Genomic DNA, 288,358 nt, shown 5'->3' with positions numbered 1-288,358 from the left:
CCGGGGGCCATGATTTTCACAACTATGAATCTACACTAACTGAGAATGCTTCCACACAAGTTTCAGCTTTCCTGGTCATATGGTTCATGAGAAGAAGATTTTTAAAGATTTACTCTATATATTCCTATGTTAAACTTCGACACCCCATTGTGGCCCCACATTACCCCCGAGGGCCATGATTTTCACAACTTTGAATCTACACTACCTGAGGATGCTTCAATACAAGTTTCTGCTTTCCTGGCTTGTGAGTTTCTGAGAAGAAGATTTCTAAAGATTAACTCTATATATTCCTATGTAATACTTTGATCCCCCATTGTGGCCCCACCCTACCCCCGGGGGCCATGATTTTCACAACTATGAATTTTCACTACCTGATTATGCTTTCACACAAGTTTCAGCTTTCCTGGCTTGTGAGTTTCTGAGAAGAAGATTTCTAAAGATTTACTCTATATATTCCTATATAAAACTTCGACACCCCATTGTGGCCCCACCCTACCCCTGGGGGCCATGATATTCACAACTTTGAATCAACACTACCTGAGGATGCTTCCACACAAGTGTCAGCTTTCTTGGCTGATTAGTTTCTGAGAAGAAGATTTGTAAGGATTTATTCTATATATTCCTATGTAAAACTTCGATCCACCATTGTGGCCCCACCCTACACCCGGGGGTCATGAATTTCACAACTATGAATTTACACTACCGCGTGATGCTTTCACACAAGTTTCAGCTTTCCTGGCTGATGAGTGTCTGAGGAGAAGAGTTTTAAAGATTTACTATATTAATTCCTATGTAAAACTTCGACCCCCCATTGTGGCCCCACCCTACCCCCGGGGATCATGATTTTCACAACTATGAATCTTCACTACCTGATTATGCTTTCACACAAGTTTCAGCTTTCCTGGCTTGTGAGTTTCTGAGAAGAAGATTTTTAAAGATTTACTCTATATGTTCCTATGTAAAACTTCGACACCCATTGTGGCCCCACCCTACACCTGGGGGCCATGATATTCACAACTTTGAATCAACACTACCTGAGGATGCTTCCACACAAGTGTCAGCTTTCCTGGCTGATTAGTTTCTGAGAAGAAGATTTTTAAGGATTTATTCTATATATTCCTATGTAAAACTTCGATCCACCATTGTGGCCCCACCCTACACCCGGGGGTCATGAATTTCACAACTGTGAATCTACACTACCGCGTGATGCTTTCATACAAGTTTCAGCTTTCCTGGCTGATGAGTGTCTGAGAAGAAGAGTTTTAAAGATTTACTATATTAATTCCTATGTAAAACTTCGACCCCCCATTGTGGCCCCACCATACCCCCGGGGATCATGATTTTCACAATTTTGAATCTACACTACCAGATAATGCTTTCACACAAGTTTCAGCTTTCCTGGCTGATGAGTTTCTGAGAAGAAGATTTTTAAAGATTTACTCTATATATTCCTATGTAATACTTTGATCCCCCATTGTGGCCCCACCCTACCCCCGGGGGCCATGATTTTCACAACTTTGAATTTTCACTACCTGATTATGCTTTCACACAAGTTTCAGCTTTCCTGGCTTGTGAGTTTCTGAGAAGAAGATTTTTAAAGATTTACTCTATATGTTCCTATGTAAAACTTCGACACCCATTGTGGCCCCACCCTACCCCTGGGGGCCATGATATTCACAACTTTGAATCAACACTACCTGAGGATGCTTCCACACAAGTGTCAGCTTTCCTGGCTGATTAGTTTCTGAGAAGAAGATTTTTAAGGATTTATTCTATATATTCCTATGTAAAACTTCGATCCACCATTGTGGCCCCACCCTACCCCCGGGGGCCATGAATTTCACAACTGTGAATCTACACTACCGCGTGATGCTTTCATACAAGTTTCAGCTTTCCTGGCTGATGAGTGTCTGAGGAGAAGAGTTTTAAAGATTTACTATATTAATTCCTATGTAAAACTTCGACCCCAATTGTGGCCCCACCCTACCCCCGGGGATCATGATTTTCACAATTTTGAATCTACACTACCAGATAATGCTTTCACACAAGTTTCAGCTTTCCTGGCTGATGAGTTTCTGAGAAGAAGATTTTTAAAGATTTACTCTATATATTCCTATGTAATACTTTGATCCCCCATTGTGGCCCCACCCTACCCCCGGGGGCCATGATTTTCACAACTATGAATCTTCACTACCTGATTATGCTTTCACACAAGTTTCAGCTTTCCTGGCTTGTGAGTTTCTGAGAAGAAGATTTCTAAAGATTTACTCTATATATTCCTATGTAAAACTTCGACCCCCCATTGTGGCCCCACCCTACCCCCGGGGGTCATGATTTTCACAATTTTGTATCTACACTACATGAGTATGCTTTCATACAAGTGTCAGCTTTCCTGGCTGATTAGTTTCTGAGAAGAAGATTTAGATTTACTCTATATATTCCTATGTAAAACTTCGACCCCCCCCCCATTGTGGCCCCACCCTACCCCCGGGATTCATGATTTTCACAATTTTGAATCTACAGTACCTGAGGATGCATTCACACAAGTTTCAGCTTTCCTGGCTGATTAGTTTCTGAGAAGAAGATTTTTAAAGATTACTCTATATATTCCTATGTAAAACTTTGACCCCCCATTGTGGCCCAGCCCTACCCACGGGGGGTCATGATTTTCTCAATTTTGTATCTACGCTACCTGAGTATGCTGCCACACAAGTTTCAGCTTTCCTGGTCTTATGGTTCATGAGAAGAAAATTTTTGAAAATTTCTCGAAAATTTTCATAAATTCCAAATTATCTCCCTTTGCAAAAGGAGGTTATCCTTAATTTTCACAACTTTGAATCCCCTTAGGCTAAGGATGCTTTGTGCCAAGTTTGGTTGAAATTGGCCCAGTGGTTCTTGAGAAGATGTTTAAAATGTGAAAAGTTTACAGACAGACGGACAGACAGACAGACGAACGACAGACAAAATGTGATCAGAATAGCTCACTTGAGCTTTCAGTACAGGTGAGCTAAAAAAAAACATAATTAATTTCATTAAGTATGTGTGTTTATTAACAATTATATAGAAACTAAAATTGGACAGCAACATATGTAAAAGCTAGGGGACACACCTGCGAGTCCCCGGGAGTCTGTTGTTTTGTGGATTGTATCAGTCCAGAGTACATGTTTAGTGTCAGCCATTCATAGGATAGTGGTACCAGTCCTCGGGCTGGTGGCCTCGGTAAACGGCGATATTCATACATCTCCCGCATGAAGTCTTTGTCCCTGTAACGAACAAACGCGTGTGTAAACGGTCGTAATTAAATTTAGTGTTTATTCTTATGTCTTTGTAAAACATCGGGGAAAAAATAAACTTGCCTCAAGGCTGCCTTGTATTTTGCCAACATTATTGAAATACTCTCTTCTGCTGTCGGTATCTGATCATAAAAAAAAGAAAAATTATCAAACCGATATAAAAATTGAAATGTGTTATAATATTGTAATATTCTATTCTAACATTTTAATTCAAACAATTTAGGGGTACCTCAATAGGTCGGTAGGTACGGCTTGTTGGGATTTCAGGGGAATTTAATGGAAACATTTCCCGGTCCACGGGATCAGAAAAGAAGTCCTCTATCTGTTTTTGTCTTTCCGCTTGAGCCTCCAAGTCTAATTCCCTGCATTTTCTCTCACTATCACCCTAATAAATGATAACTACGACAAATGATTTGAATGTCAAAAATATATTTGAATGCATAAAATATTTCAGAAAAGAGGTAATAATACCGTATATTAGGTTTTTCCGCGTGCATCCAATTTCCACTTTGTTCGAGACGATTTCTGATTCGCGGAAAATATATCAGCGTAAATTCGATACAAAGTTTTGTTTTTATAATATGACTGCCGTCATAAGAAAAGGGCCCTTATCTTTTGACGTCACAATGCTCAGAAAACGACGTCAAAGTAGCGGCATTGTAAACGCAGTTTTTCTATTTGCTCTTTCTATTTTTTTTTTCTGCGTCTGTGTTTTGCTTTTTGAATAACTAGAGTCTTGCCTTGTTTTTATACCGCGATTAATATTTATTCAATCAAATATTACATGTTGATTTTAAAAATAAACATTTAATAAATGAAATATACACATGTAACGTCAATATCTACACATTTCGAACGCGTAATATTGCAGACAAGTTGATGCTGAAATATCATAAAAATGCTGCTTTTGCATCGGCTATGAAACTTAAACACCATACACATGTATCTTCCATTTTGGTGTGTGATGAAAATAAATATGCTCTAATAGGGATATCAGTTTTATAAATCGAAACCAAAGGCCCGTCTCGCATACGCTTACTTATGTATTGCGTATGACTGAATGCGACTGATCGTTGATTTATGATGATGATTAATAAAGTACTCTAGTTTGCATTAGCAATATATGCATGATTTATTTAAGGGAAAAACAAAAACTACAACTGCATACTCGTTGTTGATAAGAGGGGTTGAAGGCATACCGAGACATACCGAACCGATGCAGAGCAGTATTTTTCAAATCAAACAATTATCTGCGCAGTAATTACTGTGAAACGATACAAGTCAAATATTTCAAAAGATTTTTTTTTAAATAGTTTTTCTCACGGGAGACGATTCTACACCACTTCTTAAATAAGTCAGAAGAAACACGAGAGAATCGGCTATGTCTCAATTATAGTGCTACGACCAACATACAAAATAAATTCTCGTATAATTCTATTACTAAAGAATTTGCGATCAAATTTTGAAATTATTTAACGAATTAAAACGCATACATGTAACTAACGGATTCGAAAAGTTTGAGAATTCTTTTCACAGCGGAAAAATCTACTCTGATGTATCGCATTTGATTTCATGGGAAAATCTGATTCTTAGTGACATTTTCATGTAAAGTGCCTTTAAAGAAACAACATAAAATTATATCTGCCTGTACGATTGAAAAACTTGTGTATTATTTGAGCGCAGCATATTTTATTTTCTTGTGCAATTTAACAACCCAAATCCACGTGTTGTGTGTACTTTTTGAGCTATTTTACATAAAATTAAAAAAAAATCAATCATAGCATGCCTGAAAACTCACCACATTTTCATGGATTTCTAGCATTTTATATGATTATTGATATTCATCTCAAATCAGTAACGTACATGATTCCAAATTCCTTAAAACTAAACAGGTAATATAATGCAGTCATTATACTACTATACTTTTGATATAAAGTCGAAAAAATTGCCGTTTTATGAATAAACAATTCATGTTTATTGATAAATATAATTTAAACACTAGATGTGCGACACTTACAATTAATAGCATGCATGGACGTACAATTCTATATCATAGTTCTTTCTTTCCTTATGAAGTAAACAGGTATGTAAGAGTACAATCAACAACCAAACTCTGGAATAATCTCTCGTCTGCCACGAAACAAAATCCTTCTCTATCAAACTTAAAGCGCATACTGCATACCAAAAACATAATTCCCAACTACTATTATTTCGGTCACCGTAGAGATCAGATTCTTCATACCAGGGTTTAGACTTAAATGCAGCACTTTAAAACATCACCTTTTCTGTCGCAATTGCCAATAACCGGTTCACTCTGCACATGCGGTAAACCCGAAACTAACGAACACTATCTTCTTGAATGCAATGCCCCTTTATACCAATGCAAGAAGGTTGCATTTGAATACTATACCTTTCCATACCGACGTCAACATATTACTATATAAGGAATAAGGAATCATTTTTTGAGTATTATGAGGTGATAATTTCGGTCGGGGTGTGATCAAATCCAATAAAGCCCGAAGGGCTTTATGATAGATTTGATCACACCCCGACCAAAATTATCATCTCATAATATTCAAAGAATGATTCCTTATTACTTATATTTATATAATTTTAAGCCATCGTACGATTATATATTTAAATATTAATATGCAAACCCCGCTGGCGCCTCGATTTGGCGTCATTTGTTTTATGGGTTATATAGTACAAAATCGATACGTAGTGTTATCACAGGCAAAGACACTGGAAAATGTAAATATATAGGGATACAAATCTTTCTTCAGCAAATAATGAAACAATTTTCAAAGCAGTTCACAAATTTATTTCAGCGTCAAAACGTTTTCAAACATAAACATTTCTCACACATCCTACATGTTTTCTGTTATCTTACTCACCCTGCATCTTATTTTTTTTCCCCCATAACATACTTTTTTCATACACATTGTTAGTTTAGATGTAAATTTTTCGTAAACGTGATTACAAAGACATTCCAACCTGGACACTTCAGTAATTTATAATTTGTAAATTATATTTAAGGAAACGGATTAATATAAGTGTTTACTTGTTTCCGAATCCTTGCCTAATTATGTATCATTGTATATATATGTTGTACGTTGTATTCATAATAAACTATGGTTTACACTAAGAGTACAATGAACTGTGTTCACTAAGTTTAGAGTAGAAATTGCGGGATGGAGGAAAAGTGAAAGACAACAGGTATGTATGCCTCGTAGTTTATTTAATAACCCATTGACTAATAAAAACGGTATCTTTTCTTGCGTGAACTAATTTTTCCTGAGCTATTGGTATATGTAATGGTACATGATCTCTATTTCTCTATGACTGTGTGCGTCTCTGAAAATAATTATCGGTAATTATTTAACATCAAGAAAATCGTGTAAATGGTTTAATTGTCCGAATTTTTCAATATAAAGAGCGGCTATTTAGATACGTTGACCCTCCTACTTAACAGGTTTAAACAATCTTGAATTATATTTTCACTATGACTTTGAAATAGTGAAAATTTGATTCGCGTAAATTTTATATACCGTTCTAGGTTCTGAATCGTGGAAAAAAAATTGGCGCGGAAAAAACTTGATAACGGTATACGATTAATATACGATTTGGTCTTCAATATAGCGCTTTTGCAAACAGCAGACATTTTTGATATTATACATTATTTAGTTAAAAACTATTTAAACAAACGCAAATTACACAATTGGCATGATAAAAGAGACTTACAACCATTTTGATAAGAGCTTGGACTTTGGGTAGTTGTGTCAAACAGTTTCATGTGTGACGTAGGCCTGTCTATTTCATTGTTGGCCACTGAGCTATGGCTCTTTGAAATCAACACGATTTGTCTGGCTTTTGAGCTAAGACTACACAATAAATATTTCGCTTGAAACCACGTCATTTTTAATTGTTTAAAGAAATAGAGAGCTACGTTCTACCGAAAGTCCAAGTTGTGTTGTTAAAATGGTTCTAATTATCTTGTGCGACATCATAAAAATATCCTGGTTTTGTTCAGGATATATGTGTATATCCACATATACACTGTTTTGCATTGAAAAGACAAGTTATGTCGTAGTTGCGTGGCCTAATGGTAACGCGTAGGTCTTTTGATTGGGCAGTCGCTGGATCGATTTAACCAAGTATTAAATAATTTTTTTTTCAATGAAGTTAAAGCATTATAAGAATTTAGAGTTTACATTACATATATCTAATCTGCTGGATTTTTTAAAAAAAATGTCTTATGAGTATGAGCACACCCAACATAAAAAGATTTCCTTAATATAGCACTAAATTTATACTTACATTGCATTTTTTCTGGAAGTTATCAACTAACTTTATACACAGAGTTCTATATATTCATTTCCCGAATTATGACACATCAGTATAAGAAAAAAATGCATAACATATGGATCTTTTAAATATCGTTGAGATACAAGAACCGCTTTGGTCCAACACACAGACCTTATAAAACAAATTGAGGAAGTAAAATTTAAGGGGGGGGGGGGGTGTCTACACCAAAAAGGTTTACGCGATTTTTGTTGCATGCATATGTTATCAAGTTAACAGGCACGGTATTCAAGAATAATTGGCCTCAAAGTACAATACTCTATTTTTAGAGACTTTTTAAAATATCAGTATGCTTCCAGATAACCCTTTATATGTCAAATTTTTTAACATTTCTGTTTTAAACTCTTATGAAAGTGAAATGTTATAAAGTTTGAAAATGAAAAACAAAATAATCATGAATGAAGTTTGTATGATTTTTTTTTGGAATCCATTTAAATATGAAACTGAATTATTTAACAATTCTTTTAAGGCAAACTGCTGGATGAAATCCCACAAAAATCTGAAAATAGAAACAATATTTGTTGGTTAATGAGATGAAAAAAAAAGAAATTGAATGAAATTGAAAAATTAAAAGAAATACTGAAGTATTGCAAAAATCTTGGTTTGAAAGATCCTGTTTAAGAGTTGTCTTTTTTGATTTTATTTGGTCTCAAATATCCTGGGACCCATTTTCTAAATTAAAAAAAAATCACGAAGAAAATTTTTAAAAAGGTACAATTATAAGCTAAAATGTAGGAATAAGGTTAGTAGTGCTTATGATAATGAATCTGAAAAAATATATTTTTTTATGAATGCATTCTATCTATATTTAACTCTTTAAAACAAAAACAAAATGATTGTAGTTATATGTACATTGTCTTTTACATTTTTTTATAAATACAAATTATAAACAACCATATGCATATTTTATACATACATTAGATATCCATAGTGATACACATGTACGTGTGGTAATTAAAAACATGCTCTTTTTCAAGATTCTGTCGTTCCCTCATTTGGCTTGCGAATCCGGGCTTCCACTGCTATTACTACCTAGCTCTATCTATTCTAATTATGTAACAGAGACACTTATTGCCTCTCCTCTGGCACGCCAATCCAGCACTCTACGATCGATCCGATCGAGCTAAAGGGTTAACCCGCTAGCCAGAGCTATATAGTAGGAATGCCATATACCTGACTCTACCACATTGTCCCCCTCCAAGGTGTCCCGACTCTCCTGTAGTGCCAATGCCTGTTGGGCAAAGTTCAGGAAACAATCTCTCTCACCCGCCAGATCACCCGCCAGAGAATACCCAGGTCCCAACGTGGGTGCCAAATGTAACAGAGACACTTTTTGCCTCTGCTGGGGTTTGAACCCGGGTCCTCTGACACGCCAGGCCTACGCCAGTCCTGCACTCTACCGATCGAGCTACAGGGTTAACCCACTAGCCAGAGCTAGTAAGAATGCCATGTACCCGACTCTACCACAATTACAATACATTAGTAAAGTGTCAAACTTTCAATGCAAGTCTTAAACTGCAAATGTTTTAAATTTGGGAAGTTGGGATCAATTAATACAAGAGATGGTACTACGGAACATTTAGTTTTACATTAATCATGCATATATGGTTCAAGTGAAAATATTATATCTGCTCACCTTTACCGATAATCCGTCATATATTTATGATCGTCTGTTGCAGATGACATGACAAAATGTATTGCCAATAGCAGGGAAACAGTACATTATTTCGATTTCACGTTTTCTGTACATAACAGCTGATAATCAATGTTAGTTGAAAGCTTTAATCACGAAGGGAATTGACATATTTTCTAGACGTTTTGGTGATTTCATTCTTATCTCAGCTCCCTCGTTAGAAGAGTTTAATTGGATATGCGATATAATGCTATCAATCCGGAACAAAATGGCGTTTCAAACGGATGTCAGACATAATGTGACGATGTAGCCTTCCACCTTAATGTACCTTTTCAGAGAACGAAATCTGGGAATCAGAAGTTAACAGTGTAACCCTACCAAAAGTTTAGTTATATTAAATCTTGCATAGGATTTAAGAACGTCCTGAACAGCTGAACACGCAGTCAGCATATTGAGCACGCGGTGTACGCGCGGCGAACGCTCGGTGAAAACTCTTAGCACAGCACGAGCACTCAGTGAGAGCGCAGTCAGTCGCCAAGTAGAACTCCGTGGAAACATGCCGCGGGAGCTCGTAGAAACGCCTCCGTCGCCGAGAGGACGCCGTGACATCTTCGCCTTGTAAAAATCTAATATAAAATTATACAATTTGCCTAAATTTCCCTGCGATCACACGCGATTGAAGAAATTTTACAACGCTGCACCATGATAACTCCGTGTGAACGCAGCCCGGTTTGACAGGGCCTTTATTTTCGGCAAAAATGGTATTCCACAAAGGTACAATGTCAAAGATTAAGTGTATGCAAATATAAGTGTAAAATTCGAATACTTTACAGTATCTTTATTTTTGCCTCTGGTATTCTACCGAGGGGCCACATGGTACAATATCCTTTGAACGCCCATATGCGGCCCTAGTACGTTTCAAACTCAATACTTGCAAATTGGTATTAGACGCTTTATTTTAATCGGTTGAATTTAGTACGCTGTTAGACATCAAGATACTGTGCATTTTTTGTTTTTAAGGCATGGCTAATTTCATGTTTATTTAAAAAAAAAAAAACGTGACACTATGGGTCAAGGTGAACTATGGCTCCTTAGAATCAGAGTTTCAACTGAAAAGGATTATTTTAAAGTATATAAATGGTGTTGAATTGACCGTTTTATGTTCATCTTTTCCACCCTCGTTGTCAGCAGACGAATTTAAGACTTGGCAAATTACAATTATCTCTCTTTAAACATTAAGTATTTGGAGTCACTATTATGGCAATACAAAATCATACATGCCAACAATCCCGATTTTCGCGGGATTCTCCCGATTTGTCGTCGTCAAAAATACAAATCCTGATATACCGATCAGGATTGCCAAAATATCCCGAAATCTAGATTTTCAAATAATCTAAACCCTTTTACGACAATAAGTACCGATCTCCACCATATTTTTTACACAAACTTCAGAGTTCTTGAAATCTTTCGGTCCTGTCGGCAAGACCGATAAAAATAACCAAGGACCGATTACTTGAGGTTGCCTGTCAGTCCAAATGACCGGTAGATATGGACAGAGTAACTTGCGAAAATATAACTAATTTTCATACTCACTGAGGAGATCCGAACGCATACGATAAATCTAGAGGAGTTTTTCGCGGCTTTTTTCGCTCTCTCTAGACTTAATATACATTTTCGGAACACCTCAGTAATTATTACTTCCGTTGCTTTCGATAAGTTTGGCATATTGATACAGTGTGTTTATAATGCAGCTAACAGATGTAGTCAGACCATAGGAATAAGTCTTTCAATCATTTTCCAACCTAGATGTCGTCAGAAATCATGGGAGAAATTGGAGAACTTGTTTTAAACATAGCGTGAACTGAGGGCCCCCTATAAATCCAAGATGGCGAGTGTTGTCTCGTTACGTTTTTTCAATGTACATTGCATATACACCAGAGACATAAATAACATTATTTATGTCTCTGCATACACCAAACAGGGTTTTCAGTGAATGTTTTTATTGCAATACACAGAAATACACACAAAGTTCCCAATGTAATCATTTATAATTTTTTTCGGGAAATAAGAACACCGCTATCTGACAACCGAGCCCTAGTTACATATGAGATGTGCAGAAAGAGAACGAGAAAGAGAACAAGAAGAAAGTTGATAATGAGAGAGGGAAGGAAATAAAAATAATTAATGAAGTGATAAATAAGAATGTTATCAGAAGCCAGAATGTGAAAGTTAGGAGAAATCAGAATAATTAAGGTAAAAATGAGAGAAACTATAAGGCAAATATACTTGTAGTTTTTCATCTTTCTATTGAAAATGTTTGGACTGATAGAAATCAGTCTGGACTGACAAACTTCTGATGGTTGTCAGTCCAAATGACTGACAGTGAAAAAAAAATTTCAAGAACTCTGAAACTTCGACAAGTATGGGGGTTTAACCACCAAAGAAGATAACGAAACTTCTGTCCCCATATTTCAACAAGTAGGAGGCAGATTCCCGATTTTCAGGATGGCTATCGGGATTCAAATTAAACTGGGTGACAACCATGCATATTGCCGTGCATGCAATAGGTATGTTTAAATTATAAGTAGTACACATGAATACATTTAATTATTTACTATTTGGTCTAAATCTATATTGGTATAGGAGGTCAACATTGACAGGTTCCTTATTTCGACAGTGTTCGGTTTTTTTTCATGCTGTTTTTTTTTTACATTTCATTTGTACATTCTTTTGTATACACATGTCACTAGGATAAATTTACAGCCAGTACATTTCATACATTAAAATGGTCATGAAGATAGTAAGGAAATTAAATGTGATTGTGAAATGTTACCAGAAAATAACTGAATTTGATTACTTGATTACTTTTTACTTTAAGCATCTCACAACAAATATTATGGTTGTTTAAAACCTGCAATGACTAACATTTGTTGATGAAAAATTAGGTAGTTTAGGCAAATTTATTAAGATAAATTGGAGCAACATGGCCCCTGTGGTACTACTGTAGAGAAACATTACCTACAAGAGTATATTTCTTAAACTTTATGAGTAACATTTTTTTTACGGATTTTAGGGTGGACCATGGTGGAATGAATGATGTTACAAAGGACACGAAAACAGCCATCCATCAAGCCAGCATCAAATCCCAGAAATCAACACATCCTGCAACCAACTTCTTTGTGAAATGGAAATTGGATCAGGATGAAGGTAATTTTCTTCTTTCTTTCATATTTTATTTTTAAATAAAATTTCGTAAGTCAGGAAACAATTATAAATACCTTAAATTTTCACTATCACTTTATATAGCAACTTGACCCTTAAATGCCTTTTTTCATATTTAATATAAGTATTATAATAATTTATTTTGTTTTGTAGATATCAAGAGAGCAGAGGTCTTGTTTTCAAACTTTGTTGTCGAACCCAACTTGACATTCCTTGTGGCCGACTGCTTCACCAAACTGTACAAGTCCATGTTTCCGGATAGTAAGATCGCCACTAAGTTTTCCCGTGGAAGGACCAAGACAACGCAGATTGTGAAGCGCTCCCTGTCTCCATCTCTTCACCAGGACGTGGTTCAGCATCTGCAGACGCAAGCATTTTCCATGGCCATAGATAAAAGCAACGACAGGAATTCCGGCAAGTCCCTTGCCATCCTAGTCCACTACTTCACAGATCGGTCCTACACCAAATTCCTGGCCATGCCAATTTGCAACATTGGAACTTCATCCAACATCTTCGATCATCTCCAGCAGGTTTTCCTTGAGAATGACCTTCCTTGGTCAAACTTGGTTGGATTTGTGTCTGACAACCGCAGCGTCATGACCGGGAAACACAACTCCGGAGTGTCCAGAATCAAGGAGAAGGTGCCATCTGTGTTTGACATTGGTTGTGTCTCCATCTTGCCAACCTGCGTGCCATTGCTGGAATCAAGACCCTACCCCTTCCAGTGGAAGATCTCCTTGTAGATGTCTACTTCCATTTTTTCCATAGCTCAAACAGGAAGGAGAAGTATAAGGAGTTCTTGGACTTCACCAACACAGACCCCAACAAGATCATCAAGCATTCATCAACAAAATAGCTGAGCTTGGAGAAGTGAGTCAATCGCCTCCTGGACCACTGCACAGCACTTCAATCTTACTTCAACTCCCATGACGACGTGGAAAAGCCAGGCCGAATGAAAAAGTGTGCTTCCTTCCTAAAGGACCATGAGATGAGACTCTACTTCCATTTCTTGAGCTTCATCATGCAGCCCCTCAACAAATTCAACACCATGTTCCAGGCTGATGAGTCAAGAATTGGGTATCTTCAAGATGAGATGAATGTGTTGCTGCGGAAATTCCTGGGGAAGTTTGTACGGGCAAAGTCATCCAAACCAGCCAGAGTCTGAATTCTGTGCCATTTGAAAATAACCAGAACCAACTTCAAGACAACATCATCGCCATTGGTTCAGCAGAAAGGGCCTACCTAGTGGACAACGAGGATGAGATCCCAATATCTTCTCTTAGGAGATTTTTCATGTCTGTGAGGAAGTTCTACATCTCCGTTACCTCCAAGATGCTGGCCAAGTTCCCTTTTGAAGACCCAGTTGTGTGTGGACTTTCTCTGCTGAATCCAACATAATTATTAGTCAGTTTTTTTATACAGATGTGTGAGAATAGAGAAGAAGATTTTTAAACAGTATATGCATTAACACTATATTGCCATATTGCCCCCCCCCTCCTCATGTCTTGAACCCCTGACCCAGAGGCCATGAATTTCACAATTTAGGTAGGGGAGTTAGTGGACATCATAACCATGTATTCAGTTTTTTGCCCACATGTGCGGGAGTAGAGAAGAAGATTTTTAAAGATTTAATACATTTTTACTATATGGCCATATTGGCCCCACCCTAGAGCCTGAACCCCTGACCCAGGGGTCATGAATTTCACAATTTTGGTAGAGAGCCTCATGGACTTTAACAATTTTGATAGAGGGCCTCATGGACATCATAATCATGCATTTAGTTTTTAACAAATGTATATGGGAGTTATACACAGAGTTCTATATATTCATTTCTCGATATAGGTTTCCCGAATTACGACACATCAGTGTTAGAAAAAAATAATTTAAGGGACTTTTAAATATTACGGGTAACTTAGTCTATATTTAGTAACAGGTTATTTCCCTCCAACCACAGACATTATATAGGCGAATAATGGGGAAAACACATAGACAGTTGTTGAGGAAGTAAAATTTAATATACCTTTTCAGAGAACGAAGTCCGGGAATCGGAAGTTAACAGTGTACCCCTACCAAAAGTTTAGTTAATATATATCTTGCATAGGATTTAAGAACGTCGTGAACACGCAGTCAGCACATTGAGCACGCGGTGTACGCGCGGCGAACGCGCAGTGAAAACTCTTAGCACGGCACGAGCACTCAGTGAGAGCGCAGTCAGTCGCCAAGTAGAACTCCGTGGAAACACGCCGCGGGAGCTCCGTAGAAACGCCTCTGTCGCCGAGAGGACGCCGTGACATCTTTGTCTTGTAAAAATCGAATATAAAATTATACAATTTTCCTAAATTTCCCTGCGATCACACGCGATTCAAGAAATTTTACAACGCTGTGATAACTCCGTGAGAACGCAGCCCGGTGTGACAGGGCCTTTATTTTCGGTTAAAATGGTGTTCCACAAAGGTACACTGTCAAAGATTAATTGTATGCAAAAATAAGTGTAAAATTCGAATTCTTTACAGTAACTATTTTTTGTTACTGGTATTCTACCGAGGGGCCACATGGTACAATATTCTTTGAACGCCCATATGTGGCCCCATGGGCCTCTTGTTTAACGATTGTCGCATTTTACTTTAAGTAAAATGTCAAAATCGTTAAAAGGTTGTTTTTCTGCCAAGTAAAATGTCAAAATCGCCTCAAAAGGCCAAGAAAACGTCAAATATATCAGACTAAGATCTGGCTAAAATATGATCACAATATGTAATAAACTTCGTCTTTATATTACACTCTAGTAGATATCAATTTTGTTACGAAGACCGCCATTATTTGAATCACGAGATTCCATCCCACACAGTGTATTTTAAAAATACCTTTGTGTTGCTTATAGAACTAAAATTAATGTACACATATGATATCTACAATTTTGATATATTTTTTATTACAAAAATGCATCGGAACATTTTGTAAGACTTCAATACCATAGTTAAATTTGTTTTGATATTTTTAGATGTAAAATGTTTGACAATAGAATGCATTTTTATAAATCTGTAAAAGTCCTAGTATGTTTCGAACTCGTTTTATTTTAATCGGTTGAATTTAGTACGCTGTTAGACATCAAGATACTGTGCATTTTCTGTTTATAATAAAGGATTTCATGGGGGGTTTTTTAAAGAAAAAAGCAGGTAACATTATGGGTCAAGGTGAACTATGGCTCCTTAGAATCAGAGTTTCAACTGAAAAGGATTATTTTAAAGTATATAAATGGAGTTGAATTGACTGTATTGATTGACAGGGAAATATTCGTCCCAGTTTTATGTTCATCTCTTTCGCCCTCGTTGCCAGCTGACGAATTTAAGACTTGGCGAATTACAATTATCTCTCTTTGAACATAGCATTCAGAGTAATGGCATTACAACGTGAGTCTATCAAAACTGTCAATAGATATTCTATATACGACAAACATGTGTAGATGCCCGGATCTACATTTGGCCAATCGACTTACGTACGATAAGACTAGTGCTTACATACAAAAGGGACTATGAAACTAAAAAAAAACCCAGTATTTATCAGTATATCATAACTATATCAAATTTTTATGGGATTAATTTTGTCGTCTTTTGCTTTAAAAATCCCATGCATCCTACTACCTACAACCACTATCACGACATGCCCCCCTCCCACCAATCTGATCATTATTCTACTTCCACTGAGGTTGGTTTATCTTTCCTAAAAAAAAATCTGGATAAAATAGTTTGAGTGATTTATTAAAGTGCTTGATTGGTCGTAAAGATATTTTGTTTAATTTCTATAAAAACCAATACGCACATTGGATGATTCTTAATACCACGATGGCACCAATACAAAAAAAATAAACACATTTTTAACGAAACATTTTTTGTGTAAGTTTATATAATAAAAAATATATCAAATCAAATTCGATATACTGTCTTTATGAATTTACATATAAAAAAACCAAGCAAGGTTTGAAAATTCAGAAAAAGCCACGCAACTGCAATATTTCTTTTTTAAATGATCACAATTTGTAAGAGTTCTCTCTCTTTTTCAAATCAAATATTGCACGATATCACAATGAAATTTTCTCGTGGTAACTCGAGTTCTTTATTTCTTCCTGAAAACTCTTCTAAGTCGAGAAAGAAATCCTTTGCTTTTCTCTTCGTTTTCTTGTCTGACCTGTTAAAAAGACAATTTATTAAACCTAGGTATTATTACTGTTAATTATTCTACGTTTATGTGAATCTTATTTTATTCATTGGAAGACTATTTCCCGCGCAATATTCAAGAAAGATCATTTTAACAACATTTTAATCAAAGTAAAGAAGAAAGTTCATTTAATTCATGCATAACTAACCTTCTTTTGAATGGAGTTTGCGCCACAACAAAAAAGTCGAACGAACCAAGATGTTCGGTGTTTATTCTGAAAAATATAATAGAGAATCAGTTTATTTCGTTATAGAGTCAATTTTAATGATTGTTGGTTATAAAAATGACGCATCTTTATTTTTACCTTCTCTTCCTCATCCACGCTAAAACTTGGATCAGATTCTTTCATTCCTTGATTGTCTATAATTTCAATTTCAGTGTCACGCCTTTGTTGGGCATTTGCGTTGACCTGTTCACAAAAGAAACCCATAATTAATTTCATTAAGTATGTGTGTTTATTAACAACTATATAGAAACTTAAATTGGACAGCAACATATGTAGAAGTTAGGGGACACACCTGCGAGTCCCCGGGAGTCTGTTGTTCTGTGGATTGCATCAGTTCAGAGTACGTCATGTTTAGTGTCACCCATTCATAGGATAGTGGTGCCAGTCCTCGGACTGGTGGCCTCGGTAAACGGCGATATTCATACACCTCCCGCATGAAGTCTTTGTCCCTGTAACGAATAGACGTGCGTGTAAATGATCGTTTTCTTGGATTACTTATTTCAATTGAAGTAAAATGAAGCGTTTATTCTTATGTCTTTGTAAAACAAAGGAATTATTTTTTTAACTTGCCTCAAGGCTGCGCTGTATTTTGCCAACATTATTGAAATACTCTCTTCTGCTGTAGGTATCTGATCATTTAAAAAAAAGAAGGAATTATCAAACCGATATAAAAATGGAAATGTGTTATTATATTGTAGTATTCTACTCAAACAATTTAGGGGTACCTCAATAGGTCGGTAGGTACGGCTTGTTTGGATTTCAGGGGGATTTAATGGAAACATTTCCCGGTCCACGGGATCAGTAAAGAAGTCTTCTATCTGTTTCCGTCTTGCCGCTTGAGCCTCCAAGTCTAATTCCCTGCATATTCTCTTATTATCACCCTAAAAAATGATAAGTACGACAAATGATTTCAATGTCAAAATTTTTTTTGAATGCATGTTAAAATGATTTAGAAAATTTGGCATAAAATATTAATTTCACATAACTAATAAATTTTCACTTGAAGTATTTAATTTAAGTCAGTTTGAAATTCACACGATGCTACTTTATATTCCAGCTGTTATTTACATCCAATTTCGTAATATATAACTCTTCGAATTCATTAATTTGGAAATGAATTTAGTCTGTTTTTTTCGTTTTGAAGTAAAATGTACGTGTTTACAAACCTTTTCGCCATTTGCTGATCCGTTCTGGATCAAAGACTGCTTTTTAGTAGAGCCTTCGCTTTGTTTACGATGCTGGTTATCGTTTATGTCGAAATTCTGTAAACAGATTTTTAGAAAGATTAAAATTAAGAAGTGTTAAAGATTTTAATAAATGAAAAGATATGAATAAATAAATCGATAAAATCGTAAATGAATAGATATCTTGAATCAAACTTGACATGTTTCTTACATGATAATCGTCCTTGACCTCAGCGCGTTGATGACCTTTTGCCTTGATAATCTCTGTGCAACTTCCAGTCTCTATAATTCCGTCACTCAGAGATTTCTGTGATAAATAAAGATAACTTATTAGCACCGTATTGAAGTAAAACACATGCTAAGATTATCTCAAATTAATATTTTCAGGTAGATTAATTAGTGTCAAAATATCAACCTTGACAATATAGTCTCCACCATTGTTCGATGTGACCACTTGTAAAGATTTCGGTTCTATCAATCTGGAAATCGAGGTTTCACCAGGTTTTGCATTTGATACAACAATCTACATTTAAAAAAAAAACATAATTGATAATGTACGTTGTTGTATTGGGGAGTGTCAACCACAAGTTTACTTGAATCTGGGAATTTTAAGACAAAACGTTACCTTTTTTACGAACAGACTGACAATTTCATATTCTCGCCTCAATTTTTCGTTGTAATGGATCAATGCCTGTAAACAGAAATAAATATCTAAATAAGGATAAATACAAGTTCATCAAAGATCGTGCATAGTATTCTCATACATGTACATCAAATTTCTCCACGATTGTCTTTTATCATTTGGAAATTTCCTTAAATACCTTGCAAGAAATGTCCATAGTTTGTGAATAAGATTTCCAAAGAAAGCTTTTTGACAAAACAAATGATTTGCCTTTGAGCGCTGCTAAAATCTGCCAAACCTTACTGGTTTCTATACAGAAATGATTATGACGTCATAATGCATCCTACTTAACGTCATGGTAGTAGCACTAATCGACGTAACAACTTTGGTGTACCCAAATTGACAAAAAAGAAAACTGTAAAGAAAAAGAAGATACCAAATACATCATCCATAAATAGTTATACTTAACATAACTTAAATTATAAGGGAATTGTTGATGGTTTTTTAAAAAGTATTCTTACCAAAGCTAATTGTGGAAAAAGATTATCTTTTTTCAATTCGATATTGATGCAATATTATTCATCTTATTTTTTTCATGCTCTCTCTCTCTCTCTCTCTCTCTCTCTCTCTCTCCTGTTCTGCGTTACAGCGTTTAAATACATGTACAAAAGGAAGAGGCAAATAATCATAGAGAGAATCAAGTGTTTCTTCTTTCAAGTTAGGGAAGCAATTATAAAAATAAGAAATGATTTAAAGTACAAACTTTTTCCAAAAGAAATATCGAAAGACAAAATGGTTTCAAATTATTTTGCAAGGCACAGTTTGACGGACTGATTAATTATTGTCTTACTTGGCACCAACGAGCATTTGTAAAATTGAGAAGAAATACCTACTTAATATAAGACCTTTTTTGTGCGTGATATATGCATGCTTGGTATCTAATTAAACTTATTGTAACACAAAATTGGAACCTCAAACTCGACATTGATATTCTGATTTAATTATTGATGAATAATCTGTTATACTATAAAACTGATTTCTATAATGTCTTCGATCGTGTATGAACGCAAAACTCCAGGATGTTAAGTAACATGACGAGGTCTGTACACGATCGAGTGTCACTTGACACACTTTGGAAAATTTTAGCATATGTACTACCATCAATCATCGCATACCGCGGCTACTGAGAGTGGCTTGAGACAGACTGGTGTGACATCTCGTTTGGACGTATGAATTAAACTTTTGCTACAGTAATTTCCAGTATTACCTCTCTCTCTCTCTCTCTCTCTCTCTCTCTCTCTCTCTCTCTCTCTCTCTCTCTCTCTCCATGCACGCCAATATTATGCATATAAAGTAGATGTATGTTATCTGTTGTATGTACGTGTCCCAGATGTTTCGTAATACATCTACTAATGTATACAGGTGCACTTTTATGACGTTTTAAATGTTCAATTTTGATCAATGAATCGTGTCTGTTTTTAAACTACGCTCCATGCAACCTATTTGTTTGTATTGTAAAAATCGAGATTGCACAACTCAAAAAAACATTTTGTAAATTTCATTCATAAATTATGTTTATGTATGCTTATTCAGCTAGTTTCGCATGACGTTCATTTTATATAAGGATGAAAAAAGAGTAAATAAAAATAAGATCTGGCAAATTTCCTTGTGACATTTACATTGACATTGTATACGTATCTGGCCTTTAGGTTGTTTATAGAGGCATGTAAGACTGTAAGATACTCTATACGTAACACACATAAGCAAACGTTTCTAGTCCAGGTGATAAAACTATTTATCAAACATGGCGACCGAGGGCGGCCAGATAGAAATCATCGCTGGGACAGACGACAGAACTCTCGTACCCATTCCATGTGGGGACCGGAAGTACATGAATGTGCTGGAGAGGGATTTTTTGAACTGTTTCTTTACTTCAGTTTTGTTATACGTCAATCCTTTGACTCTTATTCGCCGTCTCTGTGAAAAAGACCATGTTTCCAAGGAGTGTTTGGAGTTAGTCGAAGCAAAACAGGAAAAATCCCCTTTTCAGTTTTCGTATGAGATCTTGGCAAACGAAATTGCGAAACGCAACTCTTTGAGGAGTTTTGTGTTTGCATTGTATTCTCTTCAATATACGCAGTTAGCAAATGATTTAATCGGGTTCTACAAAGAGTACACTCGAACGAAACGTGTACAAGAAGTAGTACGTGCTACAGTCGGTGATAGGAGAGCAATACAGCAATACTTTAAATTCATCAAAAAGCAAGTTCACGAATTCACGTTCAAAAACCCTCAAGCCGATTTGTCCGTCATCGGTGCACGGATAAGACAACGTATAGAGCTGGAAAAGAACGATGGCAGACGACAAAACATGTATGACCGGTACATTGCTCTGAAAGCTGCAGAAATTGATGCCCTGACCAACAGAACAGACGACATCGATCCTTATGGAGGGGCTTTCTCAGACATCGAGGAGGTTCTGGATAGGAGCAGCAATCCTGGTATATCCCGAGTCCTGCTATATGGACGGAAAGCTGACGTATTGTCTTCGCTCGGGAGGCAAGAAGAAGGACGATGCATGCTGAAAGCGGGGTTCACGTACGCAAATGCAACCGATACCTGCATCGAATCGGTTGACATGGTGTATAAGAGTGTTGTTTTCCGCCTTTCTGAACTTGAAGAAGACCCGTCCAATTTGCTTCTAAAGGAACAATTGTTAGCTGAGGCAAGCCGGGGCCTTCATGAACTCAACGAGGAAAATGAGGATGTAAAAACATTCTGGAAGAGGCTCTTTGTGTTGAGAATGATCTATTGTCATCTAGGTATCGGAAAACGTTGCAGAATCTTTCCAAATTTTGAAATCTCCAAACAATCTTTGATGGAGGCTGAAAGACTGCTTTCTCTAGATTCTCTTGAGGATTTGGAACATCGCCGCCAAATGATGTATGGTGTTGCCAGAGCTCGTCTGCGGGAGCTCCAAGGAGATTTGTCGTCTGCTGTGGAGACGCTATCTCGAGTGCTGGAAATTGCCAAAGAGGGAAAGTACACCGAAATGCCTATGATTAGTGATTATCTATCATGTCTTTATCAAAAACATCAACAAATTTAAAAACATTAAGATATACATGTGGACATGAAAAAATATTTCGTCTTGTTCTTTTACAATTGTACAAGAATACATGTTGTATGTCTCACTTTGGTTGTTAATACATTTAGAAAACGCTAACGCGCGTTATGTATTTTTTTTATGCAATGTCGCTCTTCATATTCCGCATGAATCGCAAAAGAAAGAATTTAATTGTTTATATTAGCATCTTTCTTTACAAAATTTACTGTTAATGTACATTAGTACGTAAGCTAAAAAAAACCCAACCAAATCGTCTCCTATGGGAATTTGAGTCCGACATCATGATGATTATTTCGTGCAGTCCGTGATTTTTCTTAGGTCGCTGTAAGTTTCGACCAATCGATAAACGGGGAGAATAGATTCAGTTCATATTAATCAAAATATGCCCCACGTCATAAAAGAAATAGCTATTTCTTTCCCAAGCAAGAACTTCAAAGTATATGACTTAACAAAGGATTTTTCTTAAAAACATGTTTGATTTAATGTCATCAATCACCTGCACCGATGCGATTTAAATAGATCATTTGCAATATTAGGATTCGCCCGTCACGTGATTACAAAGAACATATGACGTCACAAAAATGCATCAAATATAATTTGTATCATCGGTGTCAATGAATGTAACATAGATCTTAAGAAATACCCCCGGTCAAAGTATTTTTGCGATGATTCAAATAATATCGTTTTCCAGCCTATTTTAGCATCGGGACGCCTTAACATTGCTGCGTTCTATAAGAACCTACAATATGTTGCACGAACTATCAACAGATCAAGTGACTGGGCACGGGTTCATGGTGAGATTGTCTTCATGATCTATTTAAATTTATTTCTTTTCAAAGGTAGATAACTTATCGTACTCTCATCTTTTAGATAAAAAAAGAAAAATTTTAAAAAGGTAAAAAATATTTTAAGGCCGATGGTCGGAGGACCTTAAATCTCTGTTATTCAAATATATTACTGTTCATTTACATAGGTCTCTGCATATTGCAAATCAGCCGACCGTATTTATGTGCCCCAGTAGCAGTTGAGGAGCGATATAAAAAATTATACGATATATGTCGATTGACCGAATTCTTTTCGGTGGGTTTCATGAAGTCGATCTCCCAGTATTTTCGGTCCTTTGATTTTACAGATTATGACACATAGCTGATGCCAACAAATCAAGTTATTATATTGTACATGTATATATGATTTGATAAAATAAACATTGGCGAATATACGGCATTATTTACGCTTGCATTGATCAATTTAAAAACAAACTTTGAAAATGTATACATATATGTAAGTTACTGTAATCTCTTCTATATATGCACCAAATGGGTATGCGTAAATGGGAAAAGCATGCGAGGAAATTTTACACTGGATTGTTTGTGCATTGACGGTAAGTACTTATAAGGATCTGTCAAATTATTCTTACAACTGGAATACTATATTTCTCTGATCTAAAAATTGTGCATGGTAAGCGACGATTAGGCTAGTACCCGGACATCTTCGTTTGCCAGGGTCCAGATTCATTTTGGCCATATGTACTGTCATTGTATTGAACACTGCCGCTCGCAGTCAGTGCATATCTTTTTGTCCTTATAAAATAAATAAAACAATTAAAAATGAGTTATAATTAACGGTTTAAGTTAAAGGGGTGATTTTTATACATCGATTCCGATGGAGTGCGTCTAAGGTAAGGAATATAATAATTAGCCAGTATGTTTACAATACTTCTATACCCATTAACAAAAGTAATTTAATTAGATTACTTTACTGTATAAAAAACGTACATGTACTGTATTACATGCAGTAATTTTAATTTTTGTTAAAACATGCCATGTTTTTCAACAGCAACTCTTTTGCAAGATTACATTGACCAACATTTTGCCGAAGGTGTTGAAGAAACTTAAGTTAGTATTTTTTCAGAGTGTGCAATATTACATTCAAGCGAATTCCATAATTATTCTTAATAATTGAATTTATATAATCAATAAAATTGGAGAAGCCACAGAATTCGAAGGAGACACATATGCTAAAAAATATATAAAAATCCTAATGCAGCCAAAAAAAAAAAACCAAACAAGCAAAAACAATGAAATGTTTATAAAAAAAATCCGAACACCAAAATACCCTATAGATAAATTTAATCGAAATAATTACATCGTTTATCTGTCTGTGATCGGATTAATTTTGAATGTAATTATTGGTTTTCTTTTTACTACAATGTTTATCTCACGTGACACTTACTTCCGGTTTGATGCAGGGCAGAAAATGTGAAGATACGATCATACGAGTATCCAGAAAAAAAATCAATAACTTCTTTGTTCCAGACTCCATTCTATACCTAAATGGTCTGTGTAACGTTAGTGCATTGTTTTGTAAGCACAAGCTTGTGAACATGTAATTAATCCCTCCTTATCATGCGTATTGTTCTGCAATTTCGAAAAAAAAAATCCCCCGGATTTGTGTCGCCGATGGTACTGCTGTTGTATGTCAACAAATACACAGGGTGACAGGGAGTAAAGCTTGAAGAGATTGTCATGCTACACACAGGGGCATGCACTTTTTATAACCATCTTTCTGATGAAAATGAAATGTTCTTTAAATTGACAAATTAATAACATTCAATCATTTAAATAAAACACATTTTTGCTAATCAGGTGGAATCTTCCCAAGTCAAGGGTTTCTGATCCGCACTCTCCCGACACTTTATTGTGGGGAACAGAGTGGACCGAAAATGCTTGGCTAGCGAAGATAATTAGGTGGAGGGGGGGGGGGTGAAGAAAATTTTGCTGCTGTATGTGAAATGTATATATTTTGTCGTGTCCTCTTAGATGCTTTGACTGTCACCTAGGTGTAAGCTGAGATAAAGATCCCTCAGTTGCAAGACCCATCTCATATTATGACTTTAATTGTTTGATTTTCATTGTAGGATGTAATGTGAAGAAAAAGTGCAATGGCAACCATTGAGAAGCTGATCAAAGCTTTTGAGGCACTGAGGGTGTTTCAGCCCTCAGGGTCTACAGCGGATGATGCAGCCAAGTAATTCAGTGTTTACATTCTAATTCTTTTATTTAATGCATGTTCATCAAGTACACGTACATCAAAGATATAAAAAAAAGTTATGTGTGTAATTCATCTTTAATTTGAAAGGAAGAGTTTTTTTGGCTGGAATGGAAATAAGACCCTATGTTAAATGTCAGTTCTATTACTGAGATGTCGAGGCTTATATCCATGGTTCATATGGCCAATAAATGTCATACTACTACATAAAATGAAAGAACATATTAGCTATTCACTAACTTTTACAGATCTCAATTTGATATAGAACAGCAAGGTCTCTAAAGTTAATTTCATTAAAATGCCTACACGATATCTTGACATAAAAATAATAAAAAAAAAATTAATTATTTTAAACAATTTTATTATTTGAAATTTTTGATATCAATATGATAAAGATGTACTTTGTGTGTGAGTGTGTGTGTTTTTCCCTCTGTATGAAGTGATATCTACCGGGTATTTGTTAATTTAAAAACATTTTTTGGGGGTTAATTTAGGAAAAAGGAACAAGCACCTGTCAGCAAAAAAGACAAAATGGTTAACTGCAATCTTGTGGCTGATTGTATATCTGCTCCAAACATGAGGTATTACATGACATTCAACATAAAAATGTTGCTTCAGCTTTTTTTAAATTCATGTAAGTTAATAAATACTAAAATATACACTATTTGCAATGTATTTGTTAATACAATTTTTCACTGCTGGCTTGGATTAATTTCAGAGCAATTGTGGACTTTCCCAAATTCCTTGGCATTGCAATGGAAACTTTTCTTACCATGTGCGATGACACAGAGTCAGATGTGAGAATGGTTGCTGATGAATGTTTGAACAGGTCTATAAAGGTAAAAAAGGGATGAATCGAGGTTCACAAATACAAAGTTGGGAAATATCAACTTTATGTTTAGAAATTTCTCTGTTCTTTTGTTTTATAATGTAATGGGAAAATTTAAGTAATTTATAATTAACTAGTAAAATGTGATACTGTGTAAGTAAATGATTAAGAAATTAATGAAATACAAATTGTTATATAATAGATATTGCTGGAGACAAACTTGGGAAGGTTACAAGTGGAACTGTACAAAGAAATCAAGAAGAATGGCAGCAGTCGGACATTGAGGGCAGCCTTGTGGAGATTCTCAGAGATGTCTCATCTTATCCGCCCACAGAAGTGCAGGTAATAAACAATGGCTGAGATTATGGGGAATCCTTTAAAATGTGGGGGCCAATTTTTGTGGATCATTAATTTTGTGTAGGATCTCTTGGATTTGCTGGTATAATTGATGAATAAAGAATGTGTTTCAAAATTTGTTGGGAATTTTAAATCGTAGGTAAGGGGTATCTAAGATATCCTGAAAGATTGAGCTTTTATAAGGAACTGTAATGATTCCGCAGTATGGGGAATCATTTGAAATCCCATAATGTTGTAGAAAACAATAATTGTGTGTCACATTTTATAGAATTTAAGAAGAAATCAAAACACTGGATTGTCCTTTATAAGAACTTCATCATTTTTGAAAGTGATAATTTTATCAAATAATAAATTTAAGTACATTGTATTGATATATCAGAAATGTGTTCATTTACCTGTCATGTATGTTATTTCGTTATATCAGGCCATACATAGTTAATCTACTGCCTTGCGTTGCGAGAATAAGCAAGAGAGAAGATGAAGCCATTCAGGATATTTTAGCTCAATCCATGCAGAAGATTTGTCCTCCTTTAATAGGATTTGCGAATGAATCCGAGATTAAGGTATAATTTGCAATAAGTATCACTAAAATTTTAAAAACTTATTCAGTTCAATAGTCAAATAAGCATGTTTATACTCTTTGTCGATACTAATTTTTAATTATGGAGTGTGCTATTCTGATGTGCTGTACTTGTACATGAAGATCTACGTAATCCGACATTGCTTAAAGCCTTTATAATTTTTAAAACATGGCTTCTTACATGCATTTTCATGAAGCAATATATCTTATGATTTAAAAATAGAAATGAAAACATGTCGAGTGCAGTTTCACATGTATTTGAATAACAAATGATGATTTAAACTTTCAGATTGTGTGTGAACCTTGAGATTTTTTTATGTGATTTTTTATCTTCAGGCTCTCATTAAATCTTTCCTACCGAACTTGAGATCTACGTCTGCCGTGACCAGAAGGACCGCTGCCAGCTGCCTCGTTCTGATCTGTGAACACAGCAGAAGTTCTGCCTCCTTCTACAACTATCTACTGGGGTCACTCCTTGGTGAGTAATTGTATTGAGGCATTTAAATTTTTTTTTGATCAATGGCGTCAAAGTTAGATATAACTAGACTGAAATGAACTGGGAGAGGCTGTTTCTACAGTTATTTCCCCTATTCTTTGTCAGTTATGTTTTCTTTTCTTTTTTTTAAATAAAATTCATGCTGTTAGCATGAATCTTCTGCTATTAAATCATGAGTGATTTGTAAAATTGAACTTGAAATGAGCGCTCTCTGAAGTGACTTGTCTGAGCATGTGAGGTAGTTTTCTGTGTTATATCAAATGACTTGTCCTTCCATGTACATGTGTAACATCTCGTATGTTGATTTAGACATGGTGATCCCGGTGGAGGAGGAGACCAGTCTCCACTGTCTGATTGGGGTCCTGCTGTGCCTGAGATCCCTCATCCCCCATCTCAGTGAGTCCGCCCACGACAAACAGGGCCTCAAAGGCAGCTTTGGTGTGATGACTAAGGAGAAAGAACAGACTGTCAGCAAAGAACAAATCATTAAGGTACATGTACATTCATCCCACAGCATATTTCTGTAGTTGATTTATTTGGATGATTTTCTTAGGTTATCTTTAAAACCTGCTGAAATATAGTTACAGCACCTTATTATTTCTCCCCCCGAGTAATTAACGCATCTGTAAAAATATGCTAATGTAAAGAGTTGTATTTTTTTGAGCAAGGGATGTGAAAATATCTATTAGACTTGATCTTATTTATTGTGCTTTTACATTTTTCGCAAAGTCAAATAATCAGATTCACTTTTTGTCAGCAAATTGAATTGCATATGTTGTAAAAAAGTTATCAATGAAAAAAAAAACATGTGTCAGTTCTTGTACATATATATACAAATATGAATTCAAATTTTGAAATTCTTGTTGTAGGTGTTCCAGTTATTGCTGCATTTGATGGGACACACGGACCACAATGTGGTGACAGGTGCCCTGGAGACCTTCCAGCAACTCCTGAGACACCCCTCCCCACTGCTGGTCTCTCTACTGACCACACCCAAAAGCATTCCCCGGTCCCACATCTTCAAGTCAGACCAGGATCTGCAGCCTGGGGAAGGTACAAGGGTTGAACCATAAGTAATGTCACACAATGCTCCGTGCTTCTCATTGGTGCTTTATTAGTGATAGCTAGTATCTAGCTCTTCTATCTTGTAAAATTACAATTAAAAAATTAAATTATACATGTACTTGTATTAACGTATGTTATTTATTTGGCTAGGATTATCAGAAGTTCCCTCCATGTCCAAATTTCCTGAGGATGGAAATGTTGGAGATGAAATTGATTCCATTGTTGATCCCTCAGAGGCCACAGAAGGCAATGTGGATGACATTGTAGCCAGCTACCAAGCTCAGATGGCGAACAAAGATAACGAGAGTTCCGATGCAGTGGATAACGTTGCAGGATTGGATGTGGACACGTGCGATGCTGGCATTGTGGTGACTACCCTGGACACAAGGTACTCAGGGATCGAAATTGGGGACTTAAATGAAGACGTGTCAGAAAGATCAAATATGTCGCAAGTCTCTAGTGCTAATGGCAGCCAGCAAAGTCTGAACAAACTGTCCTCGCCCCAAAAAACAATGAAAAGGGGAGGTCAGGACATGAATGGAAATCCAGAACTAGACGAGGATGTTTTACCCGAGAGCGAAGGGAAGAGTCAAGCGCCAAATTCAGACCCGGTGGATGTGACCAAGAATCTTGGGAGCTTGTTTGAGGACATGCCTCTAGAGTTCTGTATACGAGTCCTGTGTCGAAGATTTTTACTGGGAGGAACCAAAGACAAACTGATTCCTGATCGCGTGGTTCGTGTCAGCATCAAGTCTCTCGCTCTTGGATGTGTCAGCTACACTATGATGATCCGACCACATATATTATTCATGAATGTATTTAAAGAAGTGAATGAAGGTAATTTGTAGAATTTATAATATTTTTGTGGTTATCCCCCCCCCCCCCCCAGTTGTCATGCTGTTCTTTATTTCAGTTTAGGAACATTTTATAAAAGATTGGATGATTTTGTATGTTTGGATAAGCTTATTGAGTCTTCATTGTATCCTATCAAATGAGCTGATGTAGAAAATTTTGATGAGAAACTATTCATCCTATTACCATATTTGATTGAAGTAGACAAGAATCCTTAATTTAAAAAAAACAACACACTTTTGTTAAGTTTGGCAATGAAAACTTACTGATCAGACATTCCTTTATTCGCAATAATCTCCTTATTCTTCTCTTGCAGATAATGACCAGTTGATTAAGGACGTATTACTGTACGCCAGTCACATAGATCCCCAACTAAAGGGGGCCGCCACACTTATCTGTGGTAACCTGATCAAGTCCTCTCTGTCCCAGGGGAGAGGTGACTTCACCAAGTGGGTAGAGGAGTTTGCCCCAGGTAAATATATTCTTTTTTTTAAATTAATTATGCTGAAAGATAGGAGAAAAAAGGTGAGTGCAAAATTGAAGGAAAATTAATTTCTTGGAGATTTTAATTTTGTTAGTTCCAGCATACTGTAAATTCCCTATTTTATGCGAGTTCAAAATTCTTTGAGAATATAAAAAAGAAAGTACCAAACTTTTGTTAATGATTTTATGAAGTTTACAACTGTCAGGAAAATAACAGTGAGATATGAAAATCTGAAGAGATTACACTTGATTTCCATTTGTTTCTCTGACGTATGTATGTACTAACAGAGTCATCGGTAACTATCGACCATCTGGTAGAGATAATTCTGCACATACTGGAGGATGAGTCCTCAGTGGCTGTCCGTCTGGCTCTCCTGGGTGTCAGGAAATGTCTGTCACCCCTCCTGATGGGGACCCACAGCCCAGTAGGGCTTGAAGCAGTCATCAAATTACTAAGCATTCAGAACAACCCTTACTGGCTTGTCAAGGTAAAGCATCAGTACCTGCCAAAGTGTACAAGTTGATATTGAAGTTTTGGATGCTTTCGAGGGCTTGGCCATGATGTTGCATTGTGTATTGCTGTCTTTTGAATTTGTCGACTGTTCTTGTAGGTAGAACTTTTGGAGATATTCAGTTCTCTGAATTTTAATGTTCTGAACCACCTGGAGTCCTGTTGTACAGATGTACAGAGAGGAACTAATCACTTTTTGGGGGTAATGTATTACATGTAATTACAATTGAAGTTCAATTTTAAACCAGTACACTAGGAGTGGATTGAATATTTACTTTCTCTACAGTCTAAAATACAATTACATTTAACACCAGTCTCTGACAAGTTTTTGAAAAATGTTTTTTAAAAATTCTGACATAGCAATAACATCTGTTTTCAGAAACTACACATACAGGATAGAATTTTGACATTTGTGATTGAGATGTTGGGAAGTGATGATACCAGAGTAAGACACTGTGCCTCAGAGTCTCTAGTCAAGTAAGATACCAGCATATGTAGAATATACAGCATCCATGTACATTTATTCTGACAGTACTTGTTTAAGACCAGTTCTCACCAAGTACCATTTCTTACCAGGGTATTGTTAAATCACTATATCAAACACATAAAATTATATATGATGTAGTGATGTAGCAATATATGCACTGGCGAGAAATGGTATTTAACAAGAATAAGTCTTATACCAGTATATGTGCTCTGAAAATCTGTGAATGAATCTTTTTCCTTCTGAAAATGTGGATATTAATCTTTTCCTTCCAGAATTGTGCCAAAATTGTTTTTCTCTTGTGATCACCCTCAACATGACCCCATTATAACAGAAGCACGCCTTCACACTGAGAAGATGCTCTGCCCCATGGTCTCGGACTTTGTTTTGGATCCACCTCCCCTAGTTCTGGGGTTAACAAAGCCCTACAGTATCAGTAATGGGTCGGTCTCTTCCCACATTGAAAGTAACCTGTCCAGAGTAGTCGTTTCTGCATTACATCAGCTGAATATGTCTCAATCCAAGCACTTAACGGTAAGGGTGAATTTTGCAGATTAATTTTCATTTTGTTTAAAAAAAATTTCAGTGGAGATCAGCAAGCGTCCATAATCAACATGATCAAAACTATTTATTGTATTATCTTAATTTTATGTGGGGACTGAATTTCGGAGTGTTTGTGGGTACCCCTTACCCATGAAATATCGGCCCAAAGAATAATGAAACGCAGTCTTCATTCACTATATACAGAAGCAAATTTTTAAAAAATTGACATTGCAAAACAGTTTTTTTCTTTACATATTGCTATGTAAATACACATGTGTGCAAAGTGATTTAACCAAAGGAAAATGATATTTAGGATATATCCTTAATTTTATCAAGGATGCCAGTGATATCATCCTGCCTGAAGTGATTTATTGTGTATAATTTGCTTTCAGTATGGGTGCTGCCACGCCCTGTATCTCCTGTCCGAGACCTTCCCCTCCACCCTATACGCCCACTCCTGGGGGTGTGGTCCCTCCACTTCCTTCCTCCCCAAAGACTCCAGCAGCAAAGGCATCATGAAAAGACCCCCTAGTCGATCCCACAGCAACTCTAGGTAAGACGAAGTGTTGTATTTATGACATACATGTATTTACTGGCGAATAATTGTTTTGAAATTACTGTGACTGTGTATTTTGGTTATTACCCCCTCCCCTCTAATTCATGTGTTAGTGTTAGGTGTTGTACAATTAAATGTGGAGAAAAATTATTTTTAATTGGTTTTATTTATTTCCGTTATGTGCAAGCATATTAATACCACAAATGAAATTAAACAATTTTTTATAACAATTTGAATCATTTCCATCAGTTTGCTTTTCATTGGACGGTTTAAAAATATTGATTTCTGTTTCTAATCACAATTGCAGGAGAGTAAATTTTGACTACAGGTGTGATTAAAGCAAATAATAAAATATAATTCTCTTAGAATTAGTATGCATGATGAACCATTCATTAAATCTGACTTATAGTCATACATACATGATGATGCATTCAGATATGGTGACCAAAGACTTATAACACTGTGTGCATAAAGACTTTTATGAATTCCTGTTGACTTTTTTTCAACGTCCATTGTACATGAATCAAGATCATCTTTTAAAAGTGAAAATTTCACTGATAAACTGATGCCTCTCTATATGATTTACATGTATAAAGCCCCTTTTGATCTGCTATTCTCAAGTCATTAATTGAGAGTTCTACTTTTAAGGTGCATTTAATCATATAACTATTTTATTCTGGATATCTCTATGTATTTTAAAAAAATGTATTGAAATTGAATGAACTATTTAACTATATAGAGTACATTACTTATTTGGATAGAATATATATATCGTATATTACACAGTAACAAAGTTTCTGTACTGTAAACCAACTTTTACTTGCGACTTCATTTCATGAGTTACCAGTTATAAACTAGTTCTCGGCGACCAATTTTTGGCGGTGAAGCCTTATCTATATCCAAGTTGTTGTAAAACCCATACAATAAAGACTAATTTGCAGCAAGAAAAGGTTGAGACAACAAGGCTCTCATGAAACTTGCAAAAATTTCTGGCACATGAATAAGAATTGGTTTACAGTAATTAATACTGTTATTGGTATACATGCAGTGTAGCTCTGTGACAGTTAAGTGTGTGGTTTAATGGTCTGAGGGGTTCCAGTGAATGCAAAAGATTGCTGGCTCGAATCCCTCTGAGGTGGATTTATGTTATAACTCGTACCAGTGAACCAAGGACAGTTGATTTTACTTCATTTTAAGACAAGTGTAATTCGTTATATCCGTCAAGTTTACAACATGTAATATAGTTAAGGGGAATGAAAATCCCTTCGCTGTAAGGGTCAATTCATTATAAAACATGTTTGCTATAACCGTGTTTTACTGTATCAGCCATTTTTTGTAACTGATGAAAAAAAAATTGCCTTGTCTTTTAACAGAACCATGATGGGTTATGTCTGGTCAGGGTAAGAAAGGGGCAGCAACTGCTTTGTTTGTTTGTCCTTACAGCATTATCTCCCTTTATTCAGACCTGCTCTACATGATTTGCATACTGAATACGGAATGTTCTACAATTAAACTCTGAAAAGAATAATTTACCGTCTCTGTTTGTTTTATATCTGTTTAAATTATCTAATGAATAAGGAATGTTTTATTTGTCTTGTTTGAAAAGAAAAATAATCAAGAATGAACTGGTGTATATATACTGTACATGTAGAAAAGATTAGTTGGGTTTTTGCCAGATTATCTTTGGGTACCTGTGCATGTTCCTGTTTGTTTGGCTGAAGTTTTTTTGTTCTGCATGAGTTAAACAAAAAAAAAAATTCTCTGTTTTTGTGGTGTTCATTCTGATCAGATTTTAATTTCTCTTATTACAGCTTTTGTTGCCTCATACAGGGCTTAATCATTATTAGATTGTCAATGTTACATCTTGATTAATTAAGATTAAAATTTAAAAACAAATTATTTATATTTGTTTGGCAGTTTCCCAATACTTATATATAAAAATATACAAAAATGTATCTCTAAAGGATCTGTTATTCCTAGATGAATATACACTTTAAATACACATAGTAATACCTTTATAAAAAACTAATTTATGTACCTGTCTATGTTATCACTTTTCAGTGATGATTTTATAATACTAAAAAACACTACAATAGCATTACAAATTTTATAAAACAGCTCCTGCTATTGAGCTTCTAACATTGGGTACATGTGCTCTTTTTTTACAGCACATTCAGCATAGACGAGATGTCGTCGGGGTCTGGAGGGGGACCTCTCAACATCATCCTTCCCCTTTTAACCTCCAGCAATGTCAGTCTGGATCTGGCCGCCCATAGTGACACCTTGCAGTTTGCTGGCAATTTAGTGGCAGGTATATACTGTAAAATATTTTTACATCTCTCTCTCTCTCAGCACAAATGGTAAGAAAAAAAGAGGAGATAAAGCAAAGATGAAATGAGCAAAGTTGAGATGACCACATTTCAATTATTTGATTTAAATGTATGTTACATGGTTCTCATTTTAGCTTTAAGAAGTTTGAAGTTTTAATGCTTTGCTTTCAGGTGCTGTATACAGGTGTATGCAGCCTGTTGATGACTCCAGCTCTGGGAGTGAGGGTGATGGGATCAAGTGGGCGGCGGTCTCTGACCGACTTCTGGTCCCACTCCTGGACCAGCTGTTTTACCACATCGCCAGGTTAGTTAATATTCAAACTATGCTCAAATTGGTGTATATATACATACTAGAGTTTAAAAAAAACATTGATTTTAAGATAATACAGTAATCTTTCAGCTAAATTAATATTAAAGAATTTTGCCCATCTATATATACATGTACCTGTACACTAGATGCAGTGATGTATAAATACAATGTACCAGGAATTTTAATGGTCTTTTAATGGTCTTCTGTTCAATACATGTACTGAAATCCACAAAAGTTGACATTCAGCAAATATTGATGAAACCACAGGAGACTTGAATTTTAATGCTTATAGCATCAACAAAAGTTATGACATGATACATATCATATACATGTGAAATATTGTTTGACGAATGTATTGGACTTTTACATTTGTGATACATTTCCAGGGTCCTGAATTGCTGTGTCCATGTGATAGATGAACAGGTGCCAGGCCCCACCCCTGTCAAACCCTCCTTGCCCTCCCTACCTAATGCTCCCTCCCTCAGTCCTATTAAAAGAAAAAACAAAGTGGACAGTCCCAATGATTCTCCGGCCAAAGGAGGCACTCCTGATGGCAAAACTCCCTCAAAACAGCAGAAAGGTCAGTAGGCTTCTCGCAAAATAAAAAAAATTACATGATGAGAGAAGACTTTGTATCACATATATAGTACAGTAAAACACACTTATAACGAACATGCTTTTGATGAATTGACGCTAACAGCGGAGTGAATTTCATTCCCCGTGACTTTATTACATGTTGTAAACTTGACGGATATAACGAATTACGCTTACAACGAAGTAAAATTGCCCCTGTCTGGGACTTCATTATAAGTGTGTTTTACTGTAAATCTATTTTCCTGAAATGAAATCATCTGTTTGAATATTATATTCATGCCGTTAATTTTTTGTGAGGTAAAAAAAAGATGCTTCACTCTTCTTTACATTTTCATCTCTTTTTCTGTACAATACATGAAAATATAATCCTTTTTTGAAAGTTGTAAATAGCCTTTTATTTTGATAATGGTTTTGTTATTACACAGAGAAAGAAAAAGAACAAGAGAAAGAGAAGGAGAAGACCAAAAAAGACTCCTTGGGGGTGTTCCACAGTATGCCTCATTACATGAAGTTGTATGATGTGTTAAAGGGAGCTTACTCTAACTACAAGGCAGGTTGAAGTTTGCTAGTGAAGAGAAAGCTTAAGAGTCGTGTAGTGTGTTGGGTTGATTTGATAAGGATACTTTTCAATTGAAAACATATGGTACAGAAAAAATCCATTCCCCATCAGGATAAATAAGACACATTGATACAATATTTTATTCAAATTACACTTTCTTTTCCCACATTGCTTATATTCTATATTTTACTTAATGATTTTGAGATACAATTTTCAGTTGATACATCACATCTTGTGATTTTTTGGGCCATAACAATGTGACATCTATGACTTTTGCATGCAATTAAACTAAATCATAATTTCAAATTTTGCGTATTTACTTGTAAAGAACAGTAGGAAATGTCAGTATCTGATTGGTGTATTTGCCTGACAGGTGTCCCTGGATCTGACCGTGACCGACAAGTTCTGTAGTCTTCTCCACACTTCACTGGTCACGCTGTCACAGATACTGGAAATCACCACCCTGGAGGACATAGGGAAGTACGCTGATGAGATCCTCCAGTACCTTAAGACTACCATTGTCTTGGAGCCCACTGAATCCATCAGATGTGTTCAGCAGGTGGCTCGCAATTTATCTTTTTCCTCATCATATATTAAAAGAAAAAGTTTTTAACCAGACTAAAAATCAATTTAAAAAAGGGCAGTTTTTATGTTTGTTAATTTAAGACATAAAAATTGTCAATGTTTAATTTTATAATCTGGTACATTAAATTTTAAATAAGTGTAATTTTAATTTGAATTAAGAAAGTTTTGAGTTTGTACATGTATAATTGAGTGTTAAAAGTAGATGGAATAATTTTTAAAACAGTGATTTCAATGCTAGTTCCTTTCCCCTGTTTCAGCTACTCAAAGCCCTATTTGGAACAAACTTGATCTGTCAGTGGGAGCCTCAGCATTTACAGAACTTGTCCGGGAAGCCTGGGAAAGCAGCCCGCCTGACAGGCAACAACAAACCCGGGCAGTACTACTTCTGTTTTACCCAGCCTTACACACAGTTCACGCAGTCCCTGGCCGGGGCTACCTTCAAAGCCTCCTCCCACACAGAGCAGGAAGAATCCTCAGGGTGAGGATATTGGGAATATTTTGGGAATTGGTTAAATGTAAAAATGAAAACAATTTAAAACATGGAAATTTTCTTCCAGTGGTAATTTAAGCTAAATAAGCAAGGAGAAAGTATCAAAAAGAATATTCACCTAGGAACTGACTAGTTTTACAGATCTTTTTTTACAGAGAAAAATATCTACAAGTACAAATGTATTCATGTATTATTTATTGTTGAAATATTACCTACTTGTATTGTTTCCACACTGGAAGTGCTTGTTAACAGCACAGAGAAATGTCCATTTTTACAGGAACCTGCATCAAATTTTTGAAATTGTATAATGTTAAACAAGCAATAGAAGTAAAAGGGGGATTTTCATGTTTTCATGAATTTATATGCAATTTTCCAAATTTACCAAGACGAAAGCCCAATAACTTCTGATTTACTTTGATATAGAGCTTTGAGCACTTTACGGAAATGTATAGAGAGGAAACTACCAGCAGTCCTAAGACCAAACAGTAAAACTGAAAAAGTAGGTCAAAACTTCAAATTACCGGTTTTTATCTTTGTAGTTGTAGCCATCAATAAAGCATAGAGATTATGAAAGATACTGGTATTTTAAATTATTCAACAAATTTTCATTTCATTTGAATTGGTTATAAGAATAAATATAGATCACTGTGTTTGTTTAAGTTCACTTAGGGAGACATGTCCTGTGATGAATTATTGAAAGTCACAAATCTCTGTAGTACAATTGTATCTGGCTATAATACAGACCATTTCATCATAGTCTCTAAAGAGATTTTGATATGTTCTCTCAATAGTCCACCATTGCTTCTTACATTCGACTGTTTGAGCCTCTGGTCATCAAAGCCCTGAAGCAGTACACAGTATCTAGTGGCCTTGACCTCCAGCAGCAAGTCCTTGACCTCCTGAGTCAGCTGATCCAGCTAAGGGTCAACTACTGTCTCCTGGACTCGGATCAAGTGTTCATAGGGTTTATCATCAAGCAGCTGGAGTTCATAGAGGAAGGGCAAATCAGGTAAGTTTTAAATAATACTGTAGATTATTTCAATGTTTACAAAAGATTTTTAAGTGTTGGAATCCTACCATGGCAAACATATTGTATTAAAAATACACATTCTTGCGTTTTAGCTGTTAAAAATGATTCATTAATAAAAGCAACCAATAAAAAACCCCACCACATCTGTATTTTTATGACTTCTTATCAACCACTTATTTTGCTTTTTAAAAACAGGCCAGTAATTGGATGACCTTGTATTTTTGACAGGAATTCGGAAACTCTAATTCCAAACATCTTTAGTTTCTTGGTGATGCTCTCCTATGAGAAGACTCACAGTAAATCAATCATAGCGATGCCCAAGATAATACAGCTGTGTGACGGGATCATGGCCAGTGGACTACAACCAGTGTCTCACGGTACTGTTCATCTGTTCTACACCCAACCCTTGCCCCTCAATCACCCCCAACTCATCCAAATTCAAAAAAATTTGCACTAACAAATTAACCAATTACACCCAACTCTTGCCCCTCAATGACCCCCCTCCTCATCCCAGTTCAAAAACATTTCCATTAACAAACTAAGCAATTCAATTTTTTCTAGCAAAAATTAAGTTCTTCAAGCATTGCCAAATTATGACAACCAGATTAAGAAGGGAATTAACTCCATTTTTAACTTAATTCCTAAAATATTCTCCTTTTGATATCTGACAATAGAAATGAAATAATAATCTGATTGCTTAGTAATATTTTTAAAATTCTGGCCTGGTAACGGACCTAAAATTACATGTATATTCTTTGACCATGTCTCTCGTTTTGTAAATTTTACTCATACATGTGCAAAACCATCTTAGAAAGAATGTAAAACCATAAGGAATGCTATTCAAGTACAGTATTCACAAGAACACTATTTTGTGTTGACAGCCATTCCTGCCCTGAGGCCAGTTGTGTTTGACCTGTTTTTGTTGCGCGGGGGCAACAAACCCGACATCAGTCGAGACCTGGAGACTCAGAGGGAGGTGCTGGTGTCCATGCTGCTCCGACTTATCCAGTACTACCAGGTACGACTCCACTACCTGTGGTTGTTCTGCTCTGCCTCTGTTCTATATACATTGTACTGGTAATTAAGAGACTAAACAAAAGGAATATTGTAAAATATGATGTGGATTTATTAATTGTTGCCTTTCAAATCTAGCATTGTAGTCATTTGATATCCAAGCATAGAAATATTGCAGTTGGTGAAGCATTTTCTATTTGATGGCATTGACCCTGATTAAATATTTTTAATGTTTTTGCAGACATTGGACTTGTTAGTGGTGGTTCTACAGCAGAGTAAGAAGGAGAGTGAGGAACGCTGGAAGAGGCTGTCCAGACAGATCACAGACACTCTCCTACCTGCCCTCATCAGTAATCAGGTATGTCAGGTATACCCACCCTCATCAGTAATCAGGTATGTCAGGTATACCCACCCTCACCAATAATCAGGTATGTCAGGTATACCCATCCTCATCAGTAATCAGGTATGTCAGGTATACCCACCCTCATCAGTAATCAGGTATGTCAGGTATACCCACCCTCACCAGTAATCAGGTATGTCAGGTATACCCACCCTCATCAGTAATCAGGTATGTCAGGTATACCCACCCTCACCAGTAATCAGGTATGTCAGGTATACCCATCCTCATCAGTAATCAGGTATGTCAGGTATACCCACCCTCATCAGTAATTAGGTATGTCAGGTATACCCACCCTCATCAGTAATCAGGTATGTCAGGTATACCCACCCTCACCAATAATCAGGTATGTCAGGTATACCCACCCTCATCAGTAATCAGGTATGTCAGGTATACCCACCCTCACCAATAATCAGGTATGTCAGGTATACCCACCCTCACCAATAATCAGGTATGTCAGGTATACCCACCCTCATCAGTAATCAGGTATGTCAGGTATACCCACCCTCATCAGTAATCAGGTATGTCAGGTATACCCACCCTCATCAGTAATCAGGTATGTCAGGTATACCCACCCTCACCAGTAATTAGGTATGTCAGGTATACCCACCCTCATCAGTAATCAGGTATGTCAGGTATACCCACCCTCATCAGTAATCAGGTATGTCAGGTATACCCACCCTCACCAGTAATTAGGTATGTCAGGTATACCCACCCTCATCAGTAATCAGGTATGTCATGTATACCCACCCTCACCAGTAATCAGGTATGTCAGGTATACCAAACCTAACCAGTAACAGGTATGGCAGGTATACCAAACCTAACCAGTAATCAGGTATGTCAGGTATACCAACCTTCACCAGTAATCAGGTATGTCAGGTATACCAACCTTCACCAGTAATCAGGTATGTCAGGTATACCAACCCTCACCAGTAATCAGGTATGTCAGGTATACCAACCCTCACCAGTAATCAGGTATGTCAGGTATACCAACCCTCATCAGTAATCAGGTATGTCAGGTATACCAACCTTCACCAGTAATCAGGTATGTCAGTAATCAGGTATGTCAGGTATACCAACCTTCACCAGTAATCAGGTATGTCAGGTATACCAACCTTCACCAGTAATCAGTTATGTCAGGTATACCCACCCTCATCAGTAATCAGGTATGTCAGGTATACCCACCCTCATCAGTAATCAGGTATGTCAGGTATACCCACCCTCACCAGTAATTAGGTATGTCAGGTATACCCACCCTCATCAGTAATCAGGTATGTCAGGTATACCCACCCTCATCAGTAATCAGGTATGTCAGGTATACCCACCCTCACCAGTAATTAGGTATGTCAGGTATACCCACCCTCATCAGTAATCAGGTATGTCATGTATACCAAACCTAACCAGTAACAGGTATGGCAGGTATACCAAACCTAACCAGTAATCAGGTATGTCAGGTATACCAACCTTACCAGTAATCAGGTATGTCAGGTATACCAACCTTCACCAGTAATCAGGTATGTCAGGTATACCAACCTTCACCAGTAATCAGGTATGTCAGGTATACCAACCCTCACCAGTAATCAGGTATGTCAGGTATACCAACCCTCACCAGTAATCAGGTATGTCAGGTATACCAACCCTCACCAGTAATCAGGTATGTCAGGTATACCAACCTTCACCAGTAATCAGGTATGTCAGTAATCAGGTATGTCAGGTATACCAACCTTCACCAGTAATCAGGTATGTCAGGTATACCAACCTTCACCAGTAATCAGTTATGTCAGGTATACCAGCCCTCACCAGTAACAGGTATGTCAGTTATACCAACCTTCACAAACAATCAGGTGTGTCAGGTATACTGGCTCTCACCAGTAATCAGGTATGTTCGGTATATCTGCCCTTACTAGTAATCAGGTGCTTTTTTGTATGTAGACATAGTACTGGAATATCTGACACACATTTGTAAATATTCTGACATTGTCAGAATATATATCAGATATTGAAGCACTAATAAGTAATCAGTTTCTTGTATGTCAGATATACCAGCCCTGACTATGTATCATGTATGTCAGATATACTGACCCTCAACTACTAATCAGGTACTTTTATGTCAGTAAATATGTCAGACATATCAGCCCTCACCAGTAATCAGGTATTTGTATGTCAGTAAATTTGTCAGACATATCAGCCCTCACTAGTAATCAGGTACTTGTGTATGTCAGTAAATATGTCAGACATATCAGCCCTCACCAGTAATCAGGTACTTATGCAATAATATGCATATGTATTTCAGTTATTCAGACATTAATCTGGTGCTTTGCTTCCTCACACATCACACACTCGTACCAACCTATAGTTTGTATTTTGATTGTGAAATTGTATTAACCAGCTTGTGAACACAAACTGGATTGCAAAAGACTAAAAACTGTTCTGTTGATTCCTTTCATTTCATTTATACTTGTATATAAATGGTTTCATTCATTATTTTTTTTTATTACAAAGGTAAACCTAGACAACTCCGACTCACTAGACGTCCTACATCGACTGTTTGAATGCCTGGCTCCCATTGTATTCAGACCAGTGGATATCCTTCTGAAAACATTGTTACAAGCTCCAACAGGCATAGTAAGTCGCAGTCACTTAAATGTTTGAAAAAAAAACAATTAAAAACCTCTTTACACATATCTCATGGTTTGTCACCTTGAAAAAAAGAAAACTGCATGCACATGTAGTAACACTTTGTAGGAGGTAGTTGTATTTCAAACCCTTAGTATTGCTTTGAGTTTAGGGATGTTCTCAGTGAATTGCGTTTTGTTTAAGGATATACTGACATAATTGCTTTGCATTTAGGGAAGCCTTGAGAACCTTCAGCGATGGATGTGCCTGGTGTTGTCTGTGATTCGAGTGTTAATGGCTCAGTCCAAGGAGGAGGTGATCCTTTCACGTCTGACTGAGCTCAGAATCCGACTGGCTCTCTTCAAAACTCCTGTCTCCAAAATGTCCGACGAACAGAAGCAAATTGTTCTGGATTTGACACCAGAGCAAATTCTGGCCAGGTAAGTTACACAGTAAAACATACTTGCAGCAAAGTTTTAAGGAGAAATTGATTTGTTATAAACATAATTTGAAAAGTCTCATAAGTAAGCAATACATTTTAAGACAAAACTGAATTAATACTACTTTTCTGTTAACCTGAATTCATTGCAAGTTCGTTGACCGCAACACTGTCACACTGTTTCTGACTAGTTGTGATTTTTCTCCATTTAGAAATTTAAGCTTAACAATTTTCAACTGTTTTACTTGATTTTTGTAGATTTCTGGTACAAGTGATAGGGAAATGTCTGGAGATGATCATAGAACATGAGTGGTCGTATCTTGGGTCACATGACCACGCTCACTTCCTGTCTCAACAACTGTCCCAACTCCTGCTGTACATCACACACATGTTCCAGTCAGGTAGGAGGGACTATAGATTGTATTAATACTGTTATACAGATAGGAAGATGCAGTGTACTACCTTTAATAAGGTTATACACATTGAAGAATCATACATCACAGTATTTAGTCAAGTTCGTGTTGGCTTTAGCTTAGTAATAATGGTTTGAATAAAATTTATCTTTTTGTATAGGAAGTTCAACGTTTTACTATCTTGAACAGTTTTGTATGAATATAGACCTGCTGTGTAATAAAAAAAAAAACCCACTTTATTCTTCAAAAAACTTGTTCAAGTGATGGCACCATGCATATTTTTTGTTCAATATAGGTATGTTTAGAAAAGTGGCAAATTGTGCCCTGCAGATTGCTCGAGAGGAAGAAAAAGAGGGTTTCTACAGCCTCAGAGAGCTCAATCGTCACTTCCTGTTGCTCTCCATGACAATGCCGACCTTGACCTTACAGTGGTGTAACATCCTGATCCTCCTGAATTACGACAACCAAAGTCTGTGGAGTGATGTGATGCAGACCCCTAATAGACACCTCAAACCGGGCACAAGGTACAGGGATTCATCGGTATACTTAAGAAATAAACAACGTTATGTAGTGAACATGGCGTTATATTTGCATTTCCATTGTTCTTTCCCACTGTAAGCCCATACGGAGGAGCTGCAATTATTTCTCTATAATCGCAATTGCTCTGTCAGTATACTATGACGTCATAAAGGTGTAACGTTATATATACTTTTCCATGACGTTATAGATTTAAACCACTATACGATACATCATGTGTTTTTCTCCAACTCCATTAAAATTGACGTATTTACATGTAATATTAAAACATGTTTTTGATAACATTTTAAAGGAATTACTTTTATAACATATCATTGATTCTGTTAACAAATCTATGTGAATTAAAAAGATACATTACAGTCTGAATGTTTACTTTTGATGTAATAGCTAAATGTCAAGGTCTAGGCTAATATAGGGTATTTGCGAGTGGTAAAATGCAAATATAAGTAATAAACAACGATTATTTAGTGAACATGGCGTTATGAATAGCAACTGCTCTGCTGGCATATTTTCCATGATGCGCTAGCGCGCATCATGGAATATGCCAACAGAGCAATTGCTATTCATAACGCCATGTTCACTAAATAACGTTGTTTATTTCTTAAATGAATAGCAATTGCTCTGTTGGCATATTCCATGATGCGCGCTAGCGCATCATGGAAAATATGCCAGCAGAGCAGTTGTTATTCATAACGCCATGTTCACTAAATAATCGTTGTTTATTACTTATATTTGCATTTTACCACTCGCAAATACCCTGTATTAGCCTAGACCTTGACATTTATAGCTATTACATCAAAAGTAAACATTCAAACTGTAATGTATCTTTTTAATTCACATAGATTTGTTAACAGAATCAATGATATGTTATAACAGTAATTCCTTTAAATTGTTATCAAAAACATGTTTTAATATTACATGTAAATACGTCAATTTTAATGGAGTTGGAGAAAAACACATGATGTATCGCATAGTGGTTTAAATCTATAACGTCATGGAAAAGTATATATAACGTTACACCTTTATGACGTCATAGTATACTGACAGAGCAATTGCGATTATAGAGAAATAATTGCAGCTCATCCGTATGGGCTTACAGTGGGAATGAACAATGGAAATGCAAATATATGTATATACACGACAAGTAACAGGAATTTAAATATTCTTAAAAGTATCTCATTGAAATTAGGGTGTCATTCACTATCCAATTGGTCAATGTTATGTACATGTATATGAAATAGAAATATTTAAAAAAGAAAAAGATCCATTGTACTCCTTCACTTTAATCATCAAAATTTGATTTTGTTTCTGTGAAACAAAATGTCAAATTTTAACCAAACTTGGTACAAGTATGTAGAGTCCGTAAGAAAAATGTGCTTTTCTTATTATAGTAAAAAAATATAACCAATATCTCTCCTCCAAGGGGAGATGAATAATCAGGAGTTCTTTTGAGAGTTGGCTGTCCTCCTCACTCATGCATGCCTGTACCCTCTGTCAGCCTTTGCTCTCTGTTTTCAGTCAGTCCACCAGTCATGAGGCCCACCCTGTGGCAGAGACTCATTGCTGTAACCAAGAAATCCTACGCAGAGGTGGAATCATTCTTTTCTGTGATTTTGTGGTCAGTAATCTGTTAGATATGTAGATAAGACTTGATTACTTATGTCCTTGCAAATAGACTTGTAGCTTTAACAGATTTAAACATGTACTAGGGTACTTCAATTGATTTTTAGAAAAAAGTTATTTTGCAACAGTTGAAAATTAATTACAATGAAAAACTTAATGAGAAAAGCATAAAGTGTTCAGCAGAAATGTTTTGAAGATTGATTTTTTTTTATCAATTTTTACAAATTTCTTTCTAAACAAATAATGCATGCACATATCTGTACCATTAATGGTCTTGAAAGCTGTTTGATAATGATAAAAAGATCACTGGTATGTTGTAACAAAGAGCTGGCGTTGTGTTACAGTGTGAGAACATGTTGGACGCTGAACACATGACCTGGTTAGTGATTAACCATGTGACTGACCTAATTCAGCTGTCCCGGGAATCCCCTGTCCAGGACTTCATCAGGTAAACAATTATATGTAATGAAGCACAGAATCGAAACCTTATCTGTTCACACATAAAATGTGGATATAATGTACCAAGTTATTGTTATACTTAAGTCCACTCAAATTAAAGATATGCATGTAATGATACGGTATGTGCATAAATAAAGTATTAATTTCTCTATGTTTTCAGTGCAATACACAGGAACTCTGCTGCCAGTTGTCTGTTCATTCAGGCTATTCATTCCAGAGGCCAAGATGTCTCCAAGGTATGCCACAAGTTGTTTTAGTCTTTTGAAACCTCTTTCTGAAAAAAATATTGATAGCTATAACAGTTTAATGGCTTGTTTTGAGGTAACCCTTTTCTGAACTGATTGATGTTTTGTGACAGCCGTCGCTGATCAAGAAGACAATGAAGTGTGTGGAGGCCATTCACCTCAGCCAGACAGGTGCCCTTTTGACCTTGTTGATTGACAAGTTCTTGAACACCCACCATCTGTCTGTGGCCCGCCTATGTGATACCATAGCCTGTCATCGCGTGGAGATGTTACTGGCCGACAATTTCGAGGTTTGTTGCACAGTGTGATTACGGTTTCTTCTGGCTGTAGATAGTGTAGAAATTACAAGCTCTTTTTTTTATAAATAAAATAAAATAATTTTATTCAGGGTACATGTATGTTACAGCACACTATTTGTTTTACATGTTTTCTTTTTTTTGTAATTTCATATTAATCTTGTCAGGATGCCAAAAAGCAGTTGCCAGTAGTTGATTTAGACAAACTCCTGAAGTTTATGGACACCCACTCATTGTTAAAGAGGTACGTTTTATTCTCAGAATAGAAGAAATACAAAAAGTATTCATTTGTATTATAAACTAACTTTTACTCACTTTTGAGAAAGTTTTAGTTTTTGTGAGAATTTGCAAGTGCCTTGTTGTCATGTCTCCTTGGAAAACAGTATTTAAGTGTCTGTTGTAATTGTATCAACATAGATGTAGGTGTGTATGGTTATGAAAACTTGTCACAGCTAAAAAGTTTATCATTGAATAAACATGAAATGAAAGTATCTCTAATAAAAGTTGGTTGATGACAGTATGCAAAACATGGTTCTGATGATATTTACACATCCACTAGGTGTTATTTAGAACCTAGGACTCAGTAGTATAATTTGATTGAAGGTGGAAGAACAATTACATACACATGTGCACTATACACATGTACAGTTTACATGTAAGTGTGTGTATCGAAGGATAAGGAGTGTTTTGTTTATATTAGCAAACATGTTCATGTATGTCTATGAAAAATTACTTTTGTCTAAGCAGACATGCTAGCTTGTACATGTATGTCTATAGAAAGATACAGACTGTTTCTTTTGTCTTAGCAGACATGCTTTGTTGTACATGTACATGTATGTCAATGAAAAGATAAGGAATGTGTCTTTTGTCTTGGCAGACATGCTAGGTTGTACATATGCATGTATTTGTCTATAGACAGGTAAGAAGTTTCTTTTATGTTGGCAGACATGCTAGGTTGTACATGTGCATGTATGTATCTATGGACAGGTAAGGAGTTTCTTTTATGTTGGTAGACATGCCCGGTTGGTGTCCCTGCTACAGAAGCTGAGGGGGACACTGAACCCCGAGACCTCCCTGTCCCTGTGTAAAGGGGCCAGCCATCCTGTGCTCCACCAGACAGAGTGCGTCCACAACCAGATGGACAAGGTAAGGGAATACCTGCCACATGTACCTGTGTGTGTAAATGGAGCCATACCTTTATGCAACTTGTTGCAAAGGAGATATTCATGTAGCTTCATAAACTCTGTGTATGTAGGTGTGTTTTAGTGTGTTTTTAGTGTACAAAACTTTGTGGGCAAGATTAAAAAAAAATTTAGCACTCATAATCCTTTAACTTTGCATACTTCTTCAGCAGTGCAACAAGTCAAATCCTATTTTATTCTATAGTTATCTGAGTTAATCCTTGAGACATCAGATATTTTCAAGTATATACATGTACGACTTAAATTTTATGTTTTAGTTAACTATAGAACACAACAAAAAAAGTTAATTTGATTTTCAATGCAGAGAAACACTTCTTGTTTCTGAGGAGATGCTTTACTTGGGGATGCCCATTATTTACAACTGAACAAAAAATCTGAGTTTAGTATTTAATACTTTTACATGTGTGTGTTTGTCTTTTTGTGTAGGACATGTACCTGTCTCTAGTGAAGTACCAGTGCTTTCACCCTGACTCCAGTCCCCGGGAGTGCAGCCTACTGCTACACAAGCTGGAGTACGCCGAGATACTGGCAATTACCATGACCAAGGTAAGTGTAGACGGACATGGCTTATAAGGAAATAACATGTTCCCAAAACAATTGACTTGTGTAAAATTTTGTTTTAAATAATTTGATGGAGATCGATATACTTCATATAATTTCTTCTTGAGATTAAAGAAATTTTCATTTTAAACTTGATATTGATTTTATGCCTCTGAAAATCATAGTACATACTGTGTATATACCGGTAGGTAATCCAACTCATTTTAAAGACTTATCGGATAAACTTTGTGACAATTGATCAGTTGCAGCAGTGACTGGTATTATTTTGTTGATGTGACCCATCACATGTTTTGAGTTTGGAAGGTATGGTTACTAGTAATATAGATGATATAATCCAGTTATTCCACTCTCTCATTGACTTTTCTAGGAGTTCAGTTTGGACATTTTGTCGGAATGCTTGATCCTGGGGATCAAACACACCCTGATAAAGAGTACGGACTCGGTGACCGTGCTGGACAGCGAGGGGAACCAGGTGCTCCAGGAGCCGGTCACCGACAATCTCTTCCAGGCCGCCCAGCTGACCTTGACCCGACACATCAATTACGTCATCAACCTCCTCCCCGTGCCCCACCAAATACTGAGCTTCTCGTCCCTCTACGTAAAGGAGAGTCAATATCAGGAGAAGATGAATGACGTCTTCTCCGACTCCTCGTGGAGGGACATGATTTTTTCCTTGACAAAGACACTGAACTGTTATTTACAGTCTTTGGCGAGGTTGCCATGGAAACCAGACATTCCTGTGGAATCTCACTGTGATATTTGTAAATTTAGTGTACTTTGCATGGAGGTAAGACATCTGTGAATCATCTGTTTTAAATACCGGTAATAATTACTGGTAAAATAAACTGTAATATTTATTCACCAGTAGTTCTGTTCCTGTTGAGTTATACATTTTTGCCATGGGAGCATTATATTTACATGTAAATATGATGCACTTGTGATGCCTGATTCATAAATGATAATTGTTTCCACTTTTGGGAGTTCAGAATACTGGGTACATGTTTTTTTTTTATATAACTTTTGTACACGTTCTTTGAGAATGTTTTGGAATGTAAAAAATCAACATTGGGTCTAACAGAAGGGGGGGTGTTTTATTTTGAAATTTTAATGCTTTGACCACAGGGAGCAGTAAACTTTTTGCTTTAAATGTACTCAAAGTTTAAATATTGATTTCTGCAGCTGCTGTGTTGGATGTTTCACAATGACATACTGCCCACCTCAGAACAATTAAACACGTGCCTGATGTGTATGGCAGTCATCCTGCAGAATCAGCAACTCTCCGCTGTGATTGGTCAAAAAGATCATGTGTCGTGGGTAGCATCCATAGTTTCTTCTATCTACCAAGTCTTTCTATCATGTAAGTATTTGTTTGTGCTTTATGCCTTAACTTACATACAGACTACCGTATAACGGGTAATTTTTACTGCTGTGATTTTTTAAGAATTTGTCATAAAATAGGGTGACTTGAATTTTTACGCGTAATTTTTTTACGGATTGGACATGTCCGTAAAAATTAAAATCATCTGTGGTAAAAGAGGGGAAAATTTCACCATGACTTTGTCACATTTAACACACATACAAATCAGAAAATCGTTTTTTTGTTAACGATTCCTTATATTTATGATTGTGTTTATACATTTACCTTTATTTCATATGTGATATACACTTTACTTATTCCTATTTATCTGGGTATCATCATTGATGTACACCATGTGCTCGTTTCAGTTCAATTTACTGGGGAAAAAAGAAAGACAACTCCATTTCAAAATTTTTCACCTCTCTTTTTCTTTCTATCCCAACCAAAAAAAACATCTAGCTACTAACGTGGCATTATACGTAGTTTTAAAAAATACTCAAGACTGAATAGAAAGATCTGAACTGTTATCACCACGTGACCAAAAACTCTCAAATATATCTACATGTAAAGCCGTCAGGGACTGAGCTGAAGGTCATGAACATTACTCTCATAAGTTCGATGTAGAAAATTTACGTGCGGTGTTTTTTACAGGCTGAAACTCGGCCATTCAGTCAACTAAATGATAACTGGATGGTCTCGAAAGGTGACTGAATGGCATAGCAATTCCATTCAGTCACATTTCAGTTGACTGAATGGCAGAGGTTCATCCTGGGTTTTTACTTCTGTGAAAATTTATGCGTTTAATTTTTACGGATTTATAAAACTCGTAAAAATTAGCAGCACGTAAAAAATACCCGTTATACGGTATTTGTTACTTGTAGATGATAATAAAGATACATGTCATTACAGTGTACATATGGAAATTGTTGGTTAAAATGTATACCTGAGTATTGATATTCTACTCTCTCTTTGTAAGAACTTAGTAATTGACATCAATGTTCAAGTTTGAGTCTTTTTCTGTTTTACTGACTAGGGTAGTTTTAGAATATAAAGAATCTATATAAACATTGAATTAATTTGCTATTTTAAAAGATTTATTGATGCAAATAAAAAAAAGTTGTTGCATGTAAAAAAGTTCTTGCTTGATATTATCCAACTTGTATTTTTGCTCCCAGTGGTACTCATTCCAGGAGACAAACTAGTCACAACAAGCCAAGAGTCGTTTGAGGAACCCAACAGTCAAAATGGTAGGTTTTGTTTCTTTATCAGGTGAATTGGCTACATTTGATGTAAGCTTTGATGTAAGGTGACATGTACTTCCATGATTATATCTGTATGTAAAAAAAAGTCCATTGTGCATAAACATGTTAATATTCTATTGTGTACATGTACATTTTCCAAAATTTTGAAATAAAATATTTGATATTAAAGCAGAATTAAATAAAAAAAACAAGGAAATTGCAAAACCTGTGAGTTGAATCATGATCTTTCTTTTTTCTTTTCCAGAATTATCTGTGATTGTCAAAGCCTGTGATCAGATTTCAGAACTTGTGCAATATCTGTTGTCCAGCAGTAGGAGTTCTTACTCAGTGCCACAGTTTGTTGACTGCCATCTCACTACCATCATCATATGTAAGTCAGCCATCTCACTACCATCATCATATGTAAGTCAGCCATCTCACTACCATCATCATATGTAAGTCAGCTATCTCACTACCATCATCATATGTAAGTCAGCCATCTCACTACCATCATCATATGTAAGTCAGCCATCTCACTACCATCATCATATGTAAGTCAGCCATCTCACTACCATCATCATATGTAAGTCAGCTACCTCACTACCATCATCATATGTAAGTCAGCTATCTCACTACCATCATCATATGTAAGTCAGCTATCTCACTACCATCATCATATGTAAGTCAGCTATCTCACTACCATCATCATATGTAAGTCAGCCATCTCACTACCATCATCATATGTTAGTCAGCCATCTCACTACCATCATCATATGTAAGTCAGCTACGTACAATAAACTTTAAAATTCCACCTCTAATCAGAGGAAGATTGACTGTCTTCCAATATACTGACTTTGTGAAATTTGACAACTTTTTGTCGGCTTGATGATATGGTGTTCATTTACTATAAACCAAGTGTTAATCATGATAACTTTATTTTGCAATTGACTAATAATTGAATGGGTAGTGTAGAAAATATTTTGCCAAGAAAAATCTATATTTAAACGGTAAACAAATTAAGGCATTAATAGACTAGTTGTCGCCAAGAATTTTTTGTGGCTACTAGACTCTCCTGAATGTCGCTTAGTTTGAACTCTCTCTTTCTCTCAAAAAAGCTGCTTTATGGTAAAGTGACTGTATTTGACCTCCTGTGTTACAGCATTAGCTCGCCTACCTGCCCTGAACAGTTACGCACGGACGCCCTCATTAGTCTGGAAGCTGGGATGGACCCCCACCCCCTCAGGCGAACTGAGGACGCACTTGCCTCCCTTGCCCGTGGATTATCTCAAAGATAAAGATGTCCTCAAAGAATTTGTGAGCAGGATTAATATGTTGGGTAAGAATGGAAAATTGATACACCCTGTTGGGAAATATCTTACATGACGTCAAGTGAGTGTTGGGGATTAATGGTCAAATAAAAAAAAGAGAGGTAGCATACTATGGGGACTTGCAAATGGATCTTAAAACGTTTGTATACTTTAGCTATGATATAAAGAATTTGATGTAATTTGATGGTAAGCATACTGGTTTTTTTGTAAAGTAAATCTAAAAGTTTACTCTTTGCAGTAAGCTTTTAAAAAATAAATATACACCGTTCACATCATGGTGTTAGTACTTTCTAGAACCTGACTGTAGTTGATTCTTTTATTTTGATTTCAATTTCTGTTGTGTTTGTTGACTTGTTACACTTGTTATCAGCATTGATTTGAAAACCCAGCTCCTGTATCTTTAACTGTTGTGTGTTACAGGGTGGATCAATCGGCAGCAGTTTGAGGAGACGTGGATGAGTTTGTTAGCAGTGTTGAACCCGGTCATAGAGGATGTCTCTGAACACATTCCTCAGGAGGTCAGTACAGAGAACTGTCCAGAGAAGTGTTTAACAGAACAGGCGCTCACAATTGCTTGCCGAAACTCCCCAATACCTGTTATCAAGTTTTGAATTGGCATTTGCTTGATCTGCTAAACAGGCCTCTGGTTTTGTGGTGTTAGAATAGCTCATATACAAATGCAAAGCCATATCCTGTATACTGTGGAATCGTTAGATTTCGTGGCAGCTCAATTTTAGTGGAATTCATGGGTACCTCTCACCCACGAATAACCATCCTCCAAGAAATAATAAATTAGAGTTATAATGTCATAATTTCTTTTGTAGGTATAAGAGATTGCACGAAATTACATACCTGTAAATTTTAAGCAATCCACGAAAATTGGCCCCCACGAATTTTAATGATTCCACAGCACATAAGTAGCTAAACAAATAGTGAGTGCTTCAGTCAAAGGGTGTTCTTTATCAACCAATTTATTAAAACCAAATAAGGTTAACCTGGTATTATGAATGGGTTACAAGTATCCAGACTTGTTGCATGCAAACTCTGGATCAGTACTCAACAAGCCATTTGTTAACTGATAAATGACAAGAACAATTCTTGGTTTACAGTAGCTAATTTAAACATTTGATAAAAATATGTGCTAAATTAAGAAACCTTAACAGCCTACCTTATGATAAAATATGAGATTTTTTCCTTCTGCAGGAAGAAATTGAGAGGTCTCAGTGTATGGTGATAGCTGTCAAAGCCATCACAGCCATGTTGTTACAGTCAACTTTGACCCCAGTTCCTGGTAACCCTAGCAACAGTGCATTTGAAGTTAGGCCAAGGGACAAACCTCTGGGCTTTCTTCATACAAGGTAAGGTGTACCCCCCCCCCCCCCCCAAAAAAAAAAAAATCTTAAGTGAATTGCTTACTGAAAGAAAAAAATTTGTTAAATATTGATTTAGGTTTGAAATAGTCATGTTTATATCAATTTCCATTGCACAGATGTGGTAAGAAGCTGACTATCATTCGAGGCATCATTGAAAAGGAGGTCCAGGATTTGTACAGAAAATGGTAAAAGTGATTTGATTAAAACTTGCGTGATATTCCTCAGATATTTTACAGTCATGCATAAAGTTCCTCAAATATTTTATTGCTATGCATAAAAAAATCAATGAATACATGTTTCAGACATGCAAGGAAGGGGAATAATTCTTCTTTTGAATATTATTTATTCTACCTTGAACAAAAATCAGAAAATTTTATGAATCAAGAAATACTGTATTTTCACACACTGAAAAAAATCTTGTTTTGTACATTTCATTTTCTACTTATAAAAGTGTCAGAAAAATCTAATGAATTAACAGGTACAGAATTTTCACATATTGATCATTTACATTGTGTGTAAAGTTCTAGAGGAGGATTTTAATCCAGTGCTTTCTCTCATTATTCATCAGTGAGGACCGGTCCAGCTGTAGCCTGGGGGAGGGAGAAGACCATGATGTCCTCCGGTACATGTTTGATAACAACCTGGAGAGGGAGGCTGATGACTCCACCTACAACCTGGGACAGGTAAGTCATGCATTACAGTCCTGCCTCAAAAGTTGTAAAACTCAGAAAACTATTTACCTTTGCTTATAGTTATTACATATACATGTGTACCATGTATTTGAATCTAGTGAGGCATTGAAGGTAACCAGCCCAATTGAGCACATGTATGTATGTTCAGTGTATATCCTATATAGTGGTGAATTGTTTGTAGGTGTCAGTGGAGTCTATCTGGTCAGTGGTGGGAGCCCTTCATGTACAAACAGCTGACTCGGACACGCCAGACTCTGTCAATAGCCCGGACCAGGAAAACACCGAGAAGCCACCACCCCTCCCATCCCAACAACAGTTCCCCCTCATCAGCATAGACAAGAGAGAGCGGACGGTCTCCCTGAGCGGCCTTGACATTCACTCCTGTCTGCAGTTTCTGTTGGAGCTGTATGGACAGTGGCTGTCTCCCAACAGTATCCTTAAACCGCCGCTGATGCTGAAAACAGAAGTGGTCAAGTCGGTAGGTCAGGGGTCTCTGTTCTTATTTAACGATAAAGAGGGAAGAGTGTCAGAACTTGTGGATTTTTGGGTTACCCTTTACCTTCAAATCTAGTTGTCTTTCTATGGGTATTAAAATATGTATGGATATTAATAGCGAGTAAGGTTTTATCCTTCAGATTTCATGTACTTGTAAATTTTTGACTACCTATTAATGATTGCACAGATTATGTTGGTTTATAATATAAATTTCTTAATTGTGGATTGATGAACGATCTGATTTGGAACTCTACATGCTTTTAGGCTCTTCATATGTTATAAACACAATTACATTTTAAACTTCTCTGTGTAGCTGGTTTCCCTGTCGGATTTGTTTGTGGAGAGAGAACAGTACGAGTGGATGTTGGATTTCCTGTTGGATATATACAAGGCTCATCCACAAGAAGACGAGATTGTGATGCAGTACATCAATGTGGGCCTCAGTAAAGCTGGGGCTGTCATTGGACTGGTCAGTACAATGGATACTTACCATGATAAGTGATACAGTTGGGCAATTGATACTTGATACTAAATGATCTACATAACACTTTGTGCTGAACTTCACTTTGAAGATTATAGTAGTGAACTTTATCAGCAGAAGTTACAATGCATTGCCAATGTATATTTACAAATGTTATAACAATTGCATTATCAGTATATAAGTACAGTAACTATATGTTTGATATTGAAAGCCAAAATGCTTTCATGAACTGATATGTTGAATTTTTCAAAAATTTAATGGAACCTTGTATTTCTTCTTAGTACTGCATATTTTTATATTGTCTTATTTAAGAAAAATACAGCAATGTAATTTTTTCAAATATTTTTCCTCAAGAGCTAAACAGTTTATTTTAAAAAACACTAATAGCTTTTGAAGTTTAAGATTGTCTCATTTTGCAGGATAGTTCAGCCATTGAGAAACTGATGAAGCAATTAGACATAGGACTCAGGAGCCCACATTTGCCGAGTAGAATCGCCGCCATGCACGGAATTCTGTACCTGCTAGAGGCAGGCGTTCAGGAAATAACAAAACCTTTGATGCCAATAGCAACCGACTTCTTACTCAGAAATTTAGGCAGCATTAGCCAGTAAGCTACATTTTCTTATATAAATGTTTTTTTTCATTCTGAATTAAAAAATTTATTATAATCATCACACAATTTCAAATTCATAATACTGATACTATGCAATACATGATAAGTAAATGACAAAGCATTATTTTTTTTTTCTTCACATTTTAGGACTTGTATAACTAGTCAGCAGTATATTTTAACAATGTGGGCCACAGGTTTCTACATCATGGAAAATTATCATGTGGATCTGAAGGATCTGGAATTTCCAAGCAAAATTCTTCAGGTTTAGTCACTTTCTGTGTTAATCTACTCTGCTCAAAATACATGTACATGCATCCTTTGATTAATATTCAGTAATGAATTTGTAGTGTTTTCATTCATCTATAATGTACAAGCACTATCCAATTGTTATCCTAAGAAATCCTTTGTGTATAACGTGCATGCGAAGAATTTGACATTTCCATAAATTTTGTAACAGCTTGCAGTTTCCACAGCCTCTGGAAACGAGGAGAGTGTGACCACTCCTGTGTATCTGGCCATCCTTAAAGGCTTGGAGAGACTGCTTTTAACTGATGTCCTCTCCCAGCAGGACTCAGACGCCATTGTTAAACTAGGTGTGGACAGGTAAGAGTCAAACTAGGTATGGATAGATTACAAACTCCTGATCTCTCTTAAGGGAAGTCTTATTCTATACATTTTTCAAACCAGTCAGCAGTATTATTATTGTTAATGTTATTTTAAATCAATTGAATCAGCATTAATTTCTGAAACCCCAAATGCCCAAATTCTGTACATATGTCACAAAAACTTCATTTTTTTATTGGGAAAATAAAGAGATATTCATGTTGAATTTACAGTATGTTTTGGACTGACATTGCAGGTTGTGTTTGCCCAGCCCCCAGAGATCTCTAGCAGCCCTTGGACTGATGTTTACATGCATGTACTCAGGTAACTTCTCTACCTAAACATTCTACCTACGAGATGTGGAACTTGGTTAAGCATTGAAATTTTAAAAAATAAATTCTCGCCAAACCTTGCTGCTTATATCTATTTTTATCTCTTATTGATTTAACGTTACTCTTTTGGCCAAAGAAATACATATTCCTTCAAATTTAGTATTCCATTAAAAATTCGAAGATGTATTCACTAAAGATGGATTTTTTCTGTTGGGCAGGTAAACAGTATGACCAGTACAGCCCCCTTCCCAGGGACTCGGCGGCCTACGATTTCAATGTGGTGTACCAGGACCCGGAATCTCTGATCGTGGCCATGGAGCGAGTCACTGTCCTCTTTGATAGGTAGAGGAGTAAAGTTGTATTTTCTTTCATGCCCACATTGTATTTTTCATATTCCAAGCCCATAGACACTTGTATGTTCAATGGCACTAAAGAGTTAAACCCTGTCTATCAGTCTTTCTACCTTGAAGCAAGATTATTTTAATGAAATAATTCTAATGAAAAAATTTTGATTGCACCAAGAACTACATGTAATTGATAAGTGTCACAAAATGTTGGATTAGCCCAAAAGATTACTTACAGAAATATCTGTCCAGTCTCAAGTGTGCCCTGTCAAACTATTGTATCTACATGTATATCACGTATAACTGTGTGTAACATTTCAGAATAAAGAAGGGCTATCCTTATGAAGCAAGGGTTATTACTCGAGTACTTCCTACATTCCTGGCTGATTTCTTTCCTCCACAAGACATCATGAACAAAATCATCGGGGAGTTTATCTCCAGTCAGCAGCCCTACCCTCAGATGATCGCTATGGTCGTGTTCCAGGTACTGTAGTGTAATATGTACCTTAATACTATTGTGTAATATGTACACTAGTACTCCAGTGTAATATGTTCACTAGTACTGTAGTGTAATATGTACCCTAGTACTGTAGTGTCATATGTACCGGGTACTGTAGTGTAATATGTACCAAGGTACTGTAGTGTAATATGAACCCTTGTACTGTAGTGTAATATGTACCCAGGTTCTGTAGTGTAATATGTACCCTTGTACTGTAGTGTAATATGTACCCAGGTACTGTAGTGTAATATGTACCCAGGTACTGTAGTGTAATATGCACCCTAGTACTCTAGTGTAATATATACCCAGGTTCTGTAGTGTAATATGTACCCTAGTACTGTAGTGTAATATGTACCCAGGTACTGTAGTGAAATATGTACCCTAGTGCAGTAGTGTAATAATCTTGGATTTAAGTCAGTCAGCTGTAAAAGTTTTGATTCAAAATTTCCACTGATAATGTGTCTTCTGTTTGATAATCATACTTTCATTGTTTGAATGTACAGGTGTTTAACAATCTCCACAACCAAAGCCAGGAGGCTCTAGTCCAGGACTGGGTCATGCTGTCTCTATCCAACTTTACCCAGCGGACCCCTGTATCCATGGCAACATGGAGTTTGACCTGTTTCTTCATCAGTGCCTCAACAAACTCCTGGCTTAGGCCTCTGTATCCTTTCATATTTGATTTCATGGACTTTTTGGTTCGCTCTAGGTTTCTTTAAAACTGGATTTCTTTTACACACCTTTGAGGATTTTTATTCCCTAGTTTTTGTTTTGACAATATTGAATGCTTTTTGCAATGAAAATGTGCTTAACTTTGGGCATAGTGAAACTGAAAAAAAATTTACCAATTTTTGCTACATCATGTGTCTCATACATGTACATCAGATATATAGACATATACATGCATCACTGACTTTATGTATTGAAAATACAGAACATTTGTCTTAAAAATAAGGTTACAGGCTAGAAAATGAATTAAGAAATTTGAAGATTCCTTAATGAGTCTGTAGAATTAACCACGTCATTAACAGGATGGGGAAGATGGAGGCCGTTGACCAGAATTTGTTCTGCATGGCCGCTCTCGACTTCTATTCCATTCTGAAGGACAAACAGCAACAATGGGCCTTCATTTCAACATTCCAGAATGTGTCAACACTTGGACCCCCCTACACTGATCTGCTGGGGAGGCTGGAAAAAGCCTACCCTGAGCACTTCTCCCAGAAAAAGTTGATCAAGCCCCACCCATTGACCTGAGATCTTAGTCTGTTTAAATACGTTGTTTGGTAGATGATTGGGGTCACTGGTTTGTAGGAGCCATTCCATGAACACTTGTCAGACATACTGTTAAATTCAGGGTTTGAGCAAAAAGGTCACATAAGCATTTTGGATATCATTGAAATAGATCAAATTAAGCGTAACTCTATGATCATTTTGATGAAAGGACGGTAGTACAGTGTATTATAAATTAAGGTAATCTTGAAGATTTCATGCAAGTTTTTATGGCTATGTCAATTTATGATTGATGCATTGAATGTTGATACTTTTTTTTTGCAATATCAATTTTTTCATTTATCTTCTTGATGACAGAAATATCAGTTTTTGAGTAGTGCTAATATTTTGGATTGCATATGTTTACCCCTCACCATATCGAAGAATGAAATATCAAGATTTTAAAGAATTGATATCTTAGCAAGCCAAGCTTTTCTGTACATCTTTTTGCAAGATTAGGTATCAAATCATGTAGTAATTATGAAATACTGTCAAACACTTAGTTAATTAATGGAGTCTATAATTAATGTTATATACCCTATGTAAGCATTGCAACTATATGTATTCATTATAGTGCTAACGAAAGCATAATGAAGTTATAAAATTAATTGTTGATCTCCATATATTAAAAAAAAATGGAAGTGAGGGTTCCTATTTATATTAAGTGCTTTACTATATATTATCTTTATTTTGTTTGACTTTGTAATATTTTAATCATTTATTATAATACTCACTTTGGAGAGTTTGATTTTTTCATGATTTGATGTGAAAGAAAATATGATACCCAACAGTCATGAATAAGGAACTGAAATGCTGTGGGAGAAACAGTTATATATGTTATTTATGGGGATATAAAACATTCCTTTTTGTATTTATATAGATACATAAAGTACAAACAAAAGTGAAACTTTTATTCAGATATTGGTACATGTACTAAGAAACCAGTTATTGTTGTTTTTGTACTGGTGAATAATACTTACTGGTATAGAAGTTCTGTGAACTTATCAGTGCTGAATATCAAAGAACTACTCTTAAATAAAAAATGATATTAAAAGGGCTTTGTACAATTTAAAATAACTTAAAATATTGACACAAAATAATTGCACCTTTAGATGAGGTTCTCAATATTATATTGATTGTATTTACAGATGACTGATCAATGATTCTTTTTCGTGAAAGAAAATGACTTGAAAAGAATTCTTTTGATTTTTAGCCAGATAATGTAAGTAAATCAATTCAAGAAATTTCTAAAATTGATAGCACTAGCAGAGTTTTTAGTTTCAGTTCAAATAAGTGATCTTATTGATACCTTTTTCTGGTACAACTTAATAGATTTAGGTCACTTAAAACAATTCTAGGTCATAAGACATGAAAGTAGGTCATGCATTGTATACCATATTCAGATTAAATATCATGTAGCAACGCCTTGTAATGTATTATTGAATTATTTATATGTTGTTGTTGTTGCTTTAGCATTTATTTCTTGCAAGAAATAAAACTTTTTGTTAAAGATAATTCCTAGAGTGTTCTATTTTTTTAAATTCACTTTTCTGATCAAATTTTGTCCGCTGTCTGTCATCATCGCCGTTGTCCTTGTCGTAAATTTTATTATATTGTTTGTCCTCTTCTTCAGAACTATAAGGCCAATACCAACCAAACTTGGCACAAAGCATCCTTTGGGGAAGGACTTTCAAGTTTATTCAAACGACGGGCAAGGTCCCCTTGAAAGAGGGGGATAGATATAGAATTATTGAAAATTTGTTGGTATTTTTCAAATTTTTCAAAAATTTTCTCAAAAACCATTTAGCCAGAAAAGCTGAGACTTGTGTGGAAGCACCCAAAAATACTTTAAATTCAAGTTTGTTCAAATCCTGATCTTTGGGAGTAAGCTGGGGCCACAAGAAGGTTGGGGTTGAATTTTTTCATATTAAAAAGTATATAGAGAAATAAGTGGGGTCTTTAGCTCCTGGTATGAAAAAAAAAAAGGATGAACGACCTGGGAGCTACAGTTCCGTATGTGTTAAAAAGTGTTAAAAAGTTAAAGTTACGGCGTACATTTTCGCTAGTTTTTGATTGATTAATCTTATCTCCGAACACATTCTGTACAGATATTCGATTCCAAAAAATAGCAACGCATGAATTTATGTGTTTATAAATATTATAATTGAGTGAAAGTCGTCGCCTGTTTTATTCTCTTTTTTATGTCGGGAATTAGATATGTCCGTCTCAAATTTCTTGGACAGCTACAGACGATTAATTATAACACAAATTAACAAGTAAGTAATCTATTATCTTAGACACGGGTAGTCGTTTGGGTTGTCCAGGAATGGCAGGATTATAAACTATACACCTACAGTAATGCTCACGAGTATCCCGACATCCGCCGTGGAAAAACACGGTGAGTCATCCACCATGGAAAAACACGGTGAAAAACGATCTACGCTTTATAAAACAATGTAGGTGTACTGTAATACATGTACGCGTAATAAATACTAGTTCAATGATATCAAAACATCGGTTGTTATTGCATAACATAATGTTATATGTTGCAATGAGCACACAGTAGAGCTCGTATAAAATAAAAAAACATTTCTTGGTGAAAAAATAGTTTATTTCGCTTAACCTAATAAAATAAATACAATGTAGTCAAATTCAAATTAACCCCAGTTCGTTAAATTTTCTTTACCCTTATAGTACATGTAATAGAAAAGCTTTATGATATTTGCATGTTTAACAAACAATTTTTTAACGATACATTGGAGTATTTTGTGTACACAGAGAGTGTGTAATGAAAACAATCAAGTTTGTTGGTTTCAATCTCGTTTTAAGTCATTGTTTATCAAAGCACTGTAGATTTCCCCCGTTGAAAATCTTTATTTCTCCCGAACATTTTTCTGATTTGGGAAAGAAATCCTTTTCTTTTCTTTTGATTCTCATCTTTTATCTGTTGAAAAAAACCCGCCAGAATAAATTAACGTTTATTATTCAATCCAATATTGTAATAGCAAATCAATACACAATGTTTATAACATTCTCGAAATGGAGCAGAAGACAAGAACATTAAAGAAACATCATTTCTTGATGTGCTAACCTTTTTTGGACGGGAGGTGGCGCCACAGCAAAATAGTCGAACAAACCATGATGTTTGATGTTCGTTCTGCTAGAAAAAAAAAGTAAATAAAAAATTATCAAAATAAATTCTTGAATATTGCAGTTTATCTTTAGACACATAATGTTACTTTGCGATTCTATTTTACCTCTTCATCATCCACGCTAAGACATGGATCAGATTCTTTGATTCCTTGATCGTCTATTGTTTCAATTTCAGTGTCAAGCCTTTGTTGGATATTTGCGTTGACCTGTTCACAAAAAGAACAAAACCAAAATCCCGTCAATACGTGTACTAAGTATATGTGAATTTACAGAAATGATATGGATGCACATTACTGATACTAGCAAGCATAAAAAGATAGAAGACACACCTGCGAGTCCCCGGGAGTCTGTTGTTCTATGGATTGCATCAGTCCAGAGTAAGTGTTTAGTGTCAGCCATTCATAGGATAGTGGTGCCAGTCCTCGGGCTGGTGGCCTCGGTAAACGGCGATATTCATACACCTCCCGCATGAAGTCTTTGTCCCTGTAACGAACAAACGCGTGTGTGTGTTTATTCATATTTTCAAATTATTTTTCACAATTAATTGATTTACGATTCTTTTTAATTTCCGGAAAATATTTGAACCTACCACAGGGCTGCGCTGAATTTTCCCAACATTGTCGAAATACTCTCTTCAGCTGTTGGTATCTAGTCATTTAGAAGAGAAAAAAAAATATGTTGTTTAAAATGATATAGATGGATATATGTAGTACTGATTCATATGTTGATGTATTTTAATTGAACTTCATTTCAACTATACCTCTGCAGGTCTGATGGTACGGGTACGGGTTGTTGAGGTTTCGGTGGCATTTAATGGAAACATCTCCCGGTCCTACAAGAACACAAAAATTCCACTTGATGATAATAATCATAAAGAGCACGAGAGAGAGAGAGAGAGAGAGAGAGAGAGAGAGAGAGAGAGAGAGATGGGGGAGGGGCTTACCACGGGATCAGTAAAGAAATCTTCAATCTGTCTTCGTCTTGCCTCTTTAGCCTTCACCTCTTCTTGTTTTGTTATTTCACTGCTTTTACCCTAATAAACAACAACAACAACAATTCCTTAATTTTTTCCTCAAAATTTCAAAGTTTGTTGTATTAACACATTATCCATATGCATTTATTGACCCAATTTTTGTGAAATGAAATTCCAAGTGCAATAGATACATGGATTCATTTAGGTTAATTGGTGTGTTAGCCTTGTTTGAATCGTATTTACGATACAAACCTCCTGTACAGCTGTAGGAACAGTTTGGATTGGAGACCAGTTTGTAGTCGGTCCCAGAGTTTGTTTTTGAAGCTGGTTGTTGTTTCTGTCGCATCTCTATATAAAGGAAGGAATTGATATGATAATAGAAATTAAGAAGCAAAAAAAAAAATTGAATAAATAAAAGAATAAATAAATGCTGAGTCTAACGTTACTTACTTCAAGATCGCCCTTGACTTCGGTGATTTTGGAGCTTCTTCCTGTGATCACGTGACTGTATCCCCCTGTCTCTATCACTCCGTCACTCGCCGATTTCTGAAGGGAAAAGTCGCGATTATTATTGTATTTTAAGATCAAATAAAGGAGAAAAAATGTAAATGGTAAATAGTCTTGCCTTTGGTGTAAAAAAAAAAACGAACTACCTTGACAATGTAGTCTCCATGGCCAGCATCGTGTGATGTGGCCCAGTTCAGATCAGCTGGTTCTGTAAATCTGGGTCTGAAAATAATTTCTCCAGTCTTGGTATTTAGGACAACCATCTAAGGAGAAAAGAGAAAGTATGAATTAATAACATACTCTGACTAATATGTAAAATATCAGTCATGTCGAAGTTCGGATTTGCGGTGTTTTCTTACCTTTCGGATGTAAAAGGAGACCAGCTCATCTTCTCGCCTTAATGCTCCATCACAAGAAGCCAATACCTGATCAAAGTAAAGAATGAATGTCATGCGCGGATCCAGAAATTTTTTCAGGGTGGGGGTTCGACGGTTATTTGAGTTAACCAGTGGGGTCTGATACATATTTTTGGTAATTTTATAATGTAAATTTAAAGAAATTTGAATCTGCCGGGGGGGGGGGGGGGGTAGGGGTCCGGACTGAACCCCCTTTACACCCCCCTCTAGATCAGCGCAAGAATGTGATGAATATTCATCTGAATATGTAAATATATATTACAAGCGTAAAGAAAAGACATAAACGTTAACCCGACATTATTACGGGTATGTTGGGTGAATTCTTTTTATTGAAGAATATTTTTGCTCAAATCATTTTTTAACAATATCTTACATAATTTTCAATTAATCATACCTTGCTTGAAAGTTCCATTGCGTCTTTTTCGGTATTTCCGATGAAAACTTTAAGAATTCTCAATAAAACAAAATCTCCGCCTCTCAACGCCGCTAACTTTATTTGTTTTATTCGGGAACGATTATGACGTCATAAAGGAATTACGACGCAATGATATTTGGGTAAAAATAACGTTCGGTACTTGGAAACGGAGAACGAGAGTCGTGCGCGCCATCTATAGCGTTCTTTCGGGTAATGTTGTGTTTATTTACTCACCATTTGACAAAGCATCGCTGATCGTTTGTTTTTGCTTCAGAGACTCTTGATCTTGCAACCAAGTCTGTTGATTTTGTTTAAAGCTTGCCCATATGTTAATTTTGAAAATTCAAAGTTCAAGTTGCATTAAATAACGTCCTTTTTTTATTCTTTCTTCTGTCCATAGTTTTGCTAAAATAAGAAATATAATCAATTTTTTAACCATTATTGTAGAATTTGCTTCCTAAATATTTTTGAAGGAATTCTACCTTATACACGATATAAACTGCACGATTACAAGTAAATGTATATAACTAAAGTATATTGTTGTTACACTGTACTTTTTAAGAAAAATTAATATTTTCTACATCTTTGTCCATATTTTTGCATCATGTAACTTAGCATTATTTTGACAGAAATATCAAATATATTCATTTAAAAAATTTCGGTGCTTCAAGGTTAACCTACATGGTAGTTGATTATTTATGAGTTTAATATGACACACGTTCTGTCTGAAATACAGTGACTCTATGATCAAAGGTTGATTGGCCAACAAGAGTGTCTATAATGATCGCTCACTGCACGGTCGACCTCACTGCCCACGTGACCAAGAGCAAGGACCATGCGCATTGTTCTGAGCAGTCTTCGAGGACAGCGGGCGTTAATAAATCATGCACGGTCTACAAGAACAGATTTCCGCCTTTATTTTAAGAGCTGCTAAAGTTCAAAAGGTACGTAGAAATTAAGATAAGTATGCACTACGTATACATGCTCGCTTTTTTATGGCATTTGGTGATTTTCTTTTGCGTTTAAAAGTCTGTTCAACAAGCAAATGCTTTTTACCTTTTCATTCGAAACAAAAAAGAAATTTGTGCAATTGGTATTTATCCTGATATTGATGAAACAGTGGAATTAATATATATCTAAATTTTACTTGCAATAGCGCATGAGCTGACCAAAACATCTTCAGGGGGAGGGGGGGGGGGGGGAGGTCCGAGGAATATTTTTGTTTGCCTGGGAAACTAAAATATTACTTTTCCGTAACTTTATTATGTGAATGTATAGGGTTTGAAGTTTTCTGACGGGTGAGGTATCCAAACCCTCTGACATCCTTCAGCGCCCATAGCTACATGACTGCGAATGCGCTCTTTAACGCTTTTATCAAAAACATCTTTTATTCATGCACTTTGCATTCCTTTTTGTATTACATGTAGGGAAAAAACGTACTCTTTCCCCGCCTGCGCCGAAACTGACAAGGACGGGATGGTAGCTGGGAAATCTTAGCAACTCAACGAACACCACTGACGGAAGATAATGATTTCAACTCAGGTCTTCAAAATGCTTTGGTTAAAAATTACAATCAGACACGTTCAGTAGTTTAAGGTGGTCAGATAGTAATTGGGAAGTAGACAGGGGCGACCCCCTCCCCCCCCCCCCCCCCTATCCCATTTTGCAAATAAGATCTCTTGATTAGATCTATACAGTGTATATAGAAAATGAGTTTTGAACGAACTGCCACCACTCATATTGCTTTTGTATTTTAATGAATATCAAAGTTATATTTTTGTTTGATTGACTCGGGATAGTCCACCCTCTCAACATAAAAAAACGATGCTACATGTACGTGTCTGATAATTATATTCACCTAAAATATTTTAAAAACTGAATGCAAAGCAAACATGTAGTAATTGTACTGCTATGCAAAACTGATACGTACGTTCAGATATGTTTAAAACGTCAATAGAAAATAAAAGAAAACCTAACTTCTCAAACTTAAAACATGCAATGTCTACCAAAAATAAAATGTTATAAATGTCTGTTAGTATTCATATGCAAGTGCAGGGAACTCGGACTCTCCGCCCCTTACGACGCACGCACATTCTGTTAGTGTTTGAAAAATGCATTTTAATTGTTATTTATTCTAAGGGGTATACCTATACATACGCGAATCTTGATGGGGTCAGTCCATCTTTGGATAGTCCATACTCTCTGAATGTACATAGGTCTCGACCCCCTCCCCCCTACCGAGACAAATGAAATCATCTCTCTGAACCCCCAACCCATCCCAATTCATCCCACCCACTGAAACAAAAATAATGGATCTGCGAATGCAGTTTCACTTTTAGAATTATTAAGTGTTTTAAGTAAATCCATAAATTCATCTTGACAATTTCCCCTCTTTCTCAGTAGGTATATTATATATGCATGCCAATGTTGATTCAAGTTCGATCGCAAATTTCTTGCTATTTATTAAATCATCGATGTTGAACTTTAAAAAAAAAAGGTTTATTCACAGGACCCCCCCCCCCCCTACATCTACAAATAACGTCCAAAAAAATCAAGTGATATCTTAGCACATAATTAATACCATTGATGCTTGATATTGATACTATAGATTATGCAGATTTAGAGGTGGGTCGGAGGATAAAAGGGGGGCGGAGGTCGGAATCCCTCTCCCTTGAAAATTTAAATAAATTCACATGAAAATAAATGAAGAGTGAAGACCTCTTGAGATCTCGCCCCCCCCCCCCCCCCCCTTTAGGTCAAATTTATTTCTTGGACCCCCTTCGAATTTCCCCAGAAATAAAAATATGGAGCCACACAGGGAGGGGGGGGGGTGGGGGGGCTTGCAAACTTTGACAACTTTGAAGTACCGTACATTGCATGAGATTGATGCTATTTGTTCGGATTATATATACATATCGGAAAATAAAGTTAGTTTCAAATTAACTGAAATTAAAGAACTTCTATACTTTAATACTTTTTTTGAGACGTTGTTAAAATTAAATCGCGTAAATGTGTGGAAATTGTGTCCCGTACTGTTTACAAACTGCAAAAGTTTACCATTTGACGCGAAGTTACAATTTTATTCGCAAATGTTTCGCATTTTTCGCTAAAATTACACGTTATATCACAAAAGTTACGCCTTTATTCGCAACAGTTTCGATAATTTGCTAAAGTTTCGCGTTACATGTATATTGTGAAAGTTACGTGTTAATTCGCGAAAAAAAAAAGTTTTTACCTACAAAAATGAGCCCAATGGGCTTACTTAAAAGCCGATATCTGTCTCTGTTTTTTGAAATCATATTTCCAAAACTATTATTCATTAATTCATCAAATGAAATATTGTTGTGAAGAGGATTCTTAAATCATTCGTTAATAAATAATAATACGCTTTCTTTGGTTTTTCATGCGGATATGTAGGTAATGTACATGTACTAGCCGACGCAGATTATATATACATGTATCTATTTCCTCATTCATCGGTACCATTATAAATCATATGAAACCCAAAAGAATGCTTTTTAAAAAGTTTTATATTTTCTGCATTTAAGATTTTGTGAAAATTAATGTTCTCAATTATTTCTTTCCAAGGGAACCATTTTGTTACAACAAAGGAGGATGTTGAATGCAGGAAAACAGCCACTACTTCTACCATCATCATCATCATCATCATCATCATCATATCATCAAAGTCTTGCAACTTGTATTTTTATCCTCTGTAAGTATGTATTATTTAAAAAAATATAATTATGCTAAACCCTGTCCCGGGCTTCTATTCCCATCAAATTATTTTCCGTTCGACATGTTCCCATTTTTACACTGAGAAATTTGCAGAAACGAAAACCATCCATAAATGTTTAAACCAAGTTATCATTAAGATGTCTAAAAAGGAGAAACCGGGACATACTTTACATGTAGTAAACTCAAGTGAGCTTCTCTGATTAAGACTTGTTGCTGTTCCTTGCATTAAATCTCTCCATTTTTTCATTGTATTAGGCAGCTCTGAATCATTTTTACGAAAATGTGTACAATGTATACAATGAACTCTTAACGTTTATTTACATTCTTCCTCTGGAAGATGACTAGATAATAGTCTTATTTCAAGGAGGAAATTAATTTAATCAATTAATTTAAATTTAATCAGGCTTTATTCGCTATCCATTAAAAATAGTCCAAAGATACAAGGCACTCTATATTTGGACGGATTGTTTTTAGAAGTAAACAAAAATTAACTTCGTATCTCATTTTCCTTATATAGTATTCTTTTCTTACAGTGTTTTGAATTGAAAGTCTTGAGTTCAAGCTACATTTGCCGTTTGGTGGGGGAGGAGGGGTGATGGTGGTGGTGTGTGTGGGGGGGGGGGGGGTTAATGGGTTGGTCTTCCACTCTTTTTTTTCGAAAGACATTTTTAAAATTTGTAACATTACAGACACCTGAAATCTTTCTTTACATAGTAAGATAATTTTCTCGAATTTTGATATTACACAGGTTCGTATCGACATTTTTTTACCGGTGCATTTGTACATCTGCCACAATTTTTTTTTACATCAAAACTTAGTTCAAAATTTACGATGCTACTTACCTGAATTGTAATGCCTGATTAGGACCATGGTTATATAGATGATGCATTTAGAGTCTCATTGAATAAGCCAAAATTCAAGTGTTGAATTTTTTTATTTAAGTTTTGAAGAGTAAGATTTTTTTTTCAAGAGTTCACCCCCGAGAATTCATTTATAATAAACAGGCTGGATTAACGAAGAATTCAAATACTTAATATAAAAATTTAATTTTCAAGGGAGAGGGATTCCAAACGTTTGTGATAATGATGCACTCCCGATGCTTCAGTGCTGAATCTAAGCCAAAAGTTTCGGATGCTTGAGGAGGTTAAGGTTTTCGGAGCTGGTCACATGTTTATGCAAATAATCGTACTTATTTAAATTTGCATAGTTGTTTTAACAATGTAAATGAATCATAGATGTATCTTCAGATACTGGAAGTGATCTTGGTTATCTAGATGCTTGGATGAGTTTAAAATAATTTAATTTTTAGAACAACTCAAATTGTGTTAGGGTCTTGGAACTGTTTACAAAATGAAGCAAACCTAAACAGTTAATGTAACTATGGATGTGTAAATAGGGATAGCTTCAGATACAGAGCTTGATCTCGATTATCTTGATGCTGGATCAGGTGTAAGTTTTTGAAATAAATACAGGTTTGCATTGATTCAAAATATAATTATCTTGTACTAGATTTAGTCTTGACTTGTTTTTTTTTTTTTAGATGTGGGGGTACATATAGGGCTAGTCCCAGATAGAGGGTCTAAACTCAGTCATCAAGGATGCTATGAAAACTTGCCCTGCCTCACTCAAACTTGCTTGATAAATGTAATTGTTAATATGTGATATATATCATCATTATTCCTAATCTCTTTTAGGTCACCTGTGTAAACTCAGGTGACCTACTGCTATCCGTTTTCGTTCGTCGTCGTGCGTCGTACGTCGTGCGTTAACAATTTTACATTTTTGACTTCTTCTTTTAAATTGTGAAATTCATGACCCCTGTGTCAGGGGTTCAGGCTATAGGATGGGGTCAATATGGCTATATAGTAAAAATTATTGAATCGTAGAAAATCTTCTCTACCCCCATATATATTTGATAAACTAAATGCATGATTATGATGTCCACTAACTCCTCTTCCAAAATTGTGAAATTCATGACCCCTGTGTCAGGGGTTCGGGCTCTAGGGTGGGGCCAATATGGCCATATAGTAAAAATGTATTAAATCTTAAAAAATCTTCTTCTTCTTTACTCCCAAACATGTGGGCAAAAAACTGAATACATGGTTATGATGTCCACTAACTCCTCTTCCAAAATTGTGAAATTCATGGCCCCTGGGTCAGGGGTTCAGGACATGGGGGGGGGGGGGGGCAATATAGTGCTAATGCATATAATGTTTAAAACTCTTCTTCTCTATTCTCACACATCTGTATGAAAAACTGACTTCATAATTATGTTAACCAGGAAGACCTCTACTAAAATTTTTAATTTCATGTCCCCTGGAGTATGAGTTTTGACTCTAGGGCAGGGCCAAAATGGATGTACATGTATAGGTGTTAATGCATATAATGTTTAAAAATGATCTTCTTTACTCTCACACACCTGAAAGGAAAACTGAATTCAGGATTTTGTAGACCAGATCTTTAATTTTTTCACCAAAATTATAGGTTTCACAGTTCTTTTTGAAAGATTTCAGGCAGGAGGTGCTCGTCATTACAGATTTATAAATTTTCTACTCCAGAATGAAAACTAATTAAATGCATATATGAGACTCCTCGACAAGTTTGTGTCTGGGTTATATGCTACACAGGTGACCGTTAAGGCCAATTGGCCTCTTGTAAAAAAATATATTATATGATATGTTTTTATAAATATTTATATTAATTCTGTATATCGGGCGTCCTCTGGAAATATGATTTCCCTGGGGGGATAAATCTTCATACATGAATCTCCCTTACTTTTATGCAATAAATGTATAATATTCTATCATATCTAAGGAATGAATTCAATATTTACTAGTTTTATACGATACAGAATGATTTGGGACAGTTTACGCTTTATTAACCGCGAAGGGGTTTATAAAAAACGTTAACTCCTCCACTCATATAATATGATATGATATCACATGATATTTCGTCTATTGATATGATATTGTATTATATGAATATGATACAATTTTGTTTTATTAAATATGACATTGTTTCATAAATATAATATTGTATCATACAATTTCGTATTTTATGATATTATATGGTATTGTACCAACAACTCTACAATACCTTAAAATTTGATAAAAGATCATTAACTATGATATTTATCATATTGTATTCATTAGATTATGATCAAGGTTGTCTCATAAAGGTGATGCCTCGTCTGATTATTGAACTATGTAATCTGTGATCACCTATGTTTTTGTTTATGTCTTTGTAGCCAATAAAGAGAACAGAGCATCAAAACCTATATGGTGGAACATTAAGAATAACATGTACAAAGGTCTGAAAGGATTCATCATTGAGAAGATAGTTCTATTGGAATTCTCCCGGTCATTAAAAGACGTCTTAATTGTGTACATTTAATTCTGGAAAAAGTACAGACACTTCACTGAAGAAAAATTGTGCAGCTTCTAAAAATAATCATGTTTTAAAATGGTCAATATGTGCATATACATCGGCAGTCTCCCTCATATTAAAATACTGACAATGGAGCTGCTATTGTGACTTCCCCAGGAAAGAGGAGAGTGAATTAGATGATAACCATGCGTTTAAATTCAGTTGGGTAACAGATACAAAGACTTCTATCGTTAGAGAATTCCAATAGAAGAGGACCAGTCAATAGCATAAACATAAATATATTGGAGTTATCTCTCTTTGCTTGTACATCAAAAATCAAAAAATTGGGTACCCCCCCCCCCTCCCCCCGCCTTATCTATACTAACAGGAGGGGCTTATAAATAATCGGTGGTTGGCCCCAAGGACTGTACTCTATCTGATTATTAAATTTTATTTTTGACTTGGATATTTACACGTTTGAAGGTATATCAATAAAGTTACATGTTTTGTTGTTATCATTAGGAGATGAAGTGAGTGAGGACGAGATCAGGGGAAGAGTGAGTGTCCGGGATAGTGTATTGAAATAGTGAGTGACGGGAAGCACTTGCTCACTCACTCATTCACTAACTCACTCCACTTTTCCTCTTTCTCCCACATTTCACTCCTTTTTCACCACATTATCCCCTCTCACGCTCTCACCCCCTTTCTCCCATCTAGGGTGAGAGAGTGGGGCGGGAAAGTGAGACGGGTGAGAAAGAGGAATGAGTGATTGGGTGAGTGTGTGGGGTGAGTGAGAGTGGCGAGTGAGTTGGATGAGAGAAAGGGGTTAGTGAATGGGCGATAGAGAGGTGAGTTAGTAGGACGAGCGAGAGATAGAGAGAGGGGTGAGTGAATGGGACGAAAGAAAGAGGTGTGAGAGTGGTGCGAGGGAAAAGTTGAAAGGGGGGACGAGAGAGGTAGGGGTGAGTATGTGGGGCGAGAGAGTGGGGGAGAGAGGGTTATGTGAATGACCGGGGCAAGAGAGTGGGGCGAGAGAAAGGTGTAAGTGGGGCGAGAGGGTGGGGGTGGGAGAGAGGTGTGAGTGAGTGTGGCGAGAAAGAGGGGTGAGTGAAATAGGGTGAGTGGGGCGAGAGAGAAAGAGAGGTGTAAATGGGGTGAGACAGAGAGAGAGTGGATAAGAGAGAGGTGTGGGTGAGTGTGGCGAGAAAGAGGGGTGAGTGGGACGAGAGAGATAGGGGTGAGTGGGGCGAGAGAGAGAGAGAGAGTGGGGAGAGAGAGGTGAGTAGGACGAGAGATGGAGTGAGTGGGGTGAGAGAAAGAGGGGTGAGTGGGTGGGGCGAGAGAGACAGAAGGGTGAGTGAGTGGGGCAAGAGAGGGGGTGTGAGTGAGTGGCAAGAAAGAGGGGTGAGTGAGTGGGGCGAGAAAGGTAAGAAAGTTGGGCGAGAGAAAAAGGGGTGAGTGAGTGGGGCGAGAGAAAGAGTGGGTGAGTGAGTAGAGCGAGAGATGGGGTGATTGGGTGGGGCGAGAAAGAGGAGTGAATGGGGCGAAAGTGATAGAGGTGAGTGAGTGGGGCGAGAGAGGTAAGAGATAGGGGTGAGTGGGGCGAGAGAGAGAGAGTGGGGAGAGAGTGGGGAGAGAGAGGGTGAGTAGGGCGAGAGATGGAGTGAGTGGGGAGAGAGAAAGAAGGGTGAGTTGGTGGGACGAGAGAGACAAGGGTGAATGAGAGGGGTGAGTGGGACGAGAGAGGTGTGAGTGAGTGTGGCAAGAAAGAGGGCTGAGTGAGTGGAGCGAGAAAGGTAAGAAAGTGGGGCGAGATAAATAGGGGTGAGTGAGTGGGGCGAGAGAAAGAGAGGGTGAGTGAGTGGGGCGAGAGAGATAGGGGTGAGTGAGTGGGGCGAGAGTGATAGAGGTGAGTGAGTGGGGCGAGAGCTGGTGAGTGAGTGGGGCGAGAGTTGGGTGAGTGAGTGGGGCGAGAAAGAGGAGTGAGTGGGAGAGAGAGGGTGAGTAAGTGGGGCGAGAGATGGGGTGTATTGGGCGAGAGAGGTGAGAAAGTGGGGCGAGAGGGAGAAAGAAGGGTGAATGAATGGGGCGAGAGAGAGAGAAGGTAGAGAGTGGTGAGTGAGTGGGGCAAGAGAGACAGAAAGGGGGAATGTGAGTGGGCCAACAGAGAGAGAGAGAGAGAGGGAGTGGGACAAGAGAGAGAGAGGGGGTGAGTGAGTTGGGCAACAGAGATAGAGAGAGAAGAGGATGAGTGAGTGAGGGATGAGAAAAAGTGGGTGGGGTGAGAGTTGGTAGAAAGAGAGTAGTTAGTGAATGGAGTGAGATAAAGTGAGTGGGGCAAGGGAGAGGGATGAGTGGAGTAATAGTGAGTAGGGCAAGAAAGAGAAAAAAGGGGTGGGTGAGTGAGTGGGGCTACAGAGAGAGAGAAAGGGGGGTTGGGCAAGAGAGAGAAAAAGGGGGAGTGGGACAAGAGAGAGGGGATGAGTGAGTAGGGCAACAGAGAGAGAGAAAGGGGGAGTGGGCAAGAGAGAGAGAAAAAGGGGGAGTGGGACAAGAGAGAGGGGATGAGTGAGTAGGGCAACAGAGAGAAAGGGTAGTGGAGCAAGAGAAAGGAGGGTGAGTGAGTGGTGGACTGTGCTTTTGGTGTTTGGTTAGTTTCAAAAAATGCTCCCAAACCTTTCAGAACTAGTAGCCTACTTTGCAATTTATAATCGGTGAACGCACATTGAGATAAGGAATATATTACATATTTAGCCGTACCCGTGTTTGGGAAATCACTGAAAATAGCTTTCTTCATTTTCTAAACAAACGATTCCAAACGAATTCTGAAATGTGCATGAAAAGGTTTCATTGTTAATAAAATTAATGTATGTGTTACTAGAAAATTGTCAAACTTGCTCAGTTGAAGTCGAAATATTGAAAATCACACTCATCCTCCTTTCCTTTTTGGGGTAAGTGGATCAATAACAGGAAAGATAATCATACTCGCCTAAAACTCGCATTCTGGAATGATGGAAGTTTGAATGTGCTTTCATTGACAATATTAATCAACCGACAATTGGAATTCAAGCAAGTTTTTTAAAAAGCCCAACACCCAGACCACATTTTGTACTCTTTTTTTTTTAAATATAAAAAAACTTGCTGTATTCAAAAGAACATACTGATAAAATATTTACATCCAAGAAGTATGACTCCCTCTATATTTTTTTTGCAATGCCGCTAGCTTCATATCCCGCATAAATCATCCCCAAAAAGTATTGTTTAACTAATTACATAACATAGCTATTTACCATACAAAGGTCCGCAATTGGAACAGACAAAAATGGTGCTGTTTAATGGAAATGGAAATCTTTTTAAAACAAAATGTACAAAGATATTAAGATCATTGTATTAATTTTTTGTGTTAAAATTGTGTTTACACAATTATATTGATCTTACCAGGTTTTATTTCAAAGCATCTTAGTTATTCATAATTTTATGTCTTCATTCATTCTTTATACAGCTCGCATATTTAAAAACCAATTATTCTATTAGAATCAAGTTATATGTAATATGTGAAACTTATTATGGATTACAGAAGCTTTATTTACTATTTTCCTCTTTGTCACGCAATTTTTTTTGGTTTCTTTTTTACGTCAGTTAGTGCTACTATCATGACGTTTTATTACGTTGATATATTATGACGTCATAATCTTTTCTGTATAGAAACCAGTAAGGTTTGGCAGATTTTAGAAGCGCTCAAAGGCAAACTATTTGTTTTGTCATGGTTTGTGAAAGTTTTCTTTGGAAATCTTATTCACAAACCATGGACATTTCAAGCAAGGTGTGTTTCTGCGAAATTTTAAATTGTGAAATTGTTTAAAGGTCATCATTAAGAATTTAGATGTATGTTAACACTATGCAGGATTTATTTGTAACCTTATGTCATATATCATTACCCCGTTATTTGCTAGTTTGCCAACTATTAATTTCTGAAATTTACAGGCATTGATTCATTACAACGAAAAGTTGAGGCGAGAATATGAAATCGTCTGCCTGTTCTTAAGAAAGGTATACTATGTCTTGTCTTAAAACTGCTAGAGTCTATTAATGAGTAAATATGGTTCATACTCCCCAGTACAACGGCGAACAAAATATCTGATTTGTTTTACCTATTTCTTCATAGATTGGTTTCTTGAATACTAGAACTGGAGAAGTTACCTCAAGATCCAGGCGTGCAGAACATCTTTTTTTACCGAGGGTCACATCGAGCGACGGTGGAAACTATGGTGTCAAGGTTAATTTTTGACACTAATCTGCCTGAAATTTTTTAACCCAAGACAATCTTAGCGAAGTCATAATCATTTATTTCATTTATACGATCCAATAAATCTATCTTTATTTGTCACAGAAATCTCTGAGTGACGGAATTTTAGATACCGGAAGTTGCACACAGATTATCAAGGCAAAAGGTCATCAACTCGCTGATGTCAAGGACGACCATCATGTAAGAAACATGTCAACCTTGAGTCAAGATTATATGTACCCGTATCCATTTATTCATCCGTTTATATATCTAGTATTTAATTTCAAACCTTTATTCTATTTACAGAATTTCGACATAAACAACAACCAGCAGCATCGTAAACAAGGCGATGGCTCAACAAAAAAGTGGTCTTTGATCCAGACTGGATCCTCAAATGAAGACGAGGTTTGTGCTGCATAAACAAAAAGAAAAATTACTGAATTCATTTTCAAAATTGATAAATTCGAAGATGTTACGATATTGGCTAAAAAAGACTTCAGCCGGAGTATAAAGTAGCATAGTGTTAATTTCCAAACTCGCTTTTACATTCGTTAAATTTGCTGAAATATTTTGTGTTTTCAAAATATATTTTTGACATTTTGTTATTTATTAGGATGATACTGAGAGAACTTGCAGGGAATTAGAATTGGAGGCTAGAGCGGCAAGACAAAAACAGATAGGGGACTTCTTTACTGATCCCGTTGTAAGTCTCTCTCTCTCTCTCTCTCTCTCTCTCTCTCTCTCTCTCTCTCTCTCTCTCTCTCTCTGCGCCATAAAATATAGAGAATTTTGTTTCTTTTAGGACCGGGAGATATTTCCATTAAATCCCCCCGAAACCCCAACAACCCGCATTTACCGACCCATTGAGGTACCCCTAAATTCTACAGACTAAAGTCAAAACAATATATTACAAAAGAATAATACATTCCCATTTTATATCTCTTCTTTCTTTATGATCAGATACCGACAGCAGAAGAGAGTATTTCGATAATGTTGGCCAAATTTAGCGCAGCCTTTCGGCAAGTTCAAACATTTACCTACGTTTTGCAATAAATAAATAAATAAACGCTAATGCAGTTCACATTTTTAATCAAGAATATGAGAATACTACCCTTTACACACCCTTCTGTTCGTTACAGGGACAAAGACTTCATGCAGGAGGTGTATGAATATCGCCGTTCACCGAGGCCACCAGCCCGAGGACTGGCACCACTATCCTATGAATGGCTGACACTAAACACGTACTTTGGACTAATGCAATCCACAGAACAACAGGATCCCGGGGATCCGCAGGTGTGTCCTCTGTTTTCTATACATGTTATTGTCCAAAGTTGGTTTCTGTGTAGCTGTACATGATTGTCAATCTACAAACAGACTTCGTACACGTATTTACAGGATTTTATATTATTTTTTGTTTTTTGTGAACAGGTCAACGCAAATATCCAACAAAGTCTTGATACTGAAATTGAAACAAAAGACGATCAAGGAATCAGAGAATCTGATTCATATTTTAGCGTAGAGGAAGATGAAGAGGTAAAATTAAAAGACGTGTTGGTCTTATAACGAGTCATTATAGATTTTTTAACAAAGAAATATATATATACATGAAGATTTTCTCTAATACTTTTCAGAATAAATTTGGAACAAATTGGTTCGTTCGAGTTTTTTGTTGTGGCGCAAACTCCATTTCAAAGAAGGTGACAACATTTTGTTTTTATGAAATATTTTTAAAAGTATACCTTTCTGGAATAATGAGATAAACTTGTCTAAATGGAATAGAATAAGATACATACACACGTAGGATAATTGAAATTAATAATATCTAGATGTAATAACAATTAATAACATTGTCTATTCTAACAGGAGAGACGAGGAGATGGAGAGAAAATCAAAGGATTTCTTTCCCGCCTCAGGATATTTTTCGGGAAGAAATAAAGAGCCTGAGCTACCATGAGAAACTTTCATTAACTATGCTGTCTTTCAATTTGAAAAAGAAAAAGAACTCTCACAAGTTGTGTTCATATTTGGAAAAATGGATTGCAGTTGCGTGGCTTTATATATGTGAATCTCTAAATCATGATTGTAAAGTTTTAGCGGCAGTATATCGAATTTAGTTAATATCTTTTTTTATATTATTTTTAAAAATTACATTTATAAAATATTTTATTTACAAAACTGTGTGTTTCTTTTCGTTGTCCTTGTGGCAATGAGAATACACTTACACTAGAAACGAAAGGAGAACTCTTAAAGTGTGTGTGTTGGGGGGGGGGGTAGTAATTATCAAAAAGTTGAGGGAGGCGCACGCACGTCAACGTGGGAACGGGGTACACAGTTGTATTTGAATTCAATTCCTTGAGATCCTCTGTAAGTTCCGTGAGTTTGTCTATGTATTTTATAAAAATACATTGTAGTTACGTTGGCCACTGTCCCAAAAAACCCACTTCATATCCTGTAATGCCACTATTCGTTTTGAGTGAGTTGAGGTAAAATTATTAATCAATTATGATATTGTAAATAAATATTGTCCTTTCATTTTCATTGTCCCTTTATATGTAACAACCGGTACCACTTTTATCGAAATTTATCAATTATAAATGTAGATCGGGCATCTGTCCTTGCAAATCATGTACATGTATGTCTATTGGCAATTCTAAGAAATGTACATACGCATTGTATTGCCACTAATTCATACACTCCATATATAAATATATTTCCTACGATATTATTAAATCATATTTACATGTTCAACTGTCTTTGTCTGTGATAACATTACGAATACATTTTGAACCCTAAAACCCAATAACTTCATAAAACAAGAGTGACATAAAATGGGTATGTCTTATAGCATAACTGGAAAACGGTATTGGCTGCGCCGCGTAGTAATACATAGCATGTGCTACACAAAAAATAGTGGTTTTAATATGATGTTGTTTTAAAAAGTACAGATTGGAAATTATATAAATATAAGTAACAAGGAAGCATTCTTTGAATATTATGAGGTGATAATTTCGGTCGGAGCGTGGTCAATTCAACCATAAAGCCCTTCGGGCTTTATTGGATTTGACCAAATTAAATTTCGGTCGGGGCGTGGTCAAATCCAATTATTATCAGCTCATAATACTCAAAGAATGATTCCTTATACCTTATTTCAACTCTCTTAAGTTTATACTCCAGTTGTACTTCATGTGAAATTCAAGGGAGATATTTCAAATCTGTGAGTGCTTCATTTAAACTGAAAATTTCCATGTAAATTTCACTACACATAAGACACAGCTCTTGAATTCTTTTCAGAGGATGCTTCACGGTGAATTCTGATTTTAAGGAGGCTACTTTAAGGATCACCCCGACCCATATTTTGTCACGTGCTTTTATAGGCATCAACAATAAATTATAATCGAATCCTCTTATCATTTCTTAATGTCTAACAGCGTACAAGTTCAACAGGTTATTTTTAAACGTCTGGTATTGCAAGCATTGATTTCGAAACGTGCTAGGAATCTTACAGCCCCCCCCCCCCCCCCCCCGAAAAAAAAAGACCAATAGAATAATTATACCTAGAAATGGCTAGAATACTATTAAACTTTTATCAAAAGCTCCGAATACTATGAAATCTATATATGCTATTTTATATGGGCAAAATAATTGTATCCTTCACTATTTCCAATCCAATGAGAGAGAGAGAGAGAGAGAGAGAGAGAGAGAGAGAGAGAGAGAGAGAGAGAGAGAGAGAGAGGCTCTCACTAAATGAATAATATAGATTTTGTCAGTAACAAAGTGTTTAACACTTTACACATTGTTGATGTCGTGTGGAGAGCTGGTCAAGGACTGGACGATTGCTGACAGTTGATTAACCAGCACACAGGTCTAGTAACCTACTTGGGTCAGGCTCACGTGAGGCCACTGCTGGTCAGATCTCGGGCATGGTAAGGTGAATAGCGGGAGCACGGGACATGCGCTAGGACGGTGGGGGTGAATATTAAGTACGGTGGTTTAATATCGGGGACACATGATGTCATCGGTGAATCATTGGAAATTTTGTGACCACGAGACGCCTGTCGTACTACAGAGACAGAGGACCAGTCTAGGTACATTGTATTGTTGAAAAGATTGCATCATTGTCGGTAATCCTCATGTGTTTCACACCGATTTGTTTCCATCATTGAGCTGTTGAGGAAAACTGTGGCATGTGATGATGAGAAGTCATATGTCGATGAAACGATGATTTTTTTTTAAAAATAATGCCATATTTTGACGTTCACAAATTTGGATAACGCGCATGCTTGACCTGAGTGATTGGTTGTTTCAAAGATATTGGTATTAACTGTATTCGCCTGAATACAAAGTATAATTATTGTGAATGAATTAAAAAACAAAAATTACGCATGAAAATCATATGCTGCTTGTTAGGGGCTTTATCTGAATAAAAAAAAATGCATATATATATTAAACGTGTGCACCTGAAAAACCGGCGCACAAGTGCATTAACTATACAATCAATAAAAAATGTTTCCATGCTTTAAATCGTTCATACATGTAATTAGTTGATATCAGACTTAAGTATAGTTAATATATAAAAAAAATAATATCGATTGATATTGATGTTATAATATACAATATAGTACGTCTTGAAAAATAATTCACAATTGCAAAAGAAATCTCTTTAAAAAAACCCGAAAGAATGTTGGCTGCGAATGAGCAATTTTAGAGCAATAAAAATGTTTTTTACACCGGCACTTATAATGTGTAAAATATCAATGATGCGCAGATCCATAAAAATCTATTTTTCCGGGGTGGAGGGGGGGGGGGGGGTTGTTGGACCAACAGTTTTGTTTTTCAAGGCAGGGACGTGTGGTCAAATGCCTATTGAAACTTCCCGGGGGAGGTGTCACCCCCGGCTTGGGGTAAAATGCTGACGATAGACCCTCCACTTTGGAGGGTCCATAGTGTAGGGGGTGGAGCTTGGTGTGTCAGTCTTAATTAAGAGTCCGTTTGATCTGTCATTCCAATTTCATCATGCACCAAATAGCTAAAACATATGGGTTGTTAATTAGAAATTTAAAAAAAGGAGAGGGAGGTGGGAGGTCCTAACATTTAATGAATTTAGCAACTTCAAATAAACTTTATCAGGATACATAAATTACTCTATGTTTGTGTAACAATTATTGTGAGTACAGTGAGACTGTGAACAGGAGGTTAACTCACCTCAACGTTGAGAGAGATTTATCCCCCCCCCCCCGAGTAACAAATGTTAATACATGTGTATATCAATAGTAAAAAAAAATGCTATGGATGTTGACAATTATTTACAGAAAAATTAAGAAAATTTAAGAAAACCACCCGATGATCTTGTTCTCAAACAATATGATTATCGGAAATATCTGAGTCCGAATTCCAAGTCACAGTTCCAGTGTCAGCTTCGTTGCAAAATATGTATTTACAATGCGGACTGTTGTCGGAGACAATGTTCGGTGTTTGAAATTTCTCGCCATGTCATAGTGCATTTAGAAATTTCAGCACAATTATCTTCAGGACATAGGGACATTTAAAGGAAATGTAATATAAACTAAATTAATTATTTTTACAAGACTTACACTTTTGTAGAATAAAATTCATAAGCTGTTATAAATTTTAAAAAATTTGTCCATTTCAGCAATAATGCAACTGTAATATTTTTACTATATACACTTTGTGTAGAACTAATGAACAATATGTACTTTTAAAAAACCCAGCACCTAAATGAAAGTGCCACCATTCGTCATCGTCAATTAGGGGAGAGAAGTTTTATGTGCTTGTGTTTAAACCCTTTTTGGATCAGAGCTGGTCAATATTTGTGTTGACTAAACATTTTGTTGACTTGGTCCCTGTATATTTATTTTATATGGTAGTATTTCTTTGTCGAGTTTGCACGGATCTAGCTTAAAAAATTTTGAAAGGGGGTAGAGACCGATGCAAGGGGGGGGGGGGGGGGCTCCGGAACATAATTTTGGTATTTCTAGTATTTCTGCTTTAAAAATTAAGATTTCCCAGAGACGGTCAGAGCCCCCCCCCCCCCTCCCCTCCCCCCGATCTACTTGTAGATCAGCTTTTCACAAAAACATCAACTTAAAACTTATCCCGTCCTGCCCTAAGCTTCCCTCTAGACTCATGACGTATACAAATCGACCAGAATAGCCAAATAGCCCCTGGTTGGTGTACTGGATTTTCAACGAGAAAAAGGCAGTGTACTAGTTTTGATCTGCGCATGCGTTGTCGTCTACTTTATTTGTTTACATTGCCAGTGATATACTTTGAACGACAGACAGAAGTAATGCATTCGATGAGAGGTAAGAAGCGTTGATTTGTTTTCCCATCGGAGACCTGACGTATTTCTTAAGTTACATGTACAATGTATTGTATACTAAATAAGATTTGATTTTTTAAACTGTCAATATAATGCATTGTACTCTATATTGTAGATCTATACACGTACATGTACATGTACATTGTCTGGTTTTCAGCTGACATATATTAAGCTAAATAACCATTAGATCTATGTGATTAAGAAAACGCACATGAGTTCAAATCTCCTCAAGGCACCAACAGTGTATGGTGTGTTATATAAATACTTTGTTATTGACAAAATTTATATTATTTATTTAGTAACAGCCCCCCTCTCTCTCTCCCTCTCTCTCTCTCTCTCTCTCTCTCTCTCTCTCTCTCTCTCTCTCTCTCTCTGAGAGACTAACCATCACGCATTTAGTTGTAGAAAACTTTTTATTATTTAACAATCAATGGCTCTCACGGGTTGCATATTTGCAGATATATATTCGAAAAAAAAAGATAATGGAAATATATATACACATCTAGTTGTGCTGATCCCATGAATGCCGGGATAACAGAGCGGGGATTTTTTGTACTCGTTCATGCATAATTACGGGTTACAGTATAGTAAACTAAAGGGACTCCCCCCCCCCCCCCCCCCCGAAAAAAGGGGTATCGTCCAAAATATTTATTCAAAGAAAAAAAAATGAATGACAGTGAGTTTAATTATAATTGATTTTAGTCTTTTGTTTGCATGTACATTGGATATAAAAAAAAAAAAGATGAAGAAGTGTCCTTCTTAAAAAGAAAAACAAAAATTAACTGAATATCGGAATGTCATGCAAACTGCAAGTTTATATGCACTAGTAACTTGTCCAAAAGTTTTATTACGAACAAGTCTTTTCCACTTACCAAGTAAATAAACACCAAATACACTAAATGTTTACATAGGCATTCGTCTGAGTCGTAAATTAAACGTTTTACATGTAGGCCTACCTAATGTACCATTCGATCCATAGTTTGGAGAGAAATATTTAAATGAACTGGACTTCTTGTAGAAAAACAGTAGAGAAAGCCAAAGAGAGAAATCATGTTGAAGTTGTCCATGAACACCCAGACCGTTTTGGCGGGAATATGCGTTGGTCTTTTGGTGTATTACGTCATCAAACGGATGCGGTATCGTCTGCCACCCGGGCCATGGTGTATCCCTCTTGTTGGTCATTATAAAAGTAAGTTTTTTATGTTAACTTAAAAAACCCCTCAAAATATTAAAAGTCACGATGTTTTTAAATTTCAAGGTACATGTAACTGCATCATTGACAATACCATGGATATTGGAAGTGGAGATAGAGTTAATACTATTAACTTACAAAAACCCTTTTGTTTCAAGAAAAGTTTTCAGTATCATAATAAAAATTAATAAATTTATATATATATCAATATAATTAATATATGCTTATTAATGCTGACATATCACTGTATTTCGCTCTATAAGGTTTCAAAATTTTGAAGACTCTTTAAAATATCAAATTCAGTGATCGCATTCCATTTTGTAAAAATAGCATCAATAAAATCTGTGTGAGAAATCAGAAATTCAAAATTTGATATAGTAAAATATGCTGGTGGGTGATATTACCTATTCGAATAAGTTACATATATATATATATCAGTAAATGACAATTCAAATAAATACCAAAAAAGGGCGCATCATAATTTAGATCTTCTCTTTCTTTAATTTTCTAGTTTATTCATCTCCCGAGATGCACAAGAAAATCGCAGCGCTGTCCAAGGACTACGGCCCTGTCGTCCGAATTTCGTTTGGTGACTATCTTTTTATTTCATATTCTTCTGTATTCACAAATCTGTTCATTCTACTTAATGATTGTTTTGTAATAATTTGAACTTGTATTAGGCGTATAGGCTATAACATTTAAATATTGTACTTGTTAATAGAATTGAAGTGGGACACCCCCCCCCCCCTTATCTATAAAAATAAAAAAAAATGATTAAATGAAAATGGAACTTTAAAAAAAGAGAATTTTTAATTAGACCTTTTGTAAATCGTCTTATGGAGAATTATTATACATGTAACTGTATACTGCCCATAAAAATGATGTGAGGAGACAATATTTAGAAGTGCATGTACATTAACAAAGAATTTAAATAACTCCTCGTTGTTTGCTTTATTTGAAGGCCCCCAAACCTGGGTTGTGCTTAATGACATCAACACCGTGGTGGAAGCCATGGTCAAAAGGAAGGCTGATTTTGCCGGGAGGCCGCACTTTACATCAGGTAGGTAACTACGTTTCCATGAAATTTTATTGTTTTAAAAAATAACCAGATCAACTTTTATTTTCTTTCTTCTGTAAACGTTTCCCCCCTTGTAAATTAAACATTGTACCGCTTGCTTGTTTTAAATTTTATGATCTTTCATCTGCGAAATGTTATTTAATGATATTCGTAATTAATTAGGCATCGTTTATGAGGAGTGGATGATTTCTATCCCTGGGTAATATTGGCTATGATATACGTGTCATTGCGTATGCGTATAAACTGATAGTGTCATGTACACTAATACTGAGATTAACACTACTTAAGGTGACTTGATGGTCAAGAAATTAACCATCAGGCCCCTGGGCCATAAAACTTAGACGAGCTCAGTTTTGATCTCAGTCTCACTTTTCCACAAGGAATATATCTATTAGTGGAAAAGTGAGACTGAGATAAAAACTGAGCTTGTCTAAGTTTTATGACCCCGGCGCCAGATCTACTTGTCTTTAAGTTCTAAGATATGATTTGTTTACCTACATGTACATGCATAAACAACTATCAGCTATAGAAAAAACCCAATAAATTTTGACTTTGAAATTTGGATATTTTATAGAGCTCTTTTTCTAAAGGAGATCAATACCGTATAGAAATGGCCACGACCATCGAGCCCTCTTAAAATAAAAAATAGCATAAATAATAAATTAATATAATTGTCAAAGTGATTTTTAAATAAAAGTGCTTATATGCTTAAGTTTTCCAAAGTGCTTTATTGACAAGTGATCAGAGTGTGCAAAATTGTTCAATTCTTTTATCATAATTATAAAATAATTAAAAGCATTTTCAATGTTCATTATTTCAGGTGATGTGTTCACAGAAGGAGGAAAGGATATAGCCTTCAGCAATTATTCAGCTTCCTGGAAATTCCATAGGAAAATAGCCGGAAAGGCTCTCAGGTTTTTTGTGATTTATTATTATATCAATGACATACTAGATATTTGTGTTGATTTAAAAAATATCAAAACCAAATTTTCATGTATAATTAAAAAAGACTACAAATGTTTAATATATGATTTTATAGGCATTATCTACAAGGAGATTTACTGGAAAACATGATTCAAGAGAACATGAATAAATTTTTGAACAAGATGGCCGAGGAAAAAGAGCCATTTATGTTTAAAGAATACGTCGATCTGATGGTTTTTCATCAACTATACACAATATGCTTTGGAGAAAAGTAAGTATTGAATCATGCACAGCTTAACCATTTTATGTTTTTTACCCTATCCTGTGTCATTGTTTACTGTCTGGTCCGGTAGAGAGGGAATTTTTTTTTTAATTTGCGCGAAAATCAAATCAAAACGAACCAGATTTATGTAAATGATTAGATTTGAATGAAAAATGTTGCGTTCAAATTGTTAAAAGAAAATACTTTTTCAAATGTCGGCCGTCGAAGAGGAAAAACAAAAATGATTTAATCAGAAGAATTTTTCTTAATTACTTCGAAAGAAGTTTTTGGTGGAAGGCCATTTAATTCATTGCCAAACTGTTTAATAGTAAAAAAAAATCACCAGTTTGGAAAAATTATACCCGGTAATGTGATTTATGGGTTTAAAAGATTAAAATGCTTATTTATCAACTTCAGGCGTCCCACAGATGACCCGGAAGTGAAAAACCTGCTTAAGATAGACAATGATTTGATTGACAAGCTAGGCACCGGGGTTTTTGAGGATATAATCCCCTATTTTAAAGACATCTATCCAACGAAAAAATGGCAGATGTTTCTCTCCATGGTGGACGAAATGCTCACAGTTCTTAGAAGAAAATTTAGAGAGCATGTTGAAACCTTCCAGCCAGGTTATAATCTATATACAGTCAACCCCCTCCCAACCCCCGAAAAAAAACCCCGAAAATTAATAGCCTTTATGTACAGTGAATACCAAAAATGATTGGATAACAACCTTATCTCACAGATCTATTACCTTTACAATACATCTTCGCTAGCCAAGGGTTTTCGGTCCACTCCGATTTATTGGGAGCGGAGTTGACCAAAAACCTCGGCTAGCGAAGATGACTACTATAATGAAATGTATATTGTTTTGTATTGAACAAAGACAAAATTGACATGCATTTTACACAGATTATTTTTTTTGTGGAAAAGATCTTAATTGAGATGTAATTATGATTTATAACAGGAGTCAACAGGGACTTCATTGACAGCATGTTAATCGCTAAACAGGAAGCGAAGGATGAGGGCGATGAGGCGGCCCTGGAGGTCATGGATGATACGCACCTCGTTCAGACAATATCTGATATCTTCTTTGGTTTGTTGTTTAATATATAAATGAGTAAAATGCTTTCTTAGGTGGTAAATGCGGACATGAAGTAACAATATAAGCATAACAAAGATACTAAACCTGCAGACCCATTTCATTCAACGCGTCTGCGGATTACGTAAACATTGAATTTTCACAACATTCATATAGCTAAAGAAAACGTTTTACAATCTATATCTTAATATTTTAAATATCTCCCCTCCCTAGTCCTCTCTCAGTAAATAGGTTTCGAGAAAATTCAGCGGAAGATTGTTTATTAAGGACGAACCCGATTGTTAAAAAACGAGTCGTTTTAAATTAATTTCTTTATTTTCTGTCGATCAAAATCCTTGACATCCCGTGACTTCTACTTTTTTGACAGTACGTCACAACATGGTGATTTTAACGCAGTGTGAAACAGTTTGTAATTTGGTTCTTATCTGTGTTGCGCAGTGGGTATAGCTTCGGTCTACCAACCCGCAGGCCCCGAGTTCGAATACTGCAGGAACTTTTATTTTCATGGAGAGCGGTAAAATTTAAAAAAATTCCCCCCCCCCCCCCCAGTGTAAAATTTGGGGGGAGGGTATTTTCAAGTCCAAAACATGCTGATATCCAACATTCTAGAAAAAACCGTTATATTATATAAATAGTGCCTGTTTGGGAGGGTAACAGTTGAAATTGACACCCCGAGAAAACCATTGTCAACCGACGCGAAGCGGAGGTTGACAATGGTTTTCCAGGGGTGTCAATTTCAACTGTTATCCTCCTAAACAGGCACTATTTATTTTGTTATACTGATTGTCTTAATTTTTAAGAAAATTTTACTGCTTTTATATAGGAATAACGTGAATTCTACAGCGAACCGTACGCGCATAATTTTCGCGCATGTAACATTTTTTAATGTTACCCGTTGCTAAGTGCGTTACTAACGCTGACGGTAATAGAAAATATTTTTAACTGCGTCTTAACCAATCAAATTTTTAACATGAAAGTATAACAATGTATATTGTTATACTTTCATGTTTAAAAAATTGTTACATGCTGGAAAACCATTGTCAAACTCCGCTTCGCGTCGGTTGACAATGGTTTTCTCGGGGTGTCAATTTCAACTGTTACCCTCCCAAACAGGCACTATTTATATAATATTCCCTTATAATATTATAAATGTACTTGTAAGTATAATTCATGTACATTGTACATCTTATCAATACGGTTGGATGTGATTACTTGACCAGCGGCATGTCATTCAAACTTAGCTTAATATATTTTATTTATTTCCCTTTCATTAGAAGATTTTCCTATGGCATACTTTATTTTATTTTGAAGCATAATAATCTGACATATTGAGTTATTGACACTGTATTCGTTTTTCTTCTATAGCGGGGGTAGACACTACTCGTTTCACAATGGACTGGTTCGTTTATTTCATGACACGATTTCCGGAATTCCAAGCAAAATGTCAAGAGGAAATTGACAGAGTTGTTGGTAAATAATTCCTTAACATCAAGCAGTGTTTGCAATGAAAACCATGAAAAATTTTCGCTGGTTGCATGTAGAAATAGGTAAATTATGAAGAGACGCCAATTTCTTGGATCTTTTGGAAGCAAAGAGAAAATTTTAAAATTTGTTAATTGTGATATAAAGTAGAAACATTTTGGACAGCGTTTTCTTGAGAAAAAATTCTAATCAAAGTCAACACTATTTAGATATATTTTGTGGGACAAAATTTTGACAGAATTTGCTCTTTTATCGTGACATTACATGTGAACTTATATACGTGAAAAAAATTCTGTAACACATAAAAAGTATTATGAAGCTTTGTAAACTTTTGTAGGATCAGAACAACCTTCAATGAAGGACAGAAGCAAATTGGATTACACCGAGGCCTGTCTGTTTGAATCGATGCGACTTTCGAATGTTGTAGGCATAGGGCTCCCACACATGACAATTTGTGATTCACAAGTTGGTGAGTTGAAAAATTGGACCAGTTATTGTTCTTTTGATTAATCTAAAAGTCATTTTTTGAAACTTTCACTTCAGAAAGCATATAACTTTCCAGATAAAAAAAAACTAAATCAATTATGCTTCTTGCATTAAAACGTTTGATGATAATTATAAAATAAGAAAAGCGATTCTTTTAAAGAAAAGAAATAAAGAAGATCTTTTCTCTTTTACCGTTTGCTCGTTTTGAAGTTGTTAAATTAAACTATAACTTAGCTTTTGCATGAAATAAACCAATTACCACCGATGCCTTGATACAGGTGGATACGATGTCCCAAAAGGTACCACTGTAGTCATCAACCACTGGGCGCTTCACCATGACCCTAAATATTGGAAGGACCCAGAAGAATTTGACCCACTTCGCTATCTCGATGAAAACGGTAAAATGAAACCCGCGAAACCAGATAGCTGGCTTCCCTTCTCAGCCGGACGTAGAGTTTGCTTGGGAGAAAGTTTGGCCAAACCAGAAATCCTACTGATGTGTGCCAATCTTCTACAGCGATTTGAAATAAGTCTCCCAGAGGGCGTGAAGCCGAATTTAGAGCACCGACTTCCGGGCTTTGGCGTAGAGCTTCCGTCCGATTACAAAATCGTGGTGAAAGAGAGAAATAGAGATTAAAGAATAATGGCGCCTGCGATCTGTTTTGTATTACAGACACCCCTAACACAACTGACTATTTAATATTGATACAATGTACTACACTTGCACTTTTAAAACCCACATGACTTACATCACCTGTGTAGGGAATTATAATCCTTGTTTAAACTACGAGGCAATTATAGTTGTGTCATGTTGTAATAGAAAAGTATTTAGATTATTTACGAAATATGCAAAAGTAGTATTATCTTATTTGTTAAATCTAAATGTTTATACGGTATCATTTTGTGAAACCAAATATGCAATTGTTTTTTAACAATTATGTGTTAAATGCATTCAGTAACAATGCATATCAGAATTTCTGAAAGATACTTTTCAAATTCTCTATTTGTCTTATTTAATATAATGTAGCTTGTTTTTTTTTTAAAGTATAAATTGTAAAAAAAAAAAAAATGTTTTCTATTGTTATTTTTCTCGCTGTTTAACACATTGGAGTTAGAATTAAACGAAATGGTAATTATTTTACTTGTAAATCAAATGTAAAATAATTGATACCGAACACAACAACTCTACAATTTACAAATAAAGATTTAGAGACTGTCTATAGAAAAACCAAGCGATATTGATGGTTTTACCCTATCACTAAAATATCTTACCAATATTATATCTGATGAACATGTACATGTATTCCTGCTATCTGAGGATTTCAACATGCCTATATATATATATATATATATATATATATATATATATATATATTATTTAAAATCTGTACCGGTTTTTTGTTTTATTGGAAAATTATATATAGAGATATATTTATTTATGGAGAGAGAGAGAGAGAGAGAGAGAAATTCACCTCCGTCCCGGTAGGGGCTTGAACTCACGTCCTCTTAAACCCATTGTCATTGCAGTGAGCGGCCACCGCGCTAACCACTCGTCCATTCAGACAAGACAACTGCTATGCTTTCGATGACGAAAGGAACCTAGCGCGCTTGCCGCGCACTACATGGTCGTTTGAGATACAATGTACAGATGGAATACAGTTAAATGACAATCTGAGAAAATCGGGTTGATACACATTGCTTAGATATATACATATAATAAGAACAAACATTGCAATAACTCTCAAACTGACATATACCTGCCCATAGTGAATGATATAGATATACATAAAGCACAGAGAAGTGATATGTATATGATTATTGATATTAAATACTAGTACATTAAATGCTTGGCACTGACTGTTGCATATCATAAATGAAAATTTCGGTATATTTTTTGGCATTGTGTCCAAACTATTATAAAGTAAGAAAAAAAATATTTAAGTGAGTACTATTATAAGTCTCCAAGTACATTTAAATTACATCAGTTGTTGGGTCCAGATCACATGTCTGCCTTGGTTGGTCTTGCTAAATATATCGAATGTGCTTTATCAATCCGTAATAATTGTTTGCCAAATTACGTGTAACTCATTCAATTAATTTAAGAAATATATTTTCTTGTATGGTGACATATGCTATGCATTCATACTATGTCACTACTTATGTGTAATGATTGTTGACTCAAAACTGTAAATTCAAATCGGTATATGATATGCAAATTTACATTCAATTTACTATATGTAATGTGTGGAACTGTGAAATACTTGATCAGGGGTTTCACAACCCCCCCCCCATTTTAGACTCCAAAGAGTCTAACGTTTATATTATGATATGTTCCTTTCTTTCTTTCTTTATTTCCTCCCAAAGGAGATTATCATAACATATTTACAAGAATACAAACATATAGACAATTGTAGAGAAAACGGCTAATATAGGTCTACTATAATGCAAAGAATCAGTACATATAATACGTAATTACCAACAAGTTTACAGGTGTACACACTCTATATCAATACCAAAATATAAAGTATTATTATTCAAATCGGTATATGATATGCAAATTTACATTCAATTTACTATATGTAATGTGTGGAACTGTGAAATACTTGATCAGGGGTTTCACACACCCCCCCCCCCCCCCATTTTAGACTCCAAAGAGTCTAACGTTTATATTATGATATGTTCCTTTCTTTCTTTCTTTATTTCCTCCCAAAGGAGATTATCATAACATATTTACAAGAATACAAACATATAGACAATTGTAGAGAAAACGGCTAATATAGGTCTACTATAATGCAAAGAATCAGTCCATATAATACGTAATTACCAACAAGTTTACAGGTGTACACACTCTATATCAATACCAAAATATAAAGTATTATTATTCAAATCGGTATATGATATGCAAATTTACATTCAATTTACTATATGTAATGTGTGGAACTGTGAAATACTTGATCAGGGGTTTCACACCCACCCCCCCCCCCCCCCCCCCCCCCCATTTTAGACTCCAAAGAGTCTAACGTTTATATTATGATATGTTCCTTTCTTTCTTTCTTTATTTCCTCCCAAAGGAGATTATCATAACATATTTACAAGAATACAAACATATAGACAATTGTAGAGAAAACGGCTAATATAGGTCTACTATAATGCAAAGAATCAGTCCATATAATACGTAATTACCAACAAGTTTACAGGTGTACACACTCTATATCAATACCAAAATATAAAGTATTATTTATAGAACACTGATATCCTGTGACATTTATGTGTATCGACAGGATGTTGCACGTGACATTCTATAATAACATGCTGCTGCATCCCTAATTAGGCGGAAATTAAGAAGGTGCAAACTATAAGAAAAATCTGTAAATGAAAGGCCTGGGAGTGACCTTGCGCCTAAAAGAAACAAATAGAGGTCGTTATTATTAAGTCCACATAGGTCAGCAGATAAGTTAATGTCGCAATTTTCTATAACAGTTTGCCACCAAGCTTCTCTAAATAAATAAGTTCCATCGCAGGAAGTAAAAACATGTTCAAAAATATTTATGAACAATTTTTGACATAAACTGCAGATGTGCGGGGGAAGGTCTTGGAGAGTCCAAAGTTTGACAATAAATTTACATAGAGTAACTTCCTGAATTTCGCTAGGAATTTTCCATATCCAGTCTGGTCTGCTGTTTCCAGTTATATGTCTAAATTGAGTAAAGTCGTTGTCTCGGAGCATGCGGTTTGATCTGGAAGTTGTAAAGTGGTAAAACACAGCTGAGTTAACAGTCTTTTTCCATTCAAGTTTATTTAGAAACAATCCATTTTGTAGATACGAGTTCAGATGTTCTAACAGATTATATTTATCCAGAAGGTGAATTACGTCGGGAATAAAGCCGTAGTGTTTGCAGTTTGGAGAGTCGAGGTATGAAAAAAGGCGATGAAGAAAGATCTTTTTCGTGAGGCATTTTGTGTCCATTAAACAGAGACGGCCAAAGAACTGTAATTTACGTTTGTCGATTTCGGAGGCTATTGGTAAAAGTCCAAAAATTGATTCACACATATCTGATCTTGTATGTTTTGGAAGATTCATGGCGTGTTTACAAATGAAGTGCTGAAATACATCCAAAGCGCGGTTGTCCTTCTGCTTAAGGTCACACCATAGCTCACTACCGTACAGAACACTAGGAAGAACAATCCGTTTATAAAGCTTGGAAAGAGTTGCGGGATTGAGGTGTTCGCTCATTTTGAGGGCAAAATACGTTTGTTGACCTTTTCTACATGCTTTTGCTGTTCTTTCTGTTGGGTCAAGCTTAGCATCTAGAAGAATACCAAGATTGTTATATGATTTTGAAATTTTAATGGTGTCATCGCCAAGTTTCCAGGAAAGAGAACTGTTGTTGATGTCTGTTGGAGAGAAATGTAGAACATTAGATTTGCTTGCGTTAAATTTGAATCGCCATCGAGTAGAGAAGTCGTAAGCTGTGTTGAGAAGGGTTTGAAGACCTCGTGGTGATAAGGCTATACAGGAAATATCATCTGCCAGTGCTGGATTTGAAGATCTAATGCTGTGAATTCCAGTATTTGGGTTTTGGTTTTGTAGTTCTTGTAGGAGATCGTTTATAAAGACTAAGTAGAGGAATGTTGAAAGGACTCCCCCTTGCCTCACTCCTTGGGAGATAGGGAACCAGTTGAAGTTTTTCTGATTCACGGCAACAGAGCAAAATGTGTCTGTATGACAATCGTCGATAAGGGTCCAAAGCGATCCTTTCACACCGAGTTGGTGTAATTTACACATGAGACCATGTCTCCACACAGTATCGAAGGCCTTCTGTGTGTCAAGAAAGGCAACATATACTGGGCTACCTTGTTCTAGGTTATGAAAGACGGTTTCTTGTAAGTTGAATGAAGCTGTTATGCATCCAAATTTTAGCTGGAATCCTTGCTGCTGTGGATTTGGAAAGGAAACGGAAGGGAGAACATGATCACGAATCCTAAGCGTAAGAATTTTTTCAAAAAGTTTCATTAAACAAGGAAGAAGAGCTATCGGTCTATAGCTGTCAGGTGAGCTCTTTGTTTTGTTGTTACCTTTGTAAATAGGAATAATGAGATCTGTTTTCCAGATAGATGGGATTCTGCCAATGTTGATAACTGCATTAAAGAGGTGCGAGATGCAGGTGAAGAGTTGAGGTCCTCCAAATATGAGATGTTCGTTCTGGATACAGTCGAGCCCAGGTGCTTTTCTGCGTTTAAGTTCTTTGATAGCCTTGGATATTTCGATAGCGGTAACTTCACCCCCCGGTAATTTCGATAGTGTTTGAAGTCGTGAGTTTTCCTGAATAACCAGATATGAGTTTTCTGTGAATTTGTAAAATTTTGAATCAAAATTTTTGCTTTTTGATGGGTTATAAATTTGTTCAAAATACTCAGCAAAACAGCTTGCAATTTCATCCGGGTTATCAACGAGTCTGCCATCAATTTCGATTTCCGGATAGAATCTTGTGTTCCTGGGTCGCTGGCGTTTAACAAGCTTCCAAAAAAAGCCGCACATCACACTCGGAAGCTTGATCAATATCGTGGAATACCGATGTCATGTATCTGTCGTGTTCAGCATTAAGTTCATTCCGGAACTCGCGTTTAGCCTTTTTGTAGTTCTTGTAGGAGTCGTGTACCATGCCTCTGGGACGACCCTCAATTAACCAGATATTTCGCATTTGGCGCTCTCGGTCGTGAAGGAGTTTGACTTCAGGTGTCCACTCGGGTCTTAAGTGAGGTTTAAATTTTGCTACAGGAATAAAAAGGGATGCAGCAGTGTATAAAATATGGTACAATTTTTTGCAGAAATTGTCAAGATCTACAACAGAACTCAACCTTTGTTCAAGTAAAACGTCTGACGCATTGTTAATATACAGTTCATAATGTTGCAGTTGGTTTACATCTGCCTTATGCCAGGCTGGTAAAGAGCTGCCTTTTTTACAAGAATAATTGTATTTTACATGTAAATCAATAGACATTAAAACTGGAAGATGGTCAGATGTAGAGCTGAATGTGCCTTCTTCCAGAATACGGTATTTATTTACGTTGTTGAAAAATGACCTATTGCACAGGATAAAATCTAACGTTGTCTTAGTTTGCAAAAAAGTGTAACTAGACCCCAAAATAGGAAAATCATTCGAAGGAATACATATGTTATTGCGATAGGTAAAGTCTTTGAGAGCTTTGGCTTTGTATTGGTTTACATTAGGTAATTCTTTGTCATATAAACTGGCATTGAGATCCCCCCGATTATTACATCCCCAAGAGTGCAAAGGTGATTAAACAATGCATCTAGTAGATTTAACTCTGTTTGATATGTTTGAATGTTGCTGTCTGATGGAAGATATGCGCCTAAAACATACAACGAGCGTTGGTGTTTGCGTTTAACTTCAATTCCTATAATACGAGAAGAAGTTATATCGGGTATTTCTGACACTGTGTGTAGCAGATCCTTTCTATACATAATCCCTACCCCTCCCTTTCCCACAAAGGGAGAATAAGGTTTATCTGTATTGTTACAGCTCTGTTCTAAATCTATATGTGCGAAGCTTGAGTATTTTGAGTTGATAGTGTCTAGGTAATTTACGCTTGTTGGTTTGAGTTTATGTTCACAAATTATTGCTATGTCACAATTGACAGTGTCTAAAACATTTGATAAGCTGAGAGATGATGACATTATACCACGCACATTCCATGCTAAAATATTGAAACATGTAGACATAGTAACAAACAGGCAAGCAAATAAGGTCACTAGCAAAAACAAGCTAAACATAGGATTAGTCAGCATTGTGATTGTCAAGTTCGTCATGGTCGTTGTTTTCCGAGGACCCGTCGTCCTCCGGTTGATTAAGAATATATTTTCTTGTATGGTGACATATGTTATGCATTCATACTATGTCACTACTTATGTGTAATGATTGTTGACTCAAAACTGTAAATTCAAATCGGTATATGATATGCAAATTTACATTCAATTTACTATATGTAATGTGTGGAACTGTGAAATACTTGATCAGGGGTTTCACACCCCCCCCCATTTTAGACTCCAAAGAGTCTAACGTTTATATTATGATATGTGAATTATTGTAAACTTATGGGCTGTGTTGCCTTAAGTTGTGTTTCTGAATATAAATAATATCGTAATTAATAATTTCATGATAAAGAAGTTATGGCTTTACTTTAATAAATATCACAATAATAATTTCAAAGTACTGTTAATTGACTTGATTTATCCACAGATTTCTTCAATTAGTTTGATAATGTCAATGGCTAAACTCTCATCATTAACATATTTACCATATAAGTCAGCAGGGTCATTAAAGTAATGTGCATTGCTAACAATGTTGCTGATCACAGCGTCACTAAGACCAGTTAATATGTTGACTGGTAACATAGTTGGGGAGTAGTTCTCTTTTTGTACCATTGCCATTCTCAGTTTTTCCAAAGATGTACGAAGAATTTCCCTGTCCTCTGGGCTCATTGCTCTGTAAGGCCTGCTGCCATCACCATCATATTCCTCAGCCGCTGCCAGCTCAATGCTGTCGTCTTCCTCGGAGATAAAAATTTGGAAGTCTTTAGGATGCTCACATTGAAAAATACTGTTGTTTTAATTTATCAATTGTTGCTTCAAAAATCGATCAGTATCAATAGACTGGCATACATTCGCATACAAGTAAAAACAAATTTTGATGAGGGAAAACTGCATAATTGTTTATTGGTGACTTAATTATTGTACACCATTAATAAATGCAGGTAGTTGTACATTTTAAACATTCGTAAATAGCCACGATAGTAGAAATGCACAAATATACAAATACAGAAGTACAAGTTATGGATCATGTAATATTTTGTACACTATAAGCATTCTGATGAGTGCCCTTAAAGAAAATTTCAAAATTATACTAATGTTGTCCCAAACCTGGGGTATCACGTGAAAAACGTACTTATAATATAATAGGACGTACCTCTCTTTCGAACTTTGACAATGGGTTATTTAAATAGGTTGATAAAACCCTCATAGGCAATGTTTTTGAAATGTGAGCATAGAAATAAAAGATCAGACATGATTTTTCAATATTTATTTCATTAATTCTGAAAAAAAAAATTGAAAATGAGTTTCCAAAGAACAATTCAAAATGGTATTATGATATATTTCAATACGCATTGTATACACTGAAACTTAAATAGCCTGCAATGCCTTGTACATTGTATCTCATTCACCTCATTGGTTTGTCAATAAAGGTAAACAGATAGCTAATTTTGTATGCAAATTTATGCCGACGTCACAAAATCTAGTGGTCTCGACCTGTTCAACCAATGAAATTATATATTTTGGTAATCCTCGATTTGACGTTACAAACTTTACCCGACTCGATTTACGGAGACAGCCGAGCGTCTGGTTGAACAAGACTAGGCTGAGGTGGAGCTCCAATAAGGTAAATTCCTCTGTGCTTTATGTATATCTATTAATATCACTCACTATGGGCAGGTATATGTCAATTTGAGAGTTATTGCAATGTTTGTGCTTATTATATAACCGAGTGGTTAGAACAGTTGAAACTCTCTGCTGGGAGAGTGGGTTCAATAGGTCGTGAGTTCAAGCCCCGGCCGGGGCGGAAGTAGAGTTCCAATAAAGTGAGTTTCCCAGTGCTGTATGTGTATCTATATCCCTCACTATGGACAGGTATATGTCAATTTGAGAGTTATTGCAATGTTTGTGCTTCTATGCAATGCGTATCGTTCCGATCCTCTCACATTGTCGTTTAACGGTATTTCACTTGTATCTCAGACGACCGTGTAGTGCGCGGCCAGCGCTCTGGGGTCCGTTTGTCATTGAAAACAAGATTTTTGTCTTGCCTAGATTGATGAGTGGTTAGAGCGGGGTCAGCTTACTGCTAGGAGAGTGGGTTCTGTATGTCGTGAGATTAAATTACGATTTTTTACTAGTATTATACATCTTCACTCTGAAAATGGTGACAATCATTCTTTATATTCTACAAAAACTGTGGACCCGGCCAAATACCTCTAGGTTACCATCCACAAGAACCTCAGATAGAATCACAGGGGCTAAGCCCGTTTTAACATTAATTTCAATGTAACCATAAATACAGAAAGGGGTCGAACTCTGACCCGGATAAAAACTACCAGCTCGCTTCAAAAGCCTAATAAATCAATTAATTTTTAATATGCATGTATTTTTCTGAAAAGTAATGTCTGAGGTACACTCATGCCAAATTTCAAGTTGATGGGTCTTAAAATAGCGGAGATATACGTCATTATTCTCTCGGAGTCGCCAGTTTATTTTTACTAGGACATTTACCGGTCCAGGGCTCACGATGGGATTTTGCCTATGACAACAGCAGTATTGCAACAAGTCGAGAAACATTCGCACCAATCTTTTAAAATTTCACATCAAACGCACGCTACTTACATCCTTAAAGTCCGATAAAATTCTTTAAATACTCTCCAAACTGAACTTTTATTCTGCAGCCACATCAACTTCTGACCAGACGGGCCATTGTGATAGCTAATGTTTAACTCAATTTCATTGGTTAATATTCCTGATGGTCCAATCAGAATCAGTCTTTCTCGAAGACGTCAAAATGGCTGGCCCTGTCAGAAGTCAATGTGGTTGCAGAATAAAAGTTCAGTATGGAGAGTATTTAAGGAATTTTATCGGAGTTTTTGTATGTAAGAAGCGTGCGTTTGATGATTAGTGCGATTGTTTCTCGACTTGTTGCAATACTGCTGTTGTCATAGGCAAAATCCCATCGTGATCCCTGGACCGGTAAATGTCCGAGTAAAAATAAACTTGCGACTTCGAGAGAATAATGACGTATATCTCCGCTATTTTAAGACCCATCAACTTGAAATTCGGCATGAGTGTATCTCAGACATTACTTTTCCGAAAATTACATGCATACTGCGAGTATTTTAAAATTTAATTGATTTATTAGGCTTTTGAAGCGAGCTGGTAGTTTTTTATTTGGGTCAGAGTTCGACCCCTTTCTTTATTTATGGTTACATTGAAATCAATGTTAAAACGGGCTTGGCCCCTGTGGATAGAATGAACATATCGACAACATTACGAAGAAAGCATATTCCACCAGAGCTTTCATACAGCTTAACTTGCAGCACTGCCCGCGTAATGTCAAGGCAACATGTTATACAACGCTGGGTAAGACCCTTAGTGGAGTATGCATGTACTGTGTGGGATCCACACACAGCCCTTAACATCCAGATATTGGAGGCAGTACAACGGCGATCGGCTCGATTTGTGATGGACAACTACTCACAAACTAGCAGTGTGACATCAATGCTTGAAACTTTCAAGTGGTTATCCTTGGAAGAACGTCGAGCCAGGAACAAAGCTATATTGATGTACAGGATAGTGCATGGACTAGTAGCTATTCCAACAACTGAGCTACACCCAATGATGACTACAGCCAGAGGCCACACAAACAGATTCCTGATTCCCTATGCTAGGACCTTATTGTATAAGCATTCCTTCTTCCCAGATAGTATCAGGATCTGGAACAACTTGCCACAGAGAGCAGCGGACAGTACATCTCTGGATGAATTCAGACAGGATGTCCTTGCATGCAGTCTACGTTAGAGTACCACCAGCTTTTATCCAGTTTTAACCTCACCTGAACTGAATATACATGCACTTGTTGTCACACCAAGCACAAGCCGAAGTGCGATGATACTCTAATGAGTCCTGCACTTTATTGGAAAAAGAAGAAAACGAGAACCAAGAACATCCGAGAAAACACTTCTCTTGATAATCGCATGATTTTTTTTTATCTCTCCATATATATATATATATATATTATGGATAATTCACGTCACAAACTTCCGTTAATTTCGATTAAGTTAACCGAGAACGTATCAAGGACGTTTCGGGGGTTTTTTTTTTGGGGGGGGGGGGGGGGGTACAAACTATTGTCAGACGATAGAGATAAGTAAATAGATCAACCTAAAATTCGCCCGAGTTTGGTGGGCCAAGGAAATAATCATCAATTCTAAAGAAATGTTGTTTGAATCGAAGACCCCCTATAAATCTAAGATGGCGAGTGTCGCCCCTTTACATTTTTGATTTGAATAATTATATGTTAGATGCTGTTAGTTACAGTACACTTTAGAATTATGTTTTAACTTATCACCGTAGTTTGTTTTCGGATACAGTAGTACATATATTTATAAATTGTAAACCAGAAACATTTTTTCTGCTGTTATTTTTCCCGATTTTCATCGAATTGGAAATTAGAAATTGACTGAAATTGTAGTTTATTTTACATGCAAATCAAATGTAAATAATTCATAGCAAAAACAACACTTCCCCTATCTAAAGATTTTTGAAACTGTTCATATTAAACCCAAGCAATATCGATAGCCTATAACTAAAATATCTCACCAATCATATTTAATAAACACTTATTCCTGCTGCTTAAATTATTCTTACATGCTTTTATTAATGCATCTGTAACCTTGGTTCATATATATATATATATATATACACTCTCAAATGGTAATGCAATCAGTCATGCTCGTCGAACACATATGCATGCAGTTTTGAGAATTAACGAAGAAAATCCGTGAAAATCTTTCCCTACATCTATCATATGTTCTTAAATCTCTCCATATATTATTGGTGATTATATAGAGAATCAGTTAGACTAAGTTAGACTATAAGGATAAGTAGATAGATCAAGACACGGTTGCATTTGTACGTGTAGTTATAGAGGCCTAAAAATCCAATATGTAAATTGTTGTTTGTAATATCAAAGATTTTAAGTGTTTCAAAAAACGGACCTAAACAGATGAGATTTATAAATTTTATGTATGAAATGGTTCACTTGTGTATTTTAAATGAATCACTAAATCTTGAATGTTAGAAGTCTAGTAAAAAGCGAACTATAGAGGAAAGAAGTCGTTAAACTAACACAAATTTGTCTACATGTATAAACAAGTACATGTACGAATGATCTTAGAATGGTTTGGTCTCGCAAGGATACAGGTGATTATATTTGATTGGTTAGTTTCGATATTGAATTTCGAATATCGTATTTCAGATTTCGAATCTCGATTTAGCCTTCTGGGCTTTCGTATATACATGTATGCGATATCAAGTTCAGATACGATCGATACTAGTAATCGAAATGTTTATTTAGCATACGTGACGCGCTGTTTGGCAAGAAAGTACTTATAAATACATTTTTTAAATCGATTTCCATTGAATATCATGAAAATAAAGCAAGTAATATCACATTGCAGTTCCACAAAATGTTTCCTTTTACCTCGTCAGTTCACTTCAGTGTAAATGGAATGTCGGATTTTGCAATCGATAATATTTCATTTCTCCATAGATAGCAACCCAAGGAATATTGAGAATAAAAAGAGATTATATACAGGTTTCCAATATTTGAAATATTAGTTTTTAGCTCACCTGAGCTGAAAGCTCAAGTGAGCTTTTCTGATCACTCTTTGTCCGGCGTCCGTCTGTCTGTCTGTCCGTCTGTCTGTCTGTAAACTTTTTACATTTTTGACTTCTTCTCCTGAACCACTTGGCCAAATTCAACCAAACTTGGCACAAAGCATCATTGGGTAAAGGGGATTCAAGTTTGTTAAAATAAAGGGCCACGCCCTATTGTAAAGGGAAATAATTAGGGTTTATTGAAAATTTGATGATATTTTAAAAAAATCTTAATCTTAATCTTAATCTTAATTTTTGTAAAAATTATTCTCAAAAACCATTTGGCCAGAAAAATCTGATACTTGTGTGGAAGCATCCTCAGATAGTGTAGATTCAAGTTTGTTCAAATCATGGTCCCCGGGGGTAAGGTGGGGCCACACTGGGGGGGTCAAAGTTTTACATAGAAGTATATAGAGTTAATCTTTAAAAATCTTCTTCTCAAAACCCATTTGGCCAGAAAAGCTGAAACCTGTGTGGAAGCATTCTCAGATAGTGTAAGTTCAAGTTTGTTCAAATCATGGTCCCTGGGGGTAAGGTGGGGCCACAATGGGGCGTCGAATTTTTACATAGGAGTATATAGAGTTAATCTTTAAAAATTTTCTTTCAAAAAACCTTTTGGCCAGAAAAGCTGAAACTTGTGTGGAAGCATCCTCAGATAGTGTAGATTCAAGTTTGTTCAAATCATGGTCCCCGGGGTTAGGTGGGACCACAATGGGGGGGGGGGGTCAAAGTTATACATAGGAGTATATAGAGTTAAACTTTCAAAATTTATATCTCAAAAACCATAAGGCCAAAAAAGCTGCTACTTGTGTGAAAGCATCCTCAGATGGTGCAGATTTAAGTTTGTTCAAATCATGGTCCCTGGGGGTAAGGTGGGGCCACAATGGGGGGTCAAATTTTTACATAGGAATATAAAGTGAAATTTTATTTTTAAATCTTCTACACAGAACAAGACTGGCCAGAAAAGCTGTTACTTGTGTAGCAAAATCATATTTTACAGGAGTAGGGTGGAGCCACATGGGGTGGAGGGTCCAATTTTACAAAAGAAAACAGTTTAAATTCACCAAAGTTCAAATGTTATAATATATGGTTTAACTTATATGCAAGCATTTTGACATATTTTTGATTCTTTAAAATTGTTTAGACTTTGGCCTCTGGACAGTTCTTGGGCTGACACAAGTTTGATGCAGGTTTATATCCCAGTTGATTTTGATCTTCTTGAGAACTGTAATGCTTAATATGTGAAATGACTATACTGTGACAAAGGGGATCAATGATAAACAAAATATCCTGGGAAAAAATTGAATTTTTGATATACAGGATCTGTTAGACTACATTTTCAATATTGTTTTTGGTATATTATTCCGTAAAAGTGATTTTATAATGTCTATTGTTGTTCAGGTGAGCAATGTGGCCCATGGGCCTCTTGTTTAACGATACTAAGTACTCGTGTTGGTAAGAGGCATTATTTCTTTCATTGAAAGTACGCTATACTAATGAGTCTAGTATACTAGTATGACAAATAATTTTACCATGGTGATACATTATCACAAAAACGTTTGCCCAAAGTACTTGTTAAGTACTTGTTACATGTTAGTTATGCATCATTTTGCAAGTGGTAAAAATGTGTTTTATATCTTTTTTATTATAATTGACCTGAAAGACACTGAAAACCAAGTACAAATATCTTATTTCAAACCAATATAAATTTCATTGTCCACAGTCACTCAAAAGCATATATAGTCAGTTCGCGGATTCGTCTTTGGAATATTTGAAACAGTGGTTTTTTTTGGGTTTTTTTTTTGGTTTTTTTTTTTGCTTGTCAAGATGTTTGGACGAATCTGCCCCCCCCTTCAAAAACGATGCTACGTGCCTGTACACACAAACTCTGAATATTTCTTATCAACTGTTGGTGTACATGTACTCGATTTTCAGCTAAATTAGGTTAATGCTCTAGATTTATTCTGCGCATGCACTTTCAGCAAAAAACCCCTCTCTCAACTGTTTTTGAGGCCTTGTGCAAACGGTATTTTGAGGCGAAGGTTTCATTTAGAGATAAGGTAGGTACACACGAACTCCTGTCATGAAATTTGGCTTCAAGATGGCGAGAAAATCGTGACTATTTTAGACAACATTGATCTCTTTTAACAGAAGAACTCTGTATAAGTACATGTATATGTGATAACAATCGAACTTTAAAGTTGAAATTTTGGAGTTTTTTTTATTTCATCTGTAATTCTTTATAGCTGAAAATATCATTTCTAAAAATTTTAAACTTAGTACATGTAGTACTGATGCGTAATTTGTTAATTAGCTTCCAAAAAACTCTTTACTTTTACGATTATATTATGTACGGTGGCCTTTTGGGGTTAGAAATACATATGTTAATTGTTATCTTATATGTTGCGTTGTGAAGGGTTAAATTCGAGTACCGTTTTGATTTTTAAAAAAAAATCTATGTTCACATTATTAATAAATACAAGAAGAAGGTGTGGTATTCGGGACAGATCCGGTTCAAGGCTGAAATCAATCATGTAATTTATGAACAAATGTATATATCGTTACAAACCACGACAAATATCTTTTATGTCACCCAATCTTGCAGCTGTTCGTGGTTACACAAGAAGAAATTATATCTTTAACCTCTTAAAATATTGACCAATGTGATTTTAAAAAGCATTGTGCAATGCAAAAAGCAATGTTCAGTGCGAAAACGAATTGTTCAGTGCAAGAAAACAATTTTCAATGCAAAAAACAATGGCTAATCTGAAAAAAGCGTAAAGCAATCGTTGTAGATAATACATAATGAAAGATACACGTGTTTGCTAAATTTAAAATTCATATAAAAAGGTTCCGATCACAATAGACAATTATTTTATAACCTGCCTAATATTTAAAATATAATTGATTAAGATATTATCTAAAAATTCAAACGACATGCTTGATGAAAAAATGAAATATTTTTTCTTCAGAAATTATAGTATTACAGTATTTTAAATTATTTTTTATCAAAAGATATGAGTATCAAATATAAGTTTGGTTGAACGTTACAAAGAGCACATAATCAACCAAAAATTTTAACGATTTCCGATCCTCAGCCATGTTCAGTAACTCTAAATTATCCGGATGTATTTTTTATTCGTACCATAAATCTGCCTTTCATACAGACAAATTTAATTAGTCTTCTAGTTTTAATCTTATGATCAGTTATTCAGTGACATGCTTGGCTTAATGGATTCAATAAGATTTACTACATAATTATAGGTAAAGCCGCCGATACAACTTTGTCCAGCTGAGGTAATTTATACAAAAATGTATGTATTTCTTACTAAAAGGAGTTGGGGTTTTTTTTTCTTGTAGAATAACTCACAAAAAGAGGAATTAAAATAGCCAATCATGTTGAAGTTGTCCATCAACATCCAGACCATTTTGGTGGGAATGGGCATTGGTCTTTTTGTGTACTACGTCATCAAACGGATGCGGTATCGTCTGCCACCTGGACCATGGTGTATCCCACTTATTGGGCATTATAAGAGTAACGATGTGTTTAATTTCACTTAGAGAGATAAGTTATTTTTTCATAATAAATCTCAACGTTAACTATTATAAGCTCCATGTACCTTTTTATTTGTATATAAAATAGAGGACGTTTAGAATCATGAATAACAAACTAGCGTTAAAACCACTGAAGTTTCGTTTCCTAGTTTATTCATCGCCTGAGATTCACTTAAAAACCGCAGAGCTTGCAAAGGAATACGGCTCTATAGTCCGGCTGTCTGTTGGTGTGTATAAAATCCCACACTCACAAATATGCACACTCGCACGCACACACCTACACACGCCTGTGATTATGAACTGTTTCACGAATGGCATGGATTAATATCGATAAAATCTCTGAATTACAAATGTATTCTTTATATTTATTGGAAAGGTCCCCAAACCTGGGTTGTTCTAAATGACATCAACTCTGTGCTGGAAGCAATGGTAAAGAAAAAGGCCGATTTTGCTGGAAGACCACAGATTACATCAGGTATACGTGACAGTTGTATCATGAGTGAAAAAAGAACCTCCTATTTTAATGCATGGGTTTCTTTTACATTAAACAATACATTATTATATATATATAATAGATTATCTTTTGCTTTACAAGTTTTTATTTTTACATAAGAAATTACATATGGTACTTTTATGACATACATGTATAACTAAACTTCGGGTAAAGGATGATATCCCTTAACAAATGAAAACAGACCCTTTTATGCAATTAAGTATAGGAGATCTACCAATCTTTCGATTATTTTAAAGAAAAGAGTGAATAAATGTGACATATTCTGATTTGTGTTTGTAGCTTGGATAGTTTTTTTTAATGTTAAGGTTGACACATTATCAATGATTATGCACACCCTGTAACAGTGAATTTCGTTCTGGTTTGTGAACTTGTACTTTAAGTGAATGAAAATGAATAGAATGGTTGGACCTTGGTGGAATAATCGATATGTATATGAAGCATTTATTATCGTTTTACTAACAGCGTTACAGTTTGGTTTGCTTGTCGAGGCGTGCTTAAATTTTGCAGGGCTGGGTTTTACAAAACTATCCTAAGACCTATAATAAGACATACTAGTATCTTAAGATTGTCATAAGATCTGATTTACGGTAGTCATAAGATTTATCACTTATGTTTCACGAGGCAATCTTAAAAGTTACATTGTAGAAATCTTAAGACAATTTTAAGTCACACTTCAGGCTTGCGTATACTTATTTTTTTGTAAATTATAAAAAAGAACTAAGGTTACATGGGGGATGTTTAATTTTTGCTTATACTAATTTTAAATTTCTAGATAGTTTATTTGAGTTACAAATATTAATGAGTTTTATGCTCTGAAATGATAATTGATTTTGCACCCACTGAAATCTATGTCACGTGACACACACACATACTAGAATTTTAATGACCGGAGCAGAACATCTACTAAGATTAATGTAAACAGTGTATCCTTACCTTATATAATGATTCATATCTCCCCTATGTTTGGTTCTTTGGGGTAGAAATAGGATTTTATATGAGTAAACATATCAAAAATTAAGTACCTGCAAAATAAAGAGAAATTCCTATAAAAATAAATTACTGGGGTTGTATTTCACACCATCCTTTAGAGAAATGCACAGGAAATATTATCTTCTTTATCTTCTCTATAATCTTTAATTTTGATTTTATTTGCTAATTGAATACATTGGAATTTAGAGTATTACTTTTTTTAGTTAAAAAATTACATCACAGCAATCATGAAATATTGGGGCAAAAATAATTATTCAAAAAGCAAATATATGGGAGAAAGGGTGGAATTGTGCTATAACTTGAGACTTTTTAAAAAATATTCTTTAAAGCCAATGTAAATAGTATAAAACAAATGTCAAAACTGTCATTTCAGGTGATGTGTTTACAGAAGGAGGAAAGGATATCGCCCTGGGTAATTATTCAGCTTCCTGGAAATTCCATAGGAAAATAGCCGGAAAGGCCCTAAGGTCAGTTGCACCGGTACTTTTTTCATATCATGAATATTGAGTTAAATGATTACTAATTTTACTTTATTCAACTACAATCAATTTCTAGGAATTATCTTCAGGGGGATTTATTGGAAAACATGATTCAAGACAATATGAATAAATTTTTGGACAAGATGGCTGAAGAGAAGGGACCGTTCGTTTTCAAAGAATACGCGGATCTGATAATTTTTCATCAACTGTACACAATATGTTTTGGAGAAAAGTAAGACTCCTAAAACCCTTTGCTTCGACACAAACAGAAAAAATGAAACTTTTCATTCTATATATATTTTTGGTAAAAAAAAAATTAGAACTGGATGACAATGCCTGCATAAATAACAACCAACCAAAATGTCGATCCAACAACTTTGTATAATACACATATCAACTTATAATATTGTCATTTTAGCATATTGGCATTTTAATAGAATTCCTTGTAAAATGTAGTATAAAATATGTTTTTAATGTTTAATATAATGACAACGTTAGTCCAAAAATTATCCAACGTAACAGATAACTTAAGTTCCTGTAGAACATACTTCATGTCTTTATCTCTTTTGATTAAAATGGTTAAATACCTAAATGCAAAAGGATGTTCAACATTGAAATTAACCAATTTTCCATAAGCCTCTCGCCGATGTATTTCTTTCTATCGTTTGAGATAATCTGGACTGTTTTAGCAAGATAACTTGCATAACTTTTACCAAGCAGAAAGAGCGAAGAAAAATTATAGATATCATTTTGAAAATATCTTTCTTTAAATTACAAAGAATTTTTACATCGGTAGAGGAATGTCTTTATTTACTTTAAAGTCAATTGTGTTGAAAGGTCCATGAACTAAAATCGTATATATAATGATTTTATAAAGGAAAAAAAAATAGACAAAATTATGATCTTTTTATATATTTTTTATTTCCATAAGACGTCCTGTAGATGACCCGGAGGTGAAAAGATTTATCAAATTAGACAATGATCTACTGGAGAAATTTGGTTCAGGTTTCTTTGAGGACCTATTTCCCTATTTGAAAAACATCTTTACGACGGCTAAATGGAAAAAATTGCTTGTGTTGACAGAAGATATACTGAACGTCCTCCGAAAGAAACTCAAAGAACACGAAGAAACTTTCCAGCCAGGTGACAAATCATAAGTCTCTACCACATTCCTTAATCCCTCTCCAAACCCCAATCCCTCACCCCAATAAAAAAACCGAAATGTAGTTGTATAAATAATATAATTAAAAATATATATTTAAAAAAAATTAGATTTCATTTCCATTGGCCTGAATGAAAATATATCATATTTACATATACATCCACACGAAACTCTGCATTAAGATTTCACTATCAATTACAGGAGTCAACAGGGACTTTATAGACAGCATGCTGATCGCCAAACAGGAAGCGAAGGATGAGGGCAATGAGGCGGCCCTGGAGATCTTGGATGACACGCACCTGGTTCAGACAATATCTGATATCTTCTTTGGTTCGTTGTTTTATTATTTTTAATCTTTGTTTAAGGAGTTTTCTTTAGAAGGATTTTTATCATAACTTATACTTGGATTAATTTTTAAATTGTTTTCTTTAGCGGGGGTAGATACAACTCGTTACACAATGGACTGGTTCGTTTATTTCATGACACGATTTCCGGAAACCCAAGCAAAATGTCAGGAGGAAATTGACAGAGTTGTTGGTAAATAATGGTTATAATACATATTGAATATACATAGTGTAAAAGACTGAAGTGGTATCTTTATTACAATGTAGTGAATATAATAAGTTACATTTTTAAAAAAAAATTCAAGATACTGTGTAAATTATATATCATGACATGTGGTGATAACGAACAATGTTCAAAATCAAAACTACAAAACAGGAGCAGAGAGAACACAGACCTTTAAAAAAATTTGAGGTACCGGTAGAATCTGTTGTCGGTAATGTATGCATATCGTAATGTGTCTGCATCTATATGCATATATGATACTAGACTTTGGCCTGTTCTGGCACGGGTTGACATTGCATGTGATATCGGGACGAAATAGATACATCGACACACCGTATATTGTTGATCTTCTCCACAGTTAAAATGCTTCCCATATATACCCGTAATGTAGCAGAAAATTGCAGAATCGCTTCAAAACGATTTTGGAGAAAATAAAGTTGCATTAAAAAAAAAAAACCAGTCAAATTATTCATTACAAACCATTTTGGGCTGTAAATAGCTTTCATCGGAAAGTCTAATTCTATTATTGCAGAATTCAACATTTTAGCAACAACGTTTTTTAGCTCACCGAGACGAAGTCAGGGGGAGCTTATGCTATACCCTCGGCGTCGGCGTCCGGACCTGATTCAAGTTTTTGCTGCAGGTCCTGTATCTAAGCTATTACTTGTCCTATCTTCACCAAACTTGCATGGATGATGCATCTGGACCTACTTATGGACTTGAAAGACTTGGATGCTGAATCTGAGTCCTAAATTTCAGATGCTGGAGGAGGTTAAGGTTGTTGGACCAGGTTAAAGTTTTTGTTGCAGGTGCCCTTTGATAGCAATATCTAAGTTACTGCAGGTCCGTACTTCACCAAACGTGCATGGATGGTGTGTCTTATGATACTGATGCACCAGACATGCTTGAGTGCTGAATCTGAGCTATAGGCTACAGATGCTGAAGGAGGTTAAGGTTTTTAGAGCTGGTTAAAGTTTTTGAAACAGGTGCCCTCTGATGATTATATCTTAGTTACTACTTGTTCTAACTTCACCAGACTTCCATGGATGGTGCGTCTTATGATACTGATACACCAGACAGGCTTGAATGCTGAATCTGAGCCATAGGTTTCGGATGCTGGAGGAGGTTAAGGTTTTTAGAGCTGGTTAAAGTTTTTGAAATAGGTGCCCTCTGATGATATATCTTAGTTATTACTTGTCCTCACTTCACCACACTTCCATGGATGATGCGTCTTATGATACTGATGCACCTGACAGGCTTGAATGCTGAGTCTGAGCCATAGGTTTCAGATGCTGGATATGGTTAAGTTTTTTGGAACAGGTCACATGTTTAATAGATAATAGTACTTTTTCAAACTTGCTTAGTTGACTAAACTGTAATATGAATGAATCACAGAGGAAGCTTCAGATGCAGAGCTTAATCTCCATTATCAAGGATGCTAAAAAATAAATCTTAGTTATTACAGGTCCCAACTTCACCAAACTTGAATGGATGGTGTGTCTTATGATACAGATGCACCTGACAGGCATGGATGTTGAATCTGAGCCAAAGGTTGCGGATGCTGGAGCAGGTTAAGGTTTTAATTGCTAGTGCCCTCTGATGATCATATCTTAGTTATTACTGGTCTGAACTTCACCAAACTTGCATGGAGATGCGTCTTATGTATACTGATGCACCTGGCAGGCTTGAATGCTGAATCTAAGCCATATGTTTCGGATGCTGGATGAGGTTTAGTTTTTTTTGGAACAGGTCACATGTTTTATAGATGATAGCTTGCATAGTTGATTTATCTATATTATTAATGAAATGCAGAGGTTGCTTCAGATGCAGAGCCTGATCTCAATTATCAAGGATGCTTAAGAAATCTCCTACCTCACTCAAACTTGCCCAATAGACAGATGTGTTTTTTGATAAATGATATAACATGATTCCTATGATATAGTATTGTATGGTATGAAACAATATTGTTTGATATGATACAATATAATATCATATGTAATATTATAAAAAGTTATATGATACAATATGATATTGTATCAATTTTTTTGATATTTTATATTATGATATTGTATCATGATATCGTAATATATAGTATTGTATATTATGATACAATATTGTATAATATTATATTGTATAAATAATTTATTATTTTATCACATGATACTATTACATAAGATATTGCAAAATATAATATTGTATCCTATGATACAATATTGTATATTCTTTAATATTGTATCATACGATATTGATTAATATGATATTAGTTTCTGTAATATAGAATTATATCACATGAAATTATATGATATGATACTGTAATATTATATAGTATCGTATAATACGATATTGTATAATACGATATTGGTTTATAATATGATATATTATCACATGAAATTGAATTGTATGATATTGTAAAATATATTATTGTATCATATGAAACAATATATATAATATAATATTGTATTATATGATATTTTACTTTATCACATAATATTGTATCATTTGATATGATGCAATGTTGTATCAAATTATATTGTATCATATGATACAATATCATATTATGTATCAAAAATGATACCGTTTCATACAATATCATACTATATTATACAATATAATATCACATGTTTCAATGTTATGATGTATTATGTAATATGATATTGTTATATAATACTATATTGTTTTATATATTATGATATTGTATGTGATCAAATACAATAACGTATAACACAATACAATGTCATATCATACGTTACAATATCATATCTCATCATTGTTTATAATGGTATGTTATTGTATTATATGATATATGTTGTAAATATGATAGGATGCAATATTTAATTTTATATTATTGTATTGATTAACATGTGAACATATGATTATTATACAATTTTAACAGATGATATACGATATTGTGTCAAAATAGATTACATGTCGAAGAATATTATGAGTGACATGTATGTGACTATTTCTTGTCATCTTTTAGAAGGTTGAATATTTTCGGCATTTACGTTACTCTCCACCACAGAACACACGCTGTGCTTTTATATTGTGAATATCTTTTGAATGAAAAGATCAATGCTTCAGCAAATTATGATATAAAAATTACCAAATTTTTAGATTCTTTAATTGTGGTATAATGTTGAAACATGTAGGGCATCAATTTTCTGAGAAAAAAAAAATCTAATCGAAGTTCACACTATTTAAGTATATTGTGTGCAACTCAAAATTTGCCATTTTATCATGACAGCACATGTAAAATTATAGAATTGAAAATAAATTATGTAACACATAAAAAGTAATATAAAGCTTTGTAAACTTCTGTAGGATCGAAGCAAATTTCAATGAAGGACAGAGGCAATTTAGATTACACCGAGGCCTGTATATTTGAGACGATGCGACTTTCAAATTTTATTGGTTTTGGGATTCCACACATGACAGTCTGTGATTCACAAGTTGGTGAGAAAGAATTAATCTTTTACATTTAAATTCTATTATTTTTTTCATATATCGATTTATCTAAGATCTGGAATCAATTTAGATCAATTATGTAGGCATATCTGTTTATTTTCATGATCAACATTTCGAATTATTTTGATAAAGGGATCTTTTGAAAAAAGGATGTTTGTTTTCTAATAATGTGAATTCCATTTTAAATTTTTCAGCTAAAATTAAACGCAAAACTTTGAAATTTCAAAACACGCAATAAAGCATTTTCTATTCTAATTCAGGGGGATACGATGTCCCAAAAGGCACCACTGTACTTATCAATTACTGGGCGCTTAACCATGACCCTAAACAATGGAAGGACCCAGAACAATTTGACCCACATCGCTTTCTCGATGAAAACGGCAAAATGAAACCCGCCAAACCAGACAGTTGGCTTCCCTTTTCTGCCGGACACCGAGTTTGTTTAGGAGAAAGTTTGGCCAAACCAGAACTCCTACTGATGAGTGCCAATCTTCTACAACGATTTGAAATAAGTCTCCCAGAGGGCGTGAAGCCAAATTTAGAGTGTCATATGCAGGGGTTTGGTGTAGAACTGCCATCTGATTACAAAATCGTGGTTAAAGAAAGAGCCGGAAGATGAAACCTGGTTATGGAACAGTTATTGTCATATTGATCTTGCAATTAAAAATTAATTTTAAAAAATTGTTAATTAATTATAGTTGATGTAAATGGATTTATGAGATAGTTATGATATCAATACTGGTGTAATACTGGTCAACCCATGATAAAATTATTTGTATCATCTTTTCACATAGTTTCTTTTAACGTTAGGTCATAAGACTTACCTAGATATAAGAAGACCAAGAAACTTCTGAAATGATTATATAATTTATATAATACGTATACCAATCATAATTTATGAGTCCACTCTCTTACAAAGTTATATCCTCTTAACATGACATCATCAACTTTTGAAAGTAGAGATATGTCAAAGTTGTACATGTATATGATTTGCACGATGTAGTATGATGATTATTACATATGCAATACATGTATTTTCAAAAGAAATGTGTTTGTAGCGTCTTTCATTATGTTTCTTTTCAGTGATCTACAAACGGATCCCTTTTTGTTGATATAATTTCAACTTAATTTGAAAAACGCTAAAACGACCACTACTGTCTGGAATAGATAAATGTACTTCAGGCTCATTTTCTTTGAACAATTGTTTAAAAATTGTTAAAAAAAGTTCAACAATTCTTTTTAAAAATACTTCTCTGTATAATTTGAGTTTGTAGCAACGATCGATTTTTATAGAATATTCCTTAAATAGATACGTTAAAATCCTTTTCTATATGATCATATTCGATCAAATATTGAAAGCATGCAATTTAATAGTGATGTTCTCCTTCGTTTTTGCTCAACCGAACAAAGTATTTCTAGAAGTATTTAAAAAAAAAAAAACCCAACAAACACAGAATTCTATGAATGATAGAAGCAAATCAGTTTACACCGAGGCCTGTATGTTTGAATTGATGAATTTTTCGATTGTTGTAGGCAAAGGGGTCCAATTCATGACAATGTGTTTTTTTTCATGATGTTTGTCACATTGGCGTAAAGAGCAAAATGTTAATTATAAAATTGTTAGTCCAACGTAAATAGTTCATACTAAATAGAAAATTCCTATAATTAATATATAAAGGTTTAGAGATTGTCTATATCAAACCTAAGCAATATGGGTAGTTTTACCCTATAACTAAAATAGTCCAATATATTTTAGTAGTGACTTTTTTTTCTAATCGTACAATTGCTGAAAAATATATAAATATAAGTGAAAAGGATATTATGAAGTAATCAGATACAGTCGGGCGTGAAGCCCTATGTTCAAATACGGTCGGGCGCGATTAAATCTATCATAAAGTCCTTCGGGCTTAATTGGATTTGATCACCGCCGCCCATACATGATCACCCCATAATACCCAAAGACTAATTCCTTGTTTTCTGATTAAAACATCAAGGGAACATTGAATAAAGCATACTTACTTAAATTACGAAATTAATTAAGAGTAATATTAAGGCCATCATTGTTCAGAAAATGTACAACTATTATAGCAATTTGACAAAAAATTGAATACGTTATGTATATCATTTTCTCTGATAAAGATATTCATTGTTGAAAAATGAATAAAATGCTAATAAATTCAATGAGGTAAGATAACGTTTTTAACTTTTTTTTCCAACTTCGACTTGCCCTAAATAAAAGAGAAAGTGGTATACTCTCAAGTGTTTTTCCCAAAATGTCCCTTGTCGAAGGCTAGTACATGCGCTATATAGAGGCTTGAATTTAAAAATGAGAGAGAGAGAGAGAGAGAGGAGAGAGAGAGATTTACATTTATACATGCCAGTTAGAGTGGAGTTCAACTTCGACACATATGATTTTATATATATATATATATATATATATATATATATATATATATATATATATATATATATATATATATATAAAGGTTTTCAGTAGACGATAACACAGTATATTTATTTAATCAATTTCTTTCAAATTAAATCCAGAGCGCTTTCGGCTTAACGATGGTCATTTCTACACAGAAATTGAGGAGTGTAATGTCAGTAAAACCATGAACAAAATTAAACGATTCACTAAAAAATTTGTCAATCATTTGACTGAAAAAGAAATGGATTATCTGCTCAACTTTGAAACAAAGAATAGTAATTTTTATGGACTTCCTAAAATTCACAAGTCAAAGGAATTGAAAGACGGGATAGAAAAAATAAATTCGAGTTATATCAAATTACCACAACCTGGAGACTTAAAACTCAGACCAATAGTTGCCGGTCTCTCTTGTCCTACACAAAGACTAAGTAACCTGATTGATATCATTCTAAAGCCACTATGTAATACAATACCCAGTTTTATCCGCGACGATATGGACTTTCTAAATAATTTACCAAAAACCGTGGAAAACAACACCACTTTAGTAAGCTTTGATGTCACTAGTCTCTATGCGAACATTCCGCACAACTTAGGGCTTGAAGCAATTTCTTTCTGGATGGACAAGCAAGGTCACCAAATTGTCCAAAGATTTCCAAAAGAGTTTATATTGGAAGGATTACAACGCATTCTTGAAAACAATCATTTCTTTTTTGACGATAATTACTATTTACAAATCAAAGGAACTGCAATGGGCACTAAAGTTGCACCAACATTTGCAACTTTGGTATAATGCTTTCTTGAGGAAAAAATGTATGCTGAAACCCATGAAATATTTGGAGATGAATTTTCAAATTACATAAAAAATCAATGGAAGCGTTACCTGGACGACTGTTTTATTTTTTGGAACAGATCACGCGACGATTTATTAAAATTTCACAAGTACTCAATGATCTGCATGAAAACATTCAATTCACAATCGAAACCAATGAGAAAGAGCTCCCCTTCTTAGACGTATTAATAATTAAGGAAAATACCAATATTTCTACCGATTTATTTTACAAGAAAACAGACAGTCACCAGTACCTTCTTTTTAATTCATGTCATCCTGCTCATACGAAACGCAACATTCCATTTAATATGGCCAGAAGGATTTGCACAATAGTTTCAGATGAAGAAAGAAGAAAGAAAAGATTGGAGGAACTCAAAACATTTCTTTGTAGACAAAAATACCCCAACGGTCTTGTGGCTGAAGCCATACGAAATGCAAAACAAGAACCAATTTCAGAACTACGAAAATTCAACAGGGAGAAAACACCCGGAAACAGTTCCACAGAGATCCCGTTTGTTGTAACCTACAATCCTAGGAATCATAATATTTTCAATACCACGAGGCATTGTTTACCGGTTTTACATCATTCCAAAATTTTAAAGGATATTATAAAGGAAAAAAAATCTTATCTACAGCGGAAGACAGCCCCCTAACCTTAAAAAACTTCTTATAAAAGCCAAATTTACTTCCACAAAAGAAATTTTTCGGGTTTCTAAATGCGAGGATTCTCGATGTGGGACTTGCGCCTATATTCAGACAGGACAAACAATTTCATTCAAAAACGGTACGGTTTTCAAAGTCAACTCTAATATGAACTGCAAATCCAAAAACATCATTTATTGCATGACCTGCGATGGATGCGGAGAAAATTACATTGGCCAAACAGGGACCAAATTAGCCAACCGTGTGAGGGTACATTAGCAGCAGATAAGGGATCCTTCGGTTCGTAACACTCCGTGTAGTGAACATTTTGATGTGTGCAGGAGAGGCCGATTTGAAATGTTTCCATTTTACAAAGTACGCGAGGAAAGTGATCAGCAAACGACTTGCAAAAGAATAATATTTCAAAAATAAATTTAAACCTAAACTTAGTCGATAATTGCATTATTTATTCTGCATTGACTTTATTCAGCTTTCATTTTATTAACCTCTTATCTTAAAACAATATCATTTGTACATATTTTATTACGTTTACATGTGTTTGTAAAAAATATTTGCCGTTATCTCCAAATATTGTTTACACTGTTCGTGACGTTGTCTACTTTATGACGTCATAATAACGACGTCAACGTTTGTTATTTCTGTTACAATTTGAATTCCACTGAAGACCCGATCAGGCGAAAGCGCTCTGGATTAAATTTGAAAGAAATGGATTATTGTGTTATCGTCTACTGAAAACCTTTTTCTATATCTTTACCTATACCAAGGACCTATTCGTTTATATATATATATATATATATATATATATATATATATATATATATATATATATATATATATATATATATATATATATGATCCTCATACGGAGGGTATTACATATGTGGATCATATGTCACAAAATGCCTATGAAGTATTGATATCCATGAAGAGCAGACAGCCGATCGATGACCGAAATCTTTTCCAGTGACTTAAATGTAGCATGCTTGACAGCTATTGTGAATGAAAATACTTATGTGAACACGTTTCCTATTTCTGTTGTCTATCAAAATACTGCGCAAGGAATATTATTTTTTTTTACGAAGAGATCGACGATTTTTATAAAATTCAGTCGCGAATTAACTTCCAAAGCATGGCACATTAACCCCCTCAGTGCACCTTATTGTATATGAAATGCCTGATTTTGCAATTCATAATATTTGATTTATCCATAGAATGCAAGCCAAGGAATACAAAGAATGAAAAGAGGCTATACAGCTAGGTTTCCAATGTTTGAAATAAGAACTTTTTATGATGCTGGCACTGATTAAAACTCCAGTTTCTTTATTAAGATATACGCTATTAATTCAGGAAAGCTATAATTACGATAACCAAACCTTTGGGGCACTTTTCAACATAAACATGGGTGAGGCACCGGTGCACATTTATTTTTAGTGAAAGACAGTGAGAATCAAATAAGAGTGGTTTGATTTCAAACAATTGTTTTTTGAGATTGTCCACAGTCGACCATTGGTCGGTTTTCGGCCTCTTCTATCAATATTGCAAATCAGATTCAAATATCAAGGTTGTTCTGGACAAGATTTTTGAAAACTGCATCATTTTCTACGTATCCAATACATAATGACCGTGGAACACGAGAAAAAGGGGACCATTGTCACTATTATCACGTCATTATGGACACACATATTTACCACAGTAAAGATAGTAACTATATGAATCATTTACTTAAGCATCTTAAGAATATTAGAAGAAGGTCCATGACTGTCCACGTAAATTTGTCATATGCTACTCATCAACTGATTTTTTTTTAACACAGTTTATCGTTTCACAGACCTCTACATGTTGTTTTATTGACAAATTTCGGGAAAAGTAGAGATTAACTTTTTAAATGAACTAATATCATGACAGTGGTTATGATAAATCTAATCGTTGTAAAAAACAAAAACAAAACCAGAACAATCCTTTGAATATATCATTATGGAATAATTTTAACATATATAGAAAGTCAACGCTTAATTAACTTAACATAATTTTGCGCAGACTGAGGATATGTTTCTTAATGGTTTTAAAACATAAATTAGTGAATGTGTAACTGAGGTAAAAACTAGCAAATTCACATTTATACCGTAATATATACTCTATAAACATCAATGAATTAGGGAATAGCACAATTAATATTATCGCATCATTAGATCGTAATCCCCCTTTCAATAAATATTTTTAAAAATCCTTAATTTTTCTCATTGGTTTTTTTTTTTCGATCAACAAAAAAATTGGTCTTCATGATTATCTGTTTTATGCTTGTGCAAAGCAATGACGAAATTATTCCTTGTTATATGGTGTCATTACACACACTTACTATTAAAAAACATTCTGAATGCTATTCTTTCATCTGTTGGTGTACTAGATTTTCAACTAGAAAAGGTCAGTGTACTAGATTTATCCTGCGCATGCACTACTCTATAAAAACATCTCTCAGCTGTTTTTTGAAGCCTTGTGAAAACGAGTGTAGCATTCAGAGATAAGGTAGGTAAAATGTACGTCGATTCCTCGAGAACCTGCGTAATGTAATCTGCATGCTTTTTAATCTGTAGTTTACCTTTGTGATTATCTTTTGTACGGTAGCCTTTTTTGGGTCAGAAAAACTGATAATATCTTATATGCTATCTTTTTGAGTTTCCCTGTACTATGTACAGAAGCCATTTTGGATAAAAAAATATATAACTGTATATCTGCTTTGCTGTTGAGGGCTTTTCTCAATCGGGAAATTGCTCGTCCTTTTCCGTCAAGTTGATTGTATACATGAAATTGCCACACAATATATACATAGTATACGTACAGTTATCGTTGACTCATGAATAGTATAAGACACCTTCGTCACTGAATGATGTCCTAAGTGATACCATATCAATTTCACTGATATTAGATAAAAATGTTGTACAATTTATTGTTTTTACTGGTTTTAGTCATTTTAAAAAGAAAACGTTTTCTCAATTTTCATTAGTAGAAAATTTTCATAAATTCAGTATTTTCTCATAAAATTGTGCTTAATTTGTATTAGATGACAATGAAGTTAACGTTATTAATTTTACCAAACATTAACATGACTCAGGGTAAAACTCTTCTCTTACACTACCGAATAATTTGTCTTTTTTATACTGAAACAAAAGAAATCAGATACAAGAGGAAGTGGAATTAGATATGTGAACTATAACAAGTAAGGGATAGTGTTTTACATTCTACGACACTATAACTAAACATTGCAAATTTTAAAGTTAAATGTTTGATAGAAATTGTTATATAGAGAAATTCTTACACGATTTGAATCGTATTTACTGCTTGCTACGTCATTTTTTTTTCTTCAAAATAATATATTTCCAAATAGAACTTAAAATTAAAATCATGGCATCAGTTAATTCTGAAATACACAAGGTTGAATAATGGCCTTTATCCATTTTATAGAGTTTCTGTGATTTCTAATCGTTTTTGTTAATTAAGTTTAGAAACCTTTGGTTTTAAAAATATTAGATGTAACACATCTTGTCATGAATTTGACTAACTATGTGTTGTTCCAACAAAAAAACCAGCTGAATTGTGTAATTTGCAAAAAAGAGCATGATCATTTCATGACTTCTAAGTCAAGTTTCAAAAGTACATAATTATGATCAAACGAAATTTCAAAGAATGTTCAATTAATTAAATTTGCTAACAAATGTATCTTATAAAACCTAGTTGTTTTTATGGTCGGATTTTAAACACTACCTTCTCATAGCTTACGTCACATTAATCACCATTGCATGCATCAAAATGTGTTTGCAAACCAATATGTATTTGTATCAAGCTAAATCTCTTCTATACAAATGCATGTTTTTCTTAATAAAAAGGATTGTTTCTATAATAGAATAACACACACAGAAAAAGGAATAAAAGATTCAATCATGTTGACGTTGTCCATGAACACCCAGACCATTTTGGCGGGAATGAGCATTGGTCTTTTTGTGTACTACGTCATCAAACGGATGCGGTATCGTCTGCCACCTGGACCATGGTGTATCCCACTAGTTGGACACTATAAAAGTAAATAATTTCATTCCACATATAGAGATACATGTAGCAGGTTTGTCTTGATAAAACATAGCATAACGCTACTAGTAACTATTTTAAAAGTTCTTTATAAAATTAAGCACGTTCTAATCTTATATAATAGACACGTTAAGAACATAACACTATCTTTCCTGTTTTTTAGTTTATTCATCGCCTGAGATTCACGTAAAAATCGCAAAGCTTGCAAAGGAATACGGTCCTATAGTCCGGCTGTCTGTTGGTGTGTTTCAATGATTTCAAACATTCAAACATATACACAATCCCAAGCACACACGTAAGTTAACTCACTTAAAGAAAAATGTAAAAAAAAATAAATTACAAATGCATATTTCATTTATATTGAATATGTCCTCAAACCTGGGTTGTTCTTAATGACATCAACTCTGTGCTGGAATCAATGGTAAAGAGAAAAGCTGATTTCGCTGGAAGACCACATTTTGCATCAGGCACGTGACAGCTGTTCATGCAATGAAAAATGAGTTTTTTTAATGAATGGTTTTCTTTTACAGTAATCAATACATTAAAGATTCAACACTGTGCCGGATAATTATGCCAGTGCCAAGGTGGCATTTTTGCACCCGTCTAAGCTGCATTCAAATAATTCAAATATGCCATATGATATACCATATCACAGACATTAGGATTTGTAGAAAATCCTATAGGATTGTCAATATTTCCTGTAGGAGAGTCATTTCTCCTATGGGAATTATTATTACCTATGGGATATTAGTTTTTAAAGGTAAATATTTCACCTGTCAGGTAAAACACACTAAAAACAAAAGTGGTTATATACTCTCTAGACAATGGTCTATCATTTGGTATATATAGATTTCCCGAAACTGCATCTTAAGCGGGTGCAAAAATGCCACCTTGGCATTGGCATAATTATCCAGCACAGTGTTATTAGCTTTGACTTTAAAAAATATCCTTTGTAACTTACGAATACCATTTATACGACACATATGTATGCACGTTGGGTAATTTGAAAAAAAAAGCAGAGGAAAACTTGTCTTGCCGAGAAACTTTAATTTTGATTATTAATTTATACACTTTAATCTCTCATATATAATGCATTTTATTAATCTCTTGATATATTTTTTTTAGATAATTTAAAATCATATATAATAATTTAAAGATAATCACAACAATCATTTCATGTTTTTGTAAAAATATTAGAAAAGCAAAATTGTCAGAAAAAAGCAGTATTGTGCTAAAATTTATTATCATTTTTATTTGCTTAGAGCGAAGGTAAATAGCATAAAACAAATATCAAAACTGTCGTTTCAGGTGGCGTGTTTTCAGAAGGAGGAAAGGATATAGCCTTGGCTAATTATTCAGCTTCCCGGAAACACCATAGGAAAATAGCCGGAAAGGCCCTTAAGTCAGTTGCAAAGGTACTTTTTTCATACAATGAATATTGAATTGACTTGAAAATGATAACGAATTTTGGTTTTATTAATAATAACAATTAATTACTATAATCTATTTCTAGGCATTATCTTCAAGGGGATTTATTGGAAGACATGATTCAAGAAAATATGAATAAATTTTTGGACAAAATGTCTGAAGAGAAAGGACCATTCGTTTTCAACGAATATGTGGATCTGATGGTTTTTCATCAACTGTACACAATATGTTTTGGAGAAAAGTAAGACTCCTGAATCCTTTTCCGTCCATAAACAAAACTTTCAAATCATACTTTTGGCGAGAAACTATTATATTCAAACTCTGATTACTGTGACTGTATCCCAAAACCTTCAAATTTTACCCCCCCCCCCTTAAAAAAAATGAAAGGTCTTTTTTGATATTTCAACACGTGCGAGATGATTTCCGTAAACTTTTAATGAATTTTACATGATAAGTAATAGTGGGGAATTAGTTTTAAAAAAATACTTTTATTTGCGACAAATCAACCCGAGATATAAAAAAAAATGTGAGTAAGGTGGTGGACACGCTTTGGCGGATCTAAGTCAGTAAAAGTTTGCATCAAAATATACATTATATACGATTTACTGAGAAATTAAGATACATGTATGACGGATGTTGAATAAATGTAATGAGCCAATTCGTTTCTTCAATGTACGCTTTTAGATTTAGTAGAAAGATCTTCTCAGGACGGGATAACGCAGAAGGTTTAAAGTATACCAATAAACATGCATGCACTCGTGTATTTAGATTTCATTTATTTTTGTTAAAAATTGTAAACTAAGAACAGTTTGTGTTGACAACTCTACGTCTGTATGAATAAATCATGCAAGAATAAAAACGGAGAAGTTGTATCTGGGAAGGAAGGAATTATTTTCAGTTTTGATTTTTATCCCAATCCATCCTCTTAATATCAAGCCATCTGATTTTAAATTCTAATTTTAAAAAATAGGCTAGAAGAGTTTTTAAAAAGGACGCAGTATATCCGAAAGTTAACAAAATAATTTGTTTCAACATAAAAATTGAATTAGTATGTAAATTGATATTCTTCGCGCTTGCTCGAAATATCATCTAGTATTAAAAAAGTGAATAGAATTCACTTCCATTTGCTATAAATGAAAATATATTCATATGTCCGATTGCACGAAAATCTGCATTGAGATTTCACTATCAATTACAGAAGTAAACAGTGACTTTGTAGACAGAATGCTTATCGCCAAACAGGAAGCGAAGGATGAGGGCGATGAGGCGGCCCTGGAGATCTTGTATGATACGCACCTGGTCCAGACAATTTCTGATGTTTTCTTTGGTTCGTTGTTTTAGTATTTTTTACTCTATATATAAAAAGATATTTTTTTAAGAAAATATTCCAACCATTTCGTCAGGTTTGTTGGACAGGTAAAAGATAAATAGTGATTTAGGAAATTGTGGTCCGAGAGAAGAAGGGTTAGAATAGGCATTTTGGTATAAAATTTTCTGTAAGTTTGAATGACAGTAAAATAATGTTTTGGAAAGAAAGCAACATCTCTGCAAACAACAGGTTTTGAACTTAATTTAAGCATAGTTTGCACAACATAATGATCCGCTTCTGAATTGAAATATCTTTACTCGTCTTTTATTAGTCTTTAAATATTCATATATACAATACATGAACTACTATTTTATTGTGTCTTAGTTTGCTTCTATCATAAAAAAATTAACACCATTTGGCTATGTTTAAATTTTACTGAAAAATATACAATGTATATGTATTACATGAACATTGGAATAATTATTTTCTTTTTTCTATAGCGGGGTAGATACAACTCGTTTCACAATGGACTGGTTCGTTTATTTCATGACACGATTTCCAGAATTCCAAGCAAAATGTCAGAAGGAAATTGACAGAGTTGTTGGTAATTAATCCATATTAAATATACCCAGTGTAAAAGATTGAATGGGTGTCTTGATTACATTTCAGTGATAATAATAACTTTATTAACAATTTTCAAGATATTGTATAAATTATATATCATGACATGTGGTGATAACGAACAGTGTTAAAAATCAAAAGTCCAAAAGAAAAAATACAAAACAGGAGCAGAGAGCACAGACCTCTAAAAAGAATTAGAGGTAGGATAAAGTGCCATGGAGAAGTGAGCATCCTCCGCTGACCAGTCACACCTGCCGTTTGTTTTTTGTCGTAATCGGGAAAAACGGAAAAGTCCGTAGGCAAATAGGTGATTAATTATGGTCTAACAATAAGTATGAAAAATCAGCAAACGACCTAGTGAAAGATTATATTCGATGACAAGGTCGTTGTATCGACCACAGAACGTACGAAAAGATGACTTCATTCGAGACTGCTGATAGTGGTCCTGTTTTATCAACGTGTTTGTCAGAAGCTTGCCCCGCCGTACACACTGTTCGTGATTAATTATGGTCTAACAATAAGTATGAAAAATCAGCAAACGACCTAGTGAAAGATTATATTCGATGACAAGGTCGTTGTATCGACCACAGAACGTACGAAAAGATGACTTCATTCGAGACTGCTGATAGTGGTCCTGTTTTATCAACGTGTTTGTCAGTAGCTTGCCCCGCCGTACAAACTGTTCGTATAAAGTATGCCCTTGCGTATCAAATTAACTGAGAGGCAAAAACTCAATTTCTTGTAATTTTTTTGAAGAATAGATCTAGAAGACTGGATATTTTTCAGCATTTTTGTTACTCTTTCTTATGAAACTAACTCTCTGCTTTCCTTGTGTGACTATCTTGTGAATAAAGTGACTCAGCAAATTACGATTTAGAAATCGTCCAACTTTAGTTTGTAAAGAAAAAATCAAACCAAGAGAAACAGGTCTTAAGCTTTGTTAGCGGATTTTAGTACCATTATGCTAAAGAAAAATATAAATTACATTTGGAATCATTTACAGGTCCCCATCAGCCCTCGATGAAGGATAGAAGCAAACTGGATGTTTGATCAAATGTTCTTGGTCTCGGGGTCCCACACATGACAATCTGTGATTCACAAATTGGTGAGAATAAATTAACCTGTCACATTGAAATTCTATTATTTAATTTACTTTCTTTATTCAATTAATAAAAACCTGAAAACATTTTGATCAATTATGCTAGCTTACCTGTTTCTTCATGATCAACATTTGAATATTTTGAAATCAGGAATCTTCAGAAAAGAGGAAACTTTTTCTCTTATAATGGGCGTTTCATATGAAAGCTTTAAACCTTATCACAATATTTTGAGAATTTGGAACACGGTTTAAAATATTTCATCTACTGATTCAGGGGGATACGATGTACCAAAAGGCACTACTGTATTAATTAACTTCTGGGCACTTGGAAGGACCCAGAACAATTTGACCCACATCGCTTTCTTGATGAAAATGGTAAAATGAAACTTATAAAACCGGAAAGTTGGCTTCCATTCTCAGCCGGACGCCGAGTTTGTTTGGGAGAAACGTTGACCAAACCAGAGATCCTACTGATGTGTGCCAATCTTGTACAGCGATTTGAAATAAGTCTCCCAGAGGGCGTGAAGCCCAATTTAGAGCATTATATGCAGGGATTTGGTGTAGAGCTTCCGTCCGATTACAAAATCGTGGTGAAAGAGAGAAGTAGAGATTAAAGAATAATGGCGCCTGCGATCTTTTTTGTATTACAGACACCCCTAACACAACTGACTATTTAATATACAATCTACTACACTTGCATTTAACCCACATGACTTACATTACCTGTGTAGGGAATTAAAATCATTGTTTAAACTACGAGGCAATTATAGTTGTCAAATCGTTATAGAAAAGTATTTAGATTGATTGCGAAATATGCAGCAGTAGTATTATCATATTTGTTATATCTAAATGTTGTTTTGTTATCATTTTGTGGAACCAAATATGGAATGTTTTTGAACAATTACGTGTCAAATACATGCCGTTACAACGCATATCAGAATTTCTGAAAGTTATTTTTTTCAAATTTTCTATTCTTTCCTATATAATACAATGTAGTTTGTTGGGTTTAAGTATAAATTGTTAACAAAAACATGTTTTCTATTGTTATTTTTCTCGTTTTTTAACACATTGGAGTTAGGACTGTATGTAAACAGTGTCTGTTTGGGAGGGTAACAGTTGAAATTGACACCCCGAGGAAACCATTGTCAACCGATGCGAAGCAGAGGTTGACAATAGTTTTTGAGGGGTGTCAATTTCAACTGTTATCCTCCCAAAGAGGCACTATTTATTTTATAATACTGAATGTCTTAATTTTAGAGATTTTTTACTGCTTTTATATAGAAATGACGTGAATTCTACGGCGAACCGTACGCGCATGTAACAATTCCTTGTGTTACCCGTTGCTAAGTGTGTTGCTAACGCCGAGGGTAATAAAACTGATTATCAACTGCCTCTAAACCAATCAGATTTCAGTATTAAACATGAAAGTATAATAAAACGAAATGGTAGTTATCTTACTTGTAAATCAAATGTAAAATAATTCATATCGAACACAACAACTCTACAATTTACACATAAATATTTAGAGACTGTCCATATAAAAGCCAAGCGATTTCAATGGTTTTACCCTATAACAAAAATTTCTAACCAATTATATCTGATGAACATGTATTCCTGCTATCTGAGGATTTTAACATGCCTGTATTTATGCAACTTCTACCTTGGTTTTGATATATATATATATATATATATATATATATATATATATATATATATATATATATATATATATATATATATATATATATATATGTACACACTCCTCAAAGCCTACATCATGATAGGAATACCATCATTCAGCAATTAAAAAATTCCTGTATTTTTCAACTCATTTAAGGCAGATCCCACCAAACCTTTCCTCATGGAAAATGTAGATGTTTTTAGTAATGCAGATGTACATGAAGTTGATAAATGGCTAAATCAAAAGAAAAGCGAGTTCTCTTTTGGAAAAATGCAATTTGAAAGAAAAAAACTGCCGGTGACAAAATGTTCTCTTTTTTTAATACTGTTCCAGGTAACTAATCAAGTTGAAGATTCCGATGTTTTTTAAATGGTCTGAAAATTATTTAAGTGTGGAACAACTTTTTCAATATCTTATTTTTATATTATATGTGATTTTACATGGATAATTCATGTCACAAACTTCCGTTAATTTCGATTAAGTTAACCGAGCACGTATCAAGGACGTTTTGGTTATTTTGGGTACAAACTATTGTCAGACGATAGAGATACATATGTAAGTAAATAGATCAGTTATTTACAACCTAAAATTCGCCAGAGTTCGGTGGGCCAAGTAAATAATCCTCAATTCTAAATAAATGTTGTTTGAATCGACCCCCTATAAATCTGAGACGGCGAGTGTCGTCCCTTAACATTTTTGATTTGAATAATTATGTGTTAAATGCTGTTAGTTACAATACACTTTAGAATTATATTTTAACTTATCACCGTAGTTTGTTTTCGGATACAGTAATACATGTATTTATGAATTGTATAAAAAAAAAAATCTGCTGTTACTTTTCCCGATTTTCATCGAATTGGAATTTAGAAATCGGCTGAAATGGTAGTTTATTTTACATGCAAATCAAATGTAAATAATTCATAGCAAATCCAACACTTCCCATATCTCTAACTACTACAATGTACTAGATTTTTGAGACTGTATCTTCTCTCAAATGGTAATGCAATCAATCATGCTCTTCGAAGACATACAGTTTTGAGAACCAAGAAAATCCGTGAAAATATTTCTCTCCACCTATCATATGTTCTTAAATCTCTGCATATGTAATTGGTGATTATAAAGAGAATCTACGTCACTCAAAAGTTAACTTCAGTTGCATTCGATTACTAGTATTTTGGTAAGTATCAGGGAAGTTCCGGTTAATTTGGGTACCAAAGTAAAGTTAGACTTTAAGGATAAGTAGATAGACCAAAACACGGTTGCATTTGTACGTGTAGTTATAGATACCTAAAAATCCAATATTTAAATTGTTGTTTATAATATCAAATATGATTTTAAGTGTTTTAAAAAACGGACCTAAACAAATGATATTAATAAATTTTATGTATGAAATGGTTTACTTGTGTATTTTGATTGAATCACTAAAACTTGAATGTTAGAAGTCTAATAAAAAGCGAACTACAAAGGAAGGAAGCCTTTATTAAACTAACACAAATTTGTCTATATGTATAAACAATACATTGATATTGAATTTCGATATCGTATTTCAGATTTCGAATATCGATTTAGCCTTCTGGGGCTCGTTTCATGGAGCTAAAATTTTTGACCTAACTTTAGTCTAGTCCGAGGACTTACACCGAAGCTTAGTCGGGCGTATTTTGCATTTCATAAAGCGGCGTAACTAGAGGCGTAAACTTTAGACTATAGCTTTAACATAAGTCCTTGACAACGCAGCTCTGCACATGCATAAAATTGTTTCTATTACTTTTGATATGTACAGGTGAATGTAGCATGTGAAAATAAGAACAATTTTATAGGAACTGGCAATTGTAATAATTTTTATTTAAAAATATTTAAGATTTGATAAACTCTTGTTTCACACAAAGGTTATAATTTTTAAATAATATTCCTTTTTCTTCAAAAATTTACCGGACAAAAAATATAATATCGAAATTAAATTATAAAAATAGATAAAACATTAAACGGAAAACCAAAAAATGGTGAAGTGTATATGATTTTCTGGAACACTAGCGCAAAGAGTGTTATTAAGTGTCAAAAAATGTTTCATCCACATACTAGTAATACATGTATAAACGTTTAATTTAAAGCGGACTTACTCGGTATTATTTTGGTTGAAGTACACGACTTGTGTAATGTGCTCAATAGAATAATCAATATAGCATTTTAAGTATTAGGTAGTCCAGAATATATGTTATTTTATTACTTTTATCATATTGAAAATTTTGAATTTACTTGGTCGGTGTAAATTTACAAGTTGTCATACTGATGTTTACATCCAATTTTCTGACCTTTGTCGCTCTTTGTCATTGAGCATTTCAATTAAAATAAATTTTAGGGGTAATAAAACAAAATTAATGTTTCTTTGTTTTCAATCATTTCGCGATGTTTTGTAATTTAGCGCGATATAATGTATTCTATGCATGTACATGTATTATGATGTTACACTTTCTGTATCCAGTATTTAGAAAGTATTTATCAATTCAGTTTGAATTGCAGACTTGTCTAAACTCTAATGTGTCATCATTCTAGTAGTTAAAAACCATGTATCAATAACGTCATAATCTTCACTTTAAAAAGAGATTCACAAATTACGTTTATGATTGTGCATTAGTAGCAGTGAGTTTAATCGGCTTCGATTTTCAGTATTATTTGCATTCAATATTAATGCATCTACAGGTACATACATCGTAGGTTATAAAGATATACTGTCCATATATCAATTACAAAAACGTTAGCTATTTTGGGGGTTGGAGTAGGAATGAAAATAAGGAATTCGAAATTAAGAGTGAAATTGAAGTTATAGATATACTACGCCAGCTCCCCCCCCCCCCCCCCCCCCCCCCCCCCATCAAGCATTAGAATATTGAAGATTTTGGAAAGTTGGGTTTTTTGTTTATGCTTGTCAAGATTTTTATTTGGACGTGTCTGGCCCCCCACTTTTAAAAACGATGCTACGTGTCTGTAACGTTACACACAAACTCTGAATATTTTTCATCATCTGTTGGTGCACTCGATTTCAGCTAAATTAGGTTAGTGCTCTAGATTTATTCTGCGCATGCACTTTCAGCAAAAGGTATATCGCGCATATCAGACAGGCATTGCCAGTCTTCTCTCGACTGTTTTTGAGGCCTTGTGAAAAGGGTACTTGTAGGCGAAGTTTCATTTAGAGATAAGGTAGGTACACACAAACTCGTGTTATGTGATTTGCCTTCAATATGGCGAGAAAATCGTGACAATTTTATACTACATTGATCTCTTCTAACAGAAAAACTCTGTATAAATATACGAGAAAACAATCAAGCTTTAAAGCACAGGGGCATCGAACCCGCTCTACACTCTATATAAATAATACACAAGGGAAAATCGAAAGTAGGACACGATTTGTAAACATTGTCAAAAAACAACTTACTTGACAAAAGTTACGCAAATCCTCCCACACAATGTTGCATGTGTGGTCACAAAACACGTTCACATTGAAATATTCCTAATAAACTCGATAAAAAGCGTTTTTATCTCATTAAAACCGCTGTCTGCTGCAGACATTCAATCTCTTCGCCCAAGAAAAGATAACTCTGTACTTTCGCCATCCGAAATCTCTCGGGACTCTCTATGTTCAGTAATGATATACATGTATTGTAAAATTCCGCGAAACCAAAGAAATAATTTCATACATCTGCAGATCCGAACTTGCATCGGGGGTAGGGGTGAATTTAGAATGATGGACAATCTTATTTTAAAATAAATAAGTAGAATTCAGTTTAAAATGTCAAAATATATGCATATTTTTTTTATATAATGTAGATCTGCTGTCACAATGTATATATTTATGGTGTATATATTTGTGGTCTTAAAGATAATGATAGGAAATTTGAGAACAATGAATTGTTCGACCTGCTACTGCAATTACTTTATACTGACCACGAGAGCAAGACCATTTGATTTAGAAGAAAAAGACTTGCATAGTTTAAATTTAGTGAAGGAAAATATTTAGTAATTTTAGAATGAACAATTAATGATGATGAAAAGGTGTTAAAACAGTATTTAATTTTAAATATTTTTTCTTCTTCTCAGAAATGTAAATGAAAAACTACTTTGGTGTTGACATATAATTTTTTTAACTATTTTTTTATTCAATAATTAAAATACTCATAATTCATTAATTGTCTTTGCAACCCATTTCTTCAAAATTAATTGTCATTGCCTAAGAATCTCAGCATTGTTTTAATTGTCAATATCAAATTACTAGTATATTTACATTTCTACAAAAGATTAAATGATAGGAAATATATTTGTTTTTAAACAATTGCATTTTAATTACGGTAATTAAAGTACATGCCAAATATATCGGAACGAATGTTATTATGTAGGTACATAAGACGAACATTTCCCCACACATTTAACAGTTTACCGCCGAAATTTCTACTATCATCACTGAACATATATAGAGAACTAGAGCAGAGCTCGTGGCAAAGCCACGAGTAGGTCTTCCGTTGTTGCTGCGAGTTGAAAATATATGTGATATGGTGTCAAACGATTATAATTACTAAACTTTCAGTTCTGCTTTTGTTATAAAAACGTGTTGTGATTGAAAGCCTGCATATAAAACGTGTTTTGAAAAAGAAAATAAGAAAATGTTTTAGGAAAACTATTTGTCGCACACAGTTTATGTAATCGTAACAATAAACAAACATTTAAAAAATGAGATATTTAATGGCGAGATAATTTTTCAGAGGGTAGCAAGCATTGTTATAAACAGTATGTACTTATGTGACATGTCAGGAATTGTGGGTTTTTAAAAAAAAAAAACCGAACCCGTTTACAAAACACGTAACCTTTTCTCTAAAATAACTTTTTTATTTAAATATTTGTAAATTTTTGAAGACAATATACAATTTAGAATTGTTGCGTGCGGACAAAATTTACAGACCCTTAAACGTACTACTACAACAAAAAAAGGTGCGACTTACGTGCGAGAAACGTTTCGTGTTAACCGTTTAGCGTTTCGTGTGAATCGTGAAGCGTTTCGTGTAAACCGTTTAGCGTTTCGGACAAAGCTTGCAGAGTTTCGGACAATGCGTGTAAATCGTTTCGAGCAAAGCGTGCGAGAACCACGTGAAACGTTCATCAGATTTCATTCGGAACTCTCTGACAATTTGTTTCAAAATGGCGCCCGTGTTTTACATTACATGTACTTTAAACTGTTTGTGATTGGCAAAACTCTCTTGTAGGTATTTTCATGAAAAAAAAAATCTAGAAGAAATGATATACTTATCTTTTTACAAAATTGAATTTATTTTTTACAAACAAAAGAAAGGTATATGTATTAAAAGACGACTAGTTACAGAGTACATGTATATATAACGTTTTTATACGATGTTTCAGTACTGGTACAGTCGTTTTACCGGTAACGAATATTTGTAAGTATCGAATAATTTTTAGAAAAATTATTGGTGGAAGACAAAGTTGAGGTTTTAAAAAATCCTAGCTAGGTAATTATAACACAGAAATAAATATAATATCAGTGCGTGAAGTTGTTTGCCATTTGCACGATTATTTACCAAATTGTTTACAAATTAAAAATGTGCCCAACATATGACCTGCCGGTAGTTCAAAGCAGAAAAAACGAAAGTGTGAAAACAATTAAGCCTAACTATGAAAATAAGTTTGTTATTGATCCCTATTTAGTGAATAATTAGTAAATATAATTCATTTAAAAAGATAATGCATCATATCAAATAACAATGGAGCTTTGAATGAAATTACGACTTCAAATAGAACCGCGTGTAGTTTCCTAGTTACGGTTCATAGCGACAGAAGTATCATTTGGCAGCAAAAATTGATAGATATACGGGAAAAACAAAGGAAAATGGCAACTACTTATCGTCAATTACTATTATACAGTGTTTTTATGAAAATTCAATATTATAAAGTAACGGACATGAAAACTGTTCAAGTCCAGTTTCAATTTGACGGGAAAACGGTATGATAAAAATAACGATCATATTATTTGTTTAATTAAATGACATATTCCCACAATTGTTTTTCCTTGTTCATTTATAAGTCCATTAACATGTACCTCTATTATATTTTTGAAATTCGGTCAGAAGTGATAAAGGGCGCTTAATTCGATACTGGGAAACGAATTCGAAACTAGGAAACTGGAGGGGGTGTTGAAATTACTGTCTCCGTAATTCATCCTTTATATTTTAGGAAGTTTGATACTACAGTTTAGAAGGACAAAGAAACGCGATTTAAACAAAAAATAAAAACATTTGGAATTCCGATAATAATAGTTGCATGCACGAGAAACCGCATACTGATTCGTTACCGGTAAAATGACTGTACAATATTAAAATTCGCTATACATAAAAAATATTAAATACAGTTAGCAAAACATGATTTCTGTTGGAACAAGCCTTAATCAACTTTAACTTACACGAGCATGTTTTGATAAGCATGTATCTTTTTTAATTTATTTACATCGATAACTCTTATTGAGACCACTCGGCTTTGTACAAGCGGCACACATAACCTCGGACATCGGGTGAGACCTGCACCTGGCTGAACCTGTCAATCAAACTCTGTGTATTTGTTTTCATTGGATGGTCAAGCGTCTCTTTTTTTGTCAATAGCCAATGGAAAAATTAATGATTTCAAGGTAATCATATTCAGTATTTGATGAAGCACACAATTTAAATGATAGAAAATTTATTCATTATTTGAACAAAATTAAATGTAACCATAGAAAGAAAACATACTGATCATTTCTATGAATTGCGGGAAAGAAAGTTCTTTGGAATCCCGATTATAGATATTTTTACAAGTAATTATTTTAATTATTTAAACCACTGTTAACGGAAAACAAGACGTCTTAGAAGTAATTAACGCACAGGGATTTGCCTACAATGTACACAGTCATGCAATTAATTATTATGGGAATCTTTACGAATGGAACTTAATTCAAATAGATCATGATAATCTATATACACTGTACGCCGTTATACATGTAAGGAGCGCCGGTAATATATACGAAGATTGAGTCAAAAATTTAAATTATTTTTATTTCTTGTTCTTTTCAATAAAATGTTAAATTACTTGGAAAAAAAAAATCCGAAATAGTAATTACAACTTTCTTTTTTGTTTAATCATTTGAATTTTTTCTGAGGTACATGAATATGTGCAGAGCATATTTATTTACGCGAATGATACGACATAGGAAAAAAATTATCGGATGTTTGTATAACATTGTTTTCTAACGAATGTGACTAATTTAATTTTAAATATTTTTCAACATTATCAATGTAAATAATATCAGATTTATTTACTGTTTGTATTTTTACATCGTATTCTCTAAAACCAATAAAAATACTAATGTTAGAAGAAAAATCAAATCCCGCCGAATACTGAAAAACCGATTTCAGTTTGTAATCATACGGATTTTATTTTTGGTATTGACTATTGAGTTACGGTAACATTTTTTCTGGATGATTTTTTTATATTTATATTTTATGTAGTAAAAGCACCATTCCAACTATTACTCAATTACATAACAATTGATGACCCGGGGCTATATATGTTCTGAGCTGTGTGCGCTGAAGCGACACAAGATTCTCGGTCGCACGTGGCGATTGAATTAACACAGACTGACCGAAAAAACAAACGGGTGGGAAAGTGAAACAAAATGTTACACGTAAGAAGAAACCACCAAAAATGATTTTCTACAGATCTTGATATCGTTCCGCCATTAAAAAAAAATACAGCGCGAGCTCCTGTCAGCGGGGCGGGAGGAGGGGGGGGGCAGCAATGAGTTCGCTTCCACAATGAAACGAACATGTAGAACAACTACAGAAGTGATTAATATGTGACCGATAGAATCTAATCTAAAGTTGTTTAAAACTCATGTGAATATTCTTTTAAATAATCATCGAATGCCTCAACTCAGGACATTCTTTTATCGTGCTAGCACCTACCGCAAACATGTAACATGGAACTTTGATTATAATTTGATTTGATTTTTAAACTACCTTGTACGCAATCGTATACACCAATGCTTAATCAACTGTACGAGTAAAATAAATTTATCTTTTCATCTTAAACCAAAATAATAGTTGAAAACATAATAAAATATAGTTGTGTCCGTGCAAAATATGAAACATGAACGCGTGATAAGATACATGTAAAAGATCACGAACCGACCGCGGATCACTTGTCCAATCGTGCCGGATCTCCTCAGCCATGGGCGATGGATGATCATCATTTAAATGTTTAATATTTAGGGGGGGGGGTGTTGTTGTTGATTTAAAACATTATTTGTACAGTTTATAAAATATTTTTTATAAACAAACCGACCATTAATTTATGTCTGACGATGTTTCCGATTTGGAGTACATGTAATATCGTTCATTAATATTCATTTACACTCTAATTAAATAAATACAAAATGGACAAACTTTTATAACATAAAATTAAAACAGTTCTTGTATTTACGGCTATATTAACTCAAACACGTTCATATGCATGGAAGTGTGCGTCTCGGTGTGCGAATCTTGTGTGTAAATAACCGCTATGTAGTGCAGCCGTGGCTGAGATCCTCGGCCGTGGGCGAACGATAGATTACGTAAAGGTACAACGCACAGACCCGCACAGCTCAGAACCCAGTAAGCTTTGAAAATTGCAGTATAATGGCCTTACTCTAACAAATAGAAGTTATTTATTCTAAACTTAAAACCCACAACTGATCTATGTCTATTATTGCTTTAGACTGAGAATGACATTGCTTTTATTATTTAACTGAACGATTTCTTAATTGACACCCAATCGTTTAATCCATAAAAAAACATGTGTAATCAAAACGAAAACAATTCTTGGGTTTGCGGATAAATAAACTCATATATGAGAGACGCAACTCTCGTGTAGTAGATAACCGCTGACCGCTAGGTAGTCCAGCCGCGACCATGGTGACCGATTTTCTCGGCCGCGGGCGAGGGAAAGCTTACGTAATGGTACACACACAGCTCTGATTCAAGGTAGATTTTAAATGTATAGAGTTAAAAACTAAAATGTAATGTATAAATTTTTATTATTCCATATTTTGTGGTTTACTAGAAAAGAAAAACAATGATTTGTTTTCCAAATCCCGTTTTTAAGGATTGAGCATTATAAGAACTTAACAACAATGACTTAAACTCCTAAAAAAAAAGCACGTATTCTAAAAAAAAAAAAAATTCTTATGAATTAATGCCGTTTGTATAAACCAGCATACTTTCTGCGGTAACTTTATGCCAGTTGTACGCGCGCAGACTTTCGTTAACTTGTCAAATGAAAACAGGTACATGTTAACATGTAAAGCTTTTTACACTCATACTACACAAATCACATACAAAATAACATTGTAACGACCTTTATGAGATCCCAACAAACAACTTTTCCAGCGACAGCCATATCAAAATCCTAACCGTTTTTGAGTTATTAAGCAAAATTTGTTAGGGGCCATTGGCCCTTAATTTAAGGGGCCAGCCCTTTTTTTATTGGTGTCAAATGAAAGCCCTCAATATTTTGCACAACTTTTATTCTACATGTTTTAACAAAATATTTTTCGTTTAAAAGATATAAGGGAAAATATGTCTAAATTTTCGCACTTTTTTGAATCCTGTTTTTTGACCCCCTACCTTTTCCTAAATAAAAAAAGTAATCTAAAAACAAAAACAAATGTGCACAACTACAACATCTCTGTTATTTAAATTCGTTGGATTCCTATTCCCTGCTATCATAGTCTCGGAGCCTTTGTCTGGAAACAAAAGGCCCTAAAAAAATTTAAAAGGGGAATAACTCTTTAACGGAAAGGGAATTCTAAATTTTATGAATTGCTTAAGATAGTGTTTTGTAAAGTACATTAGCCCTGAAAATTTGAGCAAAAACCGTTCAGAAATGAGCAAGATATGAAGCCTCAAAGTTCGCGTCTAGGAAACAAAAAAAAAAAAAGAAAAATAATTTTTCCCGCACAATAATAGAAAGGTCTTCCGTTGGAAACGGAAGACCTTAAAAAGTACAGAGTTATCTTTTCTTGGGCGAAGAGATTTCAGAATGTCTGCAGCGGACAGCGGTTTTAATGAGATAAAAACGCTTTTTATTAGGAATATTTCAATGTGAACGTGTTTTTTGACAACATTTGCAACATTGTGTGGGAGGATTTGCGTAACTTTTGTCAAGTAAGTTGTTTTTTGACATTTTTTACAAATCGTGTCCTACTTTCGATAATCGATTCTTCCCTTGTGTATTATTTATATATGTCATAGAGTGTAGAGCGGATACGATGCCCCTGTGCTTTAAGCTCATGAAATATTGACCAATGTGATTAAAGCATTGTGCAATGCAAAAAGCAATGTTCAGTGCGAAAACGAATTGTTCAGTGCAAGAAAACATTCTTCAATGCAAAAAAGCAATGGCTAATGGGGAAAAAAAGCGTAAAGCAATCGTTGTAGATGATACATAGAGAAAGTTACATGTGTTTGCTCAATTTAAAGTTCATATAAAAAGGTTCCGATCACAATAGACAATTATTTTATAACCTGCTTAATATATAGAATATATAATTGATTCAGATATTAACAAAAATTCATACGACATGCCTGATTGAAAAAAAAAATATTTTCTCTTCAGAAATTATAGTATTACAGTATTTATTTTTTATCAATAGATATGAGTATTAAATATTAGTTGGGTTGAACGTTACAAAGAGCACATAATCAACCAAAATTTGAACGATTTCCGATCCTCAGCCATGTTCAATAACTCTAAATTATCCGGATATATTTTTCATTCGTACCATTAATCTGCCTTTCATACAAACAACTTTAATTAATTAGTCTTCTAGTTTTAATCTTATGATCAGGCATTCAATGACAGGCTTGGCTTAATGGATTCACTAAGATCTACTACATAATTATAGGTAAAGCCACCGATACTACTTTTTTAAAAAAAATTGATCTCAACTTGTATATTCATTCATTTTATCCACCGTGGGCAAACTTTGAAAAATGCATGGACACCATCAATTATTTTCCTTTCTTTATTTCATTTATAAAAGTTAAGCTCGAATAACATTTTTATGATGAAAAAAAGTACTTTGGGACTGAGGGTTGGATGACCTTTAAGAAAGTACAATTGATTTACACTGCTAACAACTATATCATGGTTTAAGTCTTATAAAACCAGTAATCAATTTTATGGTCCGATTTCATACACTTCCCGTTTATAGCATCTCCTATATAAATCTACATGACCCATCAAATGTGTTTGAAAACCAAAATTTGTCCAGCTAAGGTAATTTATACTAAAATGCATATATTTCTTACTAAAATGATTTTGTTTTTTTTTCCTTGTAGAATAACAGACAAAAGAGGAATTAAAGTAGCCAATCATGTTAAAGTGGTCCATCAACATCCAGACCATTTTGGCGGGAATGAGCATTGGTCTTTTTGTGTACTATGTCATCAAACGGATGCGGTATCGCCTGCCACCTGGACCATGGTGTATCCCACTTATTGGGCATTATAAGAGTAACGATGTGTTTAATTTCACTCAGAGAGATAACAAGTTTTGTTTTTCAAAATAAATCTCAATGTTAACTATTATGAGCTCCATGTACCGTTTTATTTGTACATAAAATATAGGACGTTTAGAATTATGAATAACAAGCAAGCGTTAAAATATTATTTTATTTCCTATAGTTTATTCATCGCCTGAGTTTCACTTAAAAACCGCAGCGCTTGCAAAGGAATACGGTCCTATAATCCGGCTGTCTGTTGGTGTGTATAAAATTCAAACACTCACAAAAAAGCACACTCGCACGCACACACCTACACACACCTTTGATTATGAATTGTTTCACAAATGGATTAACATTGATAAAATCTAGGAATTACAAATGTATTCTTTACATTTATTGGAAAGGTCCCCAAACCTGGGTTGTTCTTAATGACATCAACTCTGTGCTGGAAGCAATGGTAACGAAAAAGACCGATTTTGCTGGAAGACCACAGATTACATCAGGTACGTGACAGTTGTATCATGAATGAAAAAAGAAAGCCCCCCCCCCTTTTTTTTATAGATTATCTTTTGCTATATAAGTTTACGTAAGAAATTACATATGGTACTTTTACGACATACACGTACAACTAAACTTCGGGTAAAGGATGATATCCCTTAACAAATGAAAACAGCCCCTTTTATGCAATTAAGTATAGGAGATCTACCAAGCTTTCGATTATTTTAAAGAAAAGAGTGAATAAATGTGACATATTCTGATTTGTGTTTGTAGCTTGGATAGTTTTTTTAATGTTAAGGTTGACACATTATCAATGATTTTGCACACCCTGTAACAGTGAATTTCGTTCTGGTTTGTGAACTTGTCCTTTCAGTGAATGAAAATGAATAGAATGGTTGGATCTTGGTAGAATAATCGATATGTATATGAAGGATTTATTATCGTTTTACTAACAGCGTTACAGTTTGGTTTGCTTGTCGAGGCGTGCTTAAATTTTGTATCCAGGGCTGGTTTTTACAAAACTATCGTAAGACCTATAATAAGACATACTAGTATCTTAAGATTGTCATAAGATCTGATTTATGGTAGTCATAAGATTTATCACTTCTGTTTCACGAGGCAATCTTAAAAGTTATATTGTAGAAATCTTAAGACAATTTTAAGTCACACTTCAGGCTTGCGTATACTAATTTTTTTGTACATTATAAAAAAAGAACTAAGGTTACGTGTGGGATGTTTAATTTTTGCTTATATTAGTTTTAAATTTTTAGATGGTTTATTTGAGTTACAAATATTAATGAGTTTTATGCTCTGAAATGATAATTGATTTTGCACCCACTGAAATCTATGTCACGTGACACACATGTGTACTAGAATTTTAATGACCGGAGCAGAACATCTACTAAGATTAATGTAAACAGTGTATCTTTACCATAAATAATGATTCATATCTTCCATATGTTTGGTTCTTTTGAATAGAAATAGGATTCTATATGAGTAAACATATCAAAAATTAAGTACCTGCAAGATAAAGAGAAATTCCTAAAAAAAAAATTACTGGGGATTGTATTTCACACCATCCTTTCGAGAAATGCACAGCAAATATTATCTTCCCTATAATCTTTAATTTTGATTTTAATTGCTAATTGAATACATTGGAATTTAGCGCATTACTTTTTTTAGTTAAAAAATAACATCACAGCATGCAATCATGAAATATTGGGGTAAAAATAATTATTCAAAAAGCAAATATATCAGAGAAAGGGTGGAATTGTGCTATAACTTGTGACTTTTTAAAAAATATTCTTTAAAGCCAATGTAAATAGTATAAAACAAATGTCAAAACTGTCATTTCAGGTGATGTGTTTACGGAAGGAGGAAAGGATATAACCCTGGCTAATTATTCAGCTTCCTGGAAATTACATAGGAAAATAGTCGGAAAGGCCCTAAGGTCAGTTGCACCGGTACTTTTTTCCTATCATGAATATTGACTTAAAAATGATTACTAAGTTTACTTTATTCAACTACAATCAATTTTTAGGAATTATCTTCAAGGGGATTTATTGGAAAACATGATTCAAGACAATATGAATAAATTTTTGGACAAGATGGCCGAAGAGAAAGGACCGTTCGTTTTCAAAGAATACATGGATCTGATAATTTTTCATCAACTGTACACAATATGTTTTGGAGAAAAGTAAGACTTCTTAAACCTTTTGCTTCGACACAAACAGAAAAAATTAAACTTTTTATTTTATTTATATTTTTGGTGAAAAAAAATAGAACTGGATGAGTGACTGCATAAATAACAAACGACCAAATAGTCGATCCAAGAATTTAGTATAATACAATATCAACTTATAATATTGTCATTTTAGCATATTGGCATTTTACTCGAATACCTTTTAAAATGTAATATAAAAATGTGTTTTTAATGTTTAATATAATGACAACGTTAGTTCAGAAATTATCCAACGTAACAGATAAATTAAGCTCCTGTAGAACACACTTCATGTCTTTATCTGTATTGATTAAAATGGTTAAAATACTTAAATGCAAAAGGATGTTTAACATTGAGATAAATCAATTTTCCACATGCCTCTCGCCAATATATTTCTTTCCATCGTTTGAGATAATCTGGACTGTTTAAGCAAGATAACTTGCATAACTTTTACTAAGCAGAAAAGAGAGCGAAGAAAAATTATAGATATTATTTTGAAAATATCTTTCTTCAAATTATGAAGAATTTTCACATCGGTTAAAGAATGTTTTTATTTACTTTAAAGTCAATTTTCATGAACTGAAATCATATATATAATGATTTTATAAAGGAAAAAAAATAGACAAAATTATAACCTTTTTATATATTCTTTATTCCATAAGACGTCCTGTAGATGACCCGGAGGTGAAAAGATTTATTAAATTAGACAATGATCTGCTGGAGAAATTTGGTTCGGGTTTCTTTGAAGACGTATTTCCCTATCTGAGACACATCTTTACGACGGCTAAATGGAAGAAAATGCTTGTTTTGACAGAAGAAGTGCTGAACATTCTCCGGAAGAATTTGAAAGAACACAAAGAAACTTTCCAGCCAGGTGATAAATCACAAGTCTTTACCACATTTCTTAATCCCTCTCCAAACCCCAATCCTTAACCCCCCCCCCCCCCCAAAAAAAAAAAAAAAACAAAAAAAAAAAACAACCGAAATGTACCTGTATGTGTATAAATAATATAATTAAAAATATATATTTAAAAAAATTAGATTTAACTTCCATTGGCCTGAGTGAAAATATATCATATTTACATATACATCCACACGAGACTCTGCATTAAGATTTCACTATCAATTACAGGAGTCAACAGGGACTTTACAGACAGCATGCTTATCGCCAAACAGGAAGCGAAGGATGAGGGCGATGAGGCGGCCCTGGAGATCTTGGATGACACGCACCTGGTTCAGACAATATCTAATATCTTCATTGGTTCGTTGTTTGATTATTTTTAATCTTTGTTTAAGGAGTTTTCTTTAGAAGGATTTTTTCATAACTTATACTTGAATTATCTTTTAATTGTTTTCTATAGCGGGGGCAGACACTACTCGTTTCCTTATTGACTGGTTCGTTTATTACATGACACGATTTCCGGAAACCCAAGCAAAATGTCAGGAGGAAATTGACAGAGTTGTTGGTAAATAATAGTTATAATACATATTGAATATACATAATTTAAAAGACTGAAGGGGTTTTTTGATTACATTGCAGTGAAAAAAATAAGTTACATTTTATAAAAAAAAAATTCAAGATATTGTATAAATTATTTATCATGACATGTGGTGATAACGAACAATGTTCAAAATAAAAAGTCCAAAGGAAAACCATAAAACGGGAGCAGAGAGAACACGGACCTTTAAAAAAAATTTGAGGTACCGGTAGAATCTGTTGTCGGTAATGTTTACATATTGTAATATATCTGCATCTATATGCATATATGATAGGCATACATGTATATAGTGTAAGACATTGAAGGAGTATTACATGTCAAAGAATGTAATAAGTTATTAGTACATGTATGTTACTATTTCTTGTCATCTTTTAGAAGGTTGAATATTTTCGGCATTTCCGTTACTTTCCACCACAGAACACACGCTGTGCTTTCATATTGTGAATATCTTTTGATTGAAAAAATCAGTGCTTCAGAAAATTATGATATAAAAATCACCAAATTGTTAGATTCTTCAATTGTGGTATAATGTTAAAATTTACTCTTTTATCATGACATTACATATAAAATTATAGAATTGAAAATAAATTATGTAACACATAAACAGTATTATAAAACTTTGTAAACTTCTGTAGGATCGAAGCAACTTTCAATGAAGGACAGAGGCAATTTAGATTACACCGAGGCCTGTATATTTGAGACGATGCGAATTTCAAATTCTGTTGGTTTTGGGATTCCACACATGACAGTCTGTGATTCACAAGTTGGTGAGAATAAAATTATTCTTTTACATTGAAATTCTACTATTTTTTTCATGTATGGATTTATCTAAGATCTGGAATCAATTTTGATTAATTATGCAGGCATATCTGTTAATTAGGGCCCCGCAAGGATTTGCGGGTGCCCTATAGTAATCACTCTGTCTGTCCGTCCTTCTGTCTGCCGTCTGTCACTCTTCCGTCCACAAATTTTCTGTTTTTTTCTAATAACTTTTTTTATGGTTGCCCAATCAAGTTCAAATTTGGTATGGTAGTTCAGTAGACAGAAATAAATATTTTGATGCTAAGTTTGGTTCTCTATATCTTTTGATTTGGAGCTGGGGTGGTGGAGTAGATTCCTTAACTATTCATAAGAATGAATGGGCAAAGAGAGATAACTGCTGAGAATGTTACCATTGTATACTTGGAAGGCTGTGCAATATTTGTCCTTTGGGATTATTAACCTTCCACAGGAAGAAAATCCTAAGCTTTATCTTTATCTGTCACATTGAGATTAATTACTGCACTGCCTGTGTCTGAAAATGAACTTTGTTTTGAAGTTAAGGTCAATTTTGAATGATGTGTAGTGTGTACATTCTTTGAAATATGGATTTAAAATATAATATTCATACTTTATTTTGGTTAATATACCGTACACAATGATTTATGATAATTTTATTGAATTCTAAAATCAAGATATATATTAACTTAATATAATTATTAAGATATCCTTTTTCACTATTTTATTTTTTAATTATTTATTTTATGTTTTTCTGCCTTAATGCTGTCAATTTTAACAGGTAATCAGATAATAACCCCATTCTGTCATTTCTGAAAAAAAAATCTTATTGTAAATTTAGAAGAAAAGGATAAGAGAGCAGAACAATTACTCCCCTGGGATTAATTATCTTGCCTGCTGCAGAAAATTTAGAGGCTTATCTCTATCTGTCATATGAAGATTAATGAACACCTTTGTCTGCAACTGATGTTTGTTTTGAAGTTGAGGTCAACCCCGGGTGATACAATGTATTTGCATTCACTGAAGGCTTGCATTTTATAAAACACCTGTTTAAATCTTTTTTAAATACACATTTAATTTAGTTTTTTTTATAAGACATGAGGTTATCCCTGTTTTATGCAGATACAAGGTTACTATTTAGAGTTTTTGGACATTCAGGAATTATCTTGAAATTTTAAAAATACAGTTGTTACTTATAATTTTGAATTTTTTTTAAATGTAATCAAATTAAACTCTCATTCCATGAGCTGCACCCTTATATTTTTACCCCTCAGTTTAACACTTTAATTGTTGGATGAAAATCATATCCAACTACAAATCATGAGATCCTATATATTGCAGTTCTTTAAATCTTATGCCGGGCATTTATTTTTGATCATTGTTAATATATATATATATAAAGAGTATGGAATTCAAAGTTTTTTTCACTTCTCTATATTGATTGTCATAGCGGGGCCCTTCCTGACTGGTCAGTTTTCTAGTTTTCATGATCAACATTTCGAATTTTTTTCAATAAAGGGATCTTTCGAAATAATGATGTTTGTATTCTAATAATGTGAATTCCATTTTTAAATTTTCAACTAAAATTAATCGCAATACTTTGAAATTTCAAAACACGCAATAAAGCATTTTCTATTCTGATTCAGGGGGATACGATGTTCCAAAAGGCACTACTGTACTTATCAATTACTGGGCGCTTCACCATGACCCTAAACAATGGAAGGACCCAGAACAATTTGACCCACATCGCTTTCTCGATGAAAACGGCAAAATGAAACCCACCAAACCAGACAGTTGGCTTCCCTTTTCTGTCGGACGCCGAGTTTGTTTGGGAGAATCTTTGGCCAAATCAGACATCCTACTGATATGTGCCAATCTTCTACAGCGATTTGAAATAAGTCTCCCAGAGGGCGTGAAGCCGAATTTAGAGTGTCATATGAAGGGATTTGGTATGGAAATGCCATCTGATTACAAAATCGTGGTCAAAGAAAGATCTGGATGATCAAACATGGTTATGGACTAGTTTATTTGTACGTGTACATTATTTGCACAATGTAGGATGATGATGATTATTACATATGCAATTTTTTCAAAAGAAATGTGTTTCTAGCGTCTTTCATTATATTTCTTTCCAATGATCTGCAAACGGATCCTTTTTTGGTTATATAACTTCAACTTAATTTGAAAAACACTATAACGACCTACACTGTCTGGAATAGATAAATGTACTTTAAGCTCAATTTGTTGGAACAACTGTTTAAAAATTACAAGTTCAACAATTCATTTTAAATATACTTCTCTTTATAATTTCAGTGTCTAGCAACGATCGATTTTTATAGAATATTCCATAAATAAATACGTTAAAATCCTTTTCTATATGATCGTATTCGATCAAATATTCAAAGCTTGCAATTTAATAGTGATGTTTTCTTTTGTTTTTGCCCAACCGAACAAAGTATTTCTAGAAGTATTTTATTTAAGAAAACAGCAACAAACACAGACTTCTATGAATGATAGAAGCAAATCAGTTTACACCGAGGCCTGTATGTTTGAATCGATGAGATTTTCGATTGTTGTAGGCAAAGGGGTCCAATACATGACAATGTCTTTTTTTTCATGATGTTTGTCACACTGGCGTAAAGAGCAGGGGCCCGTTTCACTAAAAGGCGTACGCCCGGCGTAACCTTACGCTTGTTGTAAGTCCGGACTTAAGTCAAATATTTGGACTAAGGTCCGTTTCACTAAAAGGCGTAACTTTGCGCCCGCCTTAAGTTAAGACAAAAATCTACGCCTGGCCAAGGGTAGTCGTAACTTATGGCGTAAACAGGAATTCTGTTTCTGAGAATATCGATGCTGACCGTAATGTTAAATTGAACAATTTCTCATGTAAATTTTATTAATTGCATATGAAATTAAGAAAATAAAGAGTTTTGATAGGTGGTACCAATTCTCGAATAGAAACTTTCTTACCATGTTTTATGCACATTCTTTTTAAATATGCACTTGCCGTTTACAAGCTAAAATGACATATTTAGACAATCGATATATAGTTTTCATTCGATTATTTTTATTCAAATATTGGATTTACGTTTCATATTTTTTAGTAAATTGGGCAATGAATAATGCAGAAAATATATATACATGATGAACATGTAGTACAAAGGTATATTTGTATAAGAAATGTCTAGCATTTTAAGCATTTCACCCCCCCCCCAACTTCCACGCAAAATATGTGTGAGCGGGATATATTAAAACTCACTAAGTGGATTTTTGACTTTTATATTTTCCTTTTTTTTTATTTCATTTTTGATGAGTAAATTTTTAAGTATTGTTAAAATGTAAATATCAAAATATGATGAAAGCTCCAACTATGTTTTAGAGTCGTCAAAAGTCCCTAGTTTTTTTTTAATATTAGATAATGTATTTATCATACAACCGATGCAAAACACTGACTCCAGATTATATATATTAAAAAGATTTTATTTCGTAGGCTATATACACCTACTCTTTATTAACTTCAAATATGTATGAAGCCTCGTTTAATATACTAAATACAAATGTAAGTGTACTTGAGTCCACAACAGGTCTGACATATACATTTGTACCTTGGATCTGATAACTTTAGTGAAACGTGCAAGCACTTATGGTTTGTATGTTCCCTTTCACTTAAATAACTAGAAAAAAACTAACTTCGGAAACAAATTGTGCAAAAAAGATTAAACTTGGAATTTATCAATTATTTCCTAGGTCATTTTTGCTCCACATTTTACATTAACACAAATCTTAAAAAGAAAGTAATAAATATATTTATCCGAGCCTCTTCGGGGTTTTTTCCGGGTTTTTTTTTGCATGAAATATTAAAATTTCGTTATTTTTAGTATCTGTTGTATGGTTGTTCGATCGATGCTTGCTTAATATTGTCCAATTCATGGTTAAAAAGCTCATTACTGCATTACTTCGCCATATATTTCTATTTTTAAACAAATTCACTGATTTTCTTTCAATGTTATAGCAAGAGGAAACCAGAAAATTTGATTAAAAAATATTTATACTCGGGCCATAATTGACGCATGATCAAAAGAAAATTCCAAGGGTGTTTGGAGTATGCATGGTGAAATCACCGAAGATATCGATAACAAAATAGTTTCTGTTGAGTTAATAATTTTGAATGTACATATCCTATATGCTTCATCAAATATATCTTTCAAATAAAACATTTTAGCAAGTTTCGCTGTGTGATTTTGTCACTTAACAGGATTAATATGCCTGAATACTTTACGGTTCTCTCTCTCTCTCTCTCTCTCTCTCTCTCTCTCTCTCTCTCTCTCTCTCACGCAAACACAATTGACAAGTTTCTATCGTTTTATCTATCTAATGAATATCTATCTATCTATATATTTATATATCTATCTTCCTTTCTACTGTTTATCATCTGTCTGTGCATGTGCATTAGCTCGTTTTCAAGGACGTAAGTCTGGCCTTAACTTAGTCCGATACTAGTGTTTACGGCCAGGCGTACGCCTCTTAGTGAAACGCAGTTTACGCCGGTGTAACGAAGAATATTGACCCGGATTGAAAATTGACCCGCGGGTCGTTTTTCCACGTTGAATATTGAGACCAAAGGTGTTGAATAAAGACCCTAATCCGTTGAAAATTGACCCGCATCGTGGAATTTTGATCATGAAACCGGTTCAAAATTCAACAGCAAAGAAGCACAAATTAACGAATCAATATTAATTATAACTTGAGTTTATTTAATTAAAAATTATCAGTTTTTATATATTTATTCTTTAGATATACATGTTCACATGTTTCAAGGGGGGGGGTGGGGGGTGTTAAAATGAGACTTAAATAATTATTTTTTGAATTTACATAGTATCCCTTTAAATATGTACATGTAATAACTATTTTATTCATAATAAACTTTTCGCGTATAATTGCTGTGTGTGATATCTATATATTTTTAAAGAAATATATGTTTTTTAATAATATTAGTATACATGGTTTCACGTTAAAATATTCAATTCAGTAAAACACTTTTTTTTAATTTGCTGGAGAAGTGTACAAATATAAATAATTTTAAAAAATTACAATACGTCATATTATTTAATTTTGGTTTTACGTTCACCCAGTAAATTGAAACTTTGATATTGTTCATTGTAAATTTTCTGAGTGGGTGTAAATAAAAAAAATTACAGTATGTTATATTGAGATTTTTGTGTTTGCACCCACTCAGTTTGTTAAAACTGTGACTGTCTGAATTTTGTATTCACACCCATCCAGCCAATAACAGTTTACAAAATGATGATATGCTAACATGATTGTACTCTTTCATGAACAATGCTGTAGTAACTATACCTTGAAAGCCGAATTTTGGTGTTTTATTTTTTTCCGTTAGAATAACTTTTGATGTAACTAAATATCATCAAATCGCTAATTTTTCTAGGCATTAACAATTCTGCTTCATGGAATCTGTAGCAAGTTAGCAACCTAATTTTTGTACAGGATGACAATAGAATTTTGCTTTAAAGTTTCTAAATTGCTTTGATCACAAAAATTTATCATAAATTTACTAGCAGTAATTGTTTTCGTAAATAAATTGGTAAATTGCATTTTTTGAATAGAAATAAGTAGTAGAAGATTATACAGCAGCGTTGGAGTAGATGATTGACCTTCCTATCACAGCCACCTACATTATTAATTTCATTTAAACGTGTTAAATGTGTATATTATGTGTATATAAGACATGCGGTACTTGAATATAAAATAATTATCTGAATATTTATCATGTATATTGTTGGTAGAGATGTTCACTCACACCTATATTAACAAACATATCACCTTCATTTATACCTGCAGAGATACAAACATAAGAATGAGATTTTCATGATCCAGCCCATTTGAAAAAAAACAGTAAATAAAAGGGAACTATGTATCAAGTAAATATACATGTATAATACTTAAATCGGTTTAAACAGTGTACCGTAAGAGAATCAAAAACGCTTTGGAGATCTAATATAAGTATAAACATGGGAAACGATTTTACAATTTTATCTATATGAAAAATCAGAACTACCACAAAGTATATAGTTCATATAAAATGGTACACTAATGTCAATAAGTTTTTTAAAAAGTTCGTCTCTTTGTTGAGTGTATCTTGGATATCCAGGGGAAAAATCACAGTTCCTTCAGATTCAGACCCACAGTATAAACATCGACTCACATCAGGAAAAAAAATCCTTAAATACGTAAGCTTTACTAGCTTTATTCCGTAATTGACGTAAAATAATATTTCCTATTGTCTTAACTGAAAGGTTTGTAAACTCTAGGTATATTTTGTTTTTTAAGTTTTGACTTAATATAGAAAGATAAAGTTGATGAAATTTTCTTTATTCCATAATTTACATGTAGACGGAGCATAGCTATATATTGTAACAAGCATTCTGAGGGTATTGCATAAGCAATACACGTCCCCTACCGGTTTGTAGAAATTTGTGAAAACAATGCACTGTCATGCAGAATATCATTTCTTACCGTCTCAACAGACCAACCCGATAACGAACCCGATTGTAATAATACAAAAAAACCCTGTCGAATAAATTTACAACACAATGCTTAATACTATTTTACAGAACTTATTTGTTTGTTAGAAACAATAAAAGGAATGGTCAAAGTAATGCTCAATATTATTACTGACAACATACTTTCCTCGTTTATTTGATACAAACCGAGCCCGATAATTAACGAACCCGAACATTAAAAAATTGGAATATAAAAAATTAATTTTCTTGAAAATATGTCAACCAAACGCTATAAAAGTATAAACTTGATCTGTAGTTTGATATTTTGAAGCTGCTCAGCAAGTTTCATATCATTCGTCCAACGCATAAAGAAAAAAACTGTGGAAAACTGAAGTGGGACAGACAGACGGACGGGCAGACGGACGGGCGGACAGACGGCTGACGGACGCAGAGGAAAGCTATAGTCCTGTCCGGTGAAACCGGTAGGGGACTAATAAGTATAATTATAGTGGTAGATAGTTAAAAAGCTAATTCGATCTATGATTATATGCATGTTCAGTAAGAAAATATGATTGAATTCAATCTAACATATCTTGTGGTGCTAAACCATTTATATTCTTGTAGAATATAATTAGTTTATGGTTATCCCTTCGAGATTACAAGGTTTCCAAATTAAGCTCACTATATAAAATTATTTTAGAAGAATTAACTCTGATCCCTGTCACTGTCCTGGTTGCTTCAATTTGTACATGTTTAAGCAATTCGGATTTTTCCTTGATACAGCTGCTCCAAACAACATATCTATCAGTTGTATACTTTTCGCATACCTTTTTAATGTATATACCATTAATATAATTAGATCAACCATCCTCCGACTGTATATTTAGATGCAAACCTACTTTTTTTAAATTGATAACATAACTAGTATATGTTTTTAATTTTGAGAAAAAATATTACGTCAGTTGCCTGTGTTTCTAATTTACAGGTAAATAATAGAATTGAAAACTCAAAATAATAGAAATAAATTGCATTTTTAAGAAGAATGACTGTATATGCAGAGAATTGGATGGTGCTTCAATAAAGTTAATGATTTTATGAAAAATCATTTTTAAGTCGTAAAAAATTAAAAACATATGTTAATATGTATATGCTGTATATATACGTATAAAAAAAAACCCAGTATATATGAAAATTGTTGAATTGCCTTAAAAGTGACGGACAATATGTTTGTTAGATATATTCATCAGAGATTGTGACAAGTTTAAACTTTAAATTCTGTCACATGAGGGAATGAAAACCATGTCATCTATGTCAAAAATATTCTAGCCCTACTCGCCTGCTCCATTCCGAAGCAAACGCTTATCTTCTTAGCTTTTATACATAGTATTGTAATGATAAATGGATATCATATTTTCAATCTAAAAACTAAATGATGAATTGGACATATCAGCCTAAAAGAAATTAGCCACGTTCGCATATGTATCGGACAGTATGTACATTTTAAAACTGAAACTTTCAAATATGTGCATGATTGTACATTTAAACCGTGTAGAGTAAGTTCCAGTTCAGATCAAAACTCTGAGGTTTGGGTCAATTCTCAACAGGATCAATTTTCAACGGGTCGAGGATATCAGAGTTTAGAAAAATCTTTCTCATACCGTTGAAAAATGACCCCGGGTATAAATTTCACGATTTTGGTCTCAATTTTCAACGTTGAAAAATGACCCCCCGGGTCAATATTCAACGTTGAAAAATGACCCCCGGGTCAATTTTCAACCCGGGTCAATATTCTTCGTTACACCGGACTAAATTATGGCGTACGCCCTAAGGCCTAACTTAAGTTTCGTCGTTTCTTACACCTTTTAGTGAAACGGGCCCCAGAATGTTAGTTATAAAATTGTTAGTCCAACGTAAAAAAAAATCATACTAAATAGAACATTCCTATAATCAATATAATATATATGTATAAAGGTTTAGAGATTGTCTATATCGGACCTAAGCAATATGGGTAGTTTTACCCTATACATAAAATATTCATATATATTTTTCTAGTGACTTTTTAAATATTTAAATAGAAGTAATCAAATACAGGCGGGCGTGAAGCCCTATGGGCAAAATGCGGGCGGGCGCGATCAAATCTATCATAGAGTCCGTCGGGCTTAATTGGATTTGATCAGCCCCGTCCATACATGATCACCTCATAATAATCAAAAACTGATTCCTTGTTTCTTGTTTAAAACATCAAGGGAACATTGAATAAAGCATACTTACTTAAATTACGAAATAAAGAGTAATATTAAGGCCATCGTTGTTCAAAAATTGTACAACTATTATAGCGATTTGACAAAAAATGAATACAATATGTATTTCATTTTCTCTGATAGAAGATATTCATTGTTGAAAACTGAATAAAATGCTAATGAATTCAATGAGGTAAGATAACGTTTTGAACTTTTTTCCCAAATTCGACTGTCTTGTTATTTGCCCTAAATAAAAGAGAAAGTGGTATACTCTCAAGTATTTTTCCAAAAATGTCCCTTGTCGAATGCTAGCATATATAATATATATATATATATATATATATATATATATATATATATATATATATATATATATATATATATATATATATATATATATATATATATATATATATATATATATATATATATATATATATATATATATATATATATATATAATATGTGGATCATATGTCACAAAATGCCTATGAAGTATTGATTTCCATTAAGAGCAGACAGTTGTTGCAACCACTATTGAAATAAAACCACTATTGAAATAAATTATTTCAATAGTGGTTGGAAATGTATTTCATTTGAAAAATCACCTTGCAACCACTATTGAAATACAACCACTATTGAAGTAATGATTTAATAGAGGTTGGGGATGTATTTCATGATAAGAACTACTTTACAGACACCATCAAAGTTTCAACTACTATTATTTTTTTTAATTGTAGATAGAAATGAATTACTTATAATCATAACTATGTCATCACTATTATGTAACACATTTGGAAAGAAAGAATTGTATAGCATATTTGCAAACTATTTTGAAATGCAAGAAATCTAATATCCAATATCAAATACACAATTATGGTACAATTTTCACTGCTGTGTAGAAGTAAATGACTAATTCTCGCAGAAAAACATGCATATACATTTGTTTTAATTTAACAAACAATTCAAATACACAATTAAGGTACATGTACTAAGGACTTGCATATTTTATGGTAATAGTAATCAAGACTATTATGTAAATGTACTTATTTTAGGATCTTCACTGTTGTGCAGAAATAACTATTCCTCGCAGATTAACATATAGAATTGTTTCCATATTCTTTCTTTACCTTTCTCTTTCTATAGATATATCATGTTTTATGGAAATTGTAAATTATTTGTACTAGAAGACAACGTTGTAAATTGCCAGAACTTCTATTCAAAACCCCTGCATAATAAAAAATAATTTATAGCTTATATATCATTATAGATTTATGTAATAATGAATATCACTATTAACATAGATAATTTCAATGATGGTTGGGGATGTACTTCATTAAGACCAATATTGAATGAAATAAATTATTTCAATAGTGGTTGGGTGTGCGTTTCATTATAACCACTATTGAAATATATTATTTCAATAGTGGTTAGGTATGCATTTCATTACAACCACTATTGAATTAATTTATTTCAATTGTGGTTAAGGATGCGGTTCATTACAACCATTATTAAAATAAAATATTTTAATAGTAGTAGGATGTTATTCTAAAGCCTATTACTCCGACTTTGCATAACACTTTCGGTTCCAGATGACAGGTGGTATGGAATATACATGACCATAAAGAGGTAAATCAAAGAACATCATAATCAAAAAGGAATTCATCATCTCATAAGACATACTTCTTTTTTTAAGAAACCCCCCTAGCAGAATGGAAAATGTTACAAACAGACATAATAATAGACAAAAAACTGAAATGCATCATCAACCACTATTGAAATACTTTATTTCAATAGTGGTTGAAATGAAAGGTATCCCCAACCACTATTGAAATAAATTATTTCAATAGTGGTTGAAATGAAAGGTATCCCCAACCACTATTGAAATAAATTATTTCAATAGTGGTTGAAATGAATCGCATCCTTAACCACTATTGAAATAATATATTTCAAAAGTGGTCGTAATAAAGTAACCCCCAACCCCTATTGAAATAATTTATATTAATAGTGATATTTATAATAATATTTATCAATAAATAATTATTCAATATACAGGGAGTTTGAAAAGAAGTTCTGGCAATTTACAAGATATACAATATCACAGGACATGATATGTTTGTACAAAGAGAAATGTAAAGAAAAAAATGTAAATTTTCAAAGAAAAATTAATAAAGAAATTCATTCTAAGCTACGATTGAAAAAATCATTTTAATTTTAGTTGTACTTCAACAGTGTCTTTGAATTGATATTCAAAATGGAATACATCCCGGAACACGATTTAAATATTTTGTTTTAGAAGTGGTTGTATTTCAATAGTGGTTGTAAAGTGATTCTTCAGATGAAATACATTCCCAACCAGTATTGAAATAATTTATTTCAATAGTGGTTTTATTTCAATAGTGGTTGCAAAGTGATTTTTCTAATGAAATGCATTCCCAACCACTATTGAAATAATTTATTTCAATAGTGGTTTTATTTCAATAGTGGTTGCAACAGACAGCCGATCGATGATCGAAATCTTTTTCAATGACTTAAATGTAGCACGCTTGACAGCTATTGTGAAGGAAAATACTTATGTTAACACGTTTCTGTTGTCTATCAAAATACTGCGCAAGGAATATTACTTTTTTTTTTACGAAGAGATCGACGATTTTTATAAAATTCAGCCGCGAATGAACTTCCATAGCATGGCCCATTAACCTCCTCAGTGCACATTATTGTATATGAAATGTCGGATTTTGCAATTCATAATAATTGATTAATCCATGGAATGCAAGCCAAGGAATACAAAGAATGAAAAAAGCCTATACAGCTAGGTTTGAAATAAGAACTTTTTATGATGCTTGCACTGATTAAAACTCCAGTTTCTTTATTATCAAAATATACGCTATTAATTCAGGAAAGCTATAATTACGATTGCTAAACCTTTGGGGTACTTCATCACATAAACATGGGTGAGGCACCGGTGCACATTTATTTTTAGTGAAAGGCAGTGAGAATCAAATAAGAGTGGTTTGATTTCAAACAATTGTTTTTTGAGATCGTCCACAGTTGACCATTGGTCGGTTTTCGGCCTCTTCTATCAATATTGCAAATATGATTAAAAAATCAAGGTTGTTCTGGACAAGATTTTTGAAAACTGCATCATTTTCTACGTATCCAATACATAATGACCACAGAACACGAGAAAAAGGGGACCATTGTCACTATTATCACGTCATTATGGACATATATATTTACCACAGTAAAGATAGTAACTATGTGAATCATTTATTAAAGCATTTTTATAATATTAGAAGAAGGTCCATGACTGTCCACGTAAAATTGTCATATGCTACTCATCAACTGATTTTTTTAACACAGTTAATCGTATCACAGACCTCTACATGTTGTTTTATTGAAAAGTAGAGATTACATTTTTAAATGAAATTATATATCATGACAGTGGTTATGATAAATCTAATTGTTGTAAAAAAAAAAAAAGAAGAAGAGAACAATCCTTTGAATTTATCATTATGGAATAATTCTAACATACAGAAATATATAGAAAATCAACGCTTATTTAACTTACCAAAATTTTGCACAGACTGAGGATATGTTTCATAATGGTTTTAAAACATAAATTAGTGAATGTGTAACTGAGGTAAAAACTAAGAAAATTCCCATTTATAACGTAATATATACTCTATAAACATCATTGAATTAGGGAATAACACAATAAATATTATCGCATCATTAAGATCGTAATCCTCCTTTCAAAAAAATATTCTTAAAAATCATTAATCATTCTAATTGTTTTTTTTCGATCAACAAAAAATTTGGTCTTCATGATCACCTGTTTTATGCTTGTGCAAAGCAATGACGAAATTTTTCCTAAATACATGCTGTCATTACACACACACTGTTGGTGTACTAGATATTCAACTAGAAGAGGTCAGTGTACTAGATTTATCCTGCGCATGCACTAATCTATAAAAGCAACTCTCAGCTGTTCTTTGAAGACTTGTGAAAACGGTACTTAAAGCGAGTGTAGCATTCAGAGATAAGGTAGGTAAAATGTACGTCGATTTCCCGAGAACCTGCGTTATGTAATCTGCATGCTTTTTAATCTGTAGTATAGCTTTGTGATTATCTTTTGTACGGTAACCTTTTTGGGTCAGAATACTGATACTATCTTATAATTATATGCTATCTTTTTGAGTTTCCATGTACTATGTACAGAAGCCATTTTGGATAATAAAAAAAATAACTGTATATGCTTTGTTGTGGAGGGCTTCCCTCGTTCAGGAAATTGCTCGTCCTTTTCCTTCAAGTTGATTGTATACATGAAATTGCCACACAGTATATACATAGTATACTTACAGTCTTCGTTGACTCATGAATAGCATAAGACACCTTCGTCACTGAATGATGTCCTAAGTGATACCATATCAATTTCACTGATATTAGATAAAAATGTTGTACAATTTATTGTTTTTACTGGTTTTAGTCATTTTAAAAAGAAAACGTTTTCTCATTTTTCATCAGTAGAAAATTTTCATAAATTCAGTATTTTCTAATAAAATAGTGCTTAATTTGTATTAGATGACAATGAAGTTAACGTTATTAACTTTACCAAACATTGTTTTGCCTCGGACTAGAATGCCTCGACGCCACTGGATGAATTGCGTCACGTGATTGCCTTATAAATTTCTTTAAAAGGCAAGCGTCAAACTTTATACGGCAATATGGCGGACGTAACGTTATTTGAGCTAATTTTTTACACAAACGTTCAACCATACCTTTAATTTTTAAGCCCCAAAATATTTAGAGTGACCCCCCCTTTGCCCGTGACGTAATAAAACGATCGTATATATACAATGGCATCCAGGTTTGCACAGACGACTGACTTGAAAGGTACAAAATTAGAGAATAAGCCTATGAACTAAATTCTTATATATTATCTTTTGTTGTTTACATATCAAACTTTAGGTCCTCGACAAAACAAAACACTTATTAGGTTTGTTACTGACTGTTTACAAAAATTTGTGGTGTCAGTAAAGTCCATAGTAGGCTCGGCTCCGCCTCGCCTTCTATGGACTTTACCGACCCCACAAATTTCTGTAAACAGTCAGTAACAAACCTAATAAGTAATATTAACATGACTCAGGGTAAAGCCCTTCTCTTACACTGCAGAATAATTTGCAATTTTATACTGAAACAAAATTTTTTAGTAAGATACAAGAGGAAGTGGAATTAGATATGTGAACTATCACAAGTAAGGGATAGTGTTTTACATTCTACGACCCTATTACTAAACATTTCAAATTTTAAAGTTAAATGTTTGATAGGTATTGTTATATAGAGACATTCTTACACTATTTGTCGTATTTACTGCTAGCTACGTTATTTTTTTTTTCTCAAAAAAAATATATTTCCAAATAGAACTCAAAATTAAAATTATGGCATCAGTTAATTCTGAAATACACAAGGTTGAATGATGGCCCCATTATTCATTTTATAGAGTTTTGTGATTTCTAATCGTTTGTGTTTATCAAATTTAGAAATCTTTGGTTTTGAACATTAGATGTAACACATTTTGTCATGAATTTGACCAACCATGTCTTGTTCTAACAAAGAAACCAGCTGAATTGTGAAAATTTGCAAACAAGAGCATGATCAATTCATGACTTCTAAATCAAGTTTCAAAAGTGCATATGATCAAATGTAATTTCAAAGAATGTTCAAATAATTAAATTTACTAACAACTGTATATTATAAAATCTAGATGTTTTTTATGGTCGGATTTTAAACACTACCTTCTTATAGCATTCGTCACATTAATCACCATTGCTCGCATCAAAATGTGTTAGCAAACCAATATGTATTTGTATCAAGCTAAATCTCTTCTATACAAAAGCATGTATTTCTTACTAAAAAAGATTGTTTCTATAATAGAATAACACACACAGAGAAAGGAATAAAAGATTCAATCATGTTGACGTTGTCCATGAACACCCAGACCATTTTGGCGGGAATGAGCATTGGTCTTTTTGTGTACTACGTCATCAAACGGATGCGGTATCGTCTGCCACCTGGACCATGGTGTATCCCACTAGTTGGACACTATAAAAGTAAATAATTTCATTCCACATATAGAGATACATGTAGCAGGTTTGTCTTGATAAAACATAGCATAACGCTACTAGTAACTATTTTAAAAGTTCTATATAAAATTAAGCACGTTCTAATCTTATATAATAGAAACGTTAAGAACATAACACTATCTTTCCTGTTTTTTAGTTTATTTATCGCCTGAGATTCACGTAAAAATCGCAAAGCTTGCAAAGGAATACGGTCCTATAGTCCGGCTGTCTGTTGGTGTGTATCAATGATTTCATACATTCAAACATATACACAATCCCAAGCACACACGTAAGTTAACTCACTTAAACAAAAATGTAAAAAAAAATAAATTACAAATGCATATTTTATTTATATTGAATAGGTCCTCAAACCTGGGTTGTTCTTAATGACATCAACTCTGTGCTGGAATCAATGGTAAAGAGATAAGCTGATTTCGCTGGAAGACCACATTTTGCATCAGGCACGTGACAGCTGTTTCATGCAATGAAAAATGAGTTTTTTTAATGAATGGTTTTCTTTTACAGTAATCAATACATTAAAGATTCAACACTGTGCCGGATAATTATGCCAGTGCCAAGGTGGCATTTTTGCACCCGTCTAAGCTGCATTCAAATAATTCAAATATGCCATATGATAGACCATATCATAGACCATAGGATTTGTAGAAAATCCTATAGGATTGTCATATTTTCCTGTAGGAGAGTCATTTCTCCTATGGGAATTATTATTTCCTATGGGATATTAGTTTTTAAAGGTAAATATTTCACCTGTCAGGTAAAACACACTAAAAACAAAAGTGGTTATATACTCTCTAGACAATGGTCTATCATTTGGTATGTATGGATTTTCCCGAAACTGCATTTTAAGCGGGTGCAAAAATGCCACCTTGGCATTGGCATAATTATCCAGCACAGTGTTATTAGCTTTGACTTTAAAAAATATCCTTTGTAACTTACGAATACCATTTATACGACACATATGTATGCACGTTGGGTAATTTGAAGAAAAAAAAAGCAGAGGAAAACTTGTCTTCCCGAGAAACTTTAATTTTGATTATTAATTTATGCACTTTAATCTCTCATATATAATGCATTTTATTAATCTCTTGATATATTTTTTTAGATAATTTAAAATTATATATAATAATTTAAAGATAATCACAACAATCATTTCATGCTTTTGTAAAAATATTAGAAAAGCAAAATTGTCAGAAAAAAGCAGTATTGTGCTAAAATTTATTATCATTTTTATTTGCTTAAAGCGAAGGTAAATAGCATAAAACAAATATCAAAACTGTCGTTTCAGGTGGCGTGTTTTCAGAAGGAGGAAAGGATATAGCCTTGGTTAATTATTCAGCTTCCTGGAAATACCATAGGAAAATAGCCGGAAAGGCCCTTAAGTCAGTTGCAAAGGTACTTTTTTCATACAATGAATATTGAATTGACTTGAAAATGATAACAAATTTTGGTTTTATTAATAATAACAATTAATTACTATAATCTATTTCTAGGCATTATCTTCAAGGGGATTTATTGGAAAACATGATTCAAGACAATATGAATAAATTTTTGGACAAAATGGCTGAAGAGAAAGGACCATTCGTTTTTAAAGAATATGTGGATCTGATGGTTTTTCATCAACTGTACACAATATGTTTTGGAGAAAAGTAACACTCCTGAATCCTTTTCCGTCCATACAAACAAAACTTTCAAATCATACTTTTGGCGAGAAACTATTATATTCAAACTCTGATTACTGTGACTGTGTAAATAAGATATTTTGATTTTGTTACTGTGATGCCTATTTGATTCAGGTTAAGGCGATGTGGCCCTGGGCCTCTTATAATCTTTTTACATGCATATCTTGATAAGATCAAGATACGATAATTAAAATATGTTTTAAATGTTTAAAGACAGCGTTAGTATGAAAATTATTTAATGTAACAGGTAACTCTTGCTTCTGTAGAACATACTTCATTTCGGATTTATATGGTTAAGATAACCAACGATTTCTTTTTTTAAAATACAAATTATCCCATTTTTATAAATATTTATTTCTCTCATTAAGATTGTTTTAACCAGATAAATGTTTGACTTGTATAACTTTTACAAAAAGATAGATACTGAAAATGTCTTTCGTAAAATCATTAAGGATTTTCATTTTGATAAAAAAAATTCTTTACTTGGAATATATTTAAAATACATTTTAATTATTAAGTATATACTCTTTATTTTCATAAGACGTTCAGTAGATGACCCGGAAGTGAAAGAGTTTATAAAATTAGACAATGATGTGCTGGAGACATTTGGTTCCGTTTTTTTGAGGACGTATTTCCCTATCTGAAAAAACATCTTTACGACGGCCAAATGGAAGAAATTGCTTTTGATTTCAGAAGAAGTGCTGAACATTCTCCGGAAAAAATTCAAAGAACACAAGGAAACCTTCCAACCAAGTGATAAATCATAAGTCTCTACCACATTCCCTAACCCTCCCAAAACCTCCAAATTTTAACCCCCCCCCCCCCCTTAAAAAAAATGAAAGGTCTTTTTTGATATTTCAACACGTGCGAGATGATTTCCGTAAACTTTTAATGAATTTTACATGATAAGTAATAGTGGGGAATTAATTTTTAAAAAATACTTTTATTTGCGACAAATCATACCGAAATATAAAAAAATGTGAGTAAGGTGGTGGACACGCTTTGGCGGATCTAAGTCAGTAAACGTTTGCATCAAAATATACATTATATACGATTTACTGAGAAATTAAGATACATGTATGACGGATGTTGAATAAATGCATTGAGCCAATTCGTTTCTTCAATGTACGCTTTTAGATTTAGTAGAAAGATCTTCTCAGGACGGGATAACGCAGAAGGTTTAAAGTATACCAATAAACATGCATGCACTCTTGTATTTAGATTTCATTTATTTTTGTTAAAAATTGTAAACTAAGAACAGTTTGTGTTGACAACTCTACGTCTGTATGAATAAATCATGCAAGAATAAAAAGGAGAAGTTGTATCTGGGAAGGAAGGAATTATTTTCAGTTTTGATTTTTATCCCAATCCCTCCTCTTAATATCAAGCCATCTGATTTTAAATTCTAATTTTAAAAAATAGGCTAGAAAAGTTTTTAAAAAGGACGCAGTATATCCGAAAATTAACAAAATAATTTGTTTCGAATTAGTATGTAAGTTGATATTCTCCGCGCTTGCTCGAAATATCATCTAGTATTTAAAAAATAAATAGAATTCACTTCCATTTGCTATAAATGAAAATATATTCATATGTCCGATTGCACGAAAATCTGCATTGAGATTTCACTATCAATTACAGAAGTAAACAGTGACTTTGTAGACAGCACGCTTATCGCCAAACAGGAAGCGAAGGATGAGGGCGATGAGGCGGCCCTGGAGATCTTGTATGATACGCACCTGGTCCAGACAATTTCTGATATTTTCTTTGGTTCGTTGTTTTAGTATTTTTTACTCTATATATAAAAAAATATTTTTTAAGAAAATATTCCAACCATTTCGTCAGGTTTGTTGGACAGGTAAAAGATAAATAGAGATTTAGGAAATTGTGGTCCGAGAGAGGAAGGGTTAGAATAGGCATTTTGGTATAAAATTTTCTGTAAGTTTGAATGACAGTAAAATAATGTTTTGGAAAGAAAGCAACATCTCTGCAAACAACAGGTTTTGAACTTAATTTAAGCATAGTTTGCACAAAATAATGATCCGCTTCTGAATTGAAATATCTTTACTAGTCTTTTATTAGTCTTTAAATATTCATATATACAATACATGAACTACTAATTTATTGTGTCTTAGTTTGCTTCTATCATAAAAAAAAATTAACACGATTTGGCTATGTTTAAATTTTACTGAAAAATATACAATGTATGTATGGAAGTATTACATGAACATTGGAATAATTATTTTCTTTTTTCTATAGCGGGGTAGATACAACTCGTTTCACAATGGACTGGTTCGTTTATTTCATGACACGATTTCCAAAATTCCAAGCAAAATGTCAGGAGGAAATTGACAGAGTTGTTGGTAATTAATCCATATTAAATATACCCAGTGTAAAAGATTGAATGGGTGTCTTGATTACATTTCAGTGATAATAATAACTTTATTAACAATTTTCAAGATATTGTATAAATTATATATCATGACATGTGGTGATAACAAACAGTGTTAAAAATCAAAAGTCCAAAAGAAAAAATACAAAACAGGAGCAGAGAGCACAGACCTCTAAAAAGAGTTAGAGGTAGGATAAAGTGCGATGGAGGAGTGAGCATCCTCCGCTGACCAATCACACCTGCCGTTTGTTCTTTGTCGTAATCGGGAAAAACGGAAAAGTCCGTAGGCAAATAGGTGATTAATTATGGTCTAACAATAAGTATGAAAAATCAGCAAACGACGTAGTGAAAGATTATATTCGATGACAAGGTCGTTGTATCGACCACAGAACGTACGAAAATATGACTTCATTCGAGACTGGTGATAGTGGTCCTGTTTTATCAACGTGTTTGTCAATAGCTTGCCCCGCCGTACAAACTGTTCGTATAAAGCATGCCCTTGCGTATCAAATTAACTGAGAGGCAAAAACTCAATTTCTTGTGATTTTTTGGAAGAATAGAAGACTGGATATTTTCAGCAATTTTGATACTCTTCATTATGAAACTAACTCGCTGCTTTCCTTGTGTGACTATCTTGTGAATAAAGTGACTCAGCAAATTACGATTTAGAAATCGTCCAACTTTAGTTTGCAAAGAAAAAATCAAACCAAGAGAAACAGGTCTTAAGCTTTGTTAGCGGATTTTAGTACCATTATGCTAAAGAAAAATATAAATTACCTTTGGAATCATTTACAGGTCCCCATCAGCCCTCGATGAAGGATAGAAGCAAACTGGATTATACCGGGGCCTGTCTATTTGAATCGATGCGACTTTCAAATGTTCTTGGTCTAGGGGTCCCACACATGACAATCTGTGATTCACAAATTGGTGAGAATAAATTAACCTTTCACATTGAAATTCTATTATTTAATTTACTTTATTTATTCAATTAATTAAAATCTGAAAACATTTTGAACAATTATGCGAGCTTACCTGTTTCTTCATGATCAACATTTGAATATTTTGAAATCAGGAATCTTCAGAAAAGAGGAAACTTTTCTCTTATAATGGGCGTTTCATATGAAAGCTTTAAACCTTATCACAATATTTTGAGAATTTGGAACACGTTTTAAAATATTTCATCTACTGATTCAGGGGGATACGATGTACCAAAAGGCACTACTGTATTAATTAACTTCTGGGCACTTCACCATGACCCTAAACAATGGAAGGACCCAGAACAATTTGACCCACATCGCTTTCTTGATGAAAACGGTAAAATGAAATTTATAAAACCGGAAAGTTGGCTTCCATTCTCAGCCGGACGCCGAGTTTGTTTGGGAGAAACGTTTGCCAAACCAGAGATCCTACTGATGTGTGCCAATCTTCTACAGCGATTTGAAATAAGTCTCCCAGAGGGCGTGAAGCCCAATTTAGAGTATGATATTATATGCAGGGATTTGGTGTAGAGCTTAATTCCGATTACAAAATCGTGGTGAAAGAGAGAAGTAGAGATTAAAGAATAATGGCGCCTGCGATCTTTTTTGTATTACAGCCACAGTCAAATTGTTATAGAAAAGTATTTAGATTGATTGCGAAATATGCAGCAGTAGTATTATCATATTTGTTATATCTAAATGTTGTTACGTTATCATTTTGTGGAACCAAATATGGAATGTTTTTGAACAATTACGTGTTAAATACATTCCGTTACAACGCATATCAGAATTTCTGAAAGTTATTTTTTTCAAATTTTCTATTCTTTCCTATAAAATACAATGTAGTTTGTTGGGTTTAAGTATAAATTGTTAACAAAAACATGTTTTTTATTGTTATTTTTCTCGTTTTTTAACTCATTGGAGTTAGGACTGTATATAAACAGTGCCTGTTTGGGAGGGTAACAGTTGCAATTGACACCCCGAGGAAACCATTATCAAACGACGCGAAGCGGAGGTTGACAATATTTTTTTTGAGGGGTGTCAATTTCAACTGTTATCCTCCCAAAGAGGCACTATTTATTGTATTATACTGAATGTCTTAATTTTAGAGATTTTTTACTGCTTTTATATAGAAATGACGTGAATTCTACGGCGAACCGTACGCGCATGTAACAATTCCTTGTGTTACCCGTTGTGTTGCTAACGCCGAGGGTAATTAAACTGATTATCAACTGCCTGTTAACCAATCAGATTTCAGTATTTAACATGAAAGTATAATAAAACGAAATGGTAGTTATCTTACTTGTAATTCAAATGTAAAATAATTCATACCGAACACAACAACTCTACAATTTACACATAAATATTTAGAGACTGTCCATATAAAAGCCAAGCGATATCAATGGTTTTACCCTTTAACAAAAATTTCTAACCAATTATATCTGATGAACATGTACTCCTGCAATCTGAGGATTTTAACATGCCTGTATTTATGCAACTTCTACCTTGGTTTTTATATATATATATATATATATATATATATATATATATATATATATATATATATATATATATATATATATTGTACACACTCCTCAAAGCCTACATCATGATAGGAATACCATCATTCAGCAATTTAAAAATTCCTGTATATTTCAACTCATCTAAGGCAGATCCCACCAAACCTTTCCTCATGGAAAATGTAGATGTTTTTAGTAATGCAGATGTAGATGAAGTTAATAAATGGCTAAATCAAAAGAAAAGCGAGTTCTCTTTTGGAAAAATGCAATTTGAAAGAAAAAAACTGCCGGTGACAAAGTAAATAGATCAGTTATTTACAACCTAAAATTCGCCAGAGTTCGGTGGGTCAAGTAAATAATCCTCAATTCTAAATAAATGTTGTTTAAATCGACCCCCTATAAATCTGAGACGGCGAGTGTCGTCCCTTTACATTTTTGATTTGAATAATTATGTGTTAAATGCTGTTAGTTACAATACACTTTAGAATTATGTTTTAACTTATCATCGTAGTTTGTTTTCGGATACAGTAATACATGTATTTATAAATTGTATAAAAAAAAAAAAATTCTGCTGTAACTTTTCCCGATTTTCATCGAATTGGAAATTAGAAATCGACTGAAATGGTAGTTTATTTTACATGCAAATCAAATGTAAATAATTCATAGCAAATCCGACACTTCCCATATCTCAAACTACTACAATGTACTAGATTTTTGAGACTGTATCTTCTCTCAAATGGTAATGCAATCAGTCATGCTCTTCGAAGACATACAGTTTTGAGAACCAAGAAAATCCGTGAAAATATTTCTCTCCACCTATCATATGTTCTTAAATCTCTGCATATGTAATTGGTGATTATAAAGAGAATCTACGTCACTTTAAAGTTAACTTCAGTTGCATTCGATTACTAGTATCTTGGTAAGTGTCAGGGAAGTAATTTGGCTACCAAAGTAAAGTTGGACTATAAGGATAAGTAGATAGATCAAGACACGGTTGCATTTGTACGTGTAGTTATAGATACCTAAAAATCCAATATTTAAATTGTTGTTTATAATATCAAATATGATTTTAAGTGTTTTAAAAAACGGACCTAAACAAATGAGATTAATAAATTTTATGTATGAAATGGTTTACTTGTGTATTTTGATTGAATCACTAAAACTTGAATGTTAGAAGTCTAATAAAATGCGAACTACAAAGGAAGGAAGCCTTTATTAAACTAACACAAATTTGTCTATATGTATAAACAATACATTGATATTGAATTTCGATATCGTATTTCAGATTTCGAATATCGATTTAGCCTTCTGGGGCTCGTTTCATGGAGCTAAAATTTTTGGCCTAACTTTAGTCTAGTCCGAGGACTTACATCGAAGCTTAGTCGGGCGTATTTTGCATTTCATAAAGCGGCGTAACTAGAGGCGTAAACTTTAGACTATAGCTTTAACACAAGTCCTTGACAACGCAGCTCTGCACATGCATAAATTTTTTTCTATTACTTTTTATATGTACAGGTGTATGTAGCATGTGAAAATAAGAACAATTTTATAGGAACTGGCAATTGTAATAATTTTTATTTAAAAATATTTAAGATTTGATAAACTCTTGTTTCACACAAAGGTGATAATTTTTAAATAATATTCCTTTTTCTTCAAAAATTTACCGGACAAAAAATATAATATCGAAATTAAATTATAAAAATAGATAAAACATTAAACGGAAAACCAAAAAATGGTGAAGTGTTTACTATTTTCTGGAACACTAGCGCAAAGAGTGTTATTAAGTGTCAAAAAATGTTTCATCCACATACTAGTAATACATGTACAAATGTTTAATTTAAAGCGGACTTACTCGGTATTATTTTGGTTGAAGTACACGACTTGTGTAATGTGCTCAATAGAATAATCAATATAGCATTTTAAGTAATTAGGTAGTCCAGAATATATGTTATTTTATTACTTTTATCATATTGAAAATTTTGAATTTACTTGGTCGGTGTAAATTTACAAGTTGTCATACTGATGTTTACAACCAATTTTCTGACCTTTGTCGCTCTTTGTCATTGAGCATTTCAATTAAAATAAATTTTAGGGGTAATAAAACAAAATTAATGTTTCTTTGTTTTCAATCATTTCGCGATGCTTTGTAATTTAGCGCGATATAATGTATTCTATGCATGTACATGTATTATGATGTTACACTTTCTGTATCCAGTATTTAGAAAGTATTTATCAATTCAGTTTGAATTGCAGACTTGTCTAAACTCTAATGTGTCATCATTCTTGTAGTTAAAAACCATGTATCAATAACGTCATAATCTTCACTTTAAAAAGAGATTCACAAATTACGTTTATGATTGTGCATTAGTAGCAGTGAGTTTAATCGGCTTCGATTTTCAGTATTATTTGCATTCAATATTAATGCATCTACAGGTACATACATCGTAGGTTATAAAGATATACTGTCCATATATCAATTACAAAAAACGTTAGCTATTTTGGGGGTTGGAGTAGGAATGAAAATAAGGAAATTAAGAGTGAAATTGAAGTTATAGATATACTACGCCAGCTCCCCCCCCCCCCACCCCCCCCCCCAATCAAGCATTAGGATATTGAAGATTTTGGAAAGTTGGGTTTTTTGTTTATGCTTGTCAAGATTTTTATTTGGACGTGTCTGGCCCCCCACTTTTAAAAACGATGCTACGTGTCTGTAATGTTACACACAAACTCTGAATATTTTTCATCATCTGTTGGTGCACTCGATTTCAGCTAAATTAGGTTAGTGCTCTAGATTTATTCTGCGCATGCACTTTCAGCAAAAGGTCTATCGCGCATATCAGACAGGCATTGCCAGTCTTCTCTCGACTGTTTTTGAGGCCTTGTGAAAAGGGAACTTGTAGGCAAAGTTTCATATAGAGATAAGGTAGGTACACACAAACTCGTGTTATGTGTTTTGCCTTCAATATGGCGAGAAAATCGTGACAATTTTATACTACATTGATCTCTTCTAACAGAAAAACTCTGTATAAATATACGAGAAAACAATCAAGCTTTAAAGCACAGGGGCATCGAACCCGCTCTACACTCTATGACATACATGTATATAAATTATACACAAGGGAAAAATCGAAAGTAGGACACGATTTGTAAACATTGTCAAAAAACAACTTACTTGACAAAAGTTACGCAAATCCTCCCACACAATGTTGCAAGTGTGGTCACAAAACACGTTCACATTGAAATATTCCTAATAAACTCGATAAAAAGCGTTTTTATCTCATTAAAACCGCTGTCTGCTGCAGACATTCAATCTCTGCGCCCAAGAAAAGATAACTCTGTACTTTCGCCATCCGAAATCTCTCGGGACTCTCTATGTTCAGTAATGATATACATGTATTGTAAAATTCCGCGAAACATCAATAACAAAACAAAGAAATAATTTCATACATCTGCAGATCCGAACTTGCATCGGGGGTAGGGGTGAATTTTGAATGATGGACAATCTTATTTTAAAATAGATAAGTAGAATTCAGTTTAAAATGTCAAAATATATGCATATTTTTTTTATATAATGTAGATCTGCTGTCACAATGTATATATTTATGGTGTATATATTTGTGGTGTTAAAGATAATGATAGGAAATTTGAGAACAATGAATTGTTCGACCTGCTACTGCAATTACTTTATACTGACCACGAGAGCAAGACCATTTGATTTAGAAGAAAGAGACTTGCATGGTTTAAATTTAGTGAAGAAAAATATTTAGTAATTTTAGAATGAACAATTAATGATGATGAAAAGGTGTTGAAACAGTATTTAATTTTAAATATTTTTTCTTCTTCTCAGAAATGTAAATGAAAAACTACTTTGGTGTTGACATATAATTTTTTTAACTATTTTTTTATTCAATAATGAAAATACTCATAATTCATTAATTGTCTTTGCAACCCATTTCTTCAAAATTAATTGTCATTGCCTAAGAATCTCAGCATTGTTTTAATTGTCAATATCAAATTACTAGTATATTTACATTTCTACAAAAGATTAAATGATAGGAAATATATTTGTTTTTAAACAATTGCATTTTAATTACGGTAATTAAAGTACATGCCAAATATATCGGAACGAATGTTATTATGTAGGTACATAAGACGAACATTTCCCCACACATTTAACAGTTTACCGCCGAAATTTCTACTATCATCACTGAGCATATATAGAGAAAAAGTACAGAGTTATCTTTTCTTGGGCGAAGAGATTGAATGTCTGCAGCGGACAGCGGTTTTAATGAGATAAAAACGCTTTTTATTAGGAATATTTCAATGTGAACGTGTTTTTTGACAACATTTGCAACATTGTGTGGGAGGATTTGCGTAACTTTTGTCAAGTAAGTTGTTTTTTGACATTTTTTACAAATCGTGTCCTACTTTCGATAATCGATTCTTCCCTTGTGTATTATTTATATATGTCATAGAGTGTAGAGCGGATACGATGCCCCTGTGCTTTAAGCTCATGAAATATTGACCAATGTGATTAAAGCATTGTGCAATGCAAAAAGCAATGTTCAGTGCGAAAACGAATTGTTCAGTGCAAGAAAACATTCTTCAATGCAAAAAAGCAATGGCTAATGGGAAAAAAAAGCGTAAAGCAATCGTTGTAGATGATACATAGAGAAAGTTACATGTGTTTGCTCAATTTAAAGTTCATATAAAAAGGTTCCGATCACAATAGACAATTATTTTATAACCTGCTTAATATATAGAATATATAATTGATTCAGATATTAACAAACATTCATACGACATGCTTGATTGAAAAAAGAAATATTTTCTCTTCAGAAATTATAGTACACTGTATTACAGTATTTATTTTTTATCAATAGATATGAGTATTAAATATTAGTTGGGTTGAACGTTACAAAGAGCACATAATCAACCAAAATTTGAACGAATTCCGATCCTCAGCCATGTTCAATAACTCTAAATTATCCGGATATATTTTTCATTCGTACCATTAATCTGCCTTTCATACAAACAACTTTAATTAATTAGTCTTCTAGTTTTAATCTTATGATCAGGTATTCAATGACAGGCTTGTCTTAATGGATTCACTAAGATCTACTACATAATTATAGGTAAAGCCACCTATACTACTTTTTAAAAAAAAATTGATCTCAACTTGTATATTCATTCATTTTATCCACCGTGGGCAAACTTTGAAAAATGCATGGATACAATCAATTATTTTCCTTTCTTTATTTCATTTATAAAAGTTAAGCACGAATAACATTTTAATGATGAAAAAAAGTACTTTGGGACTGAGGGTTGGATGACCTTTAAGAAAGTACAATTGATTTACACTGCTAACAACCATATCATGGTTTAAGTCTTATAAAACCAGTAATCATTTTATGGTCCGATTTCATACACTTCCCGTTTAAAGCATCTCCTATATAAATCTTTATGACCCATCAAATGTGTTTGAAAACTAAAATTTATCCAGCTAAGGTAATTTATACGAAAATGCATGTATTTCTTACTAAAATGAGTTTGGTTTTTTTCCTTGTAGAATAACACACAAAAGAGGGATTAAAGTAGCCAATCATGTTGAAGTTGTCCATCAACATTCAGACCATTTTGGCGGGAATGAGCATTGGTCTTTTTGTGTACTACGTCATCAAACGGATGCGGTATCGTCTGCCACCTGGACCATGGTGTATCCCACTTATTGGGCATTATAAGAGTAACGATGTGTTTAATTTCACTCAGAGAGATAACAAGTTTTGCTTTCCAAAATAAATCTCAATGTTAACTATTATAAGCTCCATGTACCGTTTTATTTGTACATAAAATATAGGACGTTTAGAATTATGAATAACAAGCAAGCGTTAAAATATTATTTTATTTCCTATAGTTTATTCATCGCCTGAGTTTCACTTAAAAACCGCAGCGCTTGCAAAGGAATACGGTCCTATAATCCGGCTGTCTGTTGGTGTGTATAAAATTCAAACACTCACAAAAAAGCACACTCGAACGCACACACCTACACACACCTTTGATTATGAATTGTTTCACAAATGGATTAACATTGATAAAATCTAGGAATTACAAATGTATTCTTTACATTTATTGGAAAGGTCCCCAAACCTGGGTTGTTCTTAATGACATCAACTCTGTGCTGGAAGCAATGGTAACGAAAAAGACCGATTTTGCTGGAAGACCACAGATTACATCAGGTACGTGACAGTTGTATCATGAATGAAAAAAGAAAGACCCCCCCTTTTTTTATAGATTATCTTTTGCTATATAAGTTTACGTAAGAAATTACATATGGTACTTTTACGACATACACGTACAACTAAACTTCGGGTAAAGGATGATATCCCTTAACAAATGAAAACAGCCCCTTTTATGCAATTAAGTATAGGAGATCTACCAAGCTTTCGATTATTTTAAAGAAAAGAGTGAATAAATGTGACATATTCTGATTTGTGTTTGTAGCTTGGATAGTTTTTTAATGTTAAGGTTGACACATTATCAATGATTTTGCACACCCTGTAACAGTGAATTTCGTTCTGGTTTGTGAACTTGTCCTTTCAGTGAATGAAAATGAATAGAATGGTTGGATCTTGGTAGAATAATCGATATGTATATGAAGGATTTATTATCGTTTTACTAACAGCGTTACAGTTTGGTTTGCTTGTCGAGGCGTGCTTAAATTTTGTATCCAGGGCTGGTTTTTACAAAACTATCGTAAGACCTATAATAAGACATACTAGTATCTTAAGATTGTCATAAGATCTGATTTATGGTAGTCATAAGATTTATCACTTCTGTTTCACGAGGCAATCTTAAAAGTTATATTGTAGAAATCTTAAGACAATTTTAAGTCACACTTCAGGCTTGCGTATACTAATTTTTTGTACATTATAAAAAAAGAACTAAGGTTACGTGTGGGATGTTTAATTTTTGCTTATATTAGTTTTAAATTTTTAGATAGTTTATTTGAGTTACAAATATTAATGAGTTTTATGCTCTGAAATGATAATTGATTTTGCACCCACTGAAATCTATGTCACGTGACACACATGTGTACTAGAATTTTAATGACCGGAGCAGAACATCTACTAAGATTAATGTAAACAGTTTATCTTTACCATAAATAATGATTCATATCTCCCATATGTTTGGTTCTTTTGAATAGAAATAGGATTCTATATGAGTAAACATATCAAAAATTAAGTACCTGCAAGATAAAGAGAAATTCCTAAAAAAAAAAATTACTGGGGATTGTATTTCACACCATCCTTTAGAGAAATGCACAGGAAATATTATCTTCTCTATAATCTTTAATTTTGATTTTAATTGCTAATTGAATACATTGGAATTTAGCGCATTACTCTTTTTAGTTAAAAAATAACATCACAGCATGCAATCATGAAATATTGGGGTAAAAATAATTATTCAAAAAGCAAATATATCAGAGAAAGGGTGGAATTGTGCTATAACTTGTGACTTTTTAAAAAATATTCTTTAAAGCCAATGTAAATAGTATAAAACAAATGTCAAAACTGTCATTTCAGGTGATGTGTTTACGGAAGGAGGAAAGGATATAACCCTGGCTAATTATTCAGCTTCCTGGAAATTACATAGGAAAATAGTCGGAAAGGCCCTAAGGTCAGTTGCACCGTTACTTTTTTCCTATCATGAATATTGAAGTGAAAATGATTACTACGTTTACTTTATTCAACTACAATCAATTTTTAGGAATTATCTTCAAGGGGATTTATTGGAAAACATGATTCAAGACAATATGAATAAATTTTTGGACAAGATGGCCGAAGAGAAAGGACCGTTCGTTTTCAAAGAATACATGGATCTGATAATTTTTCATCAACTGTACACAATATGTTTTGGAGAAAAGTAAGACTCCTAAAACCTTTTGCTTCGACACAAACAGAAAAAATTAAACTTTTTATTTTATTTATATTTTTGGTGAAAAAAAATAGAACTGGATGACAGTGACTGCATAAATAACAAACGACCAAATAGTCGATCCAAGAATTTAGTATAATACAATATCAACTTATAATATTGTCATTTTAGCATATTGGCATTTTACTCGAATACCTTGTAAAATGTAATATAAAAATGTGTTTTTAATATTTAATATAATTACAACGTTAGTCCAGAAATTATCCAACGTAACAGATAAATTAAGCTCCTGTAGAACATACTTCATGTCTTTATCTGTATTGATTAAAATGGTTAAAATACTTAAATGCAAAAGGATGTTTAACATTGAGATAAATCAATTTTCCACATGCCTCTCGCCAATATATTTCTTTCCATCGTTTGAGATAATCTGGCCTGTTTAAGCAAGTTAACTTGCATAACTTTTACCAAGCAGAAAAGAGAGCGAAGAAAAATTATAGATATTATTTTGAAAATATCTTTCTTCAAATTATGAAGAATTTTCACGTCGGTAAAAGAATGTTTTTATTTACTTTAAAGTCAATTGTGTTAAAAGGTCCATGAACTGAAATCATATATATAATGATTTTATAAAGGAAAAAAAAATAGACAAAATTATAACCTTTTTATATATTCTTAATTTCCATAAGACGTCCTGTAGATGACCCAGAGGTGAAAAGATTTATTAAATTAGACAATGACCTGCTGGAGAAATTTGGTTCGGGTTTCTTTGAAGACGTATTTCCCTATCTGAGACACATTTTTACGACGGCTAAATGGAAGAAAATGCTTGTGTTGACAGAAGAAGTGCTGAACGTTCTCCGGAAGAATTTGAAAGAACACAAAGAAACTTTCCAGCCAGGTGATAAATCACAAGTCTTTACCACATTTCTTAATCCCTCTCCAAACCCCAATCCTTAACCCCCCCCCCCCCCCCAAAAAAAAAAAAACAAAAAAAAAAAACAACCGAAATGTACCTGTATGTGTATAAATAATATAATTAAGAATATATATTTAAAAAAATTAGATTTAACTTCCATTGGCCTGAGTGAAAATATATCATATTTACATATACATCCACACGAGACTCTGCATGAAGATTTCACTATCAATTACAGGAGTCAACAGGGACTTTACAGACAGCATGTTTATCGCCAAACAGGAAGCGAAGGATGAGGGCGATGAGGCGGCCCTGGAGATCTTGGATGACACGCACCTGGTTCAGACAATATCTAATATCTTCTTTGGTTCGTTGTTTGATTATTTTTAATCTTTGTTTAAGGAGTTTTCTTTAGAAGGATTTTTTCATAACTTATACTTGATCTATCTTTTAATTGTTTTCTATAGCGGGGGCAGACACTACTCGTTTCCTTATTGACTGGTTCGTTTATTTCATGACACGATTTCCGGAAACCCAAGCAAAATGTCAGGAGGAAATTGACAGAGTTGTTGGTAAATAATAGTTATAATACACATTGAATATACATAATCTAAAAGACTGAAGGGGTTTTTTGATTACATTGCAGTGAAAAAAATAAGTTACATTTTATAAAAAAAAATTTCAAGATATTGTATAAATTATTTATCATGACATGTGGTGAAAACGGACAATTTTCAAAATCAAAAGTCCAAATGAAAACCATAAAACAGGAGCAGAGAGAAAACGGACCTCTAAAAAAAATTGAGGTACCGGTAGAATCTGTTGTCGGTAATGTATACATATTGTAATATATCTGCATCTATATGCATATATGATAGGCATACATGTATATAGTGTAAGACATTGAAGGAGTATTACATGTCAAAGAATGTAATAAGTTATTACATGTAGTACATGTTTGTTACTATTTCTTGTCATCTTATAGAAGTTTGAATAATTTCGGCATTTCCGTTACTTTCCACCACAGAACAAACGCTGTGCTTTCATATTGTGAATATCTTTTGATTGAAAAAATCAGTGCTTCAGAAAATTATGATATAAAAATCACCAAATTTTTAGATTCTTCAATTGTGGTATAATGTTAAAATTTACTCTTTTATCATGACATTACATATAAAATTATAGAATTGAAAATAAATTATGTAACACATAAACAGTATTATAAAACTTTGTAAAATTCTGTAGGATCGAAGCAACTTTCAATGAAGGACAGAGGCAATTTAGATTACACCGAGGCCTGTATATTTGAGACGATGCGAATTTCAAATTCTGTTGGTTTTGGGATTCCACACATGACAGTCTGTGATTCACAAGTTGGTGAGAATAAAATTATTCTTTTACATTGAAATTCTATTATTTTTTTCATGTATCGATTTATCTAAGATCTGGAATCAATTTTGATTAATTATGCAGGCATATCTGTTAATTAGGGACCCGCAAGGATTTGCGGGTGCCCTATAGTAATCACTCTGTCTGTCCGTCCTTCTGTCTGCCGTCTGTCACTTTTCCGTCCACAAATTTTCTGTTTTTTTCTAATAACTTTTTTTATGGTTGCCCAATCAAGTTCAAATTTGGTATGGTAGTTCAGTAGACAGAAATAAATATTTTGGTGCTAAGTTTGGTTCTCTATGTCTTTTGATTTGGAGCTGGGGTGGTGGAGTAGATTCCTTAACTATGCATAAGAATGAATGGGCAAAGAGAGATAACTGCTGAGAATGTTACCATTGTATACTTGGAAGGCTGTGCAATATTTGTCCTTTGGGATTATTAACCTTCCACAGGAAGAAAATCCTAAGCTTTATCTTTATCTGTCACATTGAGATTAATTACTGCACTGCCTGTGTCTGCAAATGAACTTTGTTTTGAAGTTAAGGTCAATTTTGAATGATGTGTAGTGTGTACATTCTTTGAAATATGGATTTAAAATATAATATTCATACTTTATTTTGGTTAATATACCGTACACAATGATTTATGATAATTTTATTGAATTCTAAAATCAAAATCTTATTGTAAATTTAGAAGAAAAGGATAAGAGAGCAGAACAATTACTCCCCTGGGATTAATTATCTTGCCTGCTGCAGAAAATTTAGAGGCTTATCTCTATCTGTCATATGAAGATTAATGAACACCTTTGTCTGCAACTGATGTTTGTTTTGAAGTTGAGGTCAACCCTGGGTGATACAATGTATTTGCATTCACTGAAGGCTTGCATTTTATAAAACACCTGTTTAAATCTTTTTTAAATACACATTTAATTTAGTTTTTTTTATAAGACATGAGGTTATCCCTGTTTTATGCAGATACAAGGTTACTATTTAGAGTTTTTGGACATTCAGGAATTATCTTGAAATTTTAAAAATACAGTTGTTACTTATAATTTTGAATTTTTTTTTAAATGTAATCAAATTAAACTCTCATTCCATGAGCTGCACCCTTATATTTTTACCCCTCAGTTTAACACTTTAATTGTTGGATGAAAATCATATCCAACTACAAATCATGAGATCCTATATATTGCAGTTCTTTAAATCTTATGCCGGGCATTTATTTTTGATCATTGTTAATATATATATATAAAGAGTATGGAATTCAAAGTTTTTTTCACTTCTCCATATTGATTGTCATAGCGGGGCCCTTCCTGACTGGTCAGTTTTCTAGTTTTCATGATCAACATTTCGAATTTTTTTTAATAAAGGGATCTTTCGAAATAATGATGTTTGTATTCTAATAATGTGAATTTCATTTTTAAATTTTCAACTAAAATTAATCGCAATACTTTGAAATTTCAAAACACGCAATAAAGCATTTTCTATTCTGATTCAGGGGGATACGATGTTCCAAAAGGCACCACTGTACTTATCAATTACTGGGCGCTTCACCATGACCCTAAACAATGGAAGGACCCAGAACAATTTGACCCACATCGCTTTCTCGATGAAAACGGCAAAATGAAACCCACCAAACCAGACAGTTGGCTTCCCTTTTCTGTCGGACGCCGAGTTTGTTTGGGAGAATCTTTGGCCAAATCAGACATCCTACTGATATGTGCCAATCTTCTACAGCGATTTGAAATAAGTCTCCCAGAGGGCGTGAAGCCGAATTTAGAGTGTCATATGAAGGGATTTGGTATGGAAATGCCACCTGATTACAAAATCGTGGTTAAAGAAAGATCTGGATGATCAAACATGGTTATGGACTAGTTAAATTGTGCGTGTACATTATTTGCACGATGTAGGATGATGATGATTATTACATATGCAATTTTTTCAAAAGAAATGTGTTTCTAGCGTCTTTCATTATATTTCTTTCCAATGATCTGCAAACGGATCCTTTTTTGGTTATATAACTTCAACTTAATTTGAAAAACACTATAACGACCTACACTGTCTGGAATAGATAAATGTACTTTAAGCTCATTTTGTTGGAACAACTGTTTAAAAATTACAAGTTCAACAATTCATTTTAAATATACTTCTCTTTATAATTTCAGTTTCTAGCAACGATCGATTTTTATAGAATATTCCATAAATAAATACGTTAAAATCCTTTTCTATATGATCGTATTCGATCAAATATTCAAAGCTTGCAATTTAATAGTGATGTTTTCTTTTGTTTTTGCCCAACCGAACAAAGTATTTTTAGAAGTATTTTATTTAAGAAAACAGCAACAAACACAGACTTCTATGAATGATAGAAGCAAATCAGTTTACACCGAGGCCTGTATGTTTGAATCGATGAGATTTTCGATTGTTGTAGGCAAAGGGGTCCAATACATGACAATGTCTTTTTTTCATGATGTTTGTCACACTGGCGTAAAGAGCAGGGGCCCGTTTCACTAAAAGGCGTAAGATACGACGAAACTTAAGTTAGGCCTTAGGGCGTACGCCAAAATTTAGTCCGGCGTAAACTGCGTTTCACTAAGAGGCGTACGCCTGGCCGTAAACACTAGTATATCGGACTAAGTTAAGGCCAGACTTGCGTCCTTGACAACGAGCTTATGCACATCCGCAGACAGATGATAAACAGTAGAAAGAAAGATAGATAGATAAATAGATATATATTCTTTAGATAGATAAAAAGATAGAGACTTGTCAATCGTTCTTGCGTGAGAGAGAGAGCCGTAAAGAATTAAGTATATTAATCCTGTTAAGTGACAAAATCACACTGCAAAACTTGCTAAAATGTTTTATTTGAAAGATATATTTGATGAAGCATATAGGATATGTTCATTAAAAATTATTAACTCAACAGACATCTTTTGTTGTCGATATCTACGGTGATTTAACCATGCTTCGAACACCCTTGGAATTTTTCTTTTTATCATGCGTCAATTGTTGCCCAAGGATAAATATTTTTTTACTAAATTTTCTGGTTTACTCCTGCTATATCATTGAAAAAAACCCAGTGAATTTGTTTAAAAATAGAAAATATAGCGAATTAATGCAGTATTGAGCTATTTAACCATGGATTGGACAATATCAAACAAGCATCGAACAACCTATCACAGATACTAAAAATAACGAAATTTCAATATTTCATGCCAAAAAAAACGAAAAAAAGAAAAGAAAAAAAAAAGAAAAAAAAAACCCCGCAGAGGCTCGGAATAATATAAATATATTCATTACTTTCATATTAAGATTTGTGTCAACGTAAAATGTGGAGCCAAAAATGACCTTGGAAATTATTAATGAATTCCAAGTCTAATTTTTTTTTTTATACAATTTGTTTCCGAAGTTATTTTTTTTTTTCGATTTATTTTAGTGAAAAAGTAAATACAAACCATAAGTGCATGCACGTTTATTTGTAAATGTTTCACCAAAGTTATCAGATCCAAATGTATGTGTCAGACGTACATTGTATTGTAGACTCAACATAAACTACCCCAGTACATTTACATGTGTATTTAGCATATTGAACGAGGTTTCATATAACTTTGAAGTTAATAAAGAGTAGGTGTATGTAACCTACGAAATAAAATCTATTTAATCTGGAGTCGGTGTTTGCATCGGTTGTATGATTAACACATTATCTAATATTCAAAAAAAAAATGGAATTTTGACGACTCTAAAACACAGTTGAAGCTTTCATCATACTTGGTATTTATATTTTAACCATACTGAAAATACTTTTGTGATTAAACTTCCTAAGATAACACCGTTTACTCACCAAAAAATAAATAAAAAAAGAGTAAAATAAAAGTCAATAATTCACTTAGTTAATTTTAAATTTCAAAACATCCCGCTCACACATATTTTGCGTGGGGGTTGGGGAGGGGGGATGAAATGCTTGTAATGCTAGACATTTCTTATACAAATATACCTTTGTACTACATGTGCATCATGTATGTATATTTTCTGCATTATTCATTGCCGAATTTACTCAAAAAATATGAAACGTAAATAAAATTATTGAATGAAAATAATCGAATGAAAACTATATATCGATTGTCTAATATGTCATTTTAAAATGTAAACGGCAAGTGCAAAAATAAAGAATGTGCATAAAACATGGTAGGAAAGTTTCTATTCGAGAATAGGTACCACCTATCAAAACTCTTTATTTTCTTTATTTCATATGAAATTAATTAAATTTACATGACAAATTGTACAATTTAACATTACGGTCAGCACCGATATTCTCAGCAACAGAATTAGAAGTCAATTCCTGTTTACGCCATAATTTACGACTACCCTTGGCCAGGCGTAGATTTTTGTCCCTGGGGCCCGTTTCACTAAAAGGCGTACGCCCGGCGTAACCTTACGCTTGTTGTAAGTCCGGACTTAAGTCAAATATTTGGACTAAGGTCCGTTTCACTAAAAGGCGTAACTTTGCGCCCGCCTTAAGTTAAGACAAAAATCTACGCCTGGCCAAGGGTAGTCGTAACTTATGGCGTAAACAGGAATTGACTGCTCATTCTGTTGCTGAGAATATCGATGCTGACCGTAATGTTAAATTGAACAATTTCTCATGTAAATTTTATTAATTTCATATGAAATTAAGAAAATAAAGAGTTTTGATAGGTGGTACCAATTCTCGAATAGAAACTTTCTTACCATGTTTTATGCACATTCTTTTTAAATATGCACTTGCCGTTTACAAGCTAAAATGACATATTTAGACAATCGATATATAGTTTTCATTCGATTATTTTTATTCAAATATTGGATTTACGTTTCATATTTTTTAGTAAATTGGGCAATGAATAATGCAGAAAATATATATACATGATGCACATGTAGTACAAAGGTATATTTGTATAAGAAATGTCTAGCATTTTAAGCATTTCACCCCCCCCCCCCCCAACTTCCACGCAAAATATGTGTGAGCGGGATATATTTAAGTATTGTTAAAATGTAAATATCAAAATATGATGAAAGCTCCAACTATGTTTTAGAGTCGTCAAAAGTCCCTATTTTTTTTTTTAATATTAAATAATGTATTTATCATACAACCGATGCAAAACACTGACTCCAGATTAAAAAGATTTTATTTCGTAGGCTACATACACCTACTCTTTATTAACTTCAAATATATATGAAGCCTCGTTTAATATACTAAATACAAATGTAAGTGTACTTGAGTCCACAACAGGTCTGACACATACATTTGTACCTTGGATCTGATAACTTTAGTGAAACATTTACAAATAAACGTGCAAGCACTTATGGTTTGTATGTTCCCTTTCACTTAAATAATTAGAAAAAAAACTAACTTCGGAAACAAATTGTGTAAAAAAGATTAAACTTGGAATTTATCAATTATTTCCTAGGTCATTTTTGCTCCACATTTTACATTAACACAAATCTTAAAAAGAAAGTAATAAATATATTTATCCGAGCCTCTTCGGGGTTTTTTTTTTGCATGAAATATTAAAATTTCGTTATTTTTAATATCTGTTGTATGGTTTTCGATCGATGCTTGCTTAATATTGTCCAATCCATGGTTAAAAAGCTCATTACTGCATTACTTCGCTATATATTTCTATTTTTAAACAAATTCACCGATTTTCTTTCAATGATATAGCAAGAGGAAACCAGAAAATTTAATTAAAAAATATTTATACTCGGGCCATAATTGACGCATGATCAAAAGAAAATTCCAAGGGTGTTTGGAGTATGCATGGTGAAATCACCGAAGATATCGATAACAAAATAGTTTCTGTTGAGTTAATAATTTTGAATGTACATATCCTATATGCTTCATCAAATATATCTTTCAAATAAAACATTTTAGCAAGTTTTGCTGTGTGATTTTGTCACTTAACAGGATTAATATGCCTGAATACTTTACGGTTCTCTCTCTCTCTCTCTCTCTCTCTCTCTCTCTCTCTCTCTCTCTCTCTCTCTCTCTCACGCAAACACAATTGACAAGTTTCTATCGTTTTATCTATCTAATGAATATCTATCTATCTATATATTTATATATTTATCTTCCTTTCTACTGTTTATCATCTGTCTGTGCATGTGCATAAGCTCGTTTTCAAGGACGTAAGTCTGGCCTTAACTTAGTCCGATATACTAGTGTTTACGGCCAGACGTACGCCTCTTAGTGAAACGCAGTTTACGCCGGACTAAATTATGGCGTACGCCCTAAGGCCTAACTTAAGTTTCGTCGTTTCTTACACCTTTTAGTGAAACGGGCCCCAGAATGTTAGTTATAAAATTGTTAGTCCAACGTAAAAAAAAATTCATACTAAATAGAACATTCCTATAATCAATATAATATATATGTATAAAGGTTTAGAGATTGTCTATATCAGACCTAAGCAATATGGGTAGTTTTACCCTATACATAAATTATTCATATGTATTTTTCTAGTGACTTTTTTAACATTTAAATATAAGTGAAAAGGATGAAGTAATCAAATACAGGCGGGCGTGAAGCCCTATGGGCAAATAGAGTCCGTCGGGCTTAATTGGATTTGATCAGCCCCATCCATACATGATCACCTCATAATAATCAAAAACTTATTCCTTGTTTCTTGTTTAAAACATCAAGGGAACATTGAATAAAGCATACTTACTTAAATTACGAAATAAAGAGTAATATTAAGGCCATCGTTGTTCAAAAATTGTACAACTATTATAGCGATTTGACAAAAAATGAATACAATTTGTATTTCATTTTCTCTGAAAGAAGATATTCATTGTTGAAAACTGAATAAAATGCTAATGAATTCAATGAGGTAAGATAATGTTTTGAACTTTTTCCCAAAATTCGACTGTCTTGTTATTTGCCCTAAATAAAAGAGAAAGTGGTATACTCTCAAGTGTTTTTCCAAAAATGTCCCTTGTCGAATGCTAGCACGTGCGCTATATAGAGGCTTGAGTTTAAAAATGAGAGAGAGAGATTTTTACATTTATACATGCCTGTGAGAGTGGAGTTCAACTTCGACACATATGATATATATATATATATATATATATATATATATATATATATATATATATATATATATATATATATATATATATATATATATATATATATATATATAATCCCCATACGGAGGGAATTACATATAATATGTGGAACATATGTCACAAAATGCCTATGAAGTATTGATTTCCATTAAGAGCAGACAGCCGATCGATGATCGAAATCTTTTTCAATGACTTAAATGTAGCACGCTTGACAGCTATTGTGAAAGAAAATACTTATGGTAACACGTTTTTGTTGTCTATCAAAATACTGCGCAAGGAATATTACTTTCTTTTTTTACGAAGAGATCGACGATTTTTATAAAATTCAGCCGCGAATGAACTTCCATAGCATGGCCCATTAATATCCTCAGTGCACATTATTGTATATGAAATGTCGGATTTTGCAATTCATAATAATTGATTTATCCATGGAATGCAAGCCAAGGAATACAAAGAATGAAAAAAGCCTATACAGCTAGGTTTGAAATAAGAACTTTTTATGATGCTTGCACTGATTAAAACTCCAGTTTCTTTATTATCAAAATATACGCTATTAATTCAGGAAAGCTATAATTACGATTGCTAAACCTTTGGGGTACTTCATCACATAAACATGGGTGAGGCACCGGTGCACATTTATTTTTAGTGAAAGGCAGTGAGAATCAAATAAGAGTGGTTTGATTTCAAACAATTGTTTTTTGAGATTGTCCACAGTCGACCATTGGTCGGTTTTCGGCCTCTTCTATCAATATTGCAAATCTGATTCAAAAATCAAGGTTGTTCTGGACAAGATTTTTGAAAACTGCATCATTTTCTACGTAACCGGTACATAATGACCATGGAACACGAGAAAAAGGGGACCAATGTCACTATTATCACGTCATTATGGACACATATATTTACCACAGTAAAGATAGTAACTATGTGAATCATTTATTAAAGCATTTTTATAATATTAGAAGAAAGTCCATGACTGTCCACGTAAAATTGTCATATGCTACTCATCAACTGAATTTTTTTAACACAGTTTATCGTTTCACAGACCTCTACATGTTGTTTTATTGACAAATTTCGGGAAAAGTAGAGATTAAATTTTCAAATGAACTTATATATCATGACAGTGGTTATGATAAATCTAATTGTTGTAAAAAAGAAAAAAGAGAACAATCCTTTGAATTTATCATTATGAAATAATTTTAACATACAGAAATATATAGAAATTCAACGCTTATTTAACTTAACATAATTTTGCACAGACTGGGGATATGTTTCTTAATGGTTTTAAAACATAAATTAGTGAATGTGTAACTGAGGTAAAAACTAGGAAATTCACATTTATAACGTAATATATACTCTACAAACATCAATGAATTAAGGAATAACACAATAAATATTAGCGCATCATTAAGATCGTAATCCTCCGTTCAAAAAAATATTTTTAAAAATCCTTAATCATTCTAATTGGGTTTTTTTTTCGATCAACAAAAAATTTGGTCTTCATGATCACCTGTTTTATGCTTGTGCAAAGCAACGACGAAATTTTTCCTTATTACATGGTGTCATTACACACACACTGTTGGTGTACTAGATATTCAACTAGAAGAGGTCAGTGTACTAGATTTATCCTGCGCATGCACTAATCTATAAAAGCAACTCTCAGCTGTTTTATTGAAGTCTTGTGAAAACGGTACTTAAAGCGAGTGTAGCATTCAGAGATAAGGTAGGTAAAATGTACGTCGATTTCCCGAGAACCTGCGTTATGTAATCTGCATGCTTTTTAATCTGTAGTTTAGCTTTGTGATTATCTTTTGTACGGTAGCCTTTTTGGGTCAGAAAAACTGAAAATATCTTATAACTATATGCTATCTTTTTGAGTTTCCATGTACAGGTACTATGTACAGAAGCCATTTTGGATAATAAAAAAAATAACTGTATATGCTTTGTTGTGGAGGGCTTCCCTCATTCAGGAAATTGCTCGTCCTTTTCCTTCTAGTTGATTGTATAAATGAAATTGCCACACAATATATGCATAGGATACGTACATTTATCGTTGACTCATGGATAGTATAAGACACCTTCTTCACTGAATGATGTCCTAAGTGATACCATATCAATTTCACTGATATTAGATGAAAATGTTGTACAATTTATTCTTTTTACTGGTTTTAGTCATTTTAAAAAGAAAACGTTTTCTCATTTTTCATCAGTAGAAAATTTTCATAAATTCAGTATTTTCTCATAAAATTGTGCTTAATTTGTATTAGATGACAATGAAGTTAACGTTATTAACTTTACCAAACATTAACATGTCTCAGGGTAAAACTCTTCCCTTACACTGCCGAATAATTTGCAATTTTATACTGAAACAAAAAAAATTAAGAAAGATACAAGAGGAAGTGGAATTAGATATGTGAATTATCACAAGTAATGGATAGTGTTTTACATTCTACGACACTATAACTAAACATTGCAAATTTTAAAGTTAAATGTTTGATAGGTATTGTTATATAGAGACATTCTTACACTATTTGTCGTATTTACTGCTAGCTATGTTATTTTTTTTTCTCAAAAAAATATATTTCCAAATAGAACTTAAAATTAAAATTATGGCATCAGTTAATTCTGAAATACACAAGGTTGAATAAAGGCCCCATTATTCATTTTATAGAGTTTTTGTGATTTCTAATCGTTTGTGTTCATTAAGTTTAGAAATCTTTGGTTTTAAACATTAGATGTAACACATTTTGTCATGAATTTGACCAACCATGTGTTGTTCTAACAGAGAAACCAGCTGAATTGTGAAAATTTGCAAACAAGAGCATGATCAATTCATGACTTCTAAATCAAGTTTCAAAAGTGCATATGATCAAATGTAATTTCAAAGAATGTTCAATTAATTAAATTTGCTAACAACTGTATATTATAAAATCTAGTTGTTTTCATGGTCGGATTTTCAACACTACCTTCTTATAGCGTACGTCACATTAATCACCATTGCACGCATCAAAATGTGTTAGCAAACCAATATGTATTTGTATCAAGCTAAATCTCTTCTATACAAATGCATGTATTTCTTACTAAAAAAGATTGTTTCTATAATAGAATAACACACACAGAGAAAGGAATAAAAGATTCAATCATGTTGACGTTGTCCATGAACACCCAGACCATTTTGGCGGGAATGAGCATTGGTCTTTTTGTGTACTACGTCATCAAACGGATGTGGTATCGTCTGCCACCTGGACCATGGTGTATCCCACTAGTTGGACACTATAAAAGTAAATAATTTCATTCCTTATATAGAGATACATGTAGCAAGTTTGTCTTGATAAAACATAGCATAAAGTTACTAGTAACTATTTTAAAAGTTCTATACAAAATTGAGCACGTTCTAATCTTATACAATAGAAACGTTAAGAACATAATACTATCTTTCCTGTTTTTTAGTTTATTCATCGCTTGAGATTCACGTAAAAATCGCAAAGCTTGCAAAGGAATACGGTCCTATAGTCCGGCTGTCTGTTGGTGTGTATCAATGATTTCATACATTCAAACATATACACAATCCCAAGCACACACGTAAGTTTACTCACTTAAAGAAGAATGTAAAAAATAAATTACAAATGCATATTTTATTTATATTGAATAGGTCCTCAAACCTGGGTTGTTCTTAATGACATCAACTCTGTGCTGGAAGCAATGGTAAAGAGAAAAGCTGATTTCGCTGGAAGACCACATTTTGCATCAGGCACGTGATAGCTGTATCATGCAATGAAAAATGAGTTTTTTTAATGAATGATTTTCTTTTACAGTAATCAATACATTAAAGATTAAACACTGTGCCGGATAATTATGCCAGTGCCAAGGTGGTATTTTTGCACCCGTCTAAGCTGCATACATCGAAAAATTCAAATATGCCATATGATAGACCATATCATAGACCATAGGATTTGTAGAAAATCCTATAGGATTGTCAATATTTCCTGTAGGAGAGTCATTTCTCCTATGGGAATTATTATTTCCTATGGGATATGAGTTTTTAAAGGTAAATATTTCACCTGTCAGGTAAAACACACTGAAAACAAAAGTAGTTATATACTCTCTAGACAATGGTCTATCATTTGGCATATAAGAATTTTTCCGAAACTGCATCTTAAGGGGATCCAAAAATGCCACCTTGGCACTGGCATAATTATCCAGCACAGTGTTATTAGCTTTGACTTTAAAAAATATCCTTTGTAACTTACGAATAGCATTTTATTTATACGACATATATGTATGCACGTTGGGTAATTTGAAAAAAAAAAAGCAGAGGAAAAGTTGTCTTCCTGAGAAACTTTAATTTTTATTATCAATTTATACACTTTAATATCCCATAAATATAATGCATTTTATTTATCTCTTGATGTATTTTTTTTTAGAAAATTTAAAATTATATATAATAATTTAAAGATAATCACAACAATCATTTCATGTTTTTGTAAAAATAATAGAAAAGCAAAATTGTCAGAAGAAAGCGTTATTGTGTTCAAATTTATTATCATTTCTATATGCTTAAAGCGACGGTAAATAGCATAAAACAAATATCAAAACTGTCATTTCAGGTGACATGTTTACAGAAGGAGGAAAGGATATAGCCTTGGCTAATTATTCAGCTTCCTGGAAATTCCATAGGAAAATAGCCGGAAAGGCCCTTAGGTCAGTTGTACCGGTACTTTTTTCATACCATGAATATTGACTTGAAAATGATAACACATTTTGGTTTTATTAATAATATGTTAAATTAATAACTATAATCTATTTCTAGGCATTATCTTCAAGGGGATTTATTGGAAAACATGATTCAAGACAATATGAATAAATTTTTGGACAAAATGGCTGAAGAGAAAGGACCATTCGTTTTTAAAGAATATGTGGATCTGATGGTTTTTCATCAACTGTACACAATATGTTTTGGAGAAAAGTAAGACTCCTGAATCCTTTTCCGTCCATACAAACAGAAAAAATGAAACTTTCAAATCATACTTTTGGCGAAAAACTATTATATTCAGAACTCTGATTACTGTGACTGTATAAATAAGATATTTTGATTTTGTTACTGTGATGCCTATTTGATTAAGGTTAAGGCGATGTGGCCCTGGACTTCTTATAATCTTTTTACATGCATATCTTGATACGATAAGATCAAGATACGATAATTAAAATATGTTTCAAATGTTGAAAGACAACGTTAGTATGAAAATTATTTAATGTAACAGATAAGTCTTGCTTCTGTAGAACATACTTTATTTCGGATTTATATGGTTAAGATAGCCAAAGATTTTTTTTTAAAATACAAATTATCACATTTTTAAAATGTCCTTCGCCAAAATATTTCTTTCTGTCATTAAGACTGTTTTAACCAGATAAATGTTTGACTTGTATAACTTTTACAAAAAGATAGATACTGAAAATGTCTTTCGTTAAATCATTAGGGACTTTTCATTTTGATAAAAAAATCTTTACTTTGAATATATTAAAATACATTTTAATTATTAAGTATATACTCTTTATTTTCATAAGACGTCCTGTAGATGACCCGGAAGTGAAAGAGTTTATAAAATTAGACAATGATTTGTCGGAGAAATTTGGTGCCGGTTTTTTTGAAGACATATTTCCCTATCTGAAAAACATCTTTACGACGGCAAAATGGAAGGTATTTCTTGTGCTATCAGAAGAAGTGCTGAACATTCTCCGGAAAAAATTCAAAGAACATAAGGAAACCTTCCAACCAGGTGATAAATCATAAGTCTCTACCCTCCCTAATCCCTAAAAAAAAGTCCCTAACCCTCCCAAAACCCCCAAATTTTTAACCCCCCCCCCTTAAAAAAATGAAAGGTCCTTTTTGATATTTCAACACGTGCGAGATTATTTCCGTTTACATGATAAGTAAAAGTGGGGAATTAATTTTAAAAAAAAATACTTTTATTTGCAACAAATCAACCCGAAATACAAAAAAAATGTGAGTAAGGTGGTGGACACGCTTTGGCGGATCTAAGTCAGTAAGAGTTTGCATCAAAATATACACTATATACGATTTACTTAGAAATTAAGATACATGTAAGACGGGTGTTGAATAAATGTAATGAGCCAATTCGTTTCTTCAATGTATGATTTTAGTTTTAATAGTTTTAATAATTAAGAACTTCTCAGGACGGGATAACACAGAACGTTTAAAGTATACCAATAAACATGCATGCACTCGTGTATTTAGATTTCATTTATTTTTACGCGACTGGCGGAATTGGAAGTTAACTTTAAATATTTTGTTAAAAATTGTAAACTAAGAACAGATTGTGTTGACAACTCTACGTCTGTATGAATAAATCATGCAAGAATAAAAACGGATAAGTTGTATCTGGGAAGGAAGGAATTATTTTCAGTTTTGATTTTCATCCCAATCCCTCCTCTTAATATCAAGCCATCTGATTTTAAATTCCAATTTTAAAAAATAGGCTAGAACAGTTTTTAAAAAGGACGCAGTATATCCGAAAATTAACAAAATAATTTGTTTCAACATAAAAATTGAATTAGTATGTAAATTGTTATTCCCCGCGCTTGCGCGGGATATCATCTAGTATTTAAAAAATAAATAGAATTCACTTCCATTTGCTATAAATGAAAATATATTTATTTGTCCGTTCGCACGAAAATCTGCATTGAGATTTCACTATCAATTTCAGGAGTAAACAGGGACTTTATAGACAGCATGCTTATCGCCAAACAGGAAGCGAAGGATGAGGGCGATGAGGCGGTCCTGGAGATCTTGGATGATACGCACCTGGTCCAGACAATTTCTGATATTTTCTTTGGTTCGTTGTTTTAGTGTTTTTTACCCTATATATAAAAAGAAAATATTCCAACCATTTCGTCAGGTTTGTTAGACAGGTGAAAGATAAATAGTGATTTAGGAAATTGTTGTCGGAGAGAAGAAGGGTTAGAATAGGCATTTTGGTATAAAATTTTCTGTAAGTTTGAATGACAGTAAAATAATGTGTTGGAAAGAAAGCAACATCTCTGCAAACAACAAGTTTTGAACTTAATTTAAGCATAGTTTGCACAAAATAATGATCCGCTTCTGAATTGAAATATCTTTACTCGTCTTTTGTTAGTCTTTAAATATTCATATATACAATACATGAACTACTATTTTATTGTGTCTTAGTTTGCTTCTATCATAAAAAAAATTAACACCATTTGGCTATGTTTAAATTTTACTGAAAAATATACAATGTATATATGGAAGTATTACATGAATATTGGAATAATTATTTCCTTTTTTTCTATAGCGGGGGTTGATACAACTCGTTTCACAATGGACTGGTTCATTTATTTCATGACACGATTTCCAGAATTCCAAGAAAAATGTCAGGAGGAAATTGACAGAGTTGTTGGTAATTAATCCATATCAAATATACCCAATGTAAAAGATTGAATGGGTGTCTTGATTGCATTTCAGTGATATTAATAAGTTTATTAACAATTTTCAAGATATTGTATAAATTATATATCATGACATGTGGTGATAACGAACAGTGTTAAAAGTCAAAAGTCCAAAAGAAAAAATACAAAACAGGAGCAGAGATAACAGACCTCTAAATAGAGTTAGAGGTAGGATAAAGTGCCATGGAGGATTGAGCATCCTCTGATGACCAGTCACACCTGCCGTATGTTCTTTGTTGTAATCGGGAAATTAGGTGATTAATTATGGTCTAACAATAAGTATGAAAAATCAGCAAACGACCTAGTGAAAGATTATATTCGATTGACAAGGTCGTTGTATCGACCACAGAACGTACGAAAAGATGACTTCATCAGATACTGCTGATAGTGGTCCTGTTTTATCAACGTGTTTGTCAGTAGCTTGCCCCGCCTTAGAAACTGTTCGTATAGAGAATGTCCTTGCGTATCAAATTAACTGAGAGGCATAAACTCAATTTCTTGTGATTTTTTGGAAGACTGGATATTTTTCAGCATTTTTGATACTCTTCATTATGAAACTAACTCTCTGCTTTCCTTGTGTGACTATCTTGTGAATAAAGTGACTCAGCAAATTACGATATAGAAATCGTCCAACTTTAGTTTGTAAAGAAAAAATCATAACATGAGTTTGACAAACCAAGAGAAAAAGGTCTTAAGCTTGTTAGCAGATTTTAGTACCATTATGCTAAAGAAAAATATAAATTACCTTTGGAATCATTTACAGGTCCCCATCAGCCCTCGATGAAGGATAGAAGCAAATTGGATTATACTGAGGCCTGTCTATTTGAATCGATGCGACTTTCAAATGTTCTTGGTCTAGGGGTCCCACACATGACAATCTGTGATTCACAAATTGGTGAGAATAAATTAACCTTTCACATTGAAATTCTATTATTTGATTTACTTTATTTATTCAATTAATTAAAATCTGAAAACATTTTGATCAATTATGCGAGCTTACCTGTTTCTTCATAATCAACATTTGAATATTTTGAAACCAGGAATCTTCAGAAAAGAGGAAATTTTTTCTCATATAATGGGCGTTTCATTTGACAATTTTTTAACTTTATCACAATATTTTGAGAATTTGAAACACGTTTTAAAATATTTTATCTACTGATTCAGGGGGATACGATGTACCAAAAGGCACTACTGTATTAATTAACTTCTGGGCACTTCACCATGACCCTAAACAATGGAAGGACCCAGAGCAATTTGACCCACATCGCTTTCTTGATGAAAACGGCAAAATGAAACCTATAAAACCGGAAAGTTGGCTTCCATTCTCAGCCGGACGCCGAGTTTGTTTGGGAGAAACGTTAGCCAAACCAGAGATCCTACTGATGTGTGCCAATCTTCTAAAACGATTTGAAATAAGTCTCCCAGAGGGCGTGAAGCCCAATTTAGAGTATCATATGCAGGGATTTGGTGTAGAACTGCCATCTGATTACAAAATTGTGGTAAAAGAAAGATCTGGATGATTAAACATGGTTATGGAACAGATTCTTCATTAAAGCTGCTTTGATCGATTTTTTCGCTGTAACATTATCAAATTATTTTCCATACAAACCAATTATCTTAAAAAGTTAGAGAGTTTCACCAATTTAAAAGTACATAAGCAGAAACAGTCCTCTTTCAAAATTAAAAATAATCAAATCAAATTTTTATATGGAAACAAAAAATGCATCATAGGATTTTCATTAAAATGGGAACTGTTTGGTTTCATCTCCCGATTTATTGGACTTATATTCAACGAATGAAAACAATACAAACTTAAAAAATATCAGTAAAAAATGTACACTCTTTTTACATGGGTCAACAGTTTTAGAATCCTATTTGGATTTTTTTTTTTACAGTAAATGTTAAAGTCTAAATGCAATCGCCTCCACGCTGGGGCAAATCTTAATAAGGGACGAAATAACGCTGTACCTTTCAAGTATGGTTTCTAATGTTAACAAATTTTATATCATTTTTTCATGGAAATCTAGCTTAATTGACTGGAAAAACTACTGAAATACCTTTTATTATATACCAGTACATATATTATGCAAACCCGCCGCTAAATGTAAAATCGGATCAGGCAGCTTTAAAAACACATCTATGTAAGATAAAGAATGAAACAATTACAATTCTGACATACCTTGCTGGTCAAAAAAACGATCGAATTACCTATTTATATAGTTCATTTTATCCTTAGGGTTATTAGATTTATCTCTCATATCACTATCACTCATTATTTGTGAGTCAACTTGTTTACTTGGTTATATTTTTTCATTATCCACTTAGCATGACATCATCAATCATTTCTAGTACAAATATGTCACACTTGTTTTTGAATTTTTTTTCTATTAGACGATGATGATAAGAAATGCATAATTATGTAGTGGGTACATATACTAATGAATTGTTCATCTACCATCGCTTTCTATGTACCTATCAATTGATCTGTCAACGTGAAACGTTATTATTTTTTTGTTGTGTATGCTATAATTTCAACTTGGTTTGAAAAAAAAAAATTGTCGGGACCATTTATATACCGTAATTGTTCTATTAGATACATGTTCTTCAGGTTTATATTGTTTGTAGAAAAATTTAATTTATATTGCTTAAAAATAAATAAGTTCAGCAAGTCATTTTACATGTACTTTTTTATATTATTCGAATTTCTAGCAAAGCACGACTTTTATTTCTATAAGGAATAGAATACGATATTCCTTAAATAAATGCCCGAAAATCCCTTTCTTTTTTAACTTATTCATCCAATATTGTAAGCTGACAATATAATGGTGATGTTCCCTACAATGATAATCCGTAATCACTTCTAACCATTACTAGTTATAACCCTACTCATATGATAGTTACCGAATAACTCTGTTTAAAGGGGCATGGTCACGATTTTGGTCAAAAGTTATTTTTTTGATTTTAATGTTTATATACTTCAGTGGGGTATTTTTAATAGGCAACCAAAATTTGCGTGTCATTTGTTGAGTTATAAGCGAGTTACAAAGCTTACAATTCCTCGCTATGTAAACAAAGCTTTCGTTTACATTTTGAATGTTGAAGGAAAAATTCCAGTTTTAGACCTAAAATGAATGTGTTAATCGTTAGGAACTGTTTATTTATGCTTAAAATGAATAAGAATATAGACGAATCATCTTGAAAAAGATTTTTGCTGGTATATTGAACCTATTTAAACAAAAACAGGGCACGAGCCTTATTTACTTGACGAAGAATTGTGAGCCCTGTATCTTGCTTAAAACTCATCGACGGGCACCCAAATTTCATTTGATCATTAGAAATGCAATCATAAAGCATTGTAAATAATGAAAACAGAAAAATAAAATTTGACCAAAATTGTAACCTTTAACGTCTATCTTAAACTTTTTCTAAAAAAAAAAAAAAAGGAAAAAAAAAAGAAAGAAAATTTAAAGTTTTATAGTAGGTTTGGTAAATATTTGCCCCCAATAAAATCTTGCTTTTGTAGGCTTTCAATCTTACTGATCATATTTTTGCATACGATGCCATATCTACCATTGTTAAAGATAGTAAGTTTTGACCTTTCCATCTTAAGGTGGCTCACTACACCTTGAAATATTTTCTCAAATCAGCAGAAAATTACTTGATAATGATAAATATCATAATGGATAAGAAGATATTTAAGTCAAATAGGCAAAAAAATGTGCAATTTTGGATGAAAAATTATATTTTTATAAATTTGATTAAGTAAACATGAGCAAAAGCTGCAGGTAGACTCGAACTCATGATCTGCGGTTCATAAGCCCAATACTTAAACCACTGAGCTACGACGGTATACCACCCAATCGAACGATATAAACAGTTTAACAAAACATTTAAATCGCCATCTTGTGGCGTAGTGGCGAAAAAGTAGCGAGGCACCTTTACAGGATATTCTGGTTTTTTAAATAAACTTTAAGAGAGACCGGCAGTATATGTGTTTTATTTTTTTCTTAATTATTTCTCCTTAGAAAGGGTATGGTCCTCAATTTGAACAAACACGGAACTCTTCACTGTAGGTGCTTTATACAGAGAACGTTGTAAATAAACCAGAAGTTTAAAATAAGTTAAGAATGTAAAAATCCACGACGACGACAACATGTACAACAAAGATAGCATAGAAGGATTGATGAGATGTAGAAAGCATCTTATTTACCTGTATATATAAAACACAAATTTACAAATTATCATGAAAGCTGAATTTTTCCAACACTGAAACTTTTTATTTAGTATGTTTTCTACGAGAAAGGGAAAGAAAAAAGTAATATATTGTCTTGTATGTAGTTTCATTTTGTTTTAGTCGAAAAATACATGTGACGTTTATAAATGAATTATTGTATTGTCAATAAATGCAAACAGATTATGCAAATATATAATATAAGTCAATTTTTCTACAAGAAACCAAAATCTGATATACCGGTACATAAACTGTAGACTTATGCGTGTTTTAAAATGTTGTTTTATGGGGCAAAAAATTGTCTTTTAGCAAAATCCAATCCTCTTAATATTTATGCAATTGAAAATTAGAATAAAAAACTATGTACACTTGGGATCGAGTAAATACGGTTAAATACTTGATAAAAAGTGGTTACATATTTGATGAAACAAAGCAATGACGTTTCAATGAATGCTTTTAGAATTCCGTAATAATATATTGCTTTTATATTTCTAACCAAGTAGGATTTAAAAAGACAGTACAGCTGAAAAACATGTGTGTTTACTTCAGATTTACCCAATGTATCGTTAGGAAATAAGATATAACGTTGGTTGTGACAGTTAAAGGACATAAAAATCTAATTAATGTAATTATGAGTTTCGGGAAATTGAAGGGTCGTACAAACCGGATTAATCTTATATCGTTTATTTGTGGAGTTTGATTGACAGTAATTGACGTGTGCTGAAAACTACAAGAGCATCGCCCAACTACGGCCATCATGGTATACGAGGTAAAAGGGACTCTCTAAACGGAACACGTCATAACTTCCTGAATAGATTATAAATAGTTTACTATTTTCGGTTAATTTTAACATGAACAGACATAAATATGTCAAATGACCACCGTCAAGAGACCTTAATGAAAAAATTAAATTGATTTAATGAAGAAATTTGTAATTTTCTGAAAGTTTATACATTTTTGAGTAGTACATAAATACCGAATCTGATCGGAAAATTTCGTTGGTTTTTTTTTTATAAAACATTAAAAATGAATAACTATTTATGGTCCATAAATACAAACGTGTTACGGGTTTCTGTCTTCTATACTATTACGCATGCGCATTTACTATTATATGATAAATTTTGCTATGTGATATTAATTTCGTAAATATTTCATCTGTCAGGTGAGACAAACTTAAAACAAAAGTGGTTATATACTCTCTAGACAATGGTCGATTATTTAGTAGAAATGGATTTTTACAAAACTGCATCCTGCCGGTGCAAAAATCCCACCTTGGCACTAGCAAAATTATCCGGTAGTGTTCTGTATAAAAAAAATCAGGAAATGGTAATTGTAATCTATCAGAAACATAACAAAAGCGTTTTCGTGGATCAATTATTCTATGCATTCATCCATTTTATATCATTGTATTCATGTTAACAAAGACAACTTAATGTACTGGTATTTTGCTATAAAAACTTTTTTTTTCATTTTCTAAGCAAAAATCCACAGTGTGCAATGAAAATGATTTAACAAAATTATATCATTAAAACAAATACTTCATAGATTCATTACATAGTATACATATTTATTGAGCCACCCTAATCAATGATAACATTCTCTGAAATCCTTCATTTGCACAAGCCCGGTTTGCATGGTCCTATAACAGCGGAGTTCGTATCCTGACAAAAATTCATGCGTGTGTATAGAGGTTGTATTCCTGGAGCTGTCAAGATAAAAAATAGAGTAATCAAAGAATCAACGGCAGATAATTGCACTGATTTCCAAACCCATATTTACATGTTATTTTATACTTATATAGAGTGTTAATGCTCAATATTTGTAACAATATCTGATAAATACAGAAGTTTTAGCAGTGTTTAGAACTCAATACCATTTTTACCTTTTTTTTTTATTTATAAGTTATCGTTATGGTTGTACATTAAAAGGAAATACCCCTCCCCCCCGCAAAAAATATATAATAATTTGCAGTTTAAAAATAATTAGATATACCGTTTTCGTCTTTTTCTTTTTCTTTTGTAGATAACAATGCAAAATAATAATGCCAGCAGACTTATGGACAAACCTGAAACTTAAATGGAAAAGGTCTTAATAACTGTTACATATATACATATACAATGATATATAAATATGATTATTCATTATCAGATGATGTGTAGTATACTAACTTGAAATTGATAAAAGGGTCGCTGACGTTGTCTTCTTGCTGGCATCTGTCCTCGATACATAGGGAGTAGTTGACTGATGTCCAGCTGCTCGTGTTTTTGATGGTTGTGTGGTAACAGTTGATGGTGGTTTTGATGGCAGTTTAGTAAAGGTTGACTGTGGTATTAGTGATTGTAGGGTAAAAGTTTTGAATGTTTTTGATGATTTTTCGGGTGGAGCTGTCGATGGTGTTGATGGTGGAGCTGTCGATGGTGTTGATGGTTGTCTGATAACAGTTTTCGATGTTTCCGATGGTTGAGATGCCATAGTCGTGTTTCTAACTGGTATCGTTAATGCTTGTTGTGGTTCCTGCAGTTGGTATGTTCTACTCCTGGATATGTCCTTGTCTGCTGTTTAAATCAAATAGAAGAAAAAAATATTTATTATAAGCAGCTGTAGACTGAATCCGCTGAATGAATTATTAATGTATGTATTATGTAGATTCAACATTGATCTAATATATCTTATAAATCTGAAAATGATATATAGAAATAAATTCAATATGGTGCAGAGTTTATACTCGACGTATAAACTGGATTGGAACAGTTTACACTTTATAAACCGCTTTTACAAACCGATATTGTTTTACAGACAGATATTGGGTCAACTATAAATTAGCCTTAAATAATTGAATCATTACTTTTTTTTTAAATTACGCATCTAGAAAACACGTACAAATTATAATTACTTGTAATTTTAAAACAAATGTTTTTTTGTAGGTTCAACACTGATCTCATTTTTTTTAATCGAAAATTAATCACTATAAGTCTCATCATTTTTTTACATCAAGTATCGATGAAACTTTACAAGTAATAAAGTCTTACAAATTCGCTACATCACAATGCCATATCAGTAAATTTGTATTTAAAAAATCACAAAGATAATTGCATTTTATGCTGTACTGTTAATAAATGTTCAAATATTAAGTTTCTTTTATTGATTATTTATCAACAATGAAGTACCAAACTTAGCACCACATTCATTTAGACATACACACTTACATGCATGTCATCTGTTAAATTCTAAATAAATGAAATTGGAGAAACTTACCTATCAAGTTCATTTGCTTCTTAGCGTTTGCCTTTGTCGATGTAGATGATGCTTTATTATTAAACAATGAAATTGAGTCTATTTTTGTTGACATTCTCCAGGGGATCGATTTGTCTTTCATTTTAAAAGCCTTGAAAAGAGTTAATGTCGACATATCTAAAAATGGCGTTAACGTCATTTTTGTAGACGTTCCTAAGGTTGTTGTAGATATAGTTGTTGGTAATTTCGAACGAGAAGTCACACTTCTATTTTTAGCGACAGTTTTCTTAAAGACAGTTGTTGTCCTCAAAGTTGAATGTACGATTGTTGACCCCCGGTCTGTTGCTGAAGCTTTCGAAGTTGAAGAAACTGTGGATTTTTTCGAAAAGAAGAATCATATTTATTTTTATCATATCATTGTTAAAAAAAGGAATAAATTATGACATAAAAATTCGTGAATTAAAAACACGGGCAGCGATTAAGTGTACCCCATAATTTACATTAACACCATCAGCTTACACTTCAAGTGTACCCCATAGTTTACATTAACACTATCAGCTTACACTTCAATACTGAAACAAGTGCCTGTGATATAAAAAAATCTTCTGAAATGCAATTATAAAACAATTATACATGACTGTAGTACCTTTCCAGTAAAGGCTGAATCCCTTACGAGTAATGGTCCTGTCAGATATAAACGACACCCGAATTTCTCTCCCTCGCGCCTTGATATGGCCACTGAAAGTACCGCATCTCTTAAATAAACGAAAGCAGCATGGGTCCTCTTCTGTTATCTGTATTGAATCATCATGATACTGATTTGCAATCAAATTAACTTATAAACTATACAAAAAGCGCCAATATTTTTGCTTTAAGATGCAGTTATAATTACCTCTAAATAGTCGCCACATGGAAACCCTTGAGTCTTTTCGATATCCATTTCTTGAATGTAAAATGTCACATTGGCTCTTTTGTCATCAGTCTTTATAATCCACGTGTCATTTACATTGTTTAGGTAATTACCGGGGTAACCTGGGGATGTAATTTGCCCATCGTTTCCCTGGAGAATGACCACTTCCGGTTTGGCCTGTACCGATGAATGATCTAAAATGCGTTTAAAATTTTCAAAAGGAGTAAAATTCGCTGTTTGATATATATATCTATACATGAATTTACCAGTAATCGAAGTTCTTACTTATCAAAATGCTTAAAAACATCGGAATCCATAGAAACATTATTATATTGGTCAACTTCATACATATCAGGAGAAGTGCTGCATGAATATTAATGTTACTGTTGAAGTTAAAATGTTTTAAATCGTTTCCTTTATTTCTTTTAGGTTGCTGAAGGTTTCGACCAATCGATATACGGGGCGTGTAGAGTTCATATCATGTCAGTTTCTCCAAAGCTATGAATTACAGTCAATTTCCGTAAGAAGTAGAGGAAATCACACTTGGTGGATGTAAATATAACTTTTTAAATATCGTAATGGTTGCAAAAAGTACGTTAACTCAATGTTTATAGCATTTTCCCTTCAAGACTTCACTGCTAAGGAATGATATTCTAGTCTACTTCGTCATTTTCTCATTCCCATAAACCTTATCGTGTGAGTGTTAGTCAATGAAATAGAACCATGTTTACCGAAGAGCTTGGATTGGTAGTTGTGTCAAACAGCATTGTGACGTAGGCCTATAGCTGTTTTGTTCATTGTTAGCCATTTAGCCATGGGTCTTTGAAAAAAAATCAAGATTTGTCTGGCTTTTACGCTAAGACTACGCAGTCTGTTCATATTTCACTTGAAACCAGCGTCTGATGCAAGAGAAAGTTACATCTTACCGATAGTCCAAGGTCTTGTTAAAATGGTTCCAATATGGATATAATATGATAATTATTAACTAAGGAAAAACATTTTAGTTTAGTATAATTTTTTTTATTTCATTTGAAACCAGCGTCAGATAAAAGAAAAAGTTACATTCAATGAATGTCATTCAATAGCAATTGGTTGTTCTCGGCATATTCATTATCTTGAAAACTTTATTTTCACATAGACAATCATTTTGATAGCTTTATTAGGAAAACAAGTGGAGGATTGGTATAATTACAACATTCATAAATCCCCAAAATACAACAACCAATTAACTAATGAATTGCTATGCACAGTCTATTTGCAAATGCATGCAATACCTTTTTACCTTTGTTAAAATCAAAAATAGAAGACATTAGTTATTTTGAATGATGTGCTTCGGGGAAAGAGGAAGATAGGCCGGATATATAAATAAGTATGTCCTGTTCATAGTCCAAGGATTTTCCGTTTGGCTAGGCGACACCTGTCGATATTAATCTGGATAAAAAGTATATTATAATCAAAATACTTTCACCGTTTTTAAATTTTCAAATTTTACAATATTTAACCAAAAATGTTTTAAAAGTTTTTGGAAAGGTAAAAAGTATAAAAGCCCCAGCGGGATTCGAACTTCATGTGTTACAGTTTCGTATAGTTGACACTGTAACCCCATTGCTGTGGCACCCCACATTCACAAAAACAAGTTAAACATGTCTACAGTTGATAAACTAGGTTTATCGATAAACTATAGTTGAAGATTCTTTAACTTGAGTTTTCATTTGTAAAACTATATTTAACGGTTGTAAACTATAGTTTACGAATGCGAATCTAAGTTTTTCTGTCTGTAATAAACTTTAACAATAGATTTTGCTGAGAAATATAGATTTACATCTGTAAGCTATTAATAGTGTACATTCGTTAACTATAATTAAATTTTTTTAATTACAGTTTCACAAATTGTGAAACTATATTTATCAGATGATGTTTTCAGTGTTGATAATAGTTTAAAACTTCTAAAACATAGAAATCGCGTTTAATAAAGTATATATAAAACATTATTATCTATACTTTTCTGCCCATAAACTATAGCTAGTTTACGGCATTACAACCGTTCAACCTAGTCTATCGACTGTGAAACTATGATTAGCTTACTTTGTGAATTCGGTGTGCTATACAATGTTAGGTAAAAATTTTGGGAAAGACATAAATTATAAAATTATATTTGATCTTGATTTTTATAATTATTATTTATTTCGATGGAAAGTACGTCACAATATGGAAGGGGTCCCACATGTTATTTTAAGTTTGAACACGAATTCTTTTACATGTAGTCAGTGGTTAAACAGGGAGATCGGCAATATAAGGCTTGATAAATATTATTGATTACTGGGACCAAACTTTGGCAGCTTGTTAGTATGAAAATCTTGATATGTCAGGACCATTCCGATTTTATGTTTTACTCTTTTGCTTTGCAATTTTAACCACACGCGAAACAATTATTGATACTGTCTGGTGGGATAACAGTCAAACGTGCTATTCAACATCATGCATGTAACATTACATTTATAGTATTGTCTTTTGCATGTACTATGACTTTATACCGGTAGTAGTCAGGGTTTAATACATAATGAAATCGTTTCCGGGTCGTACACAATTCAAAAATGCTGATTGTGGTATTATATTTAATACGTATGTACATGGTGCTAACTAGCACGTTTGAATTAAAAATAATCCACAGAAAAAACCAAGAAGTTCATTATATCAAATTATTTGATTAAACTTTTATTCTACAAACAATACCAACAAATGAAAAGTTACGTTATGCATGCTTTTTAAAGACATCATTTTTTTCTCTAAATCTAAATGTAACTGGGTTGTCATTTCCGAAAGGGGGGGGGGGGGGGGTACGGCCGAATTAAGGGGACTGTTTGGTCAGCGACAATGCTTACTAAATTCTTTCACGTGTTTTAATAATTTCAATTCCGTTAAAAACAATAACATGAAGCCAGAGACATAAATTTATAAATTCATTTATGTGTCTGATGAAGCCAAGTATAATTAAATGAAGAATGGGTCATGAGAAAGAGAGATCAACCATGGAAGTCGATCGCGAAGTTTATTTTTCTGAACAACTACATGTACATTTGATACACAATCTAGCCCCTGTGATCATCTTGCTTAAAAAAATAACCAAAAAGCAATCTCGTATATCATTCTTTTTCAGAAAAGCTGTGCAGAACCTTGTCATGTATGCATAATAAATGTGCTCATTGTATCATTTCATCTGACCTTTTAAAAACAAGAAATCCGATTATCTTCATTTATAGTAAAAAAGAGTTCCGGTAGATTCATCATCTCTCCTTGGATGATGGCTTTTTTCTTTAACTGAACAAACTTAAAAGCTTTAAACCTAAGATATGTACATGTAATTATATCAAGTTATAACTACCAGTATTAAAAAAAGTGCTATACTCTGTCCCGAGTTTTTGCTTCCACCACTTTTTGCTTGATATTTCAATAATAGTAAATACCTTTGTGCTCAAATTACTTTCATCTACTAATATAAAAAATATCCAGATTATCTGTTTTGAAACGCCCCCTCTACCGCTTTAGGTTTTAATACACATCCCGAAATTGAAAGTCTACGGAGATTTTGCATTGAAACAGCCATTAATAAGCCCGGATGATAACGTTAAAAAATTGCGCGATGTATTCCGAGTGTATTCCGAATGGTGAAAAGATGTAAACTTTCCCCATTATAAATCTCCGTAAGGAATCTGTTTTCGTTCCTGTGAATTTTTCTGAGTGGAAAGGGATAATTGTTCAATGAAGATATCTTGGATATATTCCCTTTTAACGATTTCAACTGTATTTCTTTCACAGGTATGTGTAATTTTATTAAAAATCATCAAAAAGCGATGGAAGCAATAACTTGGGACAGACTTTTTTATAGTACGTTTTCAACACTTGTTCATTTGTGTACAGTATACTTCCACTTTCTTTCTAAATGAGTTTGAATTAATATCATGATTATTATAATTAATATCATGAAGTTTGTTGCCATGCGTGTAGAGATCCGTCAGTAGCAGCAGAGAGAACTACGTTTTCCGTTGGATGCCAAGAATGGATCACAACTTTCACTTTCGAAAGGTCATTACTTCCATTTTTAACATGTCCCTCATGAACAAAAACTGGGGATGGAGAATCCGATGAAAATAGATAGACATTTCCATCAAACCCTGAAAAACAAATAACCAAATTTGTAAACATTAGAATATACATGCATATCATTAATCTACGAAATAATTATGCTACGTTTCAAGTAAGGACACTTATACAAATTTATAGTCACTTATACAAATTTATAGTCATCTATACATTATATAGCAAATAAACAACATACAGCCAACTTTGGAGTTCATTTCATTTATTTTTTTTTATATATATAATTTTAACAAATCAGTTCAATTAAAATTTATCATACTTTTTTTTTCAAGCATATCTCATTTAATAAGCAAAGTGCTCAAAAATATCATTTGAAGTTTTAATTACATTCAAATAAAAAGCACACATATAGAAGACTTTCTAAACAAAATAAACTCAGATTAAATTTTTAAAAACATAACAATATTTATTAAGCTTAATGAAATGACAGGCTTTAGCTGTAAGCATTTTTATCCAATTGGAGTTCATATCTATCAAAATGGTAAAGAGCCAATAAATGTATTGACATATACGTGTATTGACATCCTTAATTTAATAACAAAACTTTCCCAGCCTAATTTACCATTCCCTATCAGTATTGAACCAGTAAATTTTTTCAGAATTTTTTGCATGTAATTAACGGGTATGAACTATGTTCTACAGGGATTTTCTTACCTGACACAGAGTACTGATGTAAACTTCCATTTTGTTTCTGAAAAAAAATTATAAAACGACTCGGGAAATAAAAACACAGGTGCTTAGGCAAAGTGTTTTCTAAGCAATGAATGTAATAATTTGATAAGTTCACTAGGTTTGTATTTAGGTCATATAAGCTAGTCTTAAAAGTTTGTTATATCTTAATTAATTAATTAACCGTACCTTTAAGCAGATCTTTAGGTACTCGAGATCCTTGGAAATGAAACCTATACTATTGGAAAGAGTCATGTTACATGTTTTAGGTTTCCTTGAATCTCGAAACTGAATGTCTCCCCCAGATGACAACTGAACCATGTCTGTTTCACTGCAGTCCATGGTCCATTGCACAGACTTATCACACTCTGTTTCCTGTAATGAAGGAGTTTTCTCCCTTGTGTCCCAAATTAGTAACTGTCCACTTGTAAAACAGCCACACACTATATGTTCATCTAAGTTTCTTATGCATGAAAGTCTACCCTCACAATTAAAATCTGAAAAAACATAATTCGTTTAAAATCTGAAAAAACATAATTCATTTAAAAAGTATTTTTTAGATTTCAAAGATAAGAATAAATGCATATCTTTCCTAGCAATTTTACAGTTTTTATCATATTTCGAGTTGACTTTTGTAATCAATAATCTAACCAACACATACCAGTAGTATCTTGCAAAATAGTTTGAGACATGACATCAGAATAACAAAGGTTATCTCCATGGGAACCGAAAATCACATGACTCTTTTTCAGCTCAGAGATTGATGAGCACGCCCTGTTTAAAATTCATTTTGCTGTACATTTCATCAATCAGCACTTATTTGTAAAAAAAAAATCTCCAGGCAACATAAAGTACAAAACAGAGAAATCTAAACAAATGAAATAAACCAAAGTCAAGCCATTCTCTTTACATGTACATACCCTTTAGGTTTTCTGTTGTTCAATCTTGTTTCTAACTTGATCAAATCTGCAACAAAATCAAATTTATATCAATCAAAAAACACTATCCATCAAGTATTTAGAAATGTAAAAAAAAAATAACATTGAACAGATGCATGTGATTCTTTACCCATTATATTAAGGTTTTCATAACTGGGTCCAGAACATTTTTCTAAAGGGGCTCTGAGGGATAATTGTGCTTGCCAGAGGGGATCTAATGCCTATTTTCGGTAAATATACAGTGCAAATTTAACATTAAGTTCGAATTTTCCGGGGGGGGGGGGGGGGGGGGGGGGGGGGCACCAGTCCTCTTGATCTGTGCATGGGTTTGGGAATTAAAGAATGCATTAAATCATTAATCAAATTAATTCACTTTTTCCAACACTCTGCCTTGTTGGATGAATATTTACCTGTTTCTTGAGAACCCAGCTTCCATATTTCTAGATGACCATGATTATTGACAGAACTTGTACATATCAACCTGAATAAACAAATAAACATGGAAAAAAAAAATTGTTTATTCAAAATTGTTTATTGCGTGATTCATTAATCATAAAATGATCACCGGTATGAAAATGATTGCTCTCTTTAACTTCATAAGAAATTTCGCTTGCCATCAGATAATCAAAGCTTCAAACAATAAAATCAAGGCAAGTACTTAATAAAGTTCACCTGCTCAGACATGTAGTACTGAAAAATACCTTTTTTTAAGTCTGAATCATTTTCAATAACATACAGAGTATTTCAGTGTTTAATTTGTTGTATTTTGATTTAATTTGATGTATGGGGTTACCTTGTATCAGGTATGTGCTTGATGGCATTTATCTGTGCAGAGCTGAACCCTCCCGTCACAACTTGAAAGTCTCTGTTTTTGGACAGGGCCTACAATCAAGCAAAAATTAATGGAATGAAAACCGTAAATGTAAATCTACATGTATCAACTAAAATATCACACCTGTCAATAGATCAAGAATTAATTTTAAAAGAAGTCTGAAATTCATTTAGTTTGCTTCAGTATTATATACATATATAAGGTACATATGAAGTTTGTGTCTTAATAAACGAGTACAAACTCAAAACAATAAAACTCCTTAACGGTTCAGTTTCTTTAGGTAGCAAACATTGTAGAAAATTAAAGGAAAACATTTGCAACAAAATACATTCCTCACATTGTAATGCACACTGAAATTAAATAAGTTCACAGTAATTTCAAAATGTTAACATTTTGAACAATTCGTTTAAGATATAAAGTACATACCAGGTCCTCGGATGTACAGAGCTTGTCTGGTAAACTCAGTTCTGTTATTTCATGTCTAGACCTCCCTCTTGTTGCCACACATACATCTGAAAATATAAACATATATATTAAATACTAATAGTACTGAATTTATTTACTTTTTTGTGCAGTGATAACAGCATCTCAAATTGTGGTCAGAAGTCCATATAGTTCTCTCCACTTGGGAGAAGTTCAAACATATTCATTGGTAAGGTTTGTGACAGTCGAAAGATAGATACATCTTGGTCTTGTGAAAGACTCTGGTATAGCTAGATGTATAGGAACACTGTACAAATAGTCAATATTTAATACATACTGTACACATGAACAGTATGTGCAACAAGATAAATGTAATACAAATCTAGAAGCCCAAAGCTTAATGGTCACCAAAGTACAATACAACAACCTAATGGATCCAAACAATGAAGTGTGAATCAGGTGAAGTAAGACTCTCTCCTCTCCCTCTCTCTCTCTGACAACCAAAATGATATGCCTGCCTATAATTGGCCAGGAATATTACATGCAAGCTTAAATTTGAATGGGATAAAATTGGTTTCCTGAAACCCCATTACTTGCCCTTTTTTGATGGTCTTTAGAATTTGGTAGAATGTAATATTATTTACTGACATATTTTTAAAGCAACCTCTTTTAATAAATAATCAATACCAATTATGACAATGCCCTCCTTTGGGGCCCAGTGTGTGTGTGTGGGGGGGTGGGGGTTGCTCTCCAATCTCTAGTTTTTGGCCATGACACTTTTATAATGCCATGACTATAGACTTAAACATGTCACTGTTGCCACTAACCTTGTATACAGACGTAACGGTGGGGGGGGGGGGGGGGGGGGGGTTGCTCTCTAATCTCTAGTTTTTGGCCATGACACTTTTATAATGCCATGACTATAGACTTAAACATGTCACTGTTGCCACTAACCTTGTATACAGACGTAACGGTGGGGGGGGGGTTGCTCTCTAATCTCTAGTTTTTGGCCATGACACTTTTATAATGCCATGACTATAGACTTAAACATGTCACTGTTGCCACTAACCTTGTATACAGACGTAACTGTTTATTGGCCATATTACAAGTAAAAGTTACCATTACAACTTACAATTTGTATTGATCCAGTCTAATGCTGTTACTGGGTACTGCAGGTCGTACATGTAGAGATGCTTGTACCTAGATCGGTTCATTAAATCAGAACAAAAATAAATAAGCTATTAATGTCAATGTCCTTTTAAAGTTATATCCTTTACTTTCAATAACTAATTAAATTAAAAATAAACACCCTGAAATTATAACTGTTTCCAAAAAATATATTAATACCAGTTTTTCATTCAAGAAATGTACAAAGCGATTTTCTTGGGGGTGGGGGAGGGGGGTTAAGAATGACCAAGCCTGAAACTCAAGACCCTTCAACTAAAAAAATACCCCAAAAAACCTAAACAGACAAAACCCCTTCCCCTCCAAACAAAGCCCCTAATGTAAATTCTCTAACTAGTGGTAGTATAATGTATTTAAGTGACAGTGCTGATTGTATATGTAAACGTTCTATCCCAATATGTTGACAATTTATGATTATAGATATAATTCTGGACTATACATTTTACAAAAGATTTTGACAGTCATAATTGTTTTGTAGGCAAGTGAAATGATCTTTAATCAATGAACAAGATTGATATAAAACCATTTATTTACAACTTTTTTGATTTCCATGAATACATATTCTAAAGTCGTTGATTATTATAGTGTGCTAATAGCTGTTATTAAACATGATCAAAAAAACTTAAGATCGACCCGTCTTGATGTTTAAACTGACGTCTTCAGGACGCTGACTGAGAAGCTGCAAAGCCTACGGTTGCTTGTGCCAATAGCGAGCAAACTCATTATAGCCGAAGTCTAAATTAATCTAAAGCATCGTGTATCTGTTCATTTAGGAGCATTGCTAAACAGTGCTAAACAAGTCAGGGTAAGGTGAGGAGAGCCGAGAGGGATTCATTTCACAAGTAAATACTTATTATATGTTTATACTTAGATATTGAATCATAAAACCAATCATCGTCATCCGAAGAAAGTGTCATTTCTTTTTTAGCAACAGTGCACATCATCACGTTTCTACTTTCAGTTTTGTTGATGTCGAACGTCGATCCCGATTTTAAGTATTTAAATATTACAGCCCACGTACATAATTTTGATTTCTCTGCCCCTAGTGTGCAAGTTATTATTGTGTTAATTATATCGACATGCAAGATAAATATGTTGACATGCAAGATATTTATGTCAACATGCAACATAACTATGTTGACATGAAAGAAAACTGCAAACAAATAAGAGTTATTTACAAAATCTCAAATATTGCTAACATGTGACATCTAAGATTTTAGATACGCTACCTTATTTATGTTAACAGGCAACTTCTTTATGTCGACATGCAACATATTTATGTCGACATGCAACTTACTTATGTTGACATACAACTTATAAGTTGCATGTCAACATATTCATCTCGCATGACAACAGAAGTAAGTTGCATGTTGACATAAATAAGTTGCATGTCAATATAAATAAGTTGCATGTCGACATAATTAAGCTGCATGTAAGCATATTTATCTTGCATGTTGACATAATTAAGTTGCATGTCGACATTAAAAGGTAGCATCTAGCATCTTGGATGTCACAGGTGGGCGATATTTGAGATTTTGTATAATTCTTATCTGATTGCAATTTTATTGCATGTTAACATAGAACCATTATAACAGGAGCTTGGACTTTGGGTAGTTGTGTCAAACAGCAATGTCACGTATGCCTGTCTATTTCATTGCTGCCCACTCAGTGAAAGCTCATTGAACTCAACACGATTTGTCTGGCTTCTGAGCTAAGACTACGCAATCGGTGCATACATGTATTTCACTTGAATCCAGCATCATTTTTAACATGTTTTGACGCAAGAAGTGATAGCTACGTCCTACGGAAAGTCCAAGGCCTTGTAATAATGGTTCTAATTATGTTGCATGTTGACGTAATTATCTTGCATGTCGACATATTATCTTGCATGTCGACATATTTGATAGAAAATAACTTGCACACAAGGGGCAGAGATATTCCACCATAGTATAGTATGTTAGAGATACGCCTTTGAATAGATTTTTCGACTTTTCCCCAGTATTTATTTTCCATAAAATCAGAAGCAACTCGTAGCATAAATTTCAAGCAGTTACGTGTGTGAATAACATCGATAAAGATTGAGCATGTTGAGTACAAGAATGGCCCGCCATACCGAGATAAATCGGGGGGTTGACGCCCCATTTTACTATTTTTACTGGCTGGAAGGTCGTTTCAGGTAAAATTTACTAAAAGATTACTACATGTATCTAAAATTATGACAAAAACCTGTACTTATGTACTGATATAAGTGTGCTTATGCAAGTGTGTATATATCAGCGAAAGAGGGGGGGGGGGGGGGGGGGTCGGAAAAATATGTAGGGGTGATTTAATATTGAAATAGGCCTATCCAGACGAAAAACTTGTTTATAACTGACCAAAAATAGATGCCTATTTTATACATAATTATGTTGAATTATAACTGCGTTAAGTCCTGTCCATTCATTTGGAAATGAAAGGTTAATATTTAGCATGCATGGAATCATAACCAGTTTCTCCATTTTTAAATGACGAGTTGTCACCTAAATAGCATCATATATATACAATGTAGCTCCAACAGAACTTAACTCGAAATGAATAAACTATACATTGAGACCAAAAAAGTTTAATACTTTCTATGGTGAAGAATTAAAAAACACAGTACCGGGGTATATATATACTCAATGTATTAAAAATATATCATTTATTGTCATCTCTTTTTAAAATCATTTTTATCATGATTGCGTATCATATCAACTGATTTCAAAATCGTTCTTTAAAAATAAAAATTAACACAAGAAAACTGGAAAACACATATTTCTGACGAAATAATGTATATTACCTGACTATTAAAAATGATACACGTATACGTAAAGACGCCAAGCCTGGGTGGGAAGTGATTTAAAAACAGCTAGAGACATTCTGCATCACGCTTAAATTGGGCTTGCGACTTATCGTCAAAATCTTCACGTTCTTTTAATATAACTTTAATTTCAGATTATTAATAGTCTGTGTCATGGCCATTTTGGAGGGTTGTTTAGCAGTAATGGCTGCTGTAACAGCCACTCTTACCTACAAATTCTTCGCTTTCCCAATGCCTCCTCAGGCAGAAGAAACTTACAAGAGAAGAACCCTCCTTCTATTCTGGTGGATTTTGCAATCTTGGGTAAGCTTATTAATAACTAATTCTAAAAATAAATTTTATTTTTCATATCATTACTGTACACATGGTTATTTTTGGCCCTCTAAACTTGCGAATGGTCCCCCCACCCCGTCTTGAATTCGTCCTGACACGTACGATTTTGTTTTAAAAACGAGAAATATTTTTAAACATTAAATTAACCTGGCACAGTCTTTAATTCGCCTGTGACAACAAGGGCGAAAGGTGCGAAAATAAAACTGGAGCGAATATTTTCCTGTATACTGTATGCAACCCCCTCCCCCCCCCCCCCCCCCTTGCGCCACACATTAACGTTATTTACGTCATCAATGGAATGTATTGGAAGATACGTGACAAATCTAATTCATAGTGTCACCACAGACAAAAGACACCAAAAAATGTAAATGTATTTTCAGATAAAGTTCAAGCTATGTTTTGTGAAAGGCCACGAGATAATGATGGCACGAGTAGAGGCGCCACCTCGCTCGTACCCAGAGGACACTGTTGTGGTAGGTCTCCACATATAAGTGATACTTGTAAGGGATACTATGAACAATGAAATATACCTTGATAAAAAGTTTTATATTTAAAGTATTTGAACATGTTTGAATTTATTCTGTTTTATTTTCAACATAGGACAATTTACTGAGTATTCATGTCTTGAAGTAGAAATCATGCAGATAGTCCTAAAATTATATATATTTTCCCGAAGAATATTTTTATTCATTATGAAATGATGTCAGTAAATACTAAATTGAATTTCATTATCTCGTGTTTAGTATGCAAAAATTGATTATAAACTACCGTGATCCGTACCCTGTAGTTTATTTTATTTCACATCAAACGGAATATCGCTCTATTCACATTTATTGATATTTTCAAATCACAACATTAAATTAAACTGGGTACTCAATTTCAATGAAGACAGAAGACACCGAAATGATGGGAGTTCCTGTCCGGATCTTTCGCCCCAAAGAGGCAAGCGACGACAAACTGCCAGGGGTCATCTATTATCACGGCGGGGGCTGGTGTTGGGACCTTTGGGGTGAGAGTCTTTATCAACTTCTCATCAGTTTTGTTTTTACTTAATGCAACATCAGAATTTTTATATCAGCAGTTAAAGTTGATTCTATGTCAACTCCCGTGGTCGTTTTCACGCATCATGCGAGGTTTTCTTATGCGAAAAAGTACAAAATTATGTGTTTTATTTGAAGAAATTAGACATCCGACAAAAACATGCCATTACAAGTAAATATAATTATATAAAGAAAATCAAACATTTACAAAACGAAATGAATTTAATTACCAATTTTAACGGTCAATTTCAGAGACGTACATGAAACTTTCATGAATTCTGATTGCAATTAGTAAATGTATTATAACATCTTCGCTAGCCATGGGTTTCTGGTCTGCGCGTACCGCTTCTCACAGTAAGCCAAGGGTTAGTGAGAAGCGGTGCGGATCAGAAACCCTCGGCTAGCGAAGATGTTAGTATAATATTAGTATAATTCAATTAACTATCTGCATTTTTCCATACTGACACCATATTTTGTTTTGTAGAGGCATACGATGCAACGCTGAGAGTTGTGGCGCGGCTGGATAAAATGGTCATTGTTTCCGTCCGGTAAGACTACTCGCTCTTTCCAAGAACCGTAACGTTCTCAGATCAGAAATAGTGCAGTACGATTTAGTTTAACCTCTAGATCTCGAGAATCGATCCGCTTTAACTGTATGTATTGCTTAAGGTGTAAAAATTTTTGTTAGTAAGTTACAAATTAAAGAATATCAATCGCAACTTCTCAGAAGTTATCGGAAAAACGTTGGGAAAGACCCAAGAGGACTGTTGCCATTAACTTTATATGTTCTGTATCAGTAACTAAAATATTAACTGTCTTCTTGAAGGGGTTGGGTTATGGTGTTCACCAACTAATTGTAATGACGTAGTAATCATCTTCGACTGTGTCTACTTTGGTTCAGATTGGGAGTTTCTTGCAGCTTTAAACTTCTGTTAAAAGAATTGAACATGGCAGATAATATTTACATTACCCACATATAATTTTCTGCAGTGGTCAATCTTTTTATTTGTCACAGCTCTCGACTTGCACCAGAGAACCCTTTTCCCGCCGGACCAGACGACTGTTTTGTCGTCACTCGTCACGTGTTAGAAAATACCGAGACACTCGGCATGGATCCAGAAAACATCACATTGATGGGTGCGTGGACAAAATTAATAAAAACAAATCTGATAAATTGATAAAACAAAAACATGTAGAAATAGTATCTACTGCATGTCTCAATTTCATACATTATGATTTTCTCAAATCGTATTTTTAAAAATTGTCAATTTAGGAGACAGCGCTGGAGGAAATTTAGCCATGGTCATGATGATAAAATTACTGTCTCCGTCCAAGAAAATAGACAATCTTTCCAAAGTGAAGAATTTGGTTCTAATATATCCTGCTTTACAAGCGATGAATTTTAAATTACCATCATATAGACAACATAGGGGATCTAACATACCCACAATTCTCTCTTCGGAGCTAATGGTCAAGTTTTACGTTGCTTACGCCCTCGGCATGGAATCCGTTGATGTTGAGGAACTTCTAGAGAATTCTCACTGGTCAGAAGAAATGGAAGCAAAATCAACGTGTAGGTGGATCCAAAAAGAAGCGGATTCTCTTCGCGATGCCACAGAATCGGACCCAAAACACAGGAATTCTTTTTTAGCGAAAAAAGTTAATAAATATTTTCTCGATCCTCACTTCTCGCCTCTTCTCGCAGACGACACGATTTTGAAGAGATTTCCAAATACATACGTTTTATCGGCAGAAATGGACCCCCTGCGGGATGATAGTTTTCTGTTGGTAAAAAGACTAAATGAGTTAGGGGTGAGGGTCAAACATCGCCACTGGGAAAGCATGGACCATGGTTTTACAGGAAATACGATTCTTTACAAAAATGCACAGAAAGCTTTGGAAGAAGTTGTAGAGTATCTAAAGCAACAATCTACGGATGATATTTAGGGTTAAATTACGGACCCCAATATTACCATTAGTCCGTTTGTGCACCAATACAAACAATTTTATTCATTTGTACAATTTAGAATAAAAAGCTACATTTCCCATTTTGCGTGAGTTTTGTTTCTACGAAGAACCAAGTTACCAAGCAACCAGAAATGGAAATACTTATGACAAAGTAAAAAAAAAAAACCTTCAGAAAATTACATAATTTATTGTAAATAAAACAAGTCTCATTCTTTCAAAAAAATCTGACAAATCTCAAAAAAATACTCTATAAATGGTACAAGCACAAAGACAATATAATCACTGGCAATAAACATTCTAAATGAATAAGGAAAGAGCATGCTCTTGTAGATCGACTTGAAATTTAAATCACCATTTCGCAGAAGCAAATGTGTTACAGGTTTAAAGGTTGATGCGTAAAATAACCTTGTGCTTAACAACTTTCATTTAATAGCTAAAGAAGTTTTTGATGAGAAGCTTAATTTAATTTTTATATTGTAAAGCAACTGAATAATAAATGTTATTTTCGCGTTCGCGAATATCGCTAACATTTTGTCGCGAACAAGTTGTTTTAGGTACATGTTATTTGTAAAATACATAAATGTATACAATGTAGTCGCATTTTTGATTGAATAATATACACCCCCGATCAATCATTTTACTTCCAAATTCATTGATAAGAAAAAACAGACAATGAAGGTTAAACTCAGATCTCATGAAATGCAAAAGTATAAATGGAATTCAAAAATCAGTACAATGATGCTAGAAAAATCTCATCTTGGCTATTTTTCGTGGAATGATAAAACAGGTATTTTTTTCATTTTTTTTTTCAAAGCCTGCCCTTTATATTACAGTGTGTTGAAGATAAACCAGTTCTTTTGACAATTTTTTTTTTTACAATTGACTCTCATCATACAAAACAATTTTAAAAATAAAACGCCTTGGAAAAACTCTTACACATTAGAAAGATGTTACAATGAAACATTTTAAACAAAAATTTCGGCTGCAGGCAATGGTAAATATTACCATAGACACAAAAACAAAAGTATAACATGGGAGATTTATATTATAAAACAACATTCCTTCTCCTTTGGAGCGGGACTTAATTTAATATATAATAATGTACATGTATAACAAGACAACATAACAACAAATTAATGCAATAAGTCTGCTTCTAAATATGGGCACCTGACAAGTGAAGCCTTCCCATTTTTTTTTTTAATGAAATTTTTATTTTATTTATTTTTTGTCTTTTTATTGCTAAACATTATTTATTTGGGGTGGTTAGAAAATGTCATTTCTGTATATTCAATTCACACAATGAAATGTCTTCTTCTTTTTTTTAACTGTAATTACCATCATATGTACATGTAATAAGATAGAGATTTTGAATATGTATTAAGAATCTTAGGCATTTTTAAATACAACCAATCTCTTTATACACGTATTATTAAAGACAAAAATTGTCATTATCTATTTCCAAAATGTATGATAAATTTAAATATTCTGAAAAAAAACCTGATGTTGGGTATGTGGGCCATGTCATCTATACATTAGGTGCCTATGCAATAGAATTAGCAACAACAAATTATGATTTCAAGCAAATCACTACAGATTTCAACACAGCAAATATAGTAGAAAAATAGGAATTTTTTTGTATAAAAAAAAGAAATAAATGCATAGCCTGTATCGATCCAACTGTCACAGAACCTTCAATGAGTTATCAGTATACATGTATTCACATAGAAAAACAGGATAAATCTGCTTGGGGAGGGGGTGTTAGTTTTCACAGGGCTGTTTGACAGAGTGTAACTATGTTATGCAGAGTAAGGTGGAGGAGGGGGGTGGTTGTCCGGCAAGCCACCGCTGGGTTCTGGGGGGACGCAGTCAATGGCGTGCTCTGCCTCTAACAGAGAGTGCGATTGGTCGTCCTCGTTCACTGGGTATCTCCGTAAACAGTTTAATGCGGTGGCAAACACTCCCATCCCGCCGGCCGCGGCGATTAGGTAGAAACTGATGTCGAAGGTCACAGTCACCTTACTTCCTGTGTGGAGTTTGGTCATTTTCTGCAGGAAGAGCACCTCCGACACTAGCCAGTAGCAGAACAAGTCTATGATCACACAAAGAATGACTGAAACAAATAAACAAAGGAACATTCATTTCATACCATTGTATAATACATCATTCTGGACAATTTGTGCGGACATTTGATCAATTTCAATAATCTTGCATTTCTACCTCCATTTTTGCTTTTTTTTCTAGCCTGTCCACTGAATCAAAATGTTATTACATATACTGGCTATACATGCACATTATAAAATTTATGCTTCAACCACAACTTTCATGTTTAATCAAAAACGCAATATGTAAATGATTATCATAAGTGAAACTTACACAATTGATAAAGTTTACATTACTCATACAAGCCCCCCCCCCCTTCCCAAACACACACACATACCCAAAAAAAAATGAGTAAAAATTACACTCACCTGCTATGATACTAAAGATGGCATTTCTGTGTATGAGTTTCAGGGACCGCTGTGTGGGTCCCACCAGATCCAGGATAAATGCGCACAGTGTGCACAGCATGGCCAGAAATGTGAAGGAAATGATTGTCTTCATCAGCTTTACAGCTTTATGGGTCACACAGTTGTCCATCACTAAAAATTAAAATGTAATAATTTACCAAAGCTTTTGTAAATAATTGTCTAATTGTTGTTGGCATCTAACATTACCGGTACATGAATTTTTTTTTTAAATGACCCAGTTTATAGTACTTTTTTTTTCAAAGAAAATGATAATAACGCGGCATTTTAATGCTGACTTACAATTAAATGAATCCTCTCCATACTTGTAAACTAAGTGACTCCCTGACATTCCATCTTGACAGGTAAAATCATAAGAATCTACGAACTGGCCACTATAGAAGAACTGATAAGTTCCAATGTGATCGAGAGGGATACAATCACGTAGCCGACACCCTCCCCCGTGCAGTGAGATCCATCGTGGCTCAGCAAGTGAAGTGCACATGATGACGATGGCTACCATGCTACATAATGCGGACCAGAAATTCTTCTCCTTCAGTTTACGTCGGCTATTCCTGCGTGAGGAGGACCTGTGCCGGCTTCGAGTTCTGTTCCGATGGGCATCTCTACCGCACTGAGTGCTACGACTTCTGTTGGAACGTGGCATGTCTTGTTATCTATATCTTTTGTTCCTGCTGACAAATTGGTATAAAATGATATATATATGACAAGATGTACGTTACATTCAACAGGTACAGTCAACATTTTCAAAGTCAAATTAACCTTTAATGTCAAATACTCAATGTAAAGAACCACAGTCCATATTATTGTGATAAACGGTCTTACCTGAATATGGAAGGGGGACATAATAGAATTACAAAGCCTTAAAAACCAAACATGTTCTTTCGTAAAAAAAAATTCTTACTTTCAGTTGTTTACTTGTTCCTGTTTACATCATGCATTGGATAAAATTGGGAACTGGTGAGAGCCGATGCGCTTTTATTCTTTACTTTAAAAAGTGACGTTTCTAGAATTCAAAAAGAATATCATATAACACAAATTTTTCGGACTATCGAGAAGATATCATTATCAATAAAAATAATAACGTTTTAATCGTGTGAGTTCTCACTCTTATTTCTAGTTTTACCCATTTTCCTTCTTAGCTAGTTCACTGTCAATTTCAGGGTATGCATAATAACCGGAAATTTTTTTTTTTCATAATTATATTTTCTATAATAAATTTATTGAATTCAAAACGTTATGTGTTATAATTTTATAAAGATAGAAATATCTTTTTGAATAAGACGAATTATTTTTTAAGATAAAGAGAATATTAGTTTGAAATATGAGTGCATTTTAATGCATGTCCTGTATGGCTCTGGAAATATTTAGGGTCATTAGACGCATTCATATTTGCTGGTTACCTCCTCATTAAAAGTGAGGTAGTGTATTCGCCCTTATGCTATTTGGGTCTGAAATTTAAATTCTCTATAGACTATTTAATTGATATAAGTTTATTCAAAATTCTTAATTTTAAAATTTCCAAACAACTACAAAGCCTTTAGATAATAAATATGCATATCATTGTGTTTCTAAACAGAAAAGAAACAAACAATCAACATGAACAATACGAACCGAAATGTTCTAGCAATGAAAAGGGACAAAAGATGGCGGCTGTAAAAGATGTGAAACCACAATCGCCGCATTTAATCGATGAATTAGAGGAGTCATTTCAGGTATATTACACTGAGCACGGTAAAGTTGTTTAACTTTGGGTACCATTAATTGGTTCTTTTGCAACAAGTTGCCGATTTCGCTGTTTAAAATTAAATTGGGTTTAGATTTAGTTTTCTGTCTTCCTCAGCTATATTCATCAGCATGATCAGTGTTCATACAGCAGCTGTACAGTGCGTAACGTAACTATAGGCCCTATATATTTTGTGTAAAGGCCACATATCAGTTCAGAACATGCCCTAATATATTTTAATTAGAAATGCCCGCACAGTTCAGACCGGAAATGTTCTGGACCACTGGATGATATTTTTATGATTTTATGCACTATAGTCTGTCCCAAGTTATTGCTTCCATCACTTTTTGATGATTTTTAATAAAAAAAAAAATCGCTGAAATGGAAAATATCCAAGATATCTTCATTGACAAATTATCCCTTTTCACACATAAAAGATTACAGGAAAGAAAACACACACGAGATGTGTATTGAAACCAGAAGCGGTATAGGGGGTTTTTCAGAACAGATAATCTGGACATTTTTCATATTAGTGGATGAAGGTAGTTTGAGCACAAAGGTATTTATTATTATCGAAATATCAAGCAAAAACTCGGGACAGAGTATAAGTGATTCACTTGCTGAAAACAAAACCGAGATCGTTTTATCTTTAATAAAATGAGATTGTTTTATGCATCTTGTACTGTAATTAAAGTATTTTTTGTATTTGTTATTTCAGAACTGCATAGAAAGTTTAACCTCTCAAGAATATTTTAATGTGCAAGACTATGATGAAGTTAAGACAGGTAATGTTAACACTTGAAAACTTGAGGACATGCTGAGACAGAGAAATTTTAGCCTCAAGGGGGATGCAGCCCTAGCTTTCAGTTGCTGTCTCACATAATCCAAAATATTTCAGATCTGATATCTCTAAAGCCACATTAATGTAATTTCTCACTCACCAGACCTGCATGCTGGTAATAAAACAGAATTACATAAATAATATTATTTTAAATTTCACACCTCTAGGAAATTCTGTTCTGTTTCCTCTCTCTATTTGTGATATTTTAAATCATTTAGTAAATAAATGAAAAAAAAGTAGAAAGAATATTGTCTGCTTAAATTTCCTTATGCACTTCCTGAAAATTTGCCAACGAAAAATAGTAATTTTTTATTTAATTGTTGCCTGCTCATACTTTTTTCCATCAGATGTCCGACAAACGAGAAATAAAATTGAATGTTATTGACCCATGCCCTTAGGGTCTGGGCCGATACCAACTACTCTGTCTGATGCCAGGGCCAAAATAAAAACAGCAGAGTGATATTCTATCAGTAGTTACAATTAACATTTGCATGTACCATTGTCACCTTTTATTATTCCATTGTTTAATTTCAGGGATGGAATTGAGTTTGCAGAAGTTCCTAGAACTTGCAAGGCAGACAGAGGCTTTCTTTCTGAAGAAACGTTTGATTCTTTCCAAGCAAAAGCCGGAACAATTTATCAAAGATGTAAGCATTTTTCTTTTGGAAGTTATACACATGTACTTTAATAATTGGTTTGCATTGTGTGAGTTAATTAATCTGTTCACTTAGTTACCAATTTTTTTCTCTTTAAAACACAATTATCCATATATCATAACCAGTACTTTTCACCTACATGCATACCCTACTTTGAAACTTTTATAGTGAGTCTTCTATTAATAAATGACAACTTGTCCTCATCTGTTATTTTTATTATTAAACCTTGCAGGAAACAGAGGACTTGCGGGCAGAGTTGGAGAGAAAGGATATCATGATAAAAAAGCACCAAGAAAGACTACAAAAATGGCAGGCAATGTTAAATAGTGTAAACAAAGGATCCTTCTATTCCTCTCAAGCCCAGCAGCAAATGTCTGGGCCCTCAGGGGGGCAGCAGTATAACCCCCATGCTGTACCTCCGGGGCCCTACACAGGGAGTGGGGGGATGCCTGGCCAGACTCACATGGGGCTGTCTTCTTCGGCCATGTCAGGTGGACAATTCTCCCAGACCCTGCCTCAACAGTCCCCCCACATGATGATGTCACGACAAGGTCCCACCCCCCATCAGCAGCAGCCTCCCCCATACAATACCCAGGGACCCTTACAGTACCTGGAACAAAGCATGTCAAATATTGGTCAGTCATTGTCAAGACCCTAATGCTGGTCTTCTTGTGAATTTGTATTACTGTAATTACTTTTATATGTTGTACATATATATGATACGTTTATATTAAATAAAACCTTTTGATGTCTAATTCTTCTCTATTTTTGGTGGATTTTTTTTCTAGTGAAATGCGTCTTCTGAATATTGATATCCATTGTGTTAATTTGATCTCTGATATTTTTTTCTGTATTTTTCAGTAATTAATGATAGCTCTACATGTTTCTTAAGTCTTAATAAATGATAACTATGATTGAACCAGCTTTTGAGGGTTGATTGGTTAAAATCCAAGAGAAGGAAGATATTTCTCTGTTTTGAATATATAGTACACTAATTTTCATTCAGGGTGGCAACAAAGTCATGTTTCTTCAATTAAAGCCACTCGGTACTTTTTCCCAACAAAAATATGGTCATGAAGGTGATAAACTTAAAATATTTTGGTCATTTACATGTAATTTTATAATATGGCATACTGAAATGAAAATTGCAGCCTACATTGCTTTAATACCATATGGTACATGTACATATAGCTGAATTGTTGGGAGATTTTATTATTTCTTTCGTTATGACTACTTGATCAATGCCATTGTTCGTCAGTTCTACAGAACTTGTTAGGGTAAATTGTTGCTGAGTGGAAAAAGTAACTGGAAAAGCGTAATTAAAGAAATTATCAAAAGTTTATTCCAAAGATATATGACATGTTTATATTCATGCGTTTGAAATATTAACCGACGAAAAAGAAATGGAGACAGTTTCTGTCCAGTTTCTAGATTCTTTGTTGATCTTGGCACAAAAGCTATTTATTACATGTATAAACTTTAGTATTAATTACACCGGCTATGAATATTTGAATACTGAATTGATTCTGGAAGAGGAAAATATGACATCCCAACTGCATGTTGAATCGTGTACTACTAAAAACTATTAATAATTTTCATGTGTATTTTGTTGAAATGGTAAAGTGAAGAGGCAATGATTGTTCACACTGCTGCATGATACATTTGAGCCTGTTTGGCTACAATCTTTCTTCCAGTATGATTATTTGGTCCATGTCTACTTTCGTTGGTTCTTCAGAATACAAAGTTGAGTGAGAGAAGAAAATTTCCTTCACATTCTCGTTGCGTTCTTTTGCTAAGACCAGCCTTCGTTGTAAGGAGATTTCCGGGTTATTCACGAGAGTGTACGCGAGTAGCCACTTCCATTTGGCTTTCCGTCTCTTACGGTCCAACATTTCTTGTTTCTCATCTACGATCAAAGACACCGAATAGTTTTATTTACAAACATTATCATCATTCATGTTAAAAAAAGATGAAAAAAAAAATAACGCTTGATAAACAATTAAGAAGAAAAAACCAAATGGTTAACAGTGGTTAAGATTGGGTTCGGTTCAATAAATCAAAACTTTTGGTATTGGTACATGTATGCGACATTTGGTAAACAATTGAACTTCGTTGCATTTTTTGTAGTTAGTTTTTTAGTTAAAACTAATCAAAGCATTGATTTAAACATAAAATTTATTTTTATATGTATTGCATACAAGTACGTATTCAAGTACGTGTCTTTGCATTTATAAACATGTGAATTATATTTCATAATCATCAAACTGTGCACATCTCACCCAAATGAATAATATCACTGTTGTTGCTTTTCTTCCTTTTCAATGACGTAAGCGATTCCGCTTGTAAAATACTGATGAAAACCATAGCAACAGGATTGGTATGAGTACTCTCTACATGCATGAATCCACAATATGCATCGAAACCTGCAATTCGGTAAGCCAAAAAATAATAAATAAACAAATAAATGAAATGAAAAAAAAATAATCCTAGAAATAATATCATTTTCAAATAGTAATTATGTAAAAAAAATTGTTCGCAATAATACCGGTATGTTTGATAAGCGCAGCAACGCAAATTTCGGCTGAGAATTCTTTGACAGTTTAAAATACTTTTAAGAAGAGTTACCGCAACTTACCGGGGTCCATTTGTTGGAATTTTCTAGGAAGGGTGCTGTGGTCCAGTCGAGGAAGGAATAAAGCTCCCAGGATGATCGATTTTATGATCCTCATCAAACAAGAAAATATTCCAATGAAAATGTTGTAAAAGAACATAAAGTATGTGAAGATGAAGAAGAGGCGCCTACAAAGATACAAAGACATACAAATTATTTACCTCAGTGGTTTTTCTTTATATAAATAGAACAATTCTAGATAAAATAATATTAATTCTATAAATCTAAGACCGTGAGCAAGTCATACATGGAAGGTTTTTAAACATTGCTGTCACCCTAAAATAATTCGAAGAAGATGGCACACGACACGTTCCACAAACATCCTTCTTATTTAGTATAAATAAACTGCAAACAATTATTTCTCATGTATATTTAATAAGACTTATCCAGCTAATGGCGAATGGCTGTAACATGTAGATGTACATTGTTGTGTATAGATAACCATCACCTGTTATCCATGGCCAATATCTCGCCGTTTTCCTGTAGGAACAGAAACTTTGACAGCAAAAGTTGAACCATGTTTAACACCAAGGAAGTCAACAGAACGGGCCTGAAATGAAAATAGAGATTATTGCTTATATCTGAACCTTGTTAATGATAGATATGTACATAATTTTATATTTATCAAAACCTTAATAAAAGTCTCGTTTATTTCCAGTTTTTGATTTAAATTTTGATTAGCTACTAAATGTGAAAGAATGAATGTTAAAATGAATTATATATTAGGTGTTAATATCAAAGAAACATTATAACTAGGAAACAAGTAAACGAGTAAACATGTTAATACATGTGTTTCCTATTAATATTTTTAAACACGTTATTGACTGTCAAAGACTATGACCATATAGCAGCGGGTAAGGTAAATGACTCAAAATAATCTGTTCACTCACCATAGCCTCATTATTTGTTCCAAAATGAAGTTATCTAGAATACCCCATAAAGTCACAACCGTTGCAATAGCAACGGAAAAAATCAACAGCAAAAGAAACTGGATGAAAAACCCTAAAAATAGTATACATCATTATACTTTAAAAATTACATTTAATCTACACATAAAGTATAATAGTGAGTCTTAATGTAATAAAAGAAAATTGTCATCGAACATAGGAAACTCTCTCAATGCACCTACCCCATCCAATATAGCCAACCTGGTACCCTGCATATCTCATGCTCCCAACCTTATAAACAAAAGATAGAAGACTGCATTAGCCTAAATCCACATACTAGAATAAAAAAAAAAACATCACCCAACTTATTTAAAAAGAATTCAACACAAAAATAACATGCAAAAAGAAAGAGAGAAGATTTTAATTTATTTTTTTTTGGCTATAACTATACCATATTGTAAATACTTTATAACTCGCCACATCAATAATACTCATGCGCGGATGTGGGGGATGGAGGACAGCACCCCCCCCCCCCCCACCCCTTGGAAACATCAATAAACGTTATTTACATGGTAAAATTAGCGAAAATGCCCCTCAAACCTTCATAAATACATCTCAAAATTTCGCTCTAATTCTTTTTAATACTCAACGCTATAAGGAAATATTTGTAAGAACACTGACATGCAATGAACTTGATTCTCATGACTGAAGTATCTATAGAGATTAAAAGTAATTGCAACATGCATGAACTAAGAAGGTATAATTACGATCAGGCTAGCGTTGGACTTCTCGGTCCTCAGTGTTAGATGCTTATTGTCTCCCTTGTACAGCGAAAGCAAATTTTCCCTAAAACATCAAAATTCAGTTTCATACAGATAAACAATTTTTTAAATCAGCCAACCCAAGTTTTCCCATGATAACATACCGGTATCAATTAAAAGTAGTTAACTGAGTAAACGACACCATGGTAATACAGATGCATGTTATAACAAATAAAGAAATATATTAATAAAACTATGTTTTCCGATATCATATTAGAAAATACAAACCTGTACGAGGTCAAGTAGTGAAGCAGAAAAACAGCATTGATGGCGAATGCAACCATTATCGAAGTAAAAAAACAACCTAAAAAAAATATAATACTTTTAAATCGACAAATGGTTTTTATATAACTAGTTTTAGTTTAAATTCAACCAATGCATTTTTAAGGGAGTTGAGTTGGATATTTGGTACTGACATATACAAAAAAATAAAAATAAAGTAATGAATACCTCTGAAAGCTATAATGAAATAATATGACACGTAAATGCCCGTTCTGAGGTTTGTTACAGCAGGATCTTCTTCTGTTGTTATTTGCCGTCCAATAATATCGAGACTGGCGCTCAAACCCTTCTCTGCGTAATCGAATATTTGATAGAACACAATAAAAAGGAAAAATGTGACCTGGAATAAAACAAACTCCGATGTACAAAAAGCATTGGAAATACTCAGACCGCAAATTAGGCTTTGTAAATAAGAAATAATCATTTTAATATAATTCTTTATCTTTGCGCAAATGTATTCAATTGAAATGTTTTACTGGAATTTAGCTTTGCTGGTGACTGCCTCACATAATAAATTTTGAAACCAAATTATCTTTCCTGATTCAATGCAGAAACTAACCTGATACAGCAAGATAAATCCAACAGCCATTACACTTATCATCCTGGCCGAATAACGGAAACCTTATTTTGATGAAAAAAAATACTAGTAAGCAAAATAATATACACACCACATAGCCGCATGTAATTTAATAAAAACACAATTTGAAATCTAATGTTGGAAAGTTCTTTGATATATATACACTCACATACATACACACCTTTTGTCCGTTTGTAGAAAATCTTTTCTGAAATGGATGTGAGCAAATGTGTAAGCTTTTCCTTTATTCCCTCTGGAGGTCTGAAGACGAAGATTAAACAAGTAAAATATTCTAGTTAAAAATTTTAAGCTTTATGAAAGGAGAAAACAATCATGCAAGTCGCTCACAGACAACATTTTAGCAAATTTATTTCTTTTAAGAAATGGCACTAAACACTCTTACATATATTTTACAAGCAGTTTGAAATAGAAAATGACCAATTCAAACAGATCATAATAGGTAAATAATTCAATTAACCTCTTGACATTGAGATAATAAACTGAATAAGGTTATTTTCGCTACTTTTTTTAAGGGGGGGGGGGGGGTTGCTCTTCTTTACTTCAGTCTTGCGAACGGTTTCGCCGTCTTGAATTAAAATTTTGAAAAATTCTAATTTTGGAAATACTCATTAAAAAACGTTAATCAGAAACATATGAATTTGCTCAGTCTTAAACAACGAGAGCGAAACGAGCGAAAATAAAACGGGGGCGAATATTTCCATTGTATACATGTATACAGTGTATGCGTGGGAAAATACAAAGCAGCGTGGACTTACGAGGGAGGGGGTGGAGGTCTCTGAAACAACTTTGTGACGTGGATCCCTTGATATGACTTGCGTATGGATTCATACAGATCCTCGCTACTCTCAAAGTCAACTGCCAGTTTGGTTTTCCTTTTGGGTTTTGCAATGGAGATAACGAATCTGACAGGAAGGCTGAAGCTGAGATAAAGGAAACATAACATTTCCGGAAGTACCCCAACAATTAGGACCAAGTAGGAAATCTATAACATGACGTAAAGGTTTCTGTTAGAAGTCTAGCAAAATGATGGCACCTGTCTCAGTTGATGTGTTTTATGGAAAGTGTAATTTCCCATAGGAATACACAGGTAAGAACATGTTAAAAGCAATGATATTAACACTTGAAATTATCACCATGCAAGACTGCAATAGGGATATGCATGATAAAACACTATATTTGCAAATTGAAAGCAATCCATCCGCAATATTTATATGAATTATTTAAGTCTGCATGCATCTATCACTTACATCCAGCTGTTGTTTACAAAAGGTGTTTGAAAAAAACTCAGCCGTAAAAACCCACGAGAAAAGAGTTGCTACCAGGTATCCAAGGGTACTTCCTGTGGTAATTCCGGCAAATAAAGGAAAGTACCCCAAGCCGTATATTAACATCGAGACTAGGGCAATAAACACTGAAATTGAAAGACCACAAATATTTCAGTAATTACATATGCGTTACTTTTTGTGAATATTATTTAAATGAAAATTCTGTTTCATTGCAAAACATAAACTATTCTTTTTAATTAAGAGTGTTGCCATTGACAATTTTTTAAATCATGTACGAAGCAAGGATAAATTTTATTGATCCAATGTCTGCAAGCTCAAACCTTTTAAGTATGTTGGTCCAATGTAGTTAAAAGCGTATTTCGAATCAAACACAATGTCAGAACAAAGTCGGGCTAATGTTCCAAATGCAGCTGCGTAGGAAAAACGATGGGACGTTTTAAGAATATCCATTGGGCTGTAAAAAAATTGACAATGACAAGAAAGTAAGATGAAATATGAATTATTGCGGAATTTTGAAATGAAATTAAATTACTGCTATATTAAAATATATTTAAAATGTTTTAATTGTAGAATAAAATACATACGATATGAGTCCTGGGCGCCCATTTAATACATGTAAAATTTTATTCGTTCGTCTCGTTGAAAATGCCAAAACCAATGTAGAAATGGCCTGAAAGTTAAAGAAAGTCTTATTCATGTTCATATTTGCAAGGGAACAAAGTTTTTTCTTTAACAGTAATAAGAGAGTATCAATAAAGAAAACCCCACTGAATTAATTCTTCGTCAACGGTATTCCGATCTTCATGGTTACGACAATTCTGAAATTCACTTATAATGGTTGTTAAAAGGGGTTAATTTTTGCAAACAATTCATACCATATTCCCAAAAATCAAGCCGGGGCTTTCTGGAGCGACAGTCTGAAGGGGATCTTTAATAAACTTGCCCCATTTTAATAAATTTGTATGAAATCCATTGGTTCTTATGTGGACACTGAGTTGATGAAAAACAACGAAAAAAGTAGAGGACTTACCGCTGGAATTAGCAAGAAGAGTCGAAACTCTTGATGTGGGAAAATCCTAGGACAAGCTTCTCTGAAAGGTGTTACATTTTACAATAACATGTTATTGATGATATAAAACTTATGTCAGCAAAAACGAGATTATAGTGCTAGTGGTTGCCATAATGTCCGATTATATTGCCATGTACATGTATATATGCGTCATTACAAATGAAGAAGCGCTGAGTCAGCTGTCGTTTATCCTTTACGTTTACAGTGATTCTTATTATATGTTCATATCTCTCTCTTTTTTAAATATCACAAGTTTTAAGAAAGTTATTTTTGTGATTAAACATGTTATATGATGGTTTCTAGTTGGGTGTTTTTTTACTGTGTCCAAAACGTGTTTAGAAAGTTCCCTTGCTTGAATTTGGTTTTACTTTTACAATACTAGTAATTATATGAATGATATTGTGAAGATAACGACCAAAGTATGTCAAAGATGTGACGTATACTCACAGGGTCACCGTGTAAGTGAAAGTTGTATTGACCGGAAAATCCAGGTAATTTCCCAGGAGCTCTGCAATGGACGCCATGGTCCAGAGGAGAGAATTTCAAATCTTGAGGGGGGAAATGGCATAATTACACAACGTTCTTAAGAAGATTGAAATAGTCTTAAAATGGTAACTATTATCGATCCCGCTTAACCTTATTTGATTTGAATTTTCGCGCGCAAGTTCATTATATTCATGGAAACGTAAACTTTCTCAGTTGTGCATTAGCATCACAGATCTACCATTAAAAAAATATCAGGAAAGTTTACATCATGGCCAAGGTTTCTGATTAAATCTCATTAATCAATGCATTTATCTAAAACTATGAGTTCCTCATCAATATTCTGTGTATCTACGCCATTGAAGATAATTGTTCAGATCTAATGATTTTGTTAAGCGTAGCCGACATTTAAAATGTGTGATCAGTGGGGTTATTATTAAGTTCAGGTTAGTCTTGGTAAAAGGGGGTCATAAGGTCATTGCGATTGCTTAAATATGTTCATTTTGAATGGTTTCGGCTTGTATACATAAGTATGACCTCTTTCAAGATTTTATTTATGTAAAGATAAACAGCAAATCGTTAGAAAATCTCCTTATTTTTCATTTTTTGATAATATATACATAGAAATGCATTCATTAAAATCAATTAATGGCTCGATTGTTTCAAGACATTCAACAAAAGTTACATACCTTTCACGTTAATATTTCATTTACTAGTATTCCCCATCCCAACTTATAAGTGACTGTTCAACATTATTTTGAAGATGAAAGGGTGTTCCATCCCTGAATTTTGCAATCCATGTCTGTGGGATTTAAATTCGGCCGATAAGCTTATGTGGAACATTGCTCTGTTTAAACGCTTTTGTGTTTACCAGCCTGGCATGGAGTTAATCAGATGACAGGTAACCGGTTTATTTTCCATCATTGCGCAGACTGCATTGTCTTGAGGGCTGATTCTTCGAACGTCTACTGCCCAATTATCATTATTCAATTATACTGGGCAATTATGGGGCCTTCTAAAGGGGCACGGGTAGACTTAACCTGTCTTTCCTTGAATGAAAAATAATATAACAGTTTGACATTTTTGTTGAATTTTGAATGTCTTTATAATATGATTAAAATTGTTGCATAAATATAAAAATAAAATATTGAATCAATTTTAATATATTTATTTAATTTATTAGCACTTCATATAATTTAAAACAATAAAATAATGTTTTAAAATTGCATAACATTTTATATACAATTTTCTTTTTATTTTGACACATAGCATTGTTTTATAACAAACTCATAAATACATGGTTGTCTCTGATTTTAATTTATACCTTATAATATAATGTTTTATTTTTATTTTGTTAAGATGTAAATGTAAAAATGAAGAAAGATATTTAATTTTTATTATTTTTTGGTAATATTTAATGATTATTTTATTTCACCGAAACATTTAGGTTATTAAAAAAATATGGTATTTTTGATATAATGTCAGGTACATGCAGCCATTAGCACTATTTATTGCATCTTTTTATTTTTTTTAAATTAAAAATAAGACAATGTCGTCTAACTGTGTCCCAAAGTATATACAGGTAAAGTCTACCTGTGTCCCCTTAGAGGGCCCCATAATTGCCTTGACCAATTACTATTTTAAATTGAGGAGTAGGCGTTTGGAGGACACACCGTCTGGAGGAGCCGAAAAAAAGAATGATTGAGTAATCTTATGCTTTATGTTGTAATTATGTCCTCTAAATTAAAAATAATATCATACAAAACTTTCAATTTTTACTAAATCAATGAACACAAGCTAAAAGAATTGAGGTGACCACGAACAAAGAGTCAATGACAAGTGGGATACCAGAATGGCGCACATAAATTGATAAATCTAAGTACATGTACTAGTATAATTGTTTGAAACGTAGTGCTTAGTCAGTATGGATAGTGTTCCTAATTAACCACCATTTTCAGTAAAGATAACAAAATACTTAAAATAAATTCTATAAGATATAAAATATGGCGTTGAAAATCACAATCGAGTTTAAATCGTGTCAAAAATGTCTAATTTTCATTAGGTAATAAAGGATGTACTAAGTACACCAATTTCTAATTTTCCGCAAAAAAATATAAATAAAATACATGTAAGACTGTTTTCACTCAATTAATAGTAGCAAGCCGATATATAATGAATAAATCATTATAAAAAGATAAAAAAAAAATATACAAATACTGATAAAGTAATACTAGCATACCCAACTTAAGGCTACATTTGTTGTGTAATCATCAAGGAAAATACACCTGCATAAAAGAAACTGTGTTATAGACACTGTGAACAAAATGTTATTATCGTGCAATTACATGTATTGATTTATTTATCACTTAACGTTTCATTCGAATAAGAATATTTACATGTATATAATTAAAAAACATAGAAAAACAACTATACATGTGTAAAGTACGAACGACGAATAGGGTCATCCATAAAAATATTTTTATATCGTAATTACGAGAAAAGATCTCGTCAATAGGAGTTAATTATATCGAAATTACGAGAAAAAGATCTCGTTTATAAATACATATATTTTGTGTGGCCCTATTCGCCTTTCGCATAAAAAAAAAACATTTCAGTGTCGTTAATTGTTACAAAATCATGCTTTACACTACAAAATGTAATCCATTCCTCAATGTTTACATCTATTGAGTATTTTCTCTTTATTACTGCTTTATGTAGAATACAGCAAAACTCGTTTATAACGAATTTCAAGGGACCATAGAAAAAACTTCATTATAGCCGTAATTCGCTATACGTTTATAACGACTTCGTAATAAATATTATAGCGAATTCGTTATAAAATAATTAAGGGTTTTTTTTCCGGCTAACAGTTTTCGAAACTATCGTAAGTTATAAAATTAGTATTACCGTCATTTACAAAAAATGTCAATATAACCATTTCATTTCAATTTTTAAAAAAATTCCGTATACTTTTTGAATTCGAGTATTTTATATATGCATCTTAAAATTGCATGTTTCTTCAATGAAATTTGAAATGGAAAAAGTTCGTTATAAAAATGATAAAATACATTAAAATTTTGCCAGCAGGGGTATTTAAATTACTTCGTTATAGCCGTAAATTCGTTATATACATCAATTTTCTATAGGTTTATATAAGAATTTTGCCGGGACATGAATAATAATTCGTTATATCCGTAAATTCGCTATATCCGTGTTCGTTATATTCGAGTTTTGCTGTAATATGTTGCAAGATCAATGTATATATACTGATTTTATATTGTCATCAATAATGAAAGGAGCTGCCTTAAGCTTTAAGTTTTCCAGGCCTTATGTGCAAGCGGGCACGAAAAGGTTAGGTGAGATGAGGTGAAGTATTCTTGAACACTTTTCTAAGAACCTCTTGCTCGAGCATTGGTAGCGACACCAATTTGCTAAATGATGTATATTGGCTATATTTTCTCATCCCGTATAATGATTTGGTCCAATTCAATTTTCGATGATTTTTCTTCTGTGCACAATGAGGATCTGGAGAAAAAAATTTCCTTTATATTCTCGTTTCGTTCCTCTGCCAAGACCAGTCTTCGTTGTAAGGAGATTTCTGGGTTATTCACGAGAGTGTACGCGAGTAACCACTTCCACTTTGCTTTCCTTCTCTTCCGGTCCAACATTTCTTGTTTTTCATCTATGATAAAGTATATCATTTATAGTTATAATAAAGACAGGAAATGTTTTAAATAAATTGTTAAGAAAATAGAACAGAAATGTTTGTGAAACACTTATGCCCCCTCCCTTGGAAACATCTGCGAAGAAAATGAACGGAAACTACAAATACACAACATGAAATTGGAATTTTTCTAAGCCCAAGGCGCATAATTCTGTCAAATAACTGCTCGATTGTATTGAGTCAAATTGAATTTGACCTAGCTATTATTTTTAAAAATCTGTGTACCAAGATTCATTTCAGTAAGTGCAACTTCTTCAAAGAAAATGTTCAGAGACAACTGACTTAAATTAATTGGAATTTTTCGAAGTCCAAAAGGCACAACTCGAAAATGGGTCGATCGAACTCAAAATTGAAATTGACCTAGGTATTATTATGATACCAAATTTGATTTCAATTGAGCAGCCTCTGCGAATAAAATGAACGGGAACTTCAAATTATTAGAATCTTTCAACGTCAAAAGGACATAACTCTGTCGAAAATGGCTCGATCGTACCCAAAATTAAAATTGACCTCGATTTATAATAATGATAATTCTGCATACCAAATTTGATTTCAATATGAGCAATCTCTGCGAATAAAATTAATGGAAATTGCAAATAATTGGAATTTTTCTATGCCCAAAGGATATAACTCTGTTGATAATGGCTCGATCGAACCCAAAATCAAACATGACCTAGATATTATTATGATAAATCTGTTCACCAATTTCATTTCAATATGTGCAACCTCCGTGAAGAACCGACCGACAAACTGACTGACCGACCGACAGAGAGACAGACGAACAGCAGCAAAGCAATATACCCTCCCTTCTTGATCATACATGTAATTAACCATGAATTACATTTGAATATAAAGAAATATTGGTTTAAATAAATATAACAATGATATTTATCAATCTTTTATATACATAATTTCATGAGGATATGACACCTAAGGTAATAAGACACAATCTAAATCTATTCATCTTTCCGGGCAGATTTTATGTTCTTGTTATTTTATCACTCTTCTTTTATTTTATGATATCACGTCATCACAAACTATCATACGATGTTTTTGGATAGCAAACTTTGAGCATATCTAAATAAATTGACTTTAAAATGTTGTATTTCAATCAGTACATTTAAAATCAAAGTACCGAAGAACTGTTGGGAGTTGATTTTATCGATGGTTATTTATTTTAAAATCAATGATATGTTATTTTGCATGACAAGTACGGGTAGTTTCTAATCTGTATTTGAATTACGCACATTTTTACGATATGAATTTTCGGACTTTTTCGACACATGAATGTTGATAAAACCCCATATGAGTCATGTTAAGTAATATTTAAAGATAGAATAAATTCAATCAAACTATGTATTAGTGATAGAAATATTTCTGGAAAATTTATGGATCCAAGCAATATTGAACTATCGTCTCGTTAAACCAAACGCTCGGCAGTCGCCGTTAATCTCCGACAAGCAAGAGAGACTCTCTGCTTGTCGGAGATTTACGGAGACAGCCGAGCGTCGAGTTGAACGAGGCTATAATGAACTCTGGCGTAAGAATACATACAACTACAAAAAATATCTAAATTGTTCGTACCATTTAAAATCTGACTATTTTCAAGGTATTTATAAATATGTTTCCTTGAAAAACAATGCTTTAGCATACATTATTTCGGATTTATCAATTATTCTCAAGAACTAATTCTTGTAAGCGGCGATGATTTGTGCTTTGGTCCAAACACTGTTTCACTTTCGGTTTGTCAGAGTAACTGCATAGGAGTGTTGATTAAAATCAACTCACAAAAACTGTTTTCTTAGCGAGAAAAAAAATATTTTCTTATTGGTGTTCATCTTTTTAAATAAACTGTTTAGAAGAAACGATAAACTTCATAGTATTAATATGGTTATATGAAATCAATGTTTTCTTTTATAAGAAGCAACATTGCGTAGTACACCTGGGTGCAAATCATCACATGTATTGATAATACATGCATGTGCATTCAACAATGTATGAATAGTTCTATAATGCAATATAGTACTTATAAGTCTGAATACATAGACATACCCTGGAGATTGATATTTGAATGTTTTTTACTGTTCTTCTTCAATGAAGTAAGTGATTCCGCTTGTAAAATACTGATGAAAACCATCGCAACGGGGTTGGTATGAGTACTTTCTATATGCATGAATCCACAATAGGCATCAAAACCTGAAATTATACAACGCAAAGCATTTAAAACTTTCTGAGGGAAAAGTTTCAGCCATGTTTTACACAGAATGTTGAATAACATTGCAATATAATTTTATCTTTAAAACATATCTGACAACCCTGTGATATTTTTTTTTAAAAAAACAGCATTATAAAATGGTATGTAAAGTTACCAGGGTCCATCTTTTGGAATTTTCTAGGAAGGGTGCTGTGGTCCAGTCGAGGAAGGAATAAAGCTCCCAAGATAATGGATTTTAAAATTCGCATTAAACAAGAAAAGATTCCAATGAAGATGTTGTAGAAGAACATAAAGTATGTGAAGATGAAGAGGAGGCGCCTACAATTGATAATGCAAAATGACAAACAATTTTATTGTTTTGTTGTTGTTCTTGGTGATATCGGCATGTGTTTCTGTCCCTCAACAAAACATTTGTACATATAAACAAATATATAGTGTGTTTTAAGGTGGTATGGGATTCCTTCATATTGTGACGTACTTCGGATGGAAATAAACAATAAAATCAAGTATTATTTGATAAACGTTTTCTTTTCCGAAAATGTTACCTAACAGCTTAGCACGTTAGCTAATAATCTGTAAGTCATGAGTTCGAATACCGCTGGGACTTTTATTATTTCTACCTTTCAAAAAAAGATTTTAAAACATATTTTTTGATCAAATATTGCAAAATCTGAAAAATCTAAAACGATGAAAGTACTTTGATCATAATGTATTTTTATCCACATTAATATCGACAGGTGTCCCATACCCCCTTAAGTATATTTTTTAAAGAAGACAGGATAGTTGTGGCCATTTTTAGACGTATGGACTCCTTAAAAAGAACGGATCAGTATAAAGAAGTATAAGAACTTTCAAAGATATAAAACGGATTTTTTAAAATCTAATTAACACTTAGCCATAGACAACAATATAGCTTATAAATCATATATAGAGTAAGTACCGGGGTATGATGGAAATTTGTTGACCACTTAGTTTTAATAAATAATATTCAATTCAGCAACTGACCAAGATTTTATCAACTCTGACTTGCATTTTCCAATAGCCAATGACCATAAAACTATGATTAAGATAAAGTACTCACCTATTATCCATAGCTAATATCTCGCCACGTTTCTGAAGGAAAAGAAACTTCGACAGTATCAGCTGGGTGATGTTTAACACCAAAGAAGTTAATAAAACAGGCCTGGAATGGAAAGTGAAAATGTTAGTTTATTTAAATGTCCTTTCATGATAATATAATATAAACTATAAAATATAATAATTGGATTAAGATATCAATGAAATAATGTTATGTATGTAACAGGGTTAAAATCTTACTTAAACCCGAAAATACATGGAAGTTGGCATATCAACACCAATTAAATTGTCTTCATGTACAGGTATAACAAGATCGAGATTTACCATCACTTAGACACTATATACATAATTATAAACTTGTATTGAAGAATTTCGAAAAGATTGGTAATGTTACAAACTGGAACTCAGAAACCATGTAATGATTTTTTTTATATCACCAAGAAAATTCTATGTAATAATAGAAGTTGCAGACTAAATTATACTCACCATAACCTCATAGCTTGATCTAAAATGAAATATTTCAGAAAATCCCATAATATCACTATCAGTGCTATGGCAACGGTAACAATTAGCAGCATGAAAAACTGGATGAAGAAGCCTAAAATATAATATAATTATATCACAAGAATGAATTAAACACACGATAAAATAATACTTACTTAGTATGTAATTGATGTTATTTTTAAAAGAGAGTTTTTAAAATTATGACTACTGTATACAGGGTTATTTTCACTCAGTGTAATTTTCACCCTTCTATATTTGCAAACAGTTTCACCCCGTCTTAAATTCGCCAAAATACAGTATGCTTAATGAGAAATAATTTGAAACATTGAAATTCACCTACTCTCAAATTCGCCCGCTGACAACAAGGGCGAAAGATGTGAAAATAAAACGGGGGGCGAATATTTTCCCGGTATACAGTATCCTAATAATAATAAAAATAATAATAATATTTATGATATTATTGTCTAATCACAATTTATGCACCTACCCCATCCAATGTATCCAACCTGATACCCAGCGTATCTCATGCTTCCAACCTCGTAAACAGAAGATGAAAAAGGTTAAGGATTACACTAATTGGACAAACATGAATTTAGATTACATTCAATGTCTTTTTACATATAACACATACATATTCTTATAGTTTTTTAACTTATGGATGGCAAAAACAAATGTTGCGTGTAGAACTTTTAAAAAATGCTTATGGATTTAATAGCGATCTGCCTCACGAATATGCATTTGATGATGTACTGTTTAAGCACATAATTTGGTTTGGTTAAAATTTCGTTGTTTTTAAACTAACAAAACGCTGGCATTTAATTTCGTCATATCGTAATCTCTGATATATATCACGTATCAACTCTACATGTATTAATACTTGGGTTAACTATTCGTTATGGATTTGATTTCGTTGATTTATACTGCTAACGAAAATAACGAAATTAAATCCTCAACGAATATATCTGCTTCTAGAGCATATTCAAATTAATTTAAATTAACCATTAGGGTCTTTATTATTCAACCCTGAAAAGTCAACACACGTTAATTGATTTGAACTTACAATCAGGCTGGCGTTGGACTTTTTATTTTTCGGTGTGAGATGGTTGTTTTTACCTTTGTACAATGAAAGCAAATTGCTCCTGAAACAAATAAGATCATAATTAATATATGCACGTTTTGGTAACATTAATCTTTTCTCCTTTTCAGTTACCAAAATACGAAGTATACGTAACAGTTAACCATATATTACCTAAAGATATACATATGTGTACATGGGACTTCTAGAATATTATTTCAGAATAAAAAAAAAACTATGAAATATCAAAAGAGCCTACCTGTATGACGTCATATAGTGAAGCAGAAAAACAACGTTAATGGTAAATGCTACCATCAGAGAAGTCAGGAAACAACCTTAAACAATAAAATTAATATATGCTAGCATATAATATACACTTTCCATTATCTGTAATAAAATATACAATAAATGCAATACGAAATTTCCTCTCTCATTTTACTCTTGGATTTTGGCTTTTACAAGTGTATCAATAATTTACCTCTAAATGCTATTACGAGGTCATATAACACGATTAGGATCTCTCTAAGGCTTGTGACAGCAGGATCTTCTCCTATCTCTTCGATTCTTCCAATACTATTAAGAATGTGTTCCATGCCAATTTCCGCAAAGTCAAATAACTCAAATAACTGAACGAACAGCAAAAACGTAACCTAAAATACCAAACAAGTTTACGTTTAAAAAAAAAAGTAAAAATCCGAATTAAATGCGAATGTTTGAATATTTTAATTTTAGTAATTAGTATAATATTACTTTCATGCAAAATAGGTACCGTTTTTATATATATATATATATATATATATATATATATATATATATATATATATATATATATATATATATATATATATATATATATATATATCTTGTTTTAATCAGTAAGGTCAGATTTCAAATTCATATTTTTTTATTCAACACGTTCTCTTTTTTAGAATTTAAATAAATAAAAGACGCATACCTCATACAGCAAAATAAATCCAATGGCCATTACACTTATCATCCTGGCTGAATACCGGAAACCTAAAGAAAATGCAAAGATCATGCATTTTGGTATTTCATATTGAGGTGTTTCCCTTTTATATTTTAAATTATAAGGCTTTTATGTCAAAAGTAAAAATCATTTCATTTAAATGAAAAGCAAATATTGAACAGTACATATTTTACTAGGTCTTTAAATGTTTAATCTCTTGAAGGAAGTCAAAAGTATCGTCTTTAGAAATAGATACCACAAAAATAATCAGGTATTATACATGTATGTGTCTATGATGATGTGTTTGATTTGTAGCATTGATATAGGATTTATGACTCTTGCAAAATTACTGTACCTTTTGTACGCTTGTAAAAAATCTTTTCCAGCAAAGATTTTAAAGAAGATTGAAGCTTTTGCATTATTCCCTTTGGAGGTCTGCGCATATAAAATGAAATTGTCTATGAAATCATTTTACTCGTATTTAAAATAGAATTTATCAATTTTTGGGAGTTGATTTTAATCAACTCTCCTATGCAGTTACTCTGGCAAACCGAAAGTGAAACAGTGTTTGGACCGAAGCACAAATCATCACCGCTGACAAGACTTAGTTCTTGAAAATAATAGAAAAATCCAATGTAATGTATGCTAAAGCATTATTTTTCGAGAAAACTTATCAATAAACACTTTCTAGATAGTCAGATATTATATAATACAAACAATTTAGATATTTTTATAGTCTCATGTATTCTTACGCCAGAATTTAATATAGCCTCGTTCAACCAAAAGTTCGGCTGTCTCCGTAAATCTCCGACAAGCAGAGAGGCTCTCTTGCTTGTCGGAGATTAACGGAGACAGCCGAGCGTCTGGTTGAACGAGACTAGAGTTCGATATCAATAGTGCTTGGATCCATACAATTTTTAGAAATGCTTCGATTACTAATACATAGTTTGAAATCTATCTTTAAATATTACACAGCATGATTCATATGGGCTTTCTAGAAATTCTTGTCGGAAAAGTCTAAAATTCATATTATAAAAGAGTGCGTAATTCAAATACAGACTAGAAACTAATTGCCATGCAAGATAACTTGATTTTAGAATAAATGATAATCGATAAAATCAACTCCCGTCAGTTCTTCAGTACTTTGATTTTTAGATATCATTATGCCAACACATGCAAATGATTTGGAGGACATTGTGAGAAATAGAACCTTCCGTATGCTAAACAAATAAAAACATTACTGGCATAAGAAGAATTTTTTTCTTTTATTTGAAAATGGCATTCAAAAAGCGTAGACTTACAAGGGAGGGGGTGGTGGTCTTTTAAACAACTTTCTGACGTGAATCCCTTGATAAGAATTTCGAATGGATTCATAAAGATCTTTGCTGCTCTCAAAATCCACCGCTAATTTGAATTTCTTTTTGGGCTTTGCAATAGAGGCAACAAATCTGACGGGGAGACTAATGCTTAGATAGAGAAAACATAATGTTTCTGGAAGCATTCCAATAACAAGCACCACGTAAGAGATCTACAATATAAGTACAATCAATTATTGATTTTAATTCTTTTTCAATTAACAATACAGTCATACAGCCTGTTTCAGAAGCTGCAGAAGTATAGCTCCACGGGAAATTTTGGTTGACGGACCCAAATTTTCCACAGAGCTACATACACTTCTGCAGCTACTGTCTCAGCTGATATTCAATGAGTAATCATTCTGTATCGAATTGAACATGATGTTAAATAAAAGTATCAAAACGAAATCAAATTCACCAGTTCATGCATCTGCGTAACCATTACAGTTTATGTACATGCACTTTTAATCGGGTATTTCCGCTATTCATAAATATTCGTAAAAAAAAAAAACAAATACCATAAATAATAACTTTTTTCCACAACATTTCTCGACGCCAAAATAACCTTACATTAATGTACGTATCATCGAAATACATGTACTTACTACCCCCATTGGTTGTTTACAGAAATAATTGCCAATAAATTCTGCCGTGAAAACCCAGGAAAACAGGGTGGCTATAAAGTATCCAACGGGGGCTTCAGTGGTTATTCCCGCAAACAAGGGGAAGTAACCCAAGCCGTATATCAACATGGAGACCAGGGCTAATAACACTGTAATAAAAGAAAGGTGACACATGTTTTAAACTACATTGCATTAGGTTAAAGCAATATGAGCTGTACTTTTTACAGAAGTTTATTTCGCTGCAAAAAGCTGCCAGTATGATTAGTCTGCGTGTAACTTAAACTCTAATGATAATTAAGATTTGAAAAAGTCATTAATTTTCGCCAGAAGAAAGATTTCTCTTCTAAGGAACATATAGCGGATCAATTTTTGTACAGGACGACAATAATTCAACTTTGCTTCAATTAAGGCTTCTTAACGGCCTTTTCCAATGAAAATATGGCTAACAGAACTTTAAAAACCATGATATTTTTGTCATTTTAGTAGAAAATAACATTTTCGTGAAAAAGATATTCCAGCAAGAAAATTGCAGCTCATATTGCTTTAATGTTTCATTTCTAAATAAAGTTCATGTTTCTTTCTAGACATTGTGCGCAGTTTTGGAAATAAGTAATTTCTAAAGAAAAAAATTAAATTATATTGAATAAACTAAGTATTGTTTTAAAATAAAAAAAAAACCAAAAACAAACAAACCTTTTAAGTATGTTGGTCCGTTGTAATCAAAAGCATATTGTGCATCGAACACAATGCCAGCACAAAGACGGGCTAGTGTACCAAATGCAGCCGCGTAGGAAAATCGATGGGATCTTTTTAAAACATCCATTGGGCTGAAAAAAAATTAATTCAAGACTTTAAAATGACTCTTATCAACATTTATTTCGTCAATTTAGAATGTGTAGACAGAATTTAATAGCAATTATTATAGCATCTATTTCTTTATTTGTAATAACTTACATTGTTATACTTTCATGTTAAATACTGAAATCTGATTGGTTAAGACGCAGTTAATAATATTTAATATTACCCTCAGCGTAAGCAACGCACTTGGCAACGGGTAACATTAAAAAATGTTACATGCGCGAAAATTATGCGCGTACGGTTCGCTGTAGAATTCACGTTATTCCTATATAAAAGCAGTAAAATTTTCTTAAAATTTTTAAAAAAGACATTCAGTATAACAAAATAAATAGTGCCTGTTTGGGAGGATAACAGTTGAAATTGACACCCCTCGAAAACCATTGTCAACCTCCGCTTCGCGTCGGTTGACAATGGTTTTCGAGGGGTGTCAATTTCAACTGCTCCGCTTCGCGTCGGTTGACAATGGTTTTCGAGGGGTGTCAATTTCAACTGTTACCCTCCCAAACAGGCACTATTTATATAATATAAGTCCTGATCGCCAATATAGAATGTGTTGACAGAATTTAATAATTATAACATCTATGTCTTTATTTGTAATAACTTACAATATAAGTCCAGGTCGTCCATTTAACATTTGTAACTTTTGTTTGGTTCGTTGTGTGGAAAATGCCAAAATCAAGGTTGATATAACCTGAATGTATACAACGTTATTCAAATCAACATTCTGTCTCAATTAATGATAATAAGTCCTTTCACTTTTTATGTACGACATCACTTTGGGTTGTGTTTTTCGATAAATTGAGAAATGGTGCATTTTTAGAAATACTGTATGGCACTATCTACATATATTATGGCATTAGGTCAGTCATATGCGTGGCCCAGTGAAACTCAATACCGAGTGATTTTGATTTTGAGGGTTGCTGGTTCGATTTTCTGAATTTATTTTTTTCTTTCTTTTTACGGAATATATAATATGTTTAATGGGGCGCCCGTTAGGGTGCGCGCAACAGGACCTGCACAATGGCATACTAGCATTGATAGCTTTGCTCTACAGGGGCTCAGTTATCGGATAGATGAGTGTTTTATTATTTGTTCCCGAAGACGTTATGGTTAAAATTCATACTCTTATGTATATTTCTGTGAATTACAATAAATACATTCACTGAAACCCCCTGTTTCAGTAATGTTAAAAAGTGTATTTAAGGTACATTTTTTTAAATAAAAAAAGTCAAGGGACGACACTCGCCATCTTGGATTTATAGGGGGTCTTTGGTTAACGTTCTGTTTTCAAAACGTTCTCTAGTTTCTCCAACGATTTATGACAAGCTCTAGGTTGGAAAATGATCAAATAACTTATCCCTATTGTCTGACTACATTTATGTGCTGCATCATAAATGCATCGTGTCAAATATGTACTAGGCATTTGCCAAAGTTATCGAAAGAAATGGAAATCTATTTTTGAGTGAATTAATTCTCAATATAATTATTATAATAATGAAGAAGTTCCAAAAACGTATAATAAGTTTTAAGAGAGAGAGAGCAAAACATTCCGTAAAAGAAAAGATTCCACTTGGTATATCGTATGTTTTCGCCTCTCTTCAGTGATTACATGCCATGATGGCGAGTTAAATTATCGGTAGTTTTCGTATAAAAGTAGGGGGAGTAAATGACATCATATGTCAGCTAAAATTCAGATAAGTACAGTGATTTTTACGTAAGCATGTGCGTTGCTTTCTTTAGCGTTTTTTAAGAATTTTAATTGTTAAATGAAAAGGATGTATCCGATTTACAAGTAAAATTTTTCCTTAGAAAAGTTTGGGTTTTTTTTAATTTGCCTTAATAAAAATTTCTTGGAACAATTTGCAGGTTAAAACTCGAATTTCCTCCAATTTTACAGGTCTATGGGCCTCGCTTACTGCCTACGTACTTACTGCTGGGACGAGTAAGAAAAGACGAAACTCCTGATGAGGAAAAATCTTCGGACATTCTTCCCTGTAAAAAAAACTTACAGGTTATTATCGATGACTGTTTCGGTAATCTGGTTGAAGATTATTCAGTCACGTTTATAAAAATTTACATTATCGTGCTTTTTATATTCCATATTTTAATGCAACTTGTTTCTTGATATTTACCAAACGTCATAATAATCTTTTTTTTTGGATTTGCTATATGTACATAATTTTTAAGCTGGTTCTTATAATGCGCTAGTGTCGCACTACAAAGTTACTGTAATTGGATATTACTTACAAAATCAATGTGTAGGTAAAGTTTGTGTCCACTGGGACCTCTAACAGCTCTAGAATAAAGTCCATGGCTGGGAGGTGTTTAGGTAGACCTTGAAAATTAAAATGGCAGAAAATGATATAATTTTTTTATTGCCCTTGTCAACTAAAAAATAAAGGTATTGCCTTCATCAGATCTCGGACAAAAAAAAATAACTTCGTTCATCACATTTTCTACTATTTATTTTATAGAATAAAACAACGAATTCCTAGTGCCTGTTGTTTCTTGAAAACATCTAAATCAGCTAGAAAGATAAACATTCTATTATTTGTTATTTGGCTCTGGTTAAAAAATGAATAAATGAAATTATTCACGTAAAAAAAATTCAATTCAAGCAGTTTGTCAAAGATAATATTAGACTTTATCGATGTGCATTCGGAATAATTCAGCAGTTCTTTATCGGAGATCAGAAAAAAGTTCCTCTACATACACCCCTACATTTGTATCTTTCAATAAACATTTGAATTATAGTAAATTTTCGTGAGCTGCTCTTTCTAGGGTGTATTATCATAAACTAATTAATCATGATAGTGAAAATATTTCGATCATCATTTGTTGTATTACTACTTTTGACCTACATGTACTTGTTTTGATGACAAAACTCTTCGCTGTATGTGTTGCTCGAGTTTCGTGGATTTCACAGATATGGTCAAACTGTGTACATGTACTTACAAAGTGACCCTCTGGGTGTTTTTTGTTTTAACCATGAACAACTCGTTACAGAGTCTTCGGTTAAATGATGACCTATATACAAAGTAGTACTTTATACACAAGGATCATGTACGGGTATAATCTGGTCTTATTTTTACTCGCTTTAAAAAGAGGATCAACTGTCTTATTTAAGTGTAGTTTAATTCTTTCCCTGATTAAAACTTACATGTACTAGTCCACAAACAAAACCGTGGGTAACAAGTATGATTTTGGGATGGGGTTTTTTTAAGTTGAGGCATTAGCAATATAGATACATCCTTGTTTCGAAATGAAAACTTTAATAAAATGTACTATTGATTTGATTGTCCTTTTCTTAAATGATTCAAAATAACTGTTTTAGCCCCATAGATCAAAATATATAACTATAGGCAGTTGTTATCCATAATTAAGCCTTAGGAAGTTATTCCTCAAGTTCTAACAAAAACATGTACTACAATGTAGGTTTCTTTCATTAACTGTTGGTATAGATTTATCTAATAGATGGCCGTGAGCCATTTCATTCATTTCATTGATGACAATACACTTACAGAAGAAACAAGAATGTAAAGAATTTTGCCGACTGTACATAAGTTTTTTAATCGGAGACTAAATACGACTTTGAAGTATGCTTGGACGATACAAAACATATTTACGTATCTCTCCTGCTGCACAAACTCACCTCATCAAAGATTTCGCTCAATTAAATTTAATGAATCAACGTCCATGTTGAAATGAAATGTGTCATTTATTGAAATTAATAGACGGAAAATAATGTGAAATAATTATACAAAATGCTAGTGGGTCAAACTACAAACGTCACTCTAAGTGGTTCAGTTTCCTCACCCGCTAACACCTTAATTAGATGAAATGTACATTGTACATACCTTATGTGACTCTCCAGCTATATGGTCCACGGTTAAAAGGTTCAGTAGCTATACTTGGGATTGCTATCCCTGAAAGAAGTCGACCATAACTAACATTTAATCCGAATGAATCGTTATTGTGAAATAACCGGTTTAAATGGTCAGCAAGTCTGAAGGTTTTCGACTGGAAACACAGCAGGACTTCTGTCAATTTGGACAATTTAATGCTACACTGGCTCTACAGAGAAAAAAAGGTCTGACGATTAACTCTCAACAAAGTAGGATACAAATGACTGTTACTAGTTTCTTACAGTTATTTTTTGCAGTACTTTTAAAATAGTATCGACGAGAGCTTTGTTTCATACGTTTTGTTAATTACTTTAAAACGATTACTAGGAACACTTATGACTATGACGGGTATGTGTAATTCACTGGGGCAAAATTATTTTTGTCAACAAATTTTTTCCATATATATAAATATATACATGTATATTTATGTATATTTATATATGTATCTATACATGTACCTGGAATCAAAAGATTACAATGACTCCAAGTTCATTTGTAGTGAGATAGAACAAAAGACTGCGTTAAAGGTCGTTTATTCAATAAACCAAATATGTATTGTTAAAAATGAAAGCATTGGTTTCTGGACATGTTATGAATACAATTATTATTTTTACAGGTATAATTGTTACATTAAAGTTTTTACAATCGGAGAATTTAAAACTATACATTTACATTTCCAACTGTCTTTATCTATGATAACAATAAGAATCAATTTTGAAGCCTATAGCCCAAATAACTTCATAAAAGATTAGCGACACAAAATGGGCGTGTGTGGCAATGCACTTTGAAAAAATTAAGCACTTTCAAAAAAATTTCAAAGTGCGTTAAAATTTGGGACCAAATCAACGCACTTTGAAAATTTTTTTTCAAAGAGCGTTAAATTTGGGACCAAGTAAACGCAATTTGAAAAAAATTTCCAAAATGCGTTACGGAGGTACATCAACATTTTTTCGTATCGAGGCACTTAACGCGTTTTGATATATATAAATTTTGAATTCTGGAATTAAATTTCTAACGTGTTGATAGTATGATGATTTGTTAACACTTAGTCTAGTAAATCTAATTTTCCGTCTTTGAGAACGGGGGTGGGTTGAGGATAAACCAAAGATACAAGTCAATTACCAGTACATCATTTAATTCATTACAGGAATAATGTCCCGACCCCTCATCTTTCCTTCAAAAACATGATATAAAGCAACTTGATGCTGAAAAGGATAGTACAAAGATAGCTTTTTAATGAATACCGCTCAGAAAAATATTCGGTAAAATCCTTTACCTTTTGAGAAGACGTAAAAATATTTATAAGAATGAATAGGACCAATGTTCGTGGCTTTCGTAGATAGCCATTGCCCACTCATTTACTTCCTTTCAAACATATATACAATCATTTGTTTGATATTAATCAAAATGATCCCGAACTTGCTACCAAAAAATTTACATCCTCACGAACATTGACCCCCACATTTCACAGTAATATACAAGCGTACGTCGAATATATTGAAACAATAAAGAGGTTGAAGCATTTGAACATGCACGTCGATATACGGGTATGTGTAGAGCTATGGTATATTTACTCTTACACGTACCAAATTTTGATTTGTGTTAAATAAACTGTACGTGTAAGTGAACGTGTAAACTAATTAGATTTAACATTTTCAACATGTTCATGCTCTCAACATGTTGTCAATATTTTGATGAACATTATTTTACTACATTGTCAGTAATACATACAATTTCTTTTCTGTCTTTTGTAAATAAATTAAAAATAGGAAATCAGCGATTATAGAGCTCACAGTGGCAGACATCACATTTATGAGACCACCTTTATCATATTATGATAATAGTTAATGATCTTTACTAAAATATTGTATATAGTAGGGTGGTTTGGCACAATAATCATTTAATATCATATGATACAATATCGCATTATACAATGTGATATTTCATTTTGTTATATAATAGTGTACCATATTATATAATACAATATTGTAGGACATACACCCAAAACTTTCACCAGGTCCGGAAGCTGACGATATTGCATAAACTTCCCCCGACTTCGTCTTGGTGAGCTAAAAATCTTTTAGATTTTCGCTAAGTTGTACATTATAAAATTTTCAGTTTGTGAAGTATTAGATATACATTGAATCATGGTTCGTGATATTTACATATTTTGGCTGTCATTCACTACAAAATACTCTTCCATGTTTTCATATCAAGATTTGCCTTTGTTGAAGCTGACCATAAATTCAAATTGAATGCATACCCGGTTTTTGTGTTATGGGCAGAGAGATTACTGGGGAGATGTTCTTCTCCTGCACCCCCCCCCCCCCCCCCCAATTGTATACGCACGCTCTACAACATTCTCGCCCTGATAAGTAAATGCGATCAATCTATACATGTACTAATAAACTGACGCCCCGTAGTCAGTGGTAAATTTGTTGACTCGATGTCAACAAACTCATTATTGGACATCAATACACATTTTTCCATGAACAACATACGATATCTATATTACGCATGTGCTTCAACAAATACTTATGTATTTCCCGTTATGATGAATTGAACCCTCCACTTACTAAACATCTTTTTCTCAAGGTTAAAAAATTAATCAAATTTTATTCGGTTCCTTCTTTCTGATTCAGGTGGTTCGTACATGTATCGACAACGAGAAAAAATTTATCAAAATTTTGCAAAAACATGTTCATAACACTGTAACACACAAAAGAAATAATAGAAGGTTGAATTTATTTCGATTATTTAATGATTCATATAGTTTTCAATAAATTTAACCGAATTTGAAATGATAAGCCAAATGTTGTTAAACAAAATCATCTCAACCAAAATCGCGAGGATACATTTGTTTCTGATAAGAGGTTCATGTTGCGTAGACACTTATCTCTTTGCTTATTATTTGCATGTATTTGAAGAGACGCTGATGGTGACTTTCTCATGCGCGGTATAAGAGGCGGGTCGGTAGAATATGCATGCCAATCACTGAATATGTCAGCAGGGAGCCTATGGAAAGAAACTGAGGCAAATTATCTTATCAATTTAGCTGTCGCTTCAAGCTGTATATTTTGCATTGCATGGACTATCCAGTGATAAACATAAATTTTTATATAAATGTATTGATTGACAATACAACTGCTGTAAACAAAATTGTCAAAAGGTTCTGTTTTATCTTGTTTCAATTGGAACACCGAAATTTAAAACAAAAAGTCTAATTCTTTAAATTGTTCTTGAAAATAAGTTTGCCTTTGTATTGGTTTTTGCTAGAATGACAAAGAATTATACCGTTCTTTTGCATACACATCTGAACGAAATGGAAATGCTCTCACAACTCTTGACTCAGGTAAATCATAGAAATGAGCCCTTTGATAAAATTAAGTAAACCATGCATTTGTATCTTTAGTACCATAGCGTTAAATCTTTCAAGTTTAGTAAATGATGACAAGATTTATAAGGTACACGAACAATGATTTCTAGCTTTTTCTGCTATTTCAGTATTGAGTTGAAAAGCGTCAATAAGTTGATTGGATCCTGGACGCCCCGTGCCTCATTATACTTTACCCAGGGGATGTGTGTCTTCGGAACTCTGTTACTAGAATTTCCTCAGTCCCCATTCAGCACAAATACCTTTATTTCACTCCTTACGAGGCCAATCGCCAATTTCTGAGGAAAATTACTAAACAGAACGTGTACAATTTTCTGGTATTTTGTGAGATTTTGACGCTTACATATTTCGCCCATTTCTCCTGATTTTTTTACCAGCTTTTTAGATTAGTTTTCTGTGTAAAGTCAACACATCAGTCATAATTACAAGTTTCCCATTTTACTTCTGATTCTCATGTACTTAACATTAGAGGCCTACACATAACATATCAATTTCAACAAGAGACAGAATTCAAACAAATGATCATCATTAAAAATATTTCATGAATTTAAACAACACTCATAATTTAGACATTCAAGTACAGCAACTTTCAATTTTAGAAAACTATTGACGGACTCTTTTTCGCTACCATAGGCATCGATTGCGTCCAAGGAATCGCTTTGGTCCCGGATGTTGCAAAGCAGGCAACTCTGCTTTGGGTTTGTGGCCCAATAGCATTAATGGCTCTCACGTAGCGTAGCTAGGACAAGTTGGATATAAATATCCGATCACTCCGTATGACACACTTGTGGACCTTCATGATATAGTAGTATGTTATGATACATATCCGAAGAAGAACGACCATCAACTTGGTAAGAAGAGGTTATTTACAAATTTTGTACAAAATCAGACATTCATTGTCAATTCTAAACACGTTAGATAAGGGGGGAAATCTGTCACAGTAGAGAATATGTTCTTAAATTATTTTACCTTGCGAAGTTCTAAAAAAAAAAGAAGCAAGCCAATTCATTTATTAGCAATATCCTCAACATAATTGGATTGTTGGACATCATATTTCTACACTTAAATCAGTAAAATCAGATTTACATAACAACCGTAAGTAAAAATAAATGCCTTTATTTAATAAATCATGCATATTACAATAATACTGCATCAGCACTTCTCAAGAAAGAAATGCATTTTGATAGCTTGAATCAATTCATGAATTGATCCTTAAATGCAAGAGACTTGGGTTCTTCACAAGAGTGAAAGCAAGGCCCCAATGTAATTTTGCTTTTCTTCGTTTGCGATCTATCTTTTTCCTGTCCTCTGTAGAACCCCATTCTGAAAATAAACACAAAAATCTATAGAAGTGCTTTGTTTTTTAGTAAGTTATATTTTGGAATCTGTCATGACATTTTCAATTGCAATAAATTAAATTCTGTACACTTTTTGTACTGTTAGTGTATTTACTTTATCTCTTTATCATTTTTAAGAGCAAGTGATTATTATTTTTTTAAAGTTTAATATGCTGCATATAAAATTTATAAACAATACTTCATGAATAGAATTATCCTTTCTATATGGTTTTTACACTTATCAAAGTTATCATAAGCTTTTTCTGCCACTGGATTAGATGAACAGATCTCAACATCAAAGAATTGACGCTTTCACTGATAATTTAATCTTTTTACAAATTTAACTTTAAGAATATTATTACTTTCGTATGTCATTTTCACAAAATCACATCTAAATTATGACAAGTATTCACTATGGGAAGTGTGATGCTATAACGGAAAGATTCGTATTTTATTTTATTTAACAGTATAATAGTTGAGTAAAAAACGCAAAATAATCTGTATCTATAACTTGTGAGAAAAAAAACTGCTTAAATCACTTTTCCTACAGCATCTGCATGACAATGAAAGAGGTATAGCGCCTTTTACCATTATTTTGCCTACACTTGTGTTTGACGGAAAGTACCTGTTACTAAAAATAGCTTCATGCACCCAGCTGTCGCAATATGATTTTCGAAACCTGGATACACTGTACTGATTTTATAAAAAATTATGTAAAAACTGATTTGTCATAAATTCGGGAAACTCTGTATAAAACAGTAGTTGATATTCTGCATGTACATGTAATGGTGTTAATGAAGAAATCTGTTTATATTGGGTGTGCTAATACTCAGACTGAATTAAACAAGATAATTTAAAAAAAACAAACAAACAGAAAATAGATACCTCTATTCTGTTCATGTTTCAACAGGTCGGGTACATTACCTTATATGGATAGCATTATTTAACACGTGACAGTATTTACGTCACACAGATTCTCCAATCCAGTGAATGAGTTGCAATGCATGACGTTCTACAACGTGTTTACGATTCAACAAACGCACGTGGTTTTTGTCTGTTTTATTCACAATATTAATTGCTTGTCGGAATGTTTGTACATCTTGATTTTTACTTTAGAAGGTAAAAAAGGAAAGATTACGTACCATTGACTTTGTTCCATGCTCACATTGAAAAATACTGTTGTTTTAGTTGATAAATTGTTGCTTCAAAAATGATCAGTATCAAAAGACTGACAAACATTCGCATACAAGTACAAACAGATTTTGATACGAAAAAACTGCACAATTGTTTATTGGTGATTTTATCATTGTGCACTAGAAATAAATACGGGTTACTGTACATTTTTAACATACGTAAATAGCCACGGTAGTAGAAATGTACAAATATACAAACGCAGAAGCGCAAGCTATGCAGCATATAGTATTTTGTCCGTTAAGCATTCTGATGAATGTCCCTGAAGAAAATAACGCGCATTCTACAAATGTTGTCCTAAATATGGGGTATCACGTGAAAAAGCGGTACTCACTACTTCTAATTGAATAGGACGTACCTCTCTTTTGAACATTGACGGGGGGGGGGGGGGATTTAAATAGGTTGATATAAGTCCTCATATGCAATATTTTTTAAATGTGAGCATAGAAATTGAAGTTCAGACATAATTGTCCATATTAATTTCATAAATTCTGAAATATCATTCAAAATGAGTTTCCAAAGGACAATTCAAAATAGTATATATTTTCAATACGCTTTGTATACACTGAAACTTGTAGTAGCCCACAATCCCTTGCAACTCATTCACCTGATTGGTTTGTCGATAAAAGTAAACAGATGGCTAATTTAGTATGCAAATTTATGCCGACTTCACAAAATATAGTGGTCTCGACCTGTTCAATTTAAGTGAAAAAAAAATTACTACTTAGTGGATTCGATCCAGCGACCACAAAATCAAAAAGACCTCCGCGTTACCACTAGCCCACGCATCAAACATTTCCAGAAGATGCATTTTCAATATATATGGCTATATAAATGATTGTATTAGAAAAGACACTAATTGAATAATTTTCAGTACGAAGACCACGTTAAACCAAAACTAATTCAATGTAAACGTGTACTACAATACCTGCAGAACATAATTTTAATTGGATGTCTTCGGTTTAGAGTGGTTAAAATAATCAAATATCCTATTTTTTATCGTATACTAACTACTTTCCTATATACTGATATATCCTTAACAAAACCTGAATATTTTAATGGTGTCGTGTAAGATAATTAAGACTCTTAGAGCATGGTGATTGTGTAATTTGCGTTTCTTTGAATATATTTAAACTAAATATTGAAAATGTCTGATGTTTGCAAAAGGCTATATTTGAGGACAAATCGTATACCTCTTTCATTATTTGCGGGCTACTTGCGGTTTTGGAGGAGTGGGGAGGCAAATTTTTTTACTATTAAATATGAGAGAAGATGTATATTGCCATCTTAGAATCACACGTCATAGTTTGCATAATGACATAACAAAGCAATGTTTCCCGTTTTATGCCATTATACAAGCATTTGAAATGTTTTACTTCACTAAAATGTTATATGTTATAGATTTAAGCTTTAAAAAAGCACGGGCTGTTTATGATTTTTGAAAAATCATATAATCAAACTTACACAAACATTGATTTCAAACTACAATCATGTACCTAAACACGTTCCATAGCCTTTTTCATGATATTTCCTTGTTGAGATTCAGCTTGCAATATCGAAATGAACACCATTGCAATGGGGTTGGTATGGGAACTCTCTAAGTGCAAAAATCCACAATATGCAAAAAATCCTATGAACATAAAAACAACATTAATGCCAATAAAGTTATTGATATTATAATATTCAAAACCAATCATATATGCCGGAATAATATATCTATATAGAAAAAAAAAAATTTACCTAAATCTATAATTTGACATTTTCTTGGAAGCACACTATAGTCAATGCGAGGTAGAAGAAACGTCCCGAAGATTACAGAGGCCAAAATTCTCAAAATGGAATGGAAGATGGCGATGAAGATATAGTAGAAGAACATGAAGTAGGTGAACAAAAAGAATAATCGTCTACAACGAAAACAAAGAATCATTCATTATGATGCTTAGAGGATGGAAGGTCGTGTCCATTTTGCACTAAATTAATTTCCTTAAAAATAAGATATAACGATACAGGAACAAATTCAAGTTTCAAAGCAAAAATTTGTTTGAACTGTTTTTAATATATCACAATTAATAGCTAAACACATCATGTCTAAAACTTTCAACTATATATGATATGAGTAAAATTTGGCCCCATAATTCGCCTTTTTTTTTAGTGTTTCGGGTACAATAAAATGTTATGTTATATTTTAGGAGAGTTGATATAAAATATATTTTTCATGTACATGTATTTATTCAATTTATGTTCACTCACTGGCCGTATACGACGTCAGAAGTGACGCTTTATCTATAATTCAATCAAAATCAGTCAGAAATTGACATTTTTCTTATCTTTTTATGAATGGGAAATATACAGCGCATGCTTGAACAAAGAAACTTTTTTTTTGGTAGTTTATTGGCCTTGGCTAGATACATCATTGATTAAAATATTATTTTTGTTCAAGCAGGCGCTCTATGTTTTCTGAAAGAAAAAATGCTTGAAAACAAGCTGTTTCATGCTAAAAATGCAAAACTGGTGGGAAAAGGTTGTCTTTACGATGTCATATTTCTAAATTGCTGGCAGCTGAATCAAAATGAACATTATGTAAAAACATCACATATATATCTGTACAAAAAAATGAAAGAACTAGAGCAAAGCTCGTTGCAAAGCAACGAGTGGGTCTTCCATTAATGTCGGAAGTAAAGCTGGTAGTTCCTGTAAGAAGCAGAGCTCTTAAACCAATAACAAGAGTAACTAAAATAAAAAGATGAAAAATATCGAATTATTCCTGGTACGACTTAACAAAACCCGAATGATTTTAGGTACGATTTAACAAATGTTTTTTTTTATTTCAAGAACGACTTAACAAAAAAATCCGAGTTTTAGTACGACTTCACAATTATTTTTAGTATGAGTTAATTTTACTATAAACAGTATGCTATTTTTTAAACCAAGGACGCGGAAACAAAATTTCCGGAAAAATCAATTTTTAAACCCCGATATCTCTGTAATGCATCGTCTGATTTTAAAACGGATTTCAGTTTTAAATTAAGCTTAATAAAAACTGCTTTGTTGCTTTATAATAAATATCAAATTATTGGTTAGAAAAAAGTTATCATAAAAAGACTTAGTAGCCCTTGTACCCCCTAATTTGTGGGGCCAGCCCCTTTTTCTTGATATCCAATAAAATGTCTCGTTAATATAAACATATTTTGTTCTACAAGTGTTCATGAATTGTTAACCGTTCTCGAGATATATGTACAAATGTGTTTTAGGGGCCGACCCTTTAACCCCTTACCGGGGCCACTAACAACAAAATTTTTGGTTTAATATTGTTCAGAACATTATTTTGAACAACTTTTGTTCTACATTGCTGTTTAAAATATTTCTCCTTTTTCAGATATTAATGATCATAGTTTTGAGTTCTGGCCCCTTGAAACCCCTAATTACGTAACACATGACTTAGGTATAGTACTGTATAGTTGAACAGCTGTACAATGAACATTTTTGCTTCTATAATTAATAACAAAATATTGTTCAGGAAAGAGTTATTGTAAAAAGACATTAGACCCTTTTGGCCCCTAATTTGAAAGGCCAGCCCCTTTTTCTTGATATCAAATTTAAGGTCTTACAAATTTAAATATATTTTGTTCAACAAGTGTTCATGAAATGTTAACCGTTCTTGAGATATCTGTACGAATGTGTTTTAGGGGCCGACCCTTTAACTCCTAAATGGGGTCATAAACAAAAACATTTAAGGTAGCATATTGACAAGAACACCATTTTAAGCAACTTTTGTTCTACATTGCCTTTAAAAATATTTCTCCTTGTTCAGATATTATTGATCATAGTTTTGAACTTCTGGCCCCTTGAAACCCCTAATTACGTAACATATGACTTAATTATGAAACTGTATAGATAAACAGCTGTACAATGAACATTTTTGCTTATATAATTAATAACAAATTATTGTTCAGTAAACAGTTATTGTAAAAAGACTTTAGAGCCATCTTGGCCCCTAATTTGAGGGGCCAGCCCCTTTTTCTTGATATGAAAGGAAAGCTCGTGAAAATTGAAACAACTTTTGCATTACATGTTTTAACAAATTATGTGCACATCGAAAGGTATTACAGAAAATGTGCAAAAATTTCGTGGAAAAATTTGGTGCTAGTTTTCAGGCTCAGGCGAGCTTCGAAGCCTTGAGCAATTTTCATAATTGGAAGCATGGGGGTACATTTATAGACATTCATCTACAACCCCTGAAAATTTTAAGCTTCTATCTTGATTACTTTCGGAGGAGATGCGTGGACAAAATGACCCTTAAAAATTTACAAAATTGTTTATATCTGAAACCGGAAGTGACGCCATCTTGCAAAAATTTAATAATATGTAGCGACTATGATGTTCTATCACTCCTAAAAATTTCGTGCAAATCGGTTGGGTAGTTTTTGAGAAATAACGCTCCAAAAAAGTCAGAAAAAGAAAAAAAAGAATAACTAGAGCAAAGCTCGTTGCAAAGCAACGAGTGGGTCTTCCGTTAATGTCTAAAGTAAAGCAATATGTTCCTGTAAGAAGCAAAGTTCTTAAACCATTAACAAGATCAACTAAAACGAAAAGAACAAAAATCGAATAATTCTTGGTACGACTTAACAAAATCCGAATGATTCTGAGTACGAATTAACAAAAACCTTTTCGATTTCAATAACGACTTAACAAAAAAAATCCGAATGTGTTCCAGTATGACTTAACAATTATTTTTTGTACGAGTTAATTTTACTTTGAACATTACGCTATTTTTTTAACCGAGGACGCGGAATCAAAATTTCCGGAAAAATCAATTTTTAAACCCCGATATCTCTGTTATGCATCGTCCGATTTTAAAACGGCTTTCAGTGTTAGATTCAGCTTGATGAGGTCTACAAAACACATATTCATTTTTGATTTGATCAGAAAATTCATTTTTTCGAAAAATTTGTTTCACTTCCGGTTTCGACCGGAAGTGACAGATTTTCATTACAAGCCTTATTACAGAGGTAAATCGACCAAATCATAACCATTGAAAATTTCAAGCTTCTATCTTCAAGCGTTTTTGAGAAACGCCGCGGACAAAATGACTTTTTGCAAATCATAACCATTGAAAATTTCAAGCTTCTATCTTCAAGCGTTTTTGAGAAACGCCGCGGACAAAATGACTTTTTGAAAATTTTAAAAATGACGTCACGTCAAAACGGAGGTGACGTTGTCAAGAAAACTTATACATCTTTGAGGGATAATAGTTTCACATTACGTCTGAAAGTTTCATTAAAATCGGTTCGAAACTTTTTGAGTTATAAAGCCGAGAAGGAGTCAGAAAAAAAAAGAAAAAGTATAATAATAATAACTAGAGCAAAGCTCGTTGCAAAGCAACGAGTGGGTTTTCCGCTAATGTCGAAAGCAACGCTAGAAGTACGTCTAAGAAGCAGAGTTCTTAATCTAGTAACAAAGAAACCTAAGTACAAAAAGATAAAAAAAAATCGAATGATTCTTGGTACAACTAAACATAATCCGAATGTTTTTAAGTACGACTTAACCAAAAACCCTTAACCATTTCAAGAACGACTTAACAAAAAAAAATGTGTTTAAGTACGACTTAACAAATTTGACTTCATTTTAGGTACAAGTTTACTTTACCTTGAACTAACATCTTTTTTCTTCCCAGAATGCAAAATTAAAATTTACGTAAAAAATCAATTAAAACATAATTCTGAGCAACTTTTCCTCTTCACTGCTTTTCAAAGGGTTGACCTTTCGTACTGTGTGCTCGTTGCGTCATTAATTGTCAGAAACTTATCGATGTAAAGTTTACTTTACTGTACCTCTGTGAATATTTTCTATGCAAAATTACTATGAACCAGACAACATTGAAATGGTGAACATTTCAAAGGGCTCCGCTTATGTTATTTCAGAGAATTCTGCTTTGACCTTGACCTATAACTTGAAATTTTTCCAGCTGGCATAGAACTTTTAATTCAATTTCATTCCCCCTAACATACATGCATTTTTGTTCAATCTGACCAAGATTAAGAATATTTGGAAAATAATCTACTGTCTAAAACTAATTTTAAAAAGATCTGCTATGACCACATTGACAGACTTGGTTCAAGGTCACTGCACGCCATTAACCAATAAACTCTGTAAAGGTAAAATATTAGCCAAATAGGGGCTTAAAGGAGAGTATATCTATGCTCTTAAAATATGGATTTTTGTGTGAACTGATATGACCTTGACTCTTCATCTACAAATATCATTCGAGGTCATTGCATATATTTTGATCAAAGGCATCATGTGGGTGAAGTATGAGGCTGAATGGAGCAAAGGGAGAGAAGATATACTCCGGACAAGGATTTTTAAAACTATAATTCTGCTATGACCTTCACAGTTTCTTTTCACTGAAAATAGGTTCAAGGTCACTACACACCCTTTCACCCTTTACTCAAAAGCTCTGCTTATGTGAAGTCTGAGCCAAAAAGGGGTTAGTAGAAATTATATATGCTCTTAAAAAAGGATTTTTGCATGATCCGATATGATCTTCACCCGTTACCTAGAAATTTCATGCAAGGTCACTGCACATCGTTTAACCATAGAGACACTCTGTGAGTATTAGCCAGATTGGACCAAAGGGAAAAAAGATATGCCCCAGACAAGGATTTTATATATATATAATCCTGCTATGACCTTAACCTTATACCTAAAAACATGGTTCAAGGTCACTGCACATCCTTCAACCAAAGGAACCCTGTGGATGAGGTATGAGCCAGATTGGGCCAAGGGGAGAGAAGCTATGCTCCTGTCAAGCCATCTCGGATGGACAGACGGACAAATTGATCACTAGAAGGCGCCCGCATAAACATGCCTTTTTATCTAACTTAAAATAGTATCCATGCTATCTGTCCATGGTGAATAGTCATCAAAACCATTCTTCAACAGAATTTGATTTCCCTCCTTTTGAAGGTGGTATGGGACATCTGTCGATATTAATGTGGATTAAAGTACTATATAATTGAAAATTTTTCACCGGTTTAGAATTTTCAAATTTTACAATATTTAACCAAAAAATAGCTTTTAAAAATATTTGAAAAGGTATAAATTGTAAAAACCCCATAGGGATTCGAACTCATGACTTACAGGTTCCTAGTAAACCCTCTAACCCACTGTGCTAAGGAGTTAGGTGACCATTTTTGAAAAGAAACTACATGTACTTATATAATTACACTTTATTTTATTGTTTATTTCGATAAACAATACGTCACAACATGGAAGTGTCCAATATCACCTTAAACTTGGAACACCTCTGACCTAATAAGATCGCCGCATTAAATACAAAGTTTGATTTAACTCTAATTTGTTTATCATCAAGAAATTCTGCATCGCTGACAAATAAAGTTTTCTTCTGTATAATGAAATACCAATTAACTGACTATTCGGACAATAGCAAGTTTATTGTCCCACTCCACAGCAACTATTTCCCTTGGCTTTGCCTCATTAAATAGTTGCTGTCTTGGGGGACAATAAACTTGCTATTGTCCTCATACCCAGTAAATACTAAATAGGCATATAATATCCCATCCACCTACATTTCATGTTATATAACCTCCCGTTTGTAACCTTCAATTTCACTGTAAAGTCAACATATCTGTCATAGCCGCAAGTTTCACAATTTATTTCTGCTTCTCGTGTACTTAAAATTAGGGGCCTTAATATTGCTTACTAATTCCAACAAGAGACATCCCTCTAACTATTGATAATCATTAAAATTCATTTCATGAATCTACGCAACAATGATAAACCTTCAAGTACAGTCACTCTCAATTTTACAAAAATATTGACGGTACTTTATCCGAAACTGTTCTGTGTACCTTTAACTTAGTACACTAACAGTTTTATGAAAAGACGGTTTGTCTTAGAATAAGAAAGCTAATGCAATTCTGAGAAAAAGAATACCACATATTACCAATTCCATTGAGGTTTAATAAAAATATGGCCATTTAAGTGAACCCACCATTTCCAATTTCCTTTAGTAAACACAGATTTACAGGGTTCTCCATAGTAAAACATCTTTACCTGACCTTTTAGAGGTCAACTTTTGTTCAACCACCTTTAAAAAGAAACCTTATTCAATACAACATACGCCTACATGATATAATCATGATAAAAGCTTCACATCACTTAGAAATACCCTTACATGTATACCCCCCACCCCAATCTTTTGATTTTCATAAAAAGTCATGGTTTGAAATGTTTTACCAAATTTTATGAAACAAGTGGCAATTTCCTTGAGTCATTTCTCACACATATTTGAAAACAATCATCAATGATTCTAAAATTTGATCTTTATTTGTTTATTGTATGATTTGTACCATTTTAATTAACAAATAGACTGCTGTTCTGCTTGTGATTTCTTGTTTTCATGAAAAAAGTAAGCTAACAATCATATTTAGTGAATATCTAATCTATTCTGATTTCTAGTCTCCTTCTAACCATGCTAAAACAGTAAGTTACAACCTACAAGTTAGACATCTGCCTTAAATTAGAATTAAATTTAAACACACCCAGGTAGCTGGAGACAGAGTTGATTTCAATGAAAAATGTTCAAATTTGACATGTTTTTCTACTTTTTTTCTGCACATGTATATACCTTAGAAAGGTAGAAATATGTTGTTTCTTGTTCATTTCAAAAGTAATTATCATAGCAGATGTTATTTCAAAGTCAAATGTACATTTACATATCCTACATGTAATCTTAATGCAGACAATTAAATAAAGGGGGGGGGGGATTTTTCAATTATGTAAACACATCTAAATATCTTTATGAAATAAAAAATAAAGGAAACATAATTGCATACTTTTATTGAAAAACACAGCAATTATGAATGTATTTAAACAGCCTTAATTTTGTTTTCATAATTTCTTATCAAACACAAACCACAACATGGCATGATGCTTTCTTCAAGTTCCATTATTGTTCATGCATTATCGGATTTAATTTGAATTACCGGTAAATAGTCTGTAGAACACAAGGAATATGCATGTGAATAGAGGTGACAGGTTAATCTCAGGAGCTGACCCACAAGAATCAACAGGTACCAGAAAAAGCCATGTGGGAACAAGAGTCTGTTTTGAGCTGAAATAAAACAAAAAATAATTAGCTGTGTTTACATACATGTACTACATGTACTAGTACCTAATAGCTGTGTTTACATTAATTAACATATGCATAGTATTTCTGTAAAAAATACACTGACCATGCAGTGTAATAAGTATGACATATCCCAATACATGACATAACATTTAGGCAGTACAAGATCAAAAATTTGCATATCAAGTCATAATATAATATTAAAAAATTTTCATAGGTATAAACACTTATCAAATTGAAAGAGAGAGAGTTTGAGAGAGAGAGAGAGAGTTTATTACTGTACTTGTAGTGCAACAGTCAATATTTCAATTTGTAAATTACAATCGAATATTACCCACCGAACAGCGTCAAAGTACATGTACTGGTATTAGCTTCTGGTATACCATTTTTTATCAATTCTACTGTGTTTTTTTTTTTTTGCAAATAAATTTAGCGAGGGTTTTTGTTTATTTTCTTATAAATTACATGTTTTAAAAACAATACTATGTGTAATAAGCATAAAACATGTATGAGTAAACTTAATGAAGAATTTTTAATAGATTATTTTTCAAAGAATGTGGTACATTACATGTATGTCAATCTTTATAAAACTAGCGTATATTTTGTGCACCATAAATTGCAAGTTTTTTGTAAATATCATTTACTTGCATGATAGGTATATATGGTCTAACCAAAATTTTCTTCATAAAGCTACAGCTGTATGTACCACATATATGTTTTGTCACAAGTATACATTTTAAAAAAAAATACCCAAATTTCAACAGTTGAAATAAACTCAACTCATTCTCTGATAAGTTCACTGTGTTTTGTGCGTGCATATCTTATTTGTCTGCTGCAACAGCAGCCAATCAGCAGTAAGCTGAATCCACAAAAAGAAAGTTTGTGTTTTAGGAGCGGGTAAATTGTTTATGCGACACTGTCAAGAAAACCACACCAAATAATAACAATATAGAAACATAAATATTCACTTAAATGTATTGTGTTGTAAAGTAAAGGTTTTTAACACTTATTGCATCTTGCAAAACATGTGATGACCCTTAATCATCTGTCATATATCTGATATACATGTATATGTAAAAGATGGGAGAAATAACGACGGAACAAACTGGGATTCGAACCTGGCCCTCTGAATCTCTAGTCAAGTGCTCTACCAACTGAGCTACATGTATCTGGCACCGGTATTCAAACCAGTCTGACCATCACATTCCTCCCCCCTTAAATGATCTTCACCCTCGAAGATCACCCCTGGCAGGATCGAGTTAACCTGTTAGTTCCAGGGGTTGGTCACAACACCAATATTGTAACAGGATGGGAGAAATAATGAAGGACCAAACCGGGATTTGAACCTGGGCCCCCTGAATCTCTTGTCAGGTGCTCTACCAACTACCATCTGGCACTGGTATTCAAACCGGTCTGATCGTCACATATATAAAGAATTATTTTAAACAATGTTGTTCAATAAAAAATAACACTCGCAACCTTCAGTTTTTGTCTGTAATTAATCAATATTGGCGTGCGATCAGTTCTCGCCGAGTACCATTTCTCACCAGTGCATTGTTACGTCATTTTATCAACACATAAAATTATATACGAAAATATGATGTAACAGTGCACCAGCGAGAAATGGTCCTCGGCGAGAACTGCTCGCACGCCAGTACTGCCAGTAGTCAGATTAAAAAAAGAGAATAAAAAATTACATTTAAAACATTAACAAGGACAATTTAAGTACACATCATAACTGCTAAACAAGAAAAATTATGTGAACTGGTAGAATGGTACGCATAGTTCTAACTTGTAACCTACATGTACAAGTACATGTACCGGGTACCCGTTGCTCTGCTAAACCTCTCTAATGATACAATGATCAGCATCATAAATATATTAAAGTCATGTTTTAACTCTGAAGTCTGAAGTATACAATTTTATTTACTTGTTTATTGTTTATTTACAAGTTATGTCTACAGGGTATTCATGACTACATTTGGAGTCTTCTGCACAAGAATATATGATATGTTTCTAATTAGACCCTGCTTTGAATTTTGAGTTGAAAATTCACAATCTGTTATTTTTTTTAAATAGATAAATTCAGTTACCCTTTCCAGTCCTCCATGAACCTCGAGCGAGTCTAACATCCATGAAACATGTAAAAATTACACGTTAGTAAACAAACACCCACACCATAACAAAAACATCTAACAGTGTGCACGTACTTACATGTACATCTATACTATATACTAAATTTTAACCAGTTAACAAGAAGCTTTAAAAGGAGTAAAAGCCTCACCTTCTTCAGTAACATCCACATAAATCACACACTGTCATGTCCATCTTTTCTCCTTTATTACTCGTAGCTTATCAACGGCTGATCGTCGACAGAAGTGTGGCTGTCAGAATTTCCTCGTAAACGAATCACACGAGAAAAATATCCTCCTTAAACAAATATGTAGTATTGTTCCCTGTGCATGTTCATATGTTTCACAGTAAATTGAAAATGCATTTGTACATCGAAAGAATACACAACTTCTCTTCAGCATTACGGCTCTCTCTTTTCTACAATGCCGTTCGTTACTGTTTACATTCGGCGCGCGCGCGGGGGTTACAAACAGGGGCGCCCCGACAAATAGGGTGCTTTCCATTTAACCGGCATCACCGGATTTGCCGGTGTTGCCTTCGTCGCCGATTGCTGGAACGCGCGTCGCCGGCGAGCGATTGTGGCAACGCAAAATACCGTTGCCGATTAGGAAACAATATGGCGTCGAGGTTATCATATTCTACAAAACCAGTATTTCCAAAACTACAATTTGTCTTACTACATTGAAATACTTTAAAACTGCAAATTGGCAAAATTTCTGGATCAAATTTTAAGATAGGTATCAGTTTTAAGCTGCAATCGTCATCGTTGGGTCATTGTGACGTTGCCAACCGTTCCATTAACGTCACCGTTTCCCGATAACGTCGCCGGCGAGGCAACGTAAATGGAAAGCGCCCATAGTTGCACAACGTTAAAATAATGTGTGTTCATTGAATTCATCAATGATATAGATGAAAAAAATGAAATTGAATCACAACTATTTATCTAAGACGCAACACAACGTAATGCAGTAAATGCCTGGGCCTTAAAGTGGCATTTTCTATGTAGACAAATTAACTCGTTCATGTAACGTTACGATTCACACATATTTGTTTTATGAAATTTGAAAAAAATAGGGCACAGAACTTTTTAAATTTGATACCAAATGACATTATTTAATATATTAACAATAACTGAATTAATTTTTTTTCATAAAATGATAACGATTTTTGCTATTAGAAAAATACGTGTATGAGCTGCTGACCCTTAATTACAGGGGCCAGCCCTTTTTTCTTAATTTTAAATGAAAGCTCTCGTTATTCTAAACAACTTTTGTTCTATATGTATTAACAAATTATTTTTAGTTTAAAGGTTATTATACAAAAAGCAACAAAATTTCAGACCCCCCAAAACTTTAAACTTTACCGGCAAATAGCTTAAAAACTTAAAAACATTATGCCAAAATTTTCATGCCAGCAAAACTATAAAATGTTAGCAACAATCCTGCTGAATTTCATGCAACTATCTTTTGTAGTTCCCGAGATCAACTCTGGACAAAAGACCCCCCAATTTTCAATTAAAGGGCAATAACTCATAACCGGAAGTGAATTTTAAAAATTTGAAAAAAACGTCTCGAGATATTAACATTGTCTACATACCCTGAAAGTTTCATAACAATCAGACAACAAATGTACGAGAAATGGCCTACACAAAATTTGCGGATAAAAAAAAAAAATAATAATAAGAAACAGTAGAATAACAGAAGGGTTTTCCGTTGAAAAACGGAAAACCCTAAAAAGAAACCGAAGAATAACAAGAGGGTCTTCCGTTGAAAGCGGAAGACCCTAACTAAAATAAAAATATGAAAAAAATCGAATATTCCTGGTACGACTTAACAAAATACGAATGATTTTAAGTACGACTTAATAAAAACCTTTTCGATTTTAAGAACGACTGAACAAAAAAAATCCGAATGTGTTCAGGTACGAATTAGCAATTATTTTTGGTACGAGTTAATTTTACTTTGAACATTACGCTATTTTTTAAACCAAGGCCGCGGTATCAAAATTTCCGGAAAAATCAATTTTTAAACCCCGATATCTCTGTAATGCATCGTCCGATTTGAAAACGACGTTCAGTGTTAGATTCAGCCTAATAAGCACTACAAAACACATATTCTTTTTTGATTTGATCAGAAAATTCATTTTTTCGAAAACTTTGTTTCACTTCCGGTTTCGACCGGAAGTGACAAAATACATTTTTTTGGTCAAATGCCATAAGTAAATCCGCAGATTTACAATCACAGAAAATTTCAAGTCTTTATAAACAACCGTTTACTAGAAAAGTCCTGGACAAAATCACTTTTTGAAAATTTTTAAAATGACGTAACTAGAAAACGGAAGTGATTTAATGACTGAAACTGTAAAAGCTTCAAGGGACAAGAATTTAACATAATCTCTGAAAATTTCTTGCAAATCAGTTGAATAGTTTTTGAGATATAAAGCAAAAAAGAAGTCAGAAGGAAAAACAAGAAGATTAATAATAATAAAAAAAAACTAGAGCAAAGCTCGTTGCAAAGCAACGAGTGGGTCTTCCGTTAATGTTGGAAGTAAAGCTGGAAGTTCCTGTAAGAAGCAGAGCTCTTAAACCAATAACAAGTGTAACTAAAATAAAAAGATGATAAAAAACGAATTATTCCTGGTACGACTTAACAAAATACGAATGATTTTAAGTACGACTTAACAAAAACCTTTCCGATTTACAGAACGACTGAACAAAAAAAATTCGAATGTGTTCAAGTACGACTTAGCAATTATTTTTGGTACGAGTTATTTTTACTTTGAACATTAGGCTATTTCTTAAACCAAGGACGCGGAATCAAAATTTCCGGAAAAATCAAGTTTTAAACCCCGATATCTCTGTAATGCATTGTCCGATTTTCAAACGGATTTCAGTTTCGTATTTAGCATAACAAACTCTACAAACCTAATAAATATTAAAAATTGAAAAGAAAAATTCGAAAATTTAAAAACACTTACGGTTTTGACCGGAGGTGACGGAAACTAAATTCCAGCCTTATGTCCAAATAAAATTGATAAATACTTCAACACAGAAAATTCCAAGTCTGTATCTTCAAGCGTTTTTTAAAAACGCCCTGGACAAAATCACTTTTTTAAAATTTAAAAATTGACGTAACGTTAAAACGGAAGTGACGTTGTAGTTAAAAATTTAATATCTTTGAGGCACGTGAATGCTTCATGATCCCTGAAAGTAGCTTGAGTTCTAAAATCGTATAAATCTCCTGTTACGCAGGACTACCGCCATGTTGGTTCGAGACTTCTACTTTAACGCTTTTGGCTACTCATTCTATAAGCAATAATTCATGCTAAACGCTGTACTGGAATTTTTTCACCCGAATATGTTTTACTGTTTGCAAAAATTTGTAAACACAATTTGGAAAAATATGGCATTCATCGCTGTTGTAAGGTACTACTTAAGACTGACTAAACAGGCTGATATTCAGACACATTTATCTGTGCTCCCATGACAATTTAGGGGCGTGTTCCTGTGTCTGTTATTTCAATGCGCAAGCGAAAACCTTTCACTATTGTATATCGTGCGGTGACCGCATCAAAATCAGAACTGGGATTGTTTATTTCATTTTGTTGTGGAAACTGATAAAAATGACATCACATTATTATTTTTGTTGGATATATTGCAAGAATCAACAATATGATGCTAAATGTATACACTCTGTATGAGATACACAATTACCGGTATATGGTCGGCTGTGCACCCGAAGAAGGACTGCACTGTCTGTGCAAAATAATTTAGATAACTTTGTTAAATTGCACTCTTGTATTTTCTTATATAAAGTGTAGTTTCTTGAGGATCATAAAATATATTTTCACATTGTTAATTTGAAATTATTTTAATAATAATTCTCTAAAATCTATTGTGCAGGAATTGCAGTAAAATATTATAATATTGCAAAAACTATATTGCTCAAAAAATGCTGTTTAAATGAAATCATGTATTTGGGAAAACTACCCCATTTATATTCTATGACATTTATACACAGGAATCGGAATTAAAACCACTGTTTTACAGCGTCCATAACATATATCATACATATTATCTAATAAAGCAACTGCAATGATAAATTGGTAGATTGTTTTTCCATCTCCGAATCCAGTTCGAACTAGTTTTATTGCTTACGATTCAAACAGATTTTAGTTGCAAAATCGTTTATCTTTGCTCAAATATATCGATCAATACAAGTGCCGGGTCAATGATTGTTTGAGCATATAGGCTGATTTTTTCATTGAGAAATAATAATACTTATACAATATACAAGAAACTTAATATGGCCATCCAAAAGTTGAACATTTTCCATTCTATCAAACTGTCAAAATAATATAGTAAGGATATGATACATGTTTGTAAAATTGTACTTCAAATACAGTGAAGTTTGATAAAGTATCCTCCTATCATTAGGCAACACTTCTTTGTTTCAAGCCTAATAACAACGTGCATTTTCACAGAGATAGAACTACAGCCTCATGGTAACTGTAAAATGTGGAGAACCTACCTGTGTGTGCTTCTATTGGATTTGAGATATAAACATGGTCTAATGTCGTTCCCCCCTCTGTAGTAAAAAAATTTACTATCTGTTTAAACCCGTACTTAGTCAGAAAAGTTTGTATAGGTCCATTTGACTTTGCATCTTCGTTCACATCTCCCAGTAAAATGCACGTCTCGCCTTGCAATCTTACAGTATCTAAGAGAGATTTCAAAGATTGTAAGAAAACGGTTACGTTCAGTGTTGGTGGTCGATAAACATTTACTAGCACTATGTTTTTTTTCAACAACTTGACAACAATGGCTTCAATGTTTTCGACAGAATGATGAATAATCTGTTTTTTGTCATCGTTTTCTTTGAGATACAAAGCGACCCCGCCACCTTTTGAATTGTGTAACGACATGTGTTCTCCGCTGTTGCGATACGCCTTCATTCTTGTAAGATGGTAAAACTGAAAGCCACTTAGGCGTAGATGCGTAGTATCTTGGTCAGACCGTAACCATGTTTCTGTTAGACAAACTACGTCTGCATTTTTAAATCGCTTGTCAACTTTCATGTGGCAAAAGTGTTTGTTCAAACTTTGAATGTTATGAAGAACTACTATAGTGCTGTTAGAGTGGGATTCAAATGGTTCGTCAAAATCAAGCTTTTGCATGTCTTTCATAGCGGATTTAACATCTGGGTCAGCATACAATTTTTTTAACAACTTTTCTTTGTCATTCGTTTCGATGAATAATCCTTCTTTTGAAGTAACTCTCGTTAATGCCACATAAGCTTGACCGGGAGCAAATGTCTTGTCAAGGTTTACAACAACTTTGTCTACAGTCATCCCTTGAACCTTGTGAGCTGTACAGGCCCATGATAGTTTTAATGGAAACTGGTGTCTTACTATGGCGTTTGATTTTCTCACAACTATTTCTTCTTGAATTCTTTCAATCAAAACCATGTTTCCTTTCTTTGTTCGCTTTCCAGTTTTTCTACCAACGTTATGACTATCAAATACAACAGCTATAGCTTTAACATTTGCTTTTTCTGCATCTGCATGTTCAAAGTGGGAAATGTATCCCATAACTCCATTGACTAAGCCATCTTTGACATCGCAATTTCTTGTCAACATGACACGAGCATCAGCAGCAAAGAGTAACGAGCTTGATAAACTGTCATTTTTGGTTTGGCATGGTTTCTCTCTGAGGCAGAGTTTTCCTGAAGTTTTATCTTTTTGATAATCTTTTGCATCAATCTCTTTAAAGTCTTTGCACTTCTTTCTCAACATATTCAAATTGTATGTGTTCACTTCATCATTAGTTGAATATACATGAAGAACATCTTCAGGACCTTCTCTGATGCAATCGTTCATTATGATCATTGTTTCGCTTGCTAAAGGTTCTTGTGAAGTTCTTGTACGGAGCAAATTTAAAGCTCTTGCAAATGGGACATCATTGCGTTGACGCATTATCTCAGTCAATTCGACTTCATGGAATAATTCTTGCCAATGGTCAACTGGATATGATGCATTTTCTATATACAGTCTCTCGTCTTTTCTTTGTTTCACAGGTGGAAGTTGGAAAAAGTCACCAACGGCAAGTACACTTACGCCTCCAAATGGGTCCTTGCATTGTTTGATTTGCACCAGTCTCTCGTGAATGTAGTATAAAAGTCGTTTGTACACCATTGATACTTCATCTATTACAAGAATCTGCAAGTCTGAGAGTTTTACTCTAATTTCACTTAAAGTCTGTTCTTTCAATGGTTCGTATGGCAGTGGCATGAACTTTGTCAGAGAGAAAACACTGTGAATTGTACTGCCACCAATGTTGAAAGCAGCTGTGCCGGTAAAAGCAGTCAGCAACACTGATAACGCTTCTGGTGACGACAAGCTCCTAGAGAAAAGGCGTGTTGCTTCAAAATTAATAGCTTTGACAATCTGACTTTTTCCTGTTCCTGCACCTCCTGTTAAGAATATATGGAATGGCGCTGGGTTTTCATTTACTATTTTTCTGATACACCAGCCTCTCACGTAGTAGAACACTTTCTGCTGGATTTCATTCAAGTTTTGCACCATATTTAACATTTCCTCATTAGAGACGCTTGTTTGTTGAACTTGATACAACACATCAGATTTGTTCGAGACATTTGGAATATCTGGTATATCTCCTTCAATATGATCGAAATTCTGCTGTGTAGATTTCATCATGACACATTCATCTCTATTCTGTTCTGTCTCGGGACATAGATTTGCCCATGCATCTTCAGGTTCTCCGATGTTTTCATACAAATCTTGGGCTTCATCAATAACATTCTCATTCTCAGCAAAGCGAACATGGTTTGATTCAACAATAACTTTCACTGGTTTTACAGATCTGGTGCCAGGCAATTTTACACATCCCTTGTCATAAAAAGTTGCGTACGTATCAAAATCTTTCGGTTTTAGCTGTGATTCATTCCTATATGGTAGGAAAAGCTGTAGTCGAGATTGATAGAATTTCTCTGGTGTTTTCTCTGCGCTAAATCTGGGATATCTCACAACTGCCTCTTTTGTTCTTGTTCTTTTCTGAACAAAACCTTTAGAATTTTGAAGTTCAAAGACATTTTTGTTAACTCCTTTTGGCACTTGTGATTTGGCAAGGACGCGATAATCAGAGCAGAACTCGGCTAAACACATGTTATTAAAAGCCTTATTGTCTGGTCGGTTCTCATACCTTTCAACAATGTTTGTCATGAAAATTTCGTCGTCTTCATCTTCTTCTAAATCATCTTTAGCAACCTGGCGTTTGGGCTTCATTTGAGAAAGCGGTTTTGTCATACGAGTAGGATTTTCTCCAACTGGTATAAAGATTACTTTTCTTGAAGCTTCTTTCATTCTCAAATTACAAACTCTGTAGACAGCTTCTTGCGCAGTAACTTCTCTGTGTGTCAAGTATGCAGATCCAATTTTTTTTAATGTTTGTTTGGCATCCAGATTTCCTTCTTGGGCTTCAAGTTTTGTTTGTTTCAATAGCATTCCCATTTCCCGTTCAGATTTGGAGATGTATGAGACTATGTATACGATGCAACTGAAGGGATCCAAAACATATTGTATATCCATGTTTGCATCCCAACATTTTAAAAGACATGGGTTGTACTGATTTGTCCACAATTCATCTGGTTGCCTTTTGAGAACAACTGTTAATTTTTTGGACAAAACATTTAATGCATTTTCGTATACTTCTTGATTCAGACAAAGATCATTGAAGATATCCTCCGTTGTTTCAAATTCATGAGAATCACTTTGAATTTTATCCCAAACACTCAATAAAATTTCCTTTGCTTGAGACCTTGTAAGATGTGAATTAGTAACATTTTGCACCTCTTGATTTCCTGCTGTTTCATCATTTTCATCGTCATCAAGCATTTCTGTAATAAATGTGCGTTCTGATGGAGGCCTCGGAAAGTTGAATCTACATTCTGTTCCATTCTTTCTGCACGACTTTGAGTGCTTCTTACTGTGTTGTTGAACATCAAGTACAATTCTTCTCAGTTCCGAATCTTCATTTTCAGTTGGTACTGCACATGTCACGTATTTGTCGATAAATTCAGCCACAGCTTGCTTCCCATCAACACCTATCTTTGGAGCATTTTCCACCCAAAACAAACAATGCATGTGTGGTGATCCTCTTTGTTGAAATTCAACCCTTTGAAAGAAATCTGCTATTTTTCCGATAGGTTCTGACGGTGAATGGATAACTTCTCGTTGAAAGATACGAAACCTGTGTTCGAACATTCTGGCAACAGTAACAGGATTGCTACGCAAAATCTCATTTTTTTCTGTCCAGTCTAACATATCCGGATTTCTTTCATCATTGCGCTGTTTGAGCAAAGAACTGATAGCATCGTTCCATCTATATTCTGCTGAAGAGAACGAACAAAACCACGTTGGAATTCCAAGCTGTCTTAGCATAGCAAAAAGATCTTTTTGAATTGCTGACCAGTAGGCAGGGGTACCTCTTATCGGTTGCATAAATCTAATTGCTTCATCGCTCCTCAACAATTTTGATAGAATTTCTGGATTTTTTAGCATGTCTGAATTTATGACTTTTCCTTTTTCAGTTTTGGTAATCGATTTCCGAATGGAAATCTGAGTTTTTTCAATCACTTGATTTAATTCAGACATATACTGGCTGAAGAAAATGTAATTTGTATCTTTTGCAAATCTATTATCTGCATTCATCAGTCTGTTATTGAAGTATCGAGCAAGTGTCAATCGTTTATCTCTTTGCTCATCAAATGAGAATTTCCCTGAAGGAAAATGCATCGGAAATGTTTTTGCTTCGTTTCCTTGTTCTTGGAGCATCCGTACCGGATTGTTTCCTTCTGCAGGGGCAATATTGAAGACATCATCAAAAAAATGGTCTAACACTTCCTGTGCAATATCTACAGGTTGGAGACAGCTGTCAATTGCTATTTGTAACTGTTCGTCATCTTCCTTTGATGTTTCAACTTCAATTTGTTCAGCATTTTCATTTGATGTTTCAACTTCATCTTGTTCAGTATCTTCTTCTGTTTCCAAACTCTCAATGTCTCTATTTATAGAGATTCCGGCATACCATCTGTTGTTTTGCTTCAAGTAATCAAGTGCAGTGACAACATGAGTTGGGTTTATGAATTGATATTCATAGAAACTTTTGTAGCTCAGTTTTCTCTTTAATTTAACTCGGAGCAAACGGTTTTCATCCTTGTTTAAAGGTAACAATGTTGTTTTCTTCAAATCAGATGGCACACAAACAACAGGACCATGAATATTCTTCTGTCCACCCTTTGGAAGAGCCATGACTTTCATGAAAGGTATATGTAAGGAAATCAAATGCTGTTCCAAACTGTTTAAGCGCGAAAGTTCTTCAGGGACAGGCTCGAGAAACATGTCATTAGCTGCAGCTTCGGGTGGAATTTCACCAATAATTATTTTTCGGTGGCATGTATAGCAAATCCACAATGATGACTTTGCACAATTTTCTGTGCAGGATTCTTTACAATGATGCAAAAACGTATCTTTAATACAAGCATTTGCCACTTTTGTCGATTTTTCACTTTTGGCATAAACTTCTTTATTGCATATCTGGACTTGAGTTTGAAACAACAACCGATGGCAACAACAACAGGCAAAATCTGGACCCCGAGTAGCATTTCTTTTGAATAGATTTATAACTTCCTTAAAGTTTTCGAGTTTGATTTTCTTATTCAACCTTGTTTTCTTTGACCTTTCTTTTTTCTTTTTCTGAATACGTGGGCTAGAATGGTAGTAATGCTTGCTGTTTTCCTGAGACTTCAATCTGAAAGTTTCATCTGTTTTGTATTTCAATGAACTTGTACGAAGGAGCTTTTCTCTGAATTTTACATCACTTGTATATTTCTGTACGCTAGCCCTTTTAACCTTTTCTTTGTGAACATCATCCAAGCGATATTTAGTGATACTTCGTTCTTTCACATTTTCTCTGTGTTTCTCATTTAACTTGTACTTTTTTGAGCTTCTCATTTTCGTGTCATGTCTGTATGTGTCATCAGTTTTGTACTTCAGTTTGCTTGCATTCTTACAGGTTGATCGATGAACACTGTCTGTCTTATACTTCAAAACTCCCTTTTGCTTAATATTCTCTCTGTGTTCTGCATCAGTTTGATAGCGAAATTTTGCTTTTTCTAGCACTTGTTCTCTGTGATCATTGTATTGAGCTCGACTTCTCTTCATCATTTTGCACTGATAAGCTGGATTATTTTGGTATCTCTTTTTATTGCTTTCTTTCAGTGAAATTCTGTATTCATCATCTTCTTTATACTTCATTGAGGCTTTTAGAAGCTTTTCATTTCTGAAGTCCGAATTTCCTTTGTATTTTTTTCGATACATTTCTCTTTTGTATTGATTTTTCTTCTTTCCTTTATCAATATGTGCTCTTCGTTTAGAATGTACATCTGTTTCTTTACACTTCCAGTCTATTTTCCTATTGTTTTCATGTAGAGCAGATGATTCACCGACATCAAGGACAACGTCATAATGATTCTCATTTTTGTGGTTTAAATACAACCCATCGTGTTTTGTTTGGAGAGATACATAGATGTCTTTTCCAGAGAATTTGAGCCAATTGCCGTTTGAAAATGTGAAAATATTAACAGATAACATATCTGATAACGCAAGAATTTCTAATTCTGTGGCCCAGTTTCCTTCTTTCTCCATCACAGACACATGACTTTGCATTGATGATTCATTCGGTCTCAAAAATGACTGAAACTTATCGCCATATTTCAGAACATGACTGCATATCGCACTTCGAATAGCATGATGATGATTTTCTGAACATGTTAGACAATATGAAATAGCTCTGAAAAAGCAATTTCCATCTGCAGTGATATCTTTGCATAACGTAGGTATTCCACAATCTTGAGTTGGCCTTTCAGATGTACAAGCGTTTTCCATTACTTGAGAAAACGGTATTCCTAACTTAGTGCACGACTCTTGTTTTGAAGCTTCTGACAGAGGAACAAATTCAAACCTATTTTCTTCTCTATGAAGAAATACAATTTCATCATCATCATCATCATCATCATCATCATCATCATCATTTCCATTAGATAAATCCTCACAATGAATCGTTTCATTTTGTTCTGTAGGGGCATTGGATATTTTGTTTTCATTTTCCACTAATTTTGCACAACATTTTGCTCCTGTTATATTACATTCAACAGCCCTTGAATACCCCATAGAAATTGCAAGTTTCTGAATATGTTTTTCTAATCCCTTAACATCTTCAAACAAAAGTCTTGTACTTTTTCCACTACTACTGAATAAGCCTTGAGGTGATCTTGAATGAGAATCAAATGTAAAGTACAATCCATCTGTTTTACCAATAAGAAATGTATTTCCTCCAAAGCACACGAAACACCCACTTGACTTCAACAAAGCAATTTGTAATGCCTCATACAGAGGGTAAGCATTGAACTCTGCATAGCATGGTTCATCACCATTCAAGCTAATAATACTTGCTAATGTTGAATTTGAAGTAAATTCAAATGCTCTGTTGAAACACTCAAAGAACTGTGGTAACTCATCTACTAGTAAGTATCTATTATGCATTGAAGAACTTCTCTGTAGATATGTGTACATTTCATCACCTGTAGCTAAGATCTTGTTCATGTCTTGTGTAGTCCAATGCCTGCTGCTTTTAAATTGTTCAAAAGCTAGTCCAGCTAAACAGTTTGCAACGCACTGAGTACCAGCATTGTCACCAAACATAGGATGAGCCTGATGGAAGGACCCCTGAACAGATTTTTGAAAAACTGTGTTGTTTACATTACTGTCATTCTCTTGCATAAATGTACCATTTTGAACAAACAATCTAGGATGAATATCAATTTTCTCAAATGAAGATTCAGGTTCATGTTTTTTGATGTTCTCATTCATATAACCATTGTCAATGTCTGATACAATTTGAATACCATGTTTCTGGTTGCTTTTTAGCATATTACTATTCTGAATCTCATTCTTTGATAAAACTTCATGTCCACAGTTCATATCAATTTTTTCCATGTCAATATCCATTGTTTGATCATAACACATAGAGTTTTCAGTGACCAAGTCAGTACTGTTTTTACGTTTAGAAGCCATTTTCAAAACTGTCTTTGTTCTCTCATTGTTTTCCGTGACCAAGTCAGTACTTTTTGTACGTTCAGAAGCTGTTTTGAATACTGTCTTTATTTCCTCATCTTTTGATATACTGCTGGACCCTCTTAGCACGGAGGAGTCCAGCTGCGCCTGACCTGCTGGGCTAGGCTCAAAGCCTTCATCATGCCCAGGTACCCTCACAGGAGTACAAACCCACGCTGGGGAGTCAGGGGACGGTGCCTTTGTCACGTTTTTGACAAACAGACGGCTTCTCCGAGGAGATGGTAACCTCGGAGCAGGTGGATGCATTTTCACACAAGGTGAGGCCTGCATCCTGGCCAGGGGTTTTTTCTCATTAGATGGAAACCCCATCCAACCAAACCCTGGAATATTACCAGGGGGGGCTGAGATAGCCCCATCTAATGACCCGCAAGAGTCAATAGACTCTGAAGTCTCATCTGGTGGTGCGACGTCAGAAGAATTGGCCTGCTGTTCTCTTTTCAATCTTTTCCTCGTCTTATCTTGCTGACGACTACGCCTATTATCTAACTTTGCTCTCTTTGGCATCTAAAATATAAAAAAAATCTGCATTGTAAATATTTTTTAATTAAAAAAATTCACATCTTTTGTTTAAATAAAACAGTTAATGAAATGAGTGTTTAAAATAAAATGAAAATTGAATGGTGTTGAATAAAAAACTACAAATAACTAGAAATCATTTAAAATGAAATTCAAAAGACCTCTTTAGGCTTATGTTGTGAATACATTTGAAAATTTCTTTATTCTAACTAGCATTTCTTGGTGAAATTTGTCAACTTAAATGTTCATTATCATTACTAATCCGAAAGTCAGTGATAGTCCATATTGTCCTTTAACAAATAATTCATTAACAAATAATTCATATCATGTCTCTTATATGTGCAATAACTCTACATGTATTTACTTTTATAATGAAATTAGGCTAAAAAATTTATTAAAGCAGCCAAAGGAGAGGTGCTACACAAATCAGGTGCCTGTGCATTGATAATTATATTATTATTACATCACAAAGAGTATATTTCATGTCTTTCATTCATATTAAGGAAACAAATTCTGTTTCATTTGTGTCTACCTACACTGATTTAGCATCACTTGAGTGAAATTTATGTTATAGATTTGCATTTCTGTCATTTAAACAAAACTGATGATTTTTAATGCAATATAATCTGTCCATAACCTAATGCTGGATGATACTAAGGCAGTTATACAGGGAGGAAATGGGAAATTATTTTAGAAATACACTGTATAATGCAATCCAAATTTCCTGCAAAGCTAATGTACACTTTTTATGCTTTTCAAGAGAGCTTAATGAAAACTTAACTGGTGGTTTCAGAGGATTGTGTTCACAAACAAATCATGGTGCAAGTTTGAAAGTTCATTCATGGTAAAAATACAAACATGAGGCCTATAGGCCACATCGCTTTTAATTTAAAAAAGTAGTACTAGTACCAAGGTTCTATCATGCAAATCCCTCTATTGTTTCCACAAATAAAGAGATTCTAAAGAGTTACAACATAATGATGCTAACAGCAGTAAAACAATCGGTGCTATTTTTGATTCATTAAGTAATTCCACATTTTTTCCCACGATCATCAACTGTCTTTGTCCCTGCACCATTTGCATTCTCTGTTCATCTGTATTTCAAACACTCTGGTAATAAATATTTTTGAAAAGTCGGTTCAAAACACCTTCGACCAATAAAAAAGTAGAGTCCGAGTTATTTCACTCTGACAATTTCAAATCTCCATAGCTAATATTTGGAATTTGTATCTACATTTTAAAAATACTTACACATTGCTTTGAGTAATAGTATGGTATTTAAAATTTCAAAAGCCCCTTACAACAAGTTTTATGACTTGTTTAGTAGCCCAACCTTATGTTTCAGTTCCCAGACTAGCTACGGCTAGAGTTGAACCCTGCCAAGAAGAACTAAATTCATATAAACGCTAACCTACATCAAACTTTGAACCCTTGTGTGGCCCCAAAATTGGCTTGGACCACAGCCCCAAAACTGAAAATCATTAAATGTTAAGATGGTTGCTTATTAGTGATACCATATATCACAACATTTGAGTTTTTGAGAATAATCATATTAATTTGCTATGAAAAAATAGCAACTACCACCCGAAACTTCCACGCAGTACAACTGCATTAGAGCTGGCTGTGTCGCTTTGCCGGCATCAAACACATGAATAAGGACTGTTTAGTTTTCATTCACAAAGATTTATATAATGCATGCATGCATGCAAGCATATATACATGCGTTACTAACAAATGTTGCTTGTATTTTGATTTAATGAACACTGTTGGTCACTGATTCTCTACATATTTGGATTGTTTCGATTGATTTACTTTCTTACTTTCTATCTTTCTTCTCTCATTCAAGTCAAGTGCTGTAAATTTTTAACTCTGCCTACTACGGTCCGATTGGACAAGGGTCAGTCAACATTTTTTAATCAGCGAAGATGCTACAGCAAACAATTACGTAGTTCACTAACCTGTATATAGGGTTCAGGGGTAAACCCAGAGATGTTGATAGTGCATTCTAATAAGCTGCAACTATAATTAACGACATATTATTCAGCGTGCTTTGAAAAGAATACTTTTTTTTTTTAATCTGGCTCCACCGTCACCTAAATCTTAAAACCACTCAACTCATTCCCCAAATCAAATCCTTTTTTTTTAAATTATAAATTTGAGATCAATACTCAGACTTGAGACTGAGTATTATATCGACTCCAGAAAAGTTGGTGATGACGGGGCCTGATGAGGTCCTATCTCGCTTAGCCAGCTAAGCAAGCTATCTTTCTCTCTCTCCATATATTTAAATAAAGTCATTCCAAACTAAAGAATAATTTCAAATATTAGTATATATAAGGGTATCAATTGTTTTTCCATTTGCAGTACACTATTTTTAATGCAGTTGCACGTTTCAACCTCTCTCTCTCTCTCTCTCTTTAATTTTAGGAGTCTGCGTATGTTTAAGCTAAACTTTTATATAGTCATTTCAATGATGCATATTATTAATACTTAATATATATTATAATAAATAAGCCAAACAATTGTTTTCCGACCTGCAGTGTACTATTTCTAGTGCAATTGCACTGGTTCTATCGCATGCATTGTTGTGGCTGCAGCATGCTTTTGATGCCCGCGAAGTTACCGGCTGAATGAGTCTAGCAAACATAGGCTGTCACAAAGTGGGAAAATCGATGGTATTTTGAAAGGAGCTCTAATTAAAGATTTTTCTCTTATGAAATAATTTCCATCCCCATTATGGCCCCACCTTACCCTAGGAGATCATGATTTGAACTAACTCTAATCTGCACTACTGAGAATGCTTCCACACAAGTTACAGCTTCTCTGACTAATTAGTTTTGAAGCAGATATTTTAAATGTTCTCTATATATTCCTGTGTAAAAATTCACCCCCTCCCTTGTGACCCTTCGCTATCCCTGGGGATCATAATTTTGGAATTTTGAATCCTCAAGGCGCGTAATTCTGTCATAAATTACTTAATTTATCGAAAATAGAAAATGACCTAAATATTATTATGAAGATAAACCTGTTTACCAAATTTCATTTCAGTAAGTGCAACCTCTGCAAAGAAAATGAACAGTAACAACTGCAAATAATTGGAATTTCTCTAAGTCTATGAGGTATATTTCTGTTGAAAAGGGCTCGATCATACCAAAAATCAAACTTGACCTTGATATTAAATTATGATAATTCAGAATACCAAATTGAATTTCAATATGTGTAACCTCTGTGTAGGAAATGAACGAAAACTGCAAATAATTGGAATTTTCCTTTGTCCCAAGACCCATAACTCTCAAAATTTGCTCGATCATACCCATTATCAAAGTTAACCTAGATAGTATTATGAAAAATCTGTATACAAAAGTTCATTACAGCATGCAACCTCTGCAAAGAAAATGCAGTGAAACAGCATATAATTGGAAATTTTTTTATGTCCAAGCATCATAACTCTGTCAAAAATGACTTGATTACGTACAAATTTGACCTAGATCTTATTATAATAAATCTGTATACCAAATATCATTTGAATACGTGCAACCTCTGCAAGTAAAATGAACGGAAACTGTTAGTAAACCTACTTACAGACCAACCGACAAAGAGACAGACAGAGAGCAGCAGAGCAATATGCCCTGCCTTCGAAAAAGGGGGGACATAAAAATGATTAAACTCAACAGCTAATATATTTTTATAAGTCAAAATCCATGTAATATGAACACCTCTGAAATTCTGAAAGATGTACAATTGATCTGCAAAACAATATCTTCCCATCTTTTAAACGGTAGGAGGACTTAACCATAGAATAGGGGTAGCAATATCATACAAAAAATAATAACTAGTTCAACAGCTAATACTTTTATCATAATTTATCATAAATCAAAATCCAAGTAATGTGCACATCTCTGATTTATGTATTTTTCATTTACAAAACAACTTTCAATCTTGAAAAATGCAGGAGGAGTTATCCATTAGTAGTAGTACCCTTTTGGCAGCCACCCGCCCCCATTTTCGCAAGGCAAGGGTTTTTGGTCCACTCTGTTCATCATAAACCCTTGGCATTTTTCATTACAAAAACTCTGTGACAAGCTGTATTTTATGATTGGCTGTAGCTGCGAGTAGCTGATCCAATCGCAGCAGTGAAAACAGGCGCTTGTAATTAAACTTTAAAGAAACACACCTGTGATCTTGGGTTAAAATATTCAGTGCTTTTAACAAGTTGAGACACAAGTGTTCGAGCTAACTGCCTCCCCAACGGTGGCGGCCACTTACAAGATCGCTTTAAAAACAATATACATGTATTTTACTGGTATTGGAAAGAGATAAACAAACTTGTCAAGGCTTGTGCGATAGCATGCGAAGCCAGTAAACATGGGGATTGTACATGTAAAAGTTGCCAATCCAGTTAGTATATACCTCTCTGCTAATGGTTATCTCTTTTAAAGGTTCAATGAACTGTATTTTATTTAATTTTGTCTGGAATATTGTTGATGACAATACCTAATTATTTCAAGGAATGAAAGCTTTCATATATCAGCATCATTTATAGCCCCAGTACAGGTCCATACAAACACTATATACAAAACATTTTTGGCTTTTTCTAAGTTAAATATCTGAATTCCTATTTAATGGCATCGTTAATTATGTTCCGATACTCACTAAACAACGTTTTCAAGTTGTATATATGCTGTAACTTGTATATAACCCTTTGTTTCATTTGATTAAAATATATATATATATATATATATATATTAAGTTGTTCGCTTGATCATGATGGCGCCACCGCATCAACTTTTCGGGACAAAATCTGGCAAAGGTTTATAGGAAGCAGACTGGAATGAAAACCTCTGGCTAGCAAAGATGCCCGCCCACTCGACCTCGATTTTCAATATTGAAAAAAAAATTCATTAATGTTAATTTAGTCTTCTATAAATATGATATATGCATTTATTCCCTTTCAAGGCCACATAAAATTAATATTTAATTAGATTCTTATCCTGATTTGCAAAAAATATGGGGCAGATTTATCACTTTTTTATTTTTCATAAACACCTTTTTCACCATTCATGTTCAGTAACAACTGCTCTATTCTTTTAAATTGTTAATGCTAAAGCGAGTACACAAACCCAATTCTAATCTTTTAATTCCATTTCATTTCGACTTGACTGTAAATGCATGAAGAAATTTGTATCCATATGCATGATATGATAACAAACATGGCTGGAATCAAACGTTAATCCACGTTTAGGCAGCCATTAAAATGTTTTCAATTTTTCAGTATACCAAGCCCAATCCCCCCCCCCCCCCCCTCCAAATTTATTTTCATAATAAAATGCATCGGGGCAGGCCATTTTCAGAGGGGCAAGTGGGAATGAGAATTTAAAAATTCATTTTATGTGGTGTAATTAACCACTTTATCTTCTAACTTGACCAAGGAAAGTGTATAAATGATAACAATGAAAGATTAACAAAATGACTCCAAGACAGCACAAATTTATACTATTCACACAAATATTTTTCTCTCTCTCTATTATATTATTGTAAATTAAGAGGAAAATAATGACCTTCAAGTGGGAAATCTCACTTATTTATCAAAAGTGTGAATCTATTGTAACAATTATCATTTATCATTCCATTTCGAAACAGATGATACTAAAATGCAGAATGCAAAACTCGGTTGAACCTGGTAAAATAATAATATACACTTCTATTCTTGTAAATGAAGACATTTTGTCATTTAAGGTCAGACGACACGTTCTTCAATTTTAGATAACTTTTTCCAGGAATTTGTTAATGGTTTACTACTACTTTGACAAGCTTTCTTGCAAAAAATTTGGGTACCTTACCAGTCATTTCTGCAAAATACTAGAGTATGCAATTTCCTATATAATCTTCTTGAAAATACACTTGAGTTGTTGATATAAAAATAAATACATCAACAGCACAGCAAAATTCACTAAATTAGAACTATATCTCCGCCGGGGCAGGGCTTTGAACTCACGACCTCTAGAACCTATACGCTTCTGACAATGATTAGCCACGGTTCTAACCACTCGACCATGTACACACATAACCAAATTCAAGTAAATTTTGATCATTTTTAAAGTAATTATAAAATTAATATTTTTTATTGGAACCTTTATTACGAGGATATACAAAAAAGATTCTCGTGGAACGTGACGTCTGACCTTAATTTCAAATACCTGCACTAGAGTTACTGTCTACATCTTTTGTATTTCAAAATAATGTAGCTAGATGATATATGTATATCTAGTATATTGGACTTCCCAATACAGGTAATTTTCGTAAAATAAATTAAAAAGACAAAAACCTACTTTTATTTTCATTAAACCAGCTCAAAATAGAAAAAATGACAGAAAGATGGTGAACACCCTTCTACACATTAGTGGGGTCTAGCATCAAAATATATATTTCCAATAAAGCAATATTGAATAACTACATAAGAGTTAATACATTTTGCAGGAGCTTATCAAGAGTACCGTATATATATATATACATGTAAAATTCAAAATTTGACAAATGTTGAATGAATAAAATAAAATGAGCCAATGTTTTTAAAATACATATGCGAATGTAGTTCTGATTGCGACAGAAACTATATGGCAAATCATCATGCATCTAGCACATACTTTAGATTGAGAATAATTGGTTTATAATAAAATAAACAAAAAAGATGAACAAATAAAATTCGTAAAAGCATGACTTTAGTTATGATGGGAAAACTTTTTAGTATGGCACTCGTTCACTACCGGTAATTAAGTTGATGGTTTCTTGTGCAGGGCGAGTTCATCATGCATCTATCAGGCATATAATATGGATTGGACAAGAAGAGCAATTCGATTTAAAATATAAAATTATGCATGCACTCATCCTTTCAGATTGCATAATATTTTTTTTAGACCACTAACAGATTGGTAGTTAACCTTATACATAAATTTGTGAAACATGAATATATTCTGTAAACAACTTTACATCTACACGAATTAATGATGTTCGTAAACTGGGACTTTGCATTAGGAAAAGAAGGGGGTTGACTATCCCCCATTTCTTGATATTAAAGCATTCTTTTATGTGAAATTCATATTTCGGACAATGTTCAAAATTGTAGTGAAATTTGACTAAGAAAACAGAATTTAGAAAAGAGAAACAATGCATTACAATACCTCTGTGAATATTTTCTATGTAAAATTACAATGAATAAACATGCTTTTCTATTCAACAGTGGAATAGTTTCTGTGCTATCTGCCCATGGTGAATAGTCATCAAAACTATTAACTAAAGCCATTCGATATCCTTCGTTTTTGTAATCCGGACGATAGTGAGTTCATTGTCACCCTTAACAGCATATATTTTCCTCAGCTTTGCCTTGTAAGATAGTTGCAGTCTCGGGGGACAACATATCTGCTATCCTCCTCATAGACTTTGAATATGTATACATTTTTCACCCTTTCAAAGTTTTGAAATAATAATTCTAAATGTATATGTGTCATGCATACCTCTGTTCTAAAATAAAATTGTGTTCTAATATTAATTTCTCAGACATCGGTTATCAAACTAATGATGTGGCAAAAACTGTTCAGTCGCTAAAACCTAAAGGAGTAATAATTAAAAGGTTTTGCTAATGAACTCTTTAAATTTCACCACAACATTTATTAATTTCATTGTTCCAGTTTCACTCACAAGCAAGGCAATTAATTTCAACAGTTGAATATTAATCTTCAAATATTTTCACCAATCAAAGACAAAATCAATTAGTTCCAGACCAATGCATTCATACAGTTTTCTCTGCTCCGACTCAATAGTACGACAAATGAAACGCATACGAGTAACCCAAAACTGAAGATATCGCTCGTAACAAGAACGATAACTCTTGTTAAAAATTTCCCTGTTTACATCCTATACAAAAATCTTAAACAAATTGTCTCATTTAAACAAAAAGAATTGAAAATACTTTCAGATGAACAAGAAAATCAAACAAATTCTGGCCAGTAATAGTTTTATGCCACATATGGGAAAGTGTTTACCCGCGTCAACTGCGTCTGCATGTGACCCGTTACAAAACAAAAACAAAACTTACGACTACGTCTATAGCCTGCGGTGATAAGCAACAAAGGAAAAACCATGTGTTGTGGCTTCCCGAATCAACTTTCCAAAATTTGGCCAATACTCAATCAGTGAATTTATAAACAATACATAAATTTAGCAGTTGGCGTTAATAACTCAGTTTCACTGGTAATTTTCTGTTCGACCTTCACCTTCGTATCAACCAGTGGTTAACTCGTACGATAATTTTTTCGAAAATACACAATTAATATTTTCAACAAATTAAACCGTTTCAAAGAATAGTCGTGAAATATTATCTTAAAAAACACAAAACAATGAATTATGTAACTGTCTGTGCAAAACAATGAATATCTTCGAGTTGCTAAGAAGAAAGCATAAGTGTTTACTATTATCTTAACCAAGTCAGCAGGAATAAAAATTTCCGGAAAAATTGATTTTTAAAGTATTATATCTCAGTAATACATTGTCCGATTTTAAAAAGAATTTCAGATCTGTATTCAGCATTAAAAATTCAACAATACTGTTACCTATTTTTATTTCGATGAAAAATTTGAAAATTTAAAAAAATCGGACCTACTTCCGGTTTCGAGGAAAACAAATCAATAAAAATTTTAACCCCCCAGTACACTAAAGAATTGATACATCTATCATCAGTGAAAATTTCAAAGCTATATCTTCAAAGTTTATGGAGATTTCTTCCGGACAAAATCCCTTTTTTTAAAATTAAAAATGGCCGTCAAATTTGAACGGAAGTGACGTAAATGCTGAAACTTTGACATCGCTGAGGCACGGTAACTTTACAAAGGCTCTGAAAATTTCATTGAAATCGGATAAAAACTTTTTGAGTTATGAAGCCGAGAAGGAGTCAGAAAAAAAATAAAAAATAAAATAATAATAAAAAGAAACCGAAGAAAAACAAGAGGGTCTTCCGTTGAAAACGGAAGACCCTAACAATAGAATAACAAGAGGGTCTTCCGTTGAAAACGTAAGACCCTAATTACAGTAAAATGATTATGTTCATTTTAGGGGGCCATTTTAGGCCAATATCATATAGAGTCCAAAGTTTCATGAAGATTTGTCGATCATTTTTTCTCCTTTGATTATATTTTGTTGAAACTATATTGTTAACAAATTTAAGAAATAACATTATTTTGAAATTCAAAGTATGCGAAATATATTTGCTTGCAAAATAGATCACATAACCTGCTTTCAATGGCCAGCACATTGCCTTTTTCCTGGAGGAAAACAAATTTGGACAATAGAAACTGTATGACGTAAACTATAATGGCTGTGTAAAGTATTATCCTACAATAAAAATAAAACGACATATGCAATAATTTACGTTTTACTCTATGACTAAGAAAAATTGAAGCATTTCAGTTTGAAAGTTGATGGCTGTAAATAACTCACATAATATCTTGAAACTTGTCCTGAAGATATTTTCCAAAATACTCCCACAATGCAACAACCATTGCCACAACTGAGGAGTTGATTATCGTCATAAAGCACTGGATCGTAAATCCTGAACAATAAATTAAATTTGATATCTCTCTTGATTATTTTCCTTAAAATACCACATTTTATGAGTTTAATTAAGAAGTATAGCAATTACTATTTTGTTTTACTCTATGCATTTTTTTTGGGCTCAAATGTTGGGAAATTAATATGGATTGGAAAAAAAAAAGAAATAAGTACAGTTTTGATATTGAAATCTTATTCTAAGCCTTTTCGCTGTTCAGGAATCAGAACAGATTAACATATACAATTTCACATGATTTGAAAAAAAGAACTTGCGTTTACAAAAAAGTTTAACATTTGAACATACCACCTCCAATATGACCCACTTGATAGCCTGCGTACCGGATACTCCCACACTGGAATAGTACAATGTATTTAAAACCATATGGGAGAAGACATGAATATAATGTGATATCTCTTATTTGTAAAATTGTTATTATGTTTTTGGTCTCGTGCGCTAGACAAAGTACATACATGAGAGAGAGAGAGAGAGAGAGAGAGAGAGAGAGAGAGAGAGAGAGAGAGAGAGAGAGAGAGAGAGAGAGAGAGAGATGTACCATCAGTCTTGGATTTGACGTTTCCTCCTTTGAAGTTAGATGTTTTAGAGATAACCCTTTGTACATGGACAATAAGTTGTTTCTGAATATTAAGTGATTTAACGCAAATTGAAATTTGTTAAAATGAATAAGCACATTTATCATAGATGGAAGAACACATCGGCAAATAAGAATTCAAGATTGCTCATATATTTTTAAAGTAATAATTATAATAGATTACACGGGAGCGTATGTAGATTGTAATCAAAAGTAAAAATGAAGATCATGTATTGAAGTGTTAGACTAATAGATAGTGCGAGGCAAAGCATACATATATAATGACTTTTTATTTTTCTAGCTAGGTTTACACATGTATTTATTTACCTGTATGTTATGAGTGTCTGGTTCAGAAAAATGAGATTTAGTACAAAACACGTAACCATGGTCATCAGGAAGCACTCTAATTAAAAACAAGATAAAAAGAAAACAGAAGTTATAAAGAAAGTGAGCGCACAAGATTGTAAGTTTGCAGGAATCCTCGACACGAATCAATTGGGATTTAAATGTCTATAACCTCGAAAGGCTATGTACAGGTTTCAACAAAAATATATTATGTTGAGAGTCAAATTACATGGCTATTCCGGTTATTAAAAAGCTCACAAGCTTTCAAAAATGGCAATGAGAGGTAAACCGATAACTAGTTGGAAATGTTAATGCAAACATATTTTAATGAAGTTATATTGTGTATATCCTAAAAAAAGCTAGTAATAAGAAAAGAAAATAGTGTTCATTCAGCAGATCTAGAAATCAATAACAACAAATTAAAATATACCGGCATATTATAATTCAACATCATGTTATAATGACAAACATTTAAAACAAAAAAGTTGAATTTTTTTTTTTTAAAATCACCAGTTGGATTTGAACCCAAAACACTGAATGTTTGTATTCACTAATCCAGAACGAAACCACTGAGCCATGCGAGACATGTCAATATGCTCTATAAAGTACTGTTTGAAACAACATTGTCATATCAATGGACTTTGTTTTTTATCCTTCAAAAAATAATTCGAAAAAGTGCATAATTAGTCATCTCTGGGTCATCTCTCCATCTTTTTTTAAAAAGCGACATTTTTAATGTTGAAATATGTTATCTTTACACGTTTCAAATATGTGGAGAGAAGACCCAGAGACAACAAAATCATTTAAAAACAGTTGTAAATGAGTAGGATTTTGCACGAATTGCATCGTGTTGCTATATTTAGACCCATATTATGATAAAACCTTTTGCATTTCAAATATTTTTCCACTCATTCCACATCCAACAGAAACCAAATAACGGTTATAATTCGAAAAATATTCAAAATTAATTGATGAAATTTTCACTCTCCTTGTGCGCCCGGATTCCTGCCGAATGTACATCTTAAGCGCCCACTTTCTTTATATAAGTGTATATATCCATGTCATTTAACATTATGATGTTTTATTGCATTAATATAATTTGCGTTCATGCAGAAGTTCTACCGATATCACAGAATTGGACTTTATTCCGGGATAGGTTCGCGCAGATGAAAAACTCAAAGTGTTAAAAATAAGAGATTTTTAAGCCCTTAAAAGAAAACTACTCTGCAAGTACCTTAAAAAACAAATGTAGAAGAATTATGGACACGTGTACGTTTAAATGATAACATATAAATGTGTAGACAACGTCGGTTCCAATACCATGCAAGCACCAAGGGAGACACCAACGAGACTACTTTCATTAACACGGTGACGTGTACTTTGCGGATGTGAAGCATGTCTAACAGTGTTAAATTTAATCTTCCGGACTATCTGTCGATCTCATGTAAATTATTTTTTTTTTCGGATTTTGAGCTAATTGTAATAGACACTTCTCTCATGTTTCGACAACTGTTTAAAAACATTCTAAATTCCACACAGCCTTAATCCCGATTGAAATCATATGGCGACGAAATAATTCTATAATTTAGTTTTTTGTTTTTATCTATTGACACTTTTTAAAACTTTCATCTTATTAAATCTTTAAAGTACATGTACGTGTTGCTTAAATGCCGTAAAATACTTAATAGTTCTTTGATAATTGATGTCTTTTTTATTTTTTGTAAACCACTTCATTGTGTTACGTAATTGTTTACTATCTATGACTTTGAATTGTATACATCGTCAGTTGGAAAAACATCCCACCCCTGTCGCTGATACATCCCAAACTCAGCTTAGCTGTATATTCCATGCAATTCTAGATAAAAGTCTAAAACTATAACGCATATATAACTTTGTAAGAGGTTTCACGAGTCTGTTTTCAAGAATGAGATAAAAATTCAAGGTCAAGATTTGTCCAGTTATCATTCTTTCCGGGAGAAAACTTCAAATGTAAAAAAAAAAATGGCGGGTAATAAAAGCTCACAACATATAACAGTCTGTTTTATTGCACTTGTCGGATATTTTTTTAGAGAATTTTTTCTTTGGTTTCATGAATAAATACAAAATACATATCTAAACAAATTACCTGACCTTTAAAAGTGATCACAAATTTATAGGCGATGAAAAGTAATTTTCTGAGAGCTATCATGGCGTCTGTATCAGTCGATTGAACGTCGATACCTATTTCTGCAAACTGACAAATAATGTTTTCCTGGAAAAACCTGGTCATGTCATAGACTTTAGTCATGACGATGAAAGTAATCTGCCAAAAGAAAACTTAGGGTGAACATTTATATTTGTCCATTTGCCAGTTAACAGTCTGTAAAAACAGAGAGAGAGAGAGAGAGAGAGAGAGAGAGAGAGAGAGAGAGAGAGAGAGAGAGAGAGAGAGACTGTATGCAAAATGTTTCATGCCAGATTTTATTTACTATTATATAATGGCTATATAATTGTACTATAGGATATTTTAAAATAAATTTAGAAAATATTCTTACTTTATAGGTGATTATCAGTCCCACCGTGATTATCGATACCATTCTTGCGGAAAGTCGGAAATCTATAATTCAAATTAAACATTTTTGATACCAACTGTTGTTCACAATTTAAGTCAAATATTGTTTATAAAGATTGCATTTCGTATGAATGGTAAACGATTAAAATCGAAAAAGAAACCATTCAACAGATTGAACAAACTCGATTGTCTATACACATTAGACGCATATTGTTTAAATACAGCACATTATCTAATAATGAAACATCGGTCATCGCTGGACTGTATGATTGTCTTGAATATTATAAAAACAAATAAGTGTAAAAAAAAATAATAAACAGTGTATACTAAAATGGCCATTAAAGACCTTTGCTTATCGTCAGCCAAATATTAGATAGACAGGTGAGAAAAGCATACATTTTCATCAAATGTAAATATGATTTTAAAAATACACACCATCAGATCTTACATAAAGCACGCACTGCATCAGACTCTTTAACTTTTCCACGCCCTTTTGATGAAAATGCTTGTTTGTTCTGACAAAAAAATACGCAGGTTGTGTTTTAATACTGATAAAAAACGCTAGAGTTCAAATTCTAAATCGCCACTGAATGAACAGTATTGACAAATACATTTTCTAAGAATTTTCAAAATAAAACATTTTCCTTGTTTTCATACCCATATTTTTCTTGTCTTTTACTTCATTGTTATTGTCTTTAACTATAATGTTATTTTTGTCAACCAAATTTTTCCATAAATATAATACATAAGCATTTCCAAGAGAAACACTTTATTAAGTTTGCCCAACTTTGAGCTTTGTTGCTTCAAGTAATTTACCCAATACAAGTAACTAAATCCAAAATCTTCCAATGAGTCCAAGTTCATTTGCAATGAAATAGAACAACAGATTGCGTTAAAGGTCGTTTATTCAATGAACCCAATTTGTATTGTTTAAATTGAAAACAATAAATTAAAGAAGAAAAAATCATTGAATAAATGACAAATTAATTTGAAAGGTGGGGTTAAAAACCGCCAACTCACAATAATTCAAATACTCAATGAAAGTAAGAATAAATGACAAATTACATGTTATTGTCTTTAACAATATTGCTATCGTCTTTAACAATATTGTCTAACAACTTACAGAGGTTCATGAGTTTTCCGTAAGAGATTCTTAACATAGGTCCACTGGAAGGAATTTTCCATGGATTTATAGCAGACTTCATTTTCCGGAATATTACATGTCGTTTTTGATCTGCATTTAAATCTTTTCTGAAGGGAAATTCCCAGTTGTAGTGGAAGACCAACGCTGAGGATGACAAAACAGACGATCTCTGGTAGGACGGACATGAATAACAAAATATATGATACCTTGAATAGAAAAAAAGCTAAATTCCCTTTTTCGTCGGATATCCATTATAGAATATATATTGTATAACCTAAATTCTACACCGTACTTTCCAAGGTAAATTGAACAGTAAGACTGGCAATGAAGGGAGCTTGATGGTTAACAAATTTACCATAAGATCTGCCTTAAACTTTTAAACATAATATTTTTGGTCATTATCTATTTTTAAGTAAAGAAATAAACCAGAAACTTGATTACTAAGTACTGTTAACCAACTTTTAATCGCGTGAGAGAAATTTTCGCAAGATTCGCAAGAGCCTCGCCGTCGCGAATATTTCTCGCCGCGAACCAGTCTTTATCGTATGGTTGTTATAACAAAATACGGGTCTGGATAAGGCTTGGTCGCGAACATTAGTTGTCGGAAACCAGTTTATTGGAAGTAAATGTTGGTTTACAGTATACATCGAGCCTCTTAAGTTAAGGAATAAAAATCAGGACATACTACACAGCATCAAGATTTGAGTTGCAAGTATATTGTAATACCCATCAAAACTTAGAATGCTAGCAGTGATAATGCAGGTTACAAGTTCATGATTTAAATAACTTTTTAAAATGGTTCTTTGAATTTGTAAAACAGAAACTAGGATTTATAACAACAATGTACACTGTACGTACAGCGTTTTCTTGTCGGCAGAACGCATTGATGAAAAATTCGACAGTGTAAATCCATGAGAACAATGTTGCAGCAAGATAGCCTAATGGACATTCCAAAGAAATTCCCAGGATAATTGGTAGGTATCCAATACCATATATCAACATGGACACCAAAGCAACAAGACCTAAAATATAGTCGATTTTGCAAAGATATAAATGTGTTAACTATCGATTACAAAGTTTAAAAATAAGTATTAATAGAAATAACCACACAAAATCATTTATTAAATTAATTATCCATGCTTTCCTAGCTTTTTTTCAAAGATAAACCTTTTGTTGTTTTTGATATATTTAATATTCAAAATATACACCCTTTAAATGATCTGGTCCATGGAAGTTAAAGGCATACGTAGACTCCACCATTATTTTGGTGCACAGATGTGCCACTGTTCCATATGTTGCCGCATAGAAAAATCTGTGTGTGCGCTTAAAGATGTCCAGTGGGCTGTTTGTGACAAAAAAAGCAATGCATCGTATGAATAGTTTGTTTTTGCCTCAGGGAAGTTGAATCTTTCCTCCTTGTAAGACAAATGTAATGTAGTAATCAATATCTAGGTTATTTAGTGGTACATTTAGAAGTGATGTCTTATTTTCTTCTGACCGTTAGGTAGAGAGTTAAATTATTGGTATCAAAAAGTAAAGTATGTGTTATTATTTATATTCAATGTAGCCATACACGTATTTTTGTTCGGGATAATATCGCTTCGTCGTAAAACCCCTATGCGGTTCATAAAGCATACATTGCCTTAACCTACTCTGCATATACTATGGCAGCAATTCAAATGCATCAATGTAATGGAGAGAAAGCTTAGCAAGACTAATTCTACCTCATCTGGAACTACTTTCCCATGACAAGTTTTGATCGTGAGGAAGCTTGAACTACTTTCTTATGATCAGTTTTGGTCATTAAAAACATTCCTATCAATCTATAACATAGCATATACTCACAACAAGTATCCTGGCTTGCCAAAGAGTAAATTGAATTCGTGTCCCGTTTGGTTATTATATACGACCAGGACAAAAGTGAACACGATCTGAAAATTAATGCACTAATAAAATGTGTTTCTGGAATTAAGAATCAATTTAAATATATTCAGATGTAAAGCAAACAATGTACTTTACACAAAGAATGTGTTTTTCCTTTTTGTGTATATTCAAGCCGAATTAGGATGAAACTGTTTCATTTGGAGGGACAAACCTGATTTTAAACCAAATGATCTGAAAACCGGACTCTTTTGACGTGTAACTTTACATATTTTAATGTTTTGTTTAAAAAAGACTGACAAGTATTTCTAATTGTATTGAGTAAGGAATGGGAGATGCGGATAGGGTTGACTGGCCAATTTGCCTGGGGAAAGGAAAAGATAAAAAGGGTTGTCTTCTTATTAGCTACAACACAACTTGATATCATACCATCTGCTTCACAGCAGTTCCTTTGATTGTACGTTATTTATTTCTGATCAATATTATAAAGAAAATCCGACTTTAATAGAAATGATACGTATATGTATACAGTCAATTTATGAGATTATGCTACTTCTTATACTCATTAAGTAAATGTACCGAGGATATTTCCGTGGCTTATTTTTTGGGCCATTGACCAATTTGCTTTACAACAGTATGATCATACTTTAATTTGTCAAGTTTAGTTCTGTTAGAAAATCGTTTTATCTTTGAGAAATAACAATTTCATATAGTTTTTTTTCAATCTTTACCAATTCTTTATATCCATTTTATAGGGCTTTTACAAAAAGAATAGTTTTGGCCTCCGAACTTTTGGAATAGATACATTATTTAAAAGAATACAAAAATGACTTTCATAAGCAAAATTGTTAAGTTCAAATCGAAAAGTCACATTTTCACTGGTATCTTCGTGGATAGTTATCGGAAAATTACATAATTATGTATTTGATTTAACTCCAAAATGATGAAAGTGCATTTTCTAGTCAAGTCAACTTAAAAAGTTATAAAATGGTCTCAGTTGTATTCGACTTCTTGAGGGCTAGAGAAGTTGTAATTTCTTTTTTCTTAACTTGAAAATATTTAAGGTACGTACCGCGGGAAACAAAAGTTGCACCCTAAATGTCTCATTTGGAATAACGTTTGGACAACTGTGTCTGAAATAATAATGACAATTGTTATTTCATATATATTTAAACCGTTAATTCTTCTGATAATCATGCATCACATGTACACTTAATTTGAATGTTGTTTCCAGGGATTGCCCGGGTTTATTTGTGTCAAAAATGTGGTGTGATTAGCCACTGTACGTCATCATATTTATTTTAATACAAAATTTGTTTCGCACTGTTTGTTAACAGGCACTTAATCCAGTTTTTAATATGTACAAAATGTGATTTTTCTTGATTGCCATGATTCCATTTCTCGACAGATTACATTTTGTATGCATGTACGAACGTGTTAAGCGGGTATCCACACGAGGACATTATTAATGTTTGGTTTATGAATTACCTTTATTGAAAAATATCATGATGTTAAAGGACATTATTAATTTTAGGTTTCTGAATGACTAACTACTGAAAATTGTCGAGGTGTTGAAGGACATAGAAAGCGTTGCCGACACAATATGCCAGTAACAAATTTTTTCAAGTATCTTGTTTTGTCAAAAATCATATCCTTTTTATAACAAAATATACTGTATAAAAAGTAAATTTTTGTCCTGTATTATTTTTTCGCCCTTTAACATTTTTAAACTGTCTATATTTGCCCAAACACAATTGCATTAAAAGAGAGAAAGATAATTTGAGACATTTGAATTCGCGCTGTCTTAATGTGGCCCCTGACAATGAAGGCTAAGGTGTGAAAAAAAATGTGAATAAAATTTAAAAGGAAAATGCAATGAAAAAGCGTTTCGTCAATCAACTCGCCAACTTGATAATACCATTTGCTGTCTTTAGAAGTTTAGATGAAAGA

The 288,358-nt window shown here is 33.6% G+C and overlaps 20 protein-coding genes, 2 long non-coding RNA genes and 1 pseudogene across 39 annotated transcripts; 13 read left to right on the top strand and 10 right to left on the bottom strand.

Annotated features, from left to right (window-relative positions):
* Positions 1–16,447: 16,447 nt before the first annotated feature.
* On the bottom strand, positions 16,448–19,071 carry LOC105336091 (uncharacterized). 2 transcript variants are annotated; one of them, XM_066068411.1, is made up of 11 exons: positions 18,954–19,060; positions 18,779–18,823; positions 18,548–18,655; positions 18,344–18,439; positions 18,115–18,210; positions 17,674–17,829; positions 17,519–17,577; positions 17,241–17,397; positions 17,027–17,131; positions 16,871–16,936; positions 16,448–16,692 (listed from the first exon to the last, which is right to left on the bottom strand). In XM_066068411.1, exons 1-11 carry the CDS (start codon positions 18,969–18,971, stop codon positions 16,621–16,623), a joined length of 978 nt encoding a protein of 325 aa, XP_065924483.1. In that variant the 5' UTR covers positions 18,972–19,060; the 3' UTR covers positions 16,448–16,620. The 2 variants fall into 2 exon arrangements, with proteins under 2 accessions (XP_065924483.1, XP_065924482.1); XM_066068410.1 differs by having other exon boundaries at positions 16,451–16,692; positions 18,758–18,823; positions 18,954–19,071.
* An 836-nt stretch (positions 19,072–19,907) lies between these two features.
* On the top strand, positions 19,908–21,980 carry LOC109619734 (uncharacterized). The gene is made up of 2 exons (XM_066069942.1): positions 19,908–19,981; positions 20,532–21,980. The coding sequence occupies exon 2, from the start codon at positions 20,559–20,561 to the stop codon at positions 21,861–21,863; it is 1,305 nt and encodes a 434-aa protein (XP_065926014.1). The 5' UTR covers positions 19,908–19,981; positions 20,532–20,558; the 3' UTR covers positions 21,864–21,980.
* Positions 21,981–24,102: 2,122 nt separating this feature from the next.
* Positions 24,103–59,527, top strand: LOC105336135 (huntingtin). Of its 2 annotated transcripts, none has more exons than XM_066068054.1 (58): positions 24,103–24,217; positions 24,799–24,908; positions 25,424–25,510; positions 25,648–25,768; positions 25,961–26,100; positions 26,540–26,678; positions 27,032–27,173; positions 27,501–27,682; positions 28,061–28,244; positions 28,407–29,093; positions 29,425–29,580; positions 29,880–30,079; positions 30,203–30,304; positions 30,482–30,579; positions 30,862–31,120; positions 31,522–31,682; positions 33,059–33,085; positions 33,854–33,996; positions 34,187–34,319; positions 34,712–34,905; positions 35,345–35,469; positions 35,852–36,037; positions 36,321–36,541; positions 36,977–37,052; positions 37,345–37,562; positions 37,812–37,960; positions 38,465–38,601; positions 38,839–38,955; positions 41,497–41,619; positions 41,845–42,050; positions 42,308–42,450; positions 42,758–42,986; positions 44,518–44,617; positions 44,967–45,070; positions 45,242–45,317; positions 45,440–45,616; positions 45,790–45,866; positions 46,636–46,768; positions 47,251–47,370; positions 47,753–48,172; positions 48,565–48,742; positions 49,918–49,989; positions 50,249–50,374; positions 51,143–51,319; positions 51,732–51,829; positions 52,515–52,669; positions 52,801–52,869; positions 53,253–53,367; positions 53,558–53,854; positions 54,185–54,340; positions 54,772–54,959; positions 55,113–55,227; positions 55,423–55,568; positions 55,825–55,892; positions 56,119–56,242; positions 56,566–56,728; positions 57,247–57,407; positions 57,754–59,527. In XM_066068054.1, exons 2-58 carry the CDS (start codon positions 24,823–24,825, stop codon positions 57,995–57,997), a joined length of 9,030 nt encoding a protein of 3,009 aa, XP_065924126.1. In that variant the 5' UTR covers positions 24,103–24,217; positions 24,799–24,822; the 3' UTR covers positions 57,998–59,527. The 2 variants fall into 2 exon arrangements, with proteins under 2 accessions (XP_065924126.1, XP_065924127.1); XM_066068055.1 differs by lacking the exon at positions 24,103–24,217 and adding an exon at positions 24,225–24,244.
* Positions 59,528–60,611: 1,084 nt separating this feature from the next.
* Positions 60,612–63,611, bottom strand: LOC105336137 (uncharacterized). Of its 2 annotated transcripts, none has more exons than XM_066068409.1 (12): positions 63,456–63,611; positions 63,005–63,070; positions 62,792–62,908; positions 62,589–62,684; positions 62,391–62,486; positions 62,109–62,198; positions 61,926–61,997; positions 61,755–61,813; positions 61,495–61,648; positions 61,270–61,371; positions 61,104–61,169; positions 60,612–60,956 (listed from the first exon to the last, which is right to left on the bottom strand). In XM_066068409.1, the coding sequence occupies exons 1-12, from the start codon at positions 63,471–63,473 to the stop codon at positions 60,852–60,854; spliced, it is 1,041 nt and encodes a 346-aa protein (XP_065924481.1). In that variant the 5' UTR covers positions 63,474–63,611; the 3' UTR covers positions 60,612–60,851. The 2 variants fall into 2 exon arrangements, with proteins under 2 accessions (XP_065924481.1, XP_034328029.2); XM_034472138.2 differs by having other exon boundaries at positions 61,104–61,172; positions 63,456–63,610.
* A 9,452-nt stretch (positions 63,612–73,063) lies between these two features.
* On the top strand, positions 73,064–76,967 carry LOC105332277 (uncharacterized). Its single transcript, XM_034472139.2, has 12 exons — positions 73,064–74,403; positions 74,565–74,630; positions 74,746–74,856; positions 74,971–75,066; positions 75,172–75,270; positions 75,479–75,568; positions 75,668–75,733; positions 75,826–75,884; positions 76,005–76,158; positions 76,294–76,398; positions 76,497–76,562; positions 76,729–76,967. The coding sequence occupies exons 1-12, from the start codon at positions 74,344–74,346 to the stop codon at positions 76,798–76,800; spliced, it is 1,044 nt and encodes a 347-aa protein (XP_034328030.2). The 5' UTR covers positions 73,064–74,343; the 3' UTR covers positions 76,801–76,967.
* Positions 76,968–81,174: 4,207 nt separating this feature from the next.
* On the top strand, positions 81,175–88,445 carry LOC105348415 (steroid 17-alpha-hydroxylase/17,20 lyase-like). The gene is given in 11 exon segments (NM_001305302.1): positions 81,175–81,188; positions 82,224–82,394; positions 82,909–82,986; positions 83,359–83,457; positions 84,296–84,389; positions 84,515–84,670; positions 85,079–85,290; positions 85,629–85,757; positions 87,129–87,233; positions 87,583–87,714; positions 88,010–88,445. Coding segments are annotated over 10 exon segments (1,503 nt in total). The 5' UTR covers positions 81,175–81,188; positions 82,224–82,255; the 3' UTR covers positions 88,369–88,445.
* A 7,596-nt stretch (positions 88,446–96,041) lies between these two features.
* Positions 96,042–112,009, top strand: LOC105348414 (steroid 17-alpha-hydroxylase/17,20 lyase). Of its 3 annotated transcripts, none has more exons than XM_034472132.2 (11): positions 96,042–96,190; positions 103,591–103,765; positions 103,935–104,012; positions 104,162–104,260; positions 105,663–105,756; positions 105,845–106,000; positions 106,700–106,911; positions 107,132–107,260; positions 107,363–107,467; positions 110,819–110,950; positions 111,223–112,009. In XM_034472132.2, exons 2-11 carry the CDS (start codon positions 103,627–103,629, stop codon positions 111,579–111,581), a joined length of 1,503 nt encoding a protein of 500 aa, XP_034328023.2. In that variant the 5' UTR covers positions 96,042–96,190; positions 103,591–103,626; the 3' UTR covers positions 111,582–112,009. The 3 variants fall into 3 exon arrangements, with proteins under 3 accessions (XP_034328023.2, XP_034328022.2, XP_034328024.2); XM_034472131.2 differs by lacking the exon at positions 96,042–96,190 and adding an exon at positions 102,207–102,290; XM_034472133.2 differs by lacking the exon at positions 96,042–96,190 and having other exon boundaries at positions 103,625–103,765; positions 103,874–104,012.
* A 6,168-nt stretch (positions 112,010–118,177) lies between these two features.
* On the top strand, positions 118,178–124,497 carry LOC117690420 (steroid 17-alpha-hydroxylase/17,20 lyase-like; annotated as a pseudogene).
* Positions 124,498–128,165: 3,668 nt separating this feature from the next.
* Positions 128,166–144,625, top strand: LOC105347020 (steroid 17-alpha-hydroxylase/17,20 lyase). Its single transcript, XM_066070257.1, has 11 exons — positions 128,166–128,295; positions 136,506–136,679; positions 136,851–136,928; positions 137,074–137,172; positions 138,524–138,617; positions 138,708–138,863; positions 139,550–139,761; positions 140,020–140,148; positions 140,249–140,353; positions 141,022–141,153; positions 142,810–144,625. The coding sequence occupies exons 2-11, from the start codon at positions 136,541–136,543 to the stop codon at positions 143,163–143,165; spliced, it is 1,500 nt and encodes a 499-aa protein (XP_065926329.1). The 5' UTR covers positions 128,166–128,295; positions 136,506–136,540; the 3' UTR covers positions 143,166–144,625.
* An 11,273-nt stretch (positions 144,626–155,898) lies between these two features.
* Positions 155,899–178,790, top strand: LOC117689854 (steroid 17-alpha-hydroxylase/17,20 lyase). 3 transcript variants are annotated; one of them, XR_010708880.1, is made up of 12 exons: positions 165,405–165,558; positions 168,205–168,378; positions 168,550–168,627; positions 168,773–168,871; positions 170,219–170,312; positions 170,403–170,558; positions 171,260–171,471; positions 171,728–171,856; positions 171,957–172,061; positions 172,735–172,866; positions 174,376–175,394; positions 177,291–178,790. XR_010708880.1 is itself a non-coding variant. In XM_066070255.1 (12 exons), exons 3-12 carry the CDS (start codon positions 168,240–168,242, stop codon positions 174,729–174,731), a joined length of 1,500 nt encoding a protein of 499 aa, XP_065926327.1. In that variant the 5' UTR covers positions 165,470–165,558; positions 167,714–167,770; positions 168,205–168,239; the 3' UTR covers positions 174,732–174,828. The 3 variants fall into 3 exon arrangements, 2 of the variants coding, with proteins under 2 accessions (XP_065926328.1, XP_065926327.1); XM_066070255.1 differs by lacking the exon at positions 177,291–178,790 and adding an exon at positions 167,714–167,770 and having other exon boundaries at positions 165,470–165,558; positions 174,376–174,828; XM_066070256.1 differs by lacking the exons at positions 165,405–165,558; positions 168,205–168,378; positions 168,550–168,627; positions 177,291–178,790 and adding exons at positions 155,899–156,037; positions 156,207–156,284 and having other exon boundaries at positions 174,376–174,828.
* On the bottom strand, positions 155,980–165,975 carry LOC117689856 (uncharacterized). The gene is made up of 3 exons (XR_010708882.1): positions 165,808–165,975; positions 156,422–156,521; positions 155,980–156,029 (listed from the first exon to the last, which is right to left on the bottom strand). It is a non-coding gene; the product is annotated as an uncharacterized lncRNA (long non-coding RNA).
* On the top strand, positions 156,309–158,090 carry LOC136269650 (uncharacterized). Its single transcript, XR_010708881.1, has 4 exons — positions 156,309–156,338; positions 156,412–156,510; positions 157,356–157,462; positions 157,561–158,090. It is a non-coding gene; the product is annotated as an uncharacterized lncRNA (long non-coding RNA).
* On the top strand, positions 159,339–161,990 carry LOC105348413 (steroid 17-alpha-hydroxylase/17,20 lyase-like). The gene is given in 5 exon segments (XM_066068861.1): positions 159,339–159,472; positions 160,006–160,109; positions 160,934–161,065; positions 161,333–161,619; positions 161,622–161,990. Coding segments are annotated over 5 exon segments (732 nt in total). The 3' UTR covers positions 161,697–161,990.
* Positions 178,791–181,560: 2,770 nt separating the features above from the next.
* LOC105347019 (steroid 17-alpha-hydroxylase/17,20 lyase) lies at positions 181,561–189,979 on the top strand. 2 transcript variants are annotated; one of them, XM_011455884.4, is made up of 11 exons: positions 181,561–181,695; positions 183,078–183,253; positions 183,423–183,500; positions 183,625–183,723; positions 184,580–184,673; positions 184,783–184,938; positions 185,538–185,749; positions 186,698–186,826; positions 187,304–187,408; positions 188,221–188,352; positions 188,622–189,979. In XM_011455884.4, exons 2-11 carry the CDS (start codon positions 183,115–183,117, stop codon positions 188,975–188,977), a joined length of 1,500 nt encoding a protein of 499 aa, XP_011454186.2. In that variant the 5' UTR covers positions 181,561–181,695; positions 183,078–183,114; the 3' UTR covers positions 188,978–189,979. The 2 variants fall into 2 exon arrangements, with proteins under 2 accessions (XP_011454186.2, XP_065926326.1); XM_066070254.1 differs by having other exon boundaries at positions 181,578–181,706.
* Positions 189,980–191,941: 1,962 nt separating this feature from the next.
* LOC105347018 (integumentary mucin C.1) lies at positions 191,942–196,254 on the bottom strand. 6 transcript variants are annotated; one of them, XM_066070249.1, is made up of 8 exons: positions 196,118–196,254; positions 195,815–196,026; positions 195,569–195,716; positions 194,944–195,291; positions 193,857–194,243; positions 193,681–193,759; positions 193,243–193,393; positions 191,948–192,990 (listed from the first exon to the last, which is right to left on the bottom strand). In XM_066070249.1, exons 1-7 carry the CDS (start codon positions 196,176–196,178, stop codon positions 193,273–193,275), a joined length of 1,356 nt encoding a protein of 451 aa, XP_065926321.1. In that variant the 5' UTR covers positions 196,179–196,254; the 3' UTR covers positions 191,948–192,990; positions 193,243–193,272. The 6 variants fall into 6 exon arrangements, with proteins under 6 accessions (XP_065926324.1, XP_034328028.2, XP_065926322.1 ...); XM_034472137.2 differs by having other exon boundaries at positions 191,944–193,393; positions 193,681–193,753; XM_066070250.1 differs by having other exon boundaries at positions 191,944–193,393; positions 193,857–194,240.
* A 2,724-nt stretch (positions 196,255–198,978) lies between these two features.
* Positions 198,979–205,036, bottom strand: LOC105346411 (WD repeat-containing protein 73). 2 transcript variants are annotated; one of them, XM_020074595.3, is made up of 10 exons: positions 204,905–205,036; positions 203,985–204,052; positions 202,856–202,941; positions 202,391–202,479; positions 202,008–202,078; positions 201,580–201,625; positions 201,321–201,433; positions 200,849–201,156; positions 200,645–200,681; positions 198,979–200,004 (listed from the first exon to the last, which is right to left on the bottom strand). In XM_020074595.3, exons 1-10 carry the CDS (start codon positions 204,979–204,981, stop codon positions 199,811–199,813), a joined length of 1,089 nt encoding a protein of 362 aa, XP_019930154.3. In that variant the 5' UTR covers positions 204,982–205,036; the 3' UTR covers positions 198,979–199,810. The 2 variants fall into 2 exon arrangements, with proteins under 2 accessions (XP_019930154.3, XP_065926320.1); XM_066070248.1 differs by having other exon boundaries at positions 203,985–204,071; positions 204,905–205,014.
* Positions 205,037–206,081: 1,045 nt separating this feature from the next.
* On the top strand, positions 206,082–210,299 carry LOC105346410 (arylacetamide deacetylase). The gene is made up of 7 exons (XM_011454956.4): positions 206,082–206,213; positions 207,011–207,179; positions 207,590–207,682; positions 208,098–208,218; positions 208,734–208,797; positions 209,265–209,386; positions 209,523–210,299. Exons 1-7 carry the CDS (start codon positions 206,122–206,124, stop codon positions 210,194–210,196), a joined length of 1,335 nt encoding a protein of 444 aa, XP_011453258.4. The 5' UTR covers positions 206,082–206,121; the 3' UTR covers positions 210,197–210,299.
* Positions 210,300–211,548: 1,249 nt separating this feature from the next.
* LOC105346412 (transmembrane protein 127) lies at positions 211,549–213,766 on the bottom strand. Of its 4 annotated transcripts, none has more exons than XM_011454960.4 (4): positions 213,647–213,766; positions 213,025–213,416; positions 212,686–212,856; positions 211,549–212,327 (listed from the first exon to the last, which is right to left on the bottom strand). In XM_011454960.4, the coding sequence occupies exons 2-4, from the start codon at positions 213,386–213,388 to the stop codon at positions 212,014–212,016; spliced, it is 849 nt and encodes a 282-aa protein (XP_011453262.3). In that variant the 5' UTR covers positions 213,389–213,416; positions 213,647–213,766; the 3' UTR covers positions 211,549–212,013. The 4 variants fall into 4 exon arrangements, with proteins under 4 accessions (XP_011453262.3, XP_011453266.3, XP_011453264.3 ...); XM_011454964.4 differs by having other exon boundaries at positions 213,025–213,413; positions 213,647–213,742; XM_011454962.4 differs by having other exon boundaries at positions 213,025–213,413; positions 213,568–213,702.
* Positions 213,767–214,303: 537 nt separating this feature from the next.
* LOC105346413 (mediator of RNA polymerase II transcription subunit 28) lies at positions 214,304–216,723 on the top strand. Its single transcript, XM_011454965.4, has 4 exons — positions 214,304–214,457; positions 215,187–215,253; positions 215,844–215,956; positions 216,198–216,723. The coding sequence occupies exons 1-4, from the start codon at positions 214,389–214,391 to the stop codon at positions 216,621–216,623; spliced, it is 675 nt and encodes a 224-aa protein (XP_011453267.2). The 5' UTR covers positions 214,304–214,388; the 3' UTR covers positions 216,624–216,723.
* Positions 216,724–217,284: 561 nt separating this feature from the next.
* On the bottom strand, positions 217,285–224,937 carry LOC105346415 (receptor for retinol uptake stra6). Its single transcript, XM_034472129.2, has 18 exons — positions 224,752–224,937; positions 224,027–224,127; positions 223,541–223,601; positions 223,095–223,180; positions 222,831–222,964; positions 222,472–222,635; positions 221,980–222,206; positions 221,385–221,464; positions 221,186–221,247; positions 220,795–220,966; positions 220,573–220,648; positions 220,291–220,369; positions 219,766–219,814; positions 219,527–219,638; positions 219,085–219,186; positions 218,601–218,764; positions 218,245–218,388; positions 217,285–217,871 (listed from the first exon to the last, which is right to left on the bottom strand). The coding sequence occupies exons 2-18, from the start codon at positions 224,101–224,103 to the stop codon at positions 217,642–217,644; spliced, it is 2,019 nt and encodes a 672-aa protein (XP_034328020.2). The 5' UTR covers positions 224,104–224,127; positions 224,752–224,937; the 3' UTR covers positions 217,285–217,641.
* A 2,366-nt stretch (positions 224,938–227,303) lies between these two features.
* On the bottom strand, positions 227,304–240,431 carry LOC105346417 (receptor for retinol uptake stra6). Its single transcript, XM_034472130.2, has 18 exons — positions 240,318–240,431; positions 238,708–238,795; positions 238,392–238,452; positions 237,066–237,151; positions 236,296–236,429; positions 235,585–235,751; positions 234,926–235,152; positions 233,980–234,059; positions 233,613–233,674; positions 233,136–233,307; positions 232,917–232,992; positions 232,643–232,721; positions 232,070–232,118; positions 231,565–231,676; positions 231,083–231,184; positions 230,156–230,319; positions 229,839–229,982; positions 227,304–227,744 (listed from the first exon to the last, which is right to left on the bottom strand). Exons 2-18 carry the CDS (start codon positions 238,770–238,772, stop codon positions 227,512–227,514), a joined length of 2,013 nt encoding a protein of 670 aa, XP_034328021.2. The 5' UTR covers positions 238,773–238,795; positions 240,318–240,431; the 3' UTR covers positions 227,304–227,511.
* A 21,708-nt stretch (positions 240,432–262,139) lies between these two features.
* Positions 262,140–274,353, bottom strand: LOC136270675 (uncharacterized). Its single transcript, XM_066069037.1, has 3 exons — positions 274,276–274,353; positions 262,357–270,285; positions 262,140–262,157 (listed from the first exon to the last, which is right to left on the bottom strand). Exons 1-3 carry the CDS (start codon positions 274,351–274,353, stop codon positions 262,140–262,142), a joined length of 8,025 nt encoding a protein of 2,674 aa, XP_065925109.1.
* Positions 274,354–280,106: 5,753 nt separating this feature from the next.
* Positions 280,107–286,459, bottom strand: LOC105317266 (receptor for retinol uptake stra6). The gene is made up of 10 exons (XM_066070247.1): positions 286,373–286,459; positions 285,736–285,942; positions 285,386–285,549; positions 284,507–284,733; positions 283,819–283,898; positions 283,367–283,428; positions 282,963–283,134; positions 280,815–280,890; positions 280,452–280,533; positions 280,107–280,250 (listed from the first exon to the last, which is right to left on the bottom strand). The coding sequence occupies exons 2-10, from the start codon at positions 285,785–285,787 to the stop codon at positions 280,185–280,187; spliced, it is 981 nt and encodes a 326-aa protein (XP_065926319.1). The 5' UTR covers positions 285,788–285,942; positions 286,373–286,459; the 3' UTR covers positions 280,107–280,184.
* Positions 286,460–288,358: the final 1,899 nt, after the last annotated feature.

The sequence above is a fragment of the Magallana gigas genome, chromosome 8 (assembly GCF_963853765.1).
Source record: "Magallana gigas chromosome 8, xbMagGiga1.1, whole genome shotgun sequence".
Lineage (NCBI taxonomy): Eukaryota > Metazoa > Mollusca > Bivalvia > Ostreida > Ostreidae > Magallana > Magallana gigas.
This window is presented reverse-complemented; position numbering and strand designations above follow the sequence as displayed.

What these genes read in the sequence shown, in the direction of transcription:
- LOC105336091 (XM_066068410.1), bottom strand. An exon ending in AGGTCAAGGACGATTATCAT is followed by an intron (nt 18,211 to 18,343) that starts GTAAGAAACATG and finishes ATCTGTTTACAG; the next exon opens with AATTTCGACATAAACGATAA. An exon ending in CAAACTCCATTCAAAAGAAG is followed by an intron (nt 16,693 to 16,870) that starts GTTAGTTATGCA and finishes TCTTTTTAACAG; the next exon opens with GTCAGACAAGAAAACGAAGA.
- LOC109619734 (XM_066069942.1), top strand. Translation starts at nt 20,559, where the DNA reads ATGGCGACCGAGGGCGGCCAGATAGAAATCATCGCTGGGACAGACGAC.
- LOC105336135 (XM_066068054.1), top strand. Translation starts at nt 24,823, where the DNA reads ATGGCAACCATTGAGAAGCTGATCAAAGCTTTTGAGGCACTGAGGGTG. An exon ending in GAGCAGGATTAATATGTTGG is followed by an intron (nt 51,320 to 51,731) that starts GTAAGAATGGAA and finishes TGTGTGTTACAG; the next exon opens with GGTGGATCAATCGGCAGCAG. An exon ending in GTTTACATGCATGTACTCAG is followed by an intron (nt 55,893 to 56,118) that starts GTAACTTCTCTA and finishes TCTGTTGGGCAG; the next exon opens with GTAAACAGTATGACCAGTAC.
- LOC105336137 (XM_034472138.2), bottom strand. An exon ending in TTCCTACAGCTGTACAGGAG is followed by an intron (nt 62,199 to 62,390) that starts GTTTGTATCGTA and finishes GTTGTTTATTAG; the next exon opens with GGTAAAAGCAGTGAAATAAC. An exon ending in AAATTCAGCGCAGCCCTGTG is followed by an intron (nt 61,649 to 61,754) that starts GTAGGTTCAAAT and finishes TGTTCGTTACAG; the next exon opens with GGACAAAGACTTCATGCGGG.
- LOC105332277 (XM_034472139.2), top strand. Translation starts at nt 74,344, where the DNA reads ATGGTTTGTGAAAGTTTTCTTTGGAAATCTTATTCACAAACCATGGAC. An exon ending in GTGGAAACTATGGTGTCAAG is followed by an intron (nt 74,857 to 74,970) that starts GTTAATTTTTGA and finishes TATTTGTCACAG; the next exon opens with AAATCTCTGAGTGACGGAAT. An exon ending in GCGTAGAGGAAGATGAAGAG is followed by an intron (nt 76,399 to 76,496) that starts GTAAAATTAAAA and finishes AATACTTTTCAG; the next exon opens with AATAAATTTGGAACAAATTG.
- LOC105348414 (XM_034472132.2), top strand. Translation starts at nt 103,627, where the DNA reads ATGTTGAAGTTGTCCATCAACATCCAGACCATTTTGGTGGGAATGGGC. An exon ending in CGAAGAAACTTTCCAGCCAG is followed by an intron (nt 106,912 to 107,131) that starts GTGACAAATCAT and finishes TATCAATTACAG; the next exon opens with GAGTCAACAGGGACTTTATA. An exon ending in AGTCTGTGATTCACAAGTTG is followed by an intron (nt 110,951 to 111,222) that starts GTGAGAAAGAAT and finishes ATTCTAATTCAG; the next exon opens with GGGGATACGATGTCCCAAAA.
- LOC105347020 (XM_066070257.1), top strand. Translation starts at nt 136,541, where the DNA reads ATGTTAAAGTGGTCCATCAACATCCAGACCATTTTGGCGGGAATGAGC. An exon ending in ACTTATTGGGCATTATAAGA is followed by an intron (nt 136,680 to 136,850) that starts GTAACGATGTGT and finishes TATTTCCTATAG; the next exon opens with TTTATTCATCGCCTGAGTTT. An exon ending in ACAATATGTTTTGGAGAAAA is followed by an intron (nt 138,864 to 139,549) that starts GTAAGACTTCTT and finishes TTATTCCATAAG; the next exon opens with ACGTCCTGTAGATGACCCGG.
- LOC117689854 (XM_066070256.1), top strand. Translation starts at nt 155,899, where the DNA reads ATGTTGACGTTGTCCATGAACACCCAGACCATTTTGGCGGGAATGAGC. An exon ending in ATAGTCGGAAAGGCCCTAAG is followed by an intron (nt 170,313 to 170,402) that starts GTCAGTTGCACC and finishes ATCAATTTTTAG; the next exon opens with GAATTATCTTCAAGGGGATT. An exon ending in CAAAGAAACTTTCCAGCCAG is followed by an intron (nt 171,472 to 171,727) that starts GTGATAAATCAC and finishes TATCAATTACAG; the next exon opens with GAGTCAACAGGGACTTTACA.
- LOC105347019 (XM_011455884.4), top strand. Translation starts at nt 183,115, where the DNA reads ATGTTGACGTTGTCCATGAACACCCAGACCATTTTGGCGGGAATGAGC. An exon ending in TATAGTCCGGCTGTCTGTTG is followed by an intron (nt 183,501 to 183,624) that starts GTGTGTATCAAT and finishes TATATTGAATAG; the next exon opens with GTCCTCAAACCTGGGTTGTT. An exon ending in ACAATATGTTTTGGAGAAAA is followed by an intron (nt 184,939 to 185,537) that starts GTAAGACTCCTG and finishes TATTTTCATAAG; the next exon opens with ACGTCCTGTAGATGACCCGG.
- LOC105347018 (XM_034472136.2), bottom strand. Translation starts at nt 196,178, where the DNA reads ATGAAGTTGACCAATATAATAATGTTTCTATGGATTCCGATGTTTTTA. An exon ending in GTTTTTAAGCATTTTGATAA is followed by an intron (nt 196,027 to 196,117) that starts GTAAGAACTTCG and finishes AACGCATTTTAG; the next exon opens with ATCATTCATCGGTACAGGCC. An exon ending in GACCCTTTTATCAATTTCAA is followed by an intron (nt 193,760 to 193,856) that starts GTTAGTATACTA and finishes TTTCCATTTAAG; the next exon opens with TTTCAGGTTTGTCCATAAGT.
- LOC105346411 (XM_020074595.3), bottom strand. Translation starts at nt 204,981, where the DNA reads ATGATGTGCACTGTTGCTAAAAAAGAAATGACACTTTCTTCGGATGAC. An exon ending in ACCTAAAGATCTGCTTAAAG is followed by an intron (nt 200,682 to 200,848) that starts GTACGGTTAATT and finishes ATTTTTTTTCAG; the next exon opens with AAACAAAATGGAAGTTTACA. An exon ending in ACATCAGTACTCTGTGTCAG is followed by an intron (nt 200,005 to 200,644) that starts GTAAGAAAATCC and finishes TTTGTTTTTCAG; the next exon opens with GGTTTGATGGAAATGTCTAT.
- LOC105346410 (XM_011454956.4), top strand. Translation starts at nt 206,122, where the DNA reads ATGTTGAGTACAAGAATGGCCCGCCATACCGAGATAAATCGGGGGGTT. An exon ending in TGGCTGGAAGGTCGTTTCAG is followed by an intron (nt 206,214 to 207,010) that starts GTAAAATTTACT and finishes CTTTAATTTCAG; the next exon opens with ATTATTAATAGTCTGTGTCA. An exon ending in CTGGTGTTGGGACCTTTGGG is followed by an intron (nt 208,219 to 208,733) that starts GTGAGAGTCTTT and finishes TTTGTTTTGTAG; the next exon opens with AGGCATACGATGCAACGCTG.
- LOC105346412 (XM_011454960.4), bottom strand. Translation starts at nt 213,388, where the DNA reads ATGCCACGTTCCAACAGAAGTCGTAGCACTCAGTGCGGTAGAGATGCC. An exon ending in TGGAGAGGATTCATTTAATT is followed by an intron (nt 212,857 to 213,024) that starts GTAAGTCAGCAT and finishes TTTAATTTTTAG; the next exon opens with TGATGGACAACTGTGTGACC. An exon ending in CATCTTTAGTATCATAGCAG is followed by an intron (nt 212,328 to 212,685) that starts GTGAGTGTAATT and finishes TATTTGTTTCAG; the next exon opens with TCATTCTTTGTGTGATCATA.
- LOC105346413 (XM_011454965.4), top strand. Translation starts at nt 214,389, where the DNA reads ATGGCGGCTGTAAAAGATGTGAAACCACAATCGCCGCATTTAATCGAT. An exon ending in CTATGATGAAGTTAAGACAG is followed by an intron (nt 215,254 to 215,843) that starts GTAATGTTAACA and finishes GTTTAATTTCAG; the next exon opens with GGATGGAATTGAGTTTGCAG. An exon ending in CGGAACAATTTATCAAAGAT is followed by an intron (nt 215,957 to 216,197) that starts GTAAGCATTTTT and finishes TAAACCTTGCAG; the next exon opens with GAAACAGAGGACTTGCGGGC.
- LOC105346415 (XM_034472129.2), bottom strand. Translation starts at nt 224,103, where the DNA reads ATGGCGTCCATTGCAGAGCTCCTGGGAAATTACCTGGATTTTCCGGTC. An exon ending in TCTTCTTGCTAATTCCAGCG is followed by an intron (nt 223,181 to 223,540) that starts GTAAGTCCTCTA and finishes TTTAACTTTCAG; the next exon opens with GCCATTTCTACATTGGTTTT. An exon ending in GATTTATCTTGCTGTATCAG is followed by an intron (nt 220,967 to 221,185) that starts GTTAGTTTCTGC and finishes GTTTTATTCCAG; the next exon opens with GTCACATTTTTCCTTTTTAT.
- LOC105346417 (XM_034472130.2), bottom strand. Translation starts at nt 238,772, where the DNA reads ATGGACTTTATTCTAGAGCTGTTAGAGGTCCCAGTGGACACAAACTTT. An exon ending in TTTACCTACACATTGATTTT is followed by an intron (nt 238,453 to 238,707) that starts GTAAGTAATATC and finishes TTTTTTTTACAG; the next exon opens with GGAAGAATGTCCGAAGATTT. An exon ending in GGACGACCTGGACTTATATT is followed by an intron (nt 236,430 to 237,065) that starts GTAAGTTATTAC and finishes ATTTTTTTTCAG; the next exon opens with CCCAATGGATGTTTTAAAAA.
- LOC136270675 (XM_066069037.1), bottom strand. Translation starts at nt 274,353, where the DNA reads ATGCCAAGGGTTTATGATGAACAGAGTGGACCAAAAACCCTTGCCTTG. An exon ending in GGCGGGTGGCTGCCAAAAGG is followed by an intron (nt 270,286 to 274,275) that starts GTACTACTACTA and finishes TTTATATTTTAG; the next exon opens with ATGCCAAAGAGAGCAAAGTT.
- LOC105317266 (XM_066070247.1), bottom strand. Translation starts at nt 285,787, where the DNA reads ATGGTGGAGTCTACGTATGCCTTTAACTTCCATGGACCAGATCATTTA. An exon ending in ATTTGTGATCACTTTTAAAG is followed by an intron (nt 280,891 to 282,962) that starts GTCAGGTAATTT and finishes GTTTTTAATTAG; the next exon opens with AGTGCTTCCTGATGACCATG. An exon ending in CGTCAAATCCAAGACTGATG is followed by an intron (nt 280,251 to 280,451) that starts GTACATCTCTCT and finishes GTACTATTCCAG; the next exon opens with TGTGGGAGTATCCGGTACGC.